This window comes from Lithobates pipiens, unplaced genomic scaffold, assembly GCF_037356315.1.
Source record: "Lithobates pipiens isolate NorthernLeopardFrog02 unplaced genomic scaffold, aLitPip1_a1.2 Scaffold_28, whole genome shotgun sequence".
In the NCBI taxonomy this organism is placed as follows: domain Eukaryota; kingdom Metazoa; phylum Chordata; class Amphibia; order Anura; family Ranidae; genus Lithobates; species Lithobates pipiens.
In genome coordinates, this window is record NW_027507789.1 from 41,448,973 (window position 1) to 41,737,330 (window position 288,358).

At 42.3% G+C, this 288,358-nt stretch overlaps 1 protein-coding gene across 1 annotated transcript; it reads right to left on the bottom strand.

Moving 5' to 3' along the window:
- Window positions 1–46,841: 46,841 nt before the first annotated feature.
- On the bottom strand, window positions 46,842–51,699 carry MAFB (MAF bZIP transcription factor B). The gene is made up of 2 exons (XM_077459128.1): window positions 50,089–51,699; window positions 46,842–47,277 (listed from the first exon to the last, which is right to left on the bottom strand). The coding sequence occupies exon 1, from the start codon at window positions 51,436–51,438 to the stop codon at window positions 50,494–50,496; it is 945 nt and encodes a 314-aa protein (XP_077315254.1). The 5' UTR covers window positions 51,439–51,699; the 3' UTR covers window positions 46,842–47,277; window positions 50,089–50,493.
- Window positions 51,700–288,358: the final 236,659 nt, after the last annotated feature.

Consider the following 288,358-nt stretch of genomic DNA (forward strand, 5'->3'; position numbering starts at 1 on the left):
AGACAATTACCTATTCAATCATACACATGATTCCTAAAGTCTATAGAAGATTAGATCACATATAACATGACTTGGGAGCAAACATTTGTATAACTTACAGAACAGCAAAATACCAATTTAAATATACTGAAGATTTCCGAGGCATGATGTTTAGGAAAATACATTTCAGAAAACCCTACAACTATATTTAAAAGATCTTTGCCTAGGCAGCTGATAATAAACAATACAACTAAATATAAAAAGGAAAACATTTCCTGCTTAAATTCACACCGACTCTGAATTTGAAATTGTGCGCCTTCATTTGAAGTCGCACGATTTCAAAGCTGCATGTCAGTGCGACTTCAGGCGCAACTTAGCTGACATCTGTGCAACTTCTTGCACAGATATCTATGCAAGTCGCACCTCAACCGCTTCAGCCCCGGAAGATTTTACCCCCTTCCTGACCAGAGCACTTTTTACAATTTGCCACTGTGTTGCTTTAACTGACAATTGCGCGGTCGTGCAACGCTGTAACCAAATAAAATTTGTGTCCTTTTTTTCCCACAAATAGAGCTTTTTTTTTGGTGGTATTTGATCAGCTCTGCGGTTTTTAATTTTTTGCGCTATAAACAAAACAGCGACAATTAAAAAAAAAAAAAAACACACTGGGGTTGATTTACTTAAGGTAAATTCACTTTGCACTACAAGTGCATTTAGAAGTACGCTGCAAGTGCACCTGGAAGTGCAGTTGATGTAGATCTATGACATGCAAGGAAAAAATAAAAAAATAAAAAGCAGCATTTTTGCTCATACGTGATTGGATGATAAAATCAGCAGAGCTTCACCTCATTTCAGAGCTTCCCTTCAGATCTATAGCGACTGCACTTACAAGTGCACTTGTAGTGCAAAGTGGATTTGCCTTTAGTAAATCAACCCCCAATATCTTTTACTTTTTTCTATAATGAATATCCCACTTTTTTTTTTTCCAAAAAAACAAATTTTTTCCACAGTTTAGGCTGATATGTATTTTTCTACGCAAAAGTTATAGCATCTACAAAATAGGGGTTAGATTTATGCCATTTTTATTATTTATTTATTTTACTAGTAATTGAGGCCATCTGCCATTTTTTTTTATCGGAACTGCGATATTGCCGTGGACAAATTGGACACTTTTGACACATTTGTGGGACCATTGACAATTTTACAGCAATCAGTGCTATAAAAATGTACTGATTACTGTAAAAAGTTCACTGGCAGGGAAGGGGTCAACACTAGGGGGCGATCAAGGGGTTAACTGTGTTCCCTAGTGTGTGTTCTAACTGTAGGGGGGTGGGACTTGCTAGGGGAAGAGAGAGATCGGTGTTCATACTTTGTATGAACACACGATCAGTCTCTTCTCCACTCAGAGAACCAGGATCTGTGTGTATACACACATAGATCCCGGTTCTCGCTATGTCACGAGCGATCATGGGAGCCCGGCGGTCATCATGCGCCGTAGTGGCCACAGGGAAATGCGATGTAACATAACGTAATTTCGTCCAGCTGTGCCATTCTGCCGCAGTAAAACTGTGGTGGCTGGTCGGCTAAGTGGTTAAATCTGCAAAAATGGTATGTTTCCACATGCACGTTTGCACACATTTTAACGTTTGTAATACACTCCAGTGAATTTCTCTCTTTTTTTTTAACTTGTGCTAAGGCTCTTCCTCATGTTTATGTGCATTCTGATGCGTTTACACGCATTATGCTGCAAAAAACATGCATTCTGCTGTACTTTTTTTAAAAGCACTGAAACTAAATGCAGTGGTATGAACTAGGGTGATTGGAAAACATTGATTTTAGGCCCCTTTCACACTGAGGTGGTTCTAAGCTTTCAGCAGTCAGTTTGAAGAGCTTTGCTGGTGCTTTTAAAGAGATTTCCATTCATTTCAATGGAGAGGGGCGTTTTTTCACCGCCCTGCCAGCACACCACCCCAGTGTGAAAGCATTCATTGATCTTAATGGAATTAGGTTTTCGGGAGCTTTTCAGGTGCTTTTTTTTGCGCGAAAACACCTGAAAGGGGTCTTATTGTGCATACGTTCAGAGTGCATTTAAAAATCACACCTGAAAGCACCTGGTATGAATAAGCTCTGAATGATCTCAGAACCATCTCATACTGATGTCTTCTACAGAAGCCAAAGGCTTTTCAACCCAGGCCCTAAACGTACCAATAGACTTGAGATGCCAGTTATAAGACCTAAAAGTCATGCTTACAAACTGGTGCACACACACACACTAACACACACACACACACACACACACTCCTAGTGACTACAGGAGAAGCTTCTTAGCACCCCTTTAATTATGGATTACCTCCCTAAAAAGCGGAAGTGAAAACAACCATAAAACACTTTAATTTCTGGCACCCCCATTGGTTGTGCTCTCAACTGAACTGTCAAACTATCCAATGGCTGGTGTCATAACTGATCACATGTGCAGCATCATGGCAGTTATAGATTAAACCGAGGCAAAGATGGCAGCTTCCTTGGCTGAAAACGATAACAAGGGTTTACTTATACTTTAAATTTGTGGCAAAACCCTGCCCTTGGAGAAGAGTCCTAGCCATCCACTTTTTCAGCTAAAGTGTTAGTTCACCTTTTCATTTTTTCTGACGGTGAACTAACACCTTAACAGTCTTGCCACTGGTGAACTAACCCTTAACATTCCTCCCACTGATACCAATGATGAGCCACCATTTCTCCCACTGATACCAAAAATGGGGCAATATTCCTGTCACTGATAGCAATGATGGGGCACTATTCCTCCTACTGACACCAATGATGGGGCACTATATCTCCCACTGATACTAATGATGGGGCACTATTCCTCCCACTGATACCAACAATGGGACACTATTCCATCCATTGATACCAACGATGGGGCACCATTCCTTTCACTGAATCCAGGACAATTTCTACTCCCAATGGCCACAGTCCAGCCCCCCTAAAGTCTGAAGGATAGTAAATGGCCCTTTGATTAGAAAGCTGTGAAACCCTGGCTTTATGTAAAAACCAGCATCAGAGTGATGCATAGAGGAGGCTTTTCTGGCTAAAAATTGAAACACATACTAGCGAGTAAAATATTCTGTAGTAGCAAATATAGTCGTAATATAGGAGGTTAGATTGGAGATCATGAAGGGCATTTTGACATACCTTTAAACAGATGGTTGTCCTGATGCAATGAGTCCAGTAAGTGGTGGGGTTGCACCTGGAGTATTGAGTGATACTAGTAGCAACCAAGCGCTACACACAGTAACTAACATCCACCATGTCACCCTGCTGCCAGACCTCCATCTATCCCTTCTGAGATAATGAACAGCCATTTGTGTTGTTTTGTTTTGTTTATTGGGGAATATAACTTGGTTGAGGGAAATGAAATATGGGATGCCCATAGAACAATTGCTTTGCCATCATACTGTATTTAAGAATTAAAACAGTTGAGCCGTACTGACGTACACATAATTATCTACAGGCACTTGCCCTGCATAACACTATGCAGACTATTACTCCTCCTCTGCGTATCTCCTGCAGACTGTTGCTCCTAGGACTTCCACCCTCCTGCACAAACTTCCACTGTAGATCATTACTATTCCTGTCACATCATCCTCTTTTGACAAAAGAGACCACAAAAGAGTCCACTTTGAACAGTCCCAGTTTCTGGCTAGAATTGGTTGCACTGTTACTAGGCCAGAGGTCTGCAGTACCTCTCCCCGCCAGCCTAGAAATTTAGTAGCATGTGCTGATTGGTGGACTACTGCTCCCAGCTAGTCCGGCCCGCAAATCCTGTGCCTTCAGACCGCAGCGATTTGACACTCTCTCCACACTTCCCCACACCACTTCACTGTGGTCCACTCACTGACCTTCTCCTGCCCAGAGTCCATGATGGAGAACTTTAACTGCATTCCCTTTGCTCACTCCCATGGACAGTCCATGTTTCCCACAGAAGGTCGATCCCAGTTTCCTCCGTCCGCTGTACACCTACTTCCTCCTCCGCATGGTCCGGTGCATCCCTGGCTGGGACACCCGGTTTCTCCTCTGGACTTCATGGCGAAACCTGTTTGGGTTATCCAGCACTGGGGTCTCTGAACCCCCAGGCCTTCAAACCCGCTCCTTCTATCCAGCACCGGGGTCTCTGAACCCCCAGGCCTTCAAGCCTGCTCCTGCTGCACTCTACATCTTGGGTCCTCTCCTTCTCCTCCTCCTTCTCCGGGAAGCATGTGACCCCCCAGCTTATATGCGAGTCCTACCCCTGCCAATACAAATGAATGATTGGTCCAGAGCTCCACATAAGCTTCCTGCCACTCCAGTCCCAAGACCTGCCTCCCTTCCAGAACACTTCACTGAAAGGCTGAGGGGATCTCTCTGAGGTGTCCGTTTATGAAGCAGTGAAATCTATTCACCGCTTCATGCTCCGGCATTCTCAGAGGAGAGTGTTCTCCTCTATGTGCCAGTTTATGAAGCAGAGTAGATCGCTTCACCTTCTGAGGAATGAAGTGATCTTCAAAACGCTTCCAACACTGGAGAACGGCCCCTGATACTGGAATCTCGTGAGACTTTACAAGATTACAGTACCAAAAATTCACTGAAACACTGAGATGTCAGTTTATTAAGCAGTGATAATTTATCACCGCTCAGTACACGGACAGACGGCGTGGTTAATGTTAGTAAAAGATTCCCCCTACATTTTATATATATATATATATATATATATATATATATATATATATATATATATATATATATATATAAAATATAAATAAAATATATACACACACACACATAAATTACAGGGGCACATGGTTAGTGTTGGGGGGGTCTGAACGAGGTATAAGGAAGTTAATTATCTTCCTCTTTCCCCCTCAGATCCCCTCACATTCTCTCTTCACTCCCCGATTCTGCACCTCTGAACTGGTGAATCAGTCTATGAGAATTCTCCATGTGTGGAGATAATCGGCGGGAGAATATGTTAAAACACTTCTCTCCAAATTATCTCTGTTTCATAAACTGTTTATGGACTGTGATCAGCAGCGATCCTCGGGATCTCCGCTGATCACTGCTTCATAAGCAGACACCTGAGCCAGGAGTGTAGGTGGCCACACCCCCCTCTATTCTAGCAGTCCCCTCTCCAAAATAAACAACCAGGCCTAGAAAAGTGTAAGGCCCTGGCCAAATTTACCTATCACTGTGTACAGAAAACCTATTTAGCACCCACCTAAATGGGGTGGGCACTACACTACTGTACATGTGCACATTAGAATATACAATTTCAGCACTATTCTAATCATTTACATACATTGCTTGTTAGGAAAAAATTCATTGAATATTTCTGCACAGCAGAACAGGATTATTGTTCTGAATATGAAAGAAGCAAATAAATATTTTCTCCAGTGGAAAGCCCTTGAGAGAGTCGGGGAGGCGAATGGAATTGCTGCGTCTGGGAAGTACTATAGTGAATAAACAGAGGGATTAGTAACTTAGGTTGTCTGTGTTCTGTAAACGGTACATAGTGCATGAGGCATCCCCTATTGTCCTCAACCCAGGATGTCATGCATTTTTTATTGCAATAAAACAGAATGCTTGATGAGCTTCTTATTTACATGAAAGCAAAAAGGAAGGAAAGTGAATTTAGCCTGGGAACCTGTTCTTATACTCTGTGTAGACAAGTGAACATTACAGATATGAAAAACACACCTCATGTAAAGACAGGCTTCACATATCATTGGATTCTTAAAACTCATGTATAAAAAAAATATCAATCGTGGTGATGATTTGCTTTTCAAAGTAATACGACAGTCAAGAAAAGTCACTTGTTCCATTCAGGCAATAGTGTCACCAGGTATATTTGGTAAGGGATCACTCCAGAGAAGAAAACTAGAAGCCCAAACACTGGTACTGGGTGAGGAAATAGAGAAACATCAAGTGTATCTAAACCCAAGAACAAACACTGATAGCCTTGCAGGTTACTGGGCCTTAGATGTGGTGGCTGCATTCGTTTTCTTTTTTTTTCAGACTTTTTCTTTATTTTAATCTGGTAATCCTGCCATTAACACACTTCCTGTCCTTCAGTGACAACCGTTCCTAGCAGTGTTGTCACCCTAAGGCCCCTTTCACACTGGGGTGGTAAAACTACGTTATTTTTAGCTCCATTTACCGACTTTTTAGCGGCAGTATTTGGCCACTAGCGGGGGGGGGTTTAACCCCCCCCCCCCGCGCGCTAGTGGCTGAGAAAGGGTTAAAATCACTGCAAAGAGCTGCTTTGCCGGTGGTATAGCCGCACTGCCCCATTGATTTCAATGGGCAGGAGCAGTGTATACGCCGCTCCTTCACCGCTCCAAAGATGCTGCTAGCAGGACTTTTTTTTACCATCCTGCTAATGCACCACTCCACTTGGAAAGCCCTCGGGGCTTTCACCTTGGAGACACAGCAGTGACTGTTCCAGGGCGCTTTACAGGCGCTATTTTTAGCGATGTAGAGCCTGCAAAGTGCCCCAGTGTGAAAGGGGCCCAAGAAAGGGAGTGTGTTAGGATTACATAACACCTCCCTCTCTTCTCCATAATAGGCAGAGATGATCTGCAGTCCATGGAGATAGCAGAGAGCAATGCTATCTGGGCAGAGAAAACATGAAGCCATCAGTTCACAAGATTCTGGATGAATGAGCAACTTTTTTTGCACTTGTTAAACAAAAAATAATAAAATTCTTTCAATGGTATAGTTACAAACCAAAAGGGAGCAAATAAGAGAAATTAATTGTTGAAGTTTACATACACTTTAAATATTACCTTTTATGTTAAAATGGGCTCTAAAAAGGTGCAATATGCGACATGAGAAGAATGTATTACAGGAAACCTGTAGTCCAAAATTAGTTAGCTGATTACGTGTATCGTCAAGCCCATGTGACTTCATCCCCTGATGAAGTCACTTAGGCGTGACGCTACTGGTTGGGATTGAGCGACAGGCAAACCAGAAGTGACGCAGGAGTACAAGCTCACGGTTCATGGAGTATTTGTTTTTACGCTGTAAAAAGTGAGTAAAACTAGCTGGTTTTATTAAAGTGGTTGTATAGTCAATTTTGGTACTTTTACCTACAGGAAAGCCTATAAGGCGGCTTACCTGTAGGTAAAAAAATATTCCCCTCGCAATGCGCCGCTGACTGCAGCGGCACATGCGCACGGGGGATCCTCGGCTGAAAGTCCGGCAGACGCCGGACCCTGCCAGGAAGAAATCTCCCGCACGCATGTGGTGCATACTAGCTCATTATGCCTTTCAGCGGGTATACAACTGCTTTAATAAATCTTGGAAAAACGCTATCACATTATTGGCAACTTCTTTACAAACCATCACTATGGAGAATATCGAGAATGAATCCCCAGGATCACTGTAAAGGAGGCATTACCCACCATAGAGCTCCCTAATCTGGGTTACCGAAATGAGGACCCCTAGAGGCAGGTGGAAACACATGGACCCCAAGAGAAATCCATCTATTCAATGCTGTTACCTTTCAGCAGTAAGGTGAGAGACTTGAGAGCACTGAGGTGTCACAGCAAAAGAAGTCACCAGTCATTTAAAATTACTGCCAGGACTTAGAGAGGTATAGATCTATAGATATCCTAGTTGGATATATCACATCATATTAAGCACCTCTGGTCATTTATGCGTTTATTATTCACACCAGTCACTTTTATGTAGTTTATTGGCACTGATAGTTTTGGTCACATTGTATACAGGCACTGTTTTGTTTATCAGTTATCATGTACTGTGTGCATTGATCTGTTTACTTACTGTGTACATTGATACAGATCATATTCACATATTTCATTAATTATTTGTTTATTTCATTCATATTTGGATCCATTGATTTGTAGGGGCAAACAGCAACATTTGTTTTATTTCACTGCTGAGGATGAGCTCAGGCGTGTTCGCAAATCATTGTGCCCATGCCCGTCAGGAAGCCGTTACTCCGCATCGCTAATCACAAGCAGTCAGACATTTCCAGATCCGCAGCTGCATAGATTGGGAACTACCTGTGATTATCTATGCGGAGTGGCAGCTTCCTGGCGGGCGTGGGCACAGGCACGTGGAGTTGCCAACACGCCTGAGCTCAGCTTTATAAACGACTACACATATTAGTATTGGCACTTGACAGCGCAACACCATCACCTTATAAGTTACCACAGCCTTGGAGTATAGCCATGCCCTAGCTTACGCTGGAAAAAGGCTGTGATTTAGGTGATCATTGGGTATTCCCAAGGCCATCTTTAATATTGATTGGGCCCTGGGCAAACATTTTCTTGGGCCCCCCCCCCCAGGCAATTTCACTCTCCACCTGCTCTGAGACATACAATAAATAGCAGCTGGACTTAAAATCAGTTTACTGTATCAGATCAGGCAGCAATTGTGATTGGTTGCCAGCAGTTACAGCATATCATTACTGCTTACTGACTGGTTGCTAGAGGTTACAGCACACATTTTGGCTCACTGATTAGTTGCTAGAGGTTACAGCACATCATCTCCTCACTGCAGGGGAGCATGATATACATATGAATGTTGCCTTTATTTACATATCAATGCCACCGGCCACATCTATTTACTTAGTATTGCAACCGCAATTTACACATGAATGCCGGTTATTTACATGTAAACACAGGGTCTGCAGGTGAGTCATCTGTATACATCAACAGGGCAGAGCTGGGCAGCATTAGTACTAGCACTTCACACTGAGATATTGGGACACAGCAAGGGACTAAAACTTCAAGGGACAAGGGAATTTAAACCTGGATAGTTGGCAAGTATGAGGCAGCTGTTTTGGGCCACACAACAATGACAGGGCCCAGGGCAGCTGCCCCTTTTGCCCTGCCTTAAAGACGGCCCTGGGTATTCCAACTTGAATAGTCGGTAGTATCCATTCTGTGGTTTTTGGCAGAGCAGCACCATACAGACAGTATGGGGGGGCAGAAGCAGAAAGCAGATCTCACCAATCCCAACTAAAACATATGGGTTGATTTACTAAAACTGGAGAGTACAAAACCTGGTGCAGCTGTGCATGGTAGCCAATCAGCTTCTAACTTCAGCTTGGAGACTGGAAGCTGATTGGTTTCTATGCAAAGCTGCACAATATTTTGTACTATTTATTTAGGCAGCTCTGCCCTAGGCCCAATATAGTGCTCAAGCAAGAGGTAGTGTTGCTTTAAAGCTGTGCTAATCATCTTTTTAGTTGGCTTGTACACTTGAATACAATAGTAAGCAGTTCTATCTGCCTATCCACAGTGTCAGAGTACATCCAAAGAAACCTGAACACATGAAGCTTGGTTATACGGATAGCAACTTCACTCCTCCTCACACTCTACTAATCAGAGCCAGTGATGGGACACCTTGGTGACCAGCATGATGGTGTAGGACAGGGCTGGGTCAAACACCAGCTTCCTAGGGTAACTTGTCACTATTTGTATATAAGAAGGCTCTGGGTTTCAGGATTACCAGTGAGCCCTGAAAACAAGAGGAAGCTAAATTATGCTCGCATCCTAAAATTTCTTCTGTTCTCACCAAGGCTAGGTTCACTCAGAACATCATCACACATACACTTTAAAGACCACCTTTTATGACAGAATTCTTTTGGCTGGTGCAGGATGACCTCCCTACATGGACGGCATGTGGCACCCACCTTGCAGTAAAAGTAGGGAAGAAGAGAAATGTTTATTCCTCTTAGGGCTCCGTATGGTCATTGGGTTGGCTTTGTCCAATTGGATGTCATCACCCAGGTGACCCCTCAGCCATCTTTAGTGAGGGCAGAGCTTACAAAAAGCCCTGGCTCACTGCAGTTAGCACGCATTCTGCACGTGGTTAGGTGAGGAATAGGAACTTGCTTGACAGGGAGAGTGAACCTAGCATAGGAAAAGGTTTAAGAGGAGAAGGTACAGTGTAGGGATTGTTGCTGAGCTGCATGTGGTTAATTGAGGGACAGGAACGCGTTTTGACAGGGAGAGTAAACCTAGCATAGGGAAAGGTTCCACAGGAGAAGGGACGGCATAGGGATTGTCGCAGAGCTCCTTGGGTAACTTCTCCGCTACTGTGCTCACTGAATCTGCCTGGCTACCGCCCCTGTGCCAGGTGTTGCCAACCTTGGTGTACTGTTCTCCCCTGTGAGAAATACAGAGAAACTCCAAAATACATGACATCATGTGAATGGATAAAGGCAAATACAAAGTGAAATAAGTCAGAATTCAACAATTCCCATCAAATGATCAGGCTGTTAAACTGAAAACAACCAAACAACTTATCATAACTGACCCATACTACTTGAATATTTCCAGAGATAATCAGGTTAGTAACCAACAAATGAGAATGAGAAGTATAAGTTCACTTATGGTAAGGTCGGTCAGCATGTCGTGAAGAATGTGAGGATAGAAGGTAGCCATGTCCGTCAACTTCCAGCCCTACTATGAACATTTATATGCATTGCACTGACCTGGAAGAATTAAGATAAGATAAGATAAGATAAGACATTCCAACATTTTTGTGTGGTTTGAGCTGAGGAGTAGAAGTCAAGAAACTAGCATTTTCAGAAAGAGACCAACAATGACAACCTCTATATTTCCCTCATGACAGTTGTACTCAAACCTTGACCAATGTCACTTTATAAAGCAATTAGATATAAATGAGCCCAACGCAATTAGCAACTATTAGATGATAGACTGTCATGTTTTTATAGGAGGTAAAATGGAACCGGATTTGAAAAAATTCGTTGGGCACGAAGAATTTCGTCTACCTAGGCTCATTTACATGGCCACCCAGAACCCTTCACGCCCTATAGCAGTGTATTTCAGCAGTGGGTACAGTACGATGTTTGCAATCATCTGCAGGCGGTACAAACCAATCACAGGCCGGACGTTGGCAGTGGCCCTGTACAAAGACCGTTTGCGTCTAAGGTTATTCATCTGTCCCTCCATGTGCAATTACATGTGAACAGCCATGAAGCCTGTTAGACCCCATAGACACTATTAGATTTTCTGCAGATTTTTGTCTTCAAATTTACCAAAAACATATAATAGGAGATCAGACCTTAAGAGTTTCAATTTGTATGCAATCAGGCAGGCCCTTGCACTACACGGTTTTGGTAAATCTGAAGACAAAAATCTGCAGAAAATCTAAATAGTGTGTATGGGGGCTTTAGCCTGTCATCTTATTTGTACAGGCTGAGCAGCGGTAGTTGATTGCAAGCACCTGGCTTTATCTGCCTCAGAAATATGTTGATCAGGCTGTGCAATACTGGCCATACACTATACGAAAAATCGGCCAAACCCATTCTCGAAAAACGATAGCACCATCATGTAATGGATGAAATTATTCAGTGGACATAAATGAATGCATTTTTTTTTCCCCATATACCTAGTGCAGACAGTTCAGACGGGAAACACATTAACCTTTCAATTTATCGTTCGTTCGGCAGAAAATTTCCAAACTTGTCCTTCATTTTTTTGGCTCAAAAACATGATAATGGATTTTGTGCCCATTAACTGACTGAAAAATGAACAAACTGTCTAAATGACCATATTTCAGCCGTGAATGAACCCTTTGCATCCTACATGTGAATGAGCCCTTTGCATCCTACAATTTACCAATCTCTTAACCCTTGCACGGTGTGCAATCATTTCTGTTTAGGAGACCAACAAAAGCTGAGTGCAAAGTTTAATTTCTTGTTTGTATATTATTTTACGATCGACAATCTGCTTAAGTTTAAAGTAAATAGTGATAGCCCCTTGACACAGTTACACAACCAGGCCCTGCACCCTACACAGAGATTACACTTTGATCTGTCAGGGTTCTGTTACCACTTAATTACTTTTGAATCAGATTTATTAGTTTGTTATTAGCGGACGTATCTAGGTTTCTTAGCTGCTGGTAGTTGAAGATCAAATTCCAGCAAGTCTTTGCCAGGGAGACTGGGCATCAGATTTAGCTACTGTAGAGTGGGTAGCTACAAATCATTATGAAAATAGAATAAGCCCTTTAAATATTGTGGTTAACAGTGTCTAAAACCAATTCTAAATAGGAGAAAATTAGTAAAACTATAAAACTGAATACATAAATTGTTGAAACAGGAATTCCAGTGTTGATAAATCCAATAAAAGACAAGAGGACCTACCGCCTGGGACCCCAATAGCCATAAAAGGATGTAAACACCAGCCCCCCCTATTGTTTACATCCTTTTAGGGCTATTAGGGTCCCAGGCAGCAAAAAAAAAAAAATGTTCTGGAGCTGCCCATAATGGCACAATAGTATTCAGTACAGTGAAAAAAAAAAAAAAAAAAATCTATGCATATAATGTAGCCCATTCCATACATGAATAAAAGGCCTTCACTAACACATCTTCCTACATGGTTGGGCTGCTGCAGTAACATGCAATGTTGGTATGTCAGCCTGCTACCATCCAGATGTGCCGCTGACCGCTGTAGTAGCCCTGCTTGTTAAACGAAACTCAATATACTAGTTTGAAAGTCTACTAATTCTGCGATTGATTCAATACAACATAGATTATTTATATAGTTCAACGATTTCCTCTGGCAATTTTTAATGGGTGATCCACCCAACTGATTCTTTTAGCCATCTGGCTGCAGTTCTGCATGACAACATAAGTTCTTTATTGTTTTGTCTGCTTACTTCCTTAAGGAACAAGCTGGGAAAAACCACTGACGACATCAACCCAATGCCACACCCAACACTTTTAGTGCATCTATTTCTTTCTGCTCTTCTACCCCCAGCATATTCAAAATAGGTGAAACTGGCCTAACTCCTCTGAGATCTTCACTGTGCAGCCTGCCAGATGTGGACTGGAAGTGTGGTCAGGTCATCAATAAAGCCTGGATGTTTAGCCCCAATACATGAGGCTCTGTTGTTTAGGTGCAAGTAGATGGTACAGGTGTACTGTCCAGTCCCACTGCCGGCAGCCTGTCAAACTCTAGGAGGGTCAGTTCACACCACACGCAGTCCAGTGCCTTTTTTTTCTACATTACAAATCAATGGCAAGTAGGCTATATGGTTTCCAATGACATAGTTCACACCAGTGCAGTCAGTTCCAGGGCTTTTCAGCTCCAGAAAAAAAAAAGAACATGCTGCATTTTTCCTGCACTGGACAGTACTGGGACGCAGTAAAACGCATCAAAAATGCACTGGACCCTAGTATAGTGAAAAAAAAAGTAAAAAAGCACGTGGAATGCATCAGAGGACGCATCAAAAACGTACCAGAACGCATTAAAAAAGTAAAAACACACAGAAGGGGTTAAAAATGCCCATGTTGCAGCACTTTTGAAGAGCTTTTCAGGTGCTTTGGAAGCGCTGCCTATCCACTTGCCAACCGCTACACGCCAATATACATTGGCACAATGGCAGCAGTGGGCAAATAGGCGTACCTGTACATCCCCTTTAAGACCCGGTGCTAGCAGCCATGCACGCATGCCTGCCGCATACAGCGTGACCGTGCCCGCAGGACCGGTGGACTCGATGTTTTTGGTCTTTAAAGTGTATGTGTGATGATGTAAACAAGGCATTTCGCCGTTCTGCCTAGTGTCATGACAGAGATCACTGCTCCCTGTCATCGGGAGCGGTGATCGCTGTCATGTGAGTTGAAGCCCACCAACGCCCCCCCCCCGTTAGAATCAGTCCCTAGGACACACTTAACCACTTCATTGCACCCTAGTGGTTAACCCCTTCCCTGCCAGTGTCATTTACACAGTAATTAGTGCATTTTTATAGCGCTGATCGCTTTATAAATGACAATGGTCCCAAAATAGTGTCAAAAGTGCCCGATCTGTCCGCCATAGTGTCGCAGTCCCGGAAAAAGAAAAGAAAAATTAATAATAAAAATGCCATAAAACTGTCCCCTATTTTGTAGACGCTTTTGTGCAAACCAATCAATATATGCTTATTTACTTATATGCAATTTTTTTTTTACCAAGAAGAAGAATACATATCAGCCTAAACTGAGGAATATATATTTTTGGGACATATTTATTATAGCAAAATGTAAAAAATATTGCTTTTTTTTTTTAATTGAAGCTTTTATTATTATTTTGGTCTATAGCGCAAAAAATAAAAACCGCAGAGGTGATCAAATACCACCAAAAGAAAGCTCTATTTGTGGGAAAAAAAGGACGTCAATTTTGTTTGGGTGTAACGTCGCACGACCTCGCAATTGTCAGTTAAAGCAGCGCAGTGCTGAATCGCAAAAAGTGCTCTGGTCAGGAAGGGGGCAAAATCTTCCAGGGCTGAAGCGGCTATTCATTTCAGTGGGCAGGGGCATTTTGGGAGCATGGTATACAGCTCTCCCAAACCGCCCCAAAAATGATGCTTGCAGGACCGCCCCAGTGTGAGTAGACACACTAAAATGAATGGGAGGTAATTTTCAGGTGCTATTTAGAGGCTAATTCTAGTGCTAATTTGCCTGAAAACCACCTCGATGTGAAAGGGGTCTAAAGTGGAACACGGGAAGGATCAAAAGGTGAAGAAGCTAGATACTCTGTAAATTATTAAATCAGCTGCTGAAAGTGTTTAAAAAAATAAAATAAAATAAAATAAATAAATACTAAAAAAAACCCAAGCACCTAATTCAAACTTGCCTTGGATGTTTGAGTGGTGATATAGCAAGCCAAGGGAGAGGAAGCCGTGCACACAGACTTCAGGAAGCAGAAAAAAAATAAATTTGGTTATAGTGAATTTCACAGAACTCCTCCACAACCCTCTGCAATTCTGATGAAGAATTTGGTAAAACATCCAAAAGCAGATTTTTTTTTCAGTAAAAAACGCATATCAGAAAGCTAAATAGATCAGATATATAGGCAGCTTATATCATGTATTACTATTCTTTGTAAAAGTTGAGCTTGGGTTGTTATGTACATACATCTACCTAAGCACACTATCGAGTCGATTTAATTTTGATAACAACTAACGATCTCCGTTACAAAATTTGTAGATTTTTTTTTCATTTGGATTTTTAAATATTCTTGTGATTTTATAATTATGGAGACCATCTCCGCATCTAAAGTGCTACCGTACAGCGGCATCATGAGAAGATTGCCTTTCTTTTGCTCCAAAATAACTGGTCTTTAATCCACACTGTCCTCCAGTATAAAATGATCGTTGTGGAATCGAGTTGCATACGGTAACTGAAGATTGCCTGTCTGTAGGCTCCCTGAAGCAGTGCAGACTCCCCTGGACTAAGTCATCTCTGAAGACTTGAGCAACCAAAATGGATTTTACTCTATGAAAATAACAACCGTTACTGGTGAAAAGCGCAGAACTGAATACAGGATGTGAAAAACCTGAACATATCTATGCAAAAAAAAAAGACAATGAAAGAAGGCCGGCCCAGAGGAGTGTGTTTGAGAAGACATTTTTAATAACGCCAATGACACATTTTGTGACAGCCTTCAGGTACTCGGGCAAATGGTGTAACTGTAACAGGTTAAATACGACAGTATTTTCCATGTTTGATGTACTTTGGAATCTCTCTACTATTAAAACACAGAGGAACCCTTGAAAGAACTTTCCGGTCTCAGGAAACCCCTGTTAAAAATGACAAGATCTCATGATACATTAGTGTGATGCTCAGTGGCGGGGATGTTGCTAGGTGAGAAAAAGACCAGGGGCTTTAGCCCGAAGGTAAATTTGATAACTCCACATTTTAACCACTTTCAGACCGGACCATTTTGCTGGTCAAAGACCAGACCACTTTTTGCGATTCGGCACTGCGTCGCTTTAACTGACAATTGCGCGGCCGTGCGACGTGGCTCCCAAACAAAATTGTCGTCCTTTTTTTCCCACAAATAGAGCTTTCTTTTGGTGGTATTTGATCACCCCTGCGGTTTTTATTTTTTGCGCTATAAACAAAAATAGAGCGACAATTTTGAAAAAAACACATTATTTTTTACTTTTTGTTATAATAAATATCCCCCAAAAATATATAAAAAAACATTTTTTTCCCTCAGTTTAGGCCGATACGTATTCTTCTACATATTTTTGTTAAAAAAAAAAAATCGCAATATGCGATTATTGATTGGTTTGCGCAAAAGTTATAGCGTTTACAAAATAGGGATAGTTTTATAGCATTTTTATTAATAATTTTTTATTATTTTTTTTTTTACTAGTAATGGCGGTGATCAGCGATTTTTATTGTGACTGCGACATTGTGGGGGACCCATCGGACATTTTTGACACATTTTTGGGACCATTGTCATTTATACAGTAATCACTGCTATATAAATGCAGTGATTCCTGTGTAAATGACACTGGCAGTGAAAGGGTTAACCAGTGGGTGGCAGTGTAGGGGTTAAGTGTTCCTAGGGGTGTGTTACTAACTGTGGGGGGGTTGGGCTTTCATTTAGTGAACACTGATCTCTGCTCCAATCACATGGAGCAGAGATCAGCGTCACTAGTTGCTAGGCAGAATGGAGAAATGTTGTTTAAACAGCATTTCCTCCATTCGGCCGCTCCGTGAGACGATCGCGGGGATGCCCGCGGCGATCGAGTCCGCGGGTCCCGCGACTGGACTCACGGGGGTCCCGACCAGTGCGGGAACGCGCCGCCGGCGGGGCGCTCCCCCGATGGCAGGGCGGCATTGAATATTGGACATACCTGTACGCCAATATGCCTGCCCGTGCCATTCTGTCGACGTACATCGTCTTGCGCTGGTCGGGAAGTGGTTAAGATAAGTCCAGCCCAAGCCCGGCATCATGGTGGGGGGGGGCGGCATTAGGCTCACTTGCTGGTTGCTGCCTGGCCTGGCTGGGCTGTGGCTTGTTCCAGTGCTGTCCTGTGGGCCTCAGTGACAGCACACACTGAGTCTGGGCTGAGGGCTCACTTGAGCTGGCTGAGCAGTGCCCATCAATGAAGCCTCACCAGTGGCCATCAGTGCAGCCTCACCAGTGGCCATCAGTGCAGCCTCACCAGTGCCCATCAGTGAAACCTCACCAGTGCCCATCAGTGAAGGCTCACCAGTGCCCATCAGTGAAGCCTCACCAGTGCCCATCAGTGAAGCCTCACCAGTGCCCATCAGTGAAGCCTCACCAGTGCCCATCAGTAAAGCCTCACCAATGCCCATCAATGAAGCCTCACCAATGCAGCCTCGTCAATGCCCATCAATGAAGCCTCACCAGTGCCCATCAGTGCAGCCTTACCTGTGCCAATCAATGCAGCTTGATCAGTGCCCATCAGCTTTGGTTGAGAAATCCTGATGTACTTGGGAGCATTATTAGCAATATACATTTGAATATTTTAAACTTTCATATATGTGACATTTTACATGTTATATAAACCTGTGTTACACCTTTTACTTTTCCACAGGCACCTCTGTGATGCTAGGCAGGATCTTGTTTTCCTCCATCCGTATCTACTTTACTCCACCATTCTCATGACTCCCTAAAAGGACCTAAGATTGGGCTACACCAAGCATGGAGAGCAACTATATCAACACCTCAACACCTGCAGAAAGGCAGATATATTCTCCACAAGCACTTATGCCGCGTACACACAAATTGAATCGAATTGTCCGGCGGAATTGGTCCGGCAAACAATCCGCCGGACTTTATAACAAATGGACTTGGCCACACACGGACACTCCAAAAGTCTGGCGATTTCTAACGCGATGATGTACAGCAGGTACGACGGGACTAGAAAAAGGAAGTTCAATAGCCAGTAGCCAATAGCCTCCGTCTCATACTTGCTTCAGAGCATGCGTCCTTAGTCCGCTGGACTAGCACACTGACGAATGGATTGTCCACTGAAAGCCAAGTCCGGTGGACAAATTTTCAGTCAAAACTACTTTCTAAGTCCGCCGGACTTTACGGTGAAAAAGTCCACTGGAGCCCACACACGATCGAATTGTCCGGCGACAATTTGATCGTGTGTACGCGGCATTAGTGTAACAACCTCAATAGACTTACGTAAAACCATTTTTTTTTTACTTTCGCATTAGAACAATAATCTTATGTCCTGTTACCCTCTTTCCTTTTTTCCTGTGGTTATTTCCAGAGAACCTTCTTTTTTCTATTCTGCCTTAGCTTCCGAGCTTCTAGTGTCAACATACGGCATAAACAATCACACAGTCACGCATGCCTACGCTACAACTTATAGCCAAATTAGTTTGGTTGCTTTTTAGCACACAATTGTTAGAACCAGTAATAACAGCATAACCTTACTATGCATGTTATCGTGCCCCAACATTTACTTGAAAGATTGACAGACATTCAATAACCTTTCAAACTAAAATACAGGCACAAAAACTTTAACTACGTCAGCCCCGGAAGGATTTGCACCCTTCCTTACCAGGCCATTTTTTGCAATACAGCACTGCGTTGCTTTAACTGACAATTGCGTGGTTCTGTGATGCTGTACCCAAACAAAATTGATGTCCTTTTTGCCCCACAAATAGAGATTTCTTTTGGTGGTATTTGATCCCCTCTGCGGTTATTTTTTGTGCTATAAAAAAAAAAAAAAGTAAAAATTTTGAAAACAAAAAAAAAACAATAACAAAAACACAATATTTCATAGTTTTTGCAAAAAAAAAAAAAAAACTCAATAAACGTATATTGATTGGTTTGCGCAAACGTTATAGCATCTACAAAAGAGGGGATCAATTTATGTAATTTTTATTATTTATTTTTTTATTAGTAATGGCGGCGATCTGCGATTTTTACTATGACTGTGATATTGCGGTGGACAGATTGCATACTTTTGACACTATTTTGGGACCATTGACATTTATACAGTGATCAGAGCGAAGAATAGCTATCGATTACTGTATAAATGTCACTGGCAGGGAAGGGGTTAACACTTGGGGGCAATCAAGGGGTTAACCGTGTTCCCTAGGTGTGTTCTAACATTAGGGGGGGATGGGACTGACTAGGAGGAGGAGGGAGATCAGTGTTCATACTTAGTATGAACACACGATCTGAGTCCTCTCCCGAGAAAACCAGGATTTGTGTGTTTACACACAGATCCCCAATCACGCTCTGTCAAGAGCGATTGTGGGTGCCCAGCGGTCATTGTGCCCGTTGGGCAGGCACATCGGCTCCGGGGACATGTGGTGGGTGCGTACGCACCTGCTGTGATGTCTAAAAGAAGTGACGTACAGCTATGGCAATTTGCTGTGATAACCTGCCATAGTATAACTGCGGCGGCTGGTTGGCTAGCGGTTAATATAAAACCGGAGTTAGACTTACCGGTAACTCTTTTTCTAGGAGTCTTCCAGGACAGCCTTTGAGATATAGGGCTCCTCCAACCGGGACAGGAAACACGTCAAGTCAATTAAATAAAAGGTGTGGTCCTCCAGGCCCTCCTCAGTTTTACTCCAAGAACCGCCGGGAGGCTCTGAAAGACATAACACACTAACAATCACATTAATACACATCCTCACCACTTAGTCCAATTTAAACAACTTTGGGTGGGAAGCCAGGCTGTCCTGGAAGACTCCTAGAAAAAGAGTTACCGGTAAGTCTAACTCCGGTTTTCTCATATCGTCTTCCAGGACAGCCTTTGAGATGATAAGCAAGGAGCTCACCTTGTCAGGGCGGGACCACTGCCTGGAGGACCTTACGTCCAAAAGTCTGTTCTTTATCAGACCATAAATCCAGACGGTAATGTCTTGCAAACGTTGAGTAGCTGGACCACGTTGCTGCTTTGCAGATCTCCTCCGGAGAGGCTCCAGCCCTCTCTGCCCACGATGTGGAAACCGCCCTTGTAGAGTGTGCCTTAACTAAGGGTGCCTGCTTCCCCTCTAACTCATAGGCTTTAACTATCGCCATCCGTATCCACCTGGCGATAGACGCTTTGGACGCCTTGCAGCCCTTGCGGGCGCCCGAAATATTAACAAAAAGTGAGTCTGACTTCCTGAAGACCCTAGTGGCTTCTAGAAAAATTAATAGACTTCTCCTGACGTCTAACAAACTTAAAGATCTCGCCTCGTCCTCGTCTGAGGTTGAGAAAAAAGTTGGCAAAATAATATCCTGTGTCCTATGAAGAGTGGACACCACTTTAGGAAGAAAACTAGGGTCAGTCTTAAGTACTACCCTGTCCTCTAAGATTAACAAAAATGGCTCTCTGACCGAGAGTGCCTGCCGATCACTGACCCTTCTAGCTGACGTGATCGCTATCAAAAACACAGTCTTTAGTACCATCCACTTAAGTGATGCTCCCTCTAATGGTTCAAATGGGTCTTGGGTCAAAGCCCTAAGAACCAAGGCCAAATCCCAGGTAGGACAGGTCTTCATTCTGACAGGCCTGGATCTAGACAGAGCCTTGAAGAAGTTCCTGACAAATGGATTCTGCTGAAGGGAGGACTGAAGGAAAACGCTTAAGGCCGCCACCTGTACCTTTAGAGTGCTGATAGATAGGCCCAGCTCTACCCCTGCTTGTAGAAAGTCCAGGACTGCCGGGACTCCGGGGCTTGCAATTCCCTGTTCTCGCAACCAGGAATTAAACCTCTTTCCTACCTTGGCGTAAATTGCCCTAGCAACTGGTTTACGACATTCTAACAAGGTCATAATCACTCTTTCTGAGAAACCCTGTGACCTTAAGATTTGTTCCTCAGATACCAGGCCGCAAGCTTGAGCCTCTCTATCTGAGGACACCGGATCGGCCCCTGGGAAAGTAAATCCTCCCTGACTGGTAGAAACAGCGGAGGATGGACGGCCAATCTCTTTATGCTGGCAAACCAGGGTCTCCTTGGCCAAAAAGGAGCTACTAAAATGAGGTCCGTAGTCTCCGAACGGAACTTCTGCAGGACCTTCGCCACCATCCTTACGGGAGGAAAGGCATAACACAGGCCGAACAGCCATGGATTGGCAAGGGCGTCTATCCCCCTGGCCCGATCCTGTGGGTGAACCGAAAAAAAGTGCGTCACCTTCCTGTTGCCTTCTGTTGCAAATAGGTCTATTTCTGGCCTTCCCCAGCATGACACAATCTCCTCGAACACTTCCTTGTTGAGGGACCACTCGTCCTGACCTATCTTCTGGCGACTGAGAAAGTCGGCCAGTAAATTCTGAGTTCCCTTTAGGTGAATGGCTGATATTGCGGACAAGTTCTTCTCTGCCCAGCAGAAGCTTCTGTCCGCAATTACCTGGAGTGCAGGGCTTTTGGTTCCCCCTTGCTTGTCCAGGTAGGCTACTGCTGCCACATTGTCTGAGCGAACTTGCAGATCCCTGCCATGTAACTGGGACTGGAAGGTTTCTATAGCCTTCCAAACTGCCAGAAGTTCCTTCTGGTTTGAGGAACGACCTGTCTCTAGGTTCGACCAGGAACCCTGGGCTAAGCTTCCCTCTAGGTGGGCACCCCAACCCAGCGTACTGGCATCGGTCGTGACCACCACCGTAGCTTGTGGGGACCAGGGGAGACCCCTGTCTAGGTTGACCTGGGCCCGCCACCACCAAAGAGACCTTCTGACTGCCGAGGATAGGGGCATAACCTGATCCAGGCTCTCCTGCCTGCCATCCCAATAACGGAGCATGAGTCTCTGTAAAGGGCGCTGATGATGCCTTACCCAGACCACCGCTGGAAAGCATGATGTCATCAACCCCAGGACTCTCATAACCTCCCTGATCTGGGCTTCCCGACCAGATTGAAGCTGGGCTACCGCCTGCTCTAGCTTGCAGATCTTCTCCTCCGGAAGGAATACCCTCATTTCCATCGAAGAAATCCTGTATCCTAAATACAGGACCTCCTGTGAGGGGGTCAGCTGGGATTTTTCCTGGTTTATCAGCCACCCCAGTGAGCGCAGAAAAACCAAGGCCTCCTGTATGTCCCTCTGCAGCTGTTGGGCCGACTGGGCTATGAACAGTAGATCGTCCAGATATGGGATCACTGTTATAGCCTTGAGCCTTAATGGGGCCAGTGCCTCTGCCAGAACCTTTGTAAAGATTCTTGGTGAGGCTGAAAGCCCGAAGGGGAGAGCTCGAGACTGGAGGTGTAACACACCCGTGTTCAACCTCACCGCCAACCTGAGAAATCTCTGAGATTCCAGATGAATCGGGATATGCCAATATGCATCCCTGAGATCCACTGTGGCCATGTGACAGCCCTGAAACAGGAACTTGGTTACCGAGAAGATTGACCCCCATCCGGAACCGCTTGTATTTTATGAATCTGTTTAGGGGGCGGAGATTCAGTATTAACCTGAACTTTCCCGAAGGTTACTTTACCACAAATACGTGGGAGTAAACCCCCAAGCCTCGCTCCTCCTGAGGCACCTGCGCCATTCCTTCTTGGTCCACCAGATCCCCCAGAAGAAGAGCCAAAGCCTCTGCTTTCTCTTGGTCCCTTGGTAACCTTGTTACTTGAAAATTTGGGAGGGGAACTGAACCAAACTCCAACCTGTAGCCGTTCCTTATTATATCTCGAATGAACGGACTTTCGGTTGAAGCTTCCCAGTGTGGGAGGAACTTCCCCAGTCTTCCTCCCACCGGGACGCAGGAGTCACTGTGTTTTAGGGGAGGGTTGAGGAGGACTGAATAAGATTCCTCCTTTGCCCCTTCCCTTGCCAATGCTTTTTGGGGCGAACCTCCCGTTCCTGTAGGTTCTGCTGCCTGGGGCTTCGAAAAAGGCGCTTCCCTTCTGGTCTCTTTTTCCTTTCTGGGAAAGCTTTCTTCCTATCCTGCGTGCGCTCTAACGCCTCTTGCAGGCCGGGCCCGAACAAATGATCCCCTGAAAAGGGTAATCCACATAACTTCAATTTTGAAGCGGTGTCTCCTGACCAGGTTTTAAGCCAAACGGCCCTTCTGGCAACGTTCACTAGTGCTGCAGATCTAGCAGCCAGTTTGACTGATTCTGCAGAGGCATCAGCTAAAAAGCCCACAGCCTTGAACAGTAGCGGAAAGGACTTCAACAGCTGCTGCCTAGAAGTACCCGCAGAAATATGCGATTGTAACTGTGTAAGCCAACACTCCAAGTTTCTGGCCACACAGGTAGCTGCTAGGGCCGGTTTAAGCCCGCTGGAAGAGGCATCCTCAGGCTCTCTTAAGCAGCACATCTCCCCTCTTATCCGTAGGATCCCTGAGTGAACCCATATCATCAAAGGCCAAATCTGTCTTCTTAGAGACCTTAGCCAAGGGAGCATCTAATTTGGGAACCTTGTTCCAGGGATGCACCGCATCCGACTCAAAAGGGAACCTCCTTTTAAGGCTACTTGAAAAAAATTGCCTTTTTTCCGGTTGTTCCCACTCCAGCAGAATCGCCTCCACTAGCGACCTATGGACGGGGAATACCCTGTCTTTCATTACAATCGACCCTTGATACATCATGTCGTGTTTTGAAAGCTGGACCTGTTGATCTCCAAAGTGTCATATATAGCCTTGAGGAGGTCACCCACCTCATCCAAAGACAGCTTGTATCTGGCAGATCTAATGGCCTCTTCCTCCCCCTCAGATTCAGAAGTAGACTCTGTCCTAGAGGAGGCTAATGACCTGGGTAACCTCTCCCTATCCACCTGACTTGGTTTGGATAAGGAAGGCAAACTCACAGCCCTGGGTAAAGAGACAGAGGGACCCTGCACCCTATCCATCATGCTTTTAAATGACTGGAAAGTGGATGCAATTTCATCCTTTACGGATGTTAAAACATTGTGACAAGCTGCCACCGAGTCCTCTTTCACCAGGCTACTGGCACAATCCGGGCAAGCGGCTTCCCCCAACCGGTGCCTAACTTAGCCCACACACGGCACATTTCCTTCTGGGCAAAGGTATCTGGGCTCTGTCCTGTTTAACCTACCAACAAAGAAAAACAGGGTCCCATTAAAACACCACCCCTGACCACACCACTGTGCTTCTAGGGTCCGCCTAGGAAGTGCCCCCCTTCACCAGCAGGTTCTCCACCCCGGGAAGGTACTATAGGTCAGAGTGACCCCCCACCCCCCAGTGTAAGTCCTGGTCTGCCCTCACCAAGCTTACCTGAGAGGTACTGGAGCCTGTTGAACCGGAGTCCACCTGCACAACTGCACTCTCCATGGTTCCTGTGTCTCACTCAGTCTCTCTGAGCCTTCACACCGCTCCAGGCAACCCTGTAGTCACACCGCCGCGCCCAAAGGACTGGAACAGGTCCTGCGGCGCCCCCTGATGACGCGAATCCGGCGGAAGTGCGTCTCTCCCACTTCCGTACGCCAGAACGCAAAGTCTCCGCCCCGACGCCGTGCGTTCCTTACGAACGCACCGCTCACAGTACCCGGACGCCGGTCGGTGGAACGAACGTCTCCCGCCGCCATCCGACCGACAGGTACTAGCGGTTAGCGCTCCGAGGGGGAGATTGCCGCGCATCGGGGTCCCGTTCTCTCCGAACGTTTTAAATGGCAGCGGGGACTGAAAGCTACCCTCTCCTCCCTTCGTACGGACCGAGGGGTGCTAAGGGTCAGGTCCATCAAGGTGCTCTCCCCAGGCAAAACCCCTGAGAAGGAGCTCCCCTTACCAGTTCCAAACGTGCTCCTTCCCGTCCGGCAGGAAACACAAAAACCGAGGAGGGCCTGGAGGACCACACCTTTTATTTAATTGGCTTGACGTGTTTCCTGTCCCGGAGGGAGGAGCCCTATATCTCAAAGGCTGTCCTGGAAGACGATATGAGAAATATATATTTCTCAATAGTCACAAATTATTTAAATCCACTTTGTGTGCACCAAATGTCTTTGTAAACCCAATTAATAGCATATAAAAGTAGCAGTAGCATTAGTAGCAGTGACATCACCAACTACAGGTTGCCTGCAGAAAACTACAGGAGGGGGCAGAGACCAGACCAGTCACCCTGCACAAAGGAGAGAGAGCAGCAGTGATCGGTCTTTATTACAGGAAGCTCCTACACAGAGGCAAAGTTTCACACTGGATTACTGCAGATATCTACAAGAAATATACAAAGAATACCAACATTTAAATAGAATTATAAATTCCTCTTGTAAGTAGACCATATTTACTGATCCCTGCGCAGGGCAGGACTGGGACAAAAATTTGGCCCTGGACTTCATCCAGACTGGCCCAATATAATTTTGCAAACATGCACAATAATAGTATATAAACTATAGGCAATTGCGCAAAAAAAGGCTAGGGCGGTATACAGACAGGCTAGGGCAGTATACGGACAGGATAGGGCAGTATACGGACAGGCTAGTGTAAAGGGGAACTCTGATGTAAGGTGGTCTCTGACCACCAGAGTCCCCTTACACCACAGTCTGCAGCATCAGTGTTCACAGTGTAAGGGCAGGGCAAGGGGGGAGTTCTGCAGACTCTAATGGAAAACTCTGACTGTGGTCTACCAGACCAGCATCAGATCAGCATACACTATGGTAAAGGGGGGGGGACACTGCTGTAAGAAGGGAGTGAGGACACCGATATAAGAGGGGACTTTTATATCAGTGCCCCATTATCTTATCTTATCTTGTCCCCTGCAGATTCTTTTCAGCAGATGGCAGGGCAGTCTGTCTGTGGCATGGAGCGGTCATGCGATGCACCGACCTAAATTTTCTAGTGTAGTCCAGGACACTGAAGGCAGGAATGGATCCTCTTCTGTTCCTGCTCCCTATCCTTGCAGATTGTTTTAAATTTATGGAAAATGTGCCTTTACACGCACCCCAAGCCGAGTCAAGTCACGCTGAGCCGAGCCCTTCAGTGGAACGTCCCGCCCCCCCCCCCCCCCCGAGCCCTTCAGTGGACCTCCCCCGAGCTGAGCTAAGCCATGCCCTTCAGTGGACTGCCCCATCCCCTGAGCCGAGGTGTGGAATGAACCATGCGGCCTGGGGAGAGGAGGGAGAGCGGGTGGATCGACACAGGAGGGTGAATGACAGTGGCTAGATCGACACAGGAGTGTGCCTTGTTCCCGTCCATCGAAAATGATGGACCAGACGGGGACAAGAGCAATGCTTCCTCTGCCGAGACACAGCACTGGACGCGACGCTATCACCGAAACCGGCCCACTGAGCCATCAGCCCACTGGTAAACTCCCTGTAGTCCCAATGGCCAGTATATGCCTGTCCCTGAGTTTAGCTTTAACCACTTGCCGACCGCCGCACGACGATATACGTCGGCAGAATGGCACGGGCAGGCATATGGGCGTATATAGAAGTCCCTGCCTTCCCGCGGGTGGGGGACCCGATCGGGCCCCCCCCCCCGGTGCCTGCGGCGGTCGGTATTCGTTCGGGAGCGATCCGGGATGAGGGGGCGGCCATTCATTCATGGCCACCCCCTCGCGATCGCTCCCGACGAATAGAAATGCTCCTTGACATCACTTCCTCTCCTGTAATGTAAACACAGGAGAGGAAGCGATGTAATCTCTCCTCCGTGTCGGTATTTTTCGTTCCGGCACCGAGGAGAGAGGATCGGTGAGTTGCACAAACACACCACACGTACAGTAGAACATGCCACGCACACTCACACCCCCCTTTACCCCCCGATCACCCCCCCAATTACCCCTGCCCCCCCCCCCAGTCACAGTGACACCAATTGCATTTATTTATTTTTTTTGCATTGGTGTCATTTGTGACTGTAATAACTGTTAGGGCAGTTAGGGTTAGTCCCCTTTAGTTCTAATGTGCCCCCCTAACCCCCCCAATAAAGGTTTAACCCCGTGATCACCCCCGTCGCCAGTGTCACTAAGGCTGGGTTCACATTGCAGCGGTTTATGAGAACGAATGTGATTCGCACCGCACTGCAGTGCAAATCACATCCGATCTCTGTGCGATTCGAGTTCAGCCATACAGATAGTATGCCTGAATTCGCGCCGCACCCGCCGCACCCACCGCAAATTCGCACGGGACCCTTTTTTTGGTCCGTAGCAGAATCGGATCGCATGGGTGAACTGCCGCCGGGAGGCATGCGATGCGGGAACCCGCCGCGGATTTGTGGCGTTCCCGCATCGCTCCAGTGTGAACCCAGCCTAATAAGCGATCATTTTTCTGATCGCTGTATTAGTGTCACAGGTGACGCTAGTTAGGCAGGTAGGTATTTAGGTTCGCCGCAACTTTTTATAGCGCCAGGGACCCCCATATACTACCGCATAAAGCCCCCTGATTGCCCCCTAGTTAACCCTTTCACCAGTGATCACCATATAACTGTTACAGGTGACGCTGGTTGGTTAGTTATTTTTTTATAGTTTCAGGGCACCCGCCATTTATTACCTAATAAAGGTTTAACCCCCTGATCACCCGGTGGGTGTCATTTGTGACTGTAATAACTGTTAGGGCAGTTAGGGTTAGCCCCCTTTAGTTCTAAGGTACCCCCCTAACCCCCCCCAATAAAGGTTTAACCCCGTGATCACCCCCCGTCGCCAGTGTCACTAAGGCTGGGTTCACATTGCAGCGGTTTGAGAACGGATGTGATTCGCACCGCACTGCAGTGCAAATCACATCCGATCTCTGTGCGATTCGAGCTCAGCCATACAGATAGTATGGCTAAATTCGTGTCGCACCCGCCGCACCCGCCGCAAACTCGCACGGGACCCTTTTTTTGGTCCGCAGCAGAATCGGATCGCATGGGTGTTCACACCATGCGATCCGAGTTTGCAGATCGCACTGCGATATGCGAACTGATCTGGGGGTGTCATTAACATTTCACTGACACTCCCAGCAGTTCGCATAGGGCAGTGTGAACTGCCGCCGGGAGGCATGCGATGCGGGAACCCGCTGCGGATTTGTGGCGTTCCCGCATCGCTCCAGTGTGAACCCAGCCTAATTAGCGATCGTTTTTCTGATCGCTGTATTAGTGTCACAGGTGACGCTAGTTAGGCAGGTAGGTATTTAGGTTCGCCGCAGATTTTTATAGCGCCAGGGACCCCCATATACTACCGCATAAAGCCCCCTGATTGCCCCCTAGTTAACCCTTTCACCAGTGATCACCATATAACGGTTACAGGTGACGCTGGTTGGTTAGTTATTTTTTTATAGTTTCAGGGCACCCGCCATTTATTACCTAGTCTCACTAGTGTACCCCTAAATTTAGGGGTGTCTACTTTCCAAAATGGGGTCATTTGGGGGGCGTTTGTGCCATCTTGGCATTTTATGGCCTACAAAACTGTAACGCCCTTAGAAAGCCTGAAGGCGGTGCTTGGTTTTCGGGGCCCCGTACGCGGCTAGGCTCCCAAAAAGTCCCACATATGTGGTATCCCCGTACTCAGGGATGCCCATGGCATGCGTGAGCAATATATCATTTAGTGACAACTTTGTGAAAAAAAAAAAAAAAAAAAAAGTTTGTCATTTTCCCGCAACTTGTGGCAAAATATAAAATATTCCATGGACTCAATATGCCTCTCAGCAAATAGCTTGGGGTGTCTACTTTCTAAAATGGGGTCATTTGTGGGGGTTTTGTGCCATCTTGGCATTTTATGGCCTTCAAAACTGTAATAGGTAGTGAGGAGTGAAGTCAAATATTTACGCCCTTAGAAAACCTGAAGGCGGTTCTTGGATTTCGGGGCTCCGTACGCGGCTAGGCTCCCAAAAAATCCCACACATGTGGTATCCCCGTACTCAGGAGAAGCAGCAGAATTTATTTTGGGGTGTCATTTCACATATGCCCATGGCATGTGTGAGCAATATATCATTTAGTGACAACTTTGTGAAAAAAAAATTAAAGTTTGTAATTTTCCCGCAACTTGTGGCAAAATATAAAATATTCCTTGGACTCAACATGCCTCTCAGCAAATAGCTTGGGGTGTCTACTTTCTAAAATGGGGTCATTTGTGGGGGTTTTGTGCCATCTTGGCATTTTATGGCCTTCAAAACTGTAATAGGTAGTGAGGAGTGAAGTCAAATATTTACGCCCTTAGAAAACCTGAAGGCGGTTCTTGGCTTTCGGGGCCCCGTACGCGGCTAGGCTCCCAAAAAATCCCACACATGTGGTATCCCCGTACTCAGGAGAAGCAGCAGAATTTATTTTGGGGTGTCATTTCACATATGCCCATAGCATGTGTGAGCAATATATCATTTAGTGACAACTTTGTGTAAAAAAAATAAATAAATTTTTTTTTTGTCATTATTCAATCGCTTGAGGCAAAAAAATAAAATATTCAATGGGCTCAACATGCCTCTTATCAATTTCCTTAGGGGGTCTACTTTCCAAAATGGGGTCATTTGGGGGGGTTTTGTACTGCCCTGCCATTTTAGCACCTCAAGAAATGAGATAGGCAGTCGTAAACTAAAAGCTGCGTAAATTCCAGAAAACGTACCTTAGTTTGTAGATGTGACAACTTTTGCGCAAACCAATAAATATACAGTTATTGACTTTTTTTTTACCAAAGACATGTGGCTGAATACATTTTGGCCTAAATGTATGACTAAAATTGAGTTTATTGGATTTTTCTAATAACAAAAAGTAGAAAATATCATTTTTTTTCAAAATTTGCGGTCTTTTTCCATTTATATCGCAAAAAATAAAAATCGCAGAGGCAATCAAATACCATCAAAAGAAAGCTCTATTTGTGGGAAGAAAAGGACGCAAATTTTGTTTGGTTACAACATTGCATGACCGCGCAATTACCAGTTAAAGCAGCGCAGTGCCAAATTGTAAAAAGACCTCTGGTCATTTACCAGCAAAATGGTCCGGTCTGAAAGTGGTTAAGCTCTACATAACCTATAAACTTCTAACCTTAACTCATCCTAACCCTAAACCTAATCTCTAAACCCATTCTAACTAAAATCTAACCCCTAATCTCAATCTAACTTTGAAGTCAACTGCTAAAATCACCCAAGCCATTGATTTAAAGTGTTACTAAACCCGCAACAGAAAAATCAGTCGGTATATGCAGTAAAGCATGCTCGTTATACTCACTGTGGAGCCTAAAGGGGTTAATTTTCTGCATTGTGTAAAAAGCCTATTTGATCTTATTTTCTCTGATCCTCCCCTTCTTTTACTGTCCACAATCCATCTCCTGATAGAACAGAGCCCTAGGAGGCACTCTGCACATGCTCAGTTTTGCATGTATTGCTAGAGAGTTTTTGTTTTGTTTTCCGGGATGGTGCATTTCATCAGTACAGGGGCAATCAGCACTGTCCAGACAGAGGGTCAGGGGTCCTGCAGCCTCATAAGAGAATGAAAACTCCTCCTACAAGCTTTAACCAGACACTAATAGAAGTCACAAGACTGCTCTGCAAATGAGAAAAGGTATTTAGCAGTTTAGATTTACTAAAATAATTGCATTTCATGTTCTGTGTTCTGTGGGGGGACCAGATATAGTGAATGCAGGCTCCTGGGTTTAGTAACACTTTAACTTTAGCATAATTCTTAAAGTACAACTAAAGGCATTTTTTTTTGTTTTATTTAGGACAGATTGGAGAGGGATTAGACTTGTACGTTTTTTTATTGCTTATGCATCCCCGTTAGTTAGATTCCTCTCTATTTGTCCTGTTTACCATTCACTAAGAGTGGAAGAAAATCCCACATTTTGGGTTGTCACCACAACAGGAATAAAGAGGGAATAGAAGGTACTTTTTTTGAGTTAAGAATTCATACCTAAATAGAAATGTTTATTTTTAAACCAGAATTTAGTGTCACTTTACTATTTCAGCTCTGTGCCCGTACACCATTTTTTTTACATTGTAGTGTAGGAAGGTCTCTAGCCTCCTCCAGTCTAATGAGAACCTTCAGGGCCAAAGACAGCTGACATCCTCCTTTATGTGGTGGGTTGTGATGCATAGTGGGTGCAAGGTGGATAAAGTTATTGGGCAGACTCCGCAACTTCAATAGGGATACAGCCGTACAAAGAAAGGTCCCCAGCAAGGTGCCACATCTGCACGTGCAGGATTGCTGTCTCCTATGGCAACAGTTTTTAACAGTTCCTAACACAAATCATTACAGTCCTCTTTGCTTCACTACAACTTCTATTTGTAGTTCTTCAGCCCCTTGAGCTCCTGGTCTCTCACTAGACCCTCTGATTCACCGACTCTGAATTCCTCAAGCTCCTCCTGGTATCTCCCTCAAGCGTCACCCCCTTTTCCCTGCTGGGTCCCTAGCTTGGCACTCCAGATACTTCTCAAGCTTCACGCCTGCTAGCCAGTTCAGTCCCTGGTTTGACTCACTCCAGTACTTGCTTCAATTACTCACTGTGGTCCCTGGTAAAGGTGATTGGTCCCTTTCTGGCGACAGCTTTCCTTCTACCTTGACAGGTTCTCTGGCCGGCAGAACCGTCACTTATAGTTGGACTACAAGTCGCAATCCCAACCCTGTGCTGCCCTCTTACTTCTAGATAGGCCCTCACACGGCCTGGCAGCCAGATGCCCTCTGGATAGGCCCAATCTCCAGCCTAACAGCCCGGGGCATGCGACACATATCCACCCAGACAGCCATTGTAGTCCAACTATAAGTGACGGTTCTGCCGGCCAGAGAACCTGTCAAGGTAGAAGGAAAGCTGTCGCCAGGAAGGCACCAACCACCTTTACCAGGGACCACAGTGACTAATTGAAGCAAGTACTGGAGTGAGTCAAACCAGGGACTGAACTGGCTAGCAGGGGGGAAGCTTGAGAAGTATCTGGAACATAGATCCCCTGACCTCACCCGAATATATAGGTTTTTCCAGCAGGCCAAGGGATTCAAGAAAACCCCTGCCTATTGGCTGAGATACCCTATATACCCATAACCTGACCTTGGGTTGCCCTTCTCGTATCTAGTACCACCAAGTACCTGGCCACCTAGTGGTAGAAGAGAAAAGTGCAACAAGGCCAAAGTTAGGGAGAAATCAATAGATCTCTAGCAATTGACCAGGGTAACTACTCCTGGCAAGTAAATTTGTGAGGAGCTCCCCGAATAATCGCCAGGGTGCTACATCAGTTATCAGGCTGTTGAATTGGCAATAACTTTGTCATTACATAGCAATTATATTTATTTCTTTTTGGCTGTAAAACTCATGGTTCTATGTGTTTTCTTATGCTGGCTCGTGGCTTTAATGTAAAAGTGACCTGTCCTGGGCAGCTATACGTTTTACAGTGCTGACAGTGAAGAGCCCTCCCATTTGAAACAGAGCAACGTGTCAGTTAGCAGAACAAATAAAAGTCTAGCAGCACACTGACATCAGGGATAGATGAGGCCAAAGACGCTACCTCTATTACCCATAGAAAGGAAGTCCAATCAGGTTCTCACTTTTGGCAGCGGAAACGGTCCCTGCAAGAGTGAATAATATTGGTTGCTATATGGAAAAACCACAACTGCTAAGTCTTTAGGTTCTCGGTCAGCTGGAGATTTATTCTTTGTTTTTTGTCTACTGCCAAACATTGCTTGGTTTTCTGGTTTGTATGCAAGCACACCGCTGAGAAGCTGTTACAACTTCAGCCTAAATTTTACCAGTTAAACAGTCCAGTCACCATGAGTTGAAAATGTTTATCTCATCAAACCTTTTGATCTTGATGTAACTCTTGCACAATGTAGGTCTCTGAACTTATTGCTAAGGCTTGTCTTGCTGGCAGCACTGCGATCATTTTTTGACTATGGACAACAGAATAAAGCATTTTGTGAACTGAACTGTTGCACTCGAGTATGTAGCTTGTTTAGTCGCCATGTAACAGAAGCTTGAGGCATGAAAAGTATGTGTTCTGTAAAGTTTTGTGTAAACTGATAAGCCTTTCTGAAAGGACATATTGTAAGTCACAAATACATTCAGATATTAAAGTGACATTAAACTCAAATTTTTTTATAAAATAAAATAAGTGCAATATGTCTAAATATACACTATATTACCAAAAGTATTGGGACACTCGCCTAAATATGAACTTTAATGGCATCCCAGTCTTAATTCGTAGGGTTCAATATTGAGTTAGCCCACCCTTTGCAGCTATAACAGCTTCAACTCTTCTGGGAAGGCTGTCCACAAGGTTTAGGAGTGTGTCTATGGGAATGTTTGACTATTCTTCCAGAAGTGCATTTGTGAGGTCAGGCACTGATGTGGATGAAAAGGCTTGGCTAGCAGTCTCTGTTCTAATTCATCTGCAAGGTGTTCTATCCGGTTGAGGTTAGGACTCCGTGTAGGCCAGTCAAGTTCCTCCACTCCAAACCCACTCATCCTTGCTTTGTGCACTGGTATGCAGTAGGATTGCCACCTCATCCCTTTAAACCTGAACACATATTAATTACACAGGTTCTGTGGCTGATTAAAGTGGTAATTAAACTCACTTGGTGCCTTATCTGCAATAAATTTGCCTCAGAACCTGTGTAATTCATATGGCCAGATGGCCTATTTAAGGGGCGCACTGACTTCAGACAGATGCTGACTGATCTTCAGCTGTTCCTGCACCTGTATCCTGTTGTTACCTGCCTATTATCTGTTGCTGAACCTTGGCTTTCCGTGACCTCGCTACTGGGCTCTCCTACACTTCTGATTATCGACTCCTGATCCCGGTTTCCTATTTGACCCTACTCCTACCTGATGTCTTTGTACCTCACTGCCCACCTACTACCGAATCCGGCTAGCCTTGTGACTATGCTCCCGTCTCCTGTTTGGCTCTACTCTGCAACCCGAGTATCTGCAACTTTGTTCCAGCAACCTGCTGCGACTTTCTGCCAAGAGTCGCATCGTTTGCTTCAGGATTCCAGGGCTACATTGGCAGGCACTCGTGTTCCTCCTGTCCCTTGGTTCCTTCTGTCTCCACTTTCAGCGGGACCAGGGTCGGAGATACAAGGGAGACTGACCTCATCATTTCAGACTCCGACCAGGTACGTGACAGCTATGATTAATCACAGCAGATCATGGCACATTTGTAAACAATGGATGGCTTAATTTCATGCCATCCATTGTATTCAATTGTGTTGCTAGCTTTGGCCAATCACAGCCCATCTGTACCATGTGAATAGGTTTGACCAATCACAGCTTACCACAACAAAACACACTGAATTAATCAGCTTCAATCAGTAAAAATGGTTTACAAGTGAAATTCACTGGTATAAAACAATAATAATGTGTAAAAAAAAAAAAAAGTAATACAATGTTTTTATTATTATTATTGCCCTTAAAAATTACTTTCAACTTCAAAGAACTTGCCATGCCTCTTACTAAACAACTTGGACTTTCTACTTTCCAAAAAAGGGGTGATTTGGAGGACATTTGTACTGTCCTGCTGTTTTCAGGCCTCTAGAAATTAGGTAAGCTATTAGTACAACAGTATTTATCTATTTTGAGACATATCTAAATAACGAAATAATATGCACTGATTTTGGATTGTTTTCACCAAAACAATGTAGCAGAGTACATTTTAGCCAAAATTTATGTAGAAAGATTATTTATTTGCAAAATTTATAATCTTTAAATTTATAAACAGAAACTAAGAAAATTGTGTTCCCTCCAAATTTCTGGTCTTTTTCCATTTATTTATCAAAAAAAAAAAAAAAACAAGTGGTAATTAAATACCACCAAAAAAAATAAATAAGTGTGTGTATATAAAAAAAAAAAAAAAAATTGATATATATATATATATATATTCAGCGTCGTCGCACTTTGAATGACAATTGCGTGGTCATGCAACACTGTACCCATGTGACATTTTTATATTAATTGCATGACCACACAATTGTCATTCAAAGTGTGACAGCGCTGAAAGCTGAAAATTGGCCTGGGCAGGAAGGGGGTAAAAGTGCCTGGTAGTGATGAGATTAAAGCATGGTCCAATTTGCACCACCAGGGGAGAGAACCTTCCTAATAACCAAAGGCAATTTGAACAGGAGGAAAATTATGTCTCTCCTTCTCTGGAGTCAACACCATTTTTATTACAAGAAAGTATTTTTCTAGCTTTAGAAACTGTACCTTGGCATTGCATGCTATCATTAAGTCAATGATCTACCAGAACACCCAGATCCTTCTCAACCATGGACTTCCCCAGCTGTTTTTCTCCTGGAATGTATGATGTATGCATATTTTTTTACATTTTTTTTTTAGCTCCAAGCTCATAACTTTAAAATATATCAACATTAAACCTCATTTGCCACCTAACTGCCTAATCAGACAGTATATTCAGGTCAAAATAATCTTCGAATCCTAAAACAATCAAAATATACGGAATCAAAAAACTTATACTAGTAGCCCTTGGCCTTTTTTTTAGCTCATGAGTACTTTTATCATTTTATTTAAAAGACAAGTATGGTATAATAAATAAAATAAAATTATACCCACCTAGGTGGATGCAGCATTGGTCCGATGCTGCATCTGTCCCCCGCGGGCTCTAAGACTAATACCGCATACACACGATCGGAATTTCTGACAACAAAACCGTGGATTTTTTTCAGAAGGATGTTGGCTCAAACTTATCTGGCATACACACGGTCACACAAATGTTGTCAGACATTCTGAACATAAGAACACAGTGACGTACAAGACGTATGACGACCCGAGAAAAAGGAGGTTCAATTGCCAGTGCTGATTCCGAACATGTGTGAGCTTTTGTGCGACGGACTTGTGTACACAACAAGTGAGGTTGTTGGAAAACTTGAGAACCTACTCTCAAACATGTGTGTGGAAATTCCAACAGCAAATGTTCAATGGAGCATACACACGGTCGGACTTTCAGACAACAAGCTCACGTCCAACATTTCCCATCGGAAATTCTGATTGCGTGTACGTGACATAAGAAATGAGCGATCAAAGACAGCAGATTGCTCGGTTCTCAGTGCTCCGTGAGCAGAGAGATGGTCACTGTCTCTGCTCTGCCCCTTCACTGCTCGTGGAGCGCAGAGCTGTAGAGGGGGCGGCCCACTGAGAGGCTGAGCCAGCTGCTGGTTCAGGCTTCTGGGCAGATCCCAACCATATGGTCATGATCTTTTCAGAGTCTGGACCGGCGCTTTGGCGCTGGTTGGCTGAAAACGGGTCACAGGAGTGCAGAACGAACTGCACCCCTGTGATCCCGAGAAGTACAGCCAAATAAACTTTGACCATACTTCTTTAATATTTGTATATTACTACATGCAGTACTATTATTGCAATATTGCTATTATTAAATTGCTCTTAATTATAGACTATTGTTCTCTATCATAGAATAACTATTTCTTTTTTGGGGCCATTTGTTATTCATATATATTTTACTTACAGAGTTTCCCAATACATGACAAGCTTATGCTCTCGAGTACATATATTTGTATATATATGTATTCATTCATATTCATTATAGTGTCGTAGTACACCATATCTTATCAATAGGCGATATACTTTGTTTTATATTTAGCCTTTTATGTAATGACTCTTTCAGCCTTGAGGAAGAGGGAGATTTGAGCCCCTGAAATGCGTTGGATCTATCCTTTGACCTGTTAAGATAAACTTATACTGAGCCTAGCACAAAGCTCTGGCACTCTAATCCTTTCATATATGGTTTTAAACAACTCTAGAGGACTCCTGGGAATACCGCTTTTGACAGAAAACTGACTTAAAAAAAATATACATCATTCTATGCATGAAGGTATAAAATCTTCTGTGTACTGCTCCCCCCCCCCCCAATGCTCACCTGAGCCCCCTCTCCATCCAGCGGATGTGCACGTGAGTCTCAGCCAGGGGCGTTGCTAGGTGGCAAAAAGACCAGGGGCTTCAGTCCGAAGTCTGAGCCTGGCGGCAGCATTGTCGTTTCTACCTTCTGGAGCCTGCAGCTCCTATGATGGATGTCACACGTCCCGCAATTGGACCAGTGGGACGTCCATCATAGGCGCTGCAGGCTCCAGAAGGCGGGGCCAGCTATGTCACTTGGCTGCGTTCAGGGTCAGATCGGTCCCCGCTCGGTGGTGGCGTTTGGGGCTAATAACAGAATTGTGCATACCCGAAACCCAGGGCTTTTTGGAGACCCACTCTGGGCTCCAGCCCCCCTCCTGATGCCACTGGCTTTGGCTGTCCCGGGACTATCCCTCCTCAATTGGTTGAGACAACAGTGGGAGCCATTGGTTCCCACTGTTGTCAATCACAGCCAGTGAGCCAATGAGGAGAGAACGGGGGGGGGGGGGCCCTATGTGTCTTATGGACACATTGAACAGGGCTTGGGAGCGAGCGTGCACCAGTGCCCTTTAGCAAGTGGCTTGCTATTGGGGGCACTGGTCAAGGGGGAGGGGCCAGAAGCACTGGCGTGGGACCCAAGAAGACGAGGATTGGGGCTGCTCTGTGAAAAACCACTGCACAGAGCAGGTAAGTATAATGTGTTTGTTTTTGTTTTTTTAAGGCAAACCTTTAATACCACTTAACTTAACAACTCTCTTAATCACAATTAACTATATTTAGTTAACTTATGCTGCTAGCCTTAGGAAGGTATATTATATTTATACCAGTGATATTTTAAAAAAAACCTCTTGCTCCTACACACACACTAACACAAATAATCAACAAAAAACAAAACACACAATTAGCACTATGTGTGATATGATATGATATTTACTTGTTTTATATACGGTATATTTTCGAAGTGATTTTTCAACATAATAAAGCATAAAGACATGGATGGGTGGGTGAGTTTTCTTTGGATATTAGAAATGCATAAATAAACGTTTTCAGTCTGTGGTGCTCAGATACAGTTAAAGCGTTACTAAACCCACAACGGTAAAATCAGTCTTTATACGGAGTAACGCATGCTTGTTATACTCACTGTGGAACCTAAGGGGTTAATCCTCTGCATTGTGTAAAAAATCTGTCTCCTCTGATCATCTTCTTCTTCCACGGTCTCAAAAAAATAGCCTGATATTTACAGAGCCAGGGGATAGGCTGCACATGCTCAGTTTGTTGTGTATTGCTAGAGAGTTTTTTTTTTCTTGGGAGAGTGCATGTGATCAGCACAGGGCCAAACTGCACTGTCTAGACAGAGGGTCAGGGGTCCTGCATTCTCACTGGATATGAGAGAATGAAAACTCCTCCTACAAGCTTTAACCAGACACTCACAGAAAGCACAAGACTGTTCTAACTGCAGATGAAAAAAGGTATTTAGCAGTTGATATTTACTAAAATAATTGTATGTCCATGCTCTGTGTACTGTGGAAGGCCAGATATAGTGAATGCAGGCTCCTGGGTCTAATAACATTTTAAGTTCCACTTTAAGAGTTATAGGTCAGCCATCCTGACCTGTGGTATTGCCCAGGATATTAACAGGGACATCATTGTGAACTGAAGGCAGAGAAGACTAATGTGGGTGACACACATGCAATATTCTTGCAGTGATTAACCCCCCCCCCCCCTCCACCCGTTTTGTTACAGCAATTTGTCGCTAAGAAAATCTTAATTAATTTCCATGGGGTCCCTAGCAGTGACATTTTTTAAGCAATTTGTTGCTCAGCGATCGAGATTAGAGGAGGGACAATCGCTCTTAATGCTTTTCTATGAAATGTTACAAACAACTGCTATACTTAGCTATTGCGATTTGTAGCTGAGCACTGAAGCACATCACCTGCAACTCTAGTGATTAAATTGCTGGCTACAAAACATTGGTAATCTCTGGCATTAGCGATTTGTAGCAGAGATTACTGTCTGAAAAAAATAATAAAAAAAAAAAATAAAAAAAAAAATAAAAAAATAATCGCCTGTGTATCATCAACCCAACAGAACTTTGCTTGTCAGCATAGTAATTAATAATTACAGTAGATATGAACGATTTGCATTTTTCTCAATACTCCAAACAATGCAGTGGTTAATAACAAGCAAAAAAAAATTAATAAAAGGTATTTTGCCACTTACAAAGACTTACTAGCATGCTGCTCTAAAACAGAAGAGCATAGAGCATAGCAAAGAGCAATCCCTTTACTGCAATTAAATTACTCTAAAAGGAAAATAGCATCAGGCCTCATGCTATGATGATGGCAGGCAGATCTCGGGGATCTAACTGTTCAAAAAAGGAGTTTAGTTTGCACACATTTGCAAATGCATACGTAAGCTGCAGAGGCCACGACAAGGCACCCCGGGTTATCTGCAGTCCTAACTCTATACATTTTGGGAGCCTCCCTAGTAGGAAGCACATATATTATATGGTATGGATAGATTGAGGGCTGTTTTGCCAGGAGGGAGCCCCCCTCCTTAAAGGCAAATGGACACACTACAATAGGGATGAGCTCAGGCGTGTTCGCATGGAACACGTGCAGAGCGCAGCAGGAAGCCGGCGCAGCGCTGCGCTAATCACAGGCAGTGAGACATAGCCCGATCTCCCCCACATCGGGGCAATGTCTCACTGCCTGTGATTAGCACTGCGCCGACTTCCTGGCGGGCTCTGCACGTGTTCCATGGCAGCAAAGGTGTCCAGTGCACACCCTAGGGTTTTGCACCTCGTCCCTTTAAAACCGAACACATATGAATTACACAGGTTCTGAGGCTAATCTAATGCAGAAAAGGCACCTAGTGAGTTTAATTACCACCATAATCAGCCACAGAACCTGCGTACTTTATATGCATTTGGGTTTAAAGGGATAAGGTGGCAACTCTAGCGCTACCACCCCCCTTACCAAATAATTAACAGTACAAACGGCATCTGCCCCAACCCATACCTGGTCTCAACAGAAGTTAAAGTGACACTAAAGGTAAAAGTTTTATTTTAAATAACAAACCTGTCATACTTACCTCCACTGTGCAGCTTTTTTTTCACAGAGTGGCCCCGAACCTCATCTTCTGGGGTGACTCTCTAGGCTCATCCTCGCATTAGATAACCCATTGGAATAAGCGCTCTCATGGGGGGTTACCTTGCGGATGCGCTCCCGAGTCCAGCATTCGTTGTCCATAGACGCGAATGAGGATTCAGCTCCGCCCCCCCCCGGCGGTCACATCATTGGATTTGATTGACAGCAGTGGGATTCAATGGCTGCGCTGCTATCAATCTATCCAATCAACAGCCGAGAATCCCGGGCAGAGAGGCAGTGCATCCCTGTGGGACAAGTTTGAGGGGTCGGGTAAGTAAAACAGGGGGGCGGTCACTGACAGGTGTTTTTTTTTTACCTTAATGCATAGGATGCATTAAGGTGAAAAAACACGAACCTTTATTTCCCTTTAAGGCCAGTTATAGGTTCAGGCAGTTGCCGTTTGTTTGCACTGTAGACCAGCGGTTCTCAACCTTAGTCTCCAAGTACATCCAACACGTGCCATGTTTTTGGAACTTCCCTTAGATAAAGTAGCTCTTATCAATACCATGTCATTGATATTGATTTAAAGCAGCTGTGCAAAGTAAAAGGGAAAACATGGCCCTTTGGGGGTACTTGAGGACCACTGCTGTAAAACACTGAGATCTGCCTGTCTATGGCCATTAACAGCAGATCTGCACAGAATTTAAAAAATTTCAAATAAATATATACCAAGGGAAGCTGTCTTCAAAATGTTGTATTGATTTCAAAGAATGTATATTACCCTTAACAAATAGAGCACAGTACTGAAACAGATGATATTTACATAGCAATGCAATTTAAAAAAATCCTCAAATCATTTCTTAGCCCCTGTGCATCTATAACTGCAGATTTATGGCACAAGCACAGCCTAAAAGTACTAAACTAATTATACCATTATAAAAGGCCAATTATAGCAATAAAACTAAACTAAAAAAAATAAATAAAAAAAAACACTATAGATGGTCCACCATTTATATACTAAAACAGTAAATTAATCTGATTTGCTGAATACTTGTTTCTTATATATTCATAATACTACATCCCAATTAAAGTTATCTAGACAAATAAAAAGGAAACAACGCACCTTATTGGGTAGAGCTGGACTTCTATACCATGCTGCTCTGCAATGCCGTGCTTTGCTTACGTGCCAGTGCTGAATTCGCAGACGGCTGGGGGGTTTCTCAGCAGGAAACGGTTAATACGTTCTCGCTCTTTTTTTTTTTTTTTCCTGGTGGAAATGTATTAGCACTTCATAATTTTTAGTGCTATCAGCGATTATTTGAAACTCACTAGCACAGAAATCTCTGGAGGATGTGTAGAAGATTCACTAATTACACTTAAGCTGTGCACCTGGCCAAGAACAGGGGCCCAGATCTGCGAAAGCCAGTGGATGTGATTAGTCTTTAAGGAAATAAAGGTGCGAATATCAGGAGAGAAGATTGATAATTATATGGGCGTCTTGATTAAACAGAAATTTTTGGACAGAGTGGTAACCTTCTTTTTTTTTTTTTTTTTTTTTTTTTTTTTTTTTAAATGGATATCCGCACCGCTACATTGTGCAAATGCCAAAACTCAGTGACAAAACACAAATTTGCTCATACATATACAGTATACACACTAACGATAGACATAAAAAATAATATGGAATGTATATTATAGAAAGCCTTAAGGCAGTAATGCTTAAAATTCGTTTATGCAAAATCTTGGCTGCCTGGCAGTTCACAGTTAAGTATCTGTTTTTACTATATATATATATATATATATATACGGATGTTGTCTTGTATATAGCTGAATATTTACAGAATTTCACTAACACCGCGTGAGGATGTCCCACAGCCTAAATAAAAACTCACAATAAAAGGATCCATTGTACCAAAAAAAAAAAAAAATGAAAGGTTTTAAGAGTCACATAGCATGCAACCTAGTAATATAGAAATACACATATATACGTACAGCAGGGAGGTTACAATCAAGTGGTTAATTCAAGTCTTGATGCCCAAAACCAGTGTAATGGAAGACACCACTCCAACCCGCATCAGATTTCCTATAATATTCTTGCAAGTGTAATTGTGGTCGTTTTGCTTCCATCCTGTACTATTGTCTCAGTGTGATCCAGACGCTGCGGTAACACCACACATGACATATATATTTCTGAGCCATATCTTAAGTTCTATGGTTTGGCAAACCACAGCGTTACGCGAAAATGCTAGCTGCTATCTGGGGAGGCAAATGAGACTTCGGTCTCAGCACTATTAATGCACGTTCAGAACATGGCAACGCCGGGATGTTTGAAACAACGGTCAATACATGGTAATTTTAAAGAGCTAGCTTACGTCAAGACTTCTGTCGGTGGAAATATAGGCCGCATAAGCAACCAAAACACAAAAAAATTTAAATCTCTCATCGCCAAAAAAATAAAAAAATAAATAAAAAAGAAAACCACCTTTTTTTTAAAATTTCCATGAATCAACAAAACCAATCACCGTGTAACTCGCAGCGTATAATGGTGATGCTATCTTGGTATTTTCAACAGAAAGAATGGTCGGTGTGCTCATTGGGCTGGTCAATTCCTCGTTTTTCATCACTGAGGCTGGATTCACACCTATGCGTTTTTGGCGCTTTTTGCATTTTGCAGATTTGCACTACAGAACGGTTTCCATAGGAAACCATGTTAAATGGACCGTAGTGCAAATCTGCAAAATGCAAAAAGCACTAAAACTGCACAGGTTTTTGTGCTTTTTGCATTTTGCAGATTTGGACTACAGTCCATTTAACATGGTTTTCTATGGAAAACGTTCTGTAGTGCAAATCTGCAAAATTCAAAAAGCACAAAAAATGCATAGGTGTGAATCCAGCTGCTGGATTCCCATCTATGCATTTTTAGTGCTTTTTGCATTTTGCAGATTTACACTAGAGTCCATTTAACATTGTTTCCTATGGGACATGTTCTGTAGTGCAAATCTGCAAAATGCAAAAAGCACTAAAAATGCATAGGTGTGAATCCAGCCTAAATGAGTAGCTCTTTGCTATGTAGTGACTTCCTATAGGACTGCTTTGTAAAAAAAAAAAAAATCAGACACCTCTTTACAGTGCGGTATCTAATCTTAAACCAAAGACATTTTAGCTTTTAAAGTGACCAAAAAAAAAAAAAAAAGATTTGACCTCATATGACCACAAGTATAAAATAGCTACACATAGGCTGCATAACTGTGCTGAAGATGTAAAGTACAACCTGACGTTTTGTCCTTATAATTGGAAACGTACCTGTTATTAATCAAGTCATTAAAAGCATATGAAGAGATGTTAAGATTAGCTGAATCTTGTTTAAAGCAAAGTGAAACTGAGATTACTATCATCTGCCTTTGAGCAAGTATGATCAGAAATAGTTGGATGGAGACTTGTCCATACAGACCTCTGCAAGGAACAGCGATGTCTGATTACAGGGCCGGGAACATACATATGTTGAAAGATACGATTTGTGTCAGGATCTATTTTTTATTTTTTTTATTTTTAACAGCAGGCCCCAAAAAAGCCTGATTTCCCTGCAAGCCATTAATAAACCATTTTGGACAACTAATTTAAATGTTCCTTTTTTTTTTAGTTTGTAGGAAGTGAAGCTTGCTGAAAGTGAGAGAGAAAAAGAGAGATTGTTCTCTTTTGAGGACCATGGCGTACATACAGGCTGATGCTATTGACGTCACAAATGCTTGCTTGATGTATGACCTGTTTAAATATGCAACTCAAAATATACCAGAGAGAGGAGAGGTGACTATGATCAGACAGGTAAGAGAGAATCTAGGATAATATAGAGCAGCTTCCTATACTACGCCTTACTGCTATATATATATATATATATATATATATATATATATATATATATATATATATATATATGTATTTATATACATATATATTCATATACATATATACACACACATTTATATTCATATACATATATACACACATATATATATTCATATACATATATACACACACATATATATATGTATGTATGTGTGTATATATATATATATATATATATATATCTATATATAAAAATAATAATAAATAGAAAGAAAAAAATAAATACATTTATATATATATATATATATATATATATATATATATATATATATATAGAGAGAGAGAGCAGTAAGGCGTAGTATATGAAGCTGCTCTATATTATCCTAGATTCTCTCTTACCTGTCTTATCATAGCCACCTCTCCTTTGTCTGGTATATTTTGAGTTGCATATTTAAACAGGTCATATATCTATATCTATCTACCTATCTATATATATATATATATATATATATGATACAATTGTATGTGTTGCTTTTGCATCCAAATACTAAAATCTCTTGCATGTATTTTTTTATTTTTTATTTATACAGCAATGTGAACATATAAGGCACAATTATTGCCAGGTGTGCAAGACGTTTTTACTCTGCATAGAATTCATGATGAGCAAATCAAATCTACAGGATGTTTTTTTTTTTTTTTGTACAAAATTCATGATAAGCAAGTCAAATCTGCAGGACATTTTCATTCTCTACAAAATAGATGACAAGCAAGTTCAACCTGTTTTTTTCCTGACGTATTAAAGCTCAAAGTATAGCAGAATTACTAAGAATCAGGTTCGCCTAACCTGGTAAGCCTACAGATACTGAAAGCCACAAAATAAGAGGAATGTACAAGGCAGACTCCCATTATTTGTCAACCGCTGGCCACTGGTCTGCAAAGGCTGAACATTTGACACTTCGCTCCAGCAGACTTTGCAGCAATGCAAATACCATTATAAAGCAGTTTTTTTTTAGTAGAAGATGTTTCTATTGCCACTTTTCCGTGGAACCAATCTCTTTTTTTTTGCTTCGTGTAGATGCAAAGTCCGCTCTCTTCGTATATATCATCCGCAGTAAGCTCTTTTCGTGAACATTTATCCCACTGGAAATACAGAGAGTCAACAAACATAGACCGGTGCAAATAACTTTAATACACAGCTAATATAATCACAGTGCTAACCTTTTTTTTTTATTGCCCAAGGGGGAATTTAGCCTGATGGTTGTACATTCAGCTAGCCATACTTTTAGGTATAGTTATATATACGTGTACACGCATATTCATACATTGTAATTTCACTTCAAAAGTAAGCTTTATAATATAGAACATATAGATTTCTATTTTTATTTTTATATTTACTGAAACAATTGATATTACAGTTACTATATTATTGATATTGCTGAATAAAGTTATAGTTTCAGTAATAAAATCAGTTTGCACATGTAAGTTTATTACTTTTAAGGTTTTAAATATCTCAAAATGTGAAGAAAAATACAAAGTGGGTATACAGGATAAGAATAATATCTTTAGTAAATAAGAAGGTTTTGGTAATATGGGTTAATTTAACTTACTAGCTTGTACCTGGTAAGTATATAGACCCGCTCTGTAACAACAGGCCGTATACACAAACATTTCATTTGAGATGCCCTTATAAAATTGTAAATAGCCAAAAAATAAACTGGTCATTTCAGCAATAACCAGGCTTTCACTATCTCATGTAGTTGTTTTTTTGCTCAATATTTTTGTCAGTTATCAAGTTGCTGTGTATTCAGTTATTTTGTCACATAGGTAATGACAGATACAGTCAACAATAAAATGCAGGTAAGGAACAAATGATCACAAGAATCAAATCAGACTGTAAGCTTCTTGCCCCATATCTGTGCCGGTTATAACCAAGTGTACATTAATGTCTGCAGATTTTTAACCTTACAGAACTGGATAAATGATTTATTTTGCAGGTCCCTCAGTAATTTGGGACAGTATCTTTGCATCCGGACAGGAGAATATTATCGGTTCTTTATCCTGAATTTAGAATTGGACTGTTGAACCCATTTGTCTGTAGAAATGTTAGAGAGAGACATGCCATTGCTGCTCAAAAAAAAAAAAAAGGGACATTTCTTTATTTTTTTGTCTTTTTTGTTGTTTAATTAGTCCAGCCATTTATTCAATGCATGCATGAGAGGACGGTAATACGCGATGGCAGTTCCCACCATATTCCGCTCTAGATCTCTCAGTCACTGCCAAATCAGACACGTTAACCCCTCTGCAATGACATGAAGAATGTTGCGCTCTGATGAGCAACGTGACAATGACAGCGGTAGGAAAAGTGTTAAAAACTGCTTTTGATGAACAAGGGCAGAGCTCAATTCAGGATGTTCACCTAATGCTACAGGGGAATTTAGCCACTTGTAGCCAATCACCTCATTTGCTGTATATCGATTTTAGTATATTAGAAATGCAATGAGACGACTGTCACCAATAGGTTAAATTGCTCTGTACATCAGATTTTATATTGCCTGTGTAGTTTAGCTTTTAAACATACTAAGGGGTTGATTTACTAAAGGCAAATCCACTTTGCACTACAAGTGCACTTGGAAGTAAAGTCGCTATAGATCTGAGGGGGACACGCAAGGAAAAAAAAAAACAGCATTTTTGCTTTTACATGATTGGATGATAAAATCAGCAGCGCTTCCATTCATTTCAGCTCTTCCCCTCAGATCTACTTGCAGTGCAGGTGTAGTGCAAAGTGGATTTGCCTTTAGTAAATTAACCCCTAAATACCATCTTTCATGTTGTTGCAAAGGGGAGAATTTACTAAAGCTGGAGAGTGCAAAATCTGGTGTAGCTCTGCATAGAAACCAATCAGATTCCAGGTTTCATTCTGAAAGCCTAACTGATCAACCCAAAGTTAGAAGCCGATTGGCTACCATACACAGCTGCACCAAGTTCTGTGTGCACCAGTTTTAGTAAATCCCCCTCAGTGGCTCTAGGTCTTCTACAAATGCAGATTGAAATTTTGGTTCCAACTGAAGTCTTTCAAACAAGTGCATGATAAAACATAGGTGGAAATTTAGAAAACATGATGAATGCAATATTAATTCTATACCACTCTATGACAATTTACTCAAACTGGAGAGTACAAAATCCGGTGCAGATGTGCATGGTAGCCAATCAGCTTCTAACTTCAGCTTGTTGAATGGCGTTGACAAGAAAAAAAAAAAAAACTGGACACTGATTGGTTTCTATGCAGCGCTGCACCAGATTTTGCACGCGCCAGTTTTAGTAAATCAACCCCAATGCATCCTTTTGTCCTGTTTGGGGGGGGGGGGGTCAAGAAAACGAGATTATAAGGCCGAGACAACAATTATAAAAAGAAATGAGATGTGCAAACCCCAAGCAGCTTTGCATACAGTGCAATTGGATCAATTAAATTGAACCCCAAGTCTTTTACAAAAAATAACAGATTACTTGAATGTATGTAGAAAATATATTCTACTGGAATGAACTCAGTTCCCATTTATACAAAGCGGTGATACGATTACACATGATATTACTCTTATCGTAAATGACATATGTTCCAGCAGAACTATAAAGCAACAAACCAGAAGAGTTGGTACCACTTTTCATAATTAGAATGACAGCCAGGCAACTAGCATTTGCAGGATACTCCAATGTCAACCGTAAACGGTTTAACTCCTAACAATTATTTATAGTAATACCTGTCTATTTACTAAGTGAACCACATTTTATTATAATGTCTAACTCACAGACCTCTGACGTTACCCTGTAAGGCCATTTATATAAAAGAAACCTCCGCAGATAGAAAAACAGGCAGCAGCCATATACTTCTTCAAATATACTCGTTTTTGGACCTTCTGGCTTGACTACATTCAAAATCAATGATCTGTAAAAAAAAATGTGCAGATTAGCTCTGACTTCTTACATTCTCTGCATACTTGTTCCAGGTCTGTCTCTGAAGCCATTTAATTAGAACGACAGCCAGGCAACTAGCATTTGCAGGATGCTAAAGGTTGGCAATGGCAGCTCATACATTTCTGTTGTCAAGAGGTTTGCATTATATAAGTTACATTAAAAAAAAAAATGGAACACTATACAATATAGCAACCTGTTGCTGCAGTTGAATTGCTTCGAATTATTCTTTGGCGTCAGAGGCTGTGCTTAATCTTTGTTACTGGTTTTGTGTTTTTAATTATGAAAGGATCAAAAATGTTTTCAGCAATCGGAGAACATTACAGAACTCTTTCTGTGCCAAATATGACCCATAGGGATGAAATAGTTACAACGTGAACACGAATGATTAAATGAATGAATGAATGAATGAAAGTGGCCATCATGTGCTACAGGCATGCACCTCAATGCATGTCCTATCGGAGGATGTGTGTCAATGATTGTTTAAATTCAGTCCGAAGGCCAGCAGATTAGTTTATGGTAGAAGACTGTGGACCCTGAACTAACACTAAGTACACAATCCACAAATACAAATAGCTTCAAGTAAGAACTAATTATACTTGTTTATGGTTCCCTGTGTCGCTTTTAAAACCCCAGCAGATATTTGTTAAACCACATTCTCGGCTGTACAGACTTTTATAATTTTTTTCCCTTAATATATAAGCGTCAAACTGAAGATGAAAAAAAAAACACACAGTACAAAAGAAAAGACCAGTCCATGTAACATGCGCCATTTCAATGATTTTAATAAGCAAAATAGGAAACAATTTTGTTAACAAAAAAAAAAAAAAAAAAAACAGAAACCAGTCTGAATAAAAACTACAATAGACCAGGTTTGAACTTTACGCTCGTCTTGTAAGCAGGGTTTGAATTTTATCCCTTCACAATCGACATGAAATAATAAAAAACACCATGTTGCAGAGACATGATTTCAACACAGTTGAATCAGGAAATAAAAAATAATAAAAAAAAAAAAAAAGTAATAAAATCCTCACAGATCACTGCTGATACATTGACAGAAACCCTCTATATGTCAAGACTGCAAGCATATTGATGTCCACGTAATCCTGTTTTATACTATTAACTTATTTATAGACAAAAAAAAATTAAAATGCATCTGCACCAGCAGTGCAAAAAAATGGGAAAAAAAAAAGGATCAAAAAAATCATACACATATATATATATAAAAATGTTTCTCTTAATTTGGTATGCTGCGATCCCAAAGCATCACTTTACTTTTACTGACCTGCAGAAAATAAATGAAACTGCACAGCAACCAGCTGCAAATAACTGCTACATATAGATATATATATATATATAAATTAACTGAGCAGGAGAGGGGGGGGGTAAGAAAAAGGAAATAAATTAATTTGCTAGCTGGTGTAGTAGCAAATCAACAGAAGAATATAACGCTTAGTAGCAGAGTTGATAGGAAGCATTTAGTATCTATATAAGTCACCATTTAAGCTGTCACAACATAGCCTGGCTTTTGTCCTCGGAGAATACGTTATTGCAGATCTGCACAATCCTGGTGTCAGCAAAAATTAAACTCAGATGCCACTTGTTTTATTTTAAGGGACAGTAAGTAATCCAGTTCCTACTTATTGTGGAAATAAAATAACACACAAGCCCCCTAGGAAAGCTGGAGGGACTCTGGTGATGCCCAAAAGGAACACACGAGCCCCCCCCCCCCCAGGAAAGCTGTGGAGGGGCTCTGGTGATGCCCAAAAGGATCACACAAGCCCTCCTAGGAAAACTGTGGAGGGGCGCTGGTGATGGCCAAAAGGAACACAGGAGCCCCCCTAGGAAAGCTGTAGAGGGGCTCTGGTGATGGTCAAAAGGAACACACGAGCCCCCCTAGGAAAGCTGTGGAGGGGCTCTGGTGATGCCCAAAAGGAACACATAAGCCCCCCCTAGGAAAGCTCTGGTGATACCCAAAAAGATCACACAAGCCCCCCTAGGAAAGCTGTGGAGGGGCTCTGGTGATGGCCAAAAGGAACACACGTGCCCCCTAGGAAAGCTGTAGAGGGGCTCTGGTGATGCCCAAAAAGATCACACGAGCTCCCCTAGGAAAGCTGTGGAGGGGCTCTGGTGATACTTTAAAAGAGTCAGATATTGATTTCATACCAACCCTTGGAGAAAACAAAAATGATGTTTGTAAATGTGTGAATGTTTGTATAAACAGACATACACACACATACAAGTACAGAACTATCACAAGAGGCAACAATAGTATTTAGCAGTAACTACCTACTACAATGGCATCAATGCAATACAGAAATCATAATTAAAGTAACAAAAAAAGGGGGGGGGGGGCAATATGAGAACTGCACTACATGGACAAAACTTTTTTTTTTTTTCTCCTTTGCACAATAAAAGAAAACATTCCATAACGCCTTACTCTGAATTAAAATGAGCTACCTTGCGAAATACCGGGAAGAGCTGGAAAGTTTCTTAATATTTACATGTTAATAAGCATTTAGGAGGATGGGGGGCTCTGAACTGAAACAGAAAGCAGCAACAGACAGGAACATCTAGAGAGCAACAGAGCAAATGAAAGTTGGAGGAATGAGCCAAATGGAAAAGCATGCTCAGATTAAACAAGATAATGGTACAAAATAGAGAGTATTACCATACATGTCCAGCATGCAGGATTAATATTTAATGTCGTTTTTTTATATTTTTTTCTAGATAAGCAGGCAATAAAACCAAAAGGGGGGGGGGTAGGGTGCACTGAATGTCCCACCTGTTCAGTTTTTTTTTCTTTAGGTTTCTATCACCCAAAATGGATGTGTAAATGTCTGTGGAAAATAAAAAGCTGCATATAATGTCCGCTCTTTTCTTCTTCTCCGAAGTGGCAGTGATATTGTCCAATACAGTTCATAAAATGAAGTCAAAGCCAAAGTTCACTAACCTGACCGCAGTCAAAGCCAAAGTCCACTAACCCCTAAAACAAGTTCAAATCCCCCTTCCCCAACCACCCCAGAAAAAATATAAAAAAAAAAAAAAACATCCACCAGTGTAACATTAGCTGCTGTGCACCCATATAACCCCCTGCAGACTAGTCTACAGAAAGTCCTCAGTTGACAAGGAAGCACCCCCTCTTGTCCTCCCTGTCTATAGTTCTGGATGGAGATGTGACCAGGGGAACTCACATAAAGAATTCTGGAGATGAAGGGTTGTCACTGGTGGAGCCGGCCTCCCTAAAGCTGCTGTTGGTGAGTTTCTCGCACTTCATTTTGTAGGCATCTCTCTCTCTGGCCAGCCGGTTGACCTCCAGCTTCAGCTGCTCCACTTGCTGGATGAGTTGGGTCTTCTCGTTCTCCAGGTGGTGCTTCTGCTGCACCCTCTTGTACCTGCAGGACTGGGCATAGCCTCTGTTTTTTAGGGTTCTCCTCTTCTGTTTCAGGCGGATGACATCGTCCTTTGTGAAGCCCCTCAGGTGCCTGTTCAGCTCCCGGACCGACATGGACACCAGCTGGTCGTCGGAGAACCTGTCTTCTATCTGGTTGTTGGAATGGTGGTTGTTCTGGAGCTGCTGGGATGGGGTGGAATTGCCAGTTTCGCTAAGAGGAGAAGGTAGCTGGTGGTGGTGGTGGTGATGATGGTGGTGGTGAGGGTGCTGGTGGGGAAGGGGCATTTCCTCGTGGGGGACACCTTGGTACTGGTGGTGATTTTGGTGATGGTGGTTTTGGTGGTGGTGGTGACCCCTGAAGCCCTCATATCCCTGGAGCTGTGGTGGGATCTGGTGTGGGCCGATGAGGGCTTCTACAGCGTCCTCAGGGGTGAGGTTGAGGGTTTCGGGGTTCATCTGCTGGTAGGTGGCTGGCATCCAGTACAATTCTTCCAGGTGGCTCTTCTGCTCGGTGGGGCTGAAGCTGGGGGAGGAGGGCACGGAGCTGCACGGGGTGCTGATCGGAGTGGACGACACGGAACCGGAGGGCTGCAGGCGGTTGCAATGTCTGACGGTGCGATCTGCTCTGCCGTTCAGCGGCTCCTTCTTCACGTCAAATTTCATCAAATCAAAATCGTTGACATACTCCATGGCAAGGGGGCTGGTTGGCAACTCTGCTCCAATGGCCAACTCTCCGGCCATACTCCAGATCTGCAACCTGAGTGTGCCTAGGCTGCACACCCAAGCGAGGAGTCCAGGGCAGAAGAATCTCAGATGGGGGGGGACACACACGGCAGGAATCGGGTGGAAGGAACGCGCCCCCCTTTCTTCTCAGCCCTCCCGGGAATCTGCTTTGTAAACTTCCAGCCGCTGCAGCGGATCTAATCGGGGAAGTTGTCAGCGCTGGCTGCAAGCAGAGAAAAAAGGAGCGTCCCTTTAAGCGAGAGCTCAGCTCTGCATATCGTCTGCGCTTTCCTATGCCAGCCCCGTACTTATATGTCCACCGCCGAATCACGAGGGGGACGGGGCGTGCTTCTGAAGGACTAACCAATCCGCGCAAGGGAAATTTGCATAAAGCCGGCCAGAGAGGGCGGGGGCTCGTGCAAAGTGACAGATCGGAGAGAAGTCAGCTGACTGAGGAGCCGACAAGACCGGGCAATGCCAGGGGCTGAATGGGAGCTTCTGACCTCCTTCACTCTGCGTGCCCAATTAAATGGTGCATCTCACACTTATGCGACTGCAGGCATTGCACTCCTTTGCATCACATCTGTGCAACCTGAATTAAGCCATACAGTTTGCATCGCATTCGCACCAAAATGGTGCAGCACCATAGGCATGCACACAGGGTGTGCCAGGTGTGTCTGGGCGCACCCTAATCACCCCGTGTGCCACAGATCCCCCCTGCTGCCCGGGTAGGAATGAACAAGAAGCTGCTCAGCACAGAGCACTTGCATAACTCCAAACTGTCCCTGATTTGGAGGGACTGTCCCTGATTTGGAGCAATGTCCCTCTGTCCCCCCCCCCCCTCATTTTGGTCTGATCTATATAGTTGTATATGGAATGCACTTATTATCTTTCAAAAAGTGCTTCCCAGTGCTAAACCTTTCATCCGATTTCTAAATTGCTGCATTTGTACATTTTAAAAGCCATTATTTACTAAAGAAAAATCCACTTTGCACTGAAAGTGCACTTGGAAGTGCAGTCTCTGTAGATCCGAGGGGGACATGCAAGGAAATAAAAAACAGCATTTTAGCTTGCACATGATTGGATGATAAAATCAGCAGAGCTTCCACTCATTTCAGATCTACCCCTTAGATTTAGAGCGACTGCACTTACAAGTGCACTTGCAGTGCAAAGTGGATTTGCCTTTCGTAAATAACCCCCATTATGAAGGAATAGTAGTGGTAAAAAAAAAGTCCCTGTGGATTTAATTTAACCTTTTTTGGGGGTTAATTCTCTTTTAAGGGGGCGTGGTAGGGGGCGTGTCCTATGCTACATACATTTGTTAGTAGGTGTCCCTCATTCCCATCTCAAAATGTTGGGAGGTATGTGTCTGTGCAATGTGAATTAAGCCATACAGTTTGCATCGCATTCACACCAAAATGGTGCAGCACCATAGGCCTGCACACAGGGTGTGCCAGGTGTGTCTGGGCACACACCCAGTATGCCGCAGACCCCCCCCCCCCCACTGCCCGGGTAGGAGTGAACAAGAAGCTGCTTAGCACAGAGAACTTGTATAACTCCCAACTGTCCCTGATTTTGAGGGACTGTTTCTGATTTGGAGCAATGTCCCTCTTCCCCCCTCATTTTCGTCTGATCTCTATAGCTGTATATAAAATGCACTTTTTATCTTTCAAAAAGTGTTTCTCAGTGCTAAACCTTTCATCTGATTTCTAAATTGCTGCATTTGTACATTTTAAAAGCCAATATGAAGGAATAGTAGTGGTAAAAAAAAGTCCTTGTGGATTTAATCAACCTTTTTTTAGGTTAATTCTCCTTTAAGGGGGTGTGGCAGGGGGCGTGTCCTATGCCTACATACATTTGTTAGTAGGTGTCCTTCATTCCCATCTCAAATGTTGGGAGGTATGTGTCTGTGCAATGTGAATTAAGCCATACAGTTTTTCATCACATTTGCACCAAAATGGTGCAGCACCATAGGCATGCGCACAGGGTGTGCCAGATGTGCCTGGGTGCGTACCCTAATCACTCAGTGTGCCGCAGACCCCCCCCCCCCCCCCCCCCCCCGTACTGCCCGTGTAGGAGTGAACAAGAAGCTGCTCAGCACAGAGCACTTGCCATTCATTCACTGTCACAATTTCAATTTACAAATACCGTACTCATACTTCCCAACATTTTGAGATGGGAATGAGGGACACCTACTAATAAATGTATGTAGGCATAGGACACGCCCCCTGCCACACCCCCTTAAAGGAGAAAAAGTGTAGCTGCTGGCTTTTAATAAAAATACACTCACCTGTCCCATGATCAACCGACTGTCGGTTCTCTCCCTGTCTTCTCCCCGGCACTGGCATCACAAGTGTGGGCACCTGGCTGTAACAGCTTGCGGATTCACAGCTGGGGGCCCGCTGCGCATGCGTGGGTCACGCTGCACCTCCTCAATGCAATCTTCTGGGACCTGCAAAGTGTCCCAGAAGATTGGAGGGAGGGGGGAGAGGTGGCTTGAGCAGGAGTGGAAGCTGGGTACCTGTCAAAACTAGGTAACCCCCCCCCCCCAATAAAATGACATGCCACATGTGGCATGTCAGGGGGTCAGGAGTCCTTAAAACAAAACTTTCACTTTTGGGTGGAACGTCACTTTAAGGTTTCGGGGTGCTGTAGCGACCACCAGCTAGATACTGGAACCTGCATGATATGTAGATATTCGCCAGCACGCCAAGGATCATAAATTTTGTCCAAACGGTTTTTATTTCAGAAAGATCACATCACAAAATAACGGTGAATTGCAAACGTTTCGGAGCCACGCAGGACCCCTTCGCCAGGCATGTGACCATTTTGTGAAGTGATTTTTCTTGAATAAAAAACGTTTGGATGAAATTGATGCTCCTTGGCGTGCTGGCAAATATCTACTTACCTGCTTGCAAGTCGAATGCAATGTGGGAACGCTGTATTGCAACAGTTTGAACCTAGTCTTAATGTCACCATACACCTTGCAATCTTTGTACAATCCATTTTAGATTTACCAATCTAAGGATCTGCCTAAAGGCCGATACACGAGATCAGAAAAATCATACGAAAAAAAAAAGGATTTTGAATCGATCGTTCAATAATCTGATCGTTAGTACACAGCTTTCGAGAGCCGAGTGTGACAGTTTGTGTGAAAATATCCGACGGGACAAGCAAGAAAATGTTTCTCGTATGATTTTCATTAAATCAGTACTGTTTTCACCTGAAAAATACAATACAAATACAATACATCACTTCCTAATTTTTATTCTGTCGTACGAGAATTTTAGTAACTTTAATAACCTCTTCTTTTTCGATGGAGACTAGCATGCAAAAATAATACAGATGATCATTCGTCCGATAATCTCATCATGTGTACCAGGCTGTCCTTGGGGGCACCCGTGTGTGCTCGCTCCTGAGTCCCGCTGCTGCGTCCATTGACACAGATAGCAGCACTAGGCCCTGGCCCCACTCCCGTTTCACTAGATTTGATTGACAGCAGCAGGAGTCAATGGCTCCTGCTACTATCAATCTGTCCAATGAGGAGAGAAACAGCTGCTCTCATGCACATCCCTGGATCGGACCGGCCTCAGGTAAGAAAGGGGGGGGGGGGGAGCTGCAGCACAGAAGTTTTTTCACCTTAATGCATAGAATGCAATAAGGTGAAAAACCTTAAGGCTTTACAACCATTTTAAGGTTGGCTATACATTATACAATTTTCTTGTACGATTTTCCTTTAGATTTACCAAAACCATATAATATGAGGTCAAGCCTAAACATTTTCAATTTGTACGCAATTAGGGAGGCCCTTGCACTACATAGTTGAAGGGGTAAATGGAATGGAAATTGAATAAGAAAATGGTATAATGTATGGCCAGAGATTGTACAATCAGACTGTTATGTGTATGGTAAACACTGATGAACAGCTGTACAGCCCAACTTTGTATATGATGAGCAATGCACTGGTGCAGATGGCTGTAAAGTGCCCCCCCCCCCCTCCCCCAACTTATGACCTCGATACTGAAACGTGCTCACAACCTGAAATGCCCTATTTGATCCTTCAAAATAACAACAAGCATCTGATATCCAACAAGGCCATACACACCTTCTCTACACCAACCCACGTGGGGGTGATTTACTAAGGCTTGAGAGTGCAAAATCTGGTGCTCTTAACTTCAGCTTGTTTAATTAAGCTTTGACAAAACAAAACCTGGAAGCTGATTGATTTCTATGCAGATCTGCACCAGATTTTGCACTCTCCAGTTTTAGTAAATCTCACCCACTGCTTAACAACTGCAGAAAAAAAATGCATGCATAGTCCAAAATCCCAGCCCAGGATGCCAGAGAAAGAGGTAGCCTCCAATTCATTGCAGTCTGCAGATCTGATCGGTCTTTGTTTGTTTTAATAAACAGGGCTCTATTTTGTCATCCAATGTTTTTCAACAATAGTGAGAACTTCGAGCAAATCAGTTCTAGAGATATGAGAGAGCGCCCCCCAGTGGCCAGAGCCAGGAGGATGGAAATACAGGATAAATATTCTTCTCTACTACAGGAAACAAACGAATCTATTCAATATACAGACACCATACATACAGCAACCGAGAGATCGTCACAGAGAAGGAGCAAAGACCTCCGGAAGGCAGAAGGGTATAGAAAATGTGACCATCACAGAAAGAATGGAAACACATTAGGTAGCGAAACCTATATTGTCTCCCCTCCTCCAACATCGATTTATACGGGGGCTGGACATACATCTGAGCGATGTCCTCCTTCCATCATCACAGATATAATATAGAGAATAAAGTGCAACCGATCACAACACCGACATCCCAACCGATCACAGTACAGACATCCCAACTGATAATAATACAGACGTTCTAATCGATCACAGGACAGACATCCCAACCGATCACAGTACAGACATTTCAACCGATCACAGTACAGACATCCCAACTGATAATAATACAGACGTTCTAACCAATCACAGTACAGACATCCCAACCGATCACAGTACAGACATCCCAACTGAAAATAATACAGACGTTCTAACCAATCACAGTAGAGACATCCCAACCGATCACAGTACAGACATCCCAACTGATAATAATACAGACGTTCTAACCAATCACAGTACAGACATCCCAACCGATCACAGTACAGACATCCCAACTGAAAATAATACAGACGTTCTAACCGATCACAGTAGAGACATCCCAACCGATCACAGGACAGATATCCCAACCGATCACAGTACAGACATGATGCCAGCTATTACTGCAGTTTAGTGCACAGGGATCACTCCCGTGGCTCATAATGTAGTTCTGACCGAACAGGATAATGAACACATCAAATGAAATAAAACTTCTACAGACACCCCATGTGATATAACCGGAGGAGTCCCATCATCCACTCTCACTAATCACACTTATAATCTTCTATATCTCCTCTATCATCTATCTCTGAGCATATTCATCATCCTTCCATCCATCTATATATCTGATTCTGTATGTGCATTTATATATCCATCTATTCACCCAACTATATATATCTATAAGTCTACCCATCATCCATCTACCTATCTATTTATTTATACACTTATCAATATCACCATGCATGTATCTACATCTGTCTATCCATGATCTATAATCCTCATCATCTATTTATCTATCGATGTATTTATCTCATCGTCCATCTATCTCTCTGCTATCTATGTATCTGTATATGTATCTATGTATTGATATGTTTATCCAACTACCTATGTTATGTATGTATCTACTTATCATCCAATCATCTACTGTACCTAAGCATGTGATCTATCTACCTATTTAGGTATAACTCTCACCACCATCTATGTACCATAGGTATCTATCTCATCATCCATCGATCTGCCCTTGTATCTATGATACTCATCCAACTACCTATGGATGTATGCATCTCTCTACCTATTTATGTATAAATCTCACCACCCATATACCTACATCTGTCTATCTATGATCTATGAGTCATCTATCTATGTATCTCTATATGTATCTGCTCTCTCTCTATAATCTATCTATCTATCTATCTATCTATCTATCTATCTATCTATCTATCTATCTATCTATCTATCTATCTATCTATCTACCTATCCATCTATCTAGCTTTCTCTCTCTCTATAATTAATCAATGTATCTATCTGCTCTTTCTATAATCTACCTTGTTCTCTTTCTATAAACTATCTATCTATCTTACTCTCTCACTCTATAATCTATCTATCTATCTATCTATCTATCTATCTATCTATCTATCTATCTATCTATCTATCTATCTATATTTATATATCAATCTTGCTCTCTCTAATCAATCAATCGAACTATCTATCTAGAGCTCTTTATATAATCTCTTTATCTTGCTATCTATCTATCTATCTATCTATCTATCTATCTATCTATCTATCTATCTATCTATCTATCTATCTGTCTCTATATATTTATCTATCAATCTTGCTCTCTCTAATCAATCAATCTATCTATCTCTCTAGAGCTCTTTCTATAATCTGTCTATCTATCTATCTATCTATCTATCTATCTATCTATCTATCTATCTATCTATCTATCTCTATATATTTATCTATCAATCTTGCTCTCTCTAATCAATCTATCTATCTATCTATCTATCTATCTATCTATCTATCTATCTATCTATCTATCTATCTATCTATCTATCTATCTATCTATCTATCTATCTCTATATATTTATCTATCAATCTTGCTCTCTCTAATCAATCTATCTATCTATCTAGAGCTCTTTCTATAATCTCTCTCTCTCTCTCTATCTATTTATCTCTGCTCCTGTACTACTTGCTGGGAAGGAAATAATTGGGGTTTCTTTAGCTCCTGAAAAGTGCCGATAAAAATTCCCAATCGATTCCTATTTGAATGAGGGTCCTGTCTGGGGTAGGAACTTTAACCCTTTTTGCTCACAGACAATGGAAAGTGTTTAGCTCAGCAGTTTAACCTCTAAAGTGGCTTTGCCAGGCATTTGACTAGGGAGAGAGGGGGATAAATGGGCAGATGCAGGGATGAGGCATCCCAAATAATGATGGGGTGGGGGGTTGCAGCACCCAGTGTGTGACCACCAGGTTGGGGACACCCCCCCCCCCCCCCCCATACAGAGCCCCTCCCCCCTGTGTCACACACCATGAATATTATGTACATCTCCCCCAAGCATGAATACATCGCATTTTTCAAATGGAATATTTACCGTCTTCGCTGCATAAATGAATTACGCCATTCCTCATCTCTAATGGAGCAGATACAATAGTGTGGATGGCGCAAAATTAATTTTAAAGGGCTGTTTTAAATAACTATACATGTGTGCTTCGGCCATCTACAGAAAAAAGATGCAAAGTCCTCATACAAAAAGCTGCAGCCTGCGGTTGGTAATGGATATTAACTTTCATCTCGCGAAATATTTATATTCTAATATATGGTGGCCACTGTGAAATGGTTTATTGATTATTAAATACCATTTATAAAGAGCATGCCATTACTGTAATATAGTCTTAAGGTTATTTTAAACGCATTTTTTCTGCAGTTACAAAATGCAATGAGGAGCAGAGTTTCAAGTGACAATTAAAATAAAAGTGGAATCTTTAAACAGTGTTTTTTTTTTTTTTTGACCACTTGACTACAGCAATAAATTACAGATATAGGAGCTGATATCTACATTTAAAAAGGGGAGGCAGCTCTGCAACTTCGAGGGGGAAATATATACGGAAAGCAGACAGCACAAAGAGTTAAATACAAAAAGATAAAAAAAAAAAAAAAAGATAAAAATTTTCTGTCTGGATCGTTTATATCTAAGGGGGGGGGGGGGGGGGGGTCAGAGTGATCTGTGCTTAGGGTCCTCAGTCTAGTTAATCATCTATCCACCTACTACAGGCTACAGAAAGAAAAGTGTTGATGCTTGCTGCTTCAAATTAATGGCACAAGCATCCCACGATTTTTTGAAATTGCTAAAGCCAAATCTGACACCTTGCAGTTTCTTTTTTTGCTGGTTAAAAAAAGGGGGTCTTAAATACTGAAATATTTCCTCTGCACTCTAGCAGTCCCTCTTTCCAAGAAGCAGATGATTACATAATATTCTCTCTGAATTAAATAATATAAGGTAGCCATGGTCTGAAGATTTAACAACAGACTGGTAGGTTCATTGCTGTATGCAGTTTGAGTTTTGGCTAGTTTGTATTATTATTATTTTTATTTTATTTTTTGTGATGTAGTCTGTGTGTAATGAATGGATTTAGTCTCTCTGATACTTTGTAATAATACATACGCCGATAAAACATTTAGCTTTTTTTCAGTTGCTATTTTGTTGATAATTAATTGGTGGCACAAGCTTAAATTATTTTCATGCTGATGTGCTTTGTGTTTGATGTAAAATGCTTAAAGCCAACCCTTTGGTCCAAACTGATCTGCTAGCAGATGGTTAAGCGTTTTCTCTATGTTAGGGTGCTAAATTGGTGAGATGATTGCAATTTATCATGATGGGAAGCCTGCCTTCTCCACCTACATTGTACTGAAAGACTGTACACTGTGACCCATTGTAAGGTATAGGGTGATACCGATTCTGCACGGTTGGATGGCTGATGTGCACTTAAAGGGGTTAACAGTAATTGCAACTTTTTTTTTTTTAAAGGGAAACATAAATAGGAACGCTCTGCGTATTGATTGCAAGCCTATGCATTCGCCCGTTAATTAGAACTACCCTCCTCAATATTATACAGCCATGCAAAACTGTGTATTTTTTCTTATAAAGTGATGAAACAACACGATGCTGAATTGATTATGGATTGGATAAAGAAAGACCTTATTTCCTAATGTAGTGGCAAATATAAAGACGTTTATGTATAACAGTGCGCTGCTAAAATATCGCACTAATGGTCAGGTTGGTAAAGGTAACAAGCACTTTATAGCTGGAAGTTGGTGGAGAGCTAATCATATTGCTGGGGGGGCATTATAAAGCTTAGAAACACCAGACTGAAAGATTTCTATATTCGCTTAAAATATAAAAACTGCTTTGTGTGCTTGAATGTATATTAACATCTGCTGTATATATATATATATATATATATATATATATATATATATATATATATATATATATATATTATTTTTTTTACACATGTGCAGCACTTGTCTCATATATGTGTAGGATGTGCAGCCCCCCCCCCCCCCCCCCAATTTATTCACTGGGTAGGTTGAAGAAATTGTTTAAAATGCTCATTTTTAACTGTTACAGCATGCATATAAGTTAATTAAAAAGATCATATACACAATTTCTATGCATACTGCTTGGTATATGATATAGAGAGATAGTAGTGTTAAATGTGACGTCTACTAGATGGGCTTAAATGGGGTTGAGTTGTAGTTTTGCAGCTTCTTTTTTCTTTTTTTTTTTTTTAGCATTTCTAGTTTTCTTCTGGATAGGAGATAACAGAGAGACATATGTGGGACAAGGTCCATCACTGCAGGGGGAGATAGGAAAGAAAAGGGTAGGCTGCTTAATCCATTTACCAACAGCAACAAGTGAAAAATTCTGAAACAAGTCCTTGAAGTTTGGAACCAGACGTGCTTGGCATGGGACTTTACAAGGACATAGGGAAACAATATGACCACATCAGATTGACCTAACCCTACATAGACAAACCCCCCCCCCCCCCCCCCCCCAAAAACAAAAAAAAAATTCTCATGTTAAGAAAATCTTTTAGTATTATAGTTTAAACGGTTTTATCCATAACATGGGATGCTCTGTGAAGGTAGTGCACTATAAGTAGTAAAACTGAATCTTTTAGCTTCACTGCATGCAAGAACACACATAAGGCACAATCAACATACAGTTGTCAGTCACTTATTTTGTGAGCTTTTCTAACTTTTTTTTACTAAAGAGGCTGTGTATAATTGTTGCACAATCTGCCTAATCTAAAGTATTTCTCCTACAGCTACACTTTAAGGATGCGAAGGACAGCCTGTTCCCCATACAAAGGGATACCTAGGCCCATTCTAAAGTCAAATGGGAACTATAGTCACTTTATTGTTTTTTGTTTTGTTATTGTTTTTTTTTTTATTGCTTTTTCCTCCTATTACAAATAGGAGACACCCCCTTGATCTAAATAACCTTAGTATTATGTTGATATTTTAAATACTGTTTCTATGAATAGCTTGTAATTATATAAGTTTATAGAGGAAGCCATATTTGCCCAATAAATATGCAGGCTGGTTATGTCTTACAGATTCTTATATGTGACTTCAAGTATTGGAGTTATCTGTAAAACAGTACACATTTTTCAGTCTTTAATGATGTGAATCATCCACAATGCACACTATGTACTAAATAATATATCTAATGTTTTTTCCCAGCTTTCACAGTAGGTAGCTAAGAAGCAGTTTTTTTTTTTTTTAAGTAATTTAGATTCTAGTTGCCATTATTATTGCTATTACTTTTTGCTTCCTCTTTTTTTTTCACTAGTCTTATTACCTATATTATAAGTTGTCCCAAACCTCTGTGGTTTCTATGACCAGGTGATATCAAGTGGTTTAGTAGATTGCAATAGGCCTAAAAGAACTATATGCAATCATACCAAAAAAAAGTATTATTTTGTTTTACATTTATAAATAAGGAGTTCATTTACTAAAGGCAGGTAGACTGATCACTTTGCAAGGGAATTTTCCCTTTGCTTAGTGAATGGATTGAAGCTTTCCTGACTGCCACCATCCATCACGTGTAAGCAAAAATACTGGGGTTGATTCACTAAAACTGGAGAATGCAAAATCTGGTGCAGCTCTGCATAGAAATCAATCAGCTTCCATTTTTTTTTCAATACTTAATTGAACAAACTGAGGTTAGAAGCCGATTGGCTGCTTTGCACATCTGCACCAGATTTTGCACTCTCTAGTTTTAATAAATCAAACCCACTGTTTTTTTTTTTATTATTATTCAACTCGCGTGTGATTGGGTGTGCTTTGCAAAGTGAATTTTCAATCCTGTTTTAAATTAAACAGCTTATTTGCCATTAGGAAACCACCCCCTTTGTCTGCTAATCTTTTGTGTCTGATAACTACTGTTTCTTCTTTATAAGGGGTTCTCTGTACTTTAAACTTGCTGCATACTATATACTTATCATTCAGCGCAGATAAAACTTGTACACTTCCCTGCATGATGAATCATTTTCAGAGATACAGCTAATTTAAAGTGGCCTCTTAGTTCTTTCAGAAATACTTATATCTATTATAGTACCTTTTTGCTGCCAGTAGATGGCAGTCTATCTTATTTAAAATTTGACAATACCTAATAGCTCCCAATAAACAACAATTAAAATATGAACTTGTAAAAAAGAGTGCTAAATGAAATAAATAGGGTCATATTTGTGTCTTGCTTATAAAACAATCTTTCATGGATATTAGTAAATCAAGAGCCGGCTCTGCTATCCTCGTCACTGGAGGTTCTAGAAACTGCAGATCAAATGAGCTTTTGATTAAAGAATACTCTAGTCTATAGACTATTGGTATGGCTAAGTCTTACTACATATAGATCCTCCTATTTCCATTTTGCTCCAGAATTGCCAAGTTTGTCCCTTTTTAGGATGGTGAAGGGGGTGGACATCTCAACAAATGTACATAGTCCCACTGGAATATGAAGTCTACCAGAGAAAATCAACATGAATATGTTTTGCTGATTTGCATACCTATATAAGAAGGGAGGTATAAATTTTTTCATAGTCCTATTGTAATAATGTGGGCGACTCATTAAGAATTGTAATAATGTGGGCAACTTACTACAAGTGCTTCAAACAGTGGAGAATGCCCCCTGGTTCTGTAATCTCATGAGACATAGCAAGATTAGAGTACCAAAAATTCACTAAAACACAGAGGTGTCTGTTTATTAGGCAGTTATAAATTATCACTGCTCAGTACACGGGCATTCTCAGAGGAGACACAACAGCTCATGTTAATAAAATTATTAGTCCTCCCTACACTATATATATATATATATATATACACAACCAGTAATGTTTAAACCGCTGGCAACAAAAGTGAGTACAACCCTAATTGAAAATGTCCAAATTGGGCCCAAAGTGTCAATATATTGTGTGACCACCATTATTTTCCAGCACTGCCTTAACCCTCTTGGGCATGGAGTTCACCAGAGCTTCACAGGTTGCCACTGGAGTCATCTTCCACTCCTCCATGATGACATCACAGAGCTGGTGGATGTTAGAGACCTTGCGCTCCTCCACTTTCCTTTTGAGGATGCCCCACAGATGCTCAATAGGGTTTAGGTCTGGAGACATGCTTGGCCAGTGCATCACCTTTACCCTCAGCTTCTTTAGCAAGGCAGTGGTCATCTTGGAGGTGTGTTTGGGGTCGTTATCATGTTGGAATACTGCCCTGCGGCCCAGTCTCTGAAGGGAGGGGATCATGCTCTGCTTCAGTATGTCACAGTACATGTTGGCATTCATGGTTCCCTCAATGAACTGTAGCTTCCCAGTGCCGGCAGCACTCATACAGCCCCAGACCATGACACTCCCACCACCATGCTTGACTGTAGACAAGATACACTTGTCTTTGTACTCCTCACCAGGCTTGACACCATCTGAACCAAATAAGTTTATCTTGGTCTCATCAGACCAAAGGAAATGGTTCCAGTAATCCATGTCCTTAGTCTGCTTGTCTTCAGAAAACTGTTTGCAGGCTTTCTTGTGTATCATCTTTAGAAGAGGCTTCCTTCTGGGATGACAGCCATGCAGGCCAATTTGATGCAGTGTGCGGTGTATGGTCTGAGCACTGACAGGCTGTCCCCCCACCCCTTCAACTTCTGCAGCAATGCTCGCGGTACTCATTGTCTATTTCCCAAAGACAACCTCTTGATATGATTCTGAGCATGTGCACTCAAATGTTTTAGTCGACCATGGTGAGGCCTGTTCTGAGTGGAACCTGTCCTGTTAAACCGCTGTATGGTCTTGGCCACCCTGCTGCAGCTTGGTTTCAGGATCTTGGCAATCTTCTTATAGCCTAGGCCATCTTTATGTAGAGCAACAATTATTTTTTTCAGATCCTCAGAGAGTTCTTTGCCATGAGGTGCCATGTTGAACTTCCAGTGACCAGTATGAGAGAGTGAGAGCGATAACACCAAATTTAACACACCTGCTCCCCATTCACACCTGAGACCTTGAAACACTAACGAGTCGAATGATATCGGGGAAGGAAAATGGTACTCACTTTTGTTGCCAGCGGTTTAGACATTAATGGCTGTGTGTTGAGTTATTTTGATGGGACAACAAATTTACACTGTTATACAAGCTGTACACTCACTACTTTACATTGTATCAAAGTGTCATTTCTTCAGTGTTGTCACATGAAAAGATATATATATATATATATATATATATATATATATATATATATATACACATAAACATGGCTGAGGGAAATTTTTACTGTCTAGGGTGGTCTGATCAAGGTAGAAGGAAGTCGGTAATCTTCCTCCTTCCCCCTCAGTTCCCCCGGGATTCCCTCTTCGCTCCCTGATTCACCACCTCTGAGCTGGTGAATCTGGGAGAGTGAATTCTGACACAGATCGCCAGTGAAGTGCTCAGATCGCACCTTCATAAACTGGCCATTTCTGTGTCAGTCAATGACAGCTTCTCTGTGTGCGGAGATCATCATCATCATCATGTTCTTCCTCTATCATCTCTGTTTCATAAACTGTTCATGAACTGAGATCAGCAGCGATACTTGGGATCACAGTTTCATAAACAGACACTTTAACCTAGTATATGATTTAAAAATGCATTGACTTTTAGTGAAAACTGCTTGTCAGAAAGGTAAGTAGCTCCAGAGATGGGTGAAGTCCAGTGGTGACTGGTGTTTTTTTTTTGGAGGGGGGGGGGCGGCAAACAACAACCCCCCTGGCTGGTGGGTTAGCGAACCTTCCCCCACCCCTCCCCCTAGGAACTTACCCTATGGGTTTGCAAACAGGCAGCAGGTGCGTTGCGGACTCCTATACAGTGCGGGCAAAGGCTCTTGTGTCCTCTCTGTGGCGCCTCCGTCCTCCTCCTAGGTGTCCACTAGAATAGGATCCTGATTAGCTGGGAGGAGGATCAGTGTGGCGATTGCGAATATGCATTTGCTATTGTCACACAACTGGGTGGGATAACTGTGCCTTGAGCCCACCCTTTTTTGAAGCCTATTAGAGCCTCTGGCTCTAATCACGTGCTTAAAAAACCACACCCCCACAATTGGAATCCATAGTCCGGCGCCCTGCATGTAGATCAGGGGGGCCGGACGCATGGATGGGAGGGCGGCCCCCGTGCACCCCTAATGGACAAGTCGCTGCTGCTGAAGTCATATGCAAAATCTGATTTACCGTATTTATCAGTGTATAACACGCATAGGCATATAACACGCACATTAATTTTAAGAGGGAAGTTTCAGGAAAAAAAACAAAAATTTTAAATAAGGAACTTTTAAGCAAAATAAGGGTCAGTGCCCATCTGCAGCCTCGCAAGTGCCATCAATGCAGCACCTTCACCATTACTACTTTATTACTACTATGGAGGCTCTCAAAAATGTATAACTACAGAAAATATCGGGGTGCCGTGAAGTGGCTCTGCAGCTTACATATGTATTTGCAAATGTGTGCAAATTAACCCCCTGTTTTTAACTCAATCTGTTAGACAGGATAATTTAGTTGGTTGCAGGCTGGTTGATAAGTTGAGCTAGGAATCTTCTTTTGTTTTGTTTGCCATTCATTGGCCTTCCATGTGCTCCTTGATGCGTAAGCCAGTTATAGGTGGGGGTAGTGGCCATATGTTTGTACTGTTACAATCCCTTTAACCATTTGCCGACCACACACCGCAGATGTACTGCAGCAAGGTGGCTTGGCTGTGCAAATCACCGTACCGATATTGCGGTTGGTGCACAGCTTTTGCGCCGGCATGTGCATGCTCTGATTGGCAAAAGGTGGAGCCAATCAGTGGGTCTGGCAGACTCGATGTCTGCCAGCCATCCGCGATCATTCTCCACAGAGACAGAACGAAGATCTTCAGAAGTAAACAAGGCAGATCTCCGTTCTGTCAGGTGACGACACTGAGATTTGGTTTTCTGCTAAGCAGGAAGACGGATCTGTGTGTTTCCAAAGTCACACAGCCCCCCCATACAGGTAGAAAACACAAACAGGGAACACATTTAACCCCTTGATCGCACCTGAAGTTAACCTCTTCACTGCCAGTGTCATTAGTACAATGTCAGTGCATATTTTTAGCACTGATCACTTTAATAATGTCACTGGTTCCCCAAAAAGCCTCAAAAATGTCAGGTAGGTGTCCGATCTGTCCGCCGCAATGTCACAGTCCTGCTAAAACGCACTGATCGCCGCCATTACTAGTAAAAATAAATAAATAAATATGCCATAAATCTATCCCCTATTTTGTAGACGCTATAACTTTTGCGTAAACCAATCAATATATGCTTATTGGGATTTTTTTAACCAAACATATATATATAGAAGAATACATATTGGCCTAAACTGATGAATACATTTTTTATGGATATGTATTATAGCAGATTTTTTTTTTTTTCAAAATTGTCGCTCTTTTTTTGTTTATAGCACAAAAAATAAAAACCGCAGAGGTGATCAAATACCACCAAAAGAAAGCTCTATTTTTGAGAAAAAAGGATGTAAAATTTGTTTGGGTGCAGCTTCACACGATCGTGAAATTATCAGTTAAAGTAACGCAATGCTGTCTCTCCAAAAAAATGGCCTGGTCAGGATGTGGGTAAATCCTTCCGGGGCTGAAGCGGTTAACCTAATTTTCTGCTGCACAACCTTTACAGGTTTAAACTATACCTTTTCCAGACTGTATGTTTCAGCACTTTCCAGAGATGCTCAATAGGATTTAAATCAGGGCTTATAGAAGGCCACGTCAGAAGAGTCCGATGTTCTGTTCTCAGCCATTGTTGAGTGCTCGTGTGTTTGGGATCATTATCCTCTTTGAGGACCCAAAAGAAAGGACCCAAGACACAAGAATTCATTTTTGCACGTAAAGGGATAACAATTTCGCACTTTTGTGATATTTAGGCACATGAACCAAACATTTTGATGAGAACACTATTGCTAGGAAAAGTATCAAACGTGGTAAAAAATATGATGATGTCCATATATAAAATGATTTCAGTGCTAACTAGATTTTTATAGTGGAGTGAATCTGGGAAGAGGATTATGGAAATCAGCTTAGCATTGATGCTTTCTTTTAAGTTAGTATATAAACGTATTACTTAGGTACACATTGTTACTCTCTAGCAGTAAAAAAAATATATATATGAAGGGCTCCCTGCCTGCAACTGCCTGCTTCCTATTACAGCAATTTTCTGATAGAGGTAAAAAGGAAGTGTTTACTGATAAGACTGCATTGTGTGTGATGGCTAATTAGTGTCATACATCAGCAGACAGACTTTGTTTCGTAGTACAAATCTTTATGTAAGCCCTTGTACACACGGTCGGACATTCCGACAACAAAATCCATCGGATTTTTTCCGACAGATTTTGTCCGAAACTGGTGTTGCATACACACGGTCGGACAAAGTTGTCGGAAAATCCGATCGTTCAGAACGTGATGACGTTCGTTCGTTCCGACGGGACTACGTTCAAGCTAGTAGCCAATAGCATTGGTCTCGTAATTTGACCTGAGCATGCGTGGCACTTTGTCTGATCAGAATTCTCCACAAACATGTTGTCGGAAAATTTTATATCCAGCTCTCAAACTTTGTTGGTCGGACATTCCAATGGAAAAAAAGTCAGATGGAGCCCACACACGGTCGGATTATCTGACAACACGGTCCGATCGGACATTTTCCGTCTGAATTTCCGACCGTGTGTACAAGGGCTAACAGTCTATCTCATATGGGTATCAATTTACTCGGCGTGTCATTATCTTTCACAATATAAAAAAAAATTGGGCTAACATTACTGCTGTCTTATTTTTTAATTTAATAAACTGTATTTTTTCCCCAAAAAGTGCGCTTGTAAGACCGCTGCGCAAATACGGTGTGACAGAAAGTATTGCAATGACCGCCATTTTATTCTCTAGGGTGTTAGAAAAAAATGTATAATGCTTGGGGGTTCTAAGTCATTTTCTAGCAAAAAAAAACAAAAAATCTCAGAAAGAGGCTCGTTCCTTAAGTGGTATGAAATAAAATGAAAAATAAAAAACAAAACTACACATAAAGACCTCTAAGAGGGCTCTATCTTTGAAGTGTTGTCCCTTCCAGCTGTGAACAGGAATATGAAGGCCACTTAAAGAGGAAGTAAACCCTTTCAAACCACTTTGACCTACAGGTAAGCCTAGATTAAGGCTTACCTGTAGGTCCAAGCAATATCTCCTAAACCTATATGGTTTAGGAGATATTTGCCCGAAAATGGGCACCGCTGTCTACGGCGCATGCGCCGTAGACAGCGGCGCGCAGGCGCACTAAATGCGGCAAGTCCAAGAATGGATTTGCGTAATTTGTCGACTCCCGTGCGCATGCGCGGGAGTGACGTCATCGCGGCTTCGCCGAATGGCAGCGGCGGAGCTGCGAGACGCGACTCCCGTGCGCATGCGCGGGAGTGACGTCATCGCGGCTTCGCCGCTGTCATTCGTCGGAGCTGCGAGACGCCACCAGCAAGATGGATGCGGCGGACTACAGGGGACAGCGGCGACTTCGCTGGCTCCTGTGTCAGGTAAGTGACACATAATGAGCTACTATGCGATGCATAGTAGTCCATTATGCTTTACCTTTGCAGGGAAAAAAAGAGGAAGTAAACCCATCAGGGTTTACTTCCTCTTTAACAGCATCCAATATTTGTGCTGAATGAGAAGTTTCACCTGGCACTCAGGATATGCTACAACAGTGATGGAGAACCTTGGCACTCTAGATGTTTTGGAACTACATTTCCCATGATGCTCCAGTACACTGCAGAGCGCATGAGCATCATGGGAAATGTAGTTCCAAAACATCTGGGGTGCCAATGTTTGCCATCACTGTGCTACAACAATGTGGTCTGTATGTGTATGATGTACCATGATATGCCTTCATGTCTTTTACACCATTAGCATATTGCACCAAAGTCCCCGTTGGAAGACCTAGCGCTTTCATTATTAAGGCTAATGCTGTACATTCATTGGTATAGCTCCCAACTGTCCCTGATTTGGAGGGACTGTCCCTGATTTGGTACAAAGTCCCTCTGTCCCTCTTTTCTACTTATGTGGCCCTCAGTTGGTCTGATCTTTATAATTTCATACAAAATGCACTTTTTATCCTTCAAAAAAGTGTCTCTCAGTGCTAAAAAGTGCTAAAAGTTCTAAATGACTGCATTTGTAAATTTCATCAGCAAGTATAAAGGAATAGTAGTGGTTAAAAAAAAACACTTGTGAGTTTAACCATTTGCCGACCGCTGCACACCGATATATGTCGGCACAATGGCAACGGTGGGCAAATGGGCATACCTGTACGTCCCCTTTAATTGGCGGGGCTTGCAGGCGCGAGCGCGCTGCCGAGTACAGCGCGACAGTTCCCATGGGACTGGCGGACTCGATGTCTGCCGGTCTCCCGGCGATCATGTCACGGAGCCACAGAACGGGGAAGTGCCTATGTAAACATGGCATTTCCCCGTTTTTCCTTGTGACATGACAGAGATCATCGGGAGCAGTGATCTCTGTCATTTGAGTTGAAGCCCATCCCCCCACAGTTAGAATCACTCCCTAGGACACACTTAACCCCTTGATCGCCCCCTAATTTTCAACCCCTTCCCTGCCAGTGTCATTTACACAGTAATCAGTGCATTTTTATAGCACTGATCACTGTATAAATGATGGTCCCAAAACAGTGTCAAAAGTGTCCGATGTGTCTGCCATAATGTTGCAGTCACGATAAAAATTGCAGATCGCCGCCATTGCTAATAAAAAAAAAAATCATAAAACTATCCCCTATTTTGTAGACGCTATAACTTTTGCGCAAACCAATCAATATAGGCTAATTGTGATTTTTTTTTACCAAAAATATGTAGAAGAAGACATATCGGCCTAAACTGAGGAAAAAACAGTTTTTTATATATTTTTAGGGGATATTTATTATAGCAAAAAGTAAAAAAATTGCACTTTTTTAAAAATTGTCGCTCTTTTTATGGTTATAGTGCAAAAAATAAAAACTGCCGAGATTATCAAATACCACCAAAAGAAAGCTCTATTTGTGGGGAAAAAAGGACATCAATTTTATTTGGGTACAACGTCGAACAACCGCGCAATTGTCAGTTGAAGCGACGCAGTGCCGAATCACAAAAAGTCAGGAAGGGGGTAAAATCTTCCTGGGCTGATAATTTTTCCTCCGTAGAATTCTCCTTTAAGGGGGCGTGTCAGGGGGTGTCACCTATGTCTACTTTTGATAATAGGTGTCCCTCATTCCCATCTCAAAAAGTTGGGAGGTATGCATTGGTGTTGCACCATTGCACCACTATTGCATTAGGGTGTGCACCCCAGAGCACAAACGCAAATGCGTGTATATCAGCAGAGCAGTGGATGGCGTCAGTAGTTTTTATTTTTATTATTTTTTTAAAATTTATTATTTTTTAACCCTCTTGACGGTATTCCCGAGTCTGGCTCAGGGTTAAATTTCAGTACCATTAGCAGAGCCAGACTCAGGATTGCATTGGAGAACCCTGGTGCAGTGTAACTGTACTTACCTTGTCATCAGGATTCTGCGATGTACCCCCACTGTGTCCTCCGCCGGATCATCCGCCCGATGTACTGTGTGCTCCTTTCCCTGCGAGCTTTGTGACACACGGGGGTGGAGGCAAATTCAAAAGGTACAAAAAACATAACACATACAGTACACTGTAATCTTACAGATTACATTACTGTATAAAATCATTTCACCCCCCTTTTGTCCCTAGTGGTTTGTCCAGTGCCCTGCCCTTCACTTTTATATTATGTATTCTGTTCTTTCTGCCTGGAAACTTGAGATTGTCCATAGCAACCAAAAAGTGTCCCTTTACATAAAAAGCAGTTTAAGACCAGCTAGAAAACAGCGATAGTAAATTAGAACACTTGCAGAATTGAGCGATAGTGATTCATGAGGAAATTCATTTTATTAATATTATATTATTATTTTTAAAAATTATTTATAGTCATTTATTATATTATAATTTATGATTTCATGTTTCAAACTTTATCATACCTGGGATGTCTACTAGACTCTTGTTTGGACAGATTTAAGTGAGTTATTACTAAGAATTACTGAACTACAATATAAAATGCCAAATTTCTATGCAAAACAATGTACTGCTTTGAGTTTCAAAAATCTGACATAATCATACCACCAGGGAGGTTCGTTATTATTACAATATAATTTTTTATTATTTTTTTACACTTAATAAGCAGGCCCCTGATGTCTCACTTTTGAAACAGAGAATGAAACTGAAGACAGAGATTCCCCAAACTCTTACTCTGTAGCCTGCAGTAAACATAGTTTACTATGCTTCAGTTAAGAATGAAGACAGGAGCGATCAGTACAGATCACTCACTGTGTTCATTCAGAAAAGGAAGGGGCCAGTTAATGAAATATTTACCAGCTCCTTCCACTCTCCTGAGAGGAGAGGAGGGAAGCTGGCAGCACTACAGGGGGGAGACAGGAAGCAGGGGGAATTTTGCAATGCTTGGGATGATTAGGGTGTGATGATGATTGGGCTTTTATGTTTTAAAAGCACCTATAACCATTCTCAGCTATGTGGTAATTTATTGATCTGTGTTTTTGTAACTGTTGTTCTTAAATCACATGGTGCTTCTAAGGTGCAGTACTCCAGGGTTGATTTACTAAAGGGGTAGAACAAATTCATTTTTTATTTTGGAAGAGAATGAAAAAGTTGCTGAGGACTGTGAACATTCTCTATGAGTTGTTGGAGACTGTGAATATGCTTTAGGAGTTGTTGGAGACTGTGCACATGCTGTAGAAGTTGTTGGAGTCTGGGGGCATGCTCTAGGAATTGTTGGAGACTGTGAACATGCTCTAGGAGTTGTTGGAGACTAGGGGCATTCCATAGGAGTTGTTAGAGATTGTGAATATGCTTTAGGAGTTGTTGAAGACTGGGGCATGCTCTAGGAGTTGTCTGAGACTGTGAGTATGCTTTAGGAGTTATTGGAGACTGAACATGCTCTAGAAGTTGTTGGAAACTGGGGGCATGCTCTAGGAGTTGTTGGAGACTGGGGGGATGCTCTAAGGAATTGTTGGAAACTGGGGGCATGCACTTGGAATTGTTGGAGACAGGGGGGATGCTCTAGGAGTTGTTGGAGACTGGCAGCATGCTCTAGGAGTTGTTGGAAACTGGGGGCATGCTCTAGGAGTTGTTGGAAACTGGGGGCATGCTCTAGGAGTTGTTGGAGACTGTGAATATGCTTTAGGAGTTATTGGAGACTGTGAACATGCTCTAGAAGTTGTTGGAGACTGTGAGTATGCTTTAGGAGTTATTGGAGACTGTGAACATGCTCTAGATGTTGTTGGAGACTGTGAGTATGCTTTAGGAGTTATTGGAGACTGTGAACATGCTCTATATGTTGTTGTAGACTGGGGGCATGCTTTAGGAGTTGTTGTAGACTGGGGGCATGCTCTAGGAGTTGTTGTAGACTGGGGGCATGCTCTAGGAGTTGTTGTAGACTGGGGGCACTCTCTAGGATTGGTAGACTGAAGGCATGCTCTAGAAGTTGTTGGAGACTGGGGGCATGCTCTAGGAGTTGTTGAAGACTGGGGACATGCTCTAAAAGTTGTTGTAGACCGGGGGCATGCTCTAGGAGTTGTTGTAGACTGGGGGCATGCTCTATATGTTGTTGTAGACTGGGGGCATGTTCTAGGAGTTGTTGTAGACTGGGGGCATTCTCTATGAGTTGTTGGAGTCTGGGGGCATGCTCTAGGAGTTGTTGGAGACTGGGGGCATGCTCTAGGAGTTGTTGGAGACTAAAGGCTTGCTCTATTAGTTGTTGTAGACTGGGGGCATCCTCTAGGAGTTGTAGACTAAAGGCATGCTCTAGGACAGTGATGGCGAACCTTGGCACCCCAGATGTTTTGGAACTACATTTCCCATGATGCTCTGGTACTCTGCAGTGTACTGGAGCATCATGGGAAATGTAGTTCCAAAACATCTGGGGTGCCAAGGTTCGCCATCACTGCTCTAGGAGTTGTTGTAGACTGAGGGCATGCTCTAGGAGTTGTTGTAGACTGAGGGCATGCTCTAGGAGTTGTTGTAGACTGAAGGCATGCTCTAGGAGTTGTTGTAGATGTATTACATGAGGCTGCTCGAAATCACTGCGATAACAGGGGAATAAGAGAACACAAGACTAATGTCTGCAGGGGCATAAAAAAATTCCAAAGGGCTGCATGGGGCCACTGGGCTGCAGGTTGGGCACCAGGGGTTTACAACCTCCCCCCTTTGTTTGTAGTCATTAGGGGTAAGCAGTAAAGTGTCTGAGAATGAAAAGGACAAGAGTTCCCTATCAGGCTTTATAATACAGACAAAGTTAGAATTATTCTTTAAAGTGTCTTTTCCTGTTTTGATCAAAGATTTGGAGACACTCTCCATACTGCTGTACAAGAAGTGTTATGAGTGATAGTGTTATAACCACAAAGTGGCTCAATTTGCATACCAGGCTTGTTAACAAACTGATAAAACCTGAAGGAGATAATTAAAATGTATTTTAAAAGTGACATGGAACAAAGTAGCAGTTCTCCATGACTTGACAGCCAGCTGGGGCTCTGTTGAAGAGCACAGCATTTGCTTGTGTTGAAGGTGTACAATTACTTCGGCTTGTCTACATTTCACAGAACAGACCCCCAGCAAAGGTGACAGGGAAATAAATCAATGTAATCCAAAATAGACATACCATTATCCTGACCAACAAAGCTGTGTCTGCTACTACACCATTACAACACACAAGACTAAATAAGTGGATAATTATTAAAGGTGAAGTGTACTTACTGCAAAGGACTTAACCTTAATTAAGTTTAAGGAATTTGTGATCTTTCCCTATTTCCTGTAAACTGTGATATGTCTATCTTTCTGACTAATTTGACTTAGTTAGCAGGTACGGGCATACGCAACATGGCAGCCATATCAGATAATGCTCACTGGGACAATTGAATCATTTGAAGCAGCAGCATGCATATAAAGTACACAATATTAAACACATAAAAAACAGGTAGCACTCTAAAGCCAGCCAAACATGGATCAAAATTTGGCCGGTTCAGCAGGAACTGGCCGAGAATGGATCTATCTATGGGCTGATAGCGCCAAAGTCGATCAATCAATTGGCTTGGGTACAACCAGCCTGCTAGATTTTATACATTCAATTAGCCTGGGTTTACATTATTGTGAACACAGACATCGCATGTGCATAGCTCCTAACTGTCCCTGATTTTGAGGGACTGTCCCTGATTTGGAGCAATGTCCCTCTGTCCTTCCTCATTTGTCCCTCATTTTGACCTGATCTATATAGATGTGTATAAAATGCACTTTTTATCTATCAGAAAGTGTTTTCCAGTGCTAAACCTTTCATCTGATTTCTAAATTGCTGCATTTGTAAATTCCAAAAGCCAAAATAAAAGAATAGTATTGGTTAAAAAAAAAGCACTTGTGGGTTTAACCAATCTTGTTTTTTTTTTGTACAATTCTCCTTTAAGGGGGCGTGGCAAGGGGTGTGTTCTATTCCTGCATACTTTTGGTGATAGGTGTCCCTCATTCTCATCTCAAAAAGTTGTGCAAGATCACACATTGTTTGTGCAATGCGAATTCAGCCATACAAATATATGGCTGAACTATGGCTGGAATCAGAACGCATAGGTGTTAACACCCATGCGATCCGATTCCTCAGTTTGCACTACGATCTGTGAACTGATCTAGGGGCATCATTAACTTTGTATTGACACCCGCACCCTGCCTGCAATGTGGGAACGGCACTGGAATTGCGCTGGTTCCCGCATTGAATATGTGTGAACCCAGGCTTACTGCCGGTGGCTATAGCTGCTAAAAGTAATCATTGTGTTCTGCCAGCCGGGAAATCTCACTGCAATCTCGCTGCACCCCTTCGGGAGGCATTCCCCTATAAAAAAGAGTGTGTTCATGGGGGAACCTGTGGTGGAAGGAAACGGAATTGAATCATCTATGGGCTGCCCATGGAGGCACAGGGAAAAGAGCAAACTATGTGCAGGTAGTGCCGTGGTTGGAAATCAAACCAATGACCCTAGTGCCGCTAGGCGCACCACTTAGCCACTGTGTTGCCCAACCTATCACCCCCCTTTCAGAAAAAAAAATACTCAGCACCGCCTTGAAATCTACCTTCTTTAGGTAAAAATAACAGAAAGATTAAGCGATAAATTTGCGTTCTTCTATGTATCTATTACAAATATTCCTGCCTATGCGTGCTGGACTTCCTGAAAATTTCCAAGCGCTTTCTGGCCAGTACTTGCTTGTTAAAGCTGATCTCCAGGCAAAAAAAGTTTCCCCTTGCCAAGACTGCAAGGGTTAATTGCTCATTTATTTCTTGGGTAAAGATGAAAGGATATATACTTACCCAATCCTCCCATCCTCTCCCCACATGACTGGTCCCTGCAGTTCCTGCACCCCATCTCTGGACACGAGGACACCAGGAACAGTCCACCGCTGGATTGTGGGGGATCGCTATTTGCAGGGGGAAATGAAGGTTCGGGTAAGTATAAGGGTTCCTCCTCTCCCCTGGACAAAACAAGCACTTATCCCTTGCAGTGCAGGTGCAGCATCAATGCAATAGATCATTTTTTGTTATGCCTGGAGTTGGGCTTTAAAACCTGTCAGCTGTTTGGTTATAACTTGCATTTTGTGTGTTTATTTTGAAAAAAAAAAAAAGTCATTACTATGACTTTAACTGTTACACAGCAGATAAAACATGTACAAATGTTTTTTTTTTTTTTCTCAAAATGTTCTTATCTTCTCTTCTTTAGTTATGCTTTCATAGCCCCTTTATTTTCATTCAATGCCCCTAATTGCACCCAAGACTACTAGTGGATACCCACATTGGATCCCGTCTGGATCATTGCAATGCCTCCCAGAGGTCGATATCATCCCTTTCACACTGGGGCGCCTTTCAGGCATTTTTGCGCTTAAAGCGCAAAAATGCACCTATAAAGCGCCTGAAAAGTGCCTCTCAAGCCACACTGCTTTCACACTAGAGCGGTGCGCTTGTAGGACGGGAAAAAAGTCCTGCAAACTTGCAAAGTCCTGCAAGCAGTATCTTTGGGGCGGTGGAGGAGCGGCCCCTGCCTATTCAATTAATTTTACTAGTAATGGCGGCGATCTGCGATTTTTATCGTGACTGTGACATTATGGCGTACACATCACACAATTTTGACACATTTTTGGAACCACTGGCATTAATACAGCGATCAGTGTGATTAAAAATGCATTGATTACTGTAAAAATTTCACTGGCAGTGAAGGGGTTAACATAGGGTTGCCACCTTTTCTTCAAGCCAAACCCGAACACTTTAGCGGCACAGGGCACATTTTTTTTCGTAGTATACACTATAGGATTATAAAAGACCTGGGACACCTTTGGGTGCCCCAAGGAGAGTGGTAATGCAGTGCGCTGCAGCAAACAGTGGGCGTGGCCAAACTGCTCTTACTAACATCATGCCCCCCAGTGATGCCAAACCTACCCTCAGAGAGCGGGTCGCAGATCCCGAATGGCAACAGATTTTTGTGTTACTATCTAAGCTACTTGAGGAGCCACAGCCCAGTCTAAATAATGTGTCCGGGTTTCAGGCAGACTGAAAACCGGACACAGGATTCCAAACCCGAACTGTCTGGGTGTCTAGGTTTTCTGTTTCGGAGTGGCTCCTTTCTCTTGTTGCTTCCTGTGGAGCCCACCTTTGCATGCAGGGACTAGAGATATGTCTCCCTATAATGTGTGCATCAATAGAAACACATAGCTCCATAGTCTAGGATGGCAAGGCACTCCCCTGCCCCTCCCTCCTCCTCCCTTCTTCAAGCTAACAACCTGGCTCCAGACTGTACTGTCCACTGGTAATTCTTTCCTGTGTAAACCAGAAGTTTAGGGAAGTAGCATTAAAGAGGAAGTAAACCCTGATGAGTTTACTTCCTCTTTCATTGCCTGCAAAGGTAAAGCATAATGGACTACTATGCATCGCATAGTAGTCCATTATGTGTCACTTACCTGACACAGGAGCCAGCGATGTCACCGCTGTCCCCTGTAGTCCGCCGCATCCATCTTCTCGGTGGGTCTCGCTGCTCCGCTGCTGTCATTCGGCGAAGCCGCGATGACGTCACTCCCGCGCATGCGCACGGGAGCCGCCACGGGCGTCATATTCGCCGTTGACGGTGCCGCGCTCAGTGCGCCTGCGCGCCGCTGTCTACGACGCATGCGCTGTAGACAGCGGTGCCTGTCTTTCGGCAAATATCTCCTAAACCGTGTAGGTTTAGGAGATATTTCTTGGACCTACAGGTAAGCCTTAATCTAGGCTTACCTGTAGGCCAAAGTGTGTTGTAAGGGTTTACAACCACTTTAAGAGAGCGGGAGCCAGCAGCATTGGAAGTTGTAAACTGCAAGTGCTGGGGTAAGAATTTTAACGAATGGTTTGCTGGGAAATGTTTATTTTATATTGTTCAATGTGTTAAACTAAAACAAAAAGCAGAGGGTTTAATGCTACTTTGTGCGTCAAACTAAGTGCAGTATGTAGAAAACCATTTATTGAAAAGTAGAAAGAAGCCAAATAGCTACTCACACGATATTAGTGTGAATCAAGCACATAAAGTAATAGTGGTGTAGTCCATGGTCACTGTGCAGTCCAGGGTGGCATCAGTAGAGGCGTCCCAGCGGTGTCTTATGAACTGCAGAAGATGGAGATGCAGAGAAGCCTGGATGCTCAGCTTGGCTGGGTGCTGTACGTCCTTGGGGAAGCCAGGAACTCAGAACCGGAAGAGCGTACCAAGCTCGATGGGGTCCGTGAACCAGAAGTGACGTGTGGACGTGTCAGATGACGCGTTTCAAAGCTTCCACTTTCTCCTCAGATCCCCCAAAAAAAGAAAAAAAGATGGACTCAATGGAAGAGAAAAGTGTGCACAAAGGAAGAGGAAGCTGTAAAGATGAAAAGGAAAGGGTGGACCCTGATCCTGCCACCTGGGGAGGTGATATGTGCTTGATTCTCACTAATATCATGTGAGTAGCCATTTGGCTTCTTTCTACTTTTCAATAAATAATTTTCTACATAATGCGCTTAGTTTGGTGCACCTTGTTCTTCTTCTGCTTGTCTTCCAGAGTTTGCTTCAACTCTTAAGGGAGCTGCCGCTGGTGCTAAGAACTGAACCCTTTTCATTTATTGCTGGGACTATTAATCAAAATCTTCCTTTATATATATATATATATATATATATATATATATATATATATATATATATATATATAAAACATTTCTTAACTAATCCAGATTGTTGTTATATTGTTTGGTTGGTTCTCTCACCATCTCTTCCTTTTCTGTTTAATGCTACTTTAACTATCTGTATAGGGGGTATTTGTTTTCCAATGACTACATAAGGAGCATTATTTCCAGTGACCATCACACTAATGTACCCCGAACATTAGCTATAGTAATTACCATCTGGGGTTCCTTGAGAACAAAAAAATAAAAAATCAATTGATAGCTGTTTGTCCTCAATGGGGAGACTTCCCCTATCTCCCTTCTGGTGACCACTGTTATGCCACGTACACGCGACTGGTTTTCCTGTTGGAATAAACTTTGAAGGTTTTTTCGACTGAGTTCCGCTGAACCTGTCTTGATCACACCAAAGTCCGATCGTCAAGAACGCGGTGACGTACAACGCGTATGACGGGACTAGAAAAAGGAAGTTCGACAGCCAGTAGCCAATAGCCACCGTCTTGTACTTGCTTCAGAGCATGTGTCATTTTTGGTCCGTGGGAACAGCATACAGACGAACCATTTTCCTGCTAGGAATTGGTTCCGTTGGAAATATTTAAAACATGTTCTATATCTTGGAAATAGAAATTTTTTTGGGAAAAAAAAAGTCAGATAAGGCCTATACACGATCGAAATACACGATGAAAAGCTTCTGCCTGACTTTTTCTGTCAGACATTCCGCTCGTGTGTACGCAGCATAACTGGGACAGGATGCTTCCCCAACTGTGAACTAAACAGAAATATAATCTGACCAGATTTTTTACTTTTTGCCATTAAAATAAGAGTTTGGACAAGTGTTCTGTATTCAGCATGCAGAATCTAAAAACATGCTATCACATCTGAACACTGAACATCATGTTTTACCTACTGCTCTTTTTTTCCTTGCAACCAGGGCATTTTTACTTAAGGAATAGGTGCAAGTACACCCCCTTCTGAGTTCCCCCTTTTCTCTGCCCCCTACCCACCTCTGAGCACTGTCTCTTAGTTTCACCCCTACCCAACTCCCACTGTCACCCCTTTTGGAAAATACAGAACCAAATATCATTTTGTGGTGCTACGTAATTTATAAGGAGTTTGTTAACCTCCCTGGCGGTACGATTATTTCGGATTTTAGGTGCTAAAAGCGGTACCATTATTTTGCATGAAAATTTGGCGTTTTATATTGTAGTCCTGCAATTCTTAGGAATAACTCACTTAAATCTGTCCAAACCAGAGTCTAGCAGACATCCCGGGTATAATAAAGTTTGAAAAATGAAATAATAAATTATAATATAATAAATAATTATAAATAATTGTACCAAATAATAATATAACAATAATAAAAATTATTCAATAATGTAATCAAATCAAAAACACTGAAATTTGCTCAGTTGCAGAATTGTCACTGTCATTACTTTTCAGTATTTGACGGATCTCCCCACAAATCGCTATCGCTCAATTCTGCGAATGATTCTAATTTATTATCGCTGTTTTCTAGCTGGTCTAAAACCATTTTTGATGTAAAAGGACAGTTTTGGTTGCTATGGACAATCTCCAGTTTCCAGGCATAAAGAACAGTATTTATTACATAAAACTGCATGCAGGACACTGGGCAGACCACTAGGAACAACGGGGATGTGAAATATTTACATACAGCAATGTAATCTGTAAGATTACATTATACTGTATGTTTACTGTTTGTTTCACTTTTTGAATTTGGCGCCGATCTCCGTCCCCCTGCGTCGCAACGCTTGCAGGGCACGGAGATCGGCGATGTGATAGATCGAGCGAGACACGGCTCGCTTGTACAGCGGGGAGACAACGCTGGATCCGAGGGAGAAGGTAAGTAAACCTCCTCCTGGATCCAGCGATGCAGTCCCGAGTCTGGCTCGGGTATACCGCTTTTGGTATGAAAATTCCACCCCGAGCCAGACTCGGGAATACCGTCAGGGGGGTTAATGATAACAAGGAAAGCAGTAACATACTAGATTCTCTGTAGCCAGCAGCAATAGTCCCTCACAAACATTAGATCCCCCAGCAACAATAGACCCCCCAAAAACAATACCCCCCAGCAACAATAGACCCACCCCAGCAACAATAGATCTCCCAGCAGCCAGCATCAATAGTAGATCCCTCCCAGAAACAATAGTAACCCTGCAACAGTAGATCCCCTCCAGAAATAATAGATACCCCAGCAGACAGCAACAATAGACCCTCTAGCACACCCCTTGCCATTACAGATATTCAGTGCCAGAGGTGCCTGAACTGCGTTCCCCCGTTTTCCTGCTGAAAAAAAGGCCTGCTTACAACAGTTGAGTAACGATCAGGGGAGCAACCACTCCTGGGTCTATTTGTTTTAACAGGAGTTCATAAGGTCTGCTAATAATCCCCTTCCCCAAATACTCCAGTGCCTCCCCTGCTCTAAATTATTGCCCCAATGGAATGCCACCTATGTATCCAGTTATGGAGTTTTAGTCTACACATTTATACTGTACCTGCTGGCACCTAAGCAGGCTGGCCACTGCTTTGGATAATGCTGGGGTTCAATCGTTCACTGAACTGAGCAGAGAACACGTCAACTGCAGCTGAGTCTGGTGGACTCCAAATAAAGATTGATAAACATCCATAACAGATATTTTAGGCTCAAATCCGATGACTAGCAACTGTTAAGAATGGAATATCAGTTGAAATGTTTCCCAACTTGATATAAAATCAGTTCTTTTTCTTAAATGTTATTAATACAATACAATATTTCACATGGCAATGCGTAAGACAGCCCAGTTGTTTAGAATAGGCTACCAACACATATCTTACAGACGTACCACAATACACAGCACCACAACATATTAATGGTTCACATCTGTGTGATGTGGTGTGCTAAAACACAAGTGTGATATGCCATGCTGTCTAGGTGGGTTGGAGTGCAATTCATAATGAATGACACCACAACACACCGGGGTTGATTTACTAAAACTGGAGCGTGCAAAATCTGGTGCAGCTCTGCAGAGATCCAATCATCTTCCAGGTTTTTTTTTGTCAAATAAGCTTAAGTTAGAAGCTGATTGGCTGCCGTGCACCATTGCATCAGATTTTGCACTGTCCAGTTCTAGTAAATCTCCCCCAATGCATTATGTGTGCTACTTCTGTAGCCAGGGGCTAGTTAACTTTGCCTGTGTCATTGTGGGGCATTGTGTAACACCAGCTGCAATGAACCTGTTTCCCACTAGTGTTCATCCTGGACACTGTGTCATAATCTTCTCAATGCAGAGCAAGCTGAGACCACAGTTGAGAACAAGGCATCATGGGACATGTGGTCCAAGGAGCCAGGATTTGCATTGGAGCCAGACTACTGTAGAATAAAAGTTCCAGCGGGCTGAGAGAGAGAGAAGAATGCTGGGTGAGGACATAAATCACCTGGTTCAGGAAGAAGTCTTTCTCTTGGGATCACACCCTTCAGCTGGTGAATGTGAGCATTTGTTACAGCTTAAAGTGGAGGGCCACCCTGAAAAAAGAAAATACATTAAAAATTAGAAAAAAATCATTAAAAAAAAAATGAAAATTTTAATTTTTTTTTACTTACCAGAAATGCCTGTTGCTAGGCACATCATCCTAATCTGCCTCTTCCTCCTCCACGGAGATCTTTCTTCTCTCCTCCGTGCAGCGTCTTCTACCTTGCAATAAAGTGGTACAGAGCTGTGTTAATTACAAGACTGGCTAAACAGATTACAGATTTACAAAAAAAAGTAAACATATGCATTAAACTCGTTTCTCTAGCGTTCTGCTTTATCAGAATCTTTGCCAAGCCTCCCTATGGTTATGCCTGTACTTGTGTGGTAAATGTTGCTCTTAGCCCTTGTACACACGGTCGGAGATTCCGTCGGAATGTGTCCGATCGGAGCATTTTGTCAGATAGTCCGACTGTGTGTGGTCTGCATCAGACTGTTTCCGTCGGAATATCCGTCAGACCAAATTTTCCAACTTGCCGGAAATGTTTTCCGACAAACTGCTCCGATCGGGCATACTCCGATCATGTGTAGAGAATTCCGATCGGACAAAGTGCCACGCATGCTCAGATCAAATTCCTACATCAAAGCTATTGGCTACTAGCCTGAACGTAGTCCCATCGTAACAAAATTACGTCATCACGTTCTGAAAGATCGGATTTTCCGACAACTTTGTCCGATCGTGTGTATGCAACAGTTTCGGACAAGAGGATTTGGTTGTCGGAATGTCCGACAAGGGCTTACATACATGGTTCGAATCTTGGCCGGTTCAGCAAGAACCGGCCAAGATTCTAACTGTTCATGGGCAGGCTGAATGTACCAAGTTGATTGATCAGTCCACTTGGGTACAACCAGACTGCTGGATTCTCTTTATCTTGTGATTATCTCTATATCTTTAGCGGCTGCTATAGCTGCTAGCGATAATCACTGTCTTCACCCAATGGGAATGGCTTCCCTTACCCACCCCCCCAGCCGGGAGAAGACGATTGCTGATTTCCCTGTCTGTGTTGATGGGGAATCCATGGTTGCAAGAAAGAAATTTGCACCGTGTATGGCGGGTCTTAATCTAAGCAGTATACATTTGCTTGAATCTGAAGCCACGAAGAAACCACGCTGTTAACATAGAGCAAATACATGTTTGTGAAACAAAGGCAAGATACATGGAAATGGCCTAAGTTGTGTCAAATACCATTGTTCTCTATCAGGAGTCCACTGCAAATATCTAAACACTGACAACAGTTCCTCACTAAGTGGATGTCAGGCTAATGAACTGCACAGCAGAAGACTGAATGAATAACCTGGTTCAGAGACCACATTCTATACTGCAAAAAGCTCATGGAGCAGACCGTCATGCACACATAGAATTATGTATTATTCATGAAAAGTGGAATTCTGAAATGCTAGACTCGAGTCCCACTAAGTGGAGTTGTGATCTCAGCAAAGCTGCTCTATCATCACAATCTCAACCTTCCAGATTCCACCAGGAAAGGTGGATAATAATGAGGGGATGAGTGCAAATTTCGCAAGGGAGAAAAAATTTTGTGTGGCAAAATATTATCAGCAGAACACAAAGAGAGCCCCAGTTAATCAGAAGACTCTGCTCCCTGGACGCATTTCCCTTGCTCTTGTGTGTTCCCTGGTTGTAAATCACTAGTGTTGATGATGAGCATCTCTGTCTACTCTTATCCCAAGTGGAACCCAAGAAATTGCTCCACTAGATGATTAGGGAAGGTCAGCTAAATCTGGCATAGTGGCACAGTAAACTCCTTAAGTTTATATTAAAGTCTACTCTAAAGTCTAGTTGAAGTAATATTCAAACGTTCTGCCCCTCATTTTTCAGCGATGTCACCAAAGCGAAGTGAATATTTAGGCTGAAGCTGTATAAATTTGAATTGGGAATTCTTCTGACATCTTCTCATGTGAGGGCTGATTGGGAAGGCCTTAGAAATGCTTAATATAGGAAGGCAAATCCACCCCCCCCCCCCCCCACCACAAATAAAAATGTAGAAAGGATATCTGTAACATGTTCTTTATCTTAATGGTTTGCTGGATGGTTCCTCTAAATTAATAAGATGATTTAAGTGATACAGTAAGTGGTTTTATTGCAGCTTTCATTTCTGTGTATTATACTGATAGTATAAAATGACCCTATTAAAAAAATAGGACAAATTAAGATTAATTTTGCATATTAAATGACTACCAAACATACATTATAAGCAGCTTTTTTTCTACTATTCTTTTGTTGTTGTTTTCAGAATAGTAGGTATTTAACAAAGAATGAGATATAATGGGGATCAACACTTTTAAATGCACAGTTAATTTTCTGTCCTGTAATTCAAAATACCACTATGATTGTTATTCTTGGTGGCTCCTTCTAACCGTAGAGCAATACTCAGTGCAACCCTGTAACACAAAGTCATACATACTAAAGGGTGGGTATTTTCAGTGTTAATAAATAAAGTCTTAACTTAGTGAATCATTTTTTTCTTTTAACCTCTTGCCACCCATGTAATATATATGTGTGAAGGCAAAGAGGGTAGGCTGTAATGCCCACGCGCTGCACATATGCGTCTATGGGCAGCAGAGGTTTCTGTCCTGAGAGCGTGCTCAGTGCGAGCTCCGAGCACAGAAACCAAGCTGTCAGAGATAACTCTAAGCCCTTGTACACACGATCGGAGATTCCGACGACCAAATCCGTCGGATTTTGTCCGACGGATCTTGTCCGAAACTGTTGCATACACACGGTCGGACAAAGTTGTCGGAAAATCCGATCTTTCAGAACGTGATGACGTAATTTCGTTATGATGGGACTACGTTCAGGCTAGTAGCCAATAGCTTTGGTCTAGGAATTTGATCTGAGCATGCGTGGCACTTTGTCCGATCGGAATTCTCTACACATGATCGGAGTATGTCCGATCGGAGCATTTTGTCGGAAAATATTTCCGGCAAGTTGGAAAATTTGGACCGACGGAAATTCCGATGGAAACAGTCCGATGCAGACCACACACAGTCGGAATGTCCGACAAAACGCTCCGATCGGAACACATTCCGTCGGAATCTCCGATCGTGTGTACAAGGGCTAACTCTCACTCTGTACTAATGATTCTAAACCAACGGTACCGGCTCGGGATCATGTGACCACTGCGACAGCCAATCACAATGGTGACATGATTAGGCAGACCTGTCCGCCCTCCATACAGCTTGACCTTCCTGTTAAAATATAATGTGTACAAATAGAAAGCAATCGAGCTACTATTCACATGCCTACTTAAAAGTGTATATAAAGACCAAACTTTTTTTCCCTTTAGGATGGAGTGGACAAAAGTTAGAACACATGTAAGTTTTTGTTTCCAACTTGTGTCTGAATATTTTTAATTTTTCCTCACTTTTAGTCGCAGTGACAATGGTCACCAGAACAAATAGGGAGAGTGAACCTTTCCAGCATAGATAAAAATAACAAGAGATCCCTAACAAAAGTTAATAAAATGGATTTTGAAAAAGTATTCACGCCCCTTGACATTTTCCAGATTTTGTCATGTCACAAGCAAAAACATAAATGTATTTTATTGGGGTTTAATGTGATAGACTAACACAAAGTGGCACATAATTGTGATGTGGAAGGAAAATGAAAAATGGTTTCAATTTTTTTTTAAAAACTGTATACATTTGTATTCAGCCACTCTAATTCAATACTTTGTAGAACCACCTTTCGCTGCATTTACAGCTGCAAGTCTTTTTGGGGATGTCTCTACCTATCTATGTATCTGCATATCTAGAGAGTGAAATTTTTGCCCATTCTTCTTTGCAAAATAATTTAAGCTATGTCAGATTGGATGGAGAGGGTCTGTGAACAGCAATTTTCAAGTCTTGCCACAGATTCTCAATTGGATTTAGGTCTGCACTTTGACTGGGCCATTCTAACACTGCTGGAAGGTGAGCCCTCGCCTCAGTCTTAAGTGTTTTGCAGAGTCTAACAGGTTTTCTTCCAAGATTTTAGTCTCATCTGACCAGAGCACCTTCTTTCACATGTTTGTTGTGTCCCCCACATGGCTTCTCGCAAACTGTAAATAGGACTTCTTATGATTTTCTATCAACAATGGCTTTCTTCTTGCCTCTCTTCCATAAAGGCCACATTTGTGGAGTGAACAACTAATAGTTGTCCTGTGGACAGATTCTCCCACCTGATCTCAGCTCCTCCGGAATTACCATGGGCCTTTTGGCTGATTCTTTGATTAATGCTCTCCTTGCCCAGCCTGTCAGTTTAGGTTAGGGATCGCCAAACTATGGCCCTCCGGCTGTTGCGGAACTACACACCCTATGAGGCATTGTCAAAACTCTGACATTCACAGCTATGGCTAGGCATGATGGGAATTGTAGTTCCTAAAATAGCTGGAGGGCCATAGTTTGGAGGCCTCTGGTTTAGGTGAACGGCCATGTCTTGGTAGGTTTGCACTTGTGCCATAAGCTTTCTATTTTTGGATGATGGATTGAACAGTGCTCTGTGAGATGTTCAAAGCTTGGGATATTTATTTATAACCTAACCCTGCTTTAAACTTCTCCACAACTTTATCCCTGACCTGTCAGGTGTGCACCTTGACCTTCATGATGCTTTTTGTTCACTAAACTTCTCTAACAAATATAGGAAAGTCTCCCCCAGTGGGGTTTTTCTGCAGCGAAATTGTAGTCATTAAATTTGTTAAAAGGATTTTATTGAAAATATAACAACAGGATATAAACATACATACATGTTTAAAATATGAGCCCCGGTCAGAGATATATGTGAACATTCAATTTTACAATATTGCAATCATACAGCAATATATATTATTATTTAAAAAGCAAATCCCAACGCATTTCGACATGCGTGGTCAAAGTCTTCCTCAGGGGATTAATTTGCTGTCAAAAAATGTACAGACATTATTTATGTATATCAACAGTATGAATTTCCATAACCACAAAATTCCTAGTATGCACAAGGGAAAATCAAGCGGCATATTTACCAATTATGGATATACATGAAAAATCTCCTGACCGGGGTTCCTTTAAAAATCAACCAGCAGTCCCGTGCACTCGTGTGATACAAGGGGGGAGGCCCACTTACAAGTGACTAACAAGAAGCCACTCTAAATGCGGCCAACAATGGGCGAAGAGGAATGGAAATCCTGACACCTGCAGCGAAGGTCTCAGTAATTATCTAATAAATTACCATAAACTTGCATTATAAACTAACAAATGGGTCATGATATTTTAAATTATATATGAAAAATAATAATAGAATTATATGTTAAAATAATGAAAAATAAATAATAAATATAAAAGAATCTATAATGTGGTAATAATGATTACAAAAATGTTTAAAAGTCTCATGTGCTAAATGAGTGGATGTTATTATGAATGAATATAAACGAATAAAGGGGTTGAAAAAGTGTGGAAGTAAAAATAACAATAAAAGTGAGAAAGAATGATTTCAAGAAGGTGTTTAGTTATGGTGAATAAAAGTATATACGGATAAAGGTGTGAGCCAAAATAAATCAAAAATGAAAAAAATAAATAATAAACAATGAAAAAATAATAAACAAAAACCAGAATCAATAAAATGGAATAAATTAAATTCAATGTGATAAGTGAATATATAAATAAGCGACGAGTGAGGAAAGCCTAATGTAAGATGCTAAAAAGCAAATAGGTGGGGGTGATTGAAGTGAGAAACATTTGAGGTGATGAAGTATTAGGGATCCCAAGCCAATCCCAATTGTTCTATCTAATATGTTAATTATTCCAATATGATTATATATTGGCTCCCATTGCTGTCACTCAAATCCAATGACCCGGGAGACGGGGGCAGAGACAAGTCCTGCTGTCTGTGTCAATGGATGCAGCTGCAGAACACGAGAGTGCACCCACACGAGTGCCCTGAGGGAGAGCGCTTCACTGAGGGACACCAGAAGAGGAGGATCGGGGCCACTCTGTGCAAAACCAGCTGCAGAGAGGAGGTAAATGTTTTTTTTTTTGTTTAAAAACAAAACAAAAAAAAACAACGTTTTCATATCCTTTAAATATTAAACTTGACACTTCCAACACAATAACTAATTCAAAGTATACATAAAGTCTACCAAAACTTAACATGGGAAGCACATGTTTAAAATGATTTCAACTGCAACTATTGAAAATGGCAAATAGGAAAAGTTTACTTTTTCCGATAAGGTAAGGTCCTTTGCAGTGTTTGGCCACATGACCACGTCCTAGGGTTTGGTCACATGGACTCTGCCTATGTGGAGAATCTTCTGAGAGCAACATCAGCAAATTGTTCCGACATTGACTGGTTGATATTGTCTAAGCATCAATACTTTAGGATACCACATGATCACTGACTGAGCAATCGAGGCGTGTGGAATTTACATATTTACAAATTGCTGTTCACTATTTTGAACTGCTTAAAGTGGAACTAAACCCCCAGAAATACTTACCGCCACCTTCCAGCGATTTAGTGTTTACATTTCTTGATGTCCCCTGTCATCTTCACCTGGGCCACTTCCGGTTGCTGGGTTTTGGTCTCTTGATTGGCTAGTGGGTGAATGACGCCATCCCATACATGTGCACAGGAGTCAGTTATTCCAGCAGAGCCAAAGGATGACAGGAAAGCATGCTGTTGTGTAGTGTACCCTCAATAGAAGACTATAGAAGACTGGTAGATAAGTGCTTGTTATTACAGAAGAGAGACAGCATGTCTCTTCTGTAATAAAGACCTTCCTGCTTGCAGTGTTTTACCATTTAAAGTGGAATTTTTACCCATAACAACTTGATAAAAATAATGTTCTTTAGCAAGGAACAAGCATTTCACAATAATTATTAGACATTCTTTTTTTCGTCCGAATGCATTTTCGTCCGAATTTCAGGTATTTTCGTTATCGTTTTGACAAACGATAACGAAAGCACAGAATCCAAAAAATGAAAGATGCGACATAAATAAATGCTTTATTTTAATTTTCGTTTTGACACAGTTCAATACAGATAGGAGATTCAACGTGACTCTGACAATAACAATCTGTGTCTATTGAACTTGTATCATAACAGTCCATTCACACAGGGGCAACACGACTTCCAGCTTGATTTTGGGAGGCAACTTGGACACGACTTGAGTGTGAATCACAGCGCTGCTTACAACGCGACTTTAATAAAAAATTTTTTTTTAAAACGGCATGGGTTCCCATTCAAGAGCATACCAGGCCCTTCAGGTCTGGTATGGATATTAAGGGGAACCCCGGGGCAAAAAAAAATGGCGTGGGTCCCCCTCAAAATCTATACCAGGCCCTTCAGGTCTGGCATGGATTTTAAGGGAACCTCGCGCTAAAAAAAATAAATGGCGTGGGGTCCCCCTCAAAATCCATACCAGACCTTATCCGAGCAAGCAACCTGGCAGGCCGCAGGAAAAGAGAGAGCGGCCCCCCTCCTGAACCGTACCAGGCCACATGCCCTCAACATTGGGAGGAGACTTTGGGGTCCCCCCCAAAGCACCTTGTCCCCATGTTGATGAGGACAGGGGCCTCATCCCCACAACCCTGGCCGGTGGTTGTAGGGGTCTGCGGGCGGGGGGCTTATCAGAATCTGGAAGCTCCCTTTAACAAGGGGACCCCCAGATCCCGGCCTCCCCCCATGTGTGAAATGGTAAGGGCCTACCATTTCACCAAAAAAGTGACAAAAGTGTTAAAAATTACAGGAGACGGTCTTTGACAAGTCCTTTATTAAAGTCTTCTTTCATCTTCTTTCTTCTGGTCTTCTTCCTTCTTCCTTTCTTCATCCTTCGGTTTCTTCATCTTCTTCCTCCATCTTCTTCTTCCTCCAATCCGCTTCTTCTTGCTCCGGTGTTCTCGTCCGGCATCTTCCTCCGAGGCATCTCTTCGTTCTCGGGCCGCTCCGCGCAATGGGAGGCACCCGCTGTGTGACGCTTCTCTTCTTCTGACAGTTCTTATATAACGGAGGGCGGGGCCACCCGGTGACTCCGCCCCCTCTGATGCACGGTTCCATGCATCAGAGGGGGCGGAAAGAGGAGGTGGAACCTGGTAGGGTGTTTCAACCCTTGGCTCCTTATAGCGCAAGATCTTGCTATTGCTACCATCATTTCTGATTCTGTTCTTGTCCATCTATGAATTTTGTATGTTCCTACATAATACAAAATGCATTTAAAAAATCCAGCAGAGAAAGCATCTCATAGTGACCACAGCAGAAATGCATTATCAAGAACTAAAGTACAAAGACTTTACCAAATAGTATATAAATATATATCATGTGCTTTAGGTCTCCAACATCTACCAGAAATTGTATCCATTTTGGATGGACTAAACCTTTAAAAGAAGTCCATGTGCATAAGCACAAAACAGCCATAAAATCTTATTCTCAACCTCCGCATAGACTTCATCCATCATTGCAACTACACCTTTCTGCTTTTTAATTTACCAAACTAAGACCCAAGGGAGCAGAAAATAAGCAGGAAAAGGCTGCCCTTACCCACAGTGCCCCTTATTCTCTCCCCACCGACCCCCCCCCCCCCCCCTTCTTTCCATTTGTTCGTAACCTGCAGCATTAACACATTTAATGTCAAAAATGTACAGCCACCAGGAAAACTTTGAAAAGCAGAGTGGTTTCTGATCTGAGTTAAATAGCTTCTCCTTGGGGACATGTTGGGTTCTGACAACACAGGAGCTGCTCTCCTTGCAAATTGCAGAAAAGCATGTTTATGACAGGGCCTGGCATCTAATTAGAGCATCTCCCCTCCTTTTTGAATGCTCCATTATGGCTAGGGATGGGGTATAAAATTGCCAGGCTCTGAGCTTACTCAGCGTCTTCATTCTTGAAAAAGATGTTCCCTATCCTGGCTTTGATTAGATTAGTACCCGCTGGTCACCTGAGAAGAAATCAAGCCATTTATGAGCTAATGGTCTGAGGTTTGATTGTTGAATTTGGGTAAGGCTTGTGGTGACAAACGATGAGGCTTGTACAGTTTGTATGCTAAGTGCCCAAACATCCATGATAATACAGGCAGCAGAAAGCCTTAGCTGTGCCTGAATAAGAGCAGCTGCAAGTCCTAAGAACACTGGTGCGCAAACAAATAAAAGCAGTGTAAAGTAACAGAGCATAATAACAGCAGGCTACAGCTATCTAACAGAGCTGTGAATAATGCATACGATTAGGTTATGAGAATAAATTAACGTCAAAATACATAGGCTATTCTTTCATTAGAAAAGGGCATAAGGCACTGGAGTGTAGTAACACACAGGGACCAATCACAAATCCAGCTTAATAAAATAAAATAAAACCGGTGGAACTTCCGATTGGGTCCTAAGGATTACTACAGACCACTCTTTATTCTGAATTATGTTTTTCCTTTTTGTAAGCTTATATTGATTAAAACCAATCTTTGGGCAAATTCTAAACTCATCCCTCCCACTCTACCAAAGTCCCTTTTACATGATCTGAGTCCTCTGCCACATGACCCTCTCTAGATCCTCTCCCAAAAGTGAAGACCAACGGTGATCTACCATTACAAAATAAAACCCATATAATACAGCGCTATTCTCAAATTCAAATATTGACAAAAAACCTAAAAAAATTAAAATTGAAAAATTAGGAAAGAATTCGTGAAAAAATAGATTTTTTTGAAATAAATAAATAAATAGATACAGCAGCAACTTAAATGTGAGATACCCACAATTTCAAATAACAATTTTTCCAAAAAAGCTGCGCTATATGATTCAATCCAATGTGTTATAAATATAAATAAATTGATCGTACAAAAAACATATGAAAATAATTAATAAATAAATCCAAAAGTCCGAAAAAACGACAAAAAATAAATACACAAAATGTTCAAGATGTTAGTCCATTTCCCACTAGACAACGTTTCTGCTTGTGGTCTCCCCCATGATTTGTCACACCACACCAATGAAAAGAGTGTCACCAAAGTTGCAGGAAAGGGCTTTCCACCACCAACAATACTGACGCTTACCAGCTACACTGATCCCATCTCAGAGATCTAGTATCACCACTGTTAAATCACTCCTTCTGGACATGATCTGCATGGAGGATGTATCCCTTTAAGCACTCTGTTCCAGTAGTTGGTATATTCCTACGGCCACACCGCTCATTGCCAAGCACATGTATAAACAAGAGGAATCGCCATAGTGTGATATTGTCAAGATATTTTAATAAAATAAAGAGTTGCACTTACATAAAACATAAAAAGACTCGCTTCCAATAAAAAGGTCTGCCGGCCGGCTTCATATAACGCTGCCCGTTGCTTCCGGGTTCAGCATAGATTGCGGTGACGTCAGCGCGCCGCTCCTCCCTAAGACGTTATCTCTAACGAAACGGCGTAGGGAGGAGCGGAGTGCTGTCTATGCTGAACCCGGAAGCAACGGGCAGCGTTATATGAAGCCGGCCGGCAGACCTTTTTATTGGAAGCGAGTCTTTTTATGTTTTATGTAAGTGCAACTCTTTATTTTATTAAAATATCTTGACAATATCACACTATGGTGATTCCTCTTATTTATACATGTGCTTGGCAATGAGCGGTGTGGCCGTAGGAATAAACCAACTACTGGAACAGAGTGCTTAAAGGGATACATCCTCCATGCAGTTCATGTCCAGAAGGAGTGATTTAACAGTGGCAATACTAGATCTCTGAGATGGGATCAGTGTAGCTGGTAAGCGTCAGTATTGTTGGTGGTGGAAAGCCCTTTCCTACAACTTTGGTGACACTCTTTTCATTGGTGTGTTGTGACAAATCACGGTGGACACCACAAGCAGAAACGTTTTCTAGTGGGAAATGGACTAACATCTTGAACATTTTGTGTATTTATTTTTTGTAGTTTTTTTCGGACTTTTGGATTTATTTATTAATTATTTTCATATGTTTTTTGTACGATCAATTTATTTATATTTATAACACATTGGATTGAATCACTATAGCGCACCATGATCAACCAAAGAAGTTGAGTGCACATGCTCAGCGTCATTTTCAAAGGTTGTCTTTAGGAATTAGACATATGAGTGCTGCCAGCATTGCTGCAGAGGTTAAAAGGGTGGGGGGTCAGCCTGTCAGTGCTCAGACCATACGCTGCATACTGCATCAAATTTGTTTGCACGCCTGTCATCCCAGAAGGAAGCCTCTTCTAAAGTTGATGCACAGGAAAGCCTGCAAACAGTTTGCTGAAGACAAGCAGACTAAGAACATGGATTACCGGAACCATGTCTTGTGGTTTGATGAGACCAAGATAAACTTATTTGGTTCAGATGGTGTCTAGTGTGAGTGGCATCAACCAGATGAGGAGTACAAAGACAAGTGTGTCTTGCCTACAGCCAAGCATGGTGGTAGGAGTGCCATTGTTTGGGGCTTTTTGAGTACTGCCGGCACTGAGGATCTACAGTTCATTGAGGGAACCACGAATGCCAAAATGTACTGTGACATACTGAAGCAGACCATAATCCAGTCCCTTCGGAGACTGGGCTGCAGGGCAGTATTCCATCATGATAACGACCCCAAACGCACCTCCAAGATGACTATTGCCTTGCTAAAGAAGCTGAGGGTAAAGGTGATGGACTGGCCAAGCATGCCTCCAGACCTAAACCCTAGTAAGCATCTCTGGGGCATCCTCAACGGAAGATGGTGGAGCGCAAGGTCTTTAACATCCACCACCTCTGTTATGTCGTCATGTAGTCGTGGAAGAGGACTCCAGTGGCAACCTGTGAAGCTCTGGTGAACTCCATGCCCAAGAGGGTTAGGCAGTGCTTGAGAATAATGGTGGCCACACAAAATATTGATACTTTGAGCTTAATTTGGACATTTTCACTTAGGGGTGTGCTCACTTTTGTTGCCAGCGGTTTAGAGATTAATGGCTCTGTGTTCGGTTATTTTGAGGGGACAGCAAATTTACACTGTTATACAAGCTGTACACTCACTACTTTACATTGTAACAAAGTGTAATTTCTTCAGTGTTGTCACATGAAAACATTCAATAAAATATTTACAAAAATGTAAGGAGTGTACTCAATTTTGTGAGATACTATACATTAAAGTGTATTTTATCTCAACAGTTCCTATTTCTGATATGTGTCTGTTGCACCATGTAGTTGTGTTAAAAAGTATTCTGTTCTCTTTGTATTTCTTAATTTGTGTGCCATAGCTGGTGATCCTACCAATCCCTCTGTTTTCCTATTTCAAACTAATCACACTAGGAATGAGACCACATCCATCCCGGCGTGATCAGTTTTCTTGCTGTGCTGGGAGAACAGCCTGCCAGTCCTTCGACGGTCAGACTTGTACTTAAATGGACAAGCGCCAGGCTGTGGAGGGGGCAGACAATCAGGCAGCCGGGTGAGTCCGGACAATATTGTCAGGATCCTTCCAGAGCCTGGAGTCAACTGATAGCGGGATATAGCCCGCTATCAACTGACTCTGGATCCCAGGAGAACAAAACTAAGTGTACACCAACAAGAGCAGTATGGCCAAAAAAACATTGGCAATACTTTTTTTTTGGAAGAGACATGCTTTATTTCCTACTACAGGCTTTTACCTTTTTGAAGCAATACTTTCTCTCCCAAAAATGTGATTCTAAATGATACACTAACACAAGAAATGTATTTTCATTTTAAGAAATTAACATGAATGTTTGTGACTTGCCCTCTTTAATGAAAGGAGTAGCACATTTGATTTTAGCTATTATAAGTGTCAACATTTTCCTGAAATGAAACATGAAATTAATTACTAATAAGTGCCCCAATCTTATTTTTCTTGCCAGTCACCCACCTAGCCAAAAGACACAGGAGGAGAGAAAGAAAAAAAAAAATCTTAATCTGGCATTGCAGAAGCTGAAGATTGCTGCTCTGTGGTGGCATCATTAATCTCTGCCTCTCGCCCAACTGGTGAGTCTTGTAAGAAGATAATACAGCAGTGAAATCAGTGACCCAATGCCAATTGGTCTTGAAAGGTCCACCAACCAAAATAGACTTTTGCTGATCAAACACTTGTTAGGAATGGCAACAAAGGAGACTATTGGCTGATCCTGTGAGTGTCTTCACAACAGCTCTGTGCAGGCTCGAGTGATGGATGACCACTCTTCCTTTGAGGGGGATGTTACAAGACCTGGTATGGGGCCTTTTCTCATCTTAAATTTGTAGTCAATAAATCACAGGTAGATGAGGAGACAGCGGAGGTTTCATTACACCTACACCCTGCAGTATCAATCATGGCACAACAAGAGGCTGCGTACAGCTTATTTTCACTTGTGTGCTGCAGCCATTTCCCGGTGTTTGAGGGCTTTGCATTTTGGGAAGCTTAACCTCTTCACTGCTAGCATCACTGCAAAACTCTCCATGACTATTCTTAGATAGTGGCATATTATTTAACCGCAACTAAACTAAAAATGGAATCAGTCCAGACTACACTGATATTGGGGTGAAATAACCAAAGCAATTTCCACAATCTATCAGGTTAGGGTCCCATTGGATCCCCTGGTCTGTGTCTTAGGAGCTATTGATGAAGAAATATATCCACCACCCTTCAATATAGCAGTGATCAGATTATTATATCTAGCTAGAAAGCTAGTGGCCAGGTTCTGGCTCTCCCCATATATTCCCACCAAAAATCAATGGGTAGAACAGGTTAACTACATCCTTGTCAGGGAGCACCTAACATATCAGCATAGAAATGCAACTCGTAAATTTTATTCCATATGGCAGACCTGGATGGAAACCCCAGGGCTGGCACCCATGCAACTGGTCCTACATTGGTTTCTACAGGTCGAAAAAGAGTAAATGGTTATGTGAAAAGCCAACTTTGACTTATAGGAAGGGCATAAGGACATGTTCTGCTATTGTTGTACTTCACCAGGTAAATTCAACCTCTGTACACACCTTCTGATCATGGGAGGGAGTTTCTTCAAGAACAGGTAGAATATGGGCGACCTTGTTCACTGTTTGCTCTGTTGGTCCTCGGTTTTGGTGTGTTGGGTCGGGGGGTTAGACCCTGCCCACTCAGCACAGATCCATTTTCTTTTCTTTTAAAGCTATGTCATCGTACTTCATGTTGTGTCATGATTTTATTTCCTTGACTTGCATTACACATAATCTTTGGATGTAAAAACTGCCTACCTTTTTTTTTATTATTTTTATTGTTATAACGTGTTTTACTATGAATGGCACAATAAAACGTTTTCTGATAAAAAAAAAAAAACGGAATCAGTCAACACTTTAGGCCCTCATCACATACCTTTATGTACCACCATTTGTCACTGCAGAGTCACCCAAAGCCCTCCCAAACTTGTGAAATGATCAGAAATGATTTTATTATAAACGGTATTCATGTAGGCTAAGCCCACTCCCATGTCACAGTACACGAGGCTGTAGTTTAGTCACAGAGTCACTTTATTGGGTGTTTAATTCTTAACAGGTGGAGACACTCTGGTGGGGTTCCAGGTGCTACTGAAGGCTCAAACAGCGCCTCTAAAAAGTGTTTGTTATGGTTTCCAGAAAATATCTGTTTTGCCAATCTACACTGGTCCAGCTTAGCTGCTTCCACTCTGCCCATGAACATGGCACCACTGCTATTTAGAGAATGGCTTGTTTTTTTCAATTACTACAAAGTGTTCTCTAATTGGACATGTGTATATCGTGACATCATCCATCCCTCCTCTCCACCTTGTCCAATCATAAAATACATTCTATTCCCTGAAAAAAATTATAAAGTGTTCTTTGAAGGTGGCAGTGCCAATCACGTGACCCACTGTGTTTAATTCGCAGAGGGGAAGCCAACTGAGTAGGACCCGGAGGATTGCACGTATTGCTGTACTTAGTGAGGGCTACTAAAGGGTTTTTGGCATTCCCAGTGGTCCTCTAGATATTAAATACTGATGATTACATCATTTGAAGCTGGAACAAATTAGGTTTGCAATTAAAGCAAAAAATTTAAAGTCAGCAACTACACATACTGTAAATGATGACTTTTAATATTAGGACACTTACTTGTCCTGGATTCCTGCCATGTCGGCACCCCAGCCGATGTTTCCATCGGCACTTGGGGGCTGCTGCCATCATTGCCTGTAAGGGAAACCGACAGTGAAGCCTTACGGCTTCACAGACGGTTCCCTACTGTACATGCACTTTCTGAATGGCCCGACGGCGGGGGGGGGGGGGGAGGAGGAGGGGGGGCGAACTTCTGAGTGATCTTGCCACAGCAATATCTCTCAGAAGTGGGGATGGGTACCTGTCAAAACCCACTCACCCCTCTCCCCCAAAAGGTGGCAAATGGGGGGGCAGATAAATGGAGCTTTCACTTTTGGGTGAAACGCTGCTTTAAGAAAACATTTTATTTTATAACGTGGTCAAAGATGAGAGGTGCTTAACCACTTCAGCCCTGAAAGATTTGGCTGCTTAATGACCAGAGCACTTTTTACAATTTGGCACTGCGCTGTTTTAACTGGTAATTGCGCAGTCATGCAATGCTGTACCCACGCGTCCTTTTTTCCCACAAATAGAGATTTCTTTTGATGCCATTTTACTGCCTTTATAAACTGAAAAAAACGAAAATTTTGAAAAAAGTTATATTTTCTACTTTTTGTTTTTTTTTTGTCCAATAAACTCAATTTTAGCCATACATTTAGGGCAAAATGTATTCAGCCAAATGTCTTTGGTAAAAAAAAAAAAAAATGTCAATTGGGCGTGACCAAGCAGCTATTCGTAACTACAGAGCGGTCGATTTGTGTGTTCGCCCGGGACCCGCCGTGGAAGCTGAGCCTGTACTCGATCTAAGACGCTCGGAGCTGCGGTGAGGCAAATCCGGTCGTTCTAGTAGTGACATCTCTGTGAATGAATTTTAAATGATTATGTACGTATGGTGTATATGCGCATGAGCATTTTAATTAATAAAGCAGTTTGCACTATGGAACCTCTTTTTTTGTTGTTTCCTATATGTGAACCTGCTGCTGTGAGTGAAGTATAAAAAATCCGAGAAATCTGTTATCGTTGGAATATTAAGGAATTTGAGATTGAGAACCTTTTTGATCGTTGATGACACAAGAAGTTTCTACAGAGGAACACCAGTGAATCATTACTCATAACGAAGTGCCTGTTAACCCCCTGGGTCTGGTGAGTGTGTTACCATAAGGGGTGTCACCGGCTGTCAAACTTTTTATGCACTGGTTGGTTTATCTTGGCGATGGACTTTCCTTTCTGTTTTCTCATCGTTTGAATGTTTCAACTGAAATCCCATCCTTATATGCGTGGGACTTTTCAAGGACATTGCTGTGGTTCTACTTGTAACCATGGGATTATCACCCTCTTAAAAATTATTGTTGTGTTGTTTTAGCGCTGTCAATATGGTATATATGGGACATTAGGTTAACGAGAGCTATATACTATATATTTATTGCTTTGCGCAAAAGTTATAGCATCTACCAAATTGTGTACATTTTCTGGAATTTACGCAGCTTTTAGTTTATGACTGCCTCATTTCTTGAGGTGCTAAAATGGCAGGACAGTACAACCCCCCCCCCCCCCCAAATGACCCCATTTTGGAAAGTAGACACCCCAAGGAAATTGCTGAGAGGCATGTTGAGCCCATATTTTTTTTTTTTGTGATTGAGTGGTTGAAAAATTACAAACAAAAAACAATTACACAAAGTTGTTACTAAATTACATATTGCTCACACATGCCATGGTTATATGTGGAATTCCACCCCAAAATACATTCTGCTGCTTGTCCTGAGTATGGAGATACCACATATGTGAGACTTTTTGGGAGCCTAGCCGCGTACAGAACCCCAAAAACCAATCCTCACCTTCAGGATCTCTAAGGGTGTACATTTTTGATTTCACTCCTCACTACCTATCACAGTTTTGAAGGCCAAAAAATGTCAAGATAGCACAACCCCCCCCCCCCCACCCCCAAATGACCCCATTTTGGAAAGTAGACACCTCAAGCTATTTGCTGAGAGGCAGGTCCATGGAATATTTTATATTTTGCCACAAGTTTCGGGAAAATTGCAAACCTTTTTTTTTTTCTTGCGCAAAATTGTCACTTAATGATATATTACTCAAACATGCCGTGGGCATATGTAAAATTACACACCAAAATACATTCTGCTGCTTCTCCTGGGTACAACACCCCCCCCCCCCCCATATATGACGAAGCATGGGGGCAATCTGCCGCTAATGTTAGGAGAAAATCTCTCCTCCAACCCTGCCCCCATGCTTCAGCATATATGTTTTTTTGTTTTTTTTTTAAACTCTGGTGGTGAAATCACCTCCTAGAGTGCTGGAGTCATAGCTTTATGTATTGTGGGAGCAAACGCTTTTTCATTTTTTTTTTTTTTTTGTGTTTTTATGTGTTTTTTTTGACTTTTATATAAACTGTAAACATTCCAGATTAGGGTCTCTCAAACTGTGATGTCCATCTCATCTTTCGAGAACCTGTGTAAGTGTGCCCTAGGACTATGTAATGCTGTACTCTGCGCTAATACTCCACTAGTTTGTGGTAGCGTTTGAAACAGTTACTGATGCAGAGACCAGGTTGGTCAGGACAGGAGGGACGATAAAAGTGGGTGTCAAGCCTAAATCTGCAACACAACAACTTCTTTGGGGATTTCTTTGGGTAGGGGTACCAGGGAGGACATACGGAAAATGCCTCTCATGCAATGATTGTCTGCAGCCAGCACATGCGTTATGGCCCATTATGTGCTGCCTGCAGAGACAGTGCCACCCATGCTTCCATTGCCATAATGTATAGACGCTGCTGCAGTAGTAGTAGATCTTGATTCCCCCCCCCCAAGCAAGCACATACCTGTTAGACGGGTCCCAGGAGTCACTTCCTCCCTGATCCTGCTGCCTGGACTGTCCACAAACTATCCTATTCAGATGCCAGCTGCTTCTTTTTTTTTTTCTCCCACCGGCGCCGCCACTCTCCTCACTGTTTCTACTTTCAGGCCGAGTGAGGAACAGAGCAGAGGGGGAGGAATCACTCTGCAGCACCAGGGAAGACACTATAGACTAGGTGCTTGCCGGGACTTGAGCCAGCATGAGGAGCAGGTGCGGAAGAGACATTCTGACATTCTTCCGCACCCGAAATAGGAGAAATAGTCCCTCCCCCTGCTGCCACCTACATCGCATTACATTGTTGTACCGGTCGGGCCCGGTACAACAGGGCCAGTTTTACTGGCCTATCAGCGGCCCTGCTCCGATGTCAGCACCCCAACACAGATCCACCCATCGTCTCTTGAGTGCAGGTGCCAGCACCTTCACTAAGGGAAACAGAAAGTGAAGCCTTGTGTCTTCAAGGCCTGTTTCCTATTGCGCATGCGGAGATGCACACCACTTTTTGAAAGGTCCAGCTTTCTACTGGGACCTGTGTGTCTCCCAGAAGGCAGCGGGGGTTGGACTGGAAATTTGGTAGATCGCCGCACAACGATTGCAGGATTCTTACCCAGGAGTGGGAGCGGATACCTGGTTTTGGAAGCAAACAAGTGGAGCTTCCCCTTTTGGATGGAGCTCCAATTTAAGAGCTTGTGTGGTTGATTTACTAAAACTGGAGAGTGCAAAATCTGGTGCAGCTTTGCGTGGTAGCCAATCAGCATATAACTTCAGCTTATTCAATTAAACGTTGACAAAAAACAAACAAACTGGAAGCTGATTGGTTTCTTTGCACAGTTGCACCAGATTTAGCATTCTACGGTTTCAACCCCTGTGTGTCTACAGGCCCCAGTGATGGAAATCTATCTCTATTTCTTGAAGTTTTAATTCTATACACTCCAACTACATTAGATATTATACAATTACCAATGTAATTGGGTTGGTATGGTCCCACATTTTAGGCTCCATGCACACTGAAGCTCAAAAAAGCTTTTTCTGGACGCCAGATTGCTGGCAGAAAACGCTGGTTGAAAAACTTGCTTTTAACAGCGTTTTGTACTAGCGTTTATGAGCGTTTATTAGCGTTAGCGTTTATGGGCGTTTTCAATAAAAATACACAGAGGACACTCCTAAAATCCCACAGTACATTCCAAACTCCCACAATGCATTGAAAAAATAGAATGCCGAACACTAATTAGCGCGCGTTTATGAGCGTTTATAAGCGTTTATGAGCGTTTATCAGCCTTTGCCGTTTTTTGGCGGTGAAAAACTGCACTTTGAACGCAAATTTCTGGCGTTCAGAAAAAAGCCCATAAACTCCACTGCTCATTAAAGCTGAAAAACGTCCATGTGTTCATGGACACATAGGCTAACATAGAGTGGAGTTTATGGGCTTTTAAAAAAAACGCCCAAACTCCAATAAACTGCAGTTTATGAGCTCCAGTGTGCATGGAGCCTAAATGTGTACAAATATCTTAAGAGCAAAAAATTGGACTTTAAAGGTACCAATATGCAAGGAATTCATAAAAACCTATTTTTTATAGTAGCTAAAAAATATACCATAAAAGCACAATTAAAAAAAAAAACTTGTCATGAGATATTTAGTGCACAATGTACTCAATGTATTTATTGTACTCAGACACCTCTTTAAATGTTATGTCATATGTATAGAACTACAATAGTACTGTGCTCATATTAACTCTGTCATACAAGCATAAATCTACTAAGAAACCCTTTAAGCAACACATCCAAATCATATATACAGGGAGGAAGGATCCCAGGCATGGTATGCACCCAGCGGCAGGGGTCAAGTCCTGGGGAAAAAAGTATGGGAACTCCCACCCAAGATCCACTCCCCCCACCAAAAAATAAAAAATGATACGCTCATATGCACAAACGCTTCAAAAGTGGTATTTTTCATCCAATTTTTGTATTGTGTGTATGAAGCTTAACTGTTAGTACATAAAAAAACAAACAATCTTCAATAAACATAAATACGGTAATTCTCTGAATAATCAGCATTCATTCAATTGTGCTTCCATGCAAATGTGAACATCTGATCTTTATTGGGGAATGTTATTTTGTATATGGAGTGTTTATGTGGTGAGGTTACACTTTTCATTGAACAGAGTTTGGATAACACAGGGTTATACGGAAAGGTCATAAATGAAGTGCACATTATCTGGACAGAATGCTTGGGGAGATAGTGATGTGTTCCTGCTTAGGAGATGTATGTTAGCTTGGGGGGGCTGCAAACTCTGCAGGGGCTCCAACACACACTCGCTGCTATTCCAACCCTTCACATATTTCCACATGAACTTCCCTCCTGGCATTAAACTTTGCCAGGTATTGTGCTCAGCTTACCACCCCAAACTGATGTTCCTCCCTCAGCTCACCTCTCTCCCTGCATGTCCTGTGAGCAGAATAGCTGTGCTCCTCCTCTGGGTTCTCTCATCATATGGCACTGAAGATAGAGGAGGGGGGGGATTCAGCGGGACACACAGAGCAAGTATGCAGGAGACTGGGGGGGGGGGGGGGAGATGAGTAGACAGAAAATCAGGAGGGGCCCGGCGGGGAGGAGCGCATAACGAGTGGTCTGACTAAATACAAACAGCAGGGACCTGATCTACCTGTCAGCAAGCTGTGATTGACAGGTAGATCGAAGTGGAAGCTGTCATGGGGCCCCCTACTGGCAATGCCTGAATGGTCAGGTGTGCAGCACTTACTATTGGGAGCTGTGTTGGCAGCTGCTGGTGTAACACCTGCCACACAGCTCACATACTTCAAAGTCTTGCAGGACGCGGCTGCTAACGGGAACTGAGTTCCTGTTGTGGAAAAAGTACAGGAACTCCGTTCCCATGCGTTCCCGCAGGACTTGAGCCCTGCCCAGCGGCACAGGTGGCTTATTGGTCATCTCATCATTTACTGATCACTGGCAACTTTCTTTTTCTTTTGAACGTCCACTGGAAAACTCATTGCATTTGTAGGACATATTTATCACCCGAAACTTGCCCAATCAGGTCACATTCTCCATTTGGTAAATCTTGGTGTCGGTATAATTTGCCTGGGTTATAATAAAGGTAATGTTACATTTACTGTTCTGACTGCTTTCAAACATAGGCCTTTTTAAAACAGCAAGTTATACATTTTAGTAATAACATCCAATGGAGACTTGCTGTGTCTTGCTTCCTTATTTAAAGTACTAATTTGCCACAGCCTTAAGTCTTCATAGGACAAAGCATCCTGTACTTACTTCTCTGCCATCCGATCCAATATCATAGTCCCAAAAATTACAAATACTTCTGAGTATAGGACAGTAATAGTGAACCTTGGCACCCCACAAGTTTTGAAACTACATTTCCTATGATGCTCAAATAGCACTGGGAGGTATAATCAGCCCAGTGTAAGGGTACATGCACACTGGATGTTAAAAACAACTGCTCTGGATGGCTGTTTCTGGCAGTCAAAAAAAAAAGAAAGCTTGGCGTTGGTAACCGCATCAAGCGTTGGTGTACCGCATCAAGCACTTGACCATTTATTAATTTCATTGGCTAGAATAAATACTTTATTCTGGCCATTGAAATGAAAAAACTCCCAAGCAGTAATACTGTTAACGCAAGTTTAGCCACGTTTGCCTTTTTTCTGTCAAAACATTCATCTCCTGAACGCGATTCTGCAGTGCTCAGGTGAGGAGCATTTTACTTGCTATATACTCTGATAAAAGCCTATGTGTTCATAGACGCATATACTTTTATTAAGTTGAATTCAGGGGCTTTGGCAAAAAAATTGCAAAAGCTCCAAAACTTGAGTTTAGGACCAGCAGTGTGCATGAGGCCTAAGCCCTTGTACACACGGTCGGAGAATCCGTCGGAATGTGTCCTATCGGACCGTTTTGTCGGATAATCCGACTGTGTGTGGTATGCAAGGGACTGTTTCCGTCGGAATATCTCCGATCATGTGTAGAGAATTCTGATCGGACCAAGTGCCACGCATGCTCAGATCAAATTCCTACATCAAAGCTATTGGCTACTAGCCTGAATGTAGTCCCATCGTAACGAAATTACGTCATCACGTTCTGAACGATCGGATTTTCCGACAACTTTGTCCGACCGTGTGTATACAACAGTTTCGGACAAAATCCGACGGATTTGGTTGTCGGAATCTCCGACCGTGTGTACAAGGGCTTAAGCTGGTTAACACCAGTCAAATGTCAGTTGAACATATTTGGTTTTGGAATGCTTGCTTCATTTTGTAGTGTTTAGTTGGGTCAAATCGATGTTCAATTTCGACTATACTGACGAGAAAATTGAGGCATGTAAAATTTCTGTTGAATGAACCAAATTCTAAATGTGAATGTAGTTTCCATTTAAGAAACTTGTACATGTTGCATTGAAACCTGTTTAATACATCTGGGATTCCATTAAAATACCAGGTCTAGACGACATTTTAGGGGCTTTCAAAAAAATTCAAAGACTCAATGATTGCAAGAGAGAGCACTCTGACAAATATTTTTTTCTGTATGAATGTTTGAAGGAAAATATAACCATGTATGGCCAGCTTACTTTTTGACTTTCTCAGAAAGTTTGGCATTCAATGATAAAGAACACATTTCCATTAGAGTAATTGTTCTTCAGGAGGAAAAGTGATCTCCAATAGAAGCCACTCTGTTAATCTTTAACCAAGTGCAAAAGCTGCATCAGCAGACTGTAGCCAAGAGACATTTTCAAAGACAGTGCTCCACTTTTATTCAGCTTTTCAGATGATGCCTGCCACTCAGAACACCTTACAAAAAGACAGAGGAACTAATTTGTGGGGGAGAAAAGAACGTGCAGTAGAACAAAAGCTTTCGAAAAACCAACAACTTTTATTTCACTTAACAGACTCCTCATCCTGCATTACGTAGGCGAGCACTGCACAACCCCTGCTGCTAGCTCGTTATGTACGAGGACATAAATTCTCTGTCAGTTAATTCTGCAGGTTAGCATTAAGATTTAAAATATTTACCAGTATCAAATAAAAAGAGTACAAACTGTAAAGAAATCTACTCTTGGAACAGCCTTAGGAAAAAGTTCAGCTACCATAAAGTAAAAAAAAAAGTTCTCTTACTGTTCTCCGTGTAATGTTATGCTGTCAATATGACGTAGTAGTGGAGGTGAGTACTGGCGCAATTATTCTGTATAAATTCTTTGACTACATTGCAGTTGCTCCCGATAAATCCAAAATGAGTATAGAGGCACTGAAGGGTTATGCAAAGGAGGTAGATAAATACAGCAGAGTTTTTATTGTCAACGTTTCGATGAAGCTCACTCCATCTTTCTCAGAACAGCTGAGAAGCAGCTGTTCCCATTATTGGAAGGAAATAATTAGAGGTGAAACAGAAAAAAAATAATAACCCAGCAGTAAAAAAACTCCTCAACTGGGACAAAATACATATAAGGTCCCATCCACTCTAATTATTACAAGAAAGTCATTTTTCTTAGAGTACCACTTACAGCTAAATACGTGCCTCCTTCTGAAATTATGGCGCACTTAGAGGCTTATTTGTTTAAACTGAACTTCTATGGGTCCCAGACACGTTTCCCTTCCACTGATACCACATAGGTTCTCTACAAACATTTATAGCCGCTATTGCTACTTTAAGGCTCTCTACTCTTTTTCAGCAGGCACCATCAAGGTAAGGTCAGGATTTATTATGGAGCAGCTCAGCCTCAGCTGTCCATATTGAGGACAGCGTTTAGAGAGGGTGGGATTAGGCAAAGCACAGCAATGCAAGGGGAAACCATAACAGTCACACTGGGGCCATAATTGTTGGCTTCAAATAGCGGCCATTTTTGGAAAGTCTGCATCTCCAGTTTTGATCCAGGGAATATCTGATTGCCTCTCGGGGGATCAGGAAGGAATTGCATCATGCTTTGCTAGGATTTTTGCCTTCCTCTGGATTAACTGTGGGTGTATGATTGTGTATGTGGGGTATGATTATTTTTTTTTTCCCTTTTATTGGTTAAACTAGATGGACTTGTGTCTTTTTTCAACCTAACTATGCAACTATGTCTGAGTGAAAAATCATACTTCCTTGTAACAGCAGTCGTGTTAATGTGGGGTTAGATGGCGAGATGCTAAAAAACTATTTTACTGATGTACAGACCCCTCTAAAGAAAAGAAACCCTTTATCCATTCCCATAATTGTTTTGCCTCCTTTATAGGCCCTACAACTTCTATGTACCATATTCACCTAATAGGTAATCTGTCTGTGCAACTGATAACCGCACAAAGTATGTGGGTCGCCAGTAACCCTAAACATTGCCCTGCTACTGCTTATGTGGCTCCACAGTGAGACACAAATATTTATTAATTTAGTTGTCCATTTGTGCTGAAAAACTGGATCCAGTCATATAAACATCACATTGGGACACTATGTTAGTGGCAGGTTTGAGTTGTCTGTGGTCCCTTTACCTGTTGATCTCGGTAAAAAAAAGTTCGAAACAATCAATTTCAAGATATACAGAATGTTTCATGAACTGGTATTTTTTTTATGAATCAAGTACCGTATATACTCTAGTATAGGCTGACCTGAAAATAAGCCGAGGCACCAATTTTACCACAAAAAACTGGGAAAACTTATTGACTCGAGTATAAGCCTAAGGTGGGAAAATGCAGCAGCTACTGGGTAAACAATGCCCATCTGAAGCCTCACTGTGCCCATTTGCAGCCTCACTGTGACCATTTGCAGCCTCACTCTGCCCATTTGCTGCCTCACTGTGACCATTTGCAGCCTCACTCTGCCCATTTGCTGCCTCACTGTGCCCATTTGAAGCCTCACTCTGCCCATTTGCTGCCTCACTGTGCCCATTTGAAGCCTCACTGTGGCCATTTGCAGCCTCACTCTGCCCATTTGCAGCCTCACTGTGACCATTTGCAGCCTCACTCTGCCCATTTGCTGCCTCACTGTGCCCATCTGTAGCCGTACCTTTGATTAGGGTCTCCCGCTGTGTTATGCAGTCTGTTTGGCAGCCGTCCATTGTAACAAAGCCCCCACCTCCTCCTCCGTGATAAACGGAACACTGATACAGTTTCCCGGCATTGTATCAGTGTTCCTCTATCACGAACGAGGAGGAGGCGGGGCTTTGTTACAATGGACGGCCGAACAGACTGCACAACACAGCGAGAAACACCCGCTGTTTTAGTAATCAAAGGTACGGCTGCTGTACGGCTCACTCGAGTATAAGCAGAGGGAAAGTTTTTCAGCCTAAAAAAATGGGCTGAAAGACTCGGCTTATGCTCAAGTATATACAGTACTTTACCCAGAAAATAAAATATAGAGACTATGTGATTTTAAATAAAATACATAATTTAACAAATATCTGCTGAAAATGAATGTGAAGCTGTTTGTTACAAATATAAAATAATTTAAAATGTGCCTTCTCACTTATTTTTGTTACTGCAAAGTTGGTCTGGCTTTTATTGTGTTTCAGCAAAATTGAATTTTGAAATTAACAGATGATGGATTAGGTCTCCTCATGCTTTTAATTATCATAGTCTGATACAATAAGCAAGTCCCCTGTGAAGCTGTAATAGAAAATGTACAGTGATATCATCAGGCTGAATTCAGGCCTTGATTGCTGTCATCAAGTGATCATAGGGGTCTGAATATTGATCTGGTGTTATTCACATTCTACTGTTTCATTTTTGGTGTCCTTGACAAGTTTTCTCATATACATTATATTAGATTTGTAGCGCTTATCCTGAAGGAGCTGTTGGATGTGTCGGGTCCTCTGTTCCTGTGCTGATGACTCTGTGAACAAGCCTGCGCTCTCTGATACACCTAGCTGGGCTGACAATATAAATTGCAAATACCAGTATGCGTGTCTATAGATTCAACTGTAAATCCTCAAATGCAGATACGCCAGAAATTACACAAAACCATAGTAAGAAAGTATATTACAATTAGATAAGTGTGAAAAAGGACTTTGCAGAGATGATTTAGTATAAAAGATAATATACCACTTTAGGCACTTACGAACCAGCCGCCGTCGTTATATGTCGGTACTTTCACGTAGAATACCGGGGTTATGGCAGCAGCTGCCATAACCCTGGTATTTTCTTGAGGGACGGGCGGTCCTCTTTTCAGATAAAAGTGGTCTCCGTGGCGGATCTGGCGCAAGATCACTTTTATCAGTGGCGGGAGAGGTGCCCCCTCCCGCCGCACTCCGGTCGTCTCCACCGCTTACCGGAGCCATCGGTAGAAGCAGAGCCAATCCGATGTTCTCCCCTCTGTAACATGGAGCCAAGTGAGGGAAAGATGACCCCCACTTGGCTCCATACCAATGCATGACTGCCAATGGTCTTACACAGGAATTTTTCTTTTTTTTTGTAAAAAAGACATTTATTATTATTTTTTTTTTGTATTATTACATTTAAGTTTAAATGTGAGATCTGGGGTCTTTTTGACCCAGATCTCACATTAAAGAGGTCCTGTCATGCTTTTTTTCTATTACGAGGGATGTTTACATTCCTTGTAATAGTAATAAAAGTGATACAAATATTTTTTTTCAAAAGGACAGTGTAAAAATAAAAAGTAAATTAAACAAGATTTTTTTTTTTAAAGCTACCCATTCCGCCGAGCTCGCACGCAGAAGCGAAAGCATACGTAAGTTGCGCCTGCATATGAAAATGGCATTTACACCATGTGAGGTATCGATGTGTTCATAATGCCACATACACACGATCAGATTTTCCGATGGGAAATGTTCATGTTAGCTTGTTGTTGGAATGTCCGATCGTGTGTACGCGGCATTAGAGTGACAGCAATAATTCGAGCAAAAGACCTCCTCTGTAGCTCAAAACTGGTAAGCTGTAGAAATTTTATAATGTCGCCTATGGAGATTTTTAAGGGTCAAAGTTTGCCGCCATTCCGCGAGCAGGCACAATTTGGAAGCGTGACATGTTGGTTATCAATTTACTTGGTGTATCTTTCACAATATGAAGAAAAAAAATGGGCTAACTTTTTTCTTATTTTTTTTATTGAAAAAGTGTATTTCTTTAAAAAAAAACAAAAATTGCACTTGTAAGACTGCTGCGCAACTACGGTGGGACATAAAGAATTGCAATGACTGCCATTTTATTTTTGTTTATTATTTTTTAGTGTCTGAAAAAATATATATAATGTTTGGGTAATTTTCTAGCAAAAAAATTATTTTAACTTGTAAACAACAAGTTTGAAAAATAGGCCTGGTCCTTAAGTGGATAATGGTTCATAATTAGAACATAAACCACAGCAGTTAAACAATCACAGAATGAACTGCAATCAAGTCAAAAAACAGCAAACAGTAATAATGCAACAGCTGAATAGTTTAGTTAACAGGCGGCAAACAGTGAATGTTTACTAGCCCACCTCTTTCTTAAACTTGCACTGGGTAGTCTAATCAAGGGGAGGACCTATAGGTGATCTTTACCGCAAAAGTCAGCAATCAGTAGTAGTACTAAACTTTCTGCTGGCCAGTTCGTTGGGGCCCAAGTCTTTGTATTGGAGCACTCGGGGTAGTGTTACTTTTAACGTTTATGCACACAAAGTTAGTGTTCCTAGCTGGCAAATCTGTCCCTCTGCTAGTAAACTGTAGTGTATGGGTGACCAGCGGCTGCTCACCAGTCCTTTGTAAGCAGACGTTCTCCATCCACCCACCATGCAAGGGGGCACCTACCTCTGATGGAGAAATATGTGCATATACACATGCATAGGCAGGTGCTCATGCTGGAATATGCCTATGAGGACTCATTTGATCTTCCCAACAGCAGGGACAACCCTACTTATTTTTCTTAGCCCTTGTACACACGGTCGGAGATTCCGACGGAATGTGTCCGATCGGACCGTTTTGACGGATATTCCGACTGTGTGTGGTCTCCATCAGACTGTTTTCCAACTTGTTGGTAAAATTTTCTGACAAAATGCTCCGATCGGACATACTCCTATCGTGTGTAGAGAATTCCGATCGGACAAAGTGCCACGCATGCTCAGATCAAATTCCTACATCAAAGCTATTGGCTACTAGCCTGATGGTAGTCCCGTCGTAACTAAATTACGACATCACGTTCTGAACGATCGGATTTTCTGACAACTTTGTCCAACCGTGCGTATGCAACAGTTTCGGACAAAATCCGACGAATTTGGTTGTCGGAATGTCCGATCGTGTGTACAAGGGCTTACACAAAATTTCTTTTGAAAAACACAGATGTGACTCTTGAGAGCGGAGGTAGAAGGCAGACAAACCAGACCACCAAGCGGAATTCAGTTTGGGGAATACTAAAAAATAAATAAGACAAATGAAAACTACCATTTTCTGGTTAAGGGGAAAAGAGATTGAACTGTATGAGCTGCAATCAAGCGTGGGCCAAAATTCCTCTACAGAGATGTGAAAGACTCATTGCCGGTTAACACAAATGCTTGATAGCAGTTGTTGCCACCAAGGGTGGCACAATCAGGTATTAGGTATAGGGGGCAATTGCTTTTTCACATAGGGCCAGGCGGGTTTGAACAGCTTTTTTTCCTTTAATAAATGAAATCAACATTTAAAAAAACGCATTTTTAATTTACTCGGGTTATCTTTGTGTAATATAAATTTTTTTTGATGATTTGAATTTGAGTGTGACAAATATGCATAAAAATACAAAATCAGTAAGGGGGCAAATCATTTTTCGCAGCACTATATGAAAGCGGGGAAATCTATTATGCACAAAAAGATACATGGCAAATCTATAGTGTATTGATAACATATTTATCACTGAAAATGTACTTGAAATTGAAGCTGAGCTTAAAAGTTTTATCATTTTTATTATGGGTTTGGTTAAACTGGAAAGTTCCCTGTAAACCGACCAAAATGAACCCCAGGAGATGTGTACAGATCTATTATGTGGAATGGGATGGGTAGAATGATGTAACTTCTTTATGATTTATATGACATGCTTATGAATAATGACAAGTTGTTTATTGATAGATAGAAACCCAAAAAGTATTCCATGGTGTTGTCCCTTGCTTGATATTCCATCTAGTGGTCAATTTCATATCATCAGGGAAATGAAAGCAGTACACTTGATACGCGAGTACAATCTGCCAGTTTTTAGCCAAAGTGGGTAAGTACCAGTTAACATCTACAGCTAATCTCTGAGGAAATAGAATGGCCACACCACCACTCCCCCCTCAAAAAAATAAAAAAAATAAGAGGTGCTCTTCACTGGGTCCCATTTACATAAAGTAAAACATTTTTAAAGAAAGATCTTGTAAAGGCTAGCCCACATCTGTGCATCTTAGATGTGTGCCCACGAGCTTGTTCACACACTGCACAGAACCACAGCTGCCGTAAATTATAGCTTAGTATCTTATTATGTATCCTATTACAAAGTAAAATGCACTAGTCCTAAACTATTTTATATTCTTTAGAGCAGGGGTCTCCAAACTTTCTAAACATAGGGCCGGTTTATTGTCCTTCAGATTTTAGGAGAGTTGAACTGTGGCTAGTGTAATTTTCCTGGCATTAGTGAGAGTAAAAATTGGCACATTTGGTATCAGTGGGAGAAATAGTGCTCCATCGTTGGCTTCAGAGATGGGGAATAGTGCCCCATTATTGGTGCAAGTGGGAAGAATAGTGCCCCATTTTTGGTGTCAGATGGCATAGTGTCTCGTATTAGTGGAAGGAATAGTGCCCCCAGGACCGGATAAAGGCAAGCAAAGTTTGTAGACCTTTGCTTTAGAGCAGAGATCCTCAAACTACGGCCCTCCAGCTGTTGTGAAACTACACATCCCATGAGGCATTGTAAAACTCTGACATTCACAGACATGACTAGGCATGATTGGAATTGTAGTTCCTGAACAACTGGAGGGCCATCGTTTGAAGACCCATGCTTTAGAGCATCTCAGGGCAAAACATTGTAGTGTGAAAAACGACCTTGCCTACAAGCTGGAATTCCCTTTATGGTAAAAAATATATATATAAAACATGCAGTAACCCATAGCACTCAACCAGAATTCACCTTTCACTGGTCTGGCTACCGTAAACTGAACCAGGTTTAGCTGGTAAAATATTGCACTTTACTAGTTACGACCATTACCTGTACAACTTGACTACCCTGAATGTGTTGTAAACGAAATGTGATTCTCATTAAAGCAGAACTAAACTGTATCCGAGCACCACAAGCCGAAAACAATAATCAACCATTCTGTCACCAGACACGTTCGCATTTTTTGCACATGTTTAAAAAAACAGGCATGAAGATTACGTTAAACCCCCAAACATTATATATTTTCTGAAAGCAGACACCCTAGAGCAGGGCTCCTTAACCTGAGGTCCATGAAGGGGCTTCACAGGGTCCTTGAGGTTCAAATAAAAAGAGAGAATGTGTAGCGGCAGTAGTAGTAATGGCAGTAGAATATATAGCAGGTAGTAGCAATAGTAGTGGTAGATTTGAGCAGAATTAAAATAATTTTGTTTAATTAAGACAAGATGATAGCATTTCAGTGAGTGGCTATTAATTTTTGCATGAAAAGAAATTTGTTTTTTGTTAAGCTTGTTTACTTTATTCAAACTTTGTGTATGTCATATATGTATGAGGCTATCACATTTTAATAAAATAAAGTACAAGTATTCATTGCATGCAAATTTGTGTTTATGTGAATATTTATGTGGAGGGGTCCATAGCTTTCATTGGATTCTGAAACTCAAAAAAGGTCTGAAAAATGATCTGCCACTAAAATAGTGGTAGTGCCAATTTTTTATGTCACAAGATATTAACGCAACAATTTATGAAACACACAATTTCAGTAAAAAATTTAATAAAGTTCATTTAAGGGCACACAGAGACAATAAATCACCTAATTTTTGGTAAAATATAAAAGATGAGGTTGCACTGAGTAAATAGATACCCAACATCAAACCTTAAAATTGCGTACTGGAAATGGAGACAAATTTCAGTCCCCTTTACTTTCCAAAGGTGATGCTTTAAAAGCCCCTACAGGTCATCAGTTTTGAGTTAATCATGAACAATGGGCCTAGAATTATTGTATATATATATATATATATATATATATATATATATATATATATATATATATATTTATGTTACATGTTCATTGCAACTGAGGCGTGTAGGCTCCCCTGACCCGTGCATTCAGGTTGGTACATGCATGTATTTGGGGGTGAGTGGGTCCCAAATTTTGAGGGGGGGGATTTTTTGGGTGTTACAATTTTTTTACTTTTTTTATTTTTTTTGCTAACGTTTTTTCATCACATGCTATGATTCTTTGGTGACAGGTTCTCTTTTTTGAGACTTCACTGGTCTGAAAGATCCCTAATATCTCACCTGTCTCCCAATGAAACAAATGGAACGCATACCATGTTTCATTAGCATCTTCATCTATACTGGCTGGGGAAAGTGACACTAAGACCTAAAAGAAAGGGGAGATCATTGAATAGACGTTCGCTGGTCTTCCTTTCCTCTACCTGGCAGGACATGCCATGCTGGTTCGCCATTGGTTCGCCAATGGGCATGTGGACCCCAGAAAACCAGGCAGGGGTAAGGAAGGGGGGGAACTGCGGTTAACGAGGTGTGTGGAAGTGACCTAGAGTATCGCTTCCACCTCACATCCAACAGTCAGCTTGTCACATTTACACACACTTTCAGTGGCAGCAGCAGACAAGGCAGGAAATTCCAAATAACTTTTCTGAAACTCGATAGTGACTCAGATCCTCACAGCACAAGACATTTTTTTATTTCCAGGGGCCGTATACCTCTTATCCCACTAACAATGTCCACAGTACACGTGCACAAGCCCATTCCTCATCTCCTCTCTAAGCCTCCCAGTATCTGAGACATATTTTAATTCTAAATCGGTTTTCAAAGCCATTTAAAGAAACATGTAAGGATGCTGTCTTTGAACACAGTTAATGAAAGTAACCCCACAAATTCATTTTAAATAGATGGGAGTAGTTAGAAGCCCAGTCGGCAATTTATGGCGTTCATTACAATCCTGCTGAAGTAGGTAATGTAATGGACTATTACTTTTATCATCATTTTAATCCCTCGGAATCACTGAGAGCTGCTACTTGGCATCATTTCATAAGGGAGTGAGGCAACATTCTAGAGCACTGCTAAGTTGGATGACCATTCTCCTACATTCCATTATGGGAAGTATCCAACCAAAATAAGACGACCCATCAGGGAATACATAATTAATTGAAATCTATATTTAAACCCATATGTGATAGTTTCTTGGGATATGAGCAGCCATTCACAATACCTGGCGGCTCATAAACAGGCTGCACTACATAGTGATACTGCGCTTAGAAACTAACTGGCCAAAGTATCTAAAGGCTAAAGGGAATTTTCAAGTACCACTCTGACTCTAAAGCTCACTACTACGCTAAAAAGTTGAGAGCGATTGTTCAGTCTACCAAGCTGATCCGGACTCTGCATAGGATCTATTACACCCTACAAAGACTAAGATCTATTCTAATCTTCCCTCCATACACTATATTATCAAAATTATTAGGACATCTGCCTTTACATGCACATGAACTTTCATGGCATCCCAGTCTTAGTCCGTAGGGTTCAATATTGAATTGGCCCACCCTTTGCAGCTATAACAGCTTCAACTCTTCAGGGAAGGCTGTCCACAAGGATTAGAAGTGTGTCTATGGGAATGTTTGTTCATTCTTCCAGAAGTGTATTTGTGAGGTCAGGCACTGATGTGGATGAGAAGACCTGGCTCGCAGTCTTTGCTCGAATTTATCCCAAAGAGGTTCTATCAGGTTGAAGTCAGGACTCACTCATCCATGTCTTTATGGACCTGGTTTATGCACTGGTGCGAAGTCATGTTAGAACAGGAAGAGGCCATCCCCAAACTGTTCCCAAAAAGTTGGGAGCATGAAATTGTCCATATGCTGACACCTTAAGAGTTCCATAAACCATAATCCCCCCTTTACCAAATGATTTGGACCGGTGCACAAAGCAAGGTCCATAAAGACATGGATGAGCGAGTTTAGGGTGGAGGAACTTGACTGGCCTGCACAGAGTCCTGCCCTCAACACGATAGAACACCTTTGGGATGAATAAGAGCAGAGACTGCGAGCCAATCCTTCTCATCCCCATCAGTGCCTGACCTCACAAATGCGCTTCTGGAAGAATGATCAAACATTCCCATAGACACATGCCTAAACCTTGTGGGCAGCCTTCCCAGAAGAGTTGAAGCTGTTACAGCTGCAAAGGGTGAGCCAACTCAATATTGAACCCTACGGACTAAGACTGGGGTGCCATAAAATTTCATGTGCGTGTAAAGGCAGGTGAAATAGTGTATCTTCAATGCAGTGTTGATACTGGTACATATTTACAGATCTCTTGGCCTTGCCCACAGATACAAAACTTCTGGTCGCAAATAATAACTACCATTCCAACATGAATATTTCCTTACAGCCAAGCCCTTGTACAATTGGGTATCAACATTGATGTAGCTTTTTCCCATCCCCTAAAACTTTTGATATTTTACCTCCTGTATTATACAAAAGAAAGCCTAAAATTGAAGTCTTCAATGCCACCCTAGCTTTCCACATGGAAATCAACAATCACCAGTACTTTGACCTTGTATAAATCTATAAGTAGAAATTGTCCACACAATTTCAATAAAGTTCAATAAAGTTTGGACCGAATGGCTTGAATAGATAGGCCACCCCTTCCCTCTGTACCCACTCCCTATGTACTCTAAAGTCATTGGGGGTTATTTATGAAAGGCAAATTCACTTTGCACTACAAGTGCAAACTACAAGGTGCACCTGAAATTGCACTGCAAGAGCACTTGGAAGTGCAGTCGCTGTAGATCTGAGGGGGACATGCAAGGAAAAAAAAAACAGGATTTTAGCTTGCACATGATTGGATGATAATATCAGCAGATCTTCCCTTAATTTCAGATCTACCCCTTAGATTTACAGCGACTGCACTTGCAAAGCTCCGGTCCCACGTTTTGGATGTGGTAGCTCTGTAGCTGATCTTTCCCCATCACTGACCATGCCTTGTTATGCACTGTGTCTCTATGTGGAGGTGGTCATTTTGATAAAGGCGGGGCTTTGCTTCCTAATGCCAGAGCCTCCAGCACAGGGGTAAATCTTTCAGGGAACTACTTACACACAATTAATATTTCTAAACATACATTATTACATAGCAAATGTTGACTTTTTGAATTTGTGTCCACTTTACCTGGTTCTTGCCCAGCTTATAGCGAGATAATGTTGGTGGGAACCTCTCATCGATCCTGGAGGACATCATATGACGTCCTCCCGGATCACGCCCCGTGCATGGCCACAGGCTGCGTGATTGGTCACTAGCTGCATCAACCCGACACAGCCGATGACTGATCAGTGTACCGCTCCCTTCCCAACACCATGTGACTGCTACAACCAATCACAGCAGGTCACATGACAGTTGTAAACAATGGATGGCTTCCTTTCAAGCCATCCATTGTATACAATTGTGTTGCTAGCTGTGATTGGTCAGTGTGATCACATGGTAAAAATTGGGCCAATCACAGCCCATCTGTTCCATGTGATTAGCTCTGGTCAATCACAGTTAATCACAACAAAACAGACTGAATAAATTGACTTAATTCGGTAAAATGCTTGTATATAGCAATGAAATTCATTGCTCTACAGGGGTCTCCAAACTATGGCCCTCCAATTGTTCAGGAACTACAATTCCCATCATGCCTAGTCATGTCTGTGAATGTCAGAGTTTTACAATGCTTCATGGGACGTGTAGTTCTGCAACAGCTGGAGGGCCATAGTTTGGAGATCCCTGCTCTATGCAAACATAATGTGTAAAAAATAAATAAAAAATACTGATCACTTCCCCAGAGTAGTACACTGTTACTATGGAAACATTATACATTATACTGCTCTGGTCAAAGTGTGTTTAAACAAATTGTAAAAAAAAAAGAAAAAATTATAACAGAAATGAAGAAAAACTTTTTTTTTTTACAAAATATCCAGTCATTAAAAATATCTATTTGTGTGAACAAAATGATACAATTTTAGTTTGAGTACAGGGTTGCATGACCACGTAATTGTCATTCAAAGTGCGACAGTGCTGAAAGCTAAAAATTGGCCTGGGCAGGAATGGGGTAAAAGTGCCCGGTATTGAAGTGGTTAAAAGGGACACCAGTTCTTGTAATAATCTGTAGATATATACTGTTTTAATCTTATAAACTGCTAAATGACAGCACTACATATATACCAACCAATACTAATACTAGTATTACCCCAGTGGTTCCTATATCCTCAAACTTAGTCTTTTAACAAATATAAACTATACTTCTTTATAATACTGACTATATTAAATCATGATCATGTTCCCAACCAATCATATAAGACAATCCAAAGTATATTTTTTCATTTTGAACTATTATCATTCAAGCCAGCCTGCAACAGAAAATGTACTTCTGGCTAATACCTGTTTTACATTCCAGTTCTATGTATCAGGACTCTTCCTTTGAGCCTGGGGGCCCAATGGCTAGGCCCTCATATAGGTATCAAAAGTTGTAAGCAATTCTGCTTTCATGGAAATCAATATTACAGTCTAAAAAAATGTGCATAAACAGTGGATATGCAAGACTGCCATGCAGTTAACAAAAAGAGCTGAATTGTTAAAAAAAACAAAACAAAAAAACAAAAACAAAAAAAAGACGTCCTTTGTAAATAATAAACACCTATGGGGGCACACCTGCGGGCTCACGCCTGAGATGGGCTGTGTGCATCTATAGACAAACACAGTGCGGCATGAACCTGCAAAAGAAAAAATAAATAAATAAAAATTATATATATGTATATATATATATATATATATATATATATATATATATATATATATATATATATATATATATATATATATATATAATGAACATAGGAAGATTTTAGAAGCTAATACTAAATTGGTAACTGTAAAAAGTCATGTCATTCTAACAACTAGCCAGCAATTCATTTAAAAGACAAAAAAGAATGCCTTTCAATGACAATTTAAAATGCTGAAAAAGTTAGTTGAAAGCAGTTTTTTTATTGGTCACCTGGCTCCTCTATACAGGAAGCCTTCTACTGCTCATGTACTGCTTTTCTCAGGAGTCTTCACACAGCGTAGAGTCAACTTACAGGTTTTTCCCTTTGATAAAAGTTTTACGTTAGCTTTATTTTGCACTTTCGCGCTTTAGGGGATGCAAAATTAAGCTCAACATAAAAGGGTGTTTTTTGTATTTTTTTTTTCCGTTCAGCCAGTCGAAAATAATTGACAGATTCCCCCTTTTACCTGGCTTGCCGGGACACTGTATTCTGATAGCAGCTCCTGCTGCTGTCTGGACGTACTGATCAGTAGCTGAAGAAGACAAAAGTTTTCCAGCATGTCTGTTCAACAGAAGTGAATTTTCCTTTTTCTTCCTAGCCAAGTAACCAACTAATGCAGTGTGTGTGTGTGGAGGGGGGGGGGGGACTAGGGTTTCCACTTGTCCAGGATTCACCCGGACAGTTCAGGTTTGGAATCATGCATCCGGGTTTCAGACTGCCCGAAACCCCAACACTTTGTTTGGCCCTGACCATGACTTCCCAGCAGGGTTGCTGGCTGCAGTTGTCTAAGCTGAGAGTGTCTGTTACTCTTTCACAGCGCCTAAAGCCAGCATTAACACCCTCCCTCCCCCAAACACAAACACAGACCGGAGAGAAGAGAGGGCTCAATCTGCACCTCTTCTCCTCACCCCTACTCCTCTATGTCTGCCCACACTCCAAATTTCCAGCCCCAACGTTCCTTTTCTAAGGCATAGCGCCTAGTCCAGCAGCCTCAGATACATCTGGATGAGAGGTGCTGACTTCCAAGGGGTGAGTGAGCTCACCATCCATCCCTGTCTGTGACTGAAGTCCCCCCCCCCTTCTCTCCCCTGCCTCTGAAGTACACTAAGGCAAATCGGGGTTCTCAGAGCATCCCTTACATCAGAGTTCCCCTTTACACCACAGTGTTTCCCCTTACATCAGAGTCTTCTCCATACATCAGAGTTCTCAGTGTTCCCCCTGAAATCAGGGTTCCCAGAGCATCCCTTATGTAGGAGTCCCCAGAGTTCTCCCTTACATCAGAGTCTGCAGAGTCCCCCCTTACAGTGAAAGGGAACTCTGCGAGTTCAAATGTAGAAGGGGAACCCTGTGGATCCAGATGTAAAGGGGGACTCTTGTTATTAACTTGATGATTAGAAATGTTATACTATAAATAAAAATGCTGTGCGCCGCTGAAGTGTTCGGGTTTGACTTGAAGAAAAGGTGGCAACCCTAGGGGGGACCCCACTGCACTAGGTACATTTAAGAGCAGCCTGGAGTTGGGATTTAAATGTGGCCATCTTTAGCCTTTCAGGGCCGTGTTTTTGATACCTGCTGCTACTTCTTCACACTGGAATACAGCACATGGGCTCCAGATCTGGATCAGCTTTTGAGAATAATGGCAGCCCCCTTGGAGCATGTGCCCAGGTGATGATTGAGGATATCATTATGGCTTCCTAAAGCAGGTGACATCTTTGAGCAGGAGGAGATGGTAAAGATAATAAACATTGGGGGTTGATTTACTAAATGCAAATAGACTACAGTTGCAGTGAAGTTGCTCCAGGACTTAGTAAATGAGGAAAGCTTCACTTTGAAAAAAATACCCAATCACGTGCAAGGAAAATAAAAAATATACAGCATTTTTCCTTGCACATAATTGGATGATGAAAGTCAGCAGAGCTTCTGCTCATTTACCAAGAGAAATTGCTCTTGCAGAGTGCACAGTCTATTTGCCTTTAGTAAATCAACCCCATTGTGTCAACTCTAAGCAGCAAGTAACCACATTTCTTTTTTTTTTTTTAACAAGAAAAGAAGAAGAAACCACATTCCTGGTTATTCAGGATCTAATTCCGCTGATTCATACAGAAGCTGGGGGAATATTGAAGTTTTAATTTTAAGCTGCCTTATTGTTTAAAGTAAATGTATCACCAAGCTAAATACCCTTCTGATGAAGGGCTACCTTTGGCTTGTGTGTGAGCTTGGAGCTGTAATGCTGTTTTTTTGTTAAAGAGCATGGCGGCTTGCAAAACACAGGTATTTAAGCACTTCAGCCCCGGAAGGTTTTACCCCCTAATGCCGCGTACACACGATCGGAATTCTCATCGGAAAAAGCTCTGATGGTTTTTCCGACGGAATTCCAACAGAATTCGGCTCAAGCTGTCTTGCGTACACACGGTCACATCAAATTCCGATCATTTATAACGCGGTGACGTACAACATGTACGACGTGACTAGAAAAAGGAAGTTCAATAGTCAGTAGCCAATAGCTTCTGTCTCGTAGTTGAATCTGAGCATGCCTGATTTTTGGCGTGTTGGAATTGCATACACACGATTGGAATTACCTATAGAAAGTTTTTCCGTTGGGAAAATTGAGAACATGCTATCAATTTTTGGCTGGCAGAAATTTGGACAGCTAAATTCCGATGGAGCATACACACAGGCGCATTTTCCGATGAAAAGCTCTCATCTGTCTTTTTCTGGCCGGATTTCCGATCGTGTGTACACGCCATTAATGACCGGAGCATTTTTTGTGATACGGCACTACATCAATTTAACTGACACTAGTGCGGTCGTCCGACGCTGTACCCAAACAAAATTTATGTCCTTTTTTTCTCACAAATGCAGATTTCTTTGGGTGGTATTTGATCACCTTTGCCGTTTTATTTTTTGTGAAATAAAAAAAGCGATAATTAAAAAAAAAACAATATTTTTTACTTTTTGCCATAATAAATATCCCCAAAAATGTTTTTAAAAAACGAATTTCTTCATCAGTTGAGGCCAATATGTATTCTTCTACATATTCTTGGTAAAAGTTATAGCGCCTACAAAATAGGGAATAGATTTATGGCATTTTTATTATTATTATTTTTTTTTTACTAGTAGTGGCGGCGATCTGCGATTTTTAGTGGGACTGCGACATTGCAGCAGACAGATCGGAAACTTTTGCCCCCATTTCTTTGGGACCAAGGACATTTATACAGCAATCAGTGCAATAAAATGCACCGATTACTGTGCAAATGTCACTGGCAGGAAAGAGGTAACACTAGGTGGTGATCAAGGGTTTAAATGTGTTCCCTAGGTGTGTTTCTAACTGTGAGGGGATGTGACTGACTAGAGGAGGAGATAGATCATTGTTCCTACTTTGTAGGAACAGACAATCTGTTTCTCCTCCCCTGTCAGAACAGGGATTTGTGTGTTTACACACACAAATCCCCATTCTGGCTCTCGAGTCGTGCATGGGCATGCACATGCCTGCTTTGGCTCTTAAAGGGGCCGCCGTACATATATGGCGATTCACGTAGGAGAGCCATCCTGCCATCCTGTATATGGAGCTGGTCGGGAAGTGGTTAAAGTGATACTAAAGTCTTGTTTTTTTTTAGTTAAAAATAACAGACATGTTATACTTACCTGCTCTGTGCAATGTATTTGTACAGAGTAGCCCAGATCCTCCTCCTCTCGGGTCCCTCTTCAGTGCTCCTGGCCCCTTCTTCCTGTTGAGTGCCCCAACAACAAGCAGCTTGCTATGGGGGCACCCAAGCCAAGCCGCAGCTCCCTATGTCCATTCAGACACAGAGCCGTGGCCTGGCCCCATGCTCTTGCTCTCCTCATTAGCTCACTGACTTTGATTGACAACAGTGGGAGCCAATGGCACCGCGCTGCTGTCTCAGCCAATGAAGAGGGGAATCCCAGAGAGCCAAGTCTCTTGTGCAACATCGCTGGATCTAGATGGACCTCAGGTAAGTATTAGGGGGGCTGTGGAGGGCTGCTGCACACAGAAGACTTTTAGGATAAAAAAACCTTCTGCCTTTACAACCACTTTAAGGGGAACTAAACCCATTGATTTAACTATTTCCCAAAACAGTTCAATTTAAGGCATGCTCAACTGAACTGTCATGTCATCAAATGGCTGGTGTCATAACACCATAACACCATTACCATCAGATGTACAGCACCATGACAACTGCAGATCAAACAGAGGCCAAGATGGCAGCTTCCTTAGCTGTAAAGCATAGGAGGGTGTAGTTCCACTTTAAATAAATGGCAGATCGCCTTTTTTTTAAATAAATGAAAGTAAAACAGTGCTGCTGTATGAATTTCTGTGTACTCATGACAACAACAGCAGTTAAATTAGGATTTATATATATATATATATATATATATATATATATATATATATATATATATATATATTTATTCAGTCCATGCAAGCAATAGCAGGAAGCAAGGCTGCTGTGTCTTTTTTCAACCTCACCTACTATGTAACTATTAGATAAGCACCTGAACGACCGCAACATATAGGGATATACAATGTAATACTGACATATAATCACACACATAGGTTGGACTTGATGGACTTGTGTCTTTTTTCGACCTCATCTACTATGTAACTATGTAAAATAAGTAAATGGAAAGTAGAAGAAAGTGCTACAGAGAAAAAAAAAAAACTTTTTGTTAGAAAATACATTTTTGCCGCGTACACACGAGCGGATTGTATGGCGTACTTAGTCCGTCATACAATCCGACGGACAATCCGTCGTAGTTTCCACTGAACGGACTTGACCACACACGGATACACAAACAGTCCGTCGAAAGCTTGCGCGATGACGTGTACAGCACGTACGATGGGACTAGAAATAGGAAGTCCAAGACACAGCAAAGCACCCTTCCGCCATGTAAATCCTTTCTGGGCATGCACCATTCTTAGTCCGTCGAACTAGCATACTGACGACCGTATTGTCCGCTGAAACCAAAGTACGACGGACAGATTTTTGGAAAATCCAAAATTCTTAGTACGCCAGACTGCACGCTGAAAAAGTCCGCTGAAGCCCACACACGAGCGGATTGTCCGCTGAAATGTGTTTCAACGGACTAAGTACGTCAAACAGTTCGACCGTGTGTACGCGGCATTTGAGTTTACAGGTTATGGCAAAACAGACAAAAATGAAGTGAAGCATTATCTCTGATTTCCAAAATGTATACACCTCACCAACTTCCCGATAAACTACAAGTCCAATAAATTAGGTAGATGCTTGCATCCTGCCCCTCATCTTTGCAAAGTTCTGCTATAGACAAGCATACACCAAGTGGATTCAACTAAGGTAACGTAATACTAATCATTTATCGCTAATTGGACCTTTTAGAGATTAAACTGACAGTAATGAATGAATAACATCCTCCTAATATGCTTTTTCCATTTGGCTCCATCCTGGAAATTTCTTTCTCCTTCTCCACTTTCACAAGGGTGGGTGCCAGAACTTTCAGCTTATTCATACAATATCTTTAGAATGCAGTCTAATGTGCTCTGTTTACAATAAATGCCAAGCGGTCAGCCGTTAATTGGCCACACTGCCTGTGTTACATTAGGTGGCTAGAAGGTTAATGCAAGTCCATCTTGCAAGCAGTTAGCTCTGCCCAAATCCGCGTGGGACGCGTCAGAGTTTAAGTAAACATGCATATATATCCGCATTTGTCAAAATATTGATCGGCTGTAAAAATAACAGAGTTGATTTATTTCTTCTCTGGGTGAGACAGACAAGTGTGCAAATCAGCCAACTAATATTCAATACGTTTAAAAAAAAAAAAGCAAATCCCAAGGTAAATGGGTCACATGGACTTAAACCAGAGTTTAGCATCTCTTTAACCTCTTCGAGCCGACAACCTTCCGGCCCTTTAAGAGTTCTAAAAGCCGGGAGGCAGAGGTGGGCATTTAGGTAATGTAACCGCTGTGATTGGCGGTCACAGCAGTCACATGATCGTAAAGCTCCTGATTGCTCTTAATCATTTACTCACCTGGGCTGGTCAGGAGTAGCGGCAATCCTTTCCTCTTTACTATTACTAACCCCCTGGATTGGTATGTCCCATGTTCTGGGACACAGGGATATGCTTTCACCTCAGTCAATTAAACAGCAATCTTAAATATGTTAGTGCTCTATATTAAAGACCAGACTTTTTTTGCTTGCTTCAGTATTGGTTTGAGGGGACTTTAGGTCTATTATAACTGTGATATTAAAGTTTGGAGAACCTCCAGTGGGCAGGGCTGTCTAAATGTATGGGCAGGTGCATGGGGGGCCCCATGATAATCCCCATGATAATCTTGCATTACATCATACATGCCAACTGTCCCGGCTTTGATTTTTACTAAGTTGTCCCAGGATGGCAGTGTCCCGGAACCTGCACTGTGCCCTCCTGAGCTTCACTATACTGTGTCTTTCTCCCCTCCCCCTCGTACTGTGCCCTTCTGTTGGTAAACCTTTGGATTATAGCATGTTTTCTTATTGTTTAAAATTTATTTAATTTAAAGTACTAATAAATATATGTTTAATTCTATCAACTATTTACATTTTAATTCTTCAGAGTAAATGCATAAATTGAGGTAGGCTGGTAGGGGACCCAATTGTATTACTTTGCCCAGGGGCCCACGAGGCTATTAAGACAACCCTGCCAGTGGGCAGCACCAATGGACAGAATTGCACATTTATAGCCAAGACTTAGCATTAGACCCGACCTAACAATTGTAGAATTATAATACATTTCTCTTGATCTTGATCTCCTGAGTGACCAATCGTAGTATCATGAAGTTCCATGTTTTCAAAAATACAAAAACACAGAGGAAACTAGCCTTATAGAAAAGTATTTCAATACCAAATAAAAGTATAAAATAAAATTAATGCTTTAATGAGAAAGTGAAATCAGTACAACAAGTATTATTCTAGAAAAGTTCAATCAACACATCATACCCATCCTAGCCACAAAGGAAATGCAAGATTGCTGATGCATTCATTTCAGTGGTTCACCACTTGCACCTCGCATTATACACACAACTAAATGGCTCTTTAGGTGTCATGTACAATAACCATAATGTGGTCCACACAGCACCCATACATTAAAGGTTTCAGGAAGCAAACTTTGCATTAAAATACAGCACCCTTCACAGTGTAATCTATAGTGTTTTGAATTTCAACATTAAGATAAATGCATAAAAACATTACCCGCCTTATGTTTTGGGTGTAAACTGATGGGCCCGTTGCCACTTCCGGTTGTTTTAGAACAGCAAAGAGAACCGAAAACTGATAAGACAACCAAGACTTCATGGACAAAAGGTCATGTGATATGTGATGTCAGCAATCTCTCTGCATGCCAGCCCTCCATTCATTGGAAGTCTCACGGGAGCGCAGTCAGAAACAGCGAGGACAGCATAAGTAATTTGTTTCTCAAATATGCTGCCCAACAACATCATTAACATAGCAAATGCAGTCAATCTGTGAAAAAAGAGAGTTGCATGTGTACGTCCTGTATGAAAAATAACAGATCAGAATCCCAAAACAGGCCACGTGCCACGGGAATCCTAATTCACCATCATTAGGAGACACATACCTCTTAGAATCATCTGATTTGATGTGATTTTGTTCAAAACTATTCTTCAGCACCAAACACAAAGGTGTCATTAAAGAACGCTCCCATAATTGTAAAAACACAAAAAAAATAAACTATCTTAGCCACAAAAATTGATAATAGACCTGAGAAAGAACACTTAATCAGGAAACAGAAAATAGGTCTTATTAACCAGTACTGATTAATCAAATCTGCTTAATTTTTTAAATTGGGGCAAATGTTGATATGCATCTCCCAAGTGATGCAGCTTTGACCTTGATTCCTCTGTCCGTGTGGTTATGGAGCGTGCATTAGAGAAACATACGTCGGGAGATTGTGATCAGTTGTGGCCCTTGCGTGTTACTTAAGACTAGAAGAAGCGAGAGAACACAAAATACAATGTTCAGATAAAGTCTCCAACGGTTTGATGTGTTTCTCATCTTTCCGGAGTGTCAGCAGAATGAGCCTCACCCACAAAGAACAAGAAAATGATGTCCAGATATTGAGGACCGGATTTCTACTACTTAGTTGACACGTTTCACAATCCAACTCTTCCTTTGCGTCACGAATACTTCAGTCTCTCAGTATATCCTACAGATATGTGGGCTAATGCAGAATTAACACTTTCTATGTCATCCTGGCTTTGGGTGTTCTACAGAAAAACAACCAGTATTATAAATATTGTATGTTTTTGTTCCATTAAATGATCAATTGTATCCACTGGGAAATATTCACATTTTTCTTCTTGCCATGTTAGTTGGTCTACAGCAGGGGTGCCCAACCTTTTGAACAACGAGGGCCATCAAAGCAACTTGGTAACCGGTCGTAGGCCAAAATAAGTATAATGGGTGGATGACAGGTCTGTATCTATGCTGCATATACAGAACGGATATCGACACAGCCCATGCTACTCTATGGGCTCTCCAATTCAATCTGACGGAAGGGGACGGTTCCCCTTCCCTTTTTTTTTCTTTTTTTGCATATCGGATTGAAGGTAAGCAGGGGTAAATGGACATAGTGAATGGTGAATGGAGAGTCCGATTGGGTCCTAAGTTTGCTTTGACAATGGTGCACCTGTGGCTTTCCTGCAGGTTAGCTGCACTTTGCCATAGACTTCTATTATATCCTGATGGTGTAGTACACTTTCTGAAAGCGCACCAAACCCACAGGTAATAACAGAAGTCTATGGCTCAGTGCAGGTAACCCGCAGGTGCAGGATTAGTTTAACAGCAGCCTAGTAACCACTGAAGAGAAGAACAGATATGCCCATATATACACTGATTTCAGTAGCAAATACACCTTTAATAACAGTCTTCCATTCAGTTTTCCCCAGCTGTTGCTGTCCCAGGCAGAGTGCATTTGGTATCAATTGTGACAAGAGCTGGCGCTATGCAGGAAGCATCAGCTTATGTGGCTCTGCTCTGCAGCTTCTTGCTTTCTCTACCGCCGGCTTCATTTACAACACTGATGCTCTGGGATAGTGGGTCAGCAACCTGCGATCTGGGCTTGTCAAACCACCATCCCAGAGCAGGAGGTCACGGGCCACATCAGAGGGCTCCGCGGGCCACAATGTGGCCCCCAGACCACTGGTAGGGCACCTCTGGTCTACAGTGATCCACCACTAACAAGGGAATGCTTACAAAGAAAATATTTTACCATGATCAGTTCCTAAGAAGCAAATTGGGAACATGTTCTTGTGAGACAATAGATCTTATTTATAAAACTGGTAATTGCTGTTTTAGACAACTCATACTTTTATTCCCTGTAGTTGTTTGGCACCAAAATATATTATGCAGCACTTTAAAGAACACAGAGAACCATTAAAACTGTTCTTTGCTCTTTGAGGACCACACAGTCTAATTTCTCTGCCATAATCATAGAAGGTGACAAAAGCACACTCTAGCGTCAGTTGGCCAGAGGCCACCTTACCTAACGATATGTTTCTGGGAGGAAACCAGAGCACACAAATTTACACAATTACAGGGCAAGCATATAAACTACATTCAGATAATATCCCTGAAGGAAACTTAAGAACCCACCACAGCAAAGCAAGATTGATAGTCACTGGTTAATGTAGGCAACTAGAAAACATACTAAATTTGCTTAAAAAAAAAGTCATATTTTAACTACACAACTGTACAACACGTGTATTTTCAAATAGCAAAGCTGAAGGCATTTAGGTGCACTTACATCCCTGATGACACAACATCTAAACACCACTGGTGAGCACGTCACAAGATTTCCATCTCCACTAAGCATTGGAGAAATGTAGCAACTTCTGACTCGACTTGTAAGCCCTTGTACACACGGTCGGATATTCCGACGGAAAATGTCCGATCGGACCATGTTGTTGGATAATCCGACCGTGTGTGGGCTCCATCGGACTGTTTCCGTTGGAATATCCAAAGGACCACGTTTTCCAGCTTGGCTATAAAATTTTCCGACAACGTGATCCGATCGGACTTTGTCCGATCGTTTGTAGAGAATTTCCGATCGGACAAGTGCCACGCATGCTCAGATCAAATTCCTAGACCAAAACTATTGGCTACTAGCGTGAACGTAGTCCCGTCGTAACGAAATAACGTCATCACATTCTGAACGATCGGATTTTCCGACAACTTTGTCTGACCGTGTGTATGCAATGGACAAAATCCATCGGACAAAATCCGTCGCGACAAAATCCGATGGATTTGGTTGTCGGAATATCCGACCGTGTGTACAAGGGCTAAGAGGGAGATTTATAGACATCAAGTTAAGTTTTCTAACTTGTTTGATCACTTTTTCCCCATCTGGCAGACCTAGTTTTACAAAAAATTGCGTTTCACTGGCATCATGCATGGGCACCACTGGATATTACACCTTGAATCGCTCATCATTTACAAAGAACAAGGGGTTAAAGAATTCTTTTCTACTCTCACAATCCTAATATGCCAACATATTAATAAGACAAGGAACTGCAGTCTCTCCTTGAACTATTCTCAAAGCACAAGGGTAATAATAGGGGATAGGCACCTCAGCCTGGCCCCTACATGTGAACATCCCATTCAAATACCACAGCAATCCATTTCATTTATTTTCCCTCTAAACAAGTTCTTTTATCATGAAGCAATAAATTTGTCTCGGCTCTAGCAAATTTGTTGTGGGTGACAGAACACCGGCAAATTGATTAATCGCCCTTGTACACTGCAAAATGAGAAAAGCAAGGGATTATTATGAATTGCGTCCTTCTTATGCAGTAGAAAGTCATTATTCACAGAGCATATGCTTTCTGTACTCTCTCCGTGCAATGGATCCCATCTATTTGCTGCAATGCTTACACAAGTCAACAAACATGCATTTATTAAGATGTGAAGGAGGTGTTATTAGAAGGTGAAAAATAGCTCCTTATCAGATGTTTGCTGCCCAGGATCCTTCATGTTGTGATAGATTTTACAGAATATTTTATACTGTATTTAACAGTTTTTAATGTAGAGAATGCATAAAAGTATTCACACAAGGAAAAAGAACTGCAAAGGCCCATATCTCGCCAAAGGTATCACAAGGATTCTAATTTTGTTCACACTGAACAATCACTGAATGATCTTGTAGGATCACATTTTAGTGCCAACACCCCACTGCAATTGTGCTAAAACATCAAACCATATTTGCGCACATAAGGTTGTTGCTTATGGTGTGACGTAATGACTTTCCCACCATTACCTTATAGTCCATTTATTTTAGGGAAGCGCAAGTATTTGGGTAAGGAAGTGCTTTCCTGGAGTGCATGCTGGACACAACGGGAGGATGGAGAATCTAGTGTCATAGGCCTGAGTTACTGTGCTACCAGGATTAAAGACACAGAGTACCTGTGGTAGCATAGGCAATGCCGGGACAAGATCACCAAGAGCCCAGGGCAAACATGACAAACTGCGCCCCCCACCCCTTCCAGGATGGTAAAGCATTATGTATTAGCAAAATTCTCCCCACAAAAATAATCTGCAACATTACCAATCTTAACCCCAAAGCATAAATTTCCCCTGCTCCCAGTACAAATACGCACATTTGCTGAAATCCCCCCCCCCCAAAATAAAACCACCCCCTAGCACAAATCCTCTACCCCTAAAATTTCTCTTCCTTTCTCTTCCTAGTACACTTATTCTACCCCCACTTCAAATACCTCCCTCCCAGCACAAAATACCCCCCCGCCTAGCATAAATCCCCAAATCCCCCCCCCCCAATTTCCCCTCCTAGAACAATACCCCTTGCTGATCCCAAAAATGCCCCCTTCCAACGCAAATCCCCTCCCCCTAATCTCCTTGTGGGCCCCTCCCCACCTCACATCATACCATAGTGCCCCCTCCGGCCCACCTTTTGTCCCAGCCCTGAGCATAGGCATACCTGGCAGTGCTAGCAGTTGCATTACAATACCGCATAAGTCCTAGATATCACATCCCGCACACTTAGTATTACTAGCGGTGAAAATGTAAGCTGGATGTAATGCCTAGAACGTGTGCCATATATTGATGCCACAATATTTACTCCCACGAAAAACAAAATAAAGATAGGAAAGAAATGATATATTTTTTCTATGCTAAGAAAATAAAAGTGTGCTGCACAAGCACTAAAGAGCTGCTGCCAATTACTAGGTCAGCATGTTTCGGTTATTATCCTCGAGATCTCCTGTTTTGGGAATTTTCTTTTTTGGAACACTGGGGTAAAAATATAGGCAAGGGTATTTTTGATAGAGGTGTTGTCTACAGTCAGACTTGCATTGAACACAGAGTTGGCTTTGCACTGAACACTAACGCAGAGTGGGTTTGTATGGAGCATCAATGGGGAGCTTGTTTTGCACTTAGTGTGAGTGCAAAATGTGTGTTTTATTGCTATTCTATCATTCAGAAATGTACAGTATTATGGCATTTTGTTTTACATTTTATTAGCCTCTGTGTTTTACACCCATGTCTCATAGTTCAATGTGTCGTTTTGTGTGCTTATATCAAGCTAAAGCAAGAACTGAGCATCTATGTTAAAAAAAAATAAAAAAAAATAAGTTTCACATTAAATAGGTACATTTCAAGATTTATTCATTTATTTTTATTTATTATTATATTACCTATTCCAGACCGCCTACTCGCAATGTACTGCATATCCCATGTGTCAATGTCCTCCTCTGGTCTTAGGGCATGAGCTCCCTGTGCCGACACCCGCTGTGATTATACACAGCAGGATTTTGTTGGCAGGTCCTGGCCAATGATTCATGGCCTGGACCTGCTGATCGGCTGTGTCCAATCACAGCACAGAGCCCTGTGTTGACAAACAACACAGGGCTCTGTACAGAGGGTAAAATCTGCAAAGCAGAGATAAGAAACAAAGAGATATTTAGTAAAAAGCAGCACACATTACAAACACTTGTTCAGCAGACACTTAACACTTTGATAGCCCTAGATGTTAACCCCTTCCCAGCCAGTGTCAATAGTACAGTGACAGTGTATATTTTTTTAGCACTGATCACTTTATTAGTGTCACTGGTGATGTCAGTGTCAGTAAGTTAGTTCCCACCCAGCGTCAGTTAGTGTCAGATTGCCCACCACACTATTACAGTCCTACTATAAGTCGCTGATCACCGCCATTATTAGTAATAAATAAGTAAATATAAATTCCAATATATGGCCCATGCTATAACTTTTGCACAAACCACTCAATATGCGCTTATCAGGATTTTTTTTTACCAAAAGTATGTAGCAGAATACATATTGGCCTAAATTTATGATTTTTTTTTTTTTTATGGAATATGTTGTATGTAATGTAAAATGTAAATGTAAAACAGAATGTAATAAAAATTTTTTTCAAAACTGTCAGTCTTATTTGTTTATAGTGCAGTGGCCTACATTTATGAAAAATTTAGATTTTTTAATTTTTTTTATGGAATATGTTGTATGTAATGTAAGATGTAAATGTAAAACAGAATGTAACAAATTGTTTCTTTTTTTTTTTTTTTTCAAAATTGTCAGCCTTTTTTTGTTTATAGCGCAGTGGTGATCAAATAACACCAAAAGAAAGCTCTATTTGTGGGAAAAAATTACATAATTTTAATTTATGTACAGCGCTGCATGGCCGCACAATTGTCAGTTAAATTAACGCAGTGCCTGGTCATGAAGGGGGAAAAAATCTTCTGGAGGTCAACTTGTTATATACCACATACCACAATAGTATTTTTGTTATTTGCTATATTTTTTCCACAAAAGTGGACTTACCCTTACCAGAATATGGAGACCTGGAGACTAGGTCAGTCTAGGAGTTAAAGCGGAGTTCCACCCAAAAATGCAACTTCCGCTTTAAGTGCTGGTGACCCCCTGACATGCCACATTTGGCATGTCCTTTTTTTGGGAGGGAGCAGTGGGTACCCTGTTTTTACAGGTACCAAGCTCCCACTTCCTCCCCTGGCACCACGACACTGGAAGAAAGATCACCACTCCCACCCTTCCCTCCGTGCAATCTTCTTGGATACGTTACAGGTCCCAGAGGATTGCCCACCTATTCACAGCACGCAGCACGGCTTGCACATGCACAGTGCACGCCGGGCTGTGAAGCCACAGCCAGGCACCCACAGTTAGAATGCCGATGCCTCGCTGCTTGCTCTGGGGGCAGTCCTGTGTGCTCGTTCCTGAGCCACCGCTGTGTATAAATGAGCCACACAGAGTGCAGCTCGGCCCCACCTCCTCCTCATTGGCTGTGAATGAAAGCAGCAGAAGCCAATGAGGTGGCAGAGATCCGAGAAAGCTTTTGCTCTTGTGCACATAGCTGGATCTGGATTAGGCCCAGGTGAGTATAAGGGGGCTGAGAGGGAAGCTACACACTGCTGTTATCTTCATGCATGATAGATAAAAAACACTTTAAGCCTGCAATAATGTGTAGTATGCTGTGACATATGGGAAGAGCTCCTGCACCATGACCATAGTTCTGCTTTAATTGTTTGGTTAATGTAAAAGTCATAAGTCTTTGCATCAGTCAAAACATATTTTATTTCTCTGTCTCCTCCACTGATTTACTCTCTAGCAAATAAATGAATAAACTTCTCCAAAACAGAATGAATAACACAGTATTTAATTGATCCAATAGTTTGGCTTGGGTGAAAAGAATTGATTTTGCTGCGACTGGCCCTTTTTATCCCAGTAATGCACTCCCTAATCAATGGCCAAACGTTAAATTAGAGGAGAGGGGAGCTGAGGATGTAGACATTTACCACATCTTATTCTTGGCTCTCTATTTGCTGGCTACATAGAAAACATAGAGATGTACATTGTGCTGATTAGTGACAGATTAATTTACACCCAAACTCCATAGTAGCAGGAATAAATAGAGAAAAAGGAGTCAGAGCCAACGTGTTTCACTTTGTAGCCCATATTATGCAGCCCAACTGAGGGGTGGATGACAGTAACAAAACGCTAACAGGCTCACTTACCAAAAACAACAAAACTGGGTGTTGACTGCAGCCTGAAGCTTTAACCTGTAGCCCTACACTTACCTTATGCCTAAAGGTAGAAGCAAATGAGGCCTAAATATCCACCTGTTAAAACTCAGAAAATGTGTGAACAGAAGACCAGGTGGCATCCTTGCAAATCTAGGAAACAGTTGCCTATTGCCAAAAAGCCCAGGTGCCACAGATCTAACAGAGTGAGCTTTTAGAGAAAATGATAGAACCCAATCCTTAAAATGGTTGTAAACCCTTACAACCAACTTTGACCTACAGATAAGCCTAGATTAAGGCTTACCTGTAGGTCCAAAAAATATCTCCTAAACCTACACGGTTTAGGAGATATTTGCCGAAAGACAGGCACCGCTGTCTACGGCGCAGGCACACTGAGCGTGCCGCGGTCAACGGCGATATGTCGCGAGTGGCGGCTCCCGTGCGCATGCGCGGGAGTGACGTCATCGTGGCTTCGCCGAATGACAGTGGCGGAGCAGCGAGACCCACCAAGAAGATGGATGTGGCGGACTACAGGGGACAGCGGTGACTTCGCTGGCTCATGTGTCAGGTAAGTGACACATAATGGGCTACTATGCGATGCATAGTAGTCCATTATGCTTTACCTTTGCAGGGAATGAAAGAGGAAGTAAACCCATCAGGGTTTACTTCCTCTTTAAGACCATAATCTTGAAAAATTATCTGTCTGACCCTCCAAAAAATGGCGGGAAGTTGCTTCCCTTTACATGGACTATCAGGTATCACAAAAAGACAGTCAGTCTTTCTAATTGATGCAGTGGCTGCAAGGTGAACCCACACAGCATTAACTATATCCAAACAGTAAATAGAAATTTCTTTGTGAAGTATTAGTCGGATACAGATACATAAAATCAATGTCCTGATTGAGATGAAAGGCTGCAACTACATTAGGAAGAAAGTAGGCTCTGAGCCCCAACACCACCTAATCTTTGTGTAATACCAGAAAGGGTTCTTTAAACGACCACGTTGTCAGCTCAAATACACACCCCATAGAGGTGATGGTGGCAAGGAAAGAAATCTTGTGAGAAAGGGTGGAGGAAGAATATCCCTGATAGGTTTAAAGGGTGGTCATGGCAGAGCATGGCTGGGCATGGCAGAGTATTGAGGGATAGCTGTCATAGAGCAGCGCTATGGGCACTACAGATCCAGCCCACAGTGTTGCTTTCATCCAATCTCTCCCCTCCACTGTACAGATCAGTACAGAGAGGGGAGAGAGGAACCGGCGTCATGACTCCGGTTTGTTTACAAGTGATCGCTCCGTCTTTTGACGGAGCAATCACATTGTAAATGGCCTGGGTGTAGAAAGATGGCCACCGCTTTGGAGCTAGGCTTTTTCTGAGCAAACTAACTTCAAATCCCACAGAGTCAGAAAAAGTTGCACATAAGAGACTGTTGATCCAGGCTTGATTGCAAAAAGGTCAGTATCCTTACCATAGAGTACCGTAGTTCCTGAGGTGAAAACTTCTTTCATTACACGGGGTGAAAAATGCCTTCAATGTACAATGGTAGACCTTGTGGGAGGTAGATTTACTATCTTTTAAGGAGGAATTATCATGTCAGAGAGGCCTGTCTCTTAAAACCTGATCTTCAACAGTTATTTACATCCAGTGACCATGAGTGGTAAAATCTCAAAATGGAGAGGAACTGAGCAAGTGGAAATGCCTCTAAAGAGGGTAAAATAAATCCCCAAATTCTCATTGATTGATTTGGACAGCTCTTGGACTGTAGAATCTGCCCCTGGGTGGAGAGTCAGAAGTTTATCTTGGAGAAGAAAATCTCTGACTTGAGCTGTATACAGGATGAAATAATATACTCCAAGCAATGAGTCAGCTACAAAGCAGACCTCTGAAGGTTCAGGATCCAACCAAGCTTTTGTAGGATCTCAATTGTCCGCATTATGTGATGGAATGAAGTAACTTACAATTCATCAATGATAAGCCATTATTGGAGCCTAGAGGGAAATACAGCATGGACATTGAATCACTGGAGGGGTGCACTTTTGAAGCTAAGTGTGTCATAATGTGATAGTATGCTGCACTTCAACCACTTTCATGAACAAGAATTTACCCACCCCCAACATGGCAATATCCAGTACTGTCAGTAGGTTGTCAATGCCCAGGCCTTGCTTTGTGGTATGTGGTAGGCAGCATGCACACACTCCACTAACACGTAGCAGAGAGGCTTAAAAGGTGTGCTTTGAGTGGCGCAAGGACATTTCCGAAACATAGGTACAAGCTGACAGCTTATTCTATTTGCTGCCAGAAGCAGACCAGGTATTTTTTAAGCCATATCCTAGTCTGTCACTTATCTGGTCATAAAGTTAAAAAGCATGCAAAATGTGTAAAATGCATCTACAGTATATGCTTTTCTAATCATTTTACTACCAATTTATTCCATTTCAATGGAAATTCTAAACACAGTGAATTCAGCACGCCAAATTATCCCACTGTGATGCAGTGTATTGATGAGAATGGCACCAACTGTACATGCATTTACCCTGCTTTGTGCAACAAAGTCAAATGAGTAGAAATGGAGGCAGTAGGCACAAGCCCCTACATATAAGTGCAGTGATTCTAGACAGTTGGAACAAATTGAAACCATGGTGTACTTTACAATTATTATAAAACATTATTCTTCTCCTATTGAAAGTTATGACCTAAGGCATGTGCCTTGTCTGTCAAAATTACAGTTAAATACTAAAATAATTAATTTTTTTAACAAAAACATATAAACTGGAAAAGCTGTATATTCAACAATATATGACCATGTTGCTTCACTTACTCATTCATTTTAAGTAATTAATTAATTTGTATTTAAATTATCTGTATCTATCAGTAACTGGAAGCATATCCTATACTTTCTAATTACTAGTATCCTAACTCTGAGGTGGATGCACAGAAGCTTGAAAACCTCAGCTACACTATGTTTTCTAGATGAGAAATGCTATGTAAATAGCAGATATTATTCCCCAAGCAGCAGGTCCGAGATCTGACAGCTATGTTTGCCTCCAGAATACAGTAGATTTGCCCACCCACCCTGTGTCCCCCTAACACTGAAAAATAAGAATAAAATTCTCTTTGATACACTTTCTTTTGTAAGTGAGCCATGCAATGCCTGCAGTACACAGGACGCCTGGAATAAGCGAGGGAGAATTTAATTACCCCTTCTGATGTTAGGCAGGCGTCTGAACTCGGCACATATTTATAGCAAGCGTCTCATCCTTGTAAATTTGCTCACCTTTGAGGTTTTTATCTAAAGGGACGGAAGACTCTTTGCCCAGGGAAGACTTTCTTACGCCATTGGCTTTAGCCTGGAAGTTTTAGAGAATGGTTTTGAAAATGTGTGTGTTCAGCTAATAAGTTGTAGTTTTGATCGCGGTTCTAGGAATAAGAGACAACTCACACGGATGCAGAGAATATTCCACCAGATAAATCCAGTGTGGTGTATACAAACTAGCTTTTACCCTGACAGCTTTAAACAGTTCATACCCCGCCACTGACCATGTTCAAAAAGATACCTCTTTTAGATCCTAAGACCTTTGCCTACTGCTGTCTTAGAATTATGTACCACCAATATTCTTCTACTCTATCAAAACATAGTTTTACAACTTATTAATCAAGGGACACATTTTTAAGTAAGCATTATTAATCAGCTCTTATGTAATTGTGAACATAATATTGTTTTAAAATAGGTAAGTGAGACAATTATTACTTTTTAAAGTATGCTCCTTGCAGAGTAGCTAGATTGCAACTCTGTAATCAATACCCTAAAACACCCATATGCAAAGACCCCAAAATAACAGAATAGCATGTGTCACCGATGTCTGCTCAGCTTTCCCTAGATGCCAGGGATAAAGGGAATACTGACCCACATTATTACCAATAATTTGCTTGTGTTGTGTCTCAACTGGCATATGCCTGCTACATCGGATAAGTATTGATGCGGCAGCAATCATTTAAGAAAACAGAGCTTTCTGGGCTTCTAAAAAGTTTATTTGTTTTGGAATATGTGTTTTATTTGATCTCTTTGCCTCTCCAAAGACGACACTTGTATAGGAAAGCTTACATTTTAGCTTTTCTAAAAGAATGATTTACTGTATGTAAATCTGTCAGAAACCTTGGTAATTTAAACAAAGCATATGCAGAAAGTCAATTTAATAAAACTTAGCTGGGCCTATTAGACTCTGAGGCTAATTATCATATTAAATGCCAGATGCCCAACCCTTAGATTGGGACCCAAGTGGTAGACCAAGACAAGTCAACAAGGTTGCTTTATAGCTTGGCCTATTGTACTCTGAGGCCAATTATCATATAAAATACCAGGTGCCTAATCCATAGATTGGGACCTAAGTGAGAGACCAAGTAAAATCAACAGGGTTGCTCTATGACGGGTGGAAAATCCTCTTTTTATGCCTTCATATAGGTCTTGACTGACTGTACTTCTGGTAGCAGATAACCTGCTAAATTAAGGGCTCCACCTAAAAACAGACAGATCAGGCAACTACCATCCAGGGGCGGACTGACCATTCAGGCACTCGGGCACTGCCCGAGGGCCCCATGCCACTAAAGGGCCCCATCAGGGTTGCCGGCCTCAATAAAACCAGGGACAGTATGTAAAAATCTGTGTTTTTGAAAAAATCTATCTATTTCCTGGGGGCCCCATAATCTCCTATTGCTCGGGGGGCCCATAATCTCCTATTTCCCAGGGGCCCCATGAGTTGTCAGTCCGCCCCTGCTGCCATCTCACATCTATAGGTACTATTTTATTTCACATTAAAACTATACTCTGCATAATTCTTTGAATACCTGCCAAGATAATATATGTGCATTTGCCCTCTCTGATGCTTATCAACACGTTGCTTCAGTATGCCCCTTTAGTGTATCATAAGATCTATTTGTAGACACACTGCAAGAGATTTACTAAAACTGGTGCACTCAGAATCTGGTGCAGCTGTGCCTAGTTACCAATCAGCTTCTAACTTCAGCTTATTCAGTTAAAGCCAACCATTCACACAGTATCTCACAAAAATGAGTACACCCTCACATTTTTGAAAATATTTTATTATATCTTTTCATGTGACAACACTTTGCTACAATGTAAAGTAGTGAGTGTACAGCTTGTATAAAAGTGTAAATATTCTTTCCCCTCAAAATAACTGAACACACAGCCATTAATGTCTAAACTGCTGGCAACAAACTCGAGTGCCCCCCTAAGTGAAAATGTCAAAATTGGGCCCAAAGTTTCAATATTTTGTGTGGCCACCATAACCCTCTTGGGCATGGAGTTCACCAGAGCTTCACGGGTTGCCACTGGAGTCCTCTTCCACTCCTCCATGAGGACATTATGGAGCTGGTGGATGTTAGAGACCTTGCGCTCCTCCACCTTCCGTTTGAGGATACCCCAAAGATGCTCAGTAGGGTTTAGGTCTGGAGACATGCTTGGCCAGTCTATCACCTTTACCCTCAGCTTCTTTAGCAAGGCAGTGGTCATCTTGGAGGTGTGTTTGGGGTCGTTATGACGTTGGAATACTTCCCTGCGGCCCAGTCTCCAAAGGGAGGGGATCATGCTCTGCACAGTATGTCACAGTACATGTTGCCATTCATGGTTCCCTCAATGAACTGTAGCAACCCAGTGCTGGCAGGATTAATGCAGCCCCAGATCATGACACTTCCACCACCATGCCTGACTGTAGGCAAGACACACTTGTCTTTGTACTCCTCACCTGGTTGCCACCACACACACTTGACACCATCTGAGCAAAATAAGTTTATCTTGGTCTTATCAGAGCATAGGACATGGTTCCAGTAATCTATGTCCTTAGTCTGCTTGTCTTCAGCAAACTGTTTATGGGCTTTCTTGTGCATCATCTTTAGAAGAGGCTTCCTTCTGGGACGACAGCCATGCAGACCAATTTGATGCAGTGTGTGGCGTATAGTTTGAGCTCTGACAGGCTGACCCCCCCCCCCCCCCCACCCCTTCAACCTCTGCAGCAATGCTGGCAGCACTCATACATCTATTTCCTGAAGTTAACCTCTGGAAATTACGCTGAGCATGAGCACTCAACCTTTTGGTCGATCATGGCGAGGCCTGTTCTGAGGGGAACCTGTCATGTTAAACTGCTGTATGGTCTTGGCCACCCTGCTGCAGCTCAATTTCAGAGTCTTGGCAATCTTCTTATAGCCTAGGCCATCTTTATGTAGAGCAACATTTCTTTTTTTCAGATCCTCAGAGAGTTCTTTGCCATGCGGTGCCATGTTGAACTTCCAGTGACCAGTATGAGCGAGTGAAAAAAGAATAAAATGAACCAGCAATTAAAAATAACCACCACCACATCCCATGTATATGGAAACAGAAAAAAGAGGATATGCCCCTAGGGACTTTTATAGGTGGGGTTAATAAGCGTAGTCAAGTACAAAAATTTTAAAATATATAAATATAAATGTATATTTTTACATTTTTGTACTTGACTACGCTTATTAACCCATCCTATAAAAGTCCCTAGGGGCATATCCTCTTTTTTCTGTTTCAGTATGAGAGAGTGAGAGCGATAACAACAAATTGAACACATCTGCTCCCCATTCACACCTGAGACCTTGTAACACTAACGAGTCACCAACACCGGGGAGGGAAAATGTCAAACTGGCCCCAATTTGGAAATTTTCACTTAGGGGTGTACACTGTTATACAAGCTGTACACTCACTACTTTCCTTTGTAGCACAGTATAATTTCTTCAGTGTTGTCACATGAAAAGATATAATAAAATATTTACAAAAATGTATTTTCTTAGCAACATGATGTGATATTAAAACCTTGGTTGGTCAAATTTTGAAATGAATGGTGACATCAGATTACAAGACACACAATTTTTATTTTATTTTTTTGGGGGGGGATTTGACCCATGTATGGCCTGCATTAGCTTTGACAATAAGCTAAACACTTATTGGTTACTATGCACAGCTGCATCAGATTCTGTGTGTACCAGTTTTCATAAATCTCTCCCACTGACTTACAAAAGTGATGATTTTTCATATAGATGTTTTCCATTACAGCATCCTTCTTCTAATAATTTCATGTGGAAGGAAGATGCCAATATTGTATCAAACAAATGAGAGCTTGGTATTATAATAATCTATGGGTGGGTGTATCTCTACATTGTGTAAATTCTGTGAATACAGGAAAGGGATTAATTTAGCAATTTTATGTAGTTGTTCTATCAACTAAATCTGCTGAATCTAACATAAAACGTGTCTGGCGGATGTAACCATAATTGTTATCTTGTGAAAACAAGGTTATTTTACACAACTTACTTCTTTTAGCAACCTTAAAAAAACAAAACAGGTTCACCCTAAGCAAAAAATCATCCCGCATCTTTTAGTGTATTTGAAATCCTCTTCTCCAGACAATTTAAATAAATCTGCTTGTTAGTTATTTGTATGAAGCAGCGTTGCCAAGACAAGGTGTTATACTCAAGCCACACCATACACTAAATGAAAGATTTAGGCTGGATTCACACCTATGCATTTTTTGTGCTTTTTGCATTTTGCAGATTTGCACTACAGAATGTGTTCCACAGCAAACCATGTTAAATGGACTGTAGTGCAAATCTGCAAAATGCAAAAAGCACAAAAAATGCATAGGTGTGAATCCAGCCTAAGTGGAGAGCTCTGCACTTACTTATCTCTGCACACAAAGGCCACCAGGCCCTAAAAATAGCTTTTACTATACATTCAATAAATTTGCAAAATTGGTCAAAAAATTAAAACTTTTAAAGTTCTACAGGGACATGCAGATAGTAAAGGAACAATAAGAGAGAAAAAAACTGCTCAGAGTCTGACCAAACCAGCAGTATCTATCACATCCTTCTCAAAATTAACGTATTCCCTACAAAGTCCCAATAATAAGTAGCCTAAAATATATATAAACCCACCAATTCAACATGTTTCGCCCATGTAAGGGCTTCGTTGGGAATAAAGTGGCATAAACTAAAAATATAACTGCGCTTAATCAAAACAAAAAGTATGTGCATAATGGAGGCCGCCATAAAGACCGATCTATTTAACCTTCCTGGCGGTATGCTTAAGTCAGATTTTTGCATCTCAAATCGGTACAATTGTTTTGCAAAGAAATTTGCCGTTATATATTGTAGGCTTGTAATTCTTAGCAATAACACACTTGAATTAGTCCAAACAAGAGTCTAGTAGATATCCCGGGTATGATTAAGTTTGAAACACAAAATCATGAATTATAATGTAATAAATAACTATAAATAATTATAAAAAAGAATAATATAATAATAATAAAAGTAATTTCTCCACGATTCACTATCGCTCAATTCTGCAAGTGTTCTAATTTACTATCGCTGTTTTCTAGCTGGTCTCAAACCACTTTTGACGTAAAGGGACACTTTTTGGTTGCCATGGACAATCTCCAGTTTCCACACAGAAAGAACAGTATATATAATATAAAAGTGTAGGCAGGGCACTGGACAAAGCACTAGGGACAAAAGGGATGTGAAATAATTTCATACAGTAATGTAATCTGTAAGATTACAGTGTACTGTATGCATTATGTATTTTCCATTTTTTTAATTTGCTGCCAGGACACAGACCGCAGACACAGCGGGGGGGACATTGCAGGATCCTGGGGACAAGGTAAGTACACTGCACCAGGATCCTGCAATGCACTCCCGAGTGTGGCTCGGGGTTACCGCTAATGGTACTGAAATTTAACACCGAGCCACACTCGGGAAAACCACCAGGGAGGGTAAAATGGTTCCTCCAATTGCATCATGACGTCATAAATTTTGCTTGTAGTACCACTAGCTCACCTCAAGCCCTAGCATACATAAAACTGCAGCTAGATTTTTTTTTTTTTCTGAAGGTAAACTACACAAGTAACTAAGAGTAGAGAAGGCAAAGTATATCTATCAGAACATTTTCTTTTTGTGGAATGGTTAGAACCTCTATGAGGATTATTATTGCTGTGCCCCTCCACTGAGGATATTCACCCCCCCTCTTGGACCTGCTGATCACTGTCATCAGAACAGAAGGTGAGAAATCCAAATGTCATGGTTGTCACCAGAACAGAAATAGAAAGGAGATCTTCCAAAGGCACATATGTTCTGGTGACAAGGAACAGTAAGTGAAATATTATGTAACTATGCATGTGCCATACCTGACTGATCCATGTGGTGGCTTGAAATCACTGTAGTAGGTACCATTACTATCCTTGCAGCCTGTTTAAATATACCTATGGAGCCTATATAGTTATACTGACGGTGGGCAGGTATAGGAGAGTTCAATATATCCAGTTTGGAAGGAATATATATCTGTCCATATGGATTATTGTTGAAGCCCCTGTTTCTATGTACTGAAAACAGGTGAAAGGGTGTTGTTTGTTATACCCTTCTCCTCTCTATTACTCTCCCCTTTAATTATCTAGATACTTACGGTGTATCTCCTTCCTCCCCCAGTGAACCATATGAGTATATATTCATATCTGTATATCTTTACGCCATCAGGTATGTCTTTTATATACTATCACCTATTTTAATGTTCAGTTTGGCTGCTCTTTGGATAGTAACTTGGATTAACATGCTGATTATTGCAGCCCTATACACGGTCGCTGGTATTAGTAAGAAACTGCCTCCTGCTTTACACGGTGATTCCTGGGTGATCATCTGGGAGCTCTCCATGCTGATATATTTTTATGCTGACAAGGTAGCTATTTGTATCTGATGTGCGTATGTCCTTTGGATATAGCAATGTTTGAACGTTTTTTATCATATGTTATTGTAATATAATGTCTGATGGATTTATTTTTTCTTTGATAGTGAGACCTGTTCCTTCCAACTACCCCCCAAGTGTGTCCTGACGAAGCAAAACAGCGGAACGTGTTGACGCACAGGGGCTCACTGCCATTTATTTGGTGTCATCTCTCTTGTTTACACTAGATACTCATTAATATCATATGCCTATCATATGTTTTTAATTCTTTTTTACTTGACCTGTTTGATATGACTTATTGTTAATAAAATATATTTTTGTACTATATCATTGCCCGTAAAGTCTGAATCAGGGCCTTGTGGCTCTTTACCCTTTCTCTCCACCATTACTACAGTGATCGATGCTGATTTCCAGGTCCGGTGATGAGTAGCTGTCCTGCATCTTAGTGAACACAGGGGGTCGCTCGCTCAGCACAGACACCACTCAGAGAACATGCTGCATTTTTTCAATAAATACAAAGCATTCACTGATTGAACGAGGTGGAGATTGTGAATTCACTCACCTACCTCTCCACCTCATCCAATCAGAGAATGCTTTGCTTTAGTTGAGAAAATGTAAAGTGTTTGCTAAATGCCACCCATGCCATGTTCATGTGTTCACTAAGCAGCAGGACAGCCTCTTGGCATGGCCCTGGAAGCTAGTTTTGTAGCGCCGCCTACCACAGTGATTTCCAGTTTCTATATGGATCAGCCAGGTATGGCACATGCATACTTACATAGGTCCAAGCTGGATAAATGTAACTATGCAAAAATAACGATGCGTAAAATTGCGCTTTAAAGTGTAAACAGCTTATTGCTATCTGTGTCCTATTGGGGGGAATTTTACCTGAAATTCAGCTTCAAACTGTCACAAACACTTAAAAAAATGCATCTAAAGGTGCTTGAACATACATTTATTATCTTCCAAAGGACACCCAATATGCAAATAGTCACTTTTAACTGAGCAAGCCAATGCTCTAGCACACTTCCCTGAAAAATAATCTCTCTATTGATTAGAAATACTTAGTCCACCATGAATAAATAGATTGAATTGTATCCATAGTGGTAATGTGGACACAAATTAGTAAAAATTTAGTCCACCATGTTTAAAATGGTTCAAAAGGCATGTGTCTTTTTTGCCTTAATGCATTCTCTGCATTAAGGTAAAAAAAAACTTCCATGATCAGCTCCCCCCCCCCCCCTTAAATACTCACCTCTTTCAATCTAGCGTTGTGCCCATCTGCAGCAGCATTGCTTTCTCAGCCTCTTCAAACAGGACAAAGAGGCAGCAGCAGGAGCCATTGGCTTCTGCTGCTGTCAATCTAATCCCATGAGGAGGGAGCCAGGGGTGGGGCTGAGCCTAGCTGTGTGAGTCTGTGGATGCACACAGCCTGGCTTGGGAGCATTCTTGCATGAGTGCCTCCATAGCAAGAGGCTTGCTATGGGGGCACTCAAAGAAGAGGAGGAGCAGAGAACGCCGGTGGGGGACGCCAGAAGAGGAGGTTCATACCATTGCACAGCAAGTAAGTATAACATGTTTATTATTTTATGAAAAAAAAAAAAAAACGATATATATCGCAGGCCATGTGAGCTTGGATATTGCTTTTTGTAGGTGAGTTTTTTCCTAAAGAAACTTATTTTTAAAGATTTGCTGTAAGTAAATGTAAAGTATAAATTATATCAAAAGGCTGCATTTCCAAGAGAATGAGACTTTTGAATATTTAGCTTCCATGCAGTGCTCTTGGTCCTGGCAAACCTCCAGGCCCTAAGATGTCTATACATTTATGGGGTTGACTAATTTAGCCAGCATGCCGCTGAGTGATGTTCAGGTACTGTATGTCAGGAGCATTGCGGGGAGGCCAATTAAGCTGGGGAGCTTAATCCAATGTTCTCTCCAAAGTCTTTAAAGCAAACTTTCATACAATTATTCTTTAATTGCCGGAATAGAGAGAGAAATAACTAATATTAAATTTTCATTTAATACATTTTAACATTTACTTCATTCATTTTCTTTTTTATTCCAATCTCATAGTTCTTTGCAGATAATTTTGTATATCAAAGGTTAACCTTGTGCAGTTTTGTTAAATGCTTTGACTTGTTCACACCAGGAGCTGCACTGAATGCATGGCTGTTGGTGTGTGTACACATGGGGAAAACAGTTCTGATGCACTGATCCTGGTGTATTAGACAGGAAAAAGCTGCTCAGTGCAATGACCATCTACGGCAGCAGAGCGGCTCTCCTGCAACGGATCACGTATCTGTGATTAGTCACAGGAGAAGCCGATTAGTGGGTACCGGCCAATGAATGTCCGACAGCACTTGCTACTTGGCGAGGAAAATGACAAAACAGAGCTCTGCCTATATAAACAAGGAAGAGCTCCGTCCTGACAGTGGGGATGTGCTGGATTTTGTTTCCCTGCAAAATTCAGCACATGCCTTACTAAAAGACAAACAAACATAGTAAACACAAAAACACTGGTTAGGCACACAGCGAGCCCTTTGATCACCCTAGATGTTTAACCCCTTTCCAGCCAGTGTCATTAGTACAGTGAATGTGCATTATTTTTAGCACTGATCGCTGTATTAGTGTCACTGGTTTACTGGCTCCCTCTAAGTTTCAAAAGCATCAGTGTCAGATTGTCCACTGCAATATCGCAGTCCCGCTATAAGTAACTGATCACCACCATTTCTTGTATAAAAAAAAGATACAAATTCCCATATATATACCATAGTTTGTAGATGCTATAACTTTTCCAAACCAATCAATATACCCTCATAGGGTGGAGATCTGATGTCACGACGCTGCACGTGCCGACCACGGCCATCTTGATGGTTGGTAACAATTGAAACCTAGGATTGATTTTAGTTCCTGATATGCCTGTTTTTTTATTGATGAAATGTGAGTATTCTGATCATTTTTTATGGAATAAATTCACCTTGATTTTACATACTACACCATGAGGAGTTGTTTTTTTCTATTTTAACGCATGAACCTGAGGATCCATTATGTATTGAGACTACACAAGATCCAGCTATCTGTTATCTATGTGAAGTGGAGTCGTGATATTATGGATATATTATGCCTATCTGACCACCTATAATCTAGTGGTCCATTGTCTGCGGTAAGAAGGCCGGTGTGTTGGTGCTCAGTGGAGGATATATTTAATTCACCTTATTTTTGTCCTATATACACCATGGGTGGTTCCAGTTTTTCTGAACATGGACTCTTTATGCTAAATTACAGTGACATTTTTATTTGCATATTTCATGTTTTTTAGAGCTGTATATACTTACCCTTCTGTATTTTCATTATTATTATTATTTTATGCAAGCTGCTCTATAGATGTTATAGTTACATAGTTACATAGTTAGTCAGGTTGAAAAAAGACACAAGTCCATGTAGTTCAACCACAAAAAAAATAAAAAATAAAAATAATAATATCATACAATCCCATATACCCAATTCTATACCCACAGTTGATCCAGAGGAAGGCAAAAACGCCAGCAGAGCATGATCCAATTTGCTAAAGCAGGGGAAAAAATTCCTTCCTGATCCCCCGAGAGGCAATGGGATTTTCCCCGGATCAACTTTACCTATAAATGTTAGTACCCAGTTATATTATGTACACTTAGGAAATAATCCAGGCCTTTCTTAAAGCAATCTACTGAGCTGGCCAGAACCACCTCTGCAGGGAGTCCATTCCATAGTTCAGTGATTGATTAACTTTTATTTTATTATATGCTCATTGGGATTTTTTTTTTACCAAAAATATGTAGCAGGATACATATTGGCCTACATTTATGAAGAAATTTGATTGTTTACATTTTTTGCATTAAATATGTTCAGTAGTAGAAAGTAAAAAATATAGTTTTTTTTTTTCAAAATTGTCTGTCTTATTTTGTTTATAGCACAAAAAATAAAAAACCCAGTGGGGATCAAATACCCCCAAAAGAAAGCCTTGTTTGTAGGAAAAAAAGGAAATAAATTGAATTCATGTAAAGCGTTGCATGACCGCGCATTTGTAAGTTAAATTAACGCAATACTGTATAGCAAAAAATGGCCTGGTCATGAAGGAGGGGTAAATGTTCTGGGGGTCAAATGGTTATTCTAAAGAAATAGCTGTTGGTTTGCTTGTGTCCATGTGTTCAATAAATCTGTATGGGAGGGGTTTTATAATTATCGATCAGCTGCTGCACCTATAGGGCTCTACAACTTGACAAGGTCTGCATCCCTTTAGGAAGTACCTCACCAACAATGACATTTTTGTTGCAGGAGATGCCAAAAATCTGACTTGTATCTTACCACAGACTTTTGGTAAAAATAGTAAACCAATCATACAGGCAGGAAATTACATTAAAGGGGGCATTCTGTGTATTGAATGCATCCAAGCCATATTGCATTACATTTTACAGAAAGTTACAGTGCTGCGGATTGAAAAGGGAAGGTAATTTTTAATAAAATTCAATTGTATGCATTATATATATACCGTATATACTCGAGTATAAGCCGAGATTTTCAGCCTCTTTTTTGAGGCTGAAAGTGCCCCCCTCGGCTTATACTCGAGTCATCGCTGTCTGCCCGCTCGATCAGCGTGTCGAGCAGACAGACAGCGGCCATTCTATGATTCAAAAGCCGCGCCTCCGGCTCCGCCTTCGCCTGTGATAGGCGGAACACTGAATTTCCCAGCAGCCTGTGTTCCGCCTATCACGGGCATCGTCTCATCCTCATACTACGGACGAGGATGATACGACGTCCGTGATAGGCGGAACACAGGCTGCTGGGAAATTCAGTGTTCCGCCTATCACAGGCGAAGGAGGAGGCGCGGCTTTTGAATTTTACAATGGCCGCCGACGAAGAGGGCACGGGACGGAGGCAAGGCAAGGCACGGCACGGGACGGGACGGGACGGGACGGGACGAAGGCAAGGCACGACACGGGACGGAGGCTCGGGACAAAGGCTCGGGACACAGGTAGGCTGGACACACACACACACACACACACACACACACACACACACACACACACACACACACACACACACACACACACGGATGGAGACACACACACACGGATGGATGGATGGATGGAGACACACACACACACAGGGATGGATGGATACACACACACACAGGGATGGATGGATGGATGGAGACACACACACACAGGGATGGATGGATGGATGGATGGAGACACACACACACAGGGATGGATGGATGGAGACACACACACACAGGGATGGATGGATGGATGGACACACACACACACAGGGATGGATGGACGGACACACAGGGATGGACGGACACACAGGGATGGACGGACACACAGGGATGGACGGACACACACACAGGGATGGACAGGCATGTCTCACCCTCGGCTTATACACGAGTCAATAAGTTTGCCAGTTTTTTTGGGGGTAAATTGGGGGCCTCGGCTTATATTCGGGTCGGCCTATACTCGAGTATATACGGTATATATTTTTTTTTATTTGCTAATTTTTTTTTTTACCCCACAAAACTTACCCTTTCAGTACAACCATAAATTCAGAAGAGTATCAAACACCTACTATGTTATTGTCCTTGTGTATTGCACATGGAGAATGATTTTTTTTTTTTTTTTTTTAACATAAATACAATTTAAAAGATCACTCAAAAAGTGACATTTTAGTTCAGTGAATACTTCTGTCATAATTCCCAATTATGTTCCTGTCGTCTGGGAATTGTAGGCGTTGTCGGACACCTTTAAATGGGCCTGATCCCCCTGTCACATTATTAATGTAAAAATAAATTTTTAAAAATAGAGCAGGGAGAGTTAGACCCCCATATTGTAGAATACCAAGAAAACCTGGGAACAAATACAGCAGCGTAGATATCTCACTGCATGAGTCCCTAAGAAGAATACGTGATTTAAATATCTAGCACATACCAGAACTGCAATATTGGTTTTGGATGAACTGACTCTTTAAAATATACAGCCATTTATTAGACTAAATGAAAGAACGCTTAAAAAAAATAAAAGCAGATAATCATGAGCACATCAAGAAAATGCCTGTGAACGTATCCCAGTACTGTGGTAGCTTTGGAAGTATCCCATGTCAAGGAGTAGAAGGACTGTCCACCTACACATGGTCCCCTTCCTGATTGATGTTTGAGGAGGTGGATGCAGAAGAAGAGGAGACTGTGGCTGATCTGGTCAATGATTAACTTGTACGAAATTTCTCCAGCCCCAGAGCCACACTGATCTCTGCTTTGTGCGTCTCTTCAGCAGCATCCTGCTGAGGGAGCACAGAGGACTTGATTGAGCAGAGAACATTCCCTTCTGTTATCCACAGAATAGGACACAGACTAGAGAAGCTGGTCAGCAAAAATTAGACGTGAGCATCAGAATATCCCAAACAAAATGCCAGAAATTCTTCCTTAGAGCCAACCAGTATCCATGCACATCCAGAATAGACCTTCCTGAGGAATTCTGTGATGACGTTCAGATGTGAAATGTGTAAGTTATATTAATATGTACAATGCTTCCCTCTGGACGACTTAAGCACTACAATTAAGATTTTAACTGGAAATTTGATAGTTACATAAATATGAATAACACAAATCAGGCAAAGTGGACTTGGTAAGCAATACATATAACATCACATAACATAACATAACATAACAACCTTCATAACACGTTTACTAGAGATGCCTTTATGATATAGTTGGACAGTATTGCAAGGTAACTATTCAAGGAACCAAATCTCGGAATTAAGTTTTCAATACAGAAATATGGTAACTGCTACTGCCACTATAAGGCCGCGTACACACGGGTGGATTGTCTGGCCAACTAAGTTCGTCAGACAATCCGACAGACAGTCCGTCCTACTTTTGAATGAACGGACTTGACCACACACGACGAACAGACAGTCCGCTGAAAGCGTGCGCGATGATGTGTACAGCACGTACGACGGGACTAGAAATTCGACGTCCAATACACTGCAATGCAACCTTCGGCCGTGTAAATCCTTTCTGAGCATGCGCCATACTTAGTCCGTCTAACTAGCCTACTCACGAGCGGATTGTCCGCTGAAACCAAGTTTGGACGGACAATATTACGGAAATTCCGAAAGACTTAGTCCGCCAGACTGTCCGCTGAAAAAGTCCGCTGAAGCCCACACACGAGCGGATTGTCCGCTGAAACACGTTTCAGCGGACTAAGTTGGACGGACAATCCTCTCGTGTGTACGCGGCCTAAGGCTTGGTTCATAATGCTGCAACGGCAAAGTCGTATGACTTTGCCTGCGACTTGCTTCTGACTTGATCCGACTTGGATGCTATTCAGGTGCCTGTACAAGAGCTGAAATTACTCCCAAGACACCCTGAGTAATGCATGAGCCTTTCTAAAGTTGGACCAACTTGCGTAATATCAGTTAGGTTGGCTTTCAAACACTGAATTTGACATGTCATGCAACTTGGGGTCTCACAAGCCAGATGACATGTTCCAACTTGTCTTGCATACACACGGGCACACAAATGTTGTACAACAGTTACGAACGTGGGAACGTGGTGACGTACAAGATGTACGACAAGCCAATAAAAAGGAAGTTCAATAGTCATGTGATATCTCCATTATGAACGCTACACTTCTGGCTTGTACTTGATTCTGAGCATGTGTGAACTTTTGTGCGACGGACTTCTGTACACACAATCGGAAAGTCCAACAATAAAGTGTTGTTGGCGGAAAATTTGAGAACCTGCTAGCTAACGTTTGTTGGCGGAAAGTCCAACAACAAATGTTCAATGGAGTACACACACATCCAACATTTCCCATTGGAAAGTCCGACCGTGTGTACGCGGCATAAGGATCCATGCAGACTAGGTTTAAAAATTGTTGCATGTACAGGAGTCTTGCTGTTTTTCTCCTGCCTGTGGAAGCAACTCAATGTTATCCTATGTTTCCATGCACAATAGGGGGTTTAGAGGCATATTTCAAGAGGAGAGTTTAGAGGCAAAAAAACCCATCATAAGTGCATTTTTGAGAGGTGTTTTGGCAGAAAAAAAATACTAAATGCTCATAAAAGCGCCCAAACCTGTGTTTAGGAGCATTCTGAATTTTCAATTGTACATTGATTATAGTAGAAAATGAGCAGAGGGAAGAGTTTTGGAAAAAAAATGCTTATAAAAGCAAATGCTCATAAACTCTACTAAACTCTTGAGCAATACAAGCATTTTCTATGCAGTTTCTTCTGCCAGAGGTTCTGAAATTTTTTTCTGCTCCTACTGTGCATGGACCCTAAAGGTGTAAGCTCCAGGGCTGTCATCCTCATCATTTTGTAATGACTTAATTATCTGGTGAGCCTTTAACCTGAGAAAAGCACACAAGTCGTGTGTCAGGATATCTGGCAAGCCCATTCTTCCCTTTTAATGTCTCAGTAAGTAGTGTAGATTGGATAAGCAGGATGGCCACAGCACGCACCTCCAAAAAAAAAAAAGATAGCAGTGTCACCTTCTAACTTCCACAAATCATGAAAATGTTCATTATATTATCCCATTTAGAGACCTACAAAATGCACACACACACACACACATACACACACACACACACACACACACACACACACATACACATACTAAGGTAGACGAGCCTGTGGCTCGTCAAAATAAAATCTTCTCTGTGCGTTCACCTCTCAAGACCCATGAGTGCTGCTCTCTCATTTGGATGATACATATTATATACTATATATGCATATACACTTGCATGTGAATGTGTGTGTATACAGTTGTGCTCATAAGTTTACATACCCTGGCAGAATTGATGATTTCAGGGAATATGAATGATACCACAAAAAGTTTTCTTTCACTCATGGTTAGTGTTTGGCTGAAGCCATTTATTTGTCTTTACTCTTTTTAAAATCATAATGGCAACAGAAACTACCCAAATTACCCTGATCAATAGTTTACATACCCAAGTTCCTAATACAGCTTGAAGTCTTTCATGGTATTTGTGGATGAGGCTCTTTATCTTCTCAGATGGTAAAGCTGCCCATTCCTCTTGGCAAAAATCCTCCAATTCCTGTAAATTTTCTTGCGCTGTCTTGCACAAACTGCACGTTTGAGATCTCCCCAGAGTGGCTCAATGATATTGAGGTCAGGAGACTGAGATGGCCACTCCTGAACCTTCACTTTATTCTGCTGTAGCCAATGACAGGTCAACTTGGCCTTGTTTTGGATCAGTGTCATTTTTGAATGTCCAAGTACATCCCATGTTCAGCTTCCTGGCTGATGAATGCAAATGTTCCTCCAGTATTTTTTGATAACATACTGCATTCATCTTGCCAACAATTTTTATCAAATGTTCTGTGCCTTTGTAGCTCACACATCACCAAAACATCAGCAATCCACCTCCGTACCTTTCATCATAGGCCTTGTTGACTCCTCTCCAAATGTAGCGTTTATAGTTGTGACCAAAAAGCAAAATTTTGATCTCATCACTCCAAATGACTTTGTGCCAGAAGGTTTAAGGGTTGTCTCTGTGCTGTTTGGTGTATTGTAAGCAGGATATTTTGTAGCATTTGCGTAGTAATGGCTTTCTTCTGGCAACTTGACCATGCAGCCCATCTTTCTTCAAGTGCCTCCTTATTGTGCATCTTGAAACAGCTACACCACATGTTTTCAGAGAGTCCTGTAATTCACCTGAAATTATTTGTGGGTTTTTCTTTGCATCCCAAACTATTTTCCTGGCAGTTGTGGCTGACATTTTAGTTTGTCTACCTGACTGTGGTTTGGTTTCAATAGCACCCCTCATTTTTCACTTCTTGATTAGAGTTTGAACACTGCTGATTGGCATTCCCAATTCCTTGGATATCTTTTTATATACCTTTCCTGTTTTATACAGTTCAGCTACCTTTACCCGCAGATCCTTTAACAATTCCTTTGCTTTACGCATGATTCGGAATCCAGAAACGTCAGTGCAGCACTGTATGAAAGATGCAAGGGTCTGTCAGGAGTCCAGAAACGCATTGGCCTTTTTTATACACACACACTAATTACAAGCAAACAGATCACAGATGAGGATGGTTACTTTTAATAGCCATTCAAACCACTTTGTGTCAACTTGTGTGCATGTTATCAGGCCAAAATCACTAGGGTATCTAAACTTTTGATCAGGGTCATTTGGGTAGTTTCTGTTGCCATTATAATTTATAAAGCGTAAACACAGTTAATTGATAATAAATGGCTACAGCCAAACACTAACCATGAGTGAAAGAAATGTTTTAGTGTTATCATTCATATTCTCTGAAAAAATGGCCAAGAAACCATAAATTCTGCCAGGGTATGTAAACTTAATAAAAAAAAATTATACATAAAGTTGCGCTGGATATACGTGAACGCTATAGTGTAAAAAGTAATAAGACCCAATATAGATTATGTATAAAACATAAATCGAAAAAAACACCATATAAGAAATTCAATCAAAAAAGTCCTTATACAAAAGAAATCCTGGTTCTAACTAAAGTCCCCAAATAATAGTGTATATCAAAACGTCAATACCAGCCAACACTGCGCTATCCCCAAAAAAAAAATAATAAAGAAAAGCTGCTAACACAACACAAGGATATGAAAAAGTGAAAAAAATACAAATGTTAAACTATAGTGTAGCGCTAAAAAAGAAAAGTGACCTTATATATAACCCATCAATAATCTCATAGTATTATATAAATGTCAAAACAAGATTACATAACATTCATGTGAAAAAGTAGTATCCATCCAAATACACCATATGTGCACAAGTGTATATATATATATATATACGAAATATAAAGTGATACAAAAAAGTCCAAAAGAGATACAAAAGTCTCTTATAAATAATGGTCCAATCCACATGTGAAGTAGAAATCACCGTCCACCTTCTTTGTATGAAAAAAGCATGCAGACACCACGTGATATTCCCATCACCAATCACGATGTAGGCTTACCAGATATACTGGATCCAAACGAATGTACATTCGAAGGATCACAAAGGCTTATGCACTCTTATGCAGATTTCTCAAAGATAAACTCTCCAGGGAACTTTGAAGTAAAACTATTCTATTCAAGTACTGGGCAGAAAAATATCTCCAGCAATGTAATCCAGCTCACATTGTCGAACACATGCAAAAGGAAATAGGGGCCAAAATAGTGTGATTCCGTTTTAAAAGAAAATTTTATAAAAAAAGGTAATGAACTCACATGTATACAATGAATCAAGCGCTTTTTTCATAAAAACACAGCTGCAGTAGAGTTCCGACGCGTTTCGTCTTCAAAGACGTCATCTGGGGTAATACTCCACTGCAGCCCACTTACTTTTATACCTAGCCATCCAATCTAGGCAAAAATTCCATCTGCCTGTGTCACCGCATATTACTTCCGGTTTAACATGGCGCCAGCGTGCGTTCCATGCCTCGTTGTGATGTTATTATACAAGACTGCACATAGTTATATAACACAGTGTATTCCAAGTTGGCTATTATGTGATCAGTCATAAAGCCAATATCGGAGTGTATAAATAACAGAAAAAAGCATCGCTAGAGAGAGCGACGTCATAAAATCAACATCACTTCCGGATTATAACTAGAATGTTATCCAATCGGATGAACAGATATGGGCATGGCTCAAACATAATTGCGCCTGCTCCAACTACCATCCAACCAACAAACGTGTACCATCTGGAAGTTTTTAACCAAAGAGGCGTATCAGATCGCGGAAGTGACGTAAATCAAAACACGCCACTTCCGGTTACCAATAAGCCGCATTCAGACGTGTACTGAAACGCACAGCATACAGGAAGTGTCAACCCGAGAGGCGCATCAGACCCCGGAAGTGACGTAAATGAAAACACGCCACTTCCGGTTGCTAATGGACCGCATACAAACGTGCGCTGAAGCGCACAACATGAGGTATCGTGTAAATATACACATGCCACTTCCGGATTTAAAGAGATCAAAGACAACCGAATAAAAAATAATACAGAGAAAAAGAGGCATGAAATGTGTGCAACTCTCGCACCACATTCCATTCAAAAAATGAAAAACTTATATATAAAAAGATAAATGAATGCCAGATTGTACTTGGCATAAAAATACAAGATGTATTTATCCTACACCATATAAAGGAGACCATGGTTATGTCCTCCACATTAACAAAAATAATTAAATAAATAATTATAATCACCTGTGTATATAGACACGCGATGATACAGCGCATGTCAGCCTACACATAATGGCCTGATGCGTTGACACATAAGGCAGACAGAATCCTGTCCCAGAAAATGGTACCAAACACATAAGTAACAAACATACAAATAAAATTATGTTTACATAAAATTTACAACAATATCCAAAAATAAAATACAGTAAAAATAAAATAAAATCAAAATGAGATATTTCCATTTCCCAATCTATATTCTCATATTACCCATCATTGATAAACGCATTAATATCCCACTCCACGTTCAGGCCGAACGGGAAGTGGGATCGAATCATGTATATCCAATAGGTCTCTAATCTGGAAACACCCCTGGTCAAAGCACCACCCCTCCATGGAGGTGTGTATTTGTCGATGACCAGAAATTGTGTACCTGTAGGGTCGCTATTGTGACATTCTCTGTAATGTCTCGGAACGGTATGTTTAGAGTCTTTACTCTTTATCAGGGCTATATGTTCTCCTACTCTAATTGCAAATGTTCTTATTGTCCTCCCCACATACTGTTTACCACACGGACAAGTGATTAAATACACTACATACTTAGTATCACAGGTACAGAATGGTTTGATAGTATATGTTCTATTAGTGGTTGTTGATATAAACTCAGTTGTTTTATGTCTCCCGGCTGTATTATATTGACATACAGTACATTTCTTGCAAGGATAGAAGCCCGTTAGATTATGAAAGAATGACGGGCGGCTGGGTGGATTCATAACATTGGGAGCAATACAGCTCCGTAAAGAGGGTGCGCCCCTGAAAAGTACCTTAGCACGTTCAGTGGTGATGGTAGTTGGAGCAGGCGCAATTATGTTTGAGCCATGCCCATATCCGTTCATCCGATTGGATAACATTCTAGTTATAATCCGGAAGTGATGTTGATTTTATGACGTCGCTCTCTCTAGCGATGCTTTTTTCTGTTATTTATACACTCCGATATTGGCTTTATGACTGATCACATAATAGCCAACTTGGAATACACTGTGTTATATAACTATGTGCAGTCTTGTATAATAACATCACATCGAGGCATGGAACGCACGCCGGGCGCCATGTTAAACCGGAAGTAATATGCTGTGACACAGGCAGACGGAATTTTTGCCTAGATTGGATGGCTAGGTATAAAAGTAAGTGGGCTGCAGTGGAGTATTACCCCAGATGACGTCTTTGAAGACGAAACGCGTCGGGACTCTACTGCAGCTGTGTTTTTATGAAAAAAGAGCTTGATTCATTGTATACATGTGAGTTCATTACCTTTTTTTATTACATTTTCTTTTAAAACGGAATCACACTATTTTGGCCCCTATTTCTTTTTGCATGTGTTCGACAATGTGAGCTGGATTACATTGCTGGAGATATTTTTCTGCCCAGTACTTGAATGGAATAGTTTTACTTCAAAGTTCCCTGGAGAGTTTATCTTTGAGAAATCTGCATAAGAGTGCATAAGCCTTTGTGATCCTTCGAATGTACATTCGTTTGGATCCAGTATATCTGGTAAGCCTACATTGTGATTGGTGATGGGAATATCACGTGGTGTCTGCATGCTTTTTTCATACAAAGAAGGTGGACGGTGATTTCTACTTCACATGTGGATTGGACCATTATTTATAAGAGACTTTTGTATCTCTTTTGGACTTTTTTGTATCACTTTATATTTCGTATATATATATATACACTTGTGCACATATGGTGTATTTGGATGGATACTACTTTTTCACATGAATGTTATGTAATCTTGTTTTGACATTTATATAATACTATGAGATTATTGATGGGTTATATATAAGGTCACTTTTCTTTTTTAGCGCTACACTATAGTTTAACACCCAAATAATAGTGAACAGGGAAATCAGTCCTTCTCAAAAGTTTGATGAGACCTTCCTGGTTTTGCCAGTATCACTTCCAGACCGGAAAAAAGTTGGACTCTTACCGCAATGGATGGACTCCAAACCAACGGAGTCGTTAGCGCTGGCAGACAAACCCTCTGCAAGAATCACAGATGCGTACTCCATTCTCACACGCCGCTGAGGGCGTGAGCACGTACAAATCTTCCGAAGATTACTGACACGGGCCGAAGAATTCCGGAACCAGCCGATCGTCCTGCTTTTCCTCTCGGTTGACACGAAGCAGATAGGCAGGGTGGCCGTCCAATCACTGTGAATTTAGGGATTTGTGTATCTAGAGGCAAATTTGAAGAGCTTCACTTGTCTGCATCAGAACTAAAATGGCTTCTGTAACTGAGGTAAAAAAAAAAGTTTAGTTGCAGCTTTTAGGTTTTGCCCCAAGCGCGATATTTTTTGTTTGTTTTTTATGTAAACGTAATAGCACAACTGTATATATATATATATATATATATATATATGTATATATATATATATATATATATATATATATATATATATATATATATATATATATATATATATATATATATATATATATATATATTGCCTAAATATACATACACTTACTTATGTTGTTAATGGTTACCAGTGTAATTCAATCCACTATCAACTGAAACCTAATTTAGATCACCCAACCAGACATTTCTTCTCTTATATAGGCAACTAGACGGAATTTCATAAGCAAACTAGAACTCATGTAATACATATGTTACATTCCCTAGTGATGAACAGAAGAGTTAAATGTAAAAAAGGAAAGGCCAGCCAGCCGAAGCTCTTCTCTTTTTAATATGGTGTCATTAAGACGTTGTCCCACACAGGTTAATATAATTGGGTCTGCGTAGGATCGCTGATCCGCAGCCAGTTACTGCACAGAACAAATGACATTTAAGTGTGAGATGTAGAAGTTGGCTTGTTATCCCAGGGACAGGAACGTCACTTCTGTAAAGGGGACAAGGATAAATTGGCTGGGAAGTGGGGACGACAGAGTACATTTATTAGAGAGGAAAGTTAACACAGTGGGGAGTGTTGTGATTATCTTTGCTCAGATTTACACACACAGATACACACATTAAACCTCCAAGACACAAAAAAAGGCATACGCTATACACTATATAGTTTAATATTCACATAACTCTAACACTAAATCAGTTGGTCTCACCTGCACAAAGTAAGGAGCACTCAATATTTCTTAAAGTCACCCAATCTAATTACCAATCCATCAACTGATGAAGAACAGCATACAACATTTAAAAAAAAATAAGTTACACAAAAAGATGCTTACATGGTTTTATAAAAAGCACAGTTCTATAATATATTTCTGCCAACAATAACCTCTGAAGCTTAGCTGTAGTTCAAATTTTTCTGTATGCTTTTTGGACAGCAAGCAGTTCCAGCAGTGGCAAAAAACCTGGTTATTAAATAAAGACACCTGCTGGAAGTTGATTTTTGGAGCCCATTTACATCATCGTGTTGCAATAACCCTTGCAGTAATGCAACACATGGTTATGCACCCAAGCACATGTACATTGTTTAAAAAAAAATGAAAGGAACACTTTGAAAACACATCAGATCTCAATGGGGAAATATAACATGCTGAATATCTATACTGATATGGACCGGATAATGTGTTAGGAACGATAAGGATACCATATCGTTTGATGGAAATTAAATCATCAACTTACAGAGGGCTGAATTCAAAGACATCCCAAAAATCAAAGTGGAAAAAATTATGCAGCAGGCTAGTCCAGTTTGGTCAAATTTCATTGCAGCAACTCAAAATGGTACTCCCCCACATGTTTGCATGCATGCCTGACAACGTTGGGGCATGTTCCTAATGAGACGACAGATGGTGTCCTGGGGTATTTCCACCCAGATCTTGACCAGGGCATCACTGATCTCCTGAACAGACTGAAGCAAAACCATGGTGGCATTGGATGGCCCGAAACATAATGTCCTAGAGGTGTTCTATTGGATTTAGGTCAGGCGAGCGCGGGGGATATTCAATAATATCAATTCCTTCATCCTTCAGGAACTGGCTGCATATTCTCACCACATAAGGCCGGGCATTGTCGTGCACCAGGAGAAACCCAGGACCCACTGCACCAGCGTGGGGTCTAACAATGGGTCCAAGGATTTAATCCCGATACCTAATGGCAGCCAGGGTGCCATTGTCTAGCCTATAGAGGTCTGTGCAATCCTCCATGGATATGCCTCCCAAGACCATCACTGACTCACCACCAAACCGCTCATGCTGAATGATGTTACAGGCCATATAATGTTCTTCACAGCTTCTTCAGATGCTTTCACGTCTCAGGGTGAACCTGCTCCCATCTGTGAAAAGCACAGGGTGCTAGTGGTGGACCTGCGAATGCTGGTGTTCAATGGCAAATGCCAATTGAGCTCCACAGTGAACACAGGATCCACTAGAGGAAAGTCGGGCCCTCAGGTCACCCTCATGAAACATGGTGAGAGCCCAGTGACACTGCCCAACAATCCCTGCCTGAGCCTGATGAGTGGAAAGTTGATAAATCAGGATGGATTATCCTGGTAATACAAGCCAAGCCCGTAGCACCCTTCCCCTTCATCTGTTACAAGAACCAATATGCAATTTACCATAATTACTCACTTAGTATTGGGACGCCTGCCTTTATACACATCATGAACTTTAATGGCATCCCAGTCCGTAGGGTTCAATATTGAGTTGGCCCACCCTTTGCCCCTATAACAGCTTCAACTCTTCTGGGAAGGCTGTACTCAAGGTTTAGGAGTTCTATCGGGTTGAGATAAGGACTCCACCCCAAACTCAATCATCCATGTTTTTATGGACCTTGCTTTGTTCACTGGAGTGCAGTCACATTGAAACAGGCCATCCGCAAACTGTTCCCACAAAGTTGAGAGAAATTGTCCAAAATGTCTTGGTATGCCTTAAGAGTCCCCTTCACTGGAAGTAAGGGGCCAAGCCCAACGCCTGAAAAAAAAATCCACACCATAGTCCCCCCTCCACCAAATTATCTGGAGGGTTGACCCAATACTTTTGGCAATATAGTATGGGTGAGCACGTTTGGGGTGGAGGAACTTGATTGGCCTGCACAGATTTCTGACCTCAACCCGATAGAACACCTTTGGGATGAATTAGTGCGGGCACTGCGAGCCAGGCCTTCTCGTCTATTATCAGTGCCTGACCTCACAAATGTGCTTTTGGAAGAATGGTCAAACATTCCCATAGACACACTCCTTAACCTTGTGGACAGCCTTCCCAAAAGAGTTAAATCTGTTATAGCTGCAAAAGGTGGACCAACTCAATATTGAACCCTATGGACTAAGACTGGGATTCCATTAACGTTCATGTGCGTGTAAAGGCAAGTGTCACAATATTTTTGACAATACAGTGTATATAGGCAAAAGGCATTGTGTGGCAGTGCAGAAACTGACAGTTGACAGTTCTCAGGTGGTATAAAAGTGATATAAAAACAGATAACAGACTTGGTTATCATAAATGATATAAGACTCCCGGTTCTGAGAAATATAGAGAGAAATAATTTAGGCACACAGATGTCCATCAGACTTAGCCATGAACTTGGTTTAAACATAAGACATCACCCTTTAATGAACAATCAGTCGCCCTCTTTTTGTGTTCTAGGAATATTGAGACACGAGGGATCCAGCTATGTCCTGCACGGAATATAGCTGTAAGTTCTGTCACTGAGCATATATTGTCTTTTGAACAATAAGTGTCGACGGATAGCCCCATTTGTAATAGATGTGATTGTTTCACAGGCAAACCATAACAGACCGAAGGTTATGTCTTTCTGACAAGGTTACATGTGAGAAATCACTGAATAAAAAGATACTGTCTTATTCATATTCAAAGGTTCAACATCCTTCTCAAAGGACAACAATGACTCTCTAGTATCAAAGCAATCGAAGTGAACTCTAATTTCCCTAATTAACCTCAAGATTCCAGTCCTAAAATCTCATGAGCTGGAAAGAGTAAAGAGTAAGCAGTAACTAACAAACTTCGGGTAAATCAATAGAAAACTGTTCAAAATGAAGAAAAATGGTGTAAAGCTGTGTTAACATACAGTTCATTCACATTAAGTTCCACATTAGGAGTGGACCTCATTTTTAAGGGTGAAAAAATGTTATTTAAATTTCTCTCTTCCCTGTAAGTCCTGTAAGTCCAAGGTTGGAAAGTACGCCTTTGTCATAAAGGATTTTTCTAGAGAATATTCATGTCTGGTGTTATGTCTTGTGACCTGCTGAGTCAGTCTTTGTGCACACTGTGAGCATTACACATGATAAAAGGAAGGGTAGGGTTTGCGCTATGGAGACAATAGTTGGAAATCAGAAGAAACCAAAATTAAAAACGCTTGGAAGGGAGGCTGCCACTACCAAAAATCTCCCAACTGAATGGGTAGAGAGAAGTTATATGAAAATGAGGAAGTAGTTACGGCGCTCTCCTATGCTAGTGGAATAAATCGCTTGCTGTTCATAAATGAAAATCGCATGACATAAAAATCGCATATGGGTTGGATTACCACTATTCAACTTTCTCAAGTGTTAGTGTTGCTGAATCGCAGTGTAAATAACATATATTGGTGCAAAAAATTTTTTTTAACTCAAATGCAAAACTTATATAACAGTGAAAAAACATAAAGGAGAAAACATAAACAGCTACTGTGCAAAAAGTGCTAAGGTGCTACTGTGTGAATTGGTGCATCCAGTGCCTGACTAGCTTACGTTTACTTTGCACAAACAAGACTCTTTTTTAAAGTGCATCAAGAAACCTTTTCAAATTTTTTAAAACCAAAAACAATTGAAAAAATGACAATTATAAAAAAAAAAAATTGAAAAAAGAAAAGTTTTTGTTTGGAAAAACAATCCTCAAGGAGAGTACAGTCCCTCTGAAAAAGTTTTATTCTTCCAAGAATTTTTCATAAACCAGCAAAGTGCCTCGTGCTCAGTGCCTTGGTGTATATTGAAAAACAACCGGTGCGTTATCCATGCGTGAAGCAAATTGCCGCACTCACCAGCTCCCCTGCCCCTGCAGGAGTTAACTTGCCTCCACAGTGTGAGCCCCTGTGCCGCTATGCAAAGCTGGTCCGGTGTGCTGTTCAATTGTTCCTCATTTGCTCATATAAAAAGAGATACAGAGACTTCCACAGTGCAAAACTGTAATACAAATCAATGCCTTTATTGTAAACAAACAAGTGGCTACTCACATATATGTAGATTAAAACATTTGTATAGTCACAAGTACTAAAAACACAGCCGCCGCCTTATGAGAGAGAGTGTGTACGCTAGGCCACTCCCTACGCGTTTCGTCATTGGACTTTGTCATGATGCCTAACTCTTTTATTTATACCAGCATATGAGCATTTATGCATCAAAAAGGTTAGGAAGCTTTGGCCATATAAATGTTTCAGCTTCATATACAATGGCTGCCTTTCAGCCTCAGTCTGGCTTGTGTATCCAACAGATGATAAAAGTCAACAACGTATACATAAACGGTATAATTTTAATGAAATAATTTACAAAAAGTTATTTTTTAAGATAAATGAAATATCAATAAATTAATATTTATTAATAATAAATATTAATATTGTTAGTATTTCAGTAACTTTAGGAAAATTCTGGTGGAAATAAAAAGGTGACTTTGAACGCATAAATTCCTACATGAATGATGATTTAATGCTGCTATGTGACTGTATAACAATGCTAAATATTTTTGTAAAGTCATCACCACTGCTCACATTATACAAAATTTGTATATGACAATCTGCATTGTCTTCTTGTACAACACAATTGCTTATAAAGTTTTATGGAATGTCTTTTATAAAATTATAAACAAGGATTGGTCTTTGTCTGTTTTTTGATATTCCACCTAAAACACCTGCACTTATCTTAGATTCTTTGCTGATAATGCACCAAAAAAAAAAAAATACAATATTGACAAAATTTCAGGGTTGTCAGCCCATCCCATTACTTACTGACACATCTAATTCCGCGTACACACGAGCAGACTTTTCGAGGGACTAGGTCCGACGGTCTTTCCGGCGGACTTTCGGCACAGTTCCGATGGACTTTCCGAATGAACAGACTTGGCCACACACAATCACACCAAAATCCGACGGATTCGAACGCGATGACGTACGACTGGACTAGAATAAGGAAGTTCATAGCCAGTAGCCAATATCTGCCTTAGCGTCGGTTTTTGTCTGTCGGATTACCATACACACGAGCGGATTTCTCGATAGGAACTGGGTCCGGCGGAGTTCTGGTGAAAAAATTTGAAACATGTTCTATTTCTAAAATCCGTCAGATTTTTGGACAGCAAAGGTCTGATGGAGCCCACACACGATCGAATTGTCCGCTGGATTCGTTCCGTTGGACCTTTGCTGTCGAAAAGTCTGGTCACGTGTACGCGGCATAAGTTACACATGTTTGATGTTTGGTTAGTCAATGTCTTCCCAACATGCCCGATTCCAGCTTGTATATAATATAAATAAATATAAATATTAAATATTAAATTTTTTTTTAAAAATCAGCTATAGCTGCTCTACTTTACCAAACTCTGGTGCTGTCCTTCACAAACTCACTGAACCAATAATGCACTGCTGCTCCTCTTCTGGACTACAATAATTCCAACATAGGTCATCCCACTTGCTGTGACTCCAGGACATTTTGAGATGGGAATGAGGGACACCTACTAGCAAACGTATATAGGCATAGGACATGCCCCCCGCCACGCTACCTTAAAGGAAAATTAACCAAATAAAAAGGTTAATTAAATCCATAAGTGCTTTTTTTACCACTACTATTTCTTTATATTGGCTTTTAAAATTTACAAATCCATCAATTTAGAAAATTGGATGAAAGGTTTAGCACTGGGAAACACTTTTTGAAAGATAAAAAGTGCATTTTATACACAACTATATGGATCAGACCAAAATGAGGGACAAATGAGGGAGAAAGAGGGACAGAGGAACATTGCTCCAAATCGAGGATAGTCCCTCGAAATCAGGGACACTTGGGAGCTATGTATCAGGATCCATCGCCTATCCACTGGAGAATGTGGCATAAAGCGATGCCACATAATGATCCAACCATTACCAGAGGAAGATGAGGATGAAGAGGACCTGTAACCATTGGACCAAAGGCACCTGAAAAAAAGGTATGTAGGAGTTCTCCAAAGGAGATAGAAGGCAAAAGGGAGGGGCGGGATCATGAGCCTGGTGTTGGGCTTTAATTAGCCACAGAACCATGTACCATGTACTAGTCAACATGTTCATATGTGCAAGAAATTGAGGAGAACTAAGGGACAATTGCAGTAATCTGAATCTCCATTCTTGTACTATATCGCAGCAGCTTTATCCCTCACCTATTTTATTTGCTTGTATTTTCTCCCTGTCAACAGCATTCGGTTGTAAGGCCATCCTGTTTTCTGCTTGAATCTGAGCACATACATGTAAAGAGCTGTCATAAGACACATGTTCTGTCAGGATGCCATGATAGACAACATAAGGCAGAACATCATCTCATGCAGAATCTGGCAGAATCTGGCAGAGGAACACTGGACAAGGAATTTTGGCAAATATGAAATTAACATTTTATGACTATAATGTTATGTTTCTGACACACTGCATTACTTCAGCAGGGCTAAAAGTGTTCTGCTACTGATTTTTTTTTGGACTCGGTGTCCAGTGCATCTCGCCGCAATGTCCAACAATACTCAGCCAGCATTGATGTTGTCCTGGTACCAGGCATGTACTGGCCATCAGGACTAGCAGGAGTTTCCCGGTGGGCTGATGGCTCAGTGGGCCACTCTGATGTAAGGGGGCTGGTGATGGGCCACTCTGATGTAAGGGGGGCTGGTCATGGGACACTCTGATGTAAGGGGGCTGCTCATGGGACACTCTGATGTAAGGGGATGCTGATGGGACACTCTGATGTAAGGGGGTGCTGATGGGACACTCTGATGTAAGGGGGTGCTGATGGGACACTCTGATGTAAGGGGGTGCTGATGGGACACTCTGATGTAAGGGGGTGCTGATGGGACACTCTGATGTAAGGGGGTGCTGATGGGACACTCTGATGTAAGGGGGTGCTGGTAATGGGACACTCTGATGTAAGGGGGTGCTGGTAATGGGACACTCTGATGTAAGGGGGCTGGTAATGGGACACTCTGATGTAAGGGGTGCTGATGGGATACTCAAAATATAAGTGGGCCGGTCTGGGTGAATTCCAGGGCCAAATTTCTGTCCCAGTCCAGCCCTGCCTGGTACCATTTTTCCATTGTGGCAATGTCCCTGTGAAACCTTTCATGTTCATCACTGACTGCGCCTACATTTTTTGGGTAATGTAATTTGCTGCTATGTAGTTGCCAAGAAAATACTAAGTGATATCCTTTAATACTTTCCAGGTGATATTACCATACTGATACAACCAGAAACATGTCTACACAGATACAACAAGTACCATACTGAAGGGACTAGAAAAATGTCTACAGAGATACAATGCACGCTGGACAATTTTTCAGCTTTTCCTAGGGGACATTTGGTGTTTCTTTTTCCTGCCTCTAAACACCTCTGCATGTTAGCCTATCAGTCCAAGCACACATAGGCTTTTAGAGGCATTTAGTGGCAGGAAAAAACCCAAAGCCAATGCATCCAAGAGCAGTAGAAAAAGGCTTGACGCATCCAAAGTAACGCGTATAAACTGGTGTTAATTCTAGGTACGTTTAGCACTTGCATGTTAATTAATTTCAATGACCAGAATAAATCATTATTTAACATTAATTAAAGGAATTAATATCCAAGTGCTTGGCACCTGTAAACATGCCTTAATGTGTCTGGCGTTTTTTCTGCCAAAATGCTGCTGGCAGGAGGAAAGGCTTCTAGGACTAACTTAACTACAGCATCTCCCAGCAGCCTGTGTAAATGAAGCTTTACTGTGCCAGGGTCAAAAAGTAAACAGCTAAGCCTGAGCATTGCCAGGTAAAGGAAGAGGGTGAGTGGAGGGGTTTGAGATCACCCACTTCACTGACTATATGTAAGGGTTTACAACCACTTTACCACCTAATAACGTCCTTCAGAACAAGCTGCTCGTGCGCGCCACAGGGAGCGCACCACGTGGTGATCTGTGGTGCCGTATGCAGTGTTGGTCATCTTACTTTAAAAAAGTAATAAGTTAAGTTACAAATTACTTCTCCTAAAAAGTAATTGTGTTAGTAACTCGGTTACTACATTGAAAAAGTAATTAGTTACTCAGCAAAGTAACTGTGACGGGGTGGCAGCGGTGGTACTTGAGGGGGTGGCAGCGGTGGTACTTGTGGGGTGGCAGCGGTGGTACTTGGGGGTGTGGCAGTGGTGGTGGTGTACAGTACTTGCGGGGGTGGCAGTGGTGGTACTTGGGGGGTGGCAGCAGTGGTGTACTTGGGGGGGTGGCAGGTAATGGTGGTACTTGGGGGGGTGGCAGTGGTGGTGGTGCCATCCTCTCCCACCTCCACCTCTGCCTCTTACTGATCCCATCCCCCACCACCACTAATCTCATCCCTACCGTATCCCCCCATCACCTCTGTTGTAGAAGTGATGGTGGGTGGGTAGGGATGGGATCAGTAAGAAGCGGAGGTGGTGGAGGACTTGGGATGAATGGATTGCACTTACTTGAATGCCTCCAGGGATGCCTTTCCTCATGGGGAGAGAGAGAGACCCTCCCCTTCACTTGATTGGTGTCAGCTGGTCAGCTGATTTAATTTTTCAGTGTCTGTCCCGCCTCCTTACATTCTCTCTCTCTGGATAAGCGGAGCGGGATGGGGTGGTCCAGACAGTCTCTCTGAGTCTCAGCATCTTCTCAGCTCAGTGGGCGAAAGCCCGCCTCCCCGTGGCGGAATGAACAGCCAGGCAGCGCAGCCATGGCGGGCCTCCCGGGCGGTAGATGTAATTGTGGTAACACCACCCAAGTAATGGGAACTGAGTTACCATGAGGGGAAGAGTAATCAGTTAGATTACTTGTTACTCTCTAAAGTAACTGCGTTAAGTAACTCCATTTATTTTAACTGAGTTACTTACACCACTGGCTGTATGTTGCTCGGACATACCGCATCACCGATCACGGTAAAGAGCCTATGATGTAGGCTCTTTACGATGTGATCAGCTGTGTCTATTCAGAGATGACCACAGTGTAAATAGGAAGTGTCAGTTATCGGCATTCCTCTATTTGTGCTGAGTAGAAGAGAGTCGATAAGTGGCTCTCCTGACAGGGGGGTCTGCGCTGATAATCAGTGCATTGATTATCAATGCTGTCCCATCAGCGATGCCTGTCAGTGCCCACCAGTGATGCCCACCAGTAGTGCCAATCAGTGCCCATTAGTGCTGCCTTTTAGTGTTCATCAGTGATGCCTGTCTGTGCCTCCTCATCAGTGCCGCCTATCAGTGCCCAACAGTTCCGCCCATCAGTGCTCATAAAGGCTGCCCATCAGTGCCCATCAGTTCCACCCATCAGTGCCCATCAGTGCTGCATATCAGTGCTACCTATCAGTGCCCATCAGTGCTGCATATTAGTGCCTCCTCATCAGTGCCTATCAGTGCCACCTCATCAGTGCCCATCAGTGCAGCCTCATCAGCACATGAAAACATTTTTTGCAACATTTTCAGGCTTTTTTAATTTGTTTAGCAAAAAATAAAAAACTCAGTGGTGATTAAATACCAGCAAAAGAAAGTTCTATCTGTCTCAAAAAAATATAAAAATGTAGTTTGGGTACAGCAGGAAGGGGGTGAAAGTGCCTGGTATTGAAGTAGTTAAATACTTTAACTATAATGCAGATTTTTGTTCATTGCACAGAATACAAGGTACATGTATGACAACCAATGTCCCAGTGTGCACAAACCCTAAATTGTCACCCAATCTCTCTCTTCTTACCAATGTATTATTTTCTCCCCTGTATGTAAACCATGCATTTTTTTCTTCTCATCTTCTCTTGGTAAAGATGGGAACAGAACGAGTTAGGTGAAGTTAGGTGGTGTGGGTGGAAACCATAGCTACTGAGAAGGGACAGCTTGTTAAAACAATGTTAAAATGATCCCTACTTCTAAAGAAAACTTCCTTTGACGCCGTACTATCCATATTTTTTATCCAGTTGTGTCATAATGAAAGGCCAGCATAATTCATGCAAATCAAAACTGTGCTCAGCAGGCACACACCACCAAAGTGGTAAGAGAGAAAAAAAAAAGAACAAAGGAAATTATATGAACACAGGAGAGAAAAAAAATAAAAGACAAGTAAAGAGGATGAGAAAAATGAAACATAAAAGATGGACAGAAAGAAGGTATAGCCCAAATAGGCGAGTAACAGGCACTCCGAGGCTTTGACAAGTTATGTCTGACATTACAGGAAGAAATACCATTAATATTAATATGCACATGAGAGGAAAGGTTCTTACAGACGTCTGCAAAAAATACTGTTTCGAAAGACAAAATAGATGTTTGAAGCATTAATTCAGAATAACACACCAACAAACCTTAAGCTAAAAGCGGTCAATCAACCAGTGGCTGGCAAATCATAAAATGTAATATTTCTGAAGGGAGCATATCTGTACTGCATGACTGGCTGCTTTAAATAGCTAGTTTAATAACATGCGGTCTTATAAGGATATCTTTATAGGTCAGAACTCCAACAGCAAGCAGTGCGGCTGTTCTTTTCTTCAAATTTGGCTGAACAAGAGGTTGAAATTTCCCGATTAGCTGTATTCAAACAGACTGTACAATTGAATTGTAATGCATGTGGCCTTCTCTAGTTCTCCAAAACTGTAATGCCCTGTACACACGGTCGGAAATTCCGACAGAAAAAGTCAGATCAGATTATGTTGTTGGAAAATCCGATCGTGTGTGGGCTCTATCGGACTTTTCCGTCTGAATCTCCGACGGAGAAAGTTTGAGAGCTGGTTCAAAAATTTTCCGACAACAAAATCCAATCGGACTTTTTCCGATCGTGTGTAGAGAATTCCAATGGACAAAGTGCCACGCAAGCTCAGAATAAATTACGAGACGAAAGCTACTGGCCTCTTTATAGTCCCGTCGTACGTGAATTACATTACCTCGTTCCGAACGATCGGATTTTCTGACAACTTTGTTCGACCATGTGTATGCAACACAAGTTTCAGGCAAAATCAGTCGGAAAAAATCAGACGGATTTTGTGGTCGGAATGTCCGACTGTGTGTACAGGGCATAATGCTGTGTACACGCGGTCGGACTTTCCGGCAGAAAAAGTCAGACAGAATCTTTTCATCGGCTTTTCTGATCGTGTGTGGGCCTCATCTGACTTTTTTTTCGAAAATTCTGATGGACCTAGAAATAGAACATGTTTTCAACGGAATCAATTCTTATCGGGATAACCACTCGTCTGTATGCTGGTCCAATGGACCAAAAACTACGCATGGGAAGCTATTGGCTACTGGCTATTGAACTTCTTTTTTCTAGTACCGTCGTACCTGTTGTATGTGACCACATTGTAGACAATCGGACTTTGGTGTGATCGTGTGTAGGCAAGACTGTTTGAGCAGAACTCCATCGGAAAAACCATCAGAGTTTATTCTGACAGAAAAACTGGTCGCGTGTACGCGGCATTATTTCTAAAGGTGCATCCAAATGGCTGTAATTAATTAAAGTGGAATTCATTCTAAAAGCAATGATTTATTATACAGTGCTTCCGGAAAGTATTCACAGCGCTTCACTTTTTCCACATTTTGTTATGTTACAGCCTTATTCCAAAATGGATTAAATTAATTATTTTCCTCAAAACTCTGCAAACAATAACCATAAGCATAATGTGAAAAAAGTTTGTTTGAAATCTTTGCAAATTTATTAAAAATAAAAAAACTAAAGAAAACCCATGTACATAAGTATTTACAGTCATTGCTCAATATTTTTTTGAAGCACCTTTGGCTCCAATTACAGTCTCAAGTCTTTTTGAGTATGATGCTACAAGCTTGGCACACCTACTCTTTGGCAGTTTCTCCCATTCTTCCTTGCAGGACCTCTCTTGCTCCATCAGGTTGGATGGGGAGCGTCGGTGCACAGCCATTTCCAGATCTCTCAAGAGATGTTCAATCAGGTTCAAGTCTGGGCTCTGGTTGGACTACTCAAGGACATTCACAGAGTTGTCCCGTAATTACTCTATTGTTATCTTGGCTGTGTGCTTAGGGTCGTTGTCCTGTTGGAAGATAACCCTTCGCCCAGTCTGAGGTCCAGAGTGCTCTGGAATAGGTTTTCATCAAGGATGTCTCTGTACATTGCCTGACTAGTCTCTCAGTTCCTGCCCCTCAAAAACATCCTAACAGCATGATGCTGCCACCACCATGCTTCACAATAGCGATGGTATTGGCCAGGTGATGAGCAGTGCCTGGTTTCCTCCAGACATGACGCTTGCCATTCAGGCCAAGGAGTTCAATCTTTGTTTCATCAGACCAGAGAATTTTGTTTCTCATGATTTGAGAGTCCTTCAGGTGCCTTTTGGCAAACTCCAGGCAGGCTGTCACGTGCCTTTTACTGAGGAGTGGCTTCCAACTGGTCACTCTACAATACAGGCCTGATTGGTGGAGTCCTGCAAAGATGGTTGTTCTTCTGGAAGGTTCTCCTCTCTCCACAGAGAAATGCTGGAGCTCTGTCAGAGTGACCATCAGGTTCTTGGTCACCTCCCTGACTAAGTCCCTTCTCCCCTGAACACTCAGTTTGGCCGGGTGGCCCACTCTATTAAGAGTCCTGGTGGTTACAAACTTCTTCCATTTATGGATGATGGAGGCCACTGTGGTGATTGGGACCTTCAATGCTGCAGTCATTTTTCTGTACCTTGATACAATCCTGTCTGGGAAGTCTACAGACAATTCCTTGGACTTCATGGCTTGGTTTGTGCTCTGACATGCACTGTGAAATGTGGGACCTTGTATAGACAGGTGTGTGCCTTTCCAAAACATGTCCAATCAACTGAATTTACCACAGGTGGACACCAATCAACCTGTAGAGACATCTCAAGAACGATCGGTAGAAACAGGATGCACCTGAGCTAAATTTTGAGTGTCATGACAAAGGCTGTGAATACTTATGTACATGTAATTTTTTTCTTTTTAATAAATTTGCAAAAATTTTAAACAAACTTATTTCACGTTGTCTTTATTAGGTATTGTTTGTAGAATTTTGAGGAAAATAACGAATTTAATCTATCTTGGTATAAGGCTGTAACATATCAAAATGTGAATACTTTTCGGATGCACTGTAATGCAGCTTTCCAGTTCTTAGATGCCATGGCTGAATTCACTTTCTTTACTTTATTCTCACCTGCCCCGCACTTACCCCATCCTAAGTTGCCTGCAGCACTTCCTTAGGGTGATGGGCGGCAGCTTCCCCTGCATCTCCTCCTCCTCTGCATCACAGCGGCTACCCCTGTGCATCTCCTCCCTCCTTCTCCTAGGCGGCAAATAGGATTGCTTCTTCTTTCGGCCAATCGGGTGACAGGTCTCAGGGCCTGCCTCCTGATTGGCCAGGAGGAGAATCAGGGAAACAATAGCAAATATTTAGTATCCGGGGTCCTGCAGTCTCATAGGAAGGAGAATGAAAACTCCTCCTTAACCAGTGCTCGGCCGGACACTGATAGAAGTATAAAAACTGCTATATACTGCTGAGGGGAAAAGGTATTTAGCAGTTTATATTTACTAAAATAATTGCATTGCCATGTTCTGTGTACTGTGGGAGAACAGATATAGTGAATGCAGGCGTCTGGGTTTAGTAACACTTTAGGGAATTTACATGTATGGGGATATTCACAAACTACGTTTACAAATTTCAAGATTGTTTAGATTAACCCCCTCCCACCCTCACTATAGCCAAAAGACGGCTACAGTGCGGGTTTGGTTTGCCGGGCTGAGCTGATCACAGATAGGGGTAAAGGGCCCATCACAGTGGCCCTTTACCACACAATCAGCTGTGTCCAATGACAGGATGTAAACAAGCCAGTTATCGGCTTCTCTTTCCTCATGCTGACAGTGTGAGAAGAGAAGAATAGAGCCAATAACTGGTTTGTGTTAAAGGGACATCGGTACTGGTAATCAGGGCACTGATTATTAGTCTCATCACAGTCACCTATCAGTGCTGCCAATCCGTGCCCATCAGTGCTGCCGAAAAGTGCCCATCTATGCCTCCTCATCAGTGTCACCTATCAGTACTGCCTATCGGTGCCCATCAGTGCTGCCTACCAGTGCCCATCAGTTCCCATTAGCGCTGGCTGCCTATCAGTGCCATCTAATAGTATCCATGAGTGCCGCTTATTAGTGCTGCCTATCAGTGCCCTTCAGTGCCGCCTATCAGTGCCCATCAGTGCTGCCTATCAGTGCCCATCAGTGCCTCCTCATTAGGGCCCACCAGGGCCACCTCATTAGTGCCCATCTGTGCCATCCATCAGTGCCACCTATCAGTGCCCATCAGTGCCACCTCTTCAGTACCCATCAGTGCAGCCTCATCAGCGCACTTCAGTGAAGGATAAAAATTACCTGTTTGCAAAATGTTATAGTAAACAATGAAAATATATATATTTTTTTCTTAATTTTCTGTCTTTTTCGTTTGTTTAGCAAAAAAAAAAAAAATGGGTGGTGATTCAATACTACCAAAAAAAAAAAGCTATATTTATGTGAAAAAAAAAATAAATTCATATGGGTATAGTGTTGTGTGACTGCTCAATTTTCATTCAAAGTGTGACAGCACCGAAAGCTGAAAATTGGCCTGGACAGGAAAGGGGGGGGGGGGGGGTGTAGGCAAGTGGTTAATAGGAGTAGGCTAGAAATAACTGAAATACAATGTGGAAATGAATATATAATTTTACATTTTGATTGCAGATATACTTTAATAGCTGTGTATACTTGAATTTTTAACAGATTTGGGCAGCTGGTAAGATAGTATACGAAAATGGTCCATAAGTAAATCCTCTAGCTATAAAATGACTTATCCATCTACTATGAGCTTTTTCATATTTTGTCCCCCATCCCAAACTGAAAAAGGTGAAAAAATCTTTTACCTATTGTAATTTACCTTCTCTATCACAAACAAAAAGAAATAAAATCCATCTAAAGATTCCAGTACAACAAACCAAGTTAGACTGCAGCATGGAGGCTACACTGTAGGTTATAAAGCACAGGAGATATATTAGTAATTCTGATCCAAGATTTTGGTATTATATTGCTCTATTAATACTTTGTAATTAATATACTAAAAACAGATAGCTAGCGCCAGACATAACCCTGATTTGTACAGTTCTAAAGATAGAGACTTTAAGTTATAGTAATAATCCCATACAAAACATATCACTCTAGACACTCATACAGTACATTTCTCCACTGAAACATGCTTATAAGGTAGATTATCTTTAAAACATATGAGTTGCAGTATATCAAACACTGTCATTTTTACACTATTATACATGGGTGCCAACTCTTTGCCAACACTTTGCTTCATGAATGATTAATAAAACTCAATTACACATCCACGTGTGAGTGTCAGCATTCTCAGCAAGGCTCCTATTAGTATATATTAAATAACAGCTCGTGTGCCTTCCCCAGTCCATTATTTACATATGATTAGCATGCATCCTTTGCCCATTACCTAAATCCTGTTTACATTTCAGGACACACACAGTGTATGCCACTTGCTTGGGCTATTAAAGAAGAAATGTAGGATGAGTAATGCCGCATACACACGATCGAATTGTCCGGCGTACTTAGTCTGGTAAACAATCCGGCGGATAGTCCGGCGGACTTTCTACTGAACGGACTTGGCTACACACGGACACACGGAAAGTGTGGCGTTTGCTAGCGCGATGACGTACAGCACGTACGACGGGACTAGAAAAAGGAAGTTCAATAGCCAGTAGCCAATAGCTTCCTTTTCGTACTTGCTTCTGAGCATGCGTCATTCTTAGTCCGCCGGACTAGCACACTGACAGACGTATTGTCCACTGAAACCCAAGTCCAGCGGAAAGATTGGACTGCAAAAATACTTTCTAAGTCCGCCGGACTTTACGCTGCGAAAGTCCGCTGAAGCCCACACACAATCGGATTGTCCGGTGAAATGCTTTTCGGCGGACTAAGTAGGCCGGACAATTCGATCGTGTGTATGCGGCATAAGAAAAAAAAACCTTCATACTTACCTGTTTGCTGCAGCATCAGTGTCAGGATGAAGCTGTCCCACGATGGCTCTAAGACTGGGAACTGAAGGATCACATGACCACTGGTCGCTCAGATCCCGACTCTGCTCCAAGCTGTCAGTCATGTAGCCGAGGGGGTTTCCCTTTGTGAGTATACACTTTTTAATCTATTTTAATTAAAATCTTTTGGAACTTACTACACTAGACTGGTTGCGCTGTCTCTACACCCCTCCCCCATATTTGGATCCTGACAATATTGTTGGGATACTTACAGAACCTAGCTCTACTCTGTCCCGTCAGCTGATAGTGGGCAATAGCACAGGAGAACAAACGTAAGTGTACTCCCATGACCCAAAAGAGAAGTATGTCCAAAAAAGCTTCTCTTTTGATATTTCAATATATTTCTGTCCCAAACCATAGGGCTTGTATAGCTATAAAACAAGTAATGAACAAGAGAATTCATGTCTGCTTGATCAGTACTGGCTTTATGGTAGGTTTTGGATGGGCGGTTAGGGGGAGGTAAAACCATGGCTCAGTGACCTGCTTCACCACCGGCCGCCCATGTGAAAGGGGCCTAACAGTCACTTTATGCTGCCTTTTATTAGAACAAAAAAACTAAAAGTAATTAAACATAAAAGAATAGTACATCTAGAATTTTAGTGTGTTAATACAGTATCTCACAAAAGTAAGTACACCCCGCACATTTTTTGGAACTATTTTATTCTATCTTTTCAACACTAAAGAAATTACACTTTGCTACAATGTAAAGTAGTGGGTGTACAGTTTGTATAACAGTGTAAATTTGCTGTCCCCTCCAAATAACTCAACACACAGCCGTTAATGTCTAAACCGCTGGCAACAAAAGTGAGTACGCCCCTAAGTGAAAATGTCCAAATTGGGTCCAATTGGCCATTTTCCCTCCCCGGTGTCATGTGACTCAGTAGTGTTACAAGGTCCCAGGTGTGAATGGGGAGCAGGTGTGTCAAATTTGGTGTTATCGCTCTCACTCACTCATACTCTTTACTAGAAGTTTAACATGGCACCTCATGACAAAGAACTCTCCAGGGATCTGAATGAAAGAATTGTTGCTCTACATAAAGATGGCCTAGGCTATAAGAAGATTGCCAAGACCCTGAAATTGAGCTGCAGCACGGTGCCCATGACCGTACAGTGCTTTAACAGGACAGGTTCCACTCAGAACAGGCCTCGCTATGGTCAACCAAAGAAGTTGAGTGCACGTGCTCAGCGTCATATCCAGAGGTTGTCTTTGGGAAATAGACGTATTAGTGATGCCAGCATTGCTGCAGAGGTTGACGGGGTGGGGGTCAGCCTGTCAGTGCCCAGATTATACGCCGCACGCTGCATCAAATTAGTTTGCATGGCTGTTGCCTGAGAGGGAAGCCTCTTCTAAAGATGATGCACAAGAAACCGTTTGCTGAAGACAAGCAGATAAAGGACATGGATTACTGGAACCATGTCCTGTGGTCTGATGAGACCAAGATAAACTTATTTGGTTCAGATGGTGTCAGGCGTGTGTGGTGGCAACCAGGTGACGAGTACAAAGACAAGTGTGTCTTGCCTACAGTCAAGCATGGTGGTGGGAGTGTCATGGTCTGGGGCTGTATGAGTGCTGCCGGCACTGGGGAGCCACAGTTCATTGAGGGAACCATGAATGCCAACATGTACTGTGACATATTGAAGCAGAGCATGATCCCTTCCAAGACACCTCCAAGATGACCACTGCCTTGCTAAAGAAGCTGAGGGTAAAGGTGATGTAAGGGGTGTACTCACTTTAGTGAGATACTGTATATGTTGAGCAGACCCATTGGTACAGTAATGTGAAAATGTTTAAAGTGATTCTCTCACTAAGAAGAAAAAAATAATTGCTGCCAGGTATAAAGTGCAAGCTAAGTGCTGCCACTATGGCTAAATCTCAACAGGTTCTTAACAGCAAAGCTCCAACACTTCTTGCTGTTGTTGAAATTCACTGCCCTGTCCCGCCCTAACACGTTATTTGATGGACTACTTCAATGGGCATTGGGCAACAAGAATTAACATTTTAATTTTAAGGATTGGATTGTCAAACATTTTTAAATAATAAGCTCCTATTACCACTACTGAGTGAGCGTTTACCTTGAAAATAATGAATGGGCCACATTTTTCTTTCTGAAGCTGCACTTACCAAACATCAGAAAATACGGCAGCACTTTATTATATTTCAAACACAATATATTCAACATTTATTAAAACTACCTTTTAAAGTGAGAGTAAACTTCCGTGGTTGATATTTACCTATAGGTAAGCCTATAATAAGGTTTACCTATAGGTACTATAAATATCTCCTAAACGTGCGCCATTTAGGAGATATTTACTTGTGAATGGGGTGGTGATGTCACCAGTGAATGCGCTCTGAAGGAAGGGCTTGCCCGTGCCGTTCCTTCAGAGTCCTGTGCCATGATTAGCTCGTCCCACGTGCTAATCTGATGGCCAAAGGATGCGAACCCGGAAGACCGGGTGAAGATGGAAGCTCTGTCAATGGTGACGGCATGTCGCTGGGGGGCTTCGTTTTAAGGTAGGTTTCACATAATGTGTTAGCATGTGATGCATACTAGCACAATACAACTTTACCTTGCAGGTTTAAAAAAGCATGGTGGTTTACTACCACTTCAAATGCTATATTCAGCCATTTTTATTTCATCTTGGACATACTAAGGAAATGTGTTTTGTCTGTGACCCTACTGTGGAGATTTTTCTTCTCTTCCTGTCCTGGTCTGGACGGGAGTTGAAACCCATTCTGCATGCAGGCTGCGTTTTTTTATTACACAGCCCACAGAGGTGGATGCAGAGGCAGCTCCATGGTCACAGCTGGACACAGCCAGAATGTCAAAATTTGACATGCATGCAGGAACGAATACTTAGATCCAAATGCAGACAGTGTACATTCAGATCTGTGCACCCACTCCTGCTGCCTGCGTGCAGCTCGGGGTAGATGCAGGCACAATAACAAACACAGTCTGCATGCAGAGCAGGTGTCAATTTGAATAAAGCCTTATAAGAATTGTGGGGAGTGACTATTACTATGATTGGAATGATTAGCATGCAGTTGAATCATGATATCAGGGGGTCCACATCTGGTGTCTTCCACCTGCACCCTAGGCCCCAAAATGCATTTGGATGCATAGACACCCGCAATGTCCACATGGGATCAACTAAGGAAGCCTGTTAAGCAATTGTCTGTATCTGAGATGAACATAACAAAGAATATTTCTGAAGTTGTCCGGTAACAACAGGGTGCAGTGCTGAGACAGTCTGGTCTGAAACTGAATAAAAGGGGATGCTTCGAAGAGGACTATCCAGTGACCCATGACTCTTATGCAACATCTGAGATGCCAGACTGAAGGACAAGAATATGAGAATATGAAATTAGGAACACAGAAGATTTTACTTTGGAAGAAATATTTTGGCCTCAGGTGCCTCAGGTGCCTCCAGGCAATCAGAAGATTGCAGAGCCGACTTCTGAGGATCCAGGATAGAACGGAATAGTTGAGACATGTGGACAATCAGAAAAACATTTTTCTAACTCTTTCCTCCATAGGAGGTCACCTGAATATCCCACAATGAGAATGTAATAGGGTCAACACTGTGGCCAATACCCTGGTAAAGTTGGAGCACCAGGAAACACCCTGTAGGTACATATCCTAACTAACCACAGAAGCCACAAGGTCCCTCTGAAGAAGCAATGGTAGATCTGGATAGCTACTGTGCACAATGTTTGGAATTAAAAGCCCTTATTGGGGCAGAAGTTAAGGTAAAAGGCTTCCTGTGTCCCTCAATGTACAGTATGCAAAATAAAATATTAGAAAATATAACATAAAAATAAAATAAAATAAAATATAATTACACATCTGAGTTGAATTAGAAGCAACTGACATTTGGCAACATGCACTTACATATAACATTCTAAGATGAACCAAAAAAAAAAAAAAACACTTACCACTGCATACTGTACATCAAAATTCAACTTTATTTCACATGGGAAATTCCAGGATGCAGTTTAGGGAAGCAAAGCTTGCAGCAATCTTTTCTTACTACCAATCAAGTCTTTATTGAAAGCACAGCTGAGAGGTCACATCAAAATATCCGATATCCAGTAATTTTAAACGGGGTAAAACCAAGGCCTTCTCTGGGTTACCATTATAAGTTGTTGGTCTATACTATAGTATCGTAGTCAAAAGCTGGTCCATGCATATTTAAAAATCTCTTCTATTCATCTGTCATCTATCAAAAGGAAAATAATTTACATATGAAACTCCTCTAAATAGTACATATAATCAGATATAAACTATATATATAAACAAAATCTTAACTTCAGGCACACAAACTGGGCAAAAAAAGAAAAATTGTGTGTATGTGGAAATATACAACCACCACCAAACCTGCGCAAATAGCAAATGTAATAGTATAATATAATGATAAGAGCAGCTCGTTGTATGTAAATAAATTTAAATAAAGGAAATTAATTAGAAGTTAATTAATTAGAACTGCGCACTCTCAAAATTTTAAAGTGCAAATTTTCTAAAATGCATAAACCAAAATCAACAAGCACAATCAAACATGCGATATGAAAATTATGTATAACGTCCACAAAAGTGTGTAATCAAAATAAATAATCAAAGTGGATATTCAAAAATTCATGATCAAAAAATTAATTCAATTCATGTGAGTCTACCAATTCTTGCTGTACAACAAGGAATAGATCTTCCACCACTATCACCTGCCACACATCCTACTCACCAGAATCCCATGACACCCATTACAGGTAGTCATATACGCCTGTGGATAATGCCAATGGAGAATCCTCACAGCCACAGTTCTGGCCCAAGCAGGTGATCAATCAGGATCCCATGGAACCCGTTACAGGTACTCATAAACGATTATGGTGGAACTCGATGTAGAAATTTTCATAACCACAGCATCAATCCAAACAGGCATCCAAGGATTAGTAAAGAATTAAAAAAAAAGGGCTTCCATGTTGAAGTATATCCCGGTTTATTCCAAAAAGTAGGATAAAATGAGTTTAAAATCAAGTCTCCATAGCAGGTTTCACATACATGTGTTGGAAACACTGTTCGCATTCCAGCTGCGTTGCAAGCGGTGGAAGTGACGTATCACATTCAAGCCACTCTACGCATTTCGTCAGCATGCTCTGATGTCATCAGGGGTCACTGGGCAAAAGGTAGGTTCATTTAAATACAGTGGGTATAGAAAAAAACACCTGGGTATAAAACAGCTGCATTTATAACACCTGCAACTTATAACATCCAACTGAAAGATAGTTTTGGAAAAACGATCACCCCCTTGTATCAGTATTTTGTTGAACTACATTTTGCTTTTATTACAGCCTTTAATCTGTTGGGATATGTCTCTACTAACTTTGCAATATTTGCCCCCTCTTCTTTGCAGAACTGCTCAGTTCAGTTAAAATTGATGTTGACCATTTGTGGACTGAAGTCTTCAAGTCATTTCACAGATTTTCAGTGGAATTAAGTCTGGGCTCTGACTAGGCCATGCAAAGACATTGTCACCTTTTCCCCCTTCAACCACTGAGTGGTCATTTTTGCTGTGTGCTTTGGGTCATTGTCATGTGGAAGGTAAACCTTCTGCCCGTTGCAAAGAAACACCCCCATAACAAGATATTACCACCTCCATGCTTTACTGTAGGAATGGTGTTATTTGGATGGTGAACTGTATTAGAATTCTTCCAGACATATCGTTTGGTGTTTGGTTTTAGTCTGATCTGACCATAACACCTTTTTCCATGTGGCCTCACAATCTTCAAGGACTGCATGTGGCCTTTGTTGAGGAGTGTCTTTTTTCTTGCAACCTCCCATACAAGCCACATTTGTGGGGAATTTATGATAGTGTTGTCACACGCACACAATTACCACTCTTTGTCATAAATTCCTGCAACTGATTCAGAGTTGCTGTAGGCCTCTTGGTAGCCTCTCTGGCTAGTTTCCTCCTGGCTCTTTTATCCAGTTTAGAGTGACATCCTGAGCCAGGGAGGGTCTGTGTTGTATCAATTACTTTCCACTTCTTAATAATAGAATTCACTGTGCTTCTACGCAGTGAAAACGCTTTGAATTTTTTTTTAAGTTATCCATTTCCACTTGTCCACAACTTTATCCTGGAGATCTTTTGACAGTGCCTTGTCACCCATAGTTGATTGATTGCTTCAGTTGCACTATCAGGGACGGACATGCTCCAGGAAAGCTCCTTTCATACTGAGCTAATCAAAATGACCACAGGTGAAAGTCAAATGGCTTTGTGCGCCATTGAGAAGGTGATTAGCTACACCTGCTTGAGTTTACATGTTATTTTTAGGCGGAAGGTGATCCTTTTTTTGGCTTTTGTTTCTGCAAAGAATAGTGGGCAAATATTGTAAAGTCTAGATGTGAAGTTAGTAGAGACATATCCCAACAGAATAAAGGCTGTATTTAAAGCAAAAGGTGGTTTAAAAAAAATACTGACACAAGGAAGTGATCCTTTTTCCAACTCAGTGATTCTGGCTTTGAATAAAAAAAAAAAAATGTATGACGTGTTGGTGTTATATCTTTCACTTGGATGTTATAAGCTGCACTGAGTAAATACAGCTGGATAAAACAAAAAATGTGTCTGTCTTCATTTTCAGAGCTGCAAAGCAAGAAAACGTGATTATTTTAAAAGGGGTGATTCTTTTCTATACCTACTGCATGTTCCTCAATAGCAACAAAGGATATAAATCCACTTTGTGTACAGGAAATGCCTTTGCAATTAACTGTAAATACTATGTGCAGAAAGCATAGCTGCCTGCAGATAAATGTTAGAGGGGGCGGAGACAAGACCAGTCACCATGCACAAGGAGAGAGCAGCATTGACTGGTCTTTATTATGGGAAACTCCTGCACAGAGGCAACGTTTCACATTGAACTACTATATAGATCTGGATGAAATACACAAAGCACACCAAGATCCAGGCAAAAATACACATGCTCTTGTATTTAAACAATATTTGCTTATCCCAGAGATCAGCTTTGGCCCTATTGTTATAAACTGTACCAAATAGGGCTCATGCCCATTGGTCTTAAAAAACGCCTAGTTAGTCCATGTACACATAGGAATTTAGATGTGTTTAGGTGCATTTGGGTGTTAATGCATTCCAATGGCCAAAATAAATTAATATTCTGCCCCAATGGAATACATTAATGCTCATATGTTCATATGCTTGACGTGCCTAAACACTAAAAAAACACTAAACGCTTAACTGCTTCAGCCCCGGAAGATTTTGTCCCCTTCCTGACCAGAGCACTTTTTGTGATTCGGCACTGCATCGCTTTAACTGACAATTGCGCGGTTGGGTGACCATGCACTCAAATAAAATTTACGTCCTTTTTTCCCCCACAAACAGAGCTTTATTTTGGTGGTATTTGATCACCTCTGCGGTTTTTATTTTGTGCGCTATAAACAAAAAAAGAGCAACAATTTTGGAAAAAAAGCAATATTTTTTACTTTTTGCTATAATAAAGATCCCCCAAAAATATATAAAAAAAACTATTTTTTCCTCAGTTTAGGCCCATACGTATTATTCTACATATTTTTGGTAAAAATAAAAAAATAAAAAATAAACGCTATAAGCCTATATTGATTGATTTGCGCAAACGTTATAGCATCTACAAAATAGGGGATAGTTTTATGGCATTTTTATTATAATTTTTTTTATTATTAATGGCGGCGATCTGCGATTTTTATCAGGACTGCAACATTATGGCAGACACATCAGACACTTTTGACACTATCTTGGGGCCATTGTCATTTATACAGCAATCAGTGCTCTAAAAATGCACTGATAACTGTGTAAATGACACTGTCAGGGAAGGGATTAACCACCAGGGGGCGATGAAGGGGTTAAGTGTGTCCTATTGAGTGATTCTAACTGTGGGGGGGGTGGGCTTCAACTCACATGACAACAATCACTGCTCCCAATGACAGGGAGCAGTAGATCCCTGTCACGTCACAAGGCAGAATGGGGAAATGCCTTCTTTACATAGGCACTTCCCCGTTCTGCAGCTCCGTGACACGATCGCTGAGAGGCCGGCGGACATCAAGTCCGCCGTTCCCGAGGGCATGGTCACGCTGTACGTGGCAGGCGCGCGCCTGCTATCCCCGCCTCTTACAGAGGACGTACAAGTACGCCCATTTGCCCACCGCTGAGATTGTGCCGATGTGACGGCAAGTGGTCAAATATGTGTAAACGCGCTTAAATACGCCTAAACGCCTGTGCAATATGCAGCTTTTAGAGCATTTTTAAAGCTTTTTTTTTTCCTGCCACAAGAAAAGGCGTTGCAAAGGACTAAATAGATGCCCTGTGTACATGAGACCATATAGCTAAAAAAAAAAATGCTTATGATTAATACAATCTTTTTCACAAATACATGTATAAGTGTACTAGTCTATACATAGATATCTCAGATAAAAATAAATAGAAAGTGCTTCTGTAATTAGCAAGAGCATTAAGCAAGGAAATCATCTTAATTGGGAGATTGTTGAGCTGTGAAGTGACAAATTCTAGTGTTTGGTAATTAGGACAGGGAGTTGAATCCATTACTCTCTTTCATTAAATGCTATTGGCTCGAAGGTGAAATCCAATTTTTGTTCCTGAGTCCTGTCTGAGACATATTTATTAAGAATAAGTAGGCTGATATGATGCCTGTAACCACCAATTAGATCCTAGTGATATTTTTTTCTAGTGTAGATTATCAAATGTAACCAGACATTTGATTAGTAACTATAGAGAACACATCCACGTTCATTTATGTGTAGTTATACTTTTACGGAGGAATACAGTAAAAACTATAATGAATGACACAACTCTATAATCATAACATAGTTACATACAGTACACCCACCGGCCACTTTATTAGGTACACCTTGCTAGTGCTGGGTTGGACCCCCCTTTGCCTTCAGAACTGCCTTCATGGCATACATTCAACAAGGTGTTGGAAACATTCCTCAGAGATTTTGGTCCATGTGGACATGATAGCATCGCACAGTTGCTGCAGGTTTGTCGGCTTCGGCTGCACATCCATGATGCAGATCTTCTGTTCCACCACATCCCAAAGGTGCTCTACTGGATAAGATCTGGTGACTGTGGAAGCCATTGGAGTACAGGGAATTCATTGTCATGTTCAAGAAACCAGTGGTGAGATGATTTGAGTTTCGTGACATGGTGCATTATCCGGCTAAAAGAAGCCATCAGAAGATGGGTACACTGTAGTCATAAAGGGAAGGACCTGGTCAGCAATAATACTCAGGTAGGCCATGGCGTTTAAGCGCTTAAGGACCGCCTCCTGCATATTTACGTTGGCAGAATGGCATGGCTGGGCACAATCACATACCTGTACGTGGCCCTTTAAGTGCCCAGCCGTGGGTCGCGCACGTGCACATGCATCGCATAGTAGCCCATTATGTGTCACTTACCTGACACAGGAGCCAGCGAAGTCACCGCTGTCCCCTGTAGTCCGGAGCGTCCATCTTCTTCTGGGTATCACTGCTCTGGCCACTCACAGTGCCGGAGCAGCGATGACGTCATTCCCGGGCATGCGCACGGGAGCCGGCACTAACGACATGCCGCTAGCGGCGATAGTGCGCCTGTGCGCAGCTGTGACTGTCTTTTAGTAAATATCACCTAAACCATGTAGGTTTAGGAGATATTTCTTGGACCTACAGGTAAGCCTTTATCTAGGCTTACCTGTAGGTCAAAGTGGTTTGTAAGGGTTTACAATCACTTTAAGTCCTGTCCTGTGCGTTTTGCATGCATTTCAAGGCTTGAATTTCAGTTTTGACTGGAATGTACTTTATAATTGCATAACAGTTCTGCTAGCACAATAAAAAAAAAAAAAACTGTGAAATATGTGTATACAATATAATGTTTCTAATCAAAGGCCGACCCTAAGAGTCTTTGTGAAATCGTATCCGCTTTAGTGAGAAGCAAGAATTACAAGGTCTTCAAGAATCTGCTACAGAGACATTACTTTGTAGTAACATTGTTTATAATCTGCCTTTTATATCTATTGTTTCTTTTACGAACTGTTGCTAATGACCAGTGTTACACTGTGTGCTAGCATTTTACATTCACATATTCATGTTGGCTTTTTAATCTCTACAATATTCCCTTTATTAACAGTGCCTAATTAAAACATCTGTGTTAAGAGGCAGCCACATTAACTTCGCAGGCACAACGGAACAGAATTATTGTCGAACTGTCGGCTTTTAACAGTCTTTTTTTTCTCTTTTTAATTAGCTGCTTTCTCTGCCTCCCCCTGTATAGAAACATTACGGAAATTAAAAAGCAGGACCCTTTCTCTTCTGTAGATCGAAGCGTGGTCAAAAAACTGATTGTGGGTATGAGATGGAGTGTGGAAAATGCGCAGTAAGGTTTTGAAGGATGTAATATTTCAAGATTTTGGTGTCTTTGTAATGGCTCGGTAAAGTGTGCCACTAAAATGAGTCTGAAGAGATTTACAGGAGAGGGGGGCCCAAATGCCGTCCTAAAACTTCAATTCATTTTAATGCGGTTTAATCCTGCTATACCATTCCAGATTAATTTGAACATGTAGTTATTTTTCTGGCTTTGTCTTTTCTTGAATCTGAAGGGTAAAGGGCAGTAAAGACTTGACGCTTGACTATAAAGTTGGTGTAAGTTTAATGTGAAGTAAAAGAAATATACATTTTCGTCAATGGTCTGAAGTGCCCTGAGCCTGGTGACATCACAACAGACTGGAAGATCAGATTGATTTATTTGCTTATATTCATTTATTTATTTATTATGGGTACTGAAACACTCACCAGCCACTTTATTAGGTTCAATTGCTTGGTAATACAAATTTGCTAATCAGCCAATCACATGGCAGCAACTCGATGCATTTAGGCATCTACATGTGGTGAAGACGACTTGCTGAAGTTCAAATTGAGCATATGAATGGGGGAGAAAGGGGATTTAAAGCGGAGTTCCACCCATTTTTTAGTTTATTAAAAGTCAGCAGCTACAAAAAGCATAGCTGCTGACTTTTAATAATTCAACACTTACCCATGTTCCACGGTCCAGTGATGTGACCGCCCGGAGCCTCGCTCCTCTCCTCCTCCTCTCCTCAGCGCCATCATAGCAACTGTGGGCACCCGGCCATGACAGCTTACGTCTTTTTACGGCCAGGAGCGCACTGCACATGTGCGAGTTGTGCTGCGATCTACTATTGGCAAGTCAATCTTCTGGGACACAACACAGGTCTGGCAGGGAGGGGCCGCCTAGGGCGAGAGGAGGAGTCGCTGAGGCGGCAGGAACAGGAAGGAGGAAGTGGGACAGGAAGTCTCACTCAAAAGAGGGTACACACTCCCCTCCCCCCCCAAAAAAAATTGCATGTCAAATGTGGCATGTCAGGGGGCAAGGAATGCTTAAAGTGGAAGTTGCACTTTTGGGTGGAGCTCTTTAAGTGACTTTGAACGTGGCATGGTAGTTGGTGCCAGGTGGGCTGGTCTGAGTTTTTTAAAAACTGCTGATCTACTGGGATTTTCACACACGACCATCTCTCGGGTTTATAGAGAATGGTCCAAAAAAAGAGAAAATATCCAGTGAGCGGCAGTTGTTTGGATGAAAATGACTTGTTGATGTCAGATGAGAATGGGCAGACTGGTTTATGATGATAGAAAGGCAAAAGTAACTCAAATAACCACTCGTTACAACCAAGGTATGCAGAATACCATAAAACACAGTCACTTTCAGCGCTAATAGGTCTTCCAAGGTGTGGAGTAACAGATGTCAGATAAAATGGTGGTGTGAAAGGTATATCTGGTATCTCAAAACTAGATGGATGCTGCCTTCCTCAGATGGAGTAATCTGAAAGGAACTACAAGAAAAACAGAAATGGAAGGCACGCACAGAGACAATTTAATAATAAGAAATTTTTGTATAAAAGTGAGTACTCACAAAATGCAACTGACAAAGGGCCATAAACACATTGCATGGGCATGTGCAGAACACGGGGTACAGTTAACGCGTTTTGGGGGCGCACCCCCTTCCTCAGAGCTAGGCTAGTCTAGTACACCATGGGCAATCACTTTTATAGGGAATGGTGGAATTGAAAATTGTGAGTCAAAAAGATCCACGCCCTACAGAATATCTTTGAACATCTCTGAATACACAACACTTCGAAGCAGATGGGCTTCAGCAGCAGAAGACCACACCCGGTACCATTCCTGTCAGATATGAACAGGAAACTGAGGCTACAATTAGCACAGGCTCACCAAATTTTGACAATAGAAGATTGGAAAAACGTTGCCTGGTCTGATGAGTCTCTATTTCAGCTGCGAAATTCAGATGGCAGGGTCAGAATTTGGTATAAAGAACATGAAAGCATGGATCCATCCTGCCTTGTATCAATGGTTCAGGCTAGTGGTGGTGATGTAATGGTGTGAGGGATATTTTCTTGGCACACTTGGGGCCCCTTGGAACCAACTGAACATTGTTTAAATGACACGGCCTACCTGAGTATTGTTGCTGACCACGTCCATCCCTTTATGACTACAGTGTCCCCATCTTCTGATGGCTCCTTCCAGCAGGATAATGCTCCATGTCACAAAGCTCAAATCATCTCACCACTGGTTTCTAGAACATGACAATGAGGTCCCTGCACTCTAATGACCTCCACAGTCACCAGATCTCATCGAATAGAGCACCATTGGGATGTGGTGGAAGATTTGCATGGATGTGCAGCTGACGAATCTGCAGCAACTGTGCGATGCTATCATGTCACTATGGACCAAAATCTCTGAGGAATATTTCCAACACCTTGTTGAATCTCTGCCACCAAGAATACAGGCAGTTCTTAAGGCAAAAAGGGGTCCAAACTGGTATTAGCAAGGTGTACCTAATAAAGTGTCCTGTGAGTATATTCATACACAGCCCCCCCCCCCCCCCCCTAATCCCATGCCATAGTGCACTCTACTGGGCCCTCTACCTAGACAAGATGTACAGTATGCGACAAGAGTAATTATGAAAAGATTAAAACCCAACTTCACTTTTTCTATAAAATAAAAATAAAATTGCCCAGCAGCTCTAAAGTTTGAAAAAAAGGAGCTCTTATGCTCATTTACTCAGCATTAGTCCTTTTCTGGGATGAACAGCACCATGCACCATTCAAACCCCTTCCTGGGGGTGCGTCATAATACTGGCCTGGGCTCACACAACTGCTGCACACAACAGTGCTGACACGTAACTGCTTGAACGCCATTCTCTTCAGTGGAAAGGAGTGCCCACCAACAACATCTAAGGTTGTTAGTCATGTAAACTATTGAAAGGCAGCTAGATTTAGCCCTCTTTCACACCAATGCGATTTGTCATGCAATTTGACAGTTCAAAATTGCAGGGGAAGTCACACCCTATTTTCTACAATGGAATCATTCAAATAGTTGTGACTCTAGGTTTCCTGCGCTACTTTTTTTGAAATTTTTTGTAACTTGGATTGACTTCTGTTAAATGAAGTCACAAGCCACATTTAAATCGGAGATCCAAATCGCACTGATTGGTGGCTTTGAAATGGTGCTGAAGTAGCATAATTTTCAAAGCTGCACTGGTGTCAACCAGGGCTAAAGGTAGTTTTCATAAGGCCTTTCCAAGGTAGAAGACAATTTACTTCCACATTTATTTTGAATTTATTGGGAAAAATATGTATGATGCTACAAGCTTGCTACACCTATTTTTTTGGGCAGTTTCTCCCATTCTTCTTTGCAGGACCTCTTAAGCTCCATCAGGTTGGGGAATATCGGTGCACGGCCATTTTCAGATATTCCCAGAGATGTTCATGGGTTTAAATCTAGTCTCTGGGTGGGCCACATTCACAGAGTTTCCCTGTAGCTACTTTGTTATCTTGGCTGCGTGCTTAGGGTTGTTGTCCTGTTGGAAGATAGACCTTCATCCCAGTCTGAGGTCCAGAGCACTCTGGAGTAGGTTTTCATCAAGGAAGTCTCTGTACATTGCTGCATTCATCCTTCCCTCACTAGTCTCCCAGTTCCTCCTGCTGAAAAACATCCCCACAGCATGATGCTAGCATCGCCATACTTCACTGTAGGGATGGTATTGGCCAGGTGATGAGCAGTGCCTGGTTTCCTCCTGAAATTATGCCATTCAGGCCAAAGAGTTTCATCTTTGTTTCATCAGACCAGAGAATTTCCTGAGGAGTAGCTTCCATCTGGCCACTCTACCATATAGGCCTGATAGGCCTTATTGGTGGAGTACTGCAAAGATGGTTGTTCTTCTGGAAGGTTCTCCTCTCTCCATAGAGAAATGCTGGAGCTCTGTCAGAGTGACCATTGGGTTCTTGGTCACCACCTTGACTAAGGCCCTTCTCCCGATTGCTCCGTTTGGCCGGGTGACCCGCTCTAGGAAGAGTCCTGGTGGTTACAAGCTTCTTCCATTTATGGATGATGGAGGCCTCTGTGCTCATTTGGACCTTCAATGCTGCAGAATTGTTCTGTACCCTTCCCCAGATCTGTGCCTCGATACAATCCTGTCTTGGAGCTCTACATACAATTCCTTGGACTTCATGGCTTGGTGCTCTGATATGCACTATTAACTGTGGGACCTTTTATAGACAGGTGTGTGCCTTTCCAAACCACGTCCCATCAACTAAATTTACAACAGGTGGACTCCAATAAAGTTGTAGAAGCATCTCATGGATTATCTGTGGAAACAGGATGCACCTAGGCTCAAATTTGAGTGCCATGGCAAAGGCTGTGAATACTTATGTACGTGTGATTTTTTTATTTTTTATTTTTAATAAATTTGCAAAGATTTGAAACAAACTTCTTTCACGTCATTATGGGGGTATTGTTTTAGGTTTTTGAGGAAAATAATTAACTTAATCAATTTTGGAATAATGCTGCGTACACACAATTGGAATTTCCATCCGAAATAAAAACGTAGATGTTTTTTCCGACGGAATTCCGCCCAAGCTTGGCTTGCATACACATGGTCACACAAAAGTTCTCAGAAATTTCGAACGTCAAGAACACGGTGATGTACAACACTACGACAATGCGAGAAAATGAAGTTCAATGCTTCTTAGCATGCGTCAAATTGTTTCCGAGCATGTGTAGGAATTTTGCGCATTGGAATTTGTACAGACGATTGGAATTTTTTAATTTTTCCAACCAAAAAATAGAGAACCTGCTCTCAATCTTTTGCTGGCTGGAATTCTGCCAGCAAAAGTCTGATGCAGCATACACACGGTCGGAATTTCCAAAAGCTCACATCCAACTTTTGCTGGCAAAATTTCTGATCGTGTGTATGGGGCATTAGGCTGTAACATAACAAAATGTGGAAAAAGTGAAGTACTGTAAATACTTTCTGGATGCACTGTTATGTGATAGCTCTGTAGAATATCTAACAAATATATGTTATACAATCCAACATGCTGGCTGTGGGGCATTGTTTTCTGCAAAAAGCAACAGAATTATGTTTTCATGAAGTCCATCAGTTAAATATGTTTAATGCATGCTTGGTTCCTTCAGTATAAACTTTTAGATCTGCTCTAGTATACCCATCACTATGGCTGCAGCAGAAATTAATCAGGTGGAAAAGTTATGCTGCGTACACACAAGCGGAATGTCCAGCAGAAAAAGTCAGACTTGAGCTTTTGATCGTATATTCCGATTGTGTGTATGCCCCATCTGACTTTTTACGTCGGAAATTCTGACGGACCTAGAAATGGAACATGTTCTAAATAGGGCTGTTAGTGATTAAAATTTTCGTGCTCGATTAATCGTTTTTTTATTTTTATTCGATTAATCGACTAATTTCGATTAATTATAATGCACATACAGATCCAACTACTTTTAGCTGATCTCCTTGCATTGCAACTCTGCATTAGTCAGTGGTAAATGTGGTATACAATATATACAATCAACCGACACTAGTTAGTTTCCACAATCCATGACTTAACTTCACAGTTCACACAAATACGTTTTAAATTCAAACTGTAGCACTGACGTAATTTTTTTTTCCACAGTAGCGTGACAATCCCTCCACCTCCTGTCTAACTAATCTCGCTCACCGTATGGCAATGGACTCCTGTGCAAGCAGGTGCTCATACAAGCGGGTATCAAAAGGGTTAACTCGGACCATAAACTTCTCTCACGTCTCCTTAGATCTCAGCAAGGATGCCAGGTCATGGGTAGAAAGAAAAGATCTAAGTGCTTTTTTTGATCGATCAAAATTTTTTACGATTAATCAAGGAATTAATCTTTAATTTCCACAGCCCTAGTTCTAAATATTTCCAACGGAACCAATTCCAATTGGGAAAACCGCTCGTCTGTGTGTTGTTCCAACGGACCAAAAACAATGCATGATCTGAAGCAAGTACGAGACGGAAGCTATTAGCTACTGGTTATTGAACTTCCTTTTTCTAGTCCTGTCGTACGTGTTGTACGTCACTGTGTTTTTGATGGTCGGACTTTGGTGTGATCGTGTGTACGCAAGACAGCGAAATTCCGTTGGAACTCCGTCGGAAAAACCTTCAGAGTTTATTTCGACGGGAAAACCGGTCATGTGTACAGGGCATATTTCTCCAAAAGAGGCATCGTCCCCTCATATTAGATCAGAGGTCTACAATTTTTCTAAACAAAGTTCTTCAGACTTTGGGAGGCCACTCGGTAAGTGAGAGTAGAAAATGCCCTGGTGTCATTTGGAGTAAACAATGCCCCATCATCCGTATTAGTGGGAGGAATAGTACTCCCTTGTTGGCATCCGGGGATGGGGAAGAAATGTGCCACATTGTTGGTGTCAGTGGGAGGAATAGTACCTCAAGGGCGGGATATAGGCAGACAAAGGAGTTTGGTGATCACTGTATTAGACCATACACCAGAAACCCTAGCAAAAAATGGGACTTTACATATGCCTCAAGTGTTCAACCATGCTTTTGCATAAAAATCTTTTTAGTACAAAAATTGTATTAATACGCAACAGTTAAAACATTTCCCAAAGGGTCAGTAATTTAAAAACAGTTTTCCATAATTGGCATGTCCAGAGGTCACAAAAAAACCAACCAACTCTGTCAAGTATTCTCAACTTAAAAATAGGTTGATGTGCATAGGTTGACATGTTTCACGGGGTCACTCGCTTTCTCAGAACGTCTTGACCTCGGATGTATTCAAGTACATCTAAAATGAAACTGTAAGAACATATACAAGATTACGAGTATAATCAACCAAAATAAAAACAAGAGGAAAAAAGAAGATTTTGTACATAAATGGTCTTCCTAAGGAAGGATTTAAAAAAAAATATATTAATTGAGAATACATTTCTAAACGTATAAATTCACCTCTGCTATTAGAAGTATAAATTCCAAAAAAGGAGGACATCACACCAATTCAATCTCCCATTTGTGCAACAAATGGTACAACATGTGAAAGATTCATGTTACTGTCAGCAAGGATTATATGAATCTGTTGCAGAACTGTCTGCGATGAATTACTTACGCGTTTGACACAATTTACTACAACATTGAAGAGGTTCTATTTATCTTCACTTTTCCTATCACCTATATGGTGGCATTTCTTAATAAATTCATTGCAGCCATGGCACCAGAATCTAAAAAATGTAAAAGTGTCAAACATAAGAACTACTGAATTTGTTGCATGCGATGGACATAGCAGGAAAACTGCTGCACAGTTTTCATGAATTTGGTGCAGAACTTTCTAATGCGGCCATAGCTCTAGACAAATGACACATATGTTTTATTTAATTCCCCCTCCATTGTTTTCTCCAGCACTTGAAGTGCTCTAGTAACCGCTTCAGCCCCGGAAGATTTGACCCCATCCCTGACCAGAGCACTTTTTGCGATTCTGCACTTTAACTGACGATTGCGTGATCGTACGATGTTGCACCCAAACAAAATTGACGTCCTTTTTTTCTCACAAATAGAGCTTTCTTTTGGTGGTATTTGATCACCTCTGCTGTTTTTATTTTTTGCGATATAAACAAAAAAGTGCGTCAATTTTGAAAAAAAGCAATATTTTTTACTTTTTGCTATAATAAATATCCCCCAAAAATATATAAAAAAAACGAATTCTTCCTCAGTTTAGGCCGATATGTATTCTTCTACATATTTTTGGTAAAAAAAAATCTCAATAAGCGCATATTGATTGGTTTGCACAAAGTTATAGCGTCTACAAAATAGGTACATAGTTTTATGGCATTTTTATTATTATTTTTTTTTAATTAGTAATGGTGACAATCTGCGATTTTTATCATGACTGCGACATTCTGGTGGACACATCACACACTTTTGACACTATTTTGGGACCATTGTCATTTATACAGCAATCAGTGCTATAAAAATGCACTGATTACTGTGTAAATGACACTGGCAGGGAAGGGGTTAAACACTAGGGGGCGATCAAGGGGTTAAGTGTATCCTAAGGAGTGATTCTAACTGTGGGGGGATGGGCTTCCACTCCCATGACAGCAATCACTGCTCCCGATGACAGGGAGCAGTGATCTGTTATGACACAAGGCAGAATGGGGAAATGTGTTGTTTACATAGGCACTTCTCCGTTCTGCGACTCGGTGACACGATCACCGGGAGACCAGAAGACATCCAGTCCGCCGGTCCCACGGGCACAGTCACGCTGTACGTGGCAGGTGCTCGTGCGCGCCCTGCTAGCCTCGCCAGTTGCAAGGGACATACAGGTATGCTCATTTGCCCACCGCTGCCATTATGCCGACGTATATCGGCGTGCGGCCATCGGCAAGTGGTTAGAAAGAACCATAATTAAATGTAAAAACACACTTTATATTCCACACTCTTGATTCATGTTTCTGCCCATCAAAGGGACAGCCAAACCTATGTAAGTTTTCACTGTATAGCCAATGAAGACTAGAATGAAGCATTCAATAGGGCACATAGTTCTTATCACACTACATGAACTCATCAGAAAAGATTATGCCTGAGCCCCGTTTAGTGCTCCTCTCTGCAGAGTTCAGGTCCAGAGCAATGATTTCCAGGTAGTTAAAAGATAAGAGACTTATACATTAGTTTTTATTCCAAGGGAATGCTTAGCTAGCACTGGCCTCTCAGTAAGGTTAAGTGTTGCCTTTAAGCATTATACACTAAAGTTAATGCATTTACACTCAGGGTAATGTGCAATAATAGGAACATCACTCGCTGTCGACTCACTGCAGAGAAGTTTAGGACTTCAGAAAATATTTGTCTGATCTTATATGACCAAGCTAAGGTACATAAGCGTCATTAGACTTCTCCATTCATATATTCATGATATATACAATAGAAAAATTCAGCTTTAGCACAGGCAGTGTTGTCTTCTCATTTAAGAGCTGGTAATACTACACATGGTAGTAAAAGAATTGTTGATAATTTGTAGCAGAGGAAACATTTACAAAGGTATACTTATTGATAACCCAGACAGCATGACAATTTCATCATTTTACAGAAATTAATCTACCTTTTAAAATGCGCTAATCTCATTGTCCTAAGTACAAATCACCCTGCTCCACGCTATGAAATAACATATCACAATGAAACCCCTCTATTTATATAAGAATAATTTGGCACTGCAGCCACAATATAATAACCCCCAAGTGATTATATAAACTCTTGTTTAACCACTTGCTGACCGCTGCATGTATATATACATCGGTATAATGGCACGGCAAGGCAAATGGGCGTACAGGTACGTTACTTTGAAGTTGCCACCATGTAGTCACGTGCGCGCCACTGGTGCCAGGAGCTCCGTGAGTAGGATCGCTGCGATCGTCTCACAGAGCTGAAGAACGGGGAGATGCTAATGTAAACAAGCATAACCCTGTTCTGATTAGTGACACTGTCACTGATCACCTATGTTCAGGAGCTATGATCAGTGAAGTGTCAATCCTAGCCAAGCCCCCTAACACTCCCCAAGACACACTTTACCCCTCCCTAGCTCCCTAACCCCCTAACCCCTCCACTCCACCCCTCCGCTAGTGAAATTTTTACAAGGCAGTTTTTTTAGCATTGATGGCTGTATTATTGTTAGTGGTCCCAAAAATGTGTCAAAATTGTCCGATGTGTCCGCCATAATGTCGCCATGATGTCGCAGTCACGATAAAAATCGCAGATTGCCGCCATTATTAGTAAAAATAAAAATATTAATAAAAATATTAATAAAAATGCCATAAAACGAACCCCTATTTTGTACACGCTATAACTTTTGCGCAAACCAATCAATAAACACTTATTGCGATTTCTTTTACCAAAAACATGTAGAAGAATACGTATCAGCCTAAACTGAGGAAACAAATGTTTTAGATATTTTTGGAGGATATTTAGTATACAAAAAGTACAAAATAATGCATTTTTAAAAAAATTTCGCTCTATTTTTGTTTATAGCGCAAAAAATAAAAACCGCAGAGGTGACCAAATACCACCAAAAGAAAGCTCTACTTGTGAGAAAAAAAGGATGTCAATTTTGTTTGGAAGCCACATCGCACGACTGCGCAAGAGACGCAATGCCGAATCGCAAAAAGTGCTCTGGTCTTTGGCCAGCAAAATGGCCCAGGGCTTAAGTGGTTAAAGAGGAGCTCCAGTCTGAAAAAAATAAATAAAAGTCAGCAGTTACAAATACTGTAGCTGCTGACTTTTAATTAGGGATGCACCAATATAGAGCGAGTACATGTCTACAATTGTCCCTATCCCTATACATTGCGTCTCATTAAGATGCTCATCTATTATTATTTTTTATTTAAAGGGGTTGTAAAGGTTCTTTTTTATTTTCTAAATTGGTTCCTTTAAGCTAGTGCATTGTTCCTTCACTTACCTTTTCCTTTGATTTCCCTTCTAAATGTTTTTTTTTTTGTCTGAATTTCTCATGTCCTGTTTCTACTCAGTAAACTTCGCACCATCATCCGAGCGTTGTTTAGTCAGCCAGAACAGCTTTCTAAACTTACTGAGGAGGAACAGGAAGTGAGAAATTCAGACAAAGAAAACAAAGAAAAATAACATTTAGAAGGGAAATCGAAGGAAAATGTAAGTGAACCAACAATGCACTAGCTTAAAGGAACCTATTTAGAAAATAAAAAACGAACCTTTACAACCCAAAGTCCAAAGACATGCAGGTAGGTAAATTGGCTTCTGTCCAAAATTGGCCCTAGTATATAAATGAGGACCTTGGATTGTGGGCTCCTTGAGGGTAGGGACCAATGTGAGTGTGCAATGTACAGGGATAGGGGTAGACACTCACTCAGGTTGAACTGGATGGACTGGTGTCTTTATTCAACCTTACTAACTATGAAACTATGAAACCCCTTTAAGGTACCCATACAGTGCTGTCAATTTATGCAGTGCTCCAAACAAACAATGCACACTCACATCGGTCCCTACTCTCAAGGAGCCCACAATCCAAGGCTCCCAACTCACATTCATACACTAGGGACAATTATTTTATTTTTTTTGAACAGAGGCCAATTAGCCTACCAGCATGTCTTTGGAGTGTGGGAGGAAACTGGAGTACCGTGCAGGCACAAGGAGAAAATGCAAACTCCAGGCAGGTAGTGTTGTGGTTGGGATTCAAACCAGCGACCCTTTTTACTGCTAGGAGAGAGTACTACCCACTACACCACTGTGCTGCCCCTTGTTAAAGGGGTTGCTTAATATCTGACTTGTATCTTAGTGTAGACTTCTGGGAAAATCAGTAAGCCAATCACACAAACAGGAAATTTTATTTTATGGGGGCGTTCTATTTATCATCTGTGTACAGAATGCCACCAGGTTGCCATATTGCATTGCATTTTACAGAAAATTACAGTGCTGCAGATTGAAAAGGAAAGGTAATTTTTAATAACATTCAATTACTATATGATTAGAGTTGCAATTGTATAAGCTATATGATTTCTTTTTTATTTGTTAATTTTTTTCCCACAAAAGTTGAGTTACCCTCTAAGTAGGGTGGATTTGATTTACAGTGCCTTGCGAAAGTATTCGGCCCCCTTGAACTTTTCAACCTTTTGCCATATTTCAGGCTTCAAACATAAAGATATAACATTTACATTTTTTGTGAAGAATCACCAACAAGTGGGACACAATTGTGAAGTGGAACGAAATCTATTGGATTTTTGAAACTTTTTTAACTAATAAAAAAATGAAAAGTGGGGCGTGCTAAATTATTCGGCCCCCTTGCGTTCATACTTTGTAGAGCCACGTTTTGCTGCGATTACAGCTGCAAGTCGCTTGGGGTATGTCTCTATCGGTTTTGCACATCGAGAGACTGAAATTCTTGCCCATTCTTCCTTGCAAAACAGCTCGAGCTCAGTGAGGTTGGATGGAGAGGGTTTGTGAACAGCAGTTTTCAGCTCTTTCCACAGACTCTCGATTGGATTCAGGTCTGGACTTTGACTTGGCCATTCTAACACCTGGATACGTTTATTTGTGAACCATTCCTTTGTAGATTTTGCTGTATGTTTGGGATCATTGTCTTGTTGGAAGATAATTCTCCGTCCCAGTTTCAGGTCTTTTGCAGACTCCAACAGGTTTTCATCCAGAATGGTCCTGTATTTGGCTGCATCTATCTTCCCCTCAATTTTAACCATCTTCCCTGTCCCTGCTGAAGAAAAGCAGCCCCAAACCATGATGCTGCCACCACCATGTTTGACAGTGGGGATGGTGTGTTGAGGGTGATGAGCTGTGTTGCTTTTACGCCAAACATATCGTTTTGCATTGTGGGCAAAAAGTTTGATTTTGGTTTCATCTGACCAGAGCACCTTCTTCCACATGTTTGGTGTGTCTCCCAGGTGGCTTGTGGCAAACTTTAGATGAGACTTTTTATGGATATCTTTGAGAAATGGCTTTCTTCTTGCCACTCTTCCATAAAGGCCAGATTTGTGCAGTGTACGACTGATTGTTGTCCTATGGACAGACTCTCCCACCTCAGCTGTAGTTCTCTGCAGTTCATCCAGAGTGATCATGGGCCTCTTGGCTGCATCTCTGATCAGTCTTCTCCTTGTCTGAGCTGAAAGTTTAGAGGGACGGCCAGGTCTTGGTAGATTTGCAGTGATTTGATACTCCTTCCATTTCAAAATGATCGCTTGCACAGTGCTCCTTGGGATGTTTAAAGCTTGGGAAATCTTTTTGTATCCAAATCCGGCTTTAAACTTCTCCACAACAGTATTACGGACCTGCCTGGTGTGTTCCTTGGTCTTTATGATGCTCTCTGCGCTTTCAACAGAACCCTGAGACTATCACAGAGCAGGTGCATTTATACAGAGACTTGATTACACACAGGTGGATTCTATTTATCACCATCAGTCATTTAGGACAATATTGGATCATTCAGAGATCCTCGCTGAACTTCTGGAGTGAGTTTGCTGCACTGAAAGTAAAGGGGCCGAATAATTTTGCACGCACCACTTTTCAGTTTTTAATTTGCTAAAAAAGTTTAAAATATCCAATAGATTTCGTTCCACTTCACACTTGTGTCCCACTTGTTGGTGATTCTTCACAAAAAATTAAAATTTTATATCTTTATGTTTGAAGCCTGAAAGGTGGCAAAAGGTTGAAAAGTTCAAGGGGGCCGAATACTTTCGCAAGGCACTGTAAATCAAGTTGATTTAAATCATGATTTAAATCACTAGTAAAAAGGGTTGATTTAAATCAACTTGATTTAAATCATAATTTTAAAAGCGCAACGGTCATCTCTGTCCCGCAGCGGCTCCTCCTCTGACCCGCTGTTGACCTACCAACAGTCCCATTCACTTTAATTGGATGGCTGGTGATGCAGCAGTGACACAACAAGGTGAGGGACGTGGCAGCAGCAGGTGAGTGGATGCCCACTAACAGGGGCCACCATGATAGATCTGAAATTACAGGTATTCTTAAAATGTAAGGACTTATTCTTGCTGGTAGTTATAATCTTTAATATTTGCAAACAAAATTAAGGTTTCTGAGGGCCGGTTCACACTGCGAGCCGCGGCGAGGCGTCTCCGACTTCCTCGCCGCGACTTGCAGGGGGGGTCAGCGGCGACTTGCAGAGGACTTCTGCATAGAAGTCAATGCAAGTCGCCCCCGAAGTCGCCCCAAAGTAGTACAGGAACCTTTTTTCTGAGTCGGAGCGACTCGAGTCGCTCCTCTCAGAACGGTTCCATAGCGCTGAATGGGGGCGACTTGCGGGAGCGAGGCGAGGCGAGCCGTGTCGCCTCGCCTCGCGTCGCAGTGTGAACCGGCCCTTATTTAGAATAATAAGCTGTCAGGTTAGTTAAACAGCGATAGAACCGATTCAATCATACAGTTTGTAGTGGACACAGATTTGCAAAACAATGGGATAAAGGAATATTCCTGAACTTTGTTTTATCTCATGGTTACTGTGAAATTGTATGAATGCATCATGTTATCTCAGCTTGCAGAGCTTGGATTAATTGAATGAGTTTACCAAAAATGTAACTATTGCAGAATATACAGCCTCATGCTACATAACGAAGCTCCATTTCATGCTGAATAAACTAAATTATTATTGTATCTAAAATAGAAAACTATCTTTAAAAACATTTTTACTCCAAAAGCATTTTATTAAAATAAATTTGATTTAAATAAAAAAAAATCAGATTAAATTAAAAAAAATCTAATTTAAATAAAAAAAAAAACAGATTTTCAATGATTTTTATCCACCCTGCCTCTAATCCTTTACTGGTCATTAGGCAGCACTGTAGCCAGGGCTGGACTGGGACAAAAATTTGGCCCTGGACTTCATCCAGACTGGTCCACTTTAATTTTGCAAACACGGAAAAAACAGTATATAAACTGTACGCAATTGTGCAAAAAAGCCCCCAGAGAGCCCCCTTTACATCAGAGTCCCCAGAGAGCCTCCCCTTACATCAGGGTCCCCAGAGAGCCTCCCCTTACATCAGGGTCCCCAGAGAGCCCCTCTTACATCAGAGTCCCCAGGGATCATCCGCCTTACATCAGGGTCCCTAGAGAGCCAACCCCTTACATCCGGGTCCCCACAGAGCCCCCCCCCCCTTACATCCGAGTCCACAGAGAGCCCGTCCTTACATCAGGGTCACCAGAAAGAGGGCAGGTAGTAGGCCGGGACCCTGTGGTTGGGGACTCCTGGACTGACTCGGGGCTATGAGCCCCAGATTCAGGGCTATAGCCCCAAAAGTCCCCCCCCCCCCCAGCGATGCCACTGGCTGTCACTGAAACCGGCCCACTGAGCCATCGGCCCACCGGGAAACTCCCTATAGTCCCTATGGCCAGTACATGCCTGACTGTAGCTCAGGTCCAGTGCCCTCAATCAGAACTTTAGTACTTTAGTACTTCAGTATTTGTTTATTTACAAGTGTTTGGACATGTTGTGCCTGAAACTGATCTTGGTTAGTACTCAGTCTAACCAAGAATTCTGGTTCTGCCTGCCTCCTTCTCTGACCTTTTGGCTGTTTTTGAATTTCATTTGCCTTTTACCTGCCCTCATGCTCAGCCTGCCTGACTCTAGGGAGAGCTTTACTAAAACTTGTGCACTTGGAATCTGGTGCAGCTGTACAAGCCAACCAATCAGCTTCTACCTTCAGTTTGTTCAGATAAGCTTTGACTATAAAAACTGGAAGCTGATTGGTTTCTCTTCAGAACAGCACCAGATTTTACATTCTCCAGTTTTAGTAATTCAACCCTATTGGGTCCATTGCACCCCAAAACAGATTTCAAGCATGTGTGGAACAGAGCCTATAGCATGGGCAGCTGAGGCCCTCAAGGTATATAGAGAGTCCATAGGTTACTCACCACACTCAAACTTTGAATGACTGAATATGAATATACCTCTAGCATAGACCAGGAGTCTCCAAACCTTTCAGGCAAAGGGCGAGTTTATTGTCCTGCAGACTGGAGGAAGGCCGGATTGTGGCCAGCAGGGGCAGAAAATGTCACGGGCCCAGCATGAGTGAGAATAAACATGGCCTTAGGGTTGATGGACAATAGTAGTAGGAGTAGTGTCCCTATTAGTAAGAGGAATAGTATCCCATCATTGGTATCGGTGGAAGGAATAGTGCCCCATTTTTGGTGTCAGTGTGAAGAATAGTGCCCCATTTTTGGTGTCAATGTGAAGAATAGTGCCCAAAGGGCCAGATAAAGGCTAGCAAAGGGCCGCAGTTTGGAGACCCCTGGCGTTGACTGACCCTTTAACGCACATTTGTGAATTCACAATGTACCATACAGAACACTGAAGGAAAATGCCTTTTATATTTCATATCTTATTAATGTTGCTAGTCACTACTGAACTGATTATTACAATGTTACAAAATCACATTTAAAAATACAACACACAAGCAGTGGGATTCATATCAGCCAAACAGAAATCAGATCTAAACAGCTTAGGCTTTGCAAATGAATGAACACTTATTCATATTTAGTTACCCCAGGTGGCTGGACAGTAATTTTCTTAGTGCAAAGTTATAAAATAAGCCCAACAATGAATTATGACAATATGCTGGGAAAAGAGATAACTGACTTCCAGTCTAAGAAGCAGAGGTTCGGAGTGATGGGGGCAGGATGTTAAACATCTGGCTCATTTATAAAAACTGGAGGAACAGAACATGTCCCTACTGCCCATAATAATGAGATGCTTGCTTTCATTTGCTAACCTGCATTAGAAAATTAGAATCTCTTCGCTTATAAATGGCGACCTTCATCTGAATCATATAAATGAAGCCCATAATGAAGCATGACGGGCTTGGCAGGAACCTCTGCCCCTGTAGGCTCATCTGTGCTGCTAGACTGGTCCCCAAATCCTCTTGTCCCCTATGCTCTGAGGTCCTCTGATATCATCAAGACTGATACAGGACCACAGCCCTGCACTGGATGTGGGGATGCAGAAGAACAGTCTACCGCTGAAGGATAGGGGAGTGCCATTTGCCAGGGAAACGGAGGATCAGTTAAGTAAAATTGCTTTACTCTCCCTTAGACATAAACAAACAGTCTACACTGCAAGGGAGGATTTTCAGGTTTCCTGTAGTTGGGCTTTAACTACTTGCGGAAAACCGACCCACAATGTACTGCGGATGGACGGCCCGTACAGGCAAAGTGATGTACTGGTATGTCGCGGCCTGTTTCCAGTTTTAGACGCCTTTCACACTGAGGGCGTTTTGCAGGCACTATAGCGTTAAAAATAGCGCCTGCAAAACACCCTAAAACAGCTGCTGCATGTGCAAAGCAGGGATAAGAAACAAAGGGCTCTTTTGTAAAAATCAGCACATAATACACACATTACACATTGTTAAGCACACCTTTAACACATTGATCGCCCTAGATGTTTACCCCTTCCCAGCAGTGTATAGTATTGGCACTGATCACTGTATTAGAGTCACTGGTGATGTCAGTGTCATATAGTCAATCACCGCCCACCCCCCCACCCTCATTGTCAGTTAATGTCAGATTGTCTACCACACTATCGCAGTCCCATCATAAGTTGCTGATCACCACCATAAGTAGTATAAATAAATGTAAACCAATCAATAGGTTTTCCTCCCTTCCTGACCAGAGCACTTTTTGCGATTTGGCACTGCGTCACTTTAACTGACAATTGCGTGGTCGTGTGACGTTGCACCCAAACAAAATTGATGTCTTTTTTCCCCCCAGAAATAGAGCTTTCTTTTGGTGGTATTTGATCACCTCTGCGGTTTTTAATTTTTGCGCTATAAACAAACAGAGAGCGACAATTTTGAAAAAAATTCTATATTTTTTACTTTTTGCTATAATAAATATCCCCCAAAAATATATAAAAAAAACAATATTTTTTCCTGTTTAGGCCGATATGTATTCTTCTACATATTTTTGGTAAAAAAAATCAAAAGTGTATATTGATTGGTTTGCGCAAAAGTTATAGTGTCTACAAAATAGGGGATCGTTTTATGGCATTTTTATTATTATTCTTTTTATTAGTAATAGCGGCGATCTGCGATTTTTATCAGAACTGCAACATTATGGCGGACACGTCGGACACTTTTGACACAATTTTTAGGACCATTGTCATTTATACAGCGATCGGTGCTATAAAAATGCACTGATTACTGTGTAAATTACACTGGCAGGGAAGGGGTTAACCACTAGGGGGCAATGAAGGGGTTATTTGTGTCCTAGGGAGTGATTCTAATTGTGGGGGGATGGGCTTCCACTCCAATGACAGCAATCACTGCTCCCGATGACAAGGAGCAGTGATCTGTTATGACACAAGGCAGAATGGGGAAATGTGTTGTTTACATAGGCACTTCTCCGTTCTGCGGCTCGGTGACACGATCGACGGGAGACCGGTGGACATCGCGAGCACGGACATGCTGCTAGCCCCGGCTCCTAAAGGGGACGTGCAGGTATGCCCATTTGCCCACCGCTGCCATTGTGCCGACATATATTGGCGTGCAGCGGTCGGCAAGTGGATAAAGCAGTATTAAACCCAAAAGCAAACATTTATTATATGGACTGTGAATGGATACATTTATATTGCAAATTTGACGACTTTGTTTTATAACCAAATTTGTTTGGGTTGACATATATATATATATATATATATATATATATATATAGATAGATAGATAGATAGATAGATAGATAGATAGATAGATAGATAGATAAATATATATATATATATATATACAGTGTAAATATATATTTATATAAATATTTACTAGAGGCCACGGTAACCAGCGTGGAACACAACATGGATCATCAGTGACGTCAGCAGGGAGCTGTGCTCCTGTGGATAGGGGGTGGTAACGTATTTTGAAGCTTCCACAGGCTGAGCGATCAGAAATCATGTGATTGCTCAGTTCTCAGGCTTAGCACCAATATGGGACAGCTGCAGCATCACACTGATGCTGCAGCATAGAGATGAGTATAGATAATTGTTTGTTGTTTTTCTTTTTTTTTTTGAAAACCCATGTTTCTCCTTTAAAGTGTTACTAAACCCACAACAGTAAAATCAGTCCATATATGCAGAAAAGCATGCTTGTTATACTCACTGTGGAACTTAAGGGGTTAATCCGATGCATTGCGTAAAAAGGCTGTTTTTATCCTGTATGCACAGATCCTCCCCCTCCTGCACTGTCTATCTGGGGAAGGCCAGCTAACACAGGCAGAGTAGCCGACCTGCACATGCTCAGTTGTGTCTTTTATGCTGGAGAGAACAGTTACTTGTTCCCAGAGATAGCCAGGTCACATGATAGTGACATCACACGTGTGGGCGTGTATACAGGCTGCAGTGGAATTCTCCTCCTTCCCGAACTCTTAGCACTGGAGAAACTGTGCAGTTTATCATGTAACTGTGGTTTACAGATCATCCAAAAAGGTATATAGTGGCAGTATTTTAATGTGAAAAGAAGATTTATAAGCTGTGGGCACTGTGGGGGGGGGGGGGGGGGGCAGATTAACTATTTTCATATTACTGGGGTTAGTAACACTTTAGGTGATTCGTTTTTGCAATGAAACTGCTTTTAACGTTCAACATCCAATATCTTATCCTGAATATTTTCTCAGCATGTGATTGTTGTACAATTTAGTTCCATGGAACAAATCTTTGGACTCCATACAGATCTTACTCCTCCTTCTGCTCCACATCTATGCTCTATGGAGTGCCTACGTACCCACCATTCATACACGCCTTCCTTGTCTACAAGACAAATATCAGCCCATTTTTAGACAGCATCTTGTACAACAGCTTAGCCACTAAAGATTAATCATGGCTGTAGTGCCTAGTAGAGATGGATTTCACTGTGTCCATAATCCCTATTGTTTCCCATATTTCTCTTGCTGATTATTAATGTCTCATGTAGGCAAAGATCTGTGTATTAAGCCAGAGAACAGCAGCATGGAGCTGGCTAACCTATCCTAGAAAATAGGTTTTGTTTTGTGCTAAAATCATTCAAATTTACGCACAACCTCTTAGAAATGTTGTACGGCTGAAATAGCGGCAGAAAAAATACAGCATTTGAAAAACGTTTGTAAGCTTGGTCGTATGTCAGTGTAGTGACCAATCTTTGTTTTAATGAATTTATTATTTAGCTATTTATCATTTATTTTAAAGGGGAACTCCAGCTTATAAACACGCAAACAAAAATGGATCCATTGTAGGTAGCTGCACCTGTCAGGAGCAGCTACACTATATTACCAAAAGTATTGGGACACCTACCTTTACACGCACATGAACTTTAATGGTATCCCAGTCTTAGTCCATAGGGTTCAATATTGAGTTGGCCCACCCTTTGCAGCTATAACAGCTTCAACTCTTCCGGGAAGGCTGTCCACAAAGTTTAGGAGTAGTTCTTTGGGAATGTTTGACCATTCTTCCAGAAGCACATTTGTGAAGTCAGGCACTGATGTTGGACGAGAAGGCCTGGCTCACAGTCTCCACTCTTGTTGTATCGGGTTGAGGTCAGGACTCTGTGCAGGCTAGTCAAGTTCCTCCACCCCAAACTCCACCTTTCATGGAGCTGCCAGGATAGAAGCAAAAGGGGGGAACACTACAGTGTGTTACTTGAGTGACAGCTCTGAGTTTGCTGACATGACATTCAAGATGGCAAGGCAGGCTTTTACTTGTAAATAACATGCCTAAAATACATTAAATGAACATATAGGGGTTGATTTACTAAAGGCAAATAGAAGTGCACTATTGAAAGTGCAGTTGCACTCTGCAAGGGCAGTTGTTCCAGAGCTTGGTAAATAATAGAGAGCTCTGTTGACTTTCATCATCCAATCATGTGCAAGGAAAATTACAAAAAAATAATTTTTGCTTACACGTGATTGGATGATGGAAGTCAGCAGGGCTCTGCATTATTTACTAAGCTCTGGAGCAACTGCCTGCACTTTTCAAAAGTGCACAGTCTATTTGCCTTTAGTAAATCAACCCCTTAATCTTATGGAAATGTTTTTCTTAGCCCTTGTACACACGGTCGGACATTCCGACAACAAAATCCATTGGCTTTTGTCCGACGGATTTTGTCTGATGGATTTTGTCCAAAACTTGTTTTGCATACACACGGTCGGACAAAGTTGTCGGAAAATCCGATCGTACGTAATGCGATGTCGTTATTTCGTTACAATGGGACTAGGTTCAGGCTAGTAGCCAATAGCTTTGGTCTAGGAATTTGATCTGAGCATGCGTGGCACTTTGTCCGATCGGAAATTCTCTACACACAATCGGACAAAGTCCGATCGGATCATGTTGTCGGAAAGTTTTATAGCCCAGCTCTAAAACTTTGTCCGTCGGATATTCTGACGGAAACAGTCCGATGGAGCCCACACTCATTCGGATTATCCGACAACACGGTCCGATTGGACATTTTCCATCGGAATGTCCGACCGTGTGTACAAGGGCTTAAAGTGGTTGTAAAGCTAAGTTATAAAATATGAACAAAGCACATCTTTCTATAGTGGGTACTTGTCTCAATCCAGAGCACTATGTTTCATTTCTGTCTGCTACCTCATTCCTCTGCTATCTGCATGAGTCCCTTTTGAAAGGTTTTACTGACACCAGGAGATAGAAAGGTGACATGGGAGGGAGTTCCAACACACAGCGTGCGATTGACAACCTCCGCTCCATTCCTGTGTGAAGGGTGGTGTATCTCTTCCCACCAATCAGCTTTCACTGAGCTCTACTTCAGCTCCCCACCCCCTGCTTTCTGAAAGCTCAAACAAGCTGTAAATGTAGAGAAGAGAGGACTGCAGGTAAGCATGTACAGCTTATATAGGAGTATTTGTATCATCTCTGTGCATCGCCCAAGACTAGTCACTTCATTGAGTAAAGGTAAGCGTTTACAACCACTTTAATGGTAAGGACTCTCCAACAACATATTCTATCTTTCTGTGACTGTCACCGGCCACCTTAATGCTGGTCGTTCTCTTTTTCATCTCCTTTCGATGTTACTCACAATAGCTGTATTTAAAATCTTTTTTTTTTAATATAGCTTGATTAAATGGTGGGCTCTTTTATCCACCTGAAATTTAGATGCAACTTAATGGAACAGCAGCAGGAATGGTTAAAAAAACAAAAGCTGTGTCCTATAACCCTCTATCATAGAGCTTGTATAGGGATATGATTACAGTGTGCAGGACACAGAAAATCAAGTAATGGTATTTATGTCTTTTTAATAGTGTTACATATGTGGAGGATCAGGGGGAGTCTGCTGGTCAGACCTGTCATTTGTATCAATGAGTTTGGAACAGAAGCCATTTTTGTGTTGTAAAGTGACAGTCCCAGAGGTATGTCGGCAATGCTAATTCTCTGCTTGCTGGCTACATGAACTCACTTAGAATGAGGACAAGAGAGAGAAAATCAATGAGGGACACATTGATTAACATTAGCAGCAACATGACATTAACACATATTAACAGCAAGGTTGGGTATACTGTACAAAATGGTAAGTGCACTTTTCAACAACCATGGACAAATGTATAAAACACATCTTTGTGGCACCATGGATTCCTTTTTTTTTTTAAACATTGACAAAAAAGAATAATATATGAAATGCAGAAAACACCAAAACTCCATACAGTTTGCAAGAAATACTTAAAGAAGAAGTAAACCCTGATGAGTTTGCTTCCCCTTTGATTCCCTGCAAAGGTAAAGCATAATGGACTACTATGCATCACATAGTAGCCCATTATGTGTCACTTACCTGACACAGGAGCCAGCGAAGTCACCGCTGTCCCCTGTAGTCCGGCGCATCCATCTTCTCGGTGGGTCTCGCTGCTCCTGCGCTGTCATTTGGCGAAGCCGCGATGACGTCACTCCCGCGCATGCGCACAGGTGCAGCCACTCGCGGCATATCGCCGTTGACCGCGGCACGCTCAGTGCGCCTGCGCGCCGCTGTCTACGGAGCATGCGCCGTAGACAACGGTGTCTGTCTTTCGGCAAATATCTCCTAAACCGTGTAGGTTTAGGAGATATTTCTTGGACCTACAGGTAAGCCTTAATCTAGGCTTACCTGTAGGTCAAAGTTGGTTGTAAGGCTTTACAACCACTCTAAAGTGGTATTAAACCCAAAAGCAAACATTTCTTATATAGCAGCTTACCAATTCTTAGATGTGATGGCTGCATTTGTTTTCTTATTTAGGCTTTCTTTCCTTTATTTTTACCTGATTATCTGCAATGGTTGCCTTATCTGCTGCAGTAAGTCTAGCTGCAATTTATTATGTCTCAGAGTAGGTGGAGAGTGGAAATTTCAAGTTTGGGCAAGAAAATGTTTGCCCAGGGTCCAATCAATATTGAAGATGGCCCTGGCTGGAGTTTGACTTTTATTTATTAGTCAAGAATATGTAGCAAGGTCCCAGGCCTCCTTTGATCTAATGAGAACCTCCAGGGCCAGGGATAGCTGACATCCTTCTGTATGTAGTGGGTTGTGAGGCATGGTGGGTGTAGAGTAGTTAAGTTATTGGGTGCCAGACACTTCTTAGATGCAAAAGAAAATGTATTTCTCTTAACAAACCTTTTTGGGGAGAGAGGGTTAGAGCAAGGACACCTTTAGGTAGTTGCAAGATTAACTGGCAGACTCTGAGACTTCAGTAGGTGGACAGCCATGCAGGGAAAGGCATCCAGTAAGACATATCTGCATGTGTAGGTATGCTGTCTTCTATGGCAACAGTCTTTAACAGTTCCAAACACAAGGCTTAACAGTTTCTTTACTTTCACTATAATCACTCCTTGTAGTTCTTCAATACACTGAGCTCCTGATCTCTTACTAGACCCACTGATTCACCGCCACTGAATCCCTTGAGCTCCTCCAATCTTCACGGTTGTATCTTCCTCAAGCGTCACCCCCGCTTCTCTGCTGGGTCCCTAGCTTGAGATACCTCTCAAGCTTCATCCATGCTGGCCTGCTCAGTCTCTAGCTTGACACACAAGGCTGCTGCGCTAACATCACCTCCGCTGGCTGGGTCCCTGGCTTGATACCAACTGAAGTTTCCCGGTTCTTCATTGTCCCAGGTTGGTGAGAATACTGTTCCAGTACTTACTTCAGTTACTCACTGTGGTCCCTGGTAATAAGGCAGATAGTCCCTTACTGGGGACAGCTTCCCCTCTACCTCCGACCACGACAGGTTCTCTGGACGACAGAACCATCACTTTTGGTTGGACTGCAAGCCGAAATCCCAACCCTGCACTGCTCTCTTGCTTATGGATAGGCCCTCAAACAGCCTAGCAGCCAGATGTTCCCATAGGCCCAATCTCTGGCCTAGCAGCCTGGGCAATACAACACACATCCACCCAGACAACCGTCCAGGTGGCACAGAACACTGATCACCTGACCTCACCTGAATATATAGGCTCTCCCAGCAGGTGAGGAGGAACCCTGCCTAAACTCCAGGGTGCTACATCTATCTAAATCTGCAAGTACATCTAACTCTGCTGCCTAAAGGTGGCTGTGTTGCTCCTCCTTTCATTGTAGAACCACCCTATCCTAGGACCTTCCGCAGCACAAATAAGATATCAGTCTTCCGGATGTGAGCAGTCATCTCTAAATAGACCAACACCTTAGACACTGGCGAAAAAACTGAAGTACTCCTGGTAGGAGGAGGGGTTATATAGGGAGTGAACTTCCTGTCTTGGGTGTGCCAGTGTCCTTCACCCGAAGGTGCCTATATACCCATATAGTTAATAAATATAGCTCTGTGTCCCATGATGTACTCCAAGAAAAGGATTTTACAGGTAAGCTGTTATAAAAAATCCTATTTTTCTTTTTTTACTCAAGAATATGCAGTTTACTGTAAACAGTGGACCGTGTTGTCGGATAATCCGACCGTGTGTGGGCTCCATCTGACTTTTTCCGTTGGAATGTCCGACCAACAAAGTTTGAGAGCTGGATATAAAATTTTCCGACAACATGATCCGATCGGACTTAGTCCGATCGTTTGTAGAAAATTCCAATCGGACAAAGTGGCACGCATGCTCAGATCAAATTACGAGACCAAAGCTATTGGCTACTAGCCTGAACGTAGTCCCGTCGTAACGAACAAACGTCATCACGTTCCGAACGATCGGATTTTCTGACAACTTTGTCCGACCGTATGTATGCAACACCAGTTTCGGACAAAATCCGTCAGAAAAAATCTGACGGATTTTGTTGTCGGAATGTCTGACTGTGTGTACAACGGCTTACAGTGCAATGATTGAATGCTTTCCTATTTTTCTAGTATAAATATGATGGGACAATGGTGAAACAGCACACCAGATAGTTTAAATCATTATATAAATATACATTTCTACTGAATATTTACTATGGACCTTTGTGATTATTTTAGAACTCCTTGACCAACGCCAAACCACTTTTATAAGCTGCAATCTTAAATAAATCATAGTTGGTGTAATCAATGGTCAGATCACATAGTATGGCGTGAGCATCATGAGAGCCATTATTTCCCATGAGTCAGACAACCATGTTAATGGGATTGTGTGTCATTGTGTGGTGTATCTATAGCTGTAGAGGGTACATGGCAGCCTGTGAAATCTTTATGTACTAGTCAGCAATCTGATTCACTGGGTGCTGGTTAATATTTTATCTGCTTCTCCACAGAAAGATTGACAGCTGATGAGAAGAACAGGAAGATGGCTTGTTGCCTTTATGAAGAGAAAAATGTCCAGTGACATCAAAGGAGGACATGGACCATAGCTAATACTTGACAGATAAAAAAAGGCTTCTATACCTCTTTCTGTGCTGCAAAAAGAGCACAGATTTCAAAAGCTTTAAAAACATACTTTTCCAAGATAAGAAAAACAGCATTGGGTTGATTCATGAAAACCAGGGGAAAAAAAAAAAAAGAGTACAAAATTTGAGTTGTGACCAATAACATTGAATCAGATTTTACCTTTAGATGTCATAAATCAACATACATATGTTTTGAACAACTAGCGATTTGGTCTAGCTAAAACCAATCACTAAAATTTCATATTACCTTTACATGGTACGAGGACCATAAAAATCTATATTTTTAAGTCTGCATCATAAACTTTGTACCATAAACAGAGTCAAAGCATTAAAAAGGAACATGTTTAGGGCATGGTTTGTGGAGTGAACACGACAATCCTCAAGCTCCTGATGTAGCCAGGGGAAATCCAAACAAATCAATGGCACTTGAGCTTCATCTGCCCGCTCATGGGCCACCAAGGAAAAAGCACAGCTAAGCGATCCCTCCAACAGATAGACATATCGGAGTTCTTCGCAAGGGGGAGCCAGACCACAGCCAAGTTCTCTCCACTACAGACTGTGGCAGGTCAGTCTATCTCCAAACACCTCTCGACACCACACAGAAAAAACAGTGGGTTTGAAAAGAATGTAATAATGTCTCCCCAACAGATTTGAAATGGATTTGTAAAACCAGAGGCTTGATACCAATTATAAGGCTAAGATCCAAGTGCCTTATAACTCTATAAATACCGCAATACCTTCATTAGAAACTATCTGTACTGCCCTGAACACTACCATTATCACAGAAGCACAATGCCTAGAAGGCCAGGAATATCATATCCAGACACTCTTTCTTCTACGCAATGAAAAGACAGGAACAGTTGCAATATTATTAGGAGCAAGGGTTCAATGGGGCAGCCAGAGTTGCACAACTGTTACTGATGGGCAGGGACCTATTTGTGGAGCTCTTAGATGAGCCAGAATATACTGATGTTGAGATCAGTAGGGTACCCAGGAACGCTAACCCTTTCTGTCCCCAAAATGTAAAAAGCAAAATAATGCAAAAAGCAAGAATTTCTGGGGAGAGCTCTCAAACCCCTGCTAAATCTGCTTAAAGAGTATGATATCCCCTATAGATGGGGTTTTCAATTCCATCTCAAGGTCTTGAAAGTGGGCAGAACTCACCTCATAAAACATTGCCAGGATATACCTGACCTGCTGCAGACCTTAGGTCTCCCTTAACCACTTGAGATCCGCGCTATAGCTGAATGACAGCTACACCGCGGACCTCCTTTGCCGGGACTACGTCTATTGACGTCGTCCCGTGCACGAGCGGCCTGCGCGCCCCCTGAGGGGCGCGCGCGGTGCGCTCTGTGATCGGCGAGTCTATGAGACTCGCCTGATCACGGATCCGAGGAAGGGGTCGATCCCGACCCCTTATCACGTGATCAGCTGTCAGCCAATGACAGCACATCATGTGATGCAACGGAGCCGGTAATCGGCTATTATTCCTCCTCGCGCTGACAGCGCGAGGAGAAAAAAAAAGAGCCGATCACCGGCGGCCGTGATCTGGACATCAGCCCCCTGCCAGTGCCACCTTAATAAAATATAAGTGCCCCCCGTCAATGCCACCCAGCAGTGCCCACAGTGCCACCCCGCAGTGCCCACAGTGCCACCCAGCAGTGCCACCCACAGTGCCACCCACAGTGCCCACAATCTGCCTCAACAATGGTGCTGCACCCCAGTGCCACATATCCGTGCCCATCAGTGTCATCTACCAGTGCCCAGCAGTGCCGCCCATCAGTGCCCAGCAGTGCCACCTATCAGAGCCACCTATCAGTGCCACCTATCAGTGCCCATCAGTCCCATCTATCAGTGGTACCTATCAGTGCCCCTTAGTGCCACCCATCCGTGCCACCCATCCGTGCCACCCATCCGTGCCCATCTTTGCCCATCAGTGCCGCCTTATCTGTGCCCATCAGTACTGCCTTATCTGTGCCTATCGGTGCCACCTTATCTGTGCCTATTAGTGCCGCCTTAACTATGCCCATCAGTGCCCGCCAGTGCAGCCTATCAGTGCCCACCAATGCAGCCTATCAGTGCCCACCAGTGTAGCCTATCAGTGCCGCCTCATCAGCGCACTTCAATGAAGGAGAAAAATGACCTGTTTGCAAAATTTTATAACAAACTATTAACCACTTCCCGACCGCCGCACGACGATGTACGTCGACAGCATGGCACGGGCAGGCATATGGGCGTACCTGTACGTCCCTGCCTTCCCGCCCGGTGCCTGCGGCGGTCGGTATTCGTGCGGGAGCGATCCCGGACGAGGGGGCGGCCATTCGTTCATGGCCACCCCCTCGCGATCGCTCCCGACGAATAGGAATCGTTCGTGACATCACTTCCTCTCCTGTAATGTAAACACAGGAGAGGAAGTGATGTATTCTCTCCTCCGTGTCGGTATTTTTCGTTCCGACACCGAGGAGAGAGGATCGGTGAGTTGCACCAACACGTCACTACACAGTAGAACATGCCAGGCACACTCACACCCCCCCCCGATCACCCCCCCAATTACCCCTGCCCCCCAGTCACAGTGACACCAATGTCATTTTTTTTTTTTTGCATTGGTGTCATTTGTGACTGTAATAACTGTTAGGGCAGTTAGGGTTAGCCCCCTTTAGTTCTAATGTACCCCCCTAACCCCCCCAATAAAGGTTTAACCCCGTGATCACCCCCCGTCGCCAGTGTCACTAAGGCTGGGTTCACATTGCAGCGGTTTATGAGAACGAATGTGATTCGCACCGCACTGCAGTGCAAATCACATCCGATCTCTGTGCGATTCGAGTTCAGCCATTCGCCGCACCCGCCGCACCCGCCGCAAATTCGCACGGGACCCTTTTTTTGGCCCGCAGCAGAATCGGATCGCATGGGTGTTCACACCATGCGATCCGAGTTTGCAGATCGCACTGCGATATGCGAACTGATCTGGGGGTGTCATTAACATTTCACTGACACTCCCAGCAGTTCGCATAGGGCAGTGTGAACTGCCACCGGGAGGCATGCGATGCGGGAACCCGCCGCGGATTCGTGGCGTTCCCGCATCGCTCCAGTGTGAACCCAGCCTAATAAGCGATCATTTTTCTGATCGCCGTATTAGTGTCACAGGTGACGCTAGTTAGGCAGGTAGGTATTTAGGTTCGCCGCAGCTTTTTATAGCGCCAGGGACCCCCATATACTACCGCATAAAGCCCCCTGATTGCCCCCTAGTTAACCCTTTCACCAGTGATCACCATATAACTGTTACAGGTGACGCTGGTTGGTTAGTTATTTTTTTATAGTTTCAGGGCACCCGCCATTTATTACCTAATAAAGGTTTAACCCCCTGATCACCCGGCGGGTGTCATTTGTGACTGTAATAACTGTTAGGGCAGTTAGGGTTAGCCCCCTTTAGTTCTAAGGTACCCCCCTAACCCCCCCAATAAAGGTTTAACCCCGTGATCACCCCCCGTCGCCAGTGTCACTAAGGCTGGGTTCACATTGCAGCGGTTTATGAGAACGAATGTGATTCGCACCGCACTGCAGTGCAAATCACATCCGATCTCTGTGCGATTCGAGTTCAGCTATACAGATAGTATGGCTGAATTCGTGTCGCACCCGCCGCACCCGCCGCAAACTCGCACGGGACCCTTTTTTTGGTCCGCAGCAGAATCGGATCGCATGGGTGTTCACACCATGCGATCCAAGTTTGCAGATCGCACTGCGATATGCGAACTGATCTGGGGGTGTCATTAACATTTCACTGACACTCCCAGCAGTTCGCATAGGGCAGTGTGAACTGCCGCCGGGAGGCATGCGATGCGGGAACCCGCCGCGGATTCGTGGCGTTCCCGCATCGCTCCAGTGTGAACCCAGCCTAATAAGCGATCGTTTTTCTGATCGCTGTATTAGTGTCACAGGTGACGCTAGTTAGGCAGGTAGGTATTTAGGTTCGCCGCAGCTTTTTATAGCGCCAGGGACCCCCATATACTACCGCATAAAGCCCCCTGATTGCCCCCTAGTTAACCCTTTCACCAGTGATCACCATATAACAGTTACAGGTGACGCTGGTTGGTTAGTTATTTTTTTATAGTTTCAGGGCACCCGCCATTTATTACCTAGTCTCACTAGTGTACCCCTAAATTTAGGGGTGTCTACTTTCCAAAATGGGGTCATTTGGGGGGGGTTTGTGCCATCTTGGCATTTTATGGCCTTCAAAACTGTAACGCCCTTAGAAAGCCTGAAGGCGGTGCTTGGTTTTCGGGGCCCCGTACGCGGCTAGGCTCCCAAAAAGTCCCACATATGTGATATCCCCGTACTCAGGAGAAGCAGCAGAATTTATTTTGGGGTGTCATTTCACATATGCCCATGGCATGCGTGAGCAAAATATCATTTAGTGACAACTTTGTGAAAAAAAAAAAAAAAAAAAAGTTTGTAATTTTCCCGCAACTTGTGGCAAAATATAAAATATTCCATGGACTCAACATGCCTCTCAGCAAATAGCTTGGGGTGTCTACTTTCTAAAATGGGGTCATTTGTGGGGGTTTTGTGCCATCTTGGCATTTTATGGCCTTCAAAACTGTAATAGGTAGTGAGAAGTGAACTCAAAAATTTACGCCCTTAGAAAGCCTGAAGGCGGTGCTTGGTTTTCGGGGCCCCGTACGCGGCTAGGCTCCCAAAAAGTCCCACATATGTGGTATCCCCGTACTCAGGAGAAGCAGCAGAATTTATTTTGGGGTGTCATTTCACATATGCCCATGGCATGCATGAGCAATATATCATTTAGTGACAACTTTGTGAAAAAAAAAAAAAAAAGTTTGTAATTTTCCCGCAACTTGTGGCAAAATATAAAATATTCCATGGGCTCAACATGCCTCTTATCAATTTCCTTAGGGGGTCTACTTTCCAAAATGGGGTCATTTGGGGGGGTTTTGTACTGCCCTGCCATTTTAGCACCTCAAGAAATAAGATAGGCAGTCGTAAACTAAAAGCTGCGTAAATTCCAGAAAACTTACCTTAGTTTGTAGATGTGACAACTTTTGCGCAAACCAATAAATATACAGTTATTGACTTTTTTTTTACCAAAGACATGTGGCTGAATACATTTTGGCCTAAATGTATCACTAAAATTGAGTTTATTGGATTTTTCTAATAACAAAAAGTAGAAAATATCATTTTTTTTCAAAATTTGCGGTCTTTTTACGTTTATATCGCAAAAAATAAAAATCGCAGAGGCAATCAAATACCATAAAAAGAAAGCTCTATTTGTGGGAAGAAAAGGACGCAAATTTTGTTTGGGCACAACATTGCATGACCGCGCAATTACCAGTTAAAGCAGCGCAGTGCCAAAGTGTAAAAAGACCTCTGGTCATTTACCAGCAAAATGGTCCGGTCTGAAAGTGGTTAAACATGATTTTTTATTTTTATTTTTTTTGCATCTTTTTTTGTTTGTTTAGCAAAAAATAAAACTCCCAGCTGTAATTAAATACCACCAAAAGAAAGCTCTATTTGTGGGAAAAAAATGATAAAAATTTAATTTGGGTACAGTGTTGTATGCCCGCGCAATTGTCATTCAAAGTGCATCAGCGCTGAAAGCTGAAAATTGGTCTGGGACTGAGGGGGGTTTAAGTGCCCAGTAAGCAAGTTTAAATAACACATTCTCTGCACCAGGCAATAATAGACATGCACGCAAACACTTTCACCCACTCTTCCTTTGATTATACAGTGGAAGGGAGTCTGAGAGTTGGAGGCTCACATCACTATGTAGCCCCATCCACAACAGACACCCAGTGGGTTACTAACTGGTGTCTGGGTCTACAGACAATACCCCAGACTCTACAGCTAGTACAGCTATAGGTTATGCATAGGTGTAACATGAACCATGGTATGAAAGATGGAATGTTTCCTTGTGTATCCGCTCATTGAAGTATATAGTGATACACATACCCACCAATTTAACTTGTTTCTCTCAACAACTAGCCTCTACTCTGGAAAACCCAAATATATCTCAAGAAATATGATCTTAAAATGTTCTCTTGGCTGGGATTGGATATCGCAACTAAAACCAAGCCTTTTCTATCCCCAAGCCACTTAGCAAGTCACAGCAAACCTTTACCAATCTGCTGGCATTTATAGACCAAACTGTAGAATACCTTTCCTCCAAAAAAACAAAAGCAGGAGCAAATGCCCCAGACAGGATCCTATACCATCAAGCACCTGTGTTCACCAGAATAGTATACTGGTTATATAACCACTCTTCTAATCTAAGGATTAACATTACACAATCCCTGGTGTCTATCATGCATCTTGAAGCAGAAGAATTTGACAAAACAGAACCATTCATTAATACTTGAGCTGCCTGGACAGTATATAGACACTTTCAAGAATTCCAAGATACCAATGTTTATGTTTGTATCATGGAACCACACAGATAATATATTACACACGTAGCACCCTCTAGTTTGCTGGTGTTGAAGTACATGCACATTTATTTGACTCATGGTAAGTGTGTGTCTGGAATTGGGTCAGGGTTTCTTATGGGTCAGGCTGGATGACTCATACAGAAAAATATATATGTGTAGCGCTATGCCAAAGTAGAAAAAATAAATTATACATATCACCATATAAATCTCAAATCATATAAATGAAAAGCATATTCACTAGTGGTACATAAACGTAGAAAACACATTCAAGCATTTAAATGAAAAATAAATACAAGTGAAAAATAAATAATAATCATTTACAAATTGTTCTCAAAGAAATGTGCAAGTGCTGAATTAGTCCCAAACTGTGAAATCCAATATTGAATTTGCAGGAGAACAAACTTTCAATTTCAAAGTGTACTCTTCATACATGCAACACCACCACCACCGTGAAACTGAGGGAGGCTTACCAGAAGACTTGGACTTAGCTAGGCATATGCCCTCCAAGTCGTGTAGGCTTATATATGGAATTCAACCCAGTAGGTATAAGTAATCCACAAACTCAGCTTGCATAGAAACCAAACATAGCGTAATATTGTCACAAAAAATACTTTAATGAATAGGCATACAAAAAACTCACATTTTGAAGGTATCAAAACGGCATGTACGTGAATGAAAGGCAAGCGATGTCTGCAAGGGAGTCCACCCAGCGCATTTTGACTACGGAGTCGTCATCTGGGGTGTGGACCCCCCCTCCCAGCATCGCTTATAAAGGAATGGTGACCCCCGTGTTATTTAGAATGCCAAAAATACGTCACTTGACGTCACTTCCGGTTGTAAACCGGAAGTGTATAACTCGTATGAACGATGTGTTTAGAAGTTAAATATGGGGGTCACCATTCTTTTTCGACTTGGAGGGCGTATGCCTAGCTAAGTCCAAGTCTTCCGGTAAGCCTCCCCCAGTTTCACGGTGGTGGTGGTGTTGCATGTATGAAGAGTACACTTTGAAAGTTTGTTCTCCTGCAAATTCAATATTGGATTTCACAGTTGGTGACTAATTCAGCACTTGCACATTTCTTTGAGAACAATTTGTGAATGATTATTATTTATTTTTCACTTGTATTTATTTTTCATTTAAATGCTTGAATGTGTTTTCTACGTTTATGTACCACTAGTGAATATGCTTTTCATTTATATGATTTGAGATTTATATGGTGATACGTATAATTTCATTTTTCTACTTTGGCATAGCGCTGCACATATATATTTTTCTTTTGTTTATGCTTTTTGTCTAGAAGCTGTGTTGGCGGCTTGATCAAAGTTTCTTGTCACAGCGCAGTATACACCAAAATATTACCTTCACTGGATGACTCATACAGGCAGATCTCTGGTGCCTCCACCTGATTCTGGAAGTTTTAAGAAACTTCCAGAAGTTAGTGGGCAGAAGCCAGGAGGGTTGCTGTATATTCTTATGAGAACCTAACCAATCCCCAGGTGTATTGGCAGGGTGGCTGGGTCAGCCCCTTAAATTTGGATGAGTCATGCCAGCAGGTGAGTCAGGTGGAAGATGGAGTGCTGAGGAGACTGTCAGTGGCCTAGGAGATGTCTCCTAAAGACCCCAGCTCCAGGCTAGCAAAGGGGGATCCATTCAGCAGTTTGACATTCAAGGGGAGAGACTGCCACATGTAGCAAGCTTTGTAAAAGAACAGTGCCATATTTAACCCTTTTGTTACCTTGCCCTGGGAGTTCTCCACAGCAGCCAGGAGGGCTGGTAGTGCCTGCAAGCAGTGTAGCTGGGAGCACATCTACACAAGGGGAGGATACACTCCTGCACGCAGTTTGCCTCAGGTTTTGTGCTATTTCCAGAGGGGCTAAGAGCATCTAATCCCCTCTGGACTTTTGCTTCTAAATCCACCAAGGACTGTGTGAGGAAAGGAGAGAAAACAGTCTGGGATCTTTTTGTACAGAGAAGGGGAGTTGTCTCCTGTTGTTCTTGATTCAAGTTGGGCATCCCATAAATCCCTTCACCCAATCAAGTTGTTACCCCTAATAAAGCATAAAAACAAAGCTAAGGGACTGACATTGTGTTGCCTGGCTGTGCAGGAGTAAGGCAGCCAGTTGCCAGCAGCCCCTGCGGGTATAGTGCTACATACATTCTGAAGATTTGTGTTTGTACAAAAGCTTTTTTCATGGTAATTTGTTTACAATGATAAAAAACAATAATGTAAGGCTGAACTAAAATGAACATACTCACATGTCAAGCCCACCCATAACACTGTTGTAGGGTGTAACTCTACCCTCTTTTGGCCTAAGGGAGTTTCACAGATTGTGAAGTGGAATAGCTAAAGTTGAATAGCCAGGAAAGGCAATCTCCAAGCAGTGACTTTGAGGAACCTTCTGCTATCATTGATACATTTCAGGGTATCAACCCCTTTATCAGAGTCTATAAAAGAAGAGCATGTATTCTTACATTGGCATGCAGGATGTAGGAGTGAGGTGGGGAACCACAATATTTGACAAGAGAGGAGGTATTCTGCACTCCTGGAACCTGCCGAAGCTGGGGAACTTCAACACTGCAGAGTTTTAAAACCTAGGACACCAGAGATGTAAGCATATAGTATATGTTCTTCTTTTAGAGCTTATCTTTAGTTTATGTTGGCGCTCTTCCTGACAGCGTTGCTTTAATCCTTATCACTGCAAAACTACTTTTACATTCAATAATCTGGTATACAGCAGAGGATAAAGCATATATAAAGAAGAAAGTCTTTACGTGTGGCACTGAGGCAAGCTAGCCTAAGATATTATTATGACCCCCAGGTCTGCAGCTTTAAGGTGTCAGTAACATAATGTTTCGATTAGTGGATGATCTCTGTGATATTGCTTACTACGGGTGTTCAATTTAAAAATTATTAAGTGAATAGTTCAATCTGAATCTTTTCCAGGACAAAGCTTTTATTAAAAAAAGGGTAAAATAGAAACATGTTGAAAGCATTTGTGGAAAATCAGAATTGTAAAAATTATGCGTGCGGGCATAATGTGACATCATAAATATTAATGAGTGCTCCATTTAATCAATGTTTTTATTGATTTACACTCTGAAGTAAAGAAAAAAAACATGTACTATGACATAAACTAAAGTGAACCTGTATTCCCTTTTACAATTCTAAGCCCCCGTACACACGGTCGGACATTCCGACAACCAAATCCATTGGATTTTGTCCGAATCTGTTGCATACACACTGTCGGACAAAGTTGTCGGAAAATCCGATTGTTCAGAACGTGATGACGTTATTTCGTTACGATGGGACTACGTTCAAGCTAGTAGCCAATAGCTTTGGTGTAGGAATTTGATCTGAGCATGCGTGGCACTTTGTCCGATCGGAATTCTCTACACATGATCGGACAAGGTCCGATCGGATCATGTTGTCGGAAAATTTTATAGTCAAGCTGGAAAACTTGGTCCGTCGGATCTTCCGACGGAAACAGTCCGATGGAGCCCACACACGGTCGGATTACCTGACAACATGGTCCGATCGGACATTTTCCGTTGGAATATCCGACCGTGTGTACAAGGGCTAAGATGTCACTTAGACAACTTAGACAGTACCTACAAGATGAGTTACAAGATTCACAGAGCGTTCAAGGATCCTTAAAACTTGGAGTGATCCATTATGCACATAAAAACTAACCATACTCAAGAGCTCAGGCGCTGTGATGTTCATCCTATGACTTGTAACTATGAAGGATGGCATCAATGAAAAACGGTCAAATGTGGGAGGCTATAGCGGGAGGGCTGAAGTTCTCAAGCACAGCTGGTTGAAATCTACTTAGAAGAGCAATCTTGATTTCAAGACTCTGTAGCCATCTATAAGTCACATGACTGTTCATGCAGGCACCTTTAGGTTTCTGCTTCCTTAGTAAATAAAATAAAACTCAGGCTCACTACTGATCAGTTAAACTGTCTATCATAATGATGGAGTATTAGTCAGAGATGGGCCAAGTAAAAAATCAAAGCCAGATTTGTACAGAGCAGGGATTCTCAACCATGGTTCCTCCCGAAATTGCTAGGGGTTTCTTGAGCAGTGAGCAATTTCTGTCTCTCAGATAAGTTCCCACTGACATCATTAGTCTTTTTAGCTATCTGTAAGGGGGTAATTCTTCCCAATGACCACAAGTGAAAGGAGCATTCGTCCCACTGACCTTCACACTAATGTATCATGAATTGTAGATATACACATTTTTAGCAGGGGTTCCCTGAGACTGGAAAGTTATTTCAAGGGTTCCTCTGCATTGGTGGGGAAAACATATTTTTGTATAGTTCTGTAATCATATCTGTATATCATTGTGTTACAGTTTTTCTCCATTGTTTTGGCTCATTTCTTGAAACAGAAATGACATTCTCAAAACTCTAAGATCATTTGGCAAAACAGTCTTACAGTTCAGCACAACACTATAACTCACGTGCAAAAGCTCATATCTCTCCCAAAACTGTTCACTCATGCTTCAAAACCATATTCCTTTCCCATATGAAGAGTCAGTGCCCCCAAAATGGCAATTGCTTTGGCTCATTTCTTGAAACAGATCGGACGTTCTCAACTCTCTTGGTGCTTTTGCCAAAATAACCTGGATGGTTCACCTTCAAAAGCTCATATCTTTCCCAAAACAGTTCACTCGTGTCAAAAATAAATTTCTATCTCATTCAAATAGTCAGTGCCCCCAAAATGCTTTGTCCCTTTGGCATTGTGTAAGCACTGCAAGTCAAAATGTTTAGATGTTTTGTCTCTATGGCAGAGGACCATTGAAATATCCCTCATGTCCACCTTTCAGTCTTAGCCCAGTCCTTCATTGACAATGGTTACTGTTTTTGTCTAGCTAACTGAATACAATTGTGTATAAAACTGAAAAAAAAGGAAAAGATTTTAGGGTAAGAGTAGCCTCCAAGGTTTGACATCACACATTGCACTCATACTGCCAAGAAAAAATTACTTTACAGTATTGTAACCATTATCATTCACACACAAAGTAACTTCCATACATCAGAGTAAAAAGAAAATGTATTACAGCATAATATACGGAAATATAAACACACAAACAAAAAAACAAGGAAAATTACATTTAGCCTACAATGCTATAAATAAAGCTGGAGTTTCACAACTACTGTAACACCTCTTCACTGGCCACCTTCCTCACCCTCCTGACCATCCACGCGCTGCTGTCTGTCTGGCCACAGATTCTCGTCAACATCGCAGCATATATCCTCCCTTGCGATGCAACGAGGGAAGAAACGGCGTGCATGTCGCAACCATCCCCTACACTGATCTCCTGTAATATCCTCACAGGCAGCGTCCATTGAATGGAGCAGGGACCTCTGATCTTGAGCCCGATGCTCATACACTCTCCACCTCCAAGCAGAGAAAAACTCCTCAATAGGATTGAGGAAAGAAGACTAAGGTGGTAGGAACACCATATCCATCCTTGGATAAGCGGGCCACAGTGGAAATTCACATTGTCTCATACAATTATATATTGTGGTAGGTGAGACCCTATGAGTCCTCTCTTGCTCGCTGGCCTGGGACAGCCACTGTGGCCCAGTGGCCAATAAAATTACAGCCACGTCTTCAGCCTTTGGCCAGATTGAAGCCAGCCTCATCCACATACACAAGTATGTGAGAGGTCTTGTTTCCTTCCAATGCCATTATTCTCTGAAATACAGTAAAAAAAGAAAACAAATCAGTTATACAGAAGAGTCATACACTACAATTACATTGGAATGTTCTATGTTCTACATAAGTTCAATATACTACTGGCCAGTATTCCAGTGGTTCCAAACCTGGGGTACATGTACCCTATGCAGAGGTACTACAGGGGGTATTTGACAGAAAGGGGAGGGGAAAAATTCTGAATGAGTAGACTGAAATGTTATAGTAAAACCCACAGTATTAGGCACTGCTGTAATTGCAGCTCTTTGACCCTTTTTCTTACTGTATTGTATGTTCTATTCTTCAAAATAAGGATTATAATGATAATTGCATCATACAGTAAGCTGCAGTTTTCCGGCAAAATGTTTATAAATCAGATACGTAATTCAAATCCTTTCATACCTGGATTACCTGGGTTCAGAAATCAGGAAAAGTGGGTACTGAAGCCAATACATTTTGAGAACCACTGCTTACGGTAATTGTAAAAAGGTTATCTTGATGGACAACTAGTGACTGACTTACATGTACATACTGGTACCGCAGCTCTTTCACTCTGTCAGAGTTCCTCTCAAATGGTACCCTGTAAATTTGCTTCATTGTCATCTGATGCTTCTTCAATATGTGGGCTATTGTGGAGATGCTTATAGAGTTGCCATTTTGTAATATGGCATTGTCTTGTAGGATTGCAGTGCGGATCTGTCTCAATGTGATGGCATTATTTGCAAATACCATGTTACAGATCTCTTGTTCTTGTTGTTCATGGAGAAGTTTTCCTCGGCCAACCGTGCCAGGTTGTCGTCCAATCCTAGACATAGAATTCAAAGGACAACGCTCCATTTGTAATTTGTACCTTATGTATTCCGTACAGAATGAGTTACCAATGTAATCGTATTGTTGTTTTGCTTACAGTAACTTTACCACAATTCTAACGCATCACTGCACAGTGACTGGAATACTACTGTAAACTGTATCATCAATATTGTATAAAATAAACTATTCCATACTATTCCATCGTTTAATTTCTACAATATTTTTCTTGTCATTGTTAGTATCATACATAACATCCCACTGAGGTAAGATACTGTAATACTGTAGGCCTATCACACACACACACACACTAAATGAATACGTAAATGAGTAAATAAACATATTTGTTGCTCTATGCACAGTGTCCTGTCCTATACATTATATAATTCCATCATTGACTGACTACATACATGTTTTCCCTGCAAAAGGTTTGGATGATAGAGGAGACTGTAGAGCGAGGCACATAAGGCTGCACTCGACGACCTGCCTTCGCCATTGTGAGGCCATGGTTGATGACATGGTCTATAATCATGGCCCGAATTTCATCAGGGACAGCATGGTGTCTTCGTGCTCCTCGGCCTCTTCCCCCTATTCCACCACCACGCACCCTTACTCCTCCTCCTCTTCTTCTTCCTCTTCCTCGAGCCTTCAGTTGCCCTTGTTCATTTACTTGGCCAGGTGCCTCCATGTTCAGAAATCGTACTGGTCCTGCATGGTCAAGCTCTATATATACACATGTTTGGCAACATTCACAATTGTGGACAGCACCTGTCAGGTAACTAAACATACTGTTACTGTTGCTACTTGTACTTAATCATTTGAAAGATGTACTGAGACATTGAGACATGTACTGAGACATTTGCAATTTGATGAAATGAATGAGAAATTCAATTCAGTAGTGAACAATTGCCAAGTGGTTTGGAGATTTTTCCATGTTGTTTTGAGAATGTCATTTCTATTTCAAGAAATTAGCCAAAACAATGGAGAAAAACTGTAATACATGGATCTCTTGTAGAATTTGCACCTTTTGTATTACCCCCTGAGGAAGACAGTGAAAGTTGAAACGTGTTGGGGTACTTCTGGGGTACACCCCCCATCCAACATCTTCTATGTGGTTCTTTAGGGTAGTTTGTTCTCACATATGTGACTGAAATTATACAAGACACAGACGTTTTTAAAGTTTTTACCTATTTTTAATTATTATGTATAAAAAAAAGGATCGGGGCTGCTCTGTGCAAAACCATTACACAGAGCAGGTAAGTATAACATTTTTTTTTTTTTTAAACATGAAGTTATACAACTACTTTAACATGAAAGTCCAAAAGTGTTCAGTGTGCTTTTCTCAATGTCTAAGTATCTAAAGTCAGACTCTTTGCTAACAGACAGCTGTGCTGCCTGTTGCATGCATGTAGAATCCTGGTTATGCTGCTTTGGGTGTCGCTCCCTGTCACAACTTTATAAATCACCCGCATGAATGTGAGCTATGAGTAACATAGCAGCTAGAAAGACTGCTCTAAGTAAGAAAGGTTCCCTGGTATGTACATACATATTTATTACAAATACGTAGTCACTGTCTATGGTTCATGGGAACTAGAGACAGCTGAAAAAAAAGGAAGATTCTACTGCTATTGTCCATTCCTACTACAAGGTCAGAATCCCACCTGTGCTCATCAGCTGTTCTCTCCCACAGCTTTTACTATGTACTCTCCCCGTCCACTGCCATAGAGCACCCAAGGTCAGGGATATCATGTAATAAAACAAGAAACCAAAAGAGACCACAGAGGGGGGCCTGCAAACATGTAGCCCTATTTTGACGAGTCAAGGGGGCTGCAAGTGTTTTCTAAAACTGAAACAATCCTCTGTGCATGTAAGCGAAATTATGACAGATGTAAAATACCCTCAAATGTGATTGCCTGAATACATGAATTAATGTTGTGTTTGCTTGAATGGGCCGGTGTTATGAAGCCTGTGCTGGAAGTGAGATTAATTAAATGAACCAGGATTTATAGAGGGACAGGGGAAGGGAAGGAGACAGAAGGAACCCAGTTCTATTGTAAGATAGATGGACTTTGTCACTAGTGTGAAACATTGTTTAAGGTAAAAAAAAAAGAAAAAAAATGGAAAATTGAAAATATTGCGCATGCAACAATAATTAGCACATTTTAAAACTGACAATTGGAATTTTTATTACAAATTAATTCTTTGGGGTGAAAGGAGACTGGGTATTCATGTTTTGGGGGTGGTTAGGCTTTATTTAAAGCGACTCTGTCACCGAATTAAAAATAGTAAAAAATGTGTTCCTCACAGAGAAGATATTTAAAACCCCCCTCTCATGCTGCGTGCACTGCCACTAGAAGAAATCTCCTGAATTCCTGGTCCGTGTGCGGTGGTCCCTCCAGCTGGCCCCAACAACATTATAGAACACGTGTAATGATGTAGGAGCTACTGGGAGAAAATTTTGGCTTTTCTCCCACTTTCAGTTTCAGTGACATCAAGAGAGAGTAAAGCCTGGTACTCATGGGCTGAATATTAGCAGGTATTGCCCGGTTTCTGTTGAACTGGCCGATACCTGCCAATATTCGGCACTCTAGGCTTCTGATGAACTAGCATGATGGTAAAATAGCAGCTAATCAGCATCCAATCTGCGAGCACTGACCGGTGTGTTCTGGTGGGTAGGCAGTCCCCCTGTCAGAACACAGTAGCTCAGTGGGGAGATTGCTATACCAACTTCGCATAGTTAGTACAGTGAGCTCCTCAGTTTTTAATTTTGTTCTGGCCGCTGGGATGAACAAAAAAAAACTGTCGGCTTGAAACAAGGACACAGACAGCAATGCAGGATTCAAACACTACTTTATCAAAACTTTAAAAAAAAAGCTTTGGCTTTAGATACTCTTTAAGGATGCCATCTATGCACTCAAATCAGACTACTGTACTTGGAAGCACTATACATATGAGATTTTGAAGAAGCAGCACATTTCGGACTTACTTTGCCTGCAGATCATAAACTACAGCCTATGGCTATGTTCTCACTGATGAGAGATGGAAGTCGCACGCCTTCCAATCGTATTTTGCCCTGCAACTTAATGTCTGACTTCAATGCGATTTAAGTGAATTGGACCTGACTTTGAGAAGATTGCAACTGCGTGGGCACCCCCCCCCCCACCCCCGATCCATACCAGGACCTTTGAGTGTGGCATGGATCTTGAGGGGGAACCCCATGCCCCCTCAAAATCCATACCAAACCCTTATCCGAACATCCCCTCAACATAGGGGGTGGGTGTTTTGGGGGAGAGATGTGACATCACAAGGGGCGGGATCTACTGGTGACATCACCAGGTGGCCATGCCCCATGGCTATAAAAGAACTGGCAGACATCGGAGCTGACACAACACTAGGAGCCAGCATCAGAGGATGACCTTTTTTATATTTAGCGGATCGGCAGTGGCAGAGGAAGATGACATCGCTGGAGGGAGAACCCCGGAGGAAGAAGACATCACCGGAGGGCGAAGACATCACCAGAGGAAGAAGACATCAGCGGAGGGAGAAGAATGGAGGAAGAAGACATCAGCAGAGGGAGAAGACATCAGTGGAGAAAGAAGACTTTAGCAAAGGGAGAAGACCAGAGGAAGAAGACAGATTGGAGCTACGATGGAGGACATTCTTCATTTTCAATAAAGGACTTGTCAAAAACTGTCTCTTGTTTTTTGTAATACTACACTGCTTTTTGTTGGGTGAATAGGTAGGGGTACAATGTACCCCATACTCATTCACATGGGGGGCCGGGATCCGGAAGCCCCCTTTCTAAAAGGGGGCTTTCAGATTCCGATAAGCATCCTGCCCGTAGACCCCCACAACAACTGGCCAGGGTTGTGGGGCAGAGTCCCTCCTGCCCCAAAGCACCCACCTCCCTATGTTGAGGGCATGTGGCCTGGTATGGTCATGGAGAGGGGTCAACCCTTTCCCAACTTGTGAGGCTGCATGCTCAGATAAGGGTCGGGTATGGAATTTGTTAATGATAACAAGAAAAGCAGTAAAATAGATCTCCTGTATCCAGTAATAATAGAGCCCCCTCCAGCAACAATAGACCAACCCAACAACAATGGACAACCCGAAAAACAACCTGTCCCCAGCAGCAACAACAGATCTCCCCACAGCCAGCATCTATAGACTCACCAGCAGCCTGCAACAACAGTAGATCTCTGATAGGAATAACTGACTCCCAGCAATATAAGACCCACCCCCAGAAACAATAGGTCCCCCACCGGCAACAATAGACCCCCCTGCAAAAATAGAGGTACCAGAACTGTGGTCCTCTGTGTTCCTGCTGAAAAAAATCCCTGCTACCGAATAGAGCAATACTTACACCGAGCACGATAAATAAAATACTGCCATATTGTCACAATCTGGTAGTGAAGGGCCAGCACGCTACAAGAGTCTCATTCCCATTATACAGAGCAACATGTTCATTCTCAGAATGATGTCTTAGTACTGCACTAGAGACGCTGCTCTAAACATGTGTCAGAGAGATGGATGGATTTATTAAGCGAGGGAGGCTCATTGTGACAGTCCAGGCTCTGTAATATACAGTTAAAGAGCCTCATGGAGCAGAGGGGATGTGAAAATCAGCGGAAAGGAGAAGCAATATTTGAACTTATCATACATCTCGCTGGGAGCCTGACAGGGGATGGAGAGTAACACTGAGTAACACTTATCATCGGAGTCAGGCCGAGTGATGTTACGCAGGAAAAGTACTTCATAAGCCATGATTCATAGTTCTTTGCTGTGCCACCAGTGAACAATTGCATTGCACTGGACATTATCTATGTTGCAGAAATGTTTGTTATATTAAAACCCCTATTACTTTTTTTGCTACTGTGTATATTACACAAGCTACTTCATACTGAACCTTCTCATAAATGAAAAGGCTTTGTGTCAATTATGCACTTAAAAAAATGCATCTTAAAATAAATCGCCCACAAATCTGGGCAATTCCGATTACAATTGCAATTACTTACTGTAAAATCTTTTCTTGCAGTCCATTGAAGGTCACAGGTATTTATGAATGTAAGGACATCCAAAATCTGTGTCTCTGTGGGGTGGACAACAGTCACTGAGAGGTTAATATATAAGGTAGGGACCATCCTACAAAAGGATATCGCTGGGAATTAATGCCCTGATCTAGGCAACGTAAAGTGGAGGTCATACAAAAGCAGGGGAACTGCCAAAACAAATGGGAAGGGTAACAAAGATCGGCCTGGCATTCCACACAGAGCAGAGAATCAATGCTAAGGGGAAGCTGGTATCCGAAAAGGAAGAAAACCAGACCAATAACCAAGTGGGGTCAACAAGGAAAAACTTTACTGAGAAAAATAGAACCCTAAGGGGAAATTAGACAGACAACCACGTTTAAATGAGAAACCAGCCAGTCACCACAGCAGAGTCAAGGCTAGCATTGCTAACCTTTGACTTTGAGGAAAGGAAAAACCATCATAAAGAATGAGGTTGCCTAATCAGACAACCAATCTCGCAACAAGCCATTGGTGTGAGATATCTCACATTTCAATGGCTAGAAGGGAATGACCCACCAGGCTGATAGAAACTAAAGAGTACTAAACCTGAATATTCATAAAGAAAAGGGTAAGGTGATAATTGACACCTGCGCAATAGGTAGGCAAACATGAGAGTATACTGTAAGCCAGACTAGTGTAAAGAACACCATCAACTTGTTTGTTAGCATGCCTATTAAGGTGAAGCTTGAAGAATACAGCGGGTAGCTCAGAGTCCAAGAATTCCAGTGGGATGCTGGGAGCTAAGCTTGAAGAATACAGCAGGTAGTTGAGAGTGAAGTTTGAGAAATACAGCAGGTAGCTGGGAGCTAAGCTTGAAGATCTACTGTGGGATACTGTGAGTGAAGATTTTGCTATAGGAGAAAGCAATTGCTACAAGGTACAGATCGCTGCATTCAGCTTAAAGGCCCTTTTTCTGTATTGCTGTTTGTCTAGTTCTATTTTTGGTCTGCGGAGTCTGCCAAGTTGCTATTGCATTTGCCTAAGGGTGCCTGTGCCCTAACCCTCTCTCCCCTGTTCCTGTTAAGAGAAATAAAAACTCTCTCTGTTAATTTTAAAAGTCACTGGCGCCCATCTTTCCATCTTGCACTACACCCACCATGCCACCCTGAGGAGAATTGTCAGCTCTCCCTTATTATGGGGGTCACCACCAGACCTCTGGAGGTCGGGAAGACCGCTATATATATATATATATATATATATATATATATATATACTGTATATATATATACTGTATATATATATATATATATATATATATATATATATATATATATATATATATATATAGTTATGTGTGTGTGTGTGTGTGTGTACAAAGGTACAAATACCTTGATGCATTCTTATTACATTTTGATGTCTTTTGAGAAACTGTTTATTTCTCAACTGTTTTGTCTACCACTGTAAGATAAATCCTGTGTTAGGGCCGGTTCACACTGGGGGCGATGCGAGGCGACACGACTTGCCTCGCCGCGATCTGACAAGTCGCCCCCGTTCTGTACAATGGAACCGTTCTGAGAGGAGCGACTCGAGTCGCTCCGACTCAGAAAAAAGGTTCCTGTACTACTTTTGGGCGACCTCGGGGCGACTTGCATTGACTTCTATACAGAAGTCATTTGCAAGTCGCCGCTGAGGTCGCGGCAGGTCGCGGCGAGGCAAGTCGGTGTCGCCTCGCATCGCCCCCTGTGTGAACCGGCCCTTACTGTACCAACAATATCCAGAGGCTGCACACATTCAATACCCTGTGGCTGATTGCTGTAGTTTAGGCCAATACATACAATAAAAGATAGCCAAGGCATATCTTAGGCAAGGCAGGATAATAAATGCCTTCAGAAGCAATAAGTCACTAGATGATAATCATCCATTCCTAACAATTTTGGAAGACAATCACAAAATCCATGAAGTACCCCTGCATTCCTGTTTCTAAAGGCCTATTCTCACTTGTGTTTTGCGGCAATGTGCATTTTCGCAACCCATGCCAACACACCTGTTCTATGTGTTTTGCATTGTGGGGCCATTCAATGGAAATATCATTCCAATGCATTGTACAGTAGAGCAAAATGCACTGCAACACACCGCAATGCACACACCATGGATTGTGGTGCACTGCTTTGCCAAAAAAAAGGTAATATACATAATTTTTTTATCAATTGTGGTGTGTTGACAGCCCATTCATATTGAATAAGCTAAGCTAATGCAACGCATGTTAAGGAATGCTGTAAAGTTTCTGCAATAATGCACTGCAATGGAATGCTTAAAAGAGAAGTAAAGGATTTTTTTTTTTTTTTAGACTCATACTTACCTTGGTGCATACAGAATCGGTTCAATCATGCATCTGTCCCCCCAGCACCTCTGCACTGAGAACTCCACCGATCGCTCAGTCTGACTGTCAGCTCCCTGCTCTGCCCCTTCCTCACTTGCAGGAGCGCTGGGCTGTGGAGTGGGGGGGGGGGGGGCGTCTGGCTCAGGCGCTCAGTGGCTCGCTGGGTGTCAGTCCAGGCATTGGACGTGATGACGCAGTGCCTGGACTTACATCCATGATGTTAACAGAGAGCCCCTTTAGCCCACTCTCTGCTGAAAAATGGTCACAGGAGTGCAAAACAAATGCACTCCTGTGACCCACAGGAGAAGTTCAGCCAAACAAGCTTTGGCAGGACTTCTCCTTAAAGTGTGAATTGGCCCCAAAACTCCAAGAATTTTCAAAGGACAAATGATCCTTGTTAATATTGTATTATCATAACCATGTTTCTTAGCACCTGTTCAATGAGTATCCCAGCTAAATAAATAAACGCTCCTGCCTTGCTGAATAACCCATTCAATGAAGGACTGAGCCATTAAAGAGGTAGTAAACACCGCTTGGACCAGGGGCGTACCAAGCAGGGGGCGGGGGGGCGTTCCGCCCCAGGTGCCACACATTGAGGGGGGTGTAAGTGGCTGGGTGGCATTGCTATGGGGTTCACTCTGCACTCAGACACTGTCTGACAGAATCCTGAAGGGAATCCCTGGCTCTGGCTGCTCTGTTTTTTGTGAGTTTTTTGTGAGCTGGAACACCCCCAGCACTGTGGCCGAAATAGTATGGTCTAGTTTCTGTTTTCACCTGCTAGCTCCACCCACCACTGCTGAGCAGCCGAGCTGAGTGTGTCATCATTCAGCGCGGGGGTGGCTGCTGTTACACACTGTGTCCACACCATCTTCTGGAGTCTAAACCTCCCCAGCTGAAGCTGAGAGCCGAGGTGAGCTGGTGATAGGGTGTGTGTGAGCTGTGAGAAGACGCTGGAGGAGTGTGTCTGTCCTGTCATCCTTACTGTGCTGCTCTGTTGGGGAAGGGGAAGGGGAAGGGGGGGGGGTTGCTGTGTAGTAGGTATAGTGTAGCTGGCCTGATGGGGGGGGGGTTGCAGAATACAGGCATGTGCTATGTACAGGTTGTAGACTCCAGATTTGTGCTATGTACAGGTAGCAGAATACAGGCGTGTGCTATGTACATGTAGCAGAATGCAGGCGTGTGCTATGTACAGGTTGCAGAATGCAGGCGTGTGCTATGTACAGGTTGCAGAATCCAGATGTGTGCTATGTACAGGTTGCAGAATCCAGGCGTGTGCAGTGTACAGGTTGCAGAATGCAGGCGTGTGCTGTGTACAGGTTGCAGAATGCAGGCGTGTGCTGTGTACAGGTTGCAGAATGCAGGCGTGTGCTGTGTACAGGTTGCAGAATGCAGGCGTGTGCTGTGTACAGGTTGCAGAATGCAGGCGTGTGCTGTGTACAGGTTGCAGACTGCAGGCGTGTGCTGTGTACAGGTTGCAGACTGCAGGCGTGTGCTGTGTACAGGTTGCAGACTGCAGGCGTGTGCTGTGTACAGGTTGCAGACTGCAGGCGTGTGCTGTGTACAGGTTGCAGACTGCAGGCGTGTGCTGTGTACTGGTTGCAGAATGCAGGCGTGTGCTGTATACAGGTTGCAGAATGCATGTGTTTGCTGTATATTGCTGTGTGACTACCACCCACCTATAGTAGCTGAGCTGTGTGCTTACCTGGTAAGGGGGGGGGTATATAAACCAAGTATAGAGTAGATGAGCTGATCTGATAAAGGGGGGGACTTACACCCACATCTTGCAGCCATCAGATCCATCCAGCAAGCAGCAGGTCACAGCAGCATCTCGCCATCTTCCCTGCGGCCATCAGATCCCATCCACGGTCCAGCAAGCAACACGCCTTGTCAGCAGGTCAGTTCCCAAATCTGAATCAAATCATCAATGCCAATGCTGTCCTCAGGGACAGATCCGATCCAGAGATCGCCATTCAGTGGGATATCTGGATCAGATCTGTCCCTGAGGACAGTAGACATGGGTCATACTTTGTATTGTCAGCTGTATCACTCTGATGTCTCCCTCATAGCAGCTCCAGTCCAGCTCTCCACTTTCCTGACCTTGGCACAATCTGTCCAAAAATGTGGCATCTGCTCACACCTGAGTGACTGACACCTCTGTCCTGTCCCGTCTATTGTCACTGGCTACCATGGATGAACAGCATTGGCTGTTATTACAAGGAGCGGGAGGGGACGTCCCTATCCCTCCACAGCTCCGCCCAGGTCTCCCATCCCACCCGCAGACCTGAGCCACCAGCCAGCTGGCTAGAAACCCGAACAAAGCTGAAAGCGCCTTTGATCAGGTTTCCGATGTAGAAAACTGGAAGCGACAGCACAGTGTCACTTCCGGTTTACTCGGTAGCCAACAGCGCCATTTAAAAAAGAAAGCAGAATTAAAAAACGCTGATCTTGGCAGAGGAGGGTGTTTTTTGTGGGTGTTTTTACAGTTGGGGGGGGGGGGGGTGCCATATTTAGGATGGGCCCTGGGTGCCAAATGCTCTAGGTACGCCCCTGGCTTGGACAATTATACCAACAGGTCAGCTTATAATAAAGCTTACCTCTAGGCACAAGAAAAATCTCATAAACGTGCACCATTTAGGGGATATTCACTGTTTTTGTAGCCAGTGACATCACCGCTGCATGTGCTCTGAAGGGACAGCATACTCATGCCACCCATTCCGAGCTCTTTGCCGACTCCATGTGCATACACGGAAGAGACGTCATCCCCGCTCGGCCATTCAAATGTCCAGAGCCCGTGAACCCGAAGGAAGACTGGGTAAAGATGGAAGACCTGTCAGTAGTGACAGTGCGCCCCAGGAGGGCTTAGTGTTAAGGTAGGCCTCTCATAATGTGTGATGCATATCATCACATTATGATATTAACTTGGAGGGAGAAATTTTTGTTTTGCAAGACTTTACTACCTTTTAACAGGATTTTTTTTTTCTTTTTTTTTCTAAATTAGATCATGTAGCTACTGTACAATGTCTTTTTAATCCCCCCTGTAAAAAAAATTAGAGTTGACATTTCCATTTATTGGGATGTGTCAAAATGCACAAAAATGCATGAAAACAGTCAAATTGCAACATAAAAACAATTCTCTTAACCGAATCGCAGCGCAGATGGATGGACTACCTTCGAAAACAGTGCTCAAGCTGTTTACCTGTGGTTAGGGCATGTGTTGTACTACAAGAAGCTACATGAGTGTAAATGGAATACTTTGGCTATATTGTAAACTGCATACCTGGCTTTATATATAGTTACTACCAGCTAAATCAGTACCCTCCGCCTCTGCCAGACACAATCTGTAAAGCTCCCATTGGTGTTAGGCTGCACATTTAAATTCCCTCTAGAACTGGCACACACAGATGTGAGCAAATTAACCAGACTATACTGGTACGTATGAGAATAAGGCAGCGTTGCAATTGCATCAGAAATGGTCCTGTCTGCCCTCGGGGTAAGATTTGGCAAATAAAAATGCTGAGTATCAACACAAGCGCTGGGTTCATTTTATACAAAATGCTGTTTTGGCTCCCTGACATAAGGACAAAAAAAAAAAAAAGCTTCACGAAATGCAGATGGATCAACGGCAACAAGATCATATGTTTGCCATACAAAAACCATTGTTATGTGAAAAGATCCAGTGTTTACATCCAGTGTTAATTAAAACACTTCCTCTAAGCCTATACAAAATTGTTCACTCGGAAAAAAATGAACTTTCAGTGAACACGCAGCTGATATATTTAAGAAGAAAACAGAAACGTTTTCCAAGACATGAAATACAAATGGAAATGAACACAAGTGTTTCCCAACATTAATTCAGAACTGGACAATGGGGGTTATTTATTTATTAAAGAGGAAGTAAACTCTGATGGGTTTACTTCCTCTTTGTCTCCCTGCAAAGGTAAAGCATAATGGGCTACTATGCATCGCCCATTATGTGTCACTTACCTGACACAGGAGCCAGCGATGTCACCGCTGTCCCCTGTAGTCCGGAGCATCCATCTTCTTCCGGGTATCGCTGCTCCGGCCACTCACAGCGCCGGAGCAGTGATGACGTCACTCCCGCGCATGCGCACAGGAGCCGCCACTAATGGCATATCACCGTTAGCAGTGACATGCCACTAACGGCAATAGTGTACCTGTGCGCCGCTGTCTATGGCGCATGCGCCGTAGACAGCTGTGACTGTCTTTTAGTAAATATCTCCTAAACCGTGTAGGTTTAGGAGATATTTCTTGGATGTAAGGGTTTACAACCACTTTAATCTCTGGAGCAACTGGAAAGTACACAGTCTATTTGCCTTTAGTAAATCAACCCCATTGTGTCCATGGCGTACATCTGAAATTGTACCTGATGACTGATTACTGGTTTTAAAAAAAAAAATCACATTTCTGTGCATTGCCATTTGAAGCATTTATTATGCCCTTGTGTTTCTGGGGGTTATTTACGAAAGGCAAATCCACTTTACACTACAAGTGCAAAGTGCATTGAGTAAATCTGAGGGGTAGATCTGAAATGAGTGGAACCTCTGCTGATTTTATTATCCAATCATGTGCAAGCTAAAATGCAGTTTTTTATTTTCCTTGCATGCCCCCCTCGGATCTACAGCGACTGCACTTCCAAGTGCACATTCAGTGCACTTGAAATTGCACTATTGCACTAATCATTCCTAATTTTTACTGACAGTCTACTGACTGGAATGGTACCAGCTGATTGGAGAAAAGCTAATGTAGCACCAATATTTAAAAAGGCCCCAAAATACATCCCTGGGAATTACAGACCAGATAGCCTAACATCAATAGTATGTAAACTCTTAAGCCCCATACACACTATCAGTCTTTCTGCACCCCTTTCCGCAGGTCCCCCGCTGTCTGCTGGGAGACACACGGATCCCAGAGACAGCAGGGACCATCCTTATTGTGCAGCGCGACTCACGCATGCGCAGTAGGGAACCGGGAAATGAAGCCGCAAGGCTCCACTTCCTGATTCCCATACCCAAGATGGCGGCGGCAGCACCCGAGAGACGATCGAGAGACATCGCGGGTGCGCTGGGCGGGTAAGTGTCCTTATTTTAAAAGTCAGCAGCTGCAGTATTTGTAGCTGCTGGCTTTTAAAAAAAAAACAGCGGAACTCCCGCTTTAAGTACGAGCCAGAAGCGTGCGGTCTTGTAAAGTTAGCATTCATAATGGAGATATCACATTGGCTCATTGCACGTCTTGTACGTTACTATGTTCGTAATTGTTGGCCAATATTTGTGTGACTGTGTGTAAAGCCCCATATACACTATCAAATTTTCTGCTGATTTGTTCTTTCAGATTTACCAAAACCATATAATATGAGGTCAAACCTTAGGAGTTTCAATTTGTATGCAATCAGGCAGGCCCTTACACTACATGGTTTTGGTAAACCTGAAGGAAAAACTCAGCAGAAAAACTAATAGTGTGTATGGGGCTTTAGAGGGCATGATAAGTGAATATATACAAGATTTTAGTAATGAGAACGGTATCATTAGCAGTAATCAGCATGTATTCATGAAGAATCGTTCTTACCAAACCAATCTACTAACCTTCTATGAGGAGGTGAGTCGCCATCTAGATAAAGGAAAGCCCGTAGATGTGGTGTATCTGGATTTTGCAAAAGCATTCGACACAGTTCCCCATAAACATTTACTGTACAAAATAAGGTCTGTTGGCATGGACCATAGGGTGAGTACATGAATTAAAAACTGGCTACAAGGGCGAGTTCAGAGGGTGGTGATAAATGGGGAGTACTCAGAATGGTCAGGGGTGGGTAGTGGGGTCCCCCAGGGTTCAGTGCTGGGACCAATCCTGTTTTATTTGTTCATAAATGACCTGGAGGATGGGGTAAACAGTTCAATCTCTGTATTTGTGGACGATACTAAGGTAAGCAGGGCAATAACTTCTCCGCAGGATGTGGAAACCTTGCAAAAAGATCTGAACAAATGAATGGGGTGGGCAACTACATGGCAAATGAGGTTCAATGTAGAAAAATGTAAAATTTAAGTACACACAATAATCGCCACCAGCACCAATGTCAGTACTATTACCTTCCCCACACACATTGGTGGACACTGGCAATGGAATTTGAACCCCCCACATTGGCTCAGTGGACGAAAAAAGTAATCACTTACCCCCTACCCTCTCCCCCCCTGTATTGGTGGCCAGTGAAATTGAAAGTGAACCCCCCCCCACATTGGTTGGCACTGGCTGTGAAAGTTAATCCCCCCGTAACCCCCCCCCCCCCCCCCGCATGTGGTTCATCACCTTAGGCAGGCCATACATGGGTCGAATTTACAAATCATTTTCTTTAGAAAATCTTATCTATAAGAATTTTCATTCGAATTTTGCACCGTTAGTGAGCTGCAGCAACAGCCAATTTTCGTGCAGCCATCAAATTTGAGTAATCGGCATGTTGGAAATTTTGGGAAAAATAAAGATTTTCTAATAAATGATGGGCGAATCGTGGGAGAAATGTAATCGAAAAAAGAAATGCGCATGTGCAAGAAAATAAAATTCCTGGAAAGAAAAGAAGATTCCCAGCCAAGAAAATTTGTCTCTGTAGCAACATGAGGTGAAATTGAAGGCTTGGCTGGCCGAATTTCGAAATCAATGGTGGCACCATCGGATCACAAAACACACAAAAGTTTGGATTTTCAAAAGAAAATTCTTTTGAAATTCGAATATTTACTTTTACTATGTAGTGCAAGGGCCTGCCTGATTGCATGCAAATTGAAAGTGTTTAGGTTTAACCTCATTATATGATTTTGGTAAATCTAAAGAAAAACTGAACACGACTATTGGATAATGTATGGGCAGCCTTAAGCCTGGTACATACGGTTCAATTATTGGACAACCGAGCGCCTGATTTTTGTCAAAAGGGTGTGTGCCAGGATCTTGTCTTGCATACTAACGTTACACAAATTGTCGTTCCACAAATACAAACATAGTGACGTACTACGAGGAATTACAGCTCTTGACCGCCACCCTTTGGGCCTCTTAGCTGATTTCGTGTTTGGTGAGCATTGATTCCGAGCATGCGTGTTTGTAATTTCGACTTTTCTGTGACGGATTTGTGTACTGACCATCTGAAAATCTGACAAAAATTTACTAGCCTCTCATCCAACAATTCTTGTCAGAAAATTGGAAAATTGGAAAACAATTGTCAAAAGGAACATACTAATGGTAAGAATTTCGGACAACAGTCTGTCAAAAGACAATCCCCTTCTGAAAATTGAATCGTGTTTACAAGGCTTTAAGCTCGGTTCACAATGCCATGACTTGTGAAACCCCAAGTCACATGAAATGTGAAATCCCATATTAGTCAATGAGAGCTGTCTTAACCTCCCTGGCGGTATGATTCAGTCTGGAATTAGGTGCTGAAAGCGGTACAATTATTTTGCATGGAAATCTGGCGTTTTATTTTGTAGTCCTGTAATTCTTAGGAATAACGCTCTTAAATCTCTTCAAACCAGAGTCTAGCAGACATCCCGGGTATGATAAAGTTTATAATATAATAAAGAATAATAAAAATGATTCAATAATGTAATTAAATCCTAAAACACTGAAAAAGGGACACGTTTTGGTTGCTATGGACAATCTCCAAATTCCAGGCAGAAAAAACAGTATTTATAATATAAAAGTGCATGCAGGGCACTGCACAGACCACTAGGGACAAAGGGGTTGTGTAATTTTTTAATACAGCATTGTAGTCTGTAAGATTACAGTACTGTGTGTGTTTTGTGTGTTTATACTTTTTTGAATTTGCCACCGTTCTCCGCTCCCGTGCGCCGTAACGTCGCAGGGAACGGAGCTCGGCGGCATTCGGCACTGTGAATCGAGCGGAGGACAGCTCGATCACACAGCGCGGAGGACATCGCTGGATCCAGGGGACAAGGTAAGTAAGTCTCACTGTGTCCTCCCCTGCATCCAGCGAAGCGATCCTGAGTCTAGCTCGGGGGTTACCGCTCCTGCTAGTAAATTCCCAACCCAAGCCAGACTGGATTACCGCTAGGGGGGGTTAAAGTGGTTGTAAACCCTTTAAACCACTTTTTGCTACCAATAAGCCTATAATAAGGCTTACCTGTAGCTACCAAGGATATCTCCTAAACCTGCATGGTTTAGGAGATATCCCATGCATTTGCATGTACCGACGTCATCGGCACATGCACACTGAAGCAATGGCAGTACGTGCCATTGCTTCAGTTAGACTGAGCTGTTACCGGTGGCTGCCGTGCCCATGTGTGGGAGTGACATCATCGCGGCTCCGGCCAATCATGTTGAAGGCTGGAGTGGTGAATGAGGACGGCTGCGGGGGCTTCGATCTAAGGTAAGTAATACATAATAGGCTAGTATGCTATGCATACTAGCTCATTATGCCTTTGTCTTGCAGGTTTTAGTTTTTTGGTTTTGATTGGGTTTACAATCATGTTAATTAGCACTACTGAAGTTGCTCCAACTTTAGAAAAGGTTCCTGCCTTACTTCAAGGTGACTTCTATCAGACTTGTGTTGTTCTATCAGACTAGTTGTTTCAGCCCTAGTATACTGTATACTATATTATTATTTTATTTTTATTTATTTTTTGTATTTTAATCAAACCGGAATTCACCTTTACTGTGTTGTCAGATGGAGCCTCTTTAGGTGATTGAGCTCTCAGTACCTTTTTTCTGAGCACTGGTTTTTAGTCCGTTTGGATTTTCCAGCCCAAGTTTACAAAAATATAAAGTACACATTGATCAGAAGGTATATCAGTATAATATTTTTACATGATTTTAGAGCAATTACTGACTAGAGAGGACTGGGACTTCGGGCTCGATGAGACAGCCAAGCTGGCTTCCGGTTAGCATGCATTCTCAATATGACCTGGCACTCATAGGTATGAATGACATTTAATATAAAACAATTAAGTGGGAAAATTGAGAATTTGGAAAACATGAATTAGTTATGGGTATTGGATATCTATGTATGTTGTCAACAGTCACTTTCTGTTGTGAGAGCTTTCTGAGCCCCCTCCTCTCTCATTCATTTGCAGTCGTTAATGTAGTGCTCACTTTTGGTTCCCTCTAGGCCTCAGTAACACTCCCCATCAGACTTGAGACTGGCTGCGTTTAATAGGCAGCGTAAATAGAAGTTAGTGTACCGTTCACTAACATCTCTATCTATTGTCCGGAGATTAAATACATGCCACAACTGGTTCACGCTTCATCTGCCTGCAAACCTTGTTTCACTGCTCCCGACTCTGACTGTGGAGAAATATTAAATTAATTTGCAGGTTGCAAGTAAGAAGCAAGAAAGGAAAAAAAAAAGAGAGAGAGCTTTCTACTTCGGGCCATCTGAAGACAACATTAATCATACTGTAGTGCCAGCAGAATTTCAGAGTGACTACAAGACAGTCTCATGTCAGTCTGGATCCACAAAGGTTCCAACCCATTAAAGGCACACTCCGGTCAAACATGAAAGTTGGCCAAGTCATTTGTTATCTCTGTACTAATTATTTGCATTATATCTAAATGCTAATCCCTATGACTGCTGATAATACCCCTCCCTGCAACTCCATGTCCATGAGCCTACAAATCCTCCATGCAATTCCTGCATCTTTTTATTATTATTATTATTATACACGATTTATAGCGCCAACAGTTTACGCAGCGCTTTACAATGTGTAGGGGGGGGCCACACATTTACAGTGCAGTTCAATACAAAAGGTACGGGAGGGCTTGGTTCGTAGAGCTTACATTCTAAAGGGAGGGGGTGGTGGTACAAAAGGTAATAGCTGCAGAGAATGATTCTTCCAACATTCTAGTGTTGCAAGTGTAGCATTATATATCTTAAAGAGGAAGTAAACCCTGATGGGTTTACTTCCTCTTTTTTTCCCTGCAAAGGTAAAGCATAATGGACTACTATGCATCGCATAGTAGCTCATTATGTGTCACTTACCTGACACAGGAGCCAGCGAAGTCGCCGCTGATCCCTGTAGTCCGCCGCGTCCATCTTGCTGGTGGCGTCTCGCAGCTCCGACCAATGACAGCGGCGCAACCGCGATGACGTCACTCCCGCGCATGCGCACGGGAGTCGCGCCTCGCAGCTCCGTTGCTGTCATACGGCGAAGCCGCGATGACGTCACTCCCGCGCATGCGCACGGGAGTCGACAAATTTGGCAAATCCATTCTTGGATTTGCCGCATTTAGTGCGCCTGCGCGCCGCTGTCTACGGCGCATGCGCCGTAGACAGCGGTGCCCATTTTCGGGCAAATATCTCCTAAACCATATAGGTTTAGGAGATATTGCTTGGACCTACAGGTAAGCCTTAATCTAGGCTTACCTATAGGTCCAAGTTGTTTGGAAGGGTTTACTTCCTCTTTAAACTGTATTCCTATTCTAAGTGAACATGTCTTTAACCACTTGCCTACTGGGCACTTAAATCCCCTTCCTGCCAATTTTCAGCTTTCCGCGCTGTCGCAATTTGAATGACAATTGCGCGGCCATGCTACACTGTACCCAAATGACATTTTTTGCATTTTTTTCACACAAATAGAGCTTTCTTTTGGTGGTATTTAATCACTACTGGGGTTTTTTTTCTGCCATCAAACTAAAAAAGACCAAACATTTTGGAAAAATAACCTCATAGTTTCATAGTTTGTTATAAAATTTTGCAAACAGGTAATTATTCTCCTTCATTGATGTGCGCTGATGAGGCTGCAACAATGGGCACTGATAAGGCAACACTGATGAGCGTTGATCTGGCGGCACTGGTGGGCACTGATAGGTGGCACCAATGGGTGATGCTGAAGGGCACTAATAGGTGGAACTGATAGGTAGCACTGATAGGTGGCACTGATAGTTACTGGTAGGTGACACTGATAGGCAGCACTCATGATGAGGCACTGATGGGCACCGATTGGCAGCACTAATATGTGGCACTGGTGGGCATTGATAAGTGGCATTGGTAGGTGGCACTGGTGGGCACTGATTTGCACTGGTAGGTGGCACTCATGGGCACTGGAAGGTGGCACTGGTGGGCACAGATGAGGCGGTGGTGGCTCTCTGTGTTCGGGACCAATGTCCCTCTGACAGAAGACGGTGATTGGGGCTTTTTTTCTCCTCACACTGTCAGCGTGAGGAAAAAAATCAGCTGATAACCGGCTCTGTTTACATCACGTGATCAGCTGTCATTGGCTGACAGCTTATCATATGGTAAGATTTCTGGATTGGCCCCTTACTTCGATCTATGAACAGCCGAGTCTCGTGAACTTACTGATCACAGAGCGCGCCGTGCGTTCCCCACATGCAGCTTATGCATAAATGTATGCCCTCCTGGCACTTTGGGCCCACGCTGTAGCCATCTTTTGTACTGTAGATCCACTGTCTAAAGACATCATACTCTTTTACTGAATACCTTCTGATTACAGCGAGATTTAGCATAGAGATACATGAGAAGGGAAGTCATATTGGTTTTGTGTAAATTTTAACTTAATATTGTAATAAAGATAACACATCTAGGTTCTTGCATTCAGTCATGTACACTGCTCAAAAAAAATGAAAGGAACACTTTGAAAACACATCTGATCTCAGTGGGTAAAAACATCATGCTGGATATCTATACTATATCTATAAAAAAGGGGCAAAATACATCCCTGGGAATTACAGACCAGTTAGCCTAACATCAATAGTATGCAAGCTCTTGGAGGGGATGATAAGGGACTATATACAATATTTTAGTAATGAAAACTGTATCATTAGCAGTTGCCAAACCAATATATTAACCTTCTATAAGGAGGTGAGCTGCCATCTAGATAAAGGAAGGCCCTTAGATATGGTGTATCTGGATTTTGCAAAAGAATTTGACACAGTTCCCCAAAAAAAAGTTTACTGTACGAAGTAAGGTCCGTTGGCATGGACCACAGGGTGAGTACATGGATTAAAAACTGGCTACAAGGGTGAGTTCAGAGGGTGGTGATAAATGGGAAATACTCGCAATGGAGTGGGAAGTGGGGTCCCTCAGGGTTCTGTGCTGGGACCAATCCTGTTTAATTTGTTCATAAACGACCTGGAGGATGGGGTAAACAGCTCAATCTCTGTATTTGTAGACAATACTAAGCTAAGCAGGGCAATAACTTCTCCGCAGGATGTGGAAATCTTGCAAGAAAATCTGAACAAATTAACAGTGTGGGCAACTACTTGGCAAATGAGGTTTAATGTAGAAAAATGTAAAATAATGCATTTGGGTGGCAAAAATATGAATGCAATCTACTCACTAGGGGGCAAACCTCTGGGGGAATCTAGGATGGAAAAGGACCTGGGGGTCCTAGTAGATGATAGGCTCAGGAATGGCATGCAATGCCAAGCTGCTGCTAACAAAGCAAACAGAATATTGGCATGCATTAAAAAGGGGATTAACTCCAGAGATAAAATGATAATCCTCCCACTCTACAAGACTCTGGCCCGGCCGCACCTGGAGTATGCTGTCTAGTTCTGGGCACCAGTCCTCAGGAGGGATGTACTGGAAATGGAGTGAGTACAAAGAAGGGCAACAAAGCTAATAAAGCGTCTGGAGGATATTAGTTATGAGGAAAGGTTGCGAGCACTGAACTTATTCTCTCCAGAGAACAGATGCTAGAGAGGGGATATGATTTAAATTTACAAATACCATACCGGTGACCCCACAATAGGGATAAAACTTTTTCGCAGAAGGGAGTTTAATAAGACACATGGCCACTCAAAAATTTGAAGAAAAGCACACCTGTATAATACAAGTATTTGCACCCACTTCTACGCCACTGGTGTTAATCCCTCTTGTTAATGTATTGTGCCAAATTCATGAAGCATTGGCGACACTTTTGGTTCTGACAGCAAGGCATGCACCAAATTCAAGTAGTTCTAAAATGTGCCAATTTTACATTGTGTCGCATTGTGAATGCAACACTTTTCTTTTTTTTTCGGAGCTACTCTCTTCTGGCGTACAGAGAGAAAAACTGTCTCAGAGAGATTTTGCAAAAGTGTCTCAAATGCATTCTAAAAGTGGCGCAGCATGAGCCAAATTCAAGCACAAGTTCTGGACAGGTACATGAATTTGGTGCATTCTTCACCACTTTTAGGACGCACGATGGAAAACTTTAGCAAAATCTGTCTGCATCAGTCTTTATGAGTTTCAGGGAATCTCAGTGGGAAGGGTTCCTCTATCCACTTCAATTGTGTGATCTATATACGGCCAGCCTTATGGCTGGTACACACTATGAGAAAATCGAACAAAAAATTACATACGAGGCACAATTGTTTCATTTTTGTACAGTGTGTGCTGACATCTTGGGAAACCCAGAGGCAAGTACAGCTGTGACCCAGGGGGTGGGGAGGGTGTGCAATGTTAGTTCACCTTTTGCATTTTTTCAGTAAAGGTGATCTAACTCCAGGTAAAATGCTAACACAGGGAGCAGGGTTGGGTAATACAGGCAAGTATCTCCTTATAGAGCTCTCCCACCAACCCCTACCAGTGGAGAGCCCTCCCCCTACCCACCTTCCCTCTTCCAGTACAGAGCATCCCCCAGTACAGAGATTTTCTACCCCCCCCATACAGAGCTCTCCCCCCAACCCCCACCAGTGGAGAGCCCTCCTCCCACTCACCCCCCCCCCCAGTACAGAGCACCCCCCAGTACAGAGCTCTTTTACCTCCCCTCCTCATACAGAGCTCTCCCCCTCCCCTTTTTCCAACAGTACAGAGCCCCCCTCCCCAGTACAGAGCTCCCCACTATTCACCTGAAAGTGCCAGGGAGATGTCCCCGGTGAGTGGTGTGGCTCAGGCATACCAGTTACAGGTAAACACAGAAGCCAGCAGAGGAAGTAGTGCAGAAAACATCCTTACTGGCTTCTGTGTTTACCAGTAACAAGTCAGTCAGGACAGGACAGTGCCAAAGTACTGCCAAGATCTGGCTGACAAAAAGCCCCGAAAAGGGTAATCCCTACACTCTACATCTGCCAGTATGATCCTTTCAACACATGGACATGCAGCACACCTGGATACACAGGTACCTTTAATATCTACATTTTAAACATAGTAAGGGTTAAAGTGACACTAAACTCACATTTTTTCTAAAATAAATTATATGCAATATGTCTAAATATAAGTATAATGTACAAAAAAAAGCCTGAAAACAACAGTAAAAGACTTTTAAAAGTATAAAAAACACACACAAAATAGCCAGGGTATGCATGATATTTTGGAATGACAAATAACAAATTGAGTTTAGTATCAACAGGCATTCTAGTCAAATGCTGAATTTTCTATTCAAACACATGCAGCTTCTGACCTGCTATGCCTGCAGTTCAAGAGGACATGGGGCATCCAAAGAAACACAGCGCAATGCAAAGCAGGTCAAACGCAGCCTCTGAACTGCCTTTGTACTGTTCAGCTACTGACCAGCACTTGAGATGCATCCAAACCTGAAGTGACTAGACAAATGTGCTTGAATTTGCCAGAATATCTCTAAATAGCAACTTTTCAGTCCAAGAGTCAAACAAGTAGACGGCTGCAAATACTGGTGATGTTAAAGTTCCAAGGGTAAAACGTTCGATGGGTACTTGGTAATATGGGAACACCACACTCCACCGGTAAATAGGAGAAAGAGAAATATATGGTGAAGCACCATTAAACTGTATAAATATTGCACGCTAAGACACTACATACAAACTGAAGGATAAAAGCAAATTCTCAGAAAAGACTTCCGCGATCGCTGCTCATTTAATGTGCGTTCCACGGAGGCAGGAAATGGCATCACTGGTTAAGCCGTTGGCCGGAAATTATGTTGACGCATTTCGCCCCTCCTCCAGAGCATTATCAAAGACATCAAATGCCTTAGCGTGCGATATTTATACAGTTTAATGGTGCTTCACCATATATTTCTCTCTCTCCTATTTACTGGTGGAGTGTGGTATTCCCATATTACCAAGTACCCATCGAATGTTTTACCCTTGGAACTTTTACATCACCAGTGTTTGCGGCTGTCCACTTGTTTGACTATTGGACTGAAAAGTTGAGGATACACTTTATGCACTTATATTAACGTTGGACTTATTTAAATGATATTCGGATATTTTTAGAAACTTTATCATTTATCCATTCATGGAATTTGTTCACTTACTTCCACATGTGTGTGTCCTATTTGCCAGCGCTGCTCCTACTTGTTTACTGCCTGCCACTTCAGTTCTAGGCCCTGCCCCTCTTCCAGAACATTCTCCCTGGAAGCAGAGGAGACATCTCAGCACTGAAGCATAGGTTGTTACACCCACTGCTACACTAACCACTCCCTGCCCAAGATCAAAACAGACAGGCCTAGCTAGCAGCATAGGTCTGCCTAAATTTACCTGTGCTGACAGTTTCCCTAGCAAAAATCCTATGCTAACACCTACCTAGGGTAGAGGGTGCTACATGTGTCTTAGCCAGTTTAAAACGGGACGAATAATTAGAAATGGTGTAATAATATGCCCATGGTTTAACAGTGTTGTAAGATGTTTTTGGCAGATTACTCTAACAAGCACCCCATATTTAAGATATACTAAGGTTGCCTATACAATATAGTTTTTTCTAGAAAGGTTTTCAACCAGTTGGGATAAAACTGTAGCGGGGAGTTCCAAAAAAAAGGAAGTGTATAGCAAAGATTTGAAAACCTTGCAAGAATGATTAGTAAAAAATGATATTCAGAAATAAAATATTTCCTGTACATAAACACATTATGAGGGTTTATGTATCCTATATTTGATTGGGTAACATCAGGACCTTGGCCTGATGAAGCACGGGGGAGAACTGCAGCAGCAGAGACTGGTCCTAGAGATGCACAGGAGTAAGGATCTGATAAATAAATCTTCTTTTCCATACATCTAAGAACTGGTGATCTGCAATTTAATCAATTTTTCTTTTTGGGTTTAAAACTGCTTTAAGTTAGAAGAAAGCTTTAGAGATAACCTAGATTCCTCCTTCAGGTTGTATAAAGTCATCCAATAAAATGTATCACATAAACACCAAACTTTCTGCATTAATCAGGGGAGGGCTGGGCCAGGGGGCAGGGATGCAATTGCCCCCTGGGCTGCTCTGATATGCGGTGGCAAAGGCTGCTGTGTCGTCAGCTCAAAACCGCAACATGCACAGTTCTTGAGCTGGCCGAGTCCAGTACTGTGAGCCAGCGATGTCTTCATGTCAGGGCTGACAGTCTGTGTTACACAGCACAGCCCCGCCCAGCCCCTCCCTACTCCACACCATTGGCTGGCAGAGGCTGGACCTGCTCTCTGCTCAATCTGAGCAGTTGGCTGGAATCCAGTGAGGCTCCTGGGAGGCTGGGACCATCCAAGTAAGTGAGCTCCTCCTCTCTGCAGCCAAAGAGTTGTTTTCTAGCAGCCTGTGCCAGTACCTTGCCCTCCTAGGGCTAGGTGGTATGATGAGGGCTCTCACTGACATGCTGCAGTTTGGCTGCAGTGCTGGTGTACTGGCAGTCATCCTGCATGTTGCCCCTGGGACATAGAGGATGCACATTTTTACTGCATGTTCTGAAAGTGCACAAAACGTCCTGCATGCTGCATGTTTGGTGAACTTTCAGAACATGCAGCAACAATGAGTAACCTAAAAGAAGTCTGAGGGGGTGTGACACCCGCCAGTACACCCGCACTGCAGCCAAACCGCAGCACACCAGTGTGAGCTCAAATGCTTGTATTCACTTGCAGCAGCCACTGCCACTCCTCTGAAAAATGATCCATGCTCAGGTCACTTTTCAGAGGCATTTGACAGGCAGTGAATAGTTGATATCACATTTCATCCCTGCCTGCTTTAACCCCCCTAAATGCCAATCCCTGCAGGTGATGACACAGTTCACTGAACTCCACCTTATTTCCATTACTCTCTGTAGGTATTCGATGTGGTCTCACCTTTTTGTTTGCACATCTAATACCAAAGGGTACTTTCACACTGGGGTGATGTGGGCGGTAGTGGTACAGCGCTGCTCATTTTACTGGCGCTTTATCATTGTTTTAGTGGCGCTAGCAGGACACTTTTAACCGCCACTAGTGGCCAAAGAAAGTGTTAAAAAGGGCCGTGTTGCATTCATTTCAATAGGCTGGGCACCTCTCCCAAACTGCCCCAATAATGCTGATTGCTGGACTTTTCAGAATGTCCTTCAAGCGCACCACCCCAGTGGGAAACCTGGGGAGGCATAAGAAGCTCTTTACAGGTGCTATTTTTTAGCACTAAAACACCTGTACAGCGCCTTCAGTGTTAAAGGACCCTAAAGAGAGTTCTGGAAATAAGGTGGAGTTCAAAGTGAATTTCTACACCTGTAGAGCCCCCCTTTCAGAAGATTTGAGGATATTATTAAACCCAGAGACTGGTGGACTTAGGCCACAATAGACAGATTGAAATTCTGCCGGTTCAGCAGACATTTCAATCTATCTCTGTGCAGACTGGTTGTACAGAATTTGACTCCATCAACTGACAGTACAACCAGCGTGTCTTTATGTTTTTTAGCGATCAGTGCTGGCTGCTATAGCTGCCAGCAGTGATCACTGTATTCTGATGGCTTGGAAACTTTCACCTCAGAGCACACACCGACACACGGCTCTTACGGAAGCTTGGTAATTCAAGTTCTGGGCTTCCCTAACATTACACCTGTGGGGCTGTGACCAAGTCTGGGCAAGAGCTGGGATATGACATTACTTACCTCATATCCCTGCCACTCCTAAACCTGCTCCATTGCAGCACCAGGCCCACAATGCCCTTAATCTGGCCTGTGCTCCGGCATGCGCCTGCATGTGCATTTCTTACTATCCGCAATTGAGACAGGAGGAACATGCACCCTGGTGAATCTGGTGTTCATGCCGGGGAGACAGCAGGACTTGCGTGTTTAGCCTGCTGCGCTCACTGTGACTCTCAGCTACTCTGCTTGGCTTGCCCAGTGGTGTGGTGCTCACTCACCAGAGAAGCTCCGGACTCCACAGGTAGTGCTTAGTGTGGTGGCAGTGACAGCACAGTCTTTAGTCTTCATCTTCCTGCAGCCTCATTGGTCTGTGTACTGGGTGTGGGGAAGGGGCCAGCTCTTTTTCTCAGTCTCTCTGGGGGCAATCATGTAGTCTCTTTCTGAGAGACTGCTCCATTCTCTGAGAGACCGCTCCACTTCACACTTCCTGTACAGAGACTGACTGCTTCACAGTGCCTGCACAGAAAGTGACTGCTCTCTCTGTGCAGGCAGTGTGAAGCGAGGTCTCTCTCTGTGCAGGCAGTGTGAAGCGGTCTCTCTCTGTGGAGGCAGTGTGAAGCAGTCTCTCTCTGTCCAGGCAGTGTCAAGCTTCTCAAGATTCAGTGGTTCAATGGGCCACTTGACTGGGGCCTAAGGCTGCCAGCCCTCCCCTGGCATTAATTGATAATTAACATGGCACAACACTCTATTACTGCAAGGGAAAAATAATACAATTCCAGATGGAGGACGTTGCAAATTGCCTAATCATTAGAAATACTGACACTGATTAACAATGGATTGTTAATAACATTGTTCTCACTCATACATACATAAGGTGCTTATTAAACAGCAGAACCAAAAACACATGTATCATATATATCTGGTGTATGTTTCTCTTCATTCCACATCCTCATTGCCTTTTTGCAATGCTTTATTAAATACATCTGACTGCGTGCTAAGCGATAATGCATTGCAGGTACTAGCTTTAATCTCTATCTACTAGGGTAGTGCATTGAAAGGCAATATATAAGCTCATATATTGTAAAGATGGCACAGGCTTCTGTAGTGGTAGAGTGACTAGCTTTCCATTCCATCACTGAGCAATGACTTGCTGAGCACCCTGACAGTGAACCAGTTAAGAGCTTTAACATGATGATGTGGCTAATTAAACAAGTGAGAAATGGTAAGATCAGAGATTGTTACATTTCCTGCTGCTAAGTTAAAATAATTTGCAGAGTGAACACCCAGCGCATTAGGCAGTTTTTAAGTAGAATATCTCCCATTAATAAGCACATCGTGTTTCAACAAGTTAAACTGTTATTTTTCTAACTGCCTTGAAAAAGAAACACTAACATTTGATGTAGGTTATAAAATTTAACGTGACAGCAATCCCTCCCCAAGGACAGCAAACTACGTACTGTATACTCACCATAATGGCCACATGTGTATCATAGTATAAACAGAAAAGTCAGTGCTACTACCCATACACCACATAGATAGCAGAGCTCCCAGGTGCTTGATCCACAGTCGCTGGTTGAGTAGAGTAATGTAGAAAAAAATTATCCTCACTCCAATTGTTGCTCTTAAAATTTCTTCATTCTATTGAATAGCCACAGTGAACAAACGCAGATTAAGTCAGTTGACGTGTTTCAACCTATAAGGCCTTAGTCATAACTTATGACTAAGGTCTTATAGGGTGAGACACGTCAACTGACCTAATCTGCGTTTGTTCACTGTGGCTATTCAATAGAATGAAGACATTTTAAGAGCAACAACCGGAGTGAAGATAAAAAAAATTTCTACATTACTCTACTCAGCCAGCGACTGTGGATCAAGCACCTGGGAGCTCTGCTATCTATGTGGTGTATGGGTAGTAGCACTGACTTTTCTGTTTATGCTATGATACACATGTGTTGAAACACGTCAACTGACTTAATCTGCGTTTGTTCACTGTGGCTATTCAATAAAATGAAGAAACTTTAAGAGCAACAATCGGAGTGCGGATAATTTTTTCTACACATGTGTATCATTTACAGTATAGTGCAGCAGTTCTCAACTTTTTTAGCTCCTGGGACCGGGGGGGGGGGGGGGGGAGGGTATTCACGGAGTCTGTCCTTGGACACCCTCAAACCACAACCTCCCTTTACAGCATAGTCCCCCTTTTATATCAGTGTAGTTCCACAATCCCCCTTTACATCACAGTTGCCCCTTTAAAGCAGTTGTAAACCACTGCAGTTAAAAAAATAGAAAATAAACTTTCCCCTGTAAGACAATGACATAATGTGCTAAAGTATGCATTGCATACCAGCACATTATGAAATACTTACCTTAGAATGAAGCCCTCCAGCGGCAGCTCTCACCGCTGACAGGGCTTCCATCTATCCCTGGTTTTCCTTCTGGATTCGCAGGCTCAGGACACTTACACAGCATGCAGGAGGACTAGGTTCTGGGACAGAACTATATGCCGGGCCTCCAAAGTGCATGTGCTGGCGACGTCACCAGCTGCATCCTATCACAAAGTGGACTTTACTACCGCAGTACCACTTTAAAGCTGTCCCACAGTGTCCTGAGTTCCCCTTCACATCACAGCCCCCTTTACATCACAGTGCCCTATTACAGTGCAGTCCCCTTTAAATTAATGTAACGGGGACTGTATTGAAAAGGGGCACTGTGATTGCTAGGGGCCAGGGCCGGGACAAGGGATGAGCAGGAGGGGCGGCTGCCCTGGACATTGTGGTATCTTGTAAGGTGGGGGGGCGCCACAAGGAGATCAGGAGGTGGGGATTTGTGCTGGAAGGGCATATTTGGGGGGCGACAAGTATTGTTCTAGGCGGGGAGATTTTGGGTCGCATTTTCAATGACAATTACACAGTCATGCAACACTGTACCCATATGACATTTTTATCTTTTTTTTGAGACAGATGGAGCTTTCTTATGGTGGTATTTAATCATCACTGTTTTTTTATTGTTTAATAAATCCATAAAAAAGACACTCTCTCTTAATTTCTGTTATAAAATTTTGCAAATAAGTAATTTTTTCATTACTAATGTGTGGCAATAAGGGTGCACTGATGGGCACTGATAGGACTGCACTGATAGAACACTGTTGAGCACTGATAGGTGGCCGCACATCGGCTGTCCAGAGGGTAACGTGCTTTTGGAGTCAGAGCCCATCCAGGGTGGCCCTGCTGGGAGGGGGAGATTTAAAGTAGGGGGGAGAAGATGTGTACTAGGAGGGGAGGGGCATTGTGATTGCTAGGGGCCAGGGCTGGGAAAAGGGATGAGCAGGAGGGGCGGCTGCCCTGGACACTGTGGTATCATGTGAGGTGAGGGGGCACCACAAGGAGATTAGGAGATGGGGATTTGTGCTGGAAGGGCATACTTGAGGGGCGGCAAGTATTGTTCTAGGCGCGGAAATTTTGGGTGGGGAGTGCTAAGAGTGGTGATCCCTTACATCTGCGGCAGTCACATGCCTTCCAGTGTTGGCAAGGGGACAGTGGCTTGTCATTTGCCCACAGACCGTGGTTTCTCCTTCCCCCACACCAGCACGCCAGCCAGCCCAAAGAGCTGTCCCATGGAGGGCTGCTTGTCACCTTCCCACAGATCGCGGCTTCTCCTCCTTCAACAGCACGCCAGCCAGCCCAGAGAGTGCCGGTGAGCGGTTCCTTTGTCCGGATTGGGATCTCTCGGTGCAGCAGGATCATTGATGCCTCCTATGCTCCATCATTCCATCCACAGATGGCGTCAGCTCCTCACTGCTTAAGGGACCTCCAGTGAAACTGTAGGCTGTTTTCAATTTTAAATTCCTTTATCAATTATCCCAATATTGGTCCTTGGATTCAGTCTTCCCATAACTGTTATGCAATAAACTTGGTTACATGTTTACTACTGTCATTGTAGGATTCACTTTACATCCTATTTACCCATTGAGCGGTTGACTCCTTTTTGCTTTGTTGAATTCAAATGCACGCCACACCTTTCAGATATTAATTTGTAAAAAAGTTTAAAAAGCATTTATCACTTTCCTTCCACTTCACAATTATGTGCCACTTTGTGTTGGTCTATCACATAAAATCCCAATAAAATACATTTACGTTTTTGGTTGTAACATGACAAAACTTGGAAAATTTGTGGGTATGAATACTTTTTCAAGGCACTGTAGGTCTTCTTGTCGCAGCGCCTAAATATCTTATGTGGCTTTAGACAAAGCAATGATTTATCACTCACCCTCCTAGATTCTGCACTGGGTATAATAATAAAGGTTTACTCCTTCCTGACTTTTAGATACAAGTAAAAATGGTGACCCTGGTTAAACTATAATAAAATGTCTTTACTTGCTAAATGTATCACTGCATAAAAACGAAGCATTTCTTCCTCTCTCCCAGGTGTTGGTGGCCGACAAGAGCTGCGTGCCCAATAGTTAATGAAGACTGTGCAAGGCATGGAGTAGTGCTAGACATCAGAGACCTCAGGAATCCCCAACTCATCGATCACATTCAGACTCACCGCTGAGTCCATGGCCCTTTCTCATTCAGCAGTATCAGGACTATGTTATTTGACAAAACACCTGCCCTATTGTCTAATGAAAAACTGATCATCACAATTATACAAGTACTTATATTGCTGTATTATTTTCTTTCCCTCCTAATCCATCCTTCTCAGAAAATTAACATCTTGATTGATCCCATAGAATAAGACAGGCCCCTGATGAATACACATTCACAGCATAATAGTGAGTGCATGCTTTACACTTTTTATTATATTACAAAAATATTATAATTATTTTTATGGTGATTGTATAGTATTACAGTACAAATAAAGAAATACTGTTAAAAGCCAAGTCAGTAATAGTAGCTCTCTTAGCTTCATAGGTTCTCTTTATTTTGGACTGTGGGGGAAATACTAATGCCCCACACACACAATTGGATTTTCTGATGGGAAGTGTTGGATGTGAGCTTGTTGGCAGTAAGTCCGACCGCATGTATGCTCCATCGGACATTTGTTGTCGGAATTTCCGCCAACAAATGTTGGCTAGCATGCTCTCAAGTGTACCGCCAATAAACATGTTGGATTTTCCGATCATGTGTACACAAGTCCGTTGAACAAAAGTCCAAAGTACAAACACGCATGCCTGGAATTAAAGCGGAGCTCCACCCTAAAGTGGAGCTTCCGCTCATTGGAACCCTCCCCCCTCTGGCGCCACAATTGGCACCTTTCAGGGGGTAGGGGGGTGCAGGTACCTGTACAGTACAGGTATCTGCACCCACTTCCGGCATAGATATCCGCAGAATCTACGCCCCTTTCCGCAGAATCTACGCCCCTTTCTGCAGGTCCCCCGCTGTCTGCTGGGAAACACACGAATCCCAGAGACAGCGGGGACCATCCTTATTGCGCAGCGCGCCTCGCGCATGCGCAGTAGCGAATGGGGAAATGAAGCCACAGGGCTCCACTTCCTGATTCCCATACCCAAGATGGCGGCGGCAGCACCCGAGAGACGATCGAGAGATCGGCTTCGGGTGCCGATATCGCGGGTGCGCTGGGCGGGTAAGTGTCCTTATTTTAAAAGTCAGCAGCTGCAGTATTTGTAGCTGCTGGCTTTTAAAAAAAAAAAAAAACGGCGGAACTCCCGCTTTAAGTACGAGCCAGAAGCGTGCGGTCTTGTAAAGCTAGTGTTCATAATGGAGATATATCACATCGGCTCATTGCACGTCTTGTACGTTACTACATTCGTAATTGTTGGCCAATATTTGTGTGACTGTGTGTAAAGCCCCATACACACTATCAGATTTTCTGATGATTTGTTCCTTCAGATTTACCAAAACCATATAATATGAGGTCAAACCTTAGGAGTTTCAATTTGTATGCAATCAGGCAGGCCCTTGCACTACATGGTTTTGGTAAATCTGAAGACAAAAATCAGCAGAAAATCTGATAGTGTGTATGGGGCTTAAGACAAGTTGGAGCCAACACAACCTTCGAAACCAAAATCCACGGTTTTGTTGTCAGAAAGTCCGATCGTGTGTACGCGACATAAGGAAACCTACACAAAAACTGAAGGGACAAACAAACTCTATGCAGACGGTGTCTGAAGAAGAATTCAAACCCAGCACTGCAAAGCAAGAGTGCAAGCAACCTAGTCACCATGATGCCCTAATGCAAACTACATAGTAAAATGGAAGCATGGGGACAAACTGAATGTTAATGGTCCAGGCACCTTATACAGCAAAAATGATTATATACAGAAAAGGTTTAACAGTGTTACATTTGAAAATAATAGCAAATATTCCCTAGAGGATTATCAGATCACTCCTCTTCGATTCTCAAAGAAGACACCTGTAATCCCATTGCCTGTGTGCTATAGAACGTTAAAGTATAGATAAACCCTCACCTTGTAAAACAACCCATTCAGTTTAAAATAGAGATGAAAGGCAAAACATTTGTGTATACATATAAAAAATACTAAAAATACCTTGCTTTCCCTTTTTGAGGAGGTGATCACATTCCCTCTGTTCTCAGCTACATAAGGAGCTCAGAGAGTTAGAACAGGAGAAACAGCAGAACATCGGTCTCCCCAGTGCCTGGCTGGGGGGGAGGGGGGGTGCGTCTCAGGATGTCGGATCATTGAAGGAGAGCTGAGTTCCTAGCAAAGCTAGAGAATTGACCACGATGTGTCCTCCTGCTTAGCGTGGTCAGTGTTTAATAGGAAAGCAAATGGACTGGCAGGAACACCACGGATTTCACACAAAAGAAGCAATACAAAAAGAACAGGATACTTTTTCATACAAGTACATGGTATGGCAGGCACACTGAAAGTGAGCTCTCAAATGCTGAGCTCAGAGCTACTTCATCAGGGAAGAGAAAGTGTATGTGAGGGGGTTTGAATCAGAGAAAGAGCTCACTCCTGTGATGGAGGAGGGGAGCAGTATTCCAATCGGGCTTCATAAGTATGTAAGTGCCCTACACCTATAGCAAAGGTTTTATTCATCTTTAGTCAGAGCTGCACAATTTTTTTAAATCTGCAATTATCCCTTACCTGCATAGGCAGTTTTATTGTAAAGGTAAACTATCCTTTTAAAGATATTGTACACTTTCAAATGTTTTTGTTGTTTTACCTAGGTAATAGTGTAGTTATATTCCAGTGTTACTTGATTGCTTTACCTTGTAATGATGGGCTCACATGTTGTGTTTGCAGTGTCATGGCTGATCCATGTATTTCTTCAGCTGGCTTGTCCCAATTCACCAAGACAATGTCCTGTTCTGGGTCACAAAGCATGTTCAATGTCACATCACAAATGTGGGAGTGCTAATGTAATAAAAAAATACACTTTTGGCTGTATGGTGAGCTCTCTGTTAATTGCACTGCCTGCTTGTGTCTGTGTCAGATCTAATTACTGTGTAGCCCTAACCTGCACAAGCCCTAAGATCCAGGAATCGTGGGATATGTAGTTTCTTCACAAGAAGTGTCAGGCCTCATACTAAAGACAGAGGTCACGCATTAACTTGTGCAGTGCCATTGTCACGTACCTTAAGGCAGAGCCCGGAGTGCAGGAAGTAAACCTCTGACTCTGGAGGCCCTGATAGAGATGACAGGGGCTCGGAAGCACAAAGGAGCACAAGCGCCTGACTGGATGGCCGGTGTAGAAGGCAGGAGACCGTTGGTAGTAGGGAGGTGTCCTGTAGTCCAGCCGCAGGATGCAGATGACAGCAGGACGCAGCAGGCGGTTCCAACCGGAAGCAACGGACAGCAGAGATGTGCCTTGTAGCCCAGTGGCGGAATGCAGACCGTGGGCAGAATGCAGCTGACAACGGGGAGGAGTCCTGTAGTCCAGCAGCAGGATGCAGGTGGTAGCAGAACACAGCAGAAGGCACCGGCCGGATACAGCGGAGAACAGGGAGGTGTTCTGTAGTCCAGCAGCGGTAGGCAGGTAACTGGCAAGTTGCAGAGTAGTTAAAAAGTCCGGGTCAAACACAGGCAAGCAGATCAGGTACCAAAACGAAGTCCAAGAGAATAGTCAGGTTCAGAAGCCAAGGTCGGGGGCAGGCAGCAAGCAGAGAAGTCAGGAACAGGCCAAGTTCAATACGGATCAGGTAGATTTGGATACAGGGTAGCAGAGTACACAGGAACGCTGTTGATCAGGTAGCAAGACAGCAAGGCAAAGATACCCTTTAAATAGCGGCATTGGCGCGAATTGCCGTCAAAACGGCCGTGCGCGTGCATACGCGTACGCGCGCACGTGTACGTCCACGCGCGCACCGCCAATCACGCTATTGGTTTTCCTGCGCACAGGTATTCTTCCGACCCTCGCACCACTCAGACGTTTGCGGGAAAGGTTTTCCTGACAGCCATGCCAAACACATCCTGTTTCTACACAAACTGAATCTGCTGACAAAGGAATACAGAGATTTGTTACAGGCTGTGCACACATGGCAACAAATGACACTGTAAAACTACATTATTAATGCACATCCTCTGTGGGTAAAAAACAAAAGGTGATGGTAGGAATGTTTACAATGTCTTTAACTTTTCCATGCAAACAACAGGAAGTGAGAGGAAATCTCATCAAAGTGAAGAAAATGCCTTCTAAAGCTGGCCCTACACTGAAATTCAATCAGGGCATCCCTGCCCAACAGAAGTCAATCGTTTGATCGACTTCTGTCGAAAGAACATAATGGAAAACTTTTCTTGATCAGTGGCTGCAGCCACTGATCGGTATATTCTGACAGTGGTGGCTCCCACGCTCAGAATACAATGTCCCAGCGGGGGGGATTCCTCCATTCACCTAATTTGTGTGGACAGAAGAACCTGTTAGTATTTTTGTCCTGCGGCTCCCTGACTGGATGAAAAAAAATAATTACTGTCTATGGCCAGCTTTGGACCGCTGTTAATGTAACAAATATCCCCACCGCAAGACACCTAAATGTTTTAGAATTTGCATCACTTTTGATCCCACTGACAATAGTTATAAAGACAAATAGCGAATGTGAATCTCCTTAATGGGGACATGGACAGCAATAAAAACCTGGCAGGGACTATAACCCTTCACCTCTCCAACCAAAACCCAAAAGCTGGTTGGAGTATAGATAATCTTTATAGTGGTTGTAAAGGCAGAAGTTTTTTTTTTCCCCTCAATGTATGCTATGCATTAAAGTAGAAATTTACCATAAAATAAAATCTCTACATTTACTTGCATCCACATTTAAGACTAGCCTATCTCTATGTCTATGGGTGACGTCACTTCCTAGGCATTTCTCAGCTGCTGTCTACTGTCTCCTGCACAGAGCTTCTGCCACTGCAGACCGGATCGGCATTAGATAAGGTATGTATAGCAATTTCTTCTTTACAGGGCTAGATAGGTTATGCCACATACACACATACACACGGTCGGATTTTCCGACGGGAAATGTTGGATGTGAGCTTGTTGTCGGAAAAAGTCCGACGTGTGTATGCTCCATCGAACATTTGCTGTTGGACTTTCCACCAAACAAATGTTTGATAGTAGGTTCTCAAATTTTCTGCCAACAAAACGTTGTTGTCGGAAAGTCTGATCGTGTGTACACAAGTCTGTCACGCAAAAGTTCACGCATGCTCAGAATCAAGCAGAATGAGCTGCACTGGCTATTGAATGCCCCTTTGCTCGGCTTGTTGTACGTCTTGTACGTAACCGCATTCGTAATTGTTGGCCAACATTTGTGTGACCGAGTGTATGCAAGACAAGTTTCAGCCAACAACTTTCAAACAAAAATCCATCGTTTTGTTGGTGGAAAGTCCGATCGTGTGTACACAGCATTAGATTGTGGATGCACATAGATTTAGAGATTTTAGCTTTAGGGTGAACTTTCCAATTTAAGGTAAAAAGCCTTCTGTGCTGAAAGATCCACCCCCCCCCCCCCATACTACTTACCTGAGCCCAATCCCAATCCAGCAATGTGCATGAGAGCAGCAGCTCTGTCCCACCTCACTGGGCTGATTTACTGTCCAATAAACTCTGTGACGAGGTACCAGGGGGTGGGGCCAAGCCGCCCTGTCTGTGTCATTCGTTGCAGACAGGGTGGTTCGGGAGCGAGCTCACAAGAGTGCCTCTAAAGAAAGCAGCTTTCTGATAGGGCACTCGCTGAAGAGAAGGAGCCGAGAGTGCCAGCAGGGGACCTGAGAAGAGGACGATTGGGACTGCTTTGTGCAAAACCATTACACACAACAGGTAAGTATGACATGTTTATTATTTTTCGTTTTTTTTTTTTAATCAAAGGTTTAATATTACTTTAATTTGAACCTGTTGCTTTGCTGCATAAACACTTTTCAAGAAAATTTCAGCCACTTTCAGAATACACAAGTATTTGTAATAAAAAGTTAATTTATGTTAATTACCCCTAGCCTCCTACTGCATTAAGTTTATTTGTAAATGATATGTGTGTTCAATTTTATACTGTATGTATATGTAAACCAAGGTGGCTAAAGGTGACAGATAACATTCAGCTTCTGTGCATCTTATCTTGTTTTGGAACTGCAATAACCTTACTTAAAGCACCTTAAAAATGACCTGGTATTGTGATTCAAAAACAAAGCAGAAAACCACGAGCAGAAAATGACTAGGTTCTGGGACATGCTGGCAGGACTAAGATGTCATCACTCATGCCAGTGACACTGACAACACTAAGCTATTGAGTATTACTACGTAACATACACAACCCATGTTGTACCAAGAGAAAAAAAAAAAAGACTTTCCCACCAGCACACACATATTTCATGCAGAAGTAGAGCTTCTGACGGCCCACCGCTGTTCTCAATGAGGCTGAGCAAGGCTGGATTGCCAAATACCCAGCATGGTTCCTGCATCACAGCCACTGAACGGGTGATGTATGCTTGCTGCAATCTTTAATAACGTACCCAGTGGACGACTTCCAATCTGGTCCGGCACTTTATTTACATATCAGCTAAGCAGAGAGATGTCGGGAACCCTGCAAAGTATGCAAAAAATATACCTCCGAAAAAAACAAAGTCATCTGCTCGCGCCTCTGTTATGTGCTGAGGGCGGGGGGGGTGATGTGTATTTAAACATTGTGCAATAAATGTTAACATCTAGACTGGCTGCATTCTTACAGGAAAGGGAAATACAACTCTAATTACTTCATTTATCACTACTTTATTTTCTATTTATTTTTAAATAAAATATTTAAAGGGTAACTCCACTTTCGTGGTAGAAAAATGAGCAAAAAAAATAAAAAAATATACCGTTGTGCTCAGAAGTTTACATACCCTGGCAGAATTTATGATTTCTTGGCCATTTTTCAGAGAATATGAATGATAACACCAAAAACTTTTCTTTCACTCATGGTTAGTGTTTGGCTGAAGCCATTTATTATCAACCAACTTTTTACTCTTTTTAAATCATAATGGCAACAGAAACTACCCAAATAACCCTGATCAAAAGTTTACATATCCCAGTTCTTAATACCGTGTATTGCTCCCTTTAACATCAATGACAGCTTGAAGTCTTTTTATGGTATTTGTGGATGAGGCTCTTTATCTTCTTAGATGGCAAATCTGCCCATTCCTCTTGGCAAAACGGCTCCAGTTCCTGTAAATTCTTAGGCTGTCTTGCATGAACTGCATGTTTGAGATCTCCCCAGAGTGGCTCAATGATATTGAGGACAAGAGACTAACATGTCCACTCCAGAACTTTCACTTTATTCGGCTGTAGGCAATGACAGGTTGACTTGGCCTTGTGTTTTGGATTATTGTCATGTTGGAATGTCCAAGTGCACCCCATGCACAGCTTCCTGGCTAATGAATGCAAATGTTCCTCCAGTATTTTTTGATAACATACTGCATTCATTTTGTCATCAATTTTGACCAAATTTCCTGTGCCTTTGTAGCTCACACATCCCCCAAACATCAGTGATCCACCTCCATGTTTCACAGTAGGAATGGTGTACCTTTCATCATAGGCCATGTTGACTCCTCTCCAAATGTAGTGTTTATGGTTGTGGCCAAAAAGCTCAATTTTGGTCTCATCACTCCAAATGGCTTTGTGCCAGAAAGTTTGAGGCTTGTCTCTGTGCTGTTTGACGTATTGTAAGAGGGATACTTTGTGGCATTTGCGTAGTAATGGCTTTCTTCTGGCGACTCGACCATGCAGCCCATCTTTCTTCAAGTGCCTCCTTATTGTTCATTTTGTAACAGCCACACCACATGTTTTCAGAGAGACCTGTATTTCACCTGAAGTTATCTATGGGTTTTTCTTTGCATCCTGAACAATTTTCCTGGCAGTTGTAGCTGAAATTTTAGTTGGTCTACCTGACCGTGGTTTGGTTTCAACAGAACCCCTCATTTTCCACTTCTTGATTAGAGTTTGAACACTGTTGATTAGCATTCTCAATTCCTTGGATATCTTTTTATATCCCTTTCCTGTTTATACAATTCAACTACCTTTTCCTACAGATCCTTTGACAATTCTTTTGCTTTCCCCATGACTCAGAATCCAGAAACGTCAGTGCAGTACTGGATGAAAGATCCAAGGGTCTGTTAGGAGTCCAGAAACTCATTGACCTTTTATACACACACACTAATTACAAGAAAACAGATCACAGGTGAGTATGGTTACCTTTAATAGCTATTTAAACCCCTTTGTGTCAACTTGTGTGCATGTTATCAGGCCAAAATCACCAGGGTGTGTAAACTTTTGATCAGGGTCATTTGGGTAGTTTCTGTTGCCATTATGATTTAAAAAAACACAGCTGATTGATAATACATTTTTTCTCAACAAAAGTGGAGTTAACCTTTTTTTTATTATTCTTTTTTTTAAACATAACTAATTTTACTAGAAGCAAAAAAATTGATGTATAGTTAAATTATATTACAAAATTGCTAAATATAGGCCAATACAATTATGTGGACATATATATATATGAAAAAAAGGAATAAGGACCAATTAGTCAAAGGCAACTCACAGACTGTTGCATGTAGTTTCAGTAAAGTACAAGTAATGATTTCTTTAGATCATTAAATTCCCCCATCCATGCTATATAATGTGTATGGAAGACTCACCACTGTTGGCTATTGTATTTTGACATCCACTGCTCCAGCGGTTGTCAGACTACCCATCTAACTGGCTGCAGTCCCTGTATGTTGCCTTTTTGCCACCTATTTTAACTCTGAAAACACCAACCACCGTGCTTTTGTACTTTACAAGCGCTTGCAGAGCAGTTTCTGTGTTCATTTACTTAATGAGCCGCAAGCGGTGGCGGTACGGCCTACTGAACGAGACAGAAGGTTTCATTTTTGCTGCAAATACCGCAGGTGTGCAGCTTTGAGCAGCTACATGTCCTTGTTTAGGTGGGCAGTTGAGTTGACAGTAAAACCATGGCTTTTGTTTTTATACCCCCTGGCGTTCCATGTAAACGAGCCCTAACAGATAACTTTACTATTATTGGTTTAAAGCAGTATTAAACCCAAAATAAAACATTTATTATATTGCAACTTACCAATTCTTAAATGTGATGGCTAAATTAGCTTTGTTTTTTAGGCTTTAACTGGTGATCTGGCCAGTAAGTCTGTTGTTTTTCAAGTGAATAATCTCTCCTGCAAATGTATAAATTGTGCTAAAAAAAAAAACCCATCTACTTATTTACTTATTCATGTAAAAACCTTTTCCTTCTGGCGGGTGCCCCCATAGCAAGAAGCTTGCTACAGGGGCACCCCGAGCTGCTGCTCTGTGTGTCCATTCACACCTGGAGCGCCACCCCCACTCTCTCCTCATTGGCTCACTGGCTGTGATTGACAGTAGTGAAAGCCAATGGCTCAGCCAATGAGGAGGAAGAGACCAGGGAGAGCTGCTGCACATTGCTGGATCGAGATGGAGCTCAGATAAATATTTGGGGGGGGGGGGGGGGTGAAGGTACAAAAACATTAAGCCTTTAAAACCACTTGGATTCAGATTGTTAGTGTATAGTGCAGATTAACAATGCTGCTGTCGAAAGGTGCCCCTTTTGTCCTCCATTCAAAGTGGGGGCACGCTAATACAGGAAAGTGGTACTAAAGCCTTAAGGTTTTTCACCTTAATGCATTCTAGACCTCCCTTTTTTCTTCCCTGAGCTCGATTCGAACCAGTGACATGCGTGATAGGAGTTTTCCAGCTGCTGTCGTCCTCCTTACTGGACAAACTGATAAATTGATAGCAACGGGTGCCATTGGCTCCTGCTGCTGTCAATCAAAAGCTGTGACACTGGAGTGAGGGGCAGGGCCGAGTCCCGCTTTCTGTGTCAATGGACACAGCAGCAGGACTTGGGAGAGAGCACGCATGTGTACCCGCATGGTAAGCGGCTTTCAGTGGAGGCACACCGAAGGGGAAAAGCCTGAAGCCCCAGCGGGGAATCCCAGAAGAAGTGGATCGGGCTGCTCTGTGCAAAACCATTGCACAGAGCAGGTATAGGCATGTTTGTTATTTTGATTTTTATGAAAACGAGCTTTTAGTTACACTTTAAGTCCAGTTAGTAGGAGAGAGTTATGCTGCATACACGCGAGTGGAATTCCGCTCAAGCTTGGCTTGCATACACACGGTCACGCAAAAGTTCGCTGGACTTTCGACCATCAAGAACGCGGTGACATACAACACTACGACGAGCCGAGAAAATGAAGTTCAATGCTTCCGAGCATGCGTTGAACATCGGAATTGGTACAGACGATCAGAATTTTCGATCAAAACTTTTTCCGACCGAAAAATTGAGAACCTGCTCTCAATCTTTTGCTGGCTGGAATTCCACCAGCAAAAGTCCGATGGAGCATACACACGGTTGCAATTTCTGACCAAAAGCTCTCATCGGACTTTTGCTGGCGGAATTTCCGATTGTGTGTACGCTGCATGAGAAGCTCTTAATTCATCTTAAAGTGGTGTTGCCACCAAAAAATTAAAAGTGCTTAAAATTCGTAAAAAAAATAAAAAAAAAATAATTGGCAAAAAAAAAAAATTTTTACTCACCTCTAAATACCGGTTGCTAGGGGGTCCCTCGTAATCTGCCTTCCTCATTGCCCAGGCTGGTGACATCACTTCCCGTCGCACCGCACATTCACCTGGGACCTGTCATGTGTCCCAGGTGACTGTACGGCGTATCACGGCGCCCTGCGCCGCTCGCACATGCGCAGTGGGTGCCCGGCTGTGAAGCCACAGCCGGGTGCCCACAGTATGCATGACGGCGCCGCGAGCGGAGCGGGGAGCGAGGGGGGGCTTCGTTCCCCCGCATCACTGGACCCTGGGGCAGGTAAGTGTCCGATTATTAAAAGCCAGCAGCTGCAGTATTTGTAGATGCTGACTTTTAATTTTTTTTTTTAGGGGGTACCCCACTTTAATTCATCTTTTCATTCATCAATTCTTACTTCATGTCATCTTATTGGCTTTGGCTTCTGACAAAGTGGTTACATACAACGCGGATGCCATAAATACCGCATTACAGTATGATTATTATTATCTGGGTATGGACTCCCCAGGATCTTATGAGTTTGTTTTTCCAAACCTCTTTTTTGCAATGCCAGCATTTATTGTATTTGCGCTAGTATTATAGGTTTGCAGTCCATTGGTTGAGTGTGTTTCTAGTTACGGTCAGCTGCCACATTTATATTTTTGTCCTTGGGTTTTATATACACTTTAAAAACGAGGTCCTCGTATCATAAAGCCATTTTTCTGCCAGCAGATGAACACACTGCAAGTGTAGGAATAGGCAGAACATACATGTAGTGCATATCAGCCCCCATCCTCCATCGTCTTAGCAGGGGGCCTGTGAATGTTCTTTGCACAAGGTGGCTCCAATTAACATGACACTGGTTAGCCAACCTAGACAATAGGTGTACAGAATTCCTAACATACATAAAGCCTAATAGGAGGAGCTTTTCTGCACCCATCTCTTATATAATTTACATGTACCAAGAGAGGATGTAAACCTATTTCATGTATTAATTGCCCGAACACATACTAATTAAAAAATGACTACATGTATACCCATAATAACCCCACTGTCCACTTCCTTCTCTTACCTTCTTTTACAGATATGTAGACAATCCCAACAGGCAGCCCATAATCAAGACACCCTTTATGATAGCCTACAAAAAAAAAAAAACACAGCCATAGTTGAAAACCTGCATGGGGTATAACCATAAACTCATAAACAGGTGATTCTTTAAATTTGGCTATATTGTTGCATGTCACATGTGTCCTTAACCACTTGCCTGCCCGGCACTTTTACCCCCTTCCTGCCCAGGCCAAATTTTCAGCTGTCGCATACTTTGAATGACAATTGCGTGGTAATACAACACTAAACCCAAACTAGATCATTAAAAAACAAATTCACACAAATAGAGCTTTCTTTTGATGGTATTTAATCACCACTGGGTTTTTTATTTTTTGCTAAACAAACTAAAAAAGCACGGAAATGAAAAAAAATAAAAACCCTTTTCATAGTTTGTTTTGCAAACAGGTACTTTTTCTCTGATGTGTGCTTACGAGGCTGCACTGATGGGCACTGATAGGCTGCACCGATGAAGCGGTACTGATGGGCATTGATGGGCACTGATATGCTGCACTAATGGGCACTGATGAGGTGGCACTGGTGAGCACTGATGAGGAGGGACTGACAAAGCGGCACTGATTGGTGGCACTGATGGGCACTGACCGGCGGTACTGATGGGCACTGATAGGTGGCACTGATACTGTAGGTGACACTGATGAGGAGGCACTGGTGGGCACTGATTAGCAGCACTGGTGGGCACTGTTGAAACTGCACTGAGAATCAGCGTACATGTCCCTTTTTTAAAAGCCGGTTACAGACTCCCTTTGCCTCTTCCCATGCTGTCAGCATGTGGAAAGGAATAGTGATAACCTGCTTCTACTTACAGCATTATCAGCTGTAATTGGATAGTTCTCAGTGCTTGGGTTTGGTTGTTAGGACCGCCCATGTCCAAGGAACCAATCACACACTTGTCCTTTCCCCAGGCCCCAATATTCAGAGGAGGAGGAGGAGGAAGTTCCTCCTCCAAATCTATCCAGTCCCGGTGCCCAGCCATCCAGCTTACCCCTGCCCTGTAGCCAACTGGTGCAATGAGAAGTAATGGATCCTGATGTAAGCTGGGGCCTCCACAATATTCCTTTCTCCCCTTCCACTACCCCAACTAATCTCTTAAACCTCTTCACTCTCCTTACTCCACTCTGCTCTTCCCTTCTAACATCGGAGATCTTATTAAAAGGGAATGGGCTCTAGGGATCGTGATATAAGGTGGTTTTGGGGACCCTGCTGTAAGGTCGCTTTAGAGACCCTAATGTAAGGGGGCTCTGGGGATCCTGATATAAAGGGGGCTCTGGGGACCCTGATGTAAGGGGGGTGACTTTTGGGGTCCTAATCAAAGGGGACTCTGATGTAAAAGGGGGAAATCTGGCTTCCCTGATTTAGGGAGGGGGGACTCTGGGGACCCTGATGTAACGGGGGAACTCTGGGGACCCTGATTTATAGAGGGGACTCTTGGAACTCTGATTTAAGGGGAGGATGAATCTGGGGATCCTAATGTAAGGGGAGAACTTTGGGGACCCTAATGACAGGGGTAAACTCTGATGTAAGGGGGTCAGGCCCATGGGGCCCAGGCCTAAAGCTGTGTAAGAGGCCCCTAAATTTCTGGTGGCTGTTCCCCATACACTGCACCAACGTTCTGAATTCCGCTGCAGGATTGGATGATGTTAGCTGGCAACGAAGCCATCTCCTGCAAACTTCAGCAAATCCATGTAGAAGACGTATCCAGCCAGTAAGGTGCCACGCAACCCGTGCTGCGAGCATTATCACTTCCTCCCAGCTCTCAGTCAGTCTCCACATGGAGTTAATGTTGACAAAGCCTTTTTTTGGGGTGGGGTGGGGGGGGGGTTCAAGTAGCTGGTCTTGCCAAGGTTGCAAAATAATCTAGTACTAGCCCTGCCTCTAACCCTTTACTATTCTATTCAAAACTGACCAAAAAAATTCAAAGGGGTACATTTTACGTGTAAAAGTTAGGAGGTAGAGCAACCTTTCTAGACAAAAGAGTTCCTCCAGAGCTTTCCAGGGGTTCCTTGCACAATGAGCAACTTCTGCCTCTCAGATAAGTAACCTCTGTCAGCATTGATCTTTTTAGCTTCTCAATGATCACAAATGTAAGGAGCAATTTCCTCACTGACCATTTATGTATCATGGGCTGTGGATATAATTATGATTATTACTAGGGGGTTCCCTGAACCCAGAATGTGTTTTAAAGGGTTCCTTCATGGTAAAAATGGAGAAATGCTGAAGTAGTTTGGCCCGCCATAGATGAAGTGATTTTCTTTCCTGCCAAGTTTTTTGGAATAGAAGATTTGCTCACATATGGACTCTTATGGACTTTCATATGTTTTATGTTTGTTTAGTCTTTATAAAGTAGTGCTGCTTTTTTGTTACTCTATGCCTATAGGATAACCTAGATTTTCGACTTTCTATGCAGTAGGAATGTAGTCAAAAATGCATCCAATTACATCTGGTGTAAATGGGCCCTAAATTCTGGTTAATGAAAAAAATATATATTCAAGTATGTATTTGCAACTCATAAACATCCCTTCTATTGCCCTTAGCCTCCTCCAAATCAACAACATTTTTTCTTCTTTTTCGGTTTGGATAGAGTAAAGAAAGGGTCATAAACCCCATCAGTTTTTTTTGCCAGTGTCCCCATTGGCTGATGATAGATCACTTTACCAGCTCACTGCCAGTACCATGTGACTGCTGTGGCAAATCACAGCAGGTCACATGACAGTTGTACACAATGAGAAGCTTTGATTCATACCTTTCATTGTGTACTGTTGTGATGAGCTCTGTGATTGGTCACAGTCATCACATGGTACAGATAGGGCCAATCACAGCCCATTTGTACAATGTGATTATCTGTGGCCCATCACGGATAATCACAATAGTAAACATTGCATGAGTAGTTTTCATTCAGAAAAAATTGTTGCTTATAATTGTAAAATTCACAGTTCTAAGCAACCATAGTGTAAAATAAAAAATAAAAATCCTGATTGCCCCCCACCCCCCAGAGTAGTACACAAAACTGCTCTGGTCACTGTATGTAAAAAACAATTGTAAAAAAAAAAAAAAAAATCTTTAAAACATTTTTAGATATTTTTTATTTTTTTTTTTACAGACTGTCATTGTGTCCCTGATTGCTATCACACCAGTTATATGATGACGCTGTACTGCTTTGGCGATAGTATGTAAAACATTCAAATAAATATATTTTTTTTTTAATTTCTTCATTTTACAAAAAAGTGACAAACTTCTAAAAAATTCGCAATGCCTCTTACTAATTACCTTGGACTACCTACTTTCCAAAATGGTCTTGTATTTGGCTGCATCCATCTTCCCCTCAATTTTAACCATCTTCCCTGTCCCTGCTGAAGAAAAGCAGGCCCAAACCATGATGCTGCCACCACCATGTTTGACAGTGGGGATGGTGTGTTGAGGGTGATGAGCTGTGTTGCTTTTACGCCAAACATATCGTTTTGCATTGTGGGCAAAAAGTTGGATTTTGGTTTCATCTGACCAGAGCACCTTCTTCCACATGTTTGGTGTGTCTCCCAGGTGGCTTGTGGCAAACTTTAGACGAGACTTTTTATGGATATCTTTGAGAAATGGCTTTCTTCTTGCCACTCTTCCATAAAGGCCAGATTTGTGCAGTGTACGACTGATTGTTGTCCTATGGACAGACTCTCCCACCTCAGCTGTAGTTCTCTGCAGTTTATCCAGAGTGATCATGGGCCTCTTGGCTGCATCTCTGATCAGTCTTCTCCTTGTCTGAGCTGAAAGTTTAGAGGGACGGCCAGGTCTTGGTAGATTTGCAGTGGTCTGATACTCCCTCCATTTCAAAATGTTTGCTTGCACAGTGCTCCTTGGGATGTTTAAAGCTTGGGAAATCTTTTTGTATCCAAATCCGGCTTTAAACTTCTCCACAACAGAATTACAGACCTGCCTGGTGTGTTCCTTGAACCCTGAGACTATCACAGAGCAGGTGCATTTATACAGAGACTTGATTACACACAGGTGGATTCTATTTATCACCATCAGTCATTTAGGACAGCATTGGATCATTCAGAGATCCTCGCTGAACTTCTGGAGTGAGTTTGCTGCACTGAAAGTAAAGGGGCCGAATAATTTTGCACGCACCACTTTTCAGTTTTTTATTCGCTAAAAAAGTTTAAATTATCCAATAGATTTCGTTCCACTTCACAATTGTGTACCACTTGTTGGTGATTCTTCACAAAAAATAAAAATGTTATATCTTTATGTTTGAAGCCTGAAATGTGGCAAAAGGTTGAAAAGTTCAAGGGGGCCGAATACTTTGCAAGGCACTGTATATATCTACTATAGTTTGTGGATTCTATAACTTTCCTACAGACTAAATAATATACACCGATTTGGGTTATTTTTTATTAATAGTCAATCCAACATAAAAGCTCCACAGATGGTTACAATACATATTGGGGTTGATTTACTAAAGGTAATGAGCACTTTGTAAAGTACAGTTGCCCCAGAGCTTAGTAAATGAGGTAAAGCTTCACTTTGTAAAGAGTACCCAATCACATGCAAGGAAAATTTAAAAAAAAAAAAATGCATTTTTGCTTGCACATGATTGAATGATGGAAGTCATTTACTAAGCTCTGGAGCAACTTCACTTTACAAAGTGCACAGTCTTTTTGACTTTAGTAAATCAACCAAAGGATATACCCTTTGTGGCTATTGAGAAATCAATGCAAGTGTCTGGGGTTGATTTACTAAAGTCAAATAGACTGTGCTCTGCAAAGGGTCGTTGCACCCTGCAAGAACAGTTGCTCCAGGGCTTAGTAAGTGTGCAGAAGCTCTGCTGACGTCCATCATCCAATCATTTGCAAGCAAAAATGCAGTTTTTTTTTCTTGCATGTTATTTGCTAGTCTTTGCAAAGTGGAGTTTACCTCAATTAATAAGCTCTGGGGCAACTACACTTGCAGAGGGTAACTGCACTTTGCAAAGTGCACAGTCTATTTGCTTTTAGTAAATCAACCCCTATGTGTCTGAAGTTTAGCATTAAAGGAAACCTGTCGCATTGGGGTTGATTTACTAAAGGCAAATAGACTGTGCACTTTGCAAGGTGCATTTACACTCTGCAAGAGCAGTTGTTCCAGCGCTTAGTAACTGAGCAGAAGCTCTACTGACTGCCATCGTCCAATCATGTGCAAGCAAAAGTTCATATTTTTTTTCCTTGCACGTGATTGGGTACTCTTTGCAAAGTGAAGCTTTACCTCATTTACTAAGCTCTGGAGCAACTGCACTAGCAGAGTGCAACTGCACTTTTAAAAGTGCACAGTCTGTTTGCCTTTAGTAAATCAACCCCATTGTGTCAAAGAGATCATAAAGTATATCGAAGAGTACTGAAGACCCAGGGGCGGACTGTCAACTCATGGGGCCCCCGGGCAATAGGAGATTATGGGGCCCGCGGGCAATAGATTATGAGGCCACACAGTATACATACACACACATACAGTATATACACACAGACACACAGAATACACATACACACACCGAAAAGGTACTGGAGAGGTGGGACAGCTATAATCTTGGGATTTAAAAAAAAATACATATTTTTACATACTGTCCCTGGTTTTATTGTGGCTGGCATCCCTGATGGGGCCCCTTAGTGGCATGGGGCCCTCGGGCAGTGCCCGAGTACCCGAATGGTCAGTCCGCCCTTGTGAAGGCCTATAAGTTCCAAGGAAGGCCTCACATATGGGCAACCGGTCAAGCATCAGAATCCAATTTGGGTTATTTTCATTCAAAGAAATGTAGCAGAAAACATTTTGCCCTAAATTTATGAAGAAAGATTATATATTTGCAAAATGTTATACTGTAACAGAAACAAACAAAAACGAGGGTTGGTTTTTTGACAATTTTCTCCTTTTTTCATTTGTTTTGCAAAAAAATCCCCAAAAAACAGCGGTGATTAACTGTTTCCGGACCGCCCACCGCATATATACTGCAGCAGAGCAGCCCGGCTGCACAAAATCACTTACCTGTATGTGATTTTGTGCACAAGATCTGGGGAGTTGCCCTTCTCTGGACTCTCTCCAGTTCCGGCACAGCCTTCCTGAGGACTGGTGCCCAGAACTGGACAGCATACTTCAGGTGCGGCCAGACCAGAGTCTTGTAGAGCGGGAGAAGTATTGTTTCATCTTTGGAGTTAACCCCCTTTTTAATGCATGCCAATATTCTGTTTGCTTTGCTTGCAGCATCTTGACATTGCATGCCACTGCTGAGACTATCATCTCCTAGGACCCTCAGGTCCTTTTCCATTCTAGATTCCCCCAGAGGTTCTCCCCCTAGTGTGTACATTGCATTCATATTTTTGCCACCCAAATGCATTATTTAACATTTTTCTACATTGAACCTCATTTGCCATGTAGTTGCCCACCCCATTAATTTGTTCAGATCTTTTTGCAAGGTTTCTACATCCTGCGGAGAAGTTATTGCCCAGAACCCTGGGGGACCCCACTTTCCACCCCTGACCATTCTGAGTACTGCCCATTTATCACCACCCTCTGAACTCGTCCCCCGTAGCCAGTTTTCAATCCATGTACTCACCCTATGGTCCATGCCAACGGACCTTGCTTTGTACAGAACAGGCATACCCCACTTTTAAGTACACAATGGGGTTTATTTAGTAAAGCTGGAACATGCAAAATCAGGCTCACTTCTGCATAGAAACCAGTGAGCTTCTAACCCCAGCTTGTTCAATTAAGCTTTGGTAATAAAACCTGGAATCTCATTGGTTTCTATGCAGAAGTGAGCCTGATTTTGCACTTTCCAGCTTTAGTAAATAAACCCCATTGTGTACTTAAAAGTGGGGTATGCCTGTAAACGCTTATGGGGAACTGTGTCAAATGTATTTGCAAAATCCAGATACACCACGTCTACAGGCCTTCCTTTATCTAGATGGAAGTTCATCTCCTCACCATGACTGCGCAATTGTCATTCAAAGTGCTGAAAACTGAAAATTGGCCTGGGCAGGAAGGGGGTAAAAGTGTCCTGTACTAAAGCAGTTAATAGGCATTCAAAGAGCGGCAAAAAGTACCTCAAACACCTGCTTCTAATTTCAGTGTGACAGAAGGAACACACTACTCTTCCAGTTATCTCATTAACCAGTTTTCATAATCCGTAGAACCTACTCAGGCTGTCCGTGTACACAGTGTGGGTATATGAGGTAAACACTGAAGAGGCCCAATACGTTTTCTAGAACCTTCTTCAGCTGACAGAACAATTAGAATCAATTACTAGCCATTGTTTTCTTTTAACATACTGTACAGTCAGGAGCTCAGATATTTCCAAAGACTTCGCAAAAAAAAAGTCCTACCATAAGAACATTGAGGCGCACAAAGTTCCTCTGCGGAGCAGTACGGAGCCATTCAGGGGGAATTTCAGTCAGTCACACTGCTCTGGACAGCCTCGGAGGCAGTGATTGGGACCTACTCTAGGACAGAGGACCCACAGGCAGTAGTGAGGGCAGCCCTTTGGGGCAGAGGGTGTGGCAGGCTGAGAATTGAGCAGTACTGAGAGTTCTGTGAGGTGGCCATTTTTGTCAACCATGTGCTGATCTCATAATTATGACAACTATGGAAAATAGAGGGCTCAGTATGAAACATGCATGTGAAATAAAGCTAATACTATAAAACAGCGCCCCTACCAGGTTTTGTGTGTCCCCACTGGGCAGATTTATCCTCTTTATTTGTTTTGGTGATTATTGTCACTGGGACAGTAAGTGAGGAAAAATCCTAACCTTGATAACTGTCAGCAGAACATGAGGTGCTGGAGACATATTTTGATAGGGACCCCTGTTCTGGTAACAACTATCTAATAGTAAGACAGGAGGGATTGGGGTGCAAAGGTGGGCAGAGGGGGGCATGTAGATGTAAGCGGGGCGGGGGGAGGGAGTGCAGAGGTGAACAGGGGGGATTTTGGATGCAGACGTTAGTGGGATGGGGGAGTTAGGATGCAAAAGTAAGCTGAGAAGGGTGAATAAGGATTCAGATATTAGCAAAGTAGGGAGGGTCACTGTAATATTTTCTGTTACATCACTCAGCGTAAGACTCATTTCACACTGGGGCTGTTAGCGTTAGCGGTAAAGCGTCGCTAGTTTACCGCTGTTATAACGGAGCTTTGAAGGAGCTTTTAACCCCTCAGAAGGGGTTAAAAAGGGATTAAAAGCGCCGCTTAGCATTGCTTTAAAAGCACTTTTTGATTCAATCGTTTTTATTGCTTTCAAAGCACTTTTACGGCGCTTTGAAAGCGGGTAGGATTAGTGGAGGAGTGCTGTATACACCGCGCCAGCACCGCTCCAAAGATGCAGCTTGCAGGACTTTTTTTCCTGTCATTCAAGCGCGCCACCCCAGTGTGAAAGCACTCAGACTTTCACACTGGGGAAGAGGCAGTTTACAGGCACTTTACAGGTGCAAAAACTCCTGTAGAGCTCCTCTGTGTGAAAGGGGTCTTAGTGACTTAAGCTGTCCGTAGATGGGTCAATATTCAGCAGGATCAGGGACCGGCCAAATTTCCATCTGTGTGCGGCCCTCTTTGCTTGACAGAAGTTGATCTTTAGAAGCATTAAACAGAAATGTTGAATTTTTTTTGTAGATTTGTGTATTCTGACAGCGCCTAGTCTTGCTGTCAGAATGCAATGTTTCGGCAGGGGAGGGGGGAAGGGAATCCCTCCATCCACCTCTTTTATGTGGATAGAAGAATCTGTTAATCTTTTTCATTCAGCCCGCTGGTTGAATGAGAAAAAGACTACTCATCTATGGCCAGCTATAGCTTTATTGGTGGTCAGTGTAAATACCCCTGTTATGCTGAGGTCAGTGTAAATATTTGCCTTACGTCGGTGGAAATGTCCTTGGTAAATAGGAATCTCAAAATTTCTGCTCAATGTATTTTACCATCTTTGTTGCAGGGGATGCCTGGAATCTGATTTGTATCTTAGTGCAGACTTTTGGGAAAATCAGTGAGCCAATCACACAAGCAGGAAATGACATATCTGGGTACAGAACACCTCCAGGTAGCCATATTACATTGCATTTCACAGGAGATGAGAGAGCTGCAGATTGAAAAGGAAAGGTAATTTTTAATAACATTCAATTACAATATGATTTGTATCGCAATTGTATACACTATATTATTTATTTCTTTTATTTGCTATTTTTTTCCCACGAAAGTGGACTGGAAAAAGCCCTCATTTACACTTGAGCATAGGAATTTTCAAATTTCAAAGTATGTGTTTTCTGTCCCTTTGTGCACACATTTTTTAGGAGCTCCTACTGAAGTTTATAGGGGCCAAAATATGCAACTCTGCCCCAAAGACACTCATGTACATTTTGAGATTTGCATGACAAGCTTCAAGCAACACGATGTTCAGGTGTGAAGAGGTACCTCTAAATCAGGTGCTTTAAATCACTCCAGTGTGAATATGGTCTAAGTCCCGGTTCACACTGCTGCGACTTGTCCTGCGACTTGAGAGTTCAAAGTCGCATGACAAGTTGTGCCACATCAATTGCAATGGTACCGTTCTAATCAATGCGACGTTCCAACTTAGAAAAAGGTCCCTGCCCAACTTTTGGTGCTATTTCATAGGACTTGCATTGACTTCTCTTAACCACTTGCCTCCCAAACCAATTTTGACACTCTCCTTCATGTAAAAATCTACATTTTTAGCTAGAAAATTACTCTAGGACCTCCAGACATTTTATATATATATATATATATATATATATATATATATATATATATATATATATATATATATATATATAATTAATATAATAATATATAATATTAATAATCATTTTTAAATCAGAGACCCTAGGGAATAAAATGACGGCTGTTGCAATTTTTTATGTCACACAGTATTTGCGCAACTATTTTTCAAAAGCATTTTTTGGGGAAAGAAAAACACTTTCATGAATTAAAAAAAATGTACTTCAATTTTTTTGTGTAATGTGAAAGATGATGTTATGACGAGAAAATAAATACCTAATTGTGAACACTCATTCAATGGCGCCAAATTTTGGTACTTAAAAATCTCCATAGGTTTCACTTTAAAAAAATGTACAGGTTACCTGTTTATGGTTACGTGGAAGGTCTAGTACTAGAAATATTGCTCTCACTCTAACAATTGCGGTGATACCTGACATATGTGGTTTAAATGTCATTTACATATGCGGGCGCGACCTACGTATATGTGTTCCCTTCTGTGTGCAAGCACACGGGGCCAGGGTCGCTTTAATTTTTATTTTTTTACTTTTCCTTTAATTTTTTACTTTTTGATCACTTTTATTCCTATTACAAGGAATGAAATATGGGGTTTGGGAGCCTGGTCCCCAACCAAGGCTCACCAAGGAGAAGAAGGGAAGCAAGTGGACTATCTCAATACAATACAAGTAGTAAACATCCCTTGTAATCGGAATGGGGCATGACAAGTCCTCTTTATGGAGAGATCTGAAGTCTGTAAGTCCCCAGATCTCTCCTCTATTCTGAAAAGCCTGAGATCAAAAAAAAAAAAAATCGACCTCAGTCTTTCCAATAAAAAAAAAAAACACTGCCAACACCGGAAGTGATGTTGCTTCCAGCCTCGGAGTGTCATAGAGGTGGCCGGGGACCATTTGGTCTTCACTCAGCTCTATGGTAAACTATGATTGTTTTTACTGTGCAGGGATTCGCCGGCTGAAATCAAAGATATCTAGATGATGATAGCAGCTGCACCCATCATTCAGATATTGATAAGTCCCCAACGTCATATGATGGCGACTGAGGGACGTGGTTAAAGAGGTTGTATGCAAGCCACGATGAAGTCACGCAGGGATGTCGGATTTGAAGTTGCGGCAGTGTGAACCCAGGCTTAGTGGTGGTACCAGTAATCAAGCACATTGCACTGAGGATGCACTGAGGATGCATTTAGTCTACTGGCACTCTCTTTTGTTGACCATTGTCCTTAATTCATTTAGTTAAGGGAAAAGACTGTAAAAAAAAGCAAGGCAACTCTAGCTGAAATTCTATTCTCCACACACACACACAGTATTTGCTGAAGTGGTGCTTATTAGACATACGTAGGTTTTATATTATTTCTCCGATTTCACACATACATACCTTTGCATAGAAACTTAATTGAACTTCGTGTTTAGTCTCCCTGCGGCCCTCATATGTTATATATATGCTTCAGTAGTTCAGGTACATGGCATATTGGTTTGGCAATGACCTTTGGAATCAGAGCTTGTGACCTTTGCTGTAATAGCCAGAGGCAGAGAATAGTGTGACCCCTAACTCAGCAATAATGCCACGCCATGATTACTGTGTGGACATGGGGCCACACACTTGACACATCTCTTAGAGCATGCAAGCAACTGTGCATTTCAGGGAGCGAGACATTATCAATATGCATAATCAAATTTAAGAACCCCAGGCAAAAAAAATTTGGCTATACACCAATCAGCCATAACATTATGAATAACATTGATTATTGTGTTACAAGTGACTTTGACAAGGGCCAAATTGTAATGGTTAGATGACTGGGTCAGAGCAACTTCACAATTGCAGCTCTTGTGGGATGTTCCTAGTCTGAAGTGGTCAGAACCTGCCAAAAGTGGTCCAAGGAAGGAAAACTGGCAAACCTGCAACAGAGTCATGGATGGTCAGAGCTCATTGTTGCACATGGGGAATGAAGGCTGGACTGTGTTGTCAGAACCAATAGAAGAGATACTGTAGCTCAGATTGCTGAAAAAGTCAATGCTGGTTCTGATAGGAAGGTGTCAGAATACACAGTGCTTTACAATTTGTGTAGGGGGCTGTGTAGCTGCAGACCGGTCAGGGTGCCCATGCTGACCCGTGTCCACAGCCAAAAGTGGCTACCAGTGGCGTAACTAGAAACTTAAGGGCCCCGATGCAAGAAACCATGAAGGGCCCCCCCTGAACCCCAGCCAGGACCCTTCCCTCCGAGTCCGGCGATGGAACTCCAGGGCGTGGTCACAGGTATGACCTTTGTGAGCCCTGTAGTTCCACCATTGGCATCAGTAGTTTTTTTTATTAGTTTTTTTTAATTTTTAGGTGCCCCATTGGGGGACTGTCCCTAGGCAGTATGGAGTCCTCGTCCCCAGAAGAGATGAGGTCCTTTTCTCCAGGGCAGCTTTCAACTCTGGCTGGGGAGAACAGACATCAGACTGAGCGGCAATGCATGGAGCAGGAGAGGGGTACTCTGAGGAGCCAGCCGAGGACACAGGTCATGCGGGGAATGCACAACTAAAGAGCAGCCAGTGCGATAGTCGAGCATGGAGCTCTGCTAGTCACCCTCCACCTCCAGCCACCCGTGTAAATGGTGCACTGGTACCCCTAGCTGCCTATGCTGCTGCCAGCCATATGTAGAGGGGGCTGCATGGGCCCCCTGCAGCACAGGGCCCAGTTGCGGTCGCGACTGCTGCACCCCCTATAGTTACGCCCCTGTTGGCTACACTGGGCACGTGAATATCAGAAATCGACCACAGAGCAATGGAAGAAGGTGGCCTGGTCTGATGATTTCAAGAATAGTTTGAGGAACACAACAAGCTCAAGGTGTTCACCTGGCCTCCAAATTCTCCAGGGTCAATCCAAACAAGCATCTGTGGGATGTGCTGGAAAAATAAGTCCAATGCATGGAGGCATCACCTTGCAAATTACAGGATGAAAGATTCTGCTATTGACAGCTTGGTGCCAGATACCACAGCATACCTTCAGAGGTCTAGTAGTGTCCATATCTGGAATGGTTCTGTTGGGTGGTCATAATGTTATGGCTGACCGGTGTATATTAAAACACCAGGTCTTCCAGACCTATAATTTCAGCGCATCAGGCTGCTGAGTTTATGCTGCTAGAAACTTCATTCATACCTGCATCACTGTACACTCAAACTGTATCTAGTCAAAATGTAAAATCATATATTTAACATATTTCCAGCCTACTGCTATTAATCTGAACAACCTTAAAGTTTGTAAACTTACGTTGTGAAGATCCCCACATATTTACCTCCCTGAATTATGTGGCACGTAGTCAGTATGCCCTGTGAGTAGGCACTGCTATGTCACACATTTCACAGAGCCTGCATTCTGATCTACAGAAGTGCTGAGAGGAGGAGTTTCAGGAGGTGGAGTCAATGCAGAAATCACTGCTTACAGGCAGCAAGGTACAATGGGATATGTAGTCCTTGGAAATTGAACGTAAACAGCAGAGGAGAAGCTGCAAAGAATGCAGGGAACCCACAAAGTTGTGAAAAGAGATGGCCAGCAGACATTCAGAACTCACATTGTCCTCTTTTCTTTGGAATTGGGCTCAACCACGTATAGCAAGTGTCCCTACAGGCTTCCAAATCTGACGGTGGTTTAGCCTGCCCCAATCTTAGAAACTATTTTTTGGCATCACGGCCCACCTTTGTCAACGACAAAGGTGAGTTGAGAGGGATCCTGCTTGAATCCCTCTACCACTCTTCTAACTGCTTTTTATGGGTCTAAGCTTTCCTTAAAGTATAACTAAAGGCAAAACTTTTGTTTTTGTTTTGGATAGCGCACAGGGGGATTAAAAAGCTTTTTATTGCTGTCTGTGCCCCGTTAAGAAGATTCACCCTCTCTATTTGACCTGTTTACCATTATCATTGAAAGTAAAATAAAATCCCGCCGCCGATAGCGGTGATCTCGCGGCGAACCCACCGCGGAGACCACCGTTATCGTACAGATGACCGGCGCCTGAAGAGATGGATATCTCGGTTGTGGCAGCAGCTGCTGCCGTTACCGAGATGTCCCTCTTCAAAAATAGGACGTACATCGGCGTGTGCTGGTCGTTAAGTGGTTAATGGCTGTGTGTTGAGTTATTTTGAGGGAACAGCAAATTTACACTGTTATACAAGCTGTACACTCACTACTTTACATTGTAGCAAAGTGTAATTTCTTCAGTGTTGTCTCATGAAAAGATATAATAAAATATTTACAAAAATGTGAAGGGTGTACTCACTTTTGGGCAATATAGCAAGTATAGGCGCACAATTCTGAATCAGCACTGTAAATATCTTCCAATACATTAACTGATATGAAATCGGATAGGAATAAAAGTCTCTAATGGTAACAGTCCAAATTCTAATAATATATGAATTAGTCCGATCTGAACTAAAATCCAAGGGTATGCAGACAAGGCAGCCATCATTTGGAAGTGAAACCGTGTTCCATAAAAATGGCAAAATTAGACAAGTAGAGAGGCACCTCTGGGTGCAGTAGTTAAAATAACAAATTTTAATAAGCAACAAATTGTGCACTCACATTTAACAGAAGAATAGCAGGCATTGCATATAAGTTTTCATAGACGTTTTCCCCGAAATGGAATATGGCCATCTGATCATGTTGTTAGCTGGTTAGTATGCTTCCGTATGATGGAAATGCCGGCTTGTGGAAGACAGCCTCAGAACGAGGCTTGGAACACAGCTAGTTGTTTACAAAGGAGTGCGACTTGAAAGGACACCCAAGTGCGCATGCTCACGAAACGCGTCCTTCACTAATGACAACATCCCCTGGAGCTGACTGAACGCTGTGTTCCAAGCCTCATTCTGAGGCTGTCTTCCGCAAGCCGGCATTTTCATCGCACGGAAGCATACTAACCAGCTAACAACGTGATCAGATGGCCATATTCCATTTCGGGGAAACCGTCTATGGAAACTTATATGCAATGCCTGCTATTCTTCTGTTAAATATGAGTGCACAATTTGTTGCTTATTAAAATTTGTTATTTTAACTACTGCACCCAGACTTACTTGTCTAATAAGTACTCACTTTTGGGAGATACTGTATATGTTTCTATCGCTCCTTCTGAGAATAATTTTGGTATGTGATTATTTATTTTTCTGGTACAATGTATGGGATTATTTTGTAATGCATTTAAGAAAATAAACAAAATTGAATGAAAAAACACCTTAAAAAAAAAAAAGGAGATAAAAAATAAAGGATTAGTAACATTTTATGCTGTGCAGTGCCTAAAGTGTTACTAAACCCACAACAGTAAAAATCAGTCTATATATGCAGTAAAGCATGCTTGTTATACCCACTGTGGAAAATAAGGGCTTAATCCTTTTCATTGTGTATAAAGGCTGTTTGATCCTGTCTCTCTGATCCTCCTCTTCTTCCACTGTCTCCCAAAAAAATAACCTGATATTTACAGAGCCAGAGGACGGGCTGCACATGCTCGGTTTGGTGTGTATTGCTAGAGAGAGTTTTTTTTTTCTTAGAAGAGTGCATGTGATCAGCACAGGGCCAATCAGCACTGTCCAGACAGAGATGAAAACTCCTCCTACTAGCGTTACTAGGAACTGATACTAGTCACAATACTGCTATATACTGCCGATGATAAAAGGTATTTATCAGTTTATATTTACTGAAATAATTGCATTTCCTTGTTCTGTGTACTGTAGGAGATCAGATATAGTGAATGCAGGCTCCTGGGTTTAGTAACACTTTAAGTTAGGGTTTACATCTATTTGAATAAACTAATGCAAAGCATTAAGAAGAAGGCCAATAACCCATAGCAATCAGGCTTCCTTCATCCATTTACAATAGTCCATACAGTGAAAGATGATTGGTTGCTGCAGACTGGTATATACTGTATCCAAAAATAAGTTGTGTGTCACAGACAGAAATTTCTGTATACAGTACATGACTGGCATGGATACTTTTGTGAACGTACATAAAAGCAATCGTCAGCTAAACCATCCACTGAGAAAGTAATGCCTGTTTTATAATGGTCATCCTCCACCAACTTCCCTCTTCTATTGTGCCAAGCTTTCTCTTCCCTCTTTTCGCTATCCTCAATCTCTGTTCCTCGTTTCCCTTGGGAGCCGTGAAATGAAACAGGGGAGGAGATTCTCTGTGAGCTGCTTTTTTTTGTGTAGCCCATTAATTCACCCTAATGTTCTTCGATTCATGTATTTTATGCTTTATTTTTTGATTGCTTTTGTTTTTAATTGTGCCCGGCTATGAAGAAATCCTTCACAATGAGCCCGCTGGCAAATTAAGAGGAAGAACTTAAAAGGGCCATAGACCCCGGGAAAGGATTAACCGTTTTGGAGCCATTATGCCCACAGCTCTGCATCCATATTGCTTGGTGCCCACTCTTATTTACCAAGGTATACTTCTTTCTTTTCTTTTTCTTTTTTTCAGTATCATTTCCAATTTATAACATTTACTGTAACTACTATTGAGAGATATATTTTTCTACGATCTTAGTAAAGTGAACCTGAACTAAAAAAGGGAAGATTTGCTTCATTATAGAATACATCTAGAAGTGTCAATTGTGCCTAAGCAGTAGCCTGAAAAATGTACCTTTGCATTGTCATACTTACCTGCTCTGTGCAATGGGTTTGTACAGAGCAGCCCAGGTCCTTCTTCTCTCGGGTCCCCCGCTGGCACTCCTGGCACCTCCCTCCGCCAAGTGCCCACTATAACAAACCACTTGCTATAGGGCGCATCAATAAAACACACAGAGCAGGCTCAGTGTCGCTCCCCTGTCACTGGCTGTGATTGACAGCAGCGGGAGCCAATGGCTCTTGCTGCTATATCTGAGCCAATGAGGAGGGAGATATCCTAAAGAGCTTCTTCTGTTGTGCACATTGCTGGATCTAGATCAATCTCAGGCATGTATTAAGGGGAACTGTATGCAGAAGGTTTTTTACCTTACTGCCTAGAATGTAGTAAGATTTAAAAAAAAATGTCTGCCTTTACAACCACTTTAAAGGTCCTTTCACATGCGGTGCTCTACTCCGTTCAGGTTGAGTGCAAATAACCTTCCAAATCAGTGCTGAATGGGACAGATGTCAGTTTTGTGACATCTCGGACCATACAGTTTTTGTCTGCATTTTGACAATGTGGTAGCTCTATGTGTCCATTTACATTAGGCTACTTCTGATCTTTCACATTTAGGTCCTTAAAAAACAGAAAATGATGCTGTCCTTTCCTGTTTTTATTTTCCAGATCTGGGTGGACTCTAAGATAGGAGCATGTAAACAGTCAAGTCTGTTTACATCCATCTGCTCTTAGAACTGCATGGAGCTCCTAATCAGGTCGACCTAAAAAACTGACAGTCCCCTGCAGTGCCTTGCCCTCCCTTTTCTCCCCTGCTGCTCCATTTACCAATGGGAGCCAACTAAATAAGCCTTCAGTAAAGCAGGCCATATACTGTAGAGCTGGCCACGGCTTCCAGAAGATGTCTTGATTGGTAGAAATGCGTTGGGGTGGAGTCTCTGTGACATCATAGTTGTGCACAGCTTATTGCATTAGGGTGTGCACTCCATGGCCCGGCACATTGATTTCCCTGCCAGCACAGTGAAAGAAACGTGCGTAAGCACTTCTCTTATGACTGAGCTCGTAAGAGGGAGATCTTTCCCATCTCCCCGCCTGCACACAGAGCTATAATGTTAGAGCGCACAAGGTGATTAGGGTATGCTCATGTACACCCTGTGCATATGCCTATGGTCCAGATCCGGTCTGAAACGAATGCCGGCTCTCTAGTGAGCTTGTGAAGCGGCGATCCCTTTAGTGGCTAAACGTTTAAAACTGGGTGCCGAGAGACAGGCACTTTTCAATGTGACTTCTCACTTTGTTTTTAAACACGTGTTTTAAATAAATGTTTTTGTGTGATGGGATTCCCCGTCTGGTTTATATTTCTTTTTGGGTCGGACCTGTGGATGACACGTTAATTAAAATCCAGGAAGCTGTAGGTGGTTGGAGAAAGAGTTAAGATCTGGAGGGCGGAGAAGGAAATTAAGAAGTGACGTGAATTCTAAAGCTGGATCTTTTATATTTGGAAGGTCCCAAAGATTCTGGTGAGTGTCTAGTGAAGTGGGGTGGTGGTCACCAGAGCACTAATTTTCATTGTGGATTTACACCTTTGTGACTGCACAGTGGAATGATGGTATCCAAAAGCAAGAAAGCATTATAGGGTTGGGACTGCGGGCTTGTAGTCCATCCAGAAGTAACGGTTTTGCCAGTCGGGGAACCAGTTGTGGTCGGAGGTAGAGGGGAAGCTGCTAAGGGACCATCCACCTTGATACTGGAGATCACTGTGAGTAAGCTGAGGCCAGTACCAGAGCAGACTTCTCACCAGCTGGGGATGATGAAGAAGTGGGAAAACTTCAGCAAGTGCCAAGTCAGGGACCCAGCAGGAGGTGACGCTTGTGGCGTGCCAAGCCAAGGACCCTAACGTGTCAGCAGGGGTGAAGCTTGAAGAGTATCTGTGCGTGCCAAGCCAGGGACCAGCAGGGAAGCGGGGTTGACGCTTGAGGAAGATACGGAGTGCTACAGTGAAAGAGCTCAGGGGATCCAGTGGCTAGTGGATCTGGAGTCTAGTGAGAGAGACTGGGATCTCGTTGAGTGAAGACCCACAGTGTGTGAGTGTGGGTTAAAGGGAACTGTTCGTGTTGCAGATAGTTGAATACCTTTACCATTAGTAAAAGCTACAAGATTGTTGCCATAGGAGACAGCGGTCCTCCCTATACAGATGTGGTGTCTGACTGGAGGCCTTCACCTGTATAGCTGTCTACCTATGGAAGTCTCGGAGTCTGCTAATTATCTTTGCATCTACCTAAGGGTGTCCAGGCCCTAACCCTCTTTGCATTCAAAAAGTGTCTGGCACCCACCATTTAATCTTGCATTACACTCACCATTTCATCTAGCATTACACCCAAGATGCCTTGTAACCCACTCTACAAAAGGATGTCAGCTGTCCCTAACTCTGGAGGTCACCATTAGGCCTCAGGGGCCTCAGGTCTTTGCTACATAAGTATTTTTTTATGTACAATCTTTTGCACAATCTCTGATATTGCATTGGATTCCATGAAAAGGCCCATGGTGTTTTGTTAGACTTTTTATTGGATCAGTTTTATTCTCAAAGGGCACTGGTATCAACAAATTTATATATCAGCACAATCTTGTTAAAAACATTTTTGGAATATTCATTACATTTTTGACCATAATGATGAGGGAATTCCAAGGAGCAAGATGGCCACCCGTGGCTTGAATGTGCCAGACAAAATTCGCTCAACATATGGCCAGCTTAAGCCTTAATTGGATCTTACGCAGGGCTGAGAACTCTCTCCTACTCCTATGTGATAAAGTGAGGGCCTTCGTGCCCAATTGCCTATGCACCAGCATGTAACATTTGAGGTACGGGAGCAAGTCATATACTCAGTTATAACCACAAGCAGGGGACAAGGTGAGGGGGAACAGAAGGGACACCGAGCTCTGGGATACTCAAATTAAGGGGGGGGCACTGCTCAGCGAGTACCTCACTGTATGCATGCTCCAGATCTGTGTTGAATCACTAGTCAACTGTGCCCCCCCCCCCCCCCCCCCAGCAGGCCCAAGGCTTTCTGTCTGTTCTAAAGCAGGCCATAGATGAGTCAAAAATCTAAGGAAAAATCTTGCCGATCATTTCGTTTTTGCATCATTAATGTGCCAGCTGCATCACACAATTTTCGTTCTGCATTCAAAATTGCCTGATACAATATGCTGTTTTTTGTTTTTTTTTGGAAAAATGAAACAAATGATGGCGCAATCATATGCATAATTTTCCTTTTATTTTTTCATTCTGCACTCCCGTGACCTGCTTTTAGCAGGCAGCGGGTTGAAGCCCACTGATGGCTGGCGTCACAGAGCCCGGTCCAAGCTGAGGCAAGATCGTGACAATGAAGTTGAGATCTGCCCACGTGCCTGGACGTGTACCTGAGTCAGCCACTCTGCGAGCCGCTGAGAGTTTGATTGCTCGGTTCTCACCTAAACCTTAAATCCTTAACAGCTACTGCCTACACATACCCACTTTTTAACCCACCTACCCAAAACACGCACAGCCAACACAAAAAACACACTATGCATAAGAAAACACTCATCTCCTGCTACTAAAAAGAAGGTGAAAGACTACACATGCACAGTGCACCCTCCATGCCAATTGTGGGCAGCTGGCACACAAAAGGGGAGAATGGGCATGCTAGAGTAATGGGTGCAGTTCCTTGGTCCTTCCCACAGCAGTACTCCTTGCATAGTGATGATATAACTGATACATTGCAACAATGCTGTATCCTGACCTAGGCCAACAAGGCCCATGCCTAGGGCAGCACTTTGCAGGGGGGCAGCACAGAAAGAGTCCCCGCCAGCTTGACTACACTGTTAGTATAGAGCCAGTCTTATGGGGTGGACTAGGCTGAGAGGCAAATTAGTCTAACGCCCCCATAAAGCAGCCGCACTGCTTCCAGTATGCAGGTGGCCAGCATTCTGCAACTGTGGGGGGGCTTCTAATTTTGACTGTCCTCTCATCCTGGACCACAAACCTTCCTCTCTGTGCTATGTTTTCTGCTGCACCATTAGCATGGTTATATCTTCTTATGTCTTACGTCTTCTCCATAAAATTATCAGAAATTTATGCTTAAAGTAGAACTATAGGCAACACTTTTTTTTTTCATTTTGGATAGAATAAGGGAGGGTTATAGCCCCAGATAGTTTATTTTTTACCATCCCTGTCCTATTGCAGTGATTTCCCTTCACTTCCTGTCCCATAGCCAAACAGGAAGTGAGAGGAAATATATGCAAATTTAGGGAATCCATTGCCCCCCCCCCCCCCAGGCCCTAAGAACTAGTGTCCCCACTTGAAAATTTCAGGGCGGGTCTTAAACAGCAAGGGGTGTGACCTTGACAGGAAGGGGTGGGTCATATTTAAATTAAGGGGTGCACTCGATTAGTCAGGCCTGGGGCAGCACAAAACCTAAATACACTACTGCATTGCAAGGTAATATCTGGGTTTGTAGAGGTGTTTACAAAGTGGCTTACATCCCTGCTGTTATTGAAGAATATATTTGAATAAAAGTTCTGATGCACAGAGTTCAGATTTCACTGTGAAGGTTGGTGAGGCATCTACTAAAAACCGCAAAAAAGGAACGTTTTATGGTGCAACAATTCATAGGAAAAAATAAATATTCATGAGAAATATGGATGTGCAGTGATTTTACAGCTATTTCATATGGGCAAAGGGGATTTTTGAGTGGCTCAGATGCAAATGTAAATGCACAAAACTGTGTAATGTATATATTTTGTGTAACGGGATCATTGCTGTCTAAAAGCACAAAAAAGCTTGTATTTTTTTATCTAAGATGCACTGCCTAAATGTTTCATAGTTAGTAAGGTTGAATAAAGACCCCAGTCCAATCCGAGTGTCTACAATTGTCCCTATCCCTGTACATTACACACTCACATCAGTCCCTACCCTCAAGGAGCCCACAATCCAAGGTCCCCATTCATATACTAGGGCCAATTTTGGACAGAAGCCAATTAACCTACCTGCATGTGCTTTGGTTTGTGGGAGGAAACCGGAGTACCCGGAGGAAACCCACACAGGCACAGGAAGAACATGCAAACTCCAGGCAGGTAGTATCGTGGTTGGGATTCAAACCAGTGACTCTTCTTACTGCTAGGCGAGAGTGCTAACCACTACACCACTGTGCCACCCAATGTCATTAAAATGGATCTAGAGCTAAAAGCAAAAATGTATTATATTGCAGCTTATCAATTATTAGATGTGGTGGGTGCATTCATTTTCTTTATTTTAGGCTTTTTTCCTTTTCTCTCACGTGGTGATCCAGCCAGTAAAGCTGGCTGTACATAGATTGAAATTCCCCCGGTTCAGCAGGGGCGTGATGAATATCGATCCATGTATGGGCAGGCTGGTTGTACACTGTCAATCGACTTGTGTACAAACACTGCCTGGAGTTTGCATGTTCTCCCTGGGTCTGTGTGTGTTTCCTCCAGTTTCCTACCACACTCCAAAGACATGCTGGTAGGTTGATTGGCCCTAGTATGTGTGTGTATGAATGTGACTTAGGGACCTTAGATTGTAAGCTCCTTAAGGGCAGGGCTAGATGTGAATGTATAATAAAAATATGTAAAACACTGCAAAAATTGACATCGTTATATAAGTACCTGTAGTAAATAAATAAAACCATCCTGTTGTGTTTTTTTACAAACAATCTTTGCCACTGCCTATAGTCGGCAACACTGATCACTGTATTCTGACGGTGTGGAAGGCTCCCCACTGTCAGAATACAATAGATAGTATAGAAGGAGGGGTCCCCTTATCAACATCGAATGTGTGGATGGGGGAATCAAGGCATTTTCTTTCATTCAACTAACTGGCTGAACGAAAAAAAAAAAATGCATATGGGCTGCCTTTAACAGACCAAGCTGTCAAGCAAAAGTGTCAGTTAGAGGGTTGAGACAAACCATTTACCAGAGACATGGGGGTGCTTATTTGGGGAGCTTTTATTTATTAATGTAAACCCTTTATTCAAAAAGGTAAAAAAAACTGTTGCTGTAGCTTCTTATAAAGTATTAGCTGAAGTTCAGGATTCATTTGTTAGTCAAGTCCATCCAAATCTGCTAGCCCATCTAACACTACCCTCTCTCCAGATTGACAGAGCTGCTTTCCGAGGGTGACTCTGTTGCACCGCTATCCAGAGTGGAAACACCTTTTGACAGGAAGTGTGTTACTGGGTGAAAATAATAGGAAAAAAGATGAACAAAAAGAGAACAAATGCAACCATCACATTTACGGATTAGTAAACTGTGATATATAATTTTTTTTTACATCGGCTCCTTAAAGCGAGATAGCAGGCGCTGCACTGCGGGGGTGCCAAAGCTCATGGCCGGCGGTCGTGATGACCGCCTGCCACGAGTGAACGTGGGCACGAGAGGCAGAACAGGGACGTGTGTGTGTAAATACACAAATCCCTGTTCTATTCTGTGAGGAGAGAGAGATCGTGAGCTCCTAATAGCTAGGAACCACGATCTGTAATTTCCTCTAGGTCAGACCCCTCCCCCTACAGTTAGAACACACAGTCAGGGAACACAGTTAACCCCTTTATCACCCCCTAGTGTTAACCCCTTTCCTGCCAGTGACATTTATACAGTTATCAGTGCATTTTCATATCACTGATCGATGTATAATTGTCAGTCGTCCCAAAAATGTGTCCGCCATAATGTTGCTGTCATGATAGAAATCACAGATTGCTGCCATTACAAGTAAAAAAAAAAAAATAATAATAAAAATGTCATAAATCTATCCCCTATTTTGTAGACACTATAACTTTTGCGCAAACTAATCAATATACGCTTATTGAGATTTTTATTATCAAAAATATGTAGAAGAATACATATTGGCCTAAACCGAGGAAAAAATTAGCTTTTTTAAAAAAAAAATTGGGGATATTTATTATAGCAAAAAGTACAAAATATTGGGGGTTATTTTCAAAATTGTCGCTCTTTTTTTGTTTATAGCGCAAAAAATTAAAAACGCAGAGATGATCAAATAAAGAAAGGTCTATTTGTGGGGGAAAAAAAGGACGTCAATTTTGTTGGGTACTACGTTACACGACCGCGCAATTGTCAGTTAAAGTGACGCAGTGCCGTATCGCAAAAAAATGCTCTGGTCATTGAGCAGCCAAATCTTCCGGGGCTGAAGTGGTTAATCACAATGAGATTTCTATGGACCGTAACATTACATAGATCTGATTAGTATGTGATACAACTTTCAAAAAACTATTAAAAAATATTTTTCCCTGATGCAATTAAAGCTGCAGATTGCATTTTGGTGCATTTTGCTACTGTGAATTATATCCTTTTTTTAAAGTTTGGGTTTATAGCTAAACTAACTGCCATTCCATCAGTTTTATTTTTAGATTTAACAAATGACATACTTATTATTTATTTATTACAGGTACTTATATAGCGCCATAAAGTTACGCAACGCTTTACGAATACATTATACATTCACATCAGTCCCTGCCCTTAACCACTTGCCGACCAGCGCACGACGATGTACGTCGACAGAATGGCACGGGCAGGCAAATGGGCGTACATGTACGTCCCTTTAAATTTGCCGCCCTGCCATCGGGAGCGCGGCGCCGGCGGTGCGCTCCCGCGCTGGTCGGGTCCCCCGTGAGTCCGGTCGCGGGACCCGCGGACTCGATCGCCGCGGGCATCCCCGCGATCGTATCACGGAGCAGCCGAATGGAGAAGTGCCGTTGTAAACAACA

Coding starts and splice junctions, on each gene's coding strand:
- MAFB (XM_077459128.1), bottom strand. CDS start 51,438: ATGGCCGGAGAGTTGGCCATTGGAGCAGAGTTGCCAACCAGCCCCCTT.